Here is a 241,753-nt window from a genome sequence, read left to right as displayed (position 1 = left end):
AATAAAAGACTATTTGGAAAAAAAATTATGAACATTTAAAGATGAATGTTTGGAAATATAATAACATTATTTAGCAAATTGCTATATGATTATCATACAATTGGAATAATGTGATAATGAGAATCAGCTATTGAATCAACAATAACTTGTAAAAAAGAAAAAAATAATAGCTAATTTTTTACTGTCAAGTCATTATAATTGTATGATAATTGTTCATCAATCTATTAAATAACGTTTCTCGATCTTAAAAATACGAGTGTTAGCAAAAATATAATAAAAAATTCAATTTTTTTTTTTTTCTTTTTAGAAGAGAATAGAATAGATTAGATTTCGCACTAGCACGCTCGACCGTTGCTTGTTTGGTGTTTATTTTGTCGCCGCGAATAAAGGAATGAAATGAAAGATAATTTCCTAGGGTGTGTATTAAAATATGATTATTTAAAATGAGAAAATTGCACTTTTTAATTAGGTATTTTACCCAACCTTACATTAAATGCTACTATTTGTGATAATCAATTAATTAAATGATTAAATAAAAATTAAATCAATTAATATTTGATTTAGCAATCATACATTTAAATTAAACTATTACCTCAATTTATATTAAAAAAAAATAGAGAAATGTTACACAAACTTTTAAATGCTTACTCTTGATATGACAATGAAAATTATCATTAAAATTTGAATGGATCACTATTGAATTTTGGATTCAATTATTAATTTTACTATCACGTCAAGAAATAAGCATTTTAAAGAGTAAATTTAATGGTTTGTACAACATTCTCAAAATAAAATAATTCAGTTTGCAGCTGGCAGATTCCTGAGGGCTTGCGGGATCAAGATGAGGATAGAAGTGGAGCCTACGACTGCAGAAGCACTAGCGGCTTTGCATGCCGTGCGTTCTACCATGGAGATGGGCTATTCGAAGGTTATCTTTGAAGGAGATGCTTTAGTGATTGTGAATGCAATAAATTCCAAGGAAGCATGTGAGAGCAGCTATGGCCACTTTGTGGAGGATGTGAAGCGGCTACAGGGAGAGTTCATTTTATCAAGCTTTGTGCATGTGTCTAGGGAAGCAAATTCTGCTGCCCATCAGTTAGCAAAACAAGCTTGTACCCATGTCACTGACCAACATTGGTGGCATTGTATTCCATCTTGTATTGATGGTATTGTGAGGAAGGAGGAGACCCCACTCCTTTTTTCTTGATTTGCTCTTTGTGAGCTTTAATAAAATTCCACTATTATTCAAAAAAAAAAAAAAAAATAATAATTCAGTTTGTAAAAAAAATGGAAAAAAAAATACATATATCTCCCTCAAACTAATACCCCATCATCAATGTCTCCCTCTACTCCCAAACTACCAATTAAGTCAATGTACCCCTTGAACTTTTTTTTTTTTTTTTTTTTTTGAATTTATAAGAATATTGTTGTCTTATTAAAAAAAAATTATAATATCATTTTTATTTTTTTATTAGTCTCTAAGAGATATTGACATGTTTAAGTAACTTGTGGAGAATATTGACAAAATTGATACTTGAGAAAGGCATTAATTATAATAAAATCTAGCATATCAAAAGAATCTCCAATATTGACAATTTTTTTTTTTTTTTGAAAATCAATATTGACAAAATTGATGGTTGAGAAAGGCATTAATTATAATAAAATCTAGCATATCAAAAGAAGGACTTGGCTTACCTGCGGTAAACCAAACTACCGCATATCTGCGGTACTTTGGTTTGAAGGCTGGGATTTCACGTTAAGGTTTTTTAACCCCAAAGGAAGTGCCGTCAAGAAATTCCGTTTAACTTCCGTCAAGAAATACCCAAACTGTCTTCTCCTCTGTTTTCCCACTTACCCAAAACCGACAGACTTGGTCTTCTACCTTGGGAGGTTCTTCAGGTTTCTCTTCCGTCTTGGGAGTTCTGGTTCTTCCACAGCAGAAGAAGAAGCTGGAGGAGCCAATGTTGTTTTGGCAGAAAGAGATCCTAAGTCTGAATATCCTTTCGGTAATCTTCAATTTCTCGGCCAGCTCCTCTACCACTTCGGCACTTCCTCAACCGGACCCGGCTTCTCCGCCTCCGGCTTCGGTTCCGGAATCAGCGGCTCTTTTTCTGTGGTGGATCAGACACCCACCACCTCCTCCGTCGCTGGCTTTTGGTGTTCCTCGGCCATGAACAAATAATAAGGAAGACTCTCTCTGTGTTTGTGTTATTGCTCGAGAGAAAAAGAGACAAACAAACAGACAAACTGTGTGCTTGTGCCTGTGCTTATGCTTGTGAGTGTGTATATAAAAAGAACCGAGGTTGTTGGGGGACAGTGGAAGGGATTGGAGAAATGGAGGCGATGGTTGTTGATGCATATGGGAAGAATCAATCTTCTTTCTCTGTTTTTCTTTAATTTAGTAAAATTAGTTATGCATGCTGCATTGCCAATTTCTTTGGGCCACCATGCTGCTACTACCATTTTATCACCTCCATTTTTCCACTGCCCGTATGAAGCTGCTGCTATAGCTTCCCCGTTAACTACTGCACCCTAATCACCAACCTGGTGATAGCATTGGCACTACAAACAATTTATTACCTGCATCATGAGGCTGCCACCACCACCACCCATTATAATTGCAAATCGATTATCATTTTTCAGAAGATAAATTGAGAAGACATTTTGGATAGAAAGAAGAAGAAGAGAGGTTTGAGAAGAATTTATTGACGGCACTTAGGGGTTAACAGAATTTTTTGACGGGAGTTAAACATAATTTATTGACGGCACTTTTTTTAAAATTCACGTTAGCCCAAAGGCTAACTTGAAATCCCAGCCTTCAAACCAAAGTACCGCATATCTGCGGTAGTTTGGTTTACCGCAGGTAAGCAAAGTCCTCAAAGGAATCTCCAATATTGACAATTTTTTTTTTTTTTGAAAATCAATATTGACAAAATTGATGGTTGAGAAAGGCATTAATTATAATAAAATCTAGCATATCAAAAGAATCTCGAATATTGACAAAATTGATTGAGGCTCAACTTAAGTGTCTTATTTTTTTATTTAAAAAAACTAAATAGCAAATGAAAAAAATGTGAGAATGAATAATATTTATTTTTTGTCATTCTTTTATTTGGTATTTAAAAAAAAATACAAAATTATTTTTTTTTTATAAAAATATAATTTTGTAATAAAAATGACATTTTTATGAAGAAAAATATAATTTTGTATTTTTTAAAAAATACCAAATAAAAGAAAGATAAAAAATAGGTATTATTCATTAACACATTTTTTTCATTTGCTATTTAATTTTTTTTTAAAATAAAAAAATAAGACAAAAATTAGACTTAAATTGGAACACTAGGTTGTGACTCTAACATTTCATTAATTGATATAGGTACATTTTGAACATTGGCCGTGGCCCATGAGTCATGTCTAATCCAAGTCAGCCAGACAGGTGAGAAACCTGGTGATTGGCCAGCTCATCTCATCAAATGGGGTCCACAGCTTTTATGACAAATCAATTAATAAACAAATAAGCCCACACCTCAAGAAGTGTGTCCCAAGTATTTGGCCATACCTGTTAAGCGTGAAACACGTTCATAAATAAATAAAGGTTGACTTTAAAATTTCAAGAGGACCAATACCATCTCTTAGTCAAAATAGTTATTAAAAAATAAAAAATAAAACAAATTTCTATTTTACCTATTTTTTTTTTTACGCAGGAGAGAGATAAATGATTGGTATTAATATTTTACTCATATCATTTTACAAATCAATCATTATATTTGTAGACTTACGTAGACCTCACAAATCTAATAGTTACTTTATTGAATTTGTAGGAGAATATGAAAAAAAAAAAAAAAAAAAAAAAAACATGGGCAAATTATTGATACCGATTATTTCTCATAATAGAGTGTGAAAGAAAAAAAAAAAATTGTAGGGAGAATATGAAAAAAAAAAAAAAAAAGGGGGGGCCCTTTTTTTTCAAATTTCTTCCCAAATGATCTGGATCCCATATTCATTTAAGAAGAAAAAAAAAAAAATTGTAGTGTGAATAGTGAATAAGCACAAGAATTACTTGTTCACATTATAAGAAATGTTAAAGTAACTACTACACTAAACGAGTAAGTCCATCTTGTAGCATTCTTGCGTCCCTCTAAAAAAGTGATAACTTTTGAAATCACAATTTAATCAAAATTTAATAATAATTGATTATAATTTCAAAAATAATTTTAAGAGGCATATCATTTTTAGATAAACACAAGATTAACTTTGAGAGTTACTCGATATATATATATATATATATATATATATATAATTTCTTGTAACTTTAATATTACGCTGATGTTGACACAAAGAAATAAAAAAAGGTGGGGCATCATCGTATTCTAAACCAGTGGAGAGAGCGGTTTTGTTATTTGCCACTTTCAATTTGCTCCAAAGATAAGGGAATAGAGCTCCTACATCGTTTGAAAGGGAACTATTACTGATAAACTCGGGAGAGCACCTACCTATTATTTCCCTTGTATATTCATTCAAAATAAGACATATATAGGTTCGGTTTGTTTATGTGTTTCCAGAATATTTTTTGTTTTTTTATTTAAAAAAATTGTTTTGGTATCCTTAATGAATAGTGTATTTAATCTCTTATATAAAGATTTCATTATTTTTTATTGGTTTTATAAAAGCAGGAAATTTTCACTAATAAAAAAGGGAAAACTTCACTTACTGTTTATGATTTTTCATCACTTTTACAATTATACCGTTAAACTTTAAAAAGTGTCAATTTAAGGTTACCATATTTCAGAAGTTTGCAATGTCGACCATCTCGTCAAAATTAAGCTCGATGAGTAACAATGTAACATCTCCAAAATACTCTTAAAATGTTTATAAAATTACAAAAATACATTGAATTTAGAGATTGTGTTTTGTAAATTTCACTTATTCCATTAAAATTTAACGTTGAATTTGGATGGAAGGGTTGACAATGCAAATTTCTAAAAAATCGTAACCTTAAATTTACACTTTGATAAATTTAAGGATATAATTACAAAAAAATGATGAAAGATTAGAAATAGTAAATAAAGTTTTCCTAATAACAAAAAAAAAAAAACAACATTTTGGTTATATATATATATATATAACTATAGTGAGTCCACCAACCAAAACAGTGTTTAGGAGGACGGAAGACATTGAAATGGAAAGAAAACATTATTGGATGTACATTGAATAAAGTTATGGATAATAGAATTGACAAGATTGTAACGATTTTGACAAAGAAATAGGGGGAAAAAAAAGAGGCACTACTTAGGGCATCTTTGAAAGTGATTATGACAAAGGCTTGTTATGTTAGCTTGATTCATTTCTTTCTTTTCTTTTCCTTTTTGTTTTTGTTTTTTTGTTTTTGTTTTTGTGTGTGTTGGGAATTGAATTTGTACTGTACCTACTCAACATATAGTAAAGTCATAAAAACAAAAATACAAAAACAAAATTTCTCTGATTATAAGATCAATCCAAACTAAATCAGCTTAATTAGTCAATTTTATGCTAACATAATAACATAATACGAACACATAGATATACATATGTACAACTAAAATATCTTAGTGTGCATCTACTAACATATATGTTACAATGTTATATGTTAATACATATGTTAGGTTATATATATATGATAGGTAAATCTTTTCTCATTCTATAAAAGATTTAGAGCATAAAGTTCTTAAAAATATAGGCAAAAGCTATGTGATTACAAAGTCGTAGATGCATCGAAAAATCTAACAATCAAATTGTATCCATGACCTCCAATCTCACCCATGTACAAACTTCATTTTATGGCATAGATCTGCTCATAGTAGATTAGATCTAAGATATGAGTAGATCATATCCCTACAATAAAAGTTTTTATTTAATCGGCCGTGAGAGATTAGTCCTCACACCGAAAATTATCCATCCTCAACTCGGAAGCCAGAACAACATAAACAAACAAAAACAAAAAAACCACAAACAACAACTGCAGGTTCACACAAAAGCGAGTGAGATTCATGCGATCCACGCTCTAGCGCGTTCGAACCACAATTGTTGCGTGCCGACCGAAGGGAAATGTTTGTTGTCTACATGACTTGTTGGCGTCGGGGAAGAAGGTGTACTGACACGTATAGGACTTAGACCCATGGCAAAAACGTAGATCTACTTCAAAAAAAGTCGATCTAAAACCCCTTGCAAAAACCGACAAAGCCAAAAGATTTGGGAGGAAAATGAATGGCGAGGTGGAGTAGACGGCCGAAGCGGTGGAGGAGGCTGGGCGTTGCTACTAGAGTCTAAACAAAATCTAAAATAAAAACAAGGAAAAAAGGGGAAGAGAGACCATCCTTCCTCCTTTTTGGATCGCACCGGAAAGGGGCTAGATGGAAAAGAATTACTATAAAAACACATATAACAAGATAAATATAAAGCCGAACAATAAAGCCTCAATAGGCTACATTTTTCTTTGATTGTATAATATGAGTACACAACTCTATTTATAGAGTTTTACATGAAATTTGAAATATTTCAAATACAAACATATCCCTTAAAATCAGGGTTAACAAATATTATCTAAATCCATTGCTTTAAGAAATACAAAATCAACATTTATTCTAAATGATTTATATCATTAACAATTACAAAAACACCGTTAGTTTGTATATACACACACAGCTAGCACATTTTAATTGTGTATATGTATATGTTAATAAAGTGGTATATTATCAGTATACATACATATAAATATGTATAGATATTATTATGTTAGTATATATGTGTAAACTAACATTTTAATTATGTATTATGCTAGCCAAAGATGTAGTTACATTTTCATTCAAATTTATAAATTTTAGATAGTTAGAATAATCTTTAAAGAGCCGAAGTTGAAGATAATACCTGCTCACCAAAAATGATGAACAGTAGTACTATAGCAGCTCACCAAGTTTTGAGTTCAAATAGCTAGCCGATTGTAGTTACATTTTCATCCAAATTTACATCTCACATAGTTCAAATAATCTTTAACTAGCGGAGTGTGAATGCTATGAGAATTATTATTATTAAATAAAATGCTACTTTTGTGTGAAAACAGAATATTGAAAGCAGAAGAATAATAATATATAACATTTGTGTGGAACATGAGAATCCATATGAGCACAGAACCAGATTCATGCGTTTGCTTTGGTTTACTTTACGTGGTTGTTGGCCACACACGATGTTTTCATGTTTACAACCACAATCTTCACCAGAAATGACACTCTTTGATGGCATCTTCTTCTGCAGCAGTCTCAAAGATTCTTGAGACCACATGACATGGCCCAGAACCAGAAACAGACACCAAAGCAATTTAAAGCAAAAGGTGAAAGGTTTACGTCTCTTTTCTAAGATTGATTGTTGTTGTCATGTTGAGATTCAGGACTCTGGTGGGTCTGTTTTTTGTCCTTGTGCATTGATTTTTTTTTTTTCATGATCCAAAGTCCTTAGTCCTTCCCTGTATGATATGAGGTAGATATTTTACTTGGTCCCACTTCTTCTGTCCCCTTTACCTTCTTACCTACTAAATTTTATTGCTATTTTTTATTTATTATATATATTTCTTACAAAGCCAAAGACTTATAAAAGGTTGTAAATGTTTGCTGTATTTGTAATTTTTGGAATATTTTTTTATTGAGATTTTTTTGAGTGAAAGAAATTTCTTGAGTTTCACTGTCTCGAAAAGATTTTACTTTAAATTAGTTTTCAAAAAGTTTTATCTTCATTATCAAAATATTTATATCTGCCTGCTTTATTACTTCACATATTTTGATGCTTGAATTATTTATTACTTTATATTATTAATTTCGCATAAACTATGATAAACAAGTTTTTAAAGTCTTTATACGTTTTTCACTTTCAACGTCGAACAAGAGCGAATGGAGTCGAAAATCAAAATCAGGCCTCGCATAACCTCAGACATGTCAGCAATAATTTATGTACACAAATTTTAAACACGAAACATTTATAAAATACTTAAAATTATTTTTATTTTTATATCATATTATAACAATTAATTTTTTTTTAAATTTTTTTTAAAATAATAAAACTATATATATATATATATATATATATATATATCAATTATTTCAGTGTCAGATGGTACGGGAGATGCAGATGGTCTTAAATGCCTGTGGACTATGACAGCCGTCGAAGAAGACGGAAGCAGTGTACACTTCAACGAAGAATGGTATAGGATTCAACCATCTCCCCTTCTTAACTTCCTGTTGGTCAGCTTAATTTCAAGTCTTCTTTTTTTTTAAAAAGAAAAAAGTGCCAGGCCCCACCGTGGCCATCGCTGAGCCGCTAGATCTGTCTGGTGGCCACAACACTGCTAAACGTTTTTTTTTCTTTTTATTTTTTTTTAATTTGTTATACATCTAATCAGTACCCATTTGAAAAGTATGTTAATGGTGGGATCACATTCGAAAATCCATTTGGTTAAATAGTATAGTATTTTCAAAATAGTTTTTAGTATTTAAAAAGAAAAGAAAAAATTTAATATTTTTACCAATCAGGCTTAAAAGAAATTTAGTTGTCATGTAATGACCACAAAATAGCAGCAAATCATATGATCATTGTTGCTGCAATTTCTTGACCTTTGGATTTTTGGGGGTCCAAAGGATCCTAAACAACTACACTTGCCACACAGATCCTAGCCCAACCTTAGAAACCTTAGAAATAGGATTCTTTTCAGTTTAAATGAACCGAAAAATATCTATTTTGTTATAGTGGAGGGATTTTTATCTTTTCGCTTTTTAAGAGGATAAAAATACTCATCTACTATAACTAACTGTATATTCTCTAGTTAAAATGAACTGAAGATGATCTTAATTCTAAGCGTTATGCTTTGGAATTGGGATAGACATTTTTTTGGCGGAAGAAACAGCAGCAACAACCAAATAACATGAACAATAACAAGAATCTATCTTCTTTCCAAACAAACATGTTGTAGAACAAGTAACCCCTGCAATTGAGGAAAATTTAGAAGAGAAATTGACTCAGCAATAACCTCGTTCAAACGGACTTTCGTACTGTTTGAACGGCCTAGAACAAGTAATCCCCTGCAATTCAGGAAAATAGAAGCGTAGCTCATTCAAATAGGAAGATTCTCAGCTCCAACGGTAGCGGCGGACAAGAACTTACTGCTTTTTTACGAGTTTTAAGTCAGTTTAGGATATTTTTAAGAGTATTTTGGTCATAATTTAGTACTAGGGTTTCATTTTTGCTTGCAGCCTATAAATAAGCATGCTATGTACTTTGTTTTCATTGTTGTCAATCATTGTTTACTCAATAAAATATCAGTTTTCCTTTTTTGATAATTTTTCTACCTTATTAGTTGATTCCAATTCCCCCTGGGAGATTCCAAACTATTGTGAGTTATTGTGTATAGTTCCTTGTTACCCTAAACCTTCCACTGCTTCAACAAGACTTCATATTGACAATGCAACTGAATCAAGACACTGTTCATAGTGCCATTTTAGGCATTTACAAAATCAATACCATATATTTATTCTTATACAAGGGAAAGTGATATATACATGCTCTAATGAAGTTTGGTTGCAATGTAGTAAGTGAATCGACTACAAAAACTTGTTCTTCTTCTACATCAGAACATTCAACTTGAACTAATAATAATGTGTGTAGCTTTTGAAATCCTCTCAGAACATAAAGACATATCGATTAGCTATTCTGACCTTGAGGATTGTCACTCGGAGTAAATATCTTCTTAATCGCTTCTTCCTTCTCATCAATGAAGTCAAAAAAGCTGTAAATGACGTGAGAGCAGCGGGCCTCCGATGAAATTGAAGATGGATGAGAAGACTTCCTCTGCTGTCGTTTGTAATGCACAAAATCGCGAACCGTTCGTAGAAAAAAAAACAGAAGGGAGCCAAGGGTGACGATTCCACATAATAAATATAGACCCCAAAAGCTGATCAAGTGGAGTCGGTTAGGCTCATCTTTCCGTTTGTTCTCTCCAGGACAACCCATCTTACAAAACCACCTCTCGTGGATCTTCTGAAGCTTTCCACTCTCAGAAAGTTTCAAGATTGCCGTTGAGATGTCAACTGCAAGTGGGGAACCTCTCTTGAAAGCCTAGATTATAGCAGTGAACAAATAAAGATCATTAGAACAATGATATGTTTCAGATTGTACATCTGAGAAGGAAATGAAGAAAGAAAAAAACATAATGCATAAAAAAAACAGCATGTTCATCCACAGTTTGCTGCTGAGTTGCCAGCAGTCTTGAATGTGTCATGCACAGATGTCCATATGTATGAATGAATGCAATTTCTTGTAGACAAATTCTACTCACAAATCCCCATCCACTCTTGGTAAATGGTTGCCCAATAATCCCAAATTCAGTTCGCTTTGACAGAAATAACTCCACATATGTAAGCTCATCTATGATAGCTGCCACCCCTCCATTAGTCGGCCCTTGTCGAAGTGCTCTCTCGTACGCTTCTGGGGAGCCCAGAGACTTGAGTCTTGACCTAGGTATGTAAAGACCGTCTGCCAGATAGCTATAAGCAAATGAACCTTCTTGGTATCCAATAGGCCAGTTACTTCTAATCAAGCTATCGATTCCTGTGATGGGTGATGAAAGCTGCTGAACTGTGAGGATTGAAGTCAAGCTTGCTGTATAGCTTGCTGTGATCACCATTAACAGGAAAAGCCATACAACCATCACCATCCGTCCAAGTGGGCTTACTGTACTTTCCTCTGTTATTTAATAACAAAGTAAAAAACTAATCAAATTCAAATATTATGTTTGTCTCAATTTTGCCAAAGTTTCAGTTCCATAATCAAAGTGAAAATAGAACAAACATAGTAAGAGCTCGTTTCTTTCATTTCTTGAAATATTTATTAGAAACGGATAACATACAAAATTTTACTGAATTATTCAAGAGCATGTAACAATGAGGACAAACTACTAGTGAGTTCAGATCTTTGCTTGGAATATAACAGCTTCCAATTGCAACTGCACAAGTCGATATGCTTCACTGTTTCGTATGCCAGAAGGTTTTTCTATATTCATCTAATTGAGGTAAAATTCCAGCTAAAGGCTTTAGTAACATGATGCATCAAGCACAAAGGTTCCCTTAAGCCCACCACCATTTTTAATGGTAGATATGTGGCTTTAAGAAAGAATGAAAAATACAGAAAGTAATAAGTAAAAGCTAGCAGTTTCCTTACGATTTGTCTTAAACAATGTCGAGAAACTGAACCTGCAACATAAAAGAATTAAATGAGTAGAGGCTAATATTTTAGGTATTAAGGTGTATAATGGGTTCGTGTAATGCAATATCAAATTCATTACTAAAAACAAGTATAAAAACAGAAATGCTGTAATAATACCACCACTTCAAAGGACAAATTTGCGGGAAAACTAGTAATGTACTACATTTAAACATCAAAAAAGCTTACAGAAACATTGTAACAAGCTGCCTCTTAGGGGGACCGCGGAAATCATTGTTGACTCGATGCTCAAGAATCCAAATAACTACTGCAATCATTACAAAAGAAGCTCCAGTAGCACACCACATCTCTACTGTAAATGGTTGAAGAAACACCCAAGCACTTGATTTTGAATCCTGGACTGGAGCCACTATGACAAGACCGGTAGTAGCATAAGGCTGTGAAAAATCCACAATCTTTGTCCTGTTTGTCACAATTGCAATGTCCCCTACAGCAGCATCGAACACCTGACACCAAAAGTAAAGTAATAAACTAGACGTGCCTAACAAACTTCCAATAAAGCAAGGTTGAGTGAGAACCACCAGTATATGGATTTCGCCTGTAAATAGCTAAAAGAAAAACGAGTATCATAAGCATGAAACTAGTCATACTTTCCTACTCTATTTCACAAGGTATTAGTGAAATGGTTAATGTCATCATTTTGAATTCATTACTTAAATTTGGCAATTAGGATCTTCAAGGCAAGCCTCTGTAAGGATGATGCATCAGCATGTTTACCTTGTATTCATAGGTCACACTTACCCAACAAAAAAGACGATTAAATTTTATATTTCTTTTGTTCTTAGCACTTGAAAAACAAAATGATTTACTTACATCGTCTTTAACCATCTGTACAAGCCCGTCGTAACTGGGATTAGAGCTGCCATTCCCAAAAGGTTCAAATCTGTAAGGAATATCATATGGGACTAACTTCCTTGCTTCAAGGAAGACATCAATACAGTACCCATGCATTTTATGGCTGTTGTGCAGTTCAGTGGCAAATTCAACAAAACTTGCTCTATTTGGCACCCCAATCCTCAGTGGTCTCGCATCATCTGCAATCACCCAACCTCGTGGCGTTTCTTTCTTTCCGCCGGGCCAAGTAATGCTGTTAAGCTTCTGATCTAGGCGGGAATAGCTATCTTCTTCCCTTTTAAGATTTTCTGGGGGTAAAACTGAAAAGCCTGAAGTGTTAGACCAATAACCAACTGGATGAACAGCCATCTGGTCAATATTGATGACATCATAACCACCATTCACAATGTTCCGATCTTGATTAAATTGGATTTTACCACTTAAACCAGTGAAGTTTGTATGCGATAATTTCTCAAGCAGAAGAAGTCCACCATCAAAGACTTTGAGCTTCCCCAGTTGAAATTCAGCTGATTTCATTCGGAGTAACTTATCATTGAAAGAGAATGTGATATTTCTGTGTTCTTTTACAAACTCATCAATTGAACGTGCTACTGCCCATACTGTATCATAAGCATTGAGTCCATAGGTATTCAACTCAGAACTTACTAAACCCTTTTCTAGCATTTGTCTCCATCGTGATACAAAAGCCCTCTTCCGACTGGATTCTGGAGTATGTTGACGAAGCGCAACTACCCCTTGGAGGATATGGAGTGAAGTTTGATTCATCAGAGAGAATGAATCTATGGTAGTAGAAAGCCAATCCGTTGCAAGCCACACAAAGTTGCTGGTCATCATTTGTAATTTCTGAGCTATGGTGAATATTCTCAATTTGGGATCAGGATCAACATGAACAACATAAACACGAGGACCAAGTAATTTAGATTTATTGAGCATATCAGTGATGTTGTTTAGATCAAACTGGTTAGGCAAAGGAAATTTATAAGCAATCTTCAATTTTTTCTTATCAAGTTCATCATCTAAAGCAGCTATCCCATTCCTCCCGTAATCATCATCCAAATAGATGGCAATGACCTCTGTCCATCCATAAAAGTCAATTAAATCAGCCATAGCAGCCATTTGATAGGACTCACTTTGCGCAGTCCGAAAAAAGAATGGGAATTGGAGAGCAGAAAGAGTTGGATCAGTGGCAGCATATGAGATAAGTGGCACTTTGAGACCATTAGCAATCTCAGAAATCATACGAGCTATAGCAGAGGACTGTGGACCAATTATGGCCACTACCCCTTCCTCAAGTACCTGAAAAGCTGCCCAAGAAAAAGTTGAAATCAAGATGAACTAGGTATCAAGAACTCTATTTCAGAGTTTAGAACTTAAGGGCTGTAATCAGAATAGACAGGAAAGACACACAAGAGCTCATGAAGGGCTTACATTGAGGGGAATTCCATTATCAGATAAATGTGGAATGAAAATGTAAATCTTTGCATATCAAAACTGGAGATTGGTTAAAAAAAGAAGAAGCAAAAAACAAAAAAGCAAAAACTTATAATAGAAGAGAATACTGAAACTCAAACCTTAGTAGTTTAAGAAAAAAAAAAGTGTAAATTTTGGTGGAAGATCAATTCACAACTTAAAATTATGACGAAATGAAAATAAAAAATCCCTGTGAACCATTTACTAAATTTTGCTTTGCACACTCAAAAAGGAATTCTAAACAATTTAGTATGTAACCTTTGCATCATCATAATCATTTATTAAAATCCCAGTGAACCATAAAGGGATTGCTATTCCATTCAAGAGCTCTACACTGCTTATATCACAGAAGGAACTATATTATATTTCAAAGAGAATATAAAATGGACAATTCCATGGTACCTCCAACGGACCCCATGAAGACACTACAATTTGAGTCCTTGACGATCAACTTCAGCTTTGTCCCGTTGAGAATTCTTGGATCCCTATTGACATCAGAGACTGCTGCGTCCATCGCCACCCTGGCGGCTCTACCAATAACCGAATTGAAAGTAAAAACGGCACCAATGTTCACAACCGCAGGAGTTTGGCAGCACACAGAAGCAGTACGGAATACCCATATCAAAATTATAAGTGGCAGAACCACAAAGTGTTTCATACTTGAAACAAAACTAAGCCACCGCACCAATTCTTCACATTAAAGACTCAAACTGTTCTCAAACTAAGCTTGCACAGGCTTCAAAAATCCGGATACCCAGATGGGTTTAACTGTTTAAGTACAAATATGGTGGCCTAGAAATGAAAGGGTATCCCCAGAAACTAACGAGCACGTCCCTGACCCCCTACTTCATGGTCAGAGAACAACCCAGTTCTTGTCTGATAAGCTCAAGTGGAAAAACCCAAAAGGAGTAGAAGGAAAAGACTGGGAAAACAAACTCTGGAGCATGTGTTTGGTAAGGAAAATGAAGGGAAGAGCAAGTAGGGATAGTAACGTTGAATTTGATTTTCTGTGGAGACATGTCCCACAAAGAAAAAATGTGAATCACATTCCGGGGGAGAGATAGAATTATTTATGATGGAATCAAAGGGTATTCAAAAGGAATTGCTAGTTTGCCTTTCATTGCACGAATGCAAAGTTGAAGAGAAAGAAAGACATCTGTGGCACCAATCCACTGAGTTCTTAGATGGTGTCCCGTTGACGGACGACTTTTCAGCACTTGACGTCTTCTGATGAGGTTGCCCATATACCACATTATTCTAAATTATAATCAATGAGCACCAATGGCGCCAGGCAAGACGAGCGACCACCGTACAGTACATGGAGCCTAATAGCCTATCTTCCCTCCTGTTCTTCTTATGCCAAAACCCGCCGTCTTTACACACGTTTATCTTCATAAAAGTGAGAATTTAAAATACGGTTTCCCATCCTTATGATAATTTGGAAATAACTACATTTTGACTTCCAATTTAACATTTTCCCCTTTTCTTTTTCTTTTTATTTATTTTTTAATTCTTTTTCACAAATTTTCATTTATACACGTCCTCTATTTAAGAGTATTTTCAGTAAACTCCCTATAAAGAGTCTGTCCCTAAATTTAGAAAATATATTAAAAAATCGTAAAAAAAATTCTATAGCAGACTCTTTAAATGAACCTTAAACATTAAGATTGCTACAGTGAAACCTAATGTTTTGGGTTTCACTATTGTAATCTTTATGATTATTAAAATAAATAAAAAATAATTCTCTCTCTTCTCTCTCCCCTCTCCTCTTAAGTCTCACAATTCTCTTCATATATATATATAATATAATTAAAATTACAAATATTTAATGATATAGGAAATAATTAAGGGAAGTTATTAGGGTTTATTTTCACATAGGAAAACAAAAAGTAGTTTGAATTCTTTAAATGTAAGGAAAATGACTGCTGAGAATGCTCTTAGAAATTCTTGTAAGCCCAAAAAAAAAAAAAAAAAAAAAAACACAAAATGAAACAATTGTTGAAAGCAAGGCTAAGTTGTCACAAGAATACACCCAAGCAATGCTAAAAGTCACATATTTATTTTACTAATTGAATTGTCAATGCCAATAAACTATTGAATTAGCCTTATTAAAAAATAAAAACTAATCATCACTTTCACGGTGATACAATAATAAAATAAAAATGTAATTTTTAGCGTTATTAAATATGTCCCACCTAGAATTTAACCACCCAGAAGGTGCTCGAAGAAGACAATATCACATGGTACACCTCTTAATGGCACACAAACAGAAAAAAGTTGTCTTTTTTCATACTCATACATGATAAAAAGTCTAAACCACCAATGCCAATTGAGTCATAATGTAAAGCATGGTATATATGAACGTGACACAGTTAAAAAAGCATATCCAGGTCCAACGAGCATCAATTCCTTTTGTCCAATAGGGGAGCATCTTTGCGGATAAGAATGAATAAGGCAGATAGCTACTTTTGTGCTGTGTGAGAAATGTGCTTCAAAACCACGGGTCCTTTTTCTCTATTTGGTTACTTTTGACTGGGCTTAGGGGAGGTACTGGCCGGGCCTAGTCCCCCTCTATTGGGCTTAAATGCAAGGGTAACTTCGAGGTTTCCTTCTCTTACAAGGGATATTTACGTCATTTAAATGACTGCTCACAGTGGATAACCTTGTCTATTTGGACGGCCTCTTCTTCCTCTTCATGAAATCCACCGAAGTGCTTTCACATTCTAAAAGCTGATGCTCACAAGCTCTTAACAATGGCTTCCTCCCTCACCTCCTCTTTCCAAACAAGGTCAGAACCCTAACTCTTAACACTAATGCGTCTCTTTCTATATCATATACTTGTACTTTAATGGTGTTTTTTTTTTTTTTTTTTTTTTTTTTTTTTTTTTTAAATAAAATTTGTGGGATATATATATATGTGTGTGTGGGTGCACTTAAAATATATAAAAGTATATGTGGGTACACTTAAATTCCACTATAGGCTTCTGGGTAGCTTGAATTTTATTGTAAAATTATAATCCTTTTTTTTTTTTTTTTTAATCATGAAATGGGTTTCAGCTACCTCAAGATTGCATCGATTTTTTTCTTCTTCTTATAATGTACTTGAATTATTTGAGTTTGAATATTAGGTGTCTCAGATGGGTCTTCTTGATTCAAATTTGAGTGCTTGATATGATAGATTTTTTTTTTCTCTCATTATATCTGGGAATTGTATAGTTGAATCGCTATGGTTCTCTTTGGAAGCATATTCCTTGCGATTTGTGTGCAAGTGTTAAGGAGAACTATCCCTTTCAAAAGTACTAATAGTGGCTCTAAACTTCAGGTAGTATGATTTCTTACATGGGTTTTTTCCTGGTTCAACCACAGTACCCTCATGTGCATTAGTCATTGCAAGCAAATTTTATGAATTTTATGCTAAAACTTGAATTATTTAACTTTTGGATTTGATATCTTGTTTCATGCAGTATCCCCAACTCTAGTGCCTACTTTTTGCTCTTTCTCAAGCTGTATAACTTCTTGATTTTTTTTTTTTTTTTTCTAAAATGTGACGCTATTGGACCAAAAGCCAGTGGATTAATAATAAGAGGATGTGTAACAATTTTCCTGTCTACATGATTTTAGAAGACGTATAGTTAATATGATTCAGGGGTATGATTGCTAGTTGTTTCCCTTTCATTGTTGTGATCCTTGCGGAAAGAATGTAGGAAAAGGAGAAGGTAACTGTGAATCTTATGTTTCTGTTGTTCTGTTTCCAAAACATATTGAGAAACTCAATTCAACTACTCCAAATAGCAGTCTTTAGACTTAACGGAGTGAAGATATTGGTTTTCCTTGTTGTCACTTCAAGATTTCAATTGACATTCATTTCCTTCCTACGTTTTATCAGCAACCAAACAGAGAGTTATGCATTCTTGTATGAGCATAATGGTGTGTTTGGGAATCTTTAGTAATCCTGGACAAAAAGAAGAAGATGATTTTTGTAGTAGTGGCATTATTTGACTTGATGGTAAACTTGTTACTTGAGCACTGAATAGTCTGATATTTTGAGACAACTTTCCTTTCATGTTTCAGCAATTTGAGGTCTCTATTTTTGGGCGAGAGAAATAGAATTTGTATTTCCAGTGTTCATGCAGATCGTGTTGGTTTCTTGAGGAAAACTGTGGTGTGTAAGGAATCACGGATAGGAAAACAGCCAATTGAAGTGCCATCCAATGTGACAATCACTTTGGACGGCCAAGGCTTAAAAGTAAAGGGTCCTCTTGGGGAACTTTCACAAAGCTATCCACGAGAAGTGAAGGTTGAGAGGGATGAATCTGGCATTCTAAGGGTCAGCAAGGCGATGGAAACTAGAAGGGCCAACCAAATGCATGGGCTTTTTAGGTAAATTCTTCTATCCTTTGGCACTAACACTTTTTTTTTTTTTAATTTATTTATTTTTTATTAACTTAAGATGATTTCATTTGATCCCTTCCTTGATGATTTCATTTGATCCCTTCCTTGAATACTTATTCGCTTTTATATTTTAATATTTTCTTGGCTTTTTTCTTAATGTGTCTGTATTTGTTGGGAGAGAAGGAAAGATAATTTGCCTGAAAACAAAAATTAATAAAAGTGTTCCAAAAGTATTTTGGTTATAATTGTACCATTAGCAATTATTTTTTTACTTTCTACTTGATTGTTTGGTGCTATCTTCTTGCCAGGGGTAAAAGTATTTGATCATGATGATTACTTTATTGTGTTCCTTCTTTGCCATCAAATCATATGGATTTTGAAATTCGTCCAATGACCCCAAAATAACACCTAGAGGGGACAAATAGGTGGTTTCTTAACAATCTCAATAATCACAATCAATTTAAAATTAACAACCATAAACAATATCACCAAAATTAACCAAAGCATAAAATAAAGCAAACACAAGAATTTTGGTGACAAAGTGGAAATCTTTTGAAGAATTTTTCAAAAGTAAAACACTTCAGGGGCAGCCAACCCCATGAAACTTATCCACTATAGAAGATTCAAATTACAATCAATTATACTTACAAGACCTTTGGAGTAAACCTGAATTGTACCCAACAAACAACTCGTTTGTTTCCTATCATAGTAGCTCTAGAACTTTGACTAATCTTCTATCAAGCTTTCTCAGCAATCCAGAACTTTGGTGGCCAAAGGTTTGGTTTGTGTGGTTTAGCGAACTCTAGGAAAGGTTAGAGAATGAAGGCATAGGGACACAAAAGCTCTCTCCAAGAACAAAAAATCATAGCCTCAGAGTTTTCTGAAAATTGTACGTTATGATGCTTATATAGACCTTGAGAAAACTTGGATTTAAGGTGTAAGTTGATTTAGAAAAGCTGTGTCTGAGGCTACGGCATTTGAACGGGTTAATGACGTGTTCGGACGCATGCTAGGGTTTCACAGTTTTATCGTTGGTGTTTAAACATCGTTGCAATTGGGTGTCTCGGATCTAGCTCGAAAGCCTTCACGTTCGAATCTCCTTTGAACAGACTTGCGATTGGACTTCTTTGGCTCCTTGTGAAACACCTACGTTCGGTGTGCTTGCGAACAGAGCTCTCGGTGGTAGCTTGTAAACCGCTTTGATTCAGCCGCTTCGGAACTTTGTGCGATCCCCCTTCCAATCGAGCCTCTCATGAGCTTGAATTTTAAAAGCTTGAAGACCTTTGTTCGAGCGTCTTGCAATCGAAGTTGTTAGATCTCAATTCTTGAAGTACTTGAAGGATGCTTTTGAATGGCTATTGAACGGACTTGCAATCGGAGCATTTTGTCATTATATTTTAACATTGTTTTGAACCTCAAATTTAAAACCAACTCAACCACTAAGCCTACAGTTGCATTCCAACTGGTTTTGACATGGAATCTGCCAACAACATAAAACCTAACGGATAGACATCTAGAATACCATTTAATTTGAGAATTTGAAGACCATCATTCAATGCTTAAAAACTCTTGTGAATGATCAAAAGTTATGTTTGAAGAAGGGATGCTGTAACATATGACTGAGAACCATTATTTGATGCTCTCTTTGGTTGGGTGCAGATTATCTCTATGAGTTGTTTTTAGTACTTAACTTTCTTAGTCTCATTGAGCACTTCTACTTCTACTGTTAATCATTGTGGAAATTTCACCATATATATTTTGACCCGAGATTAAATATTTAAAGCGTTTGATTTTAAAACATTCACACATAAACACGCACACATGCACCCAGCTACACTCGAGTGCTTGTGTAGTTCTCCACTTTGGAAACAGGCTTATTGTACCAATTATGATTTGGCTTGTTGACCATAAAGCTACTGTAATCACTTATCTTATTAACATCTACTCATCTATCGGCACAATGTTTGCTTGTGGAAATGGAATTTGCTGGATTTATGAGGTAAAAGTTAATGTTATAAAAAATTACCAGTTAAACCATTCTTGGAAAAAATAAATATGTTATGATATTTGGAATAGTTATGAAAATGTTTTGTGTTGAATGACTGTTCTAATCTTTGGATTCTTAACAAAACATTTGCTTAGGACACTTACCGACAATATGGTGGTGGGAGTATCTAAAGGTTTTGAGAAGAAACTTCAATTGATCGGTGTTGGATATCGTGCAACAGTAGAAGGAAAAGACTTGGTACTAAACCTGGGGTTCTCTCATCCAGTTAGAATGGCAATCCCTGATGGCATAAAAGTGAAGGTGGATGACAACACCAGAATTACTGTTAGTGGATACGACAAATGCGCCATCGGTCAGTTTGCTGCTTCTGTTAGGCGATGGAGACCCCCGGAACCGTATAAAGGTAAGGGTGTGAAATATGCTGATGAAATTGTTAGACGAAAGGAAGGGAAAGCAGGAAAGAAGAAGTGAGAGTAATAGAGGTTTTTGGCTTACTTGTTTGTTTCTTTCTTGTTATCTCATTGTTCTTTTCAAAGGTGCATTGGCAATTGTGGATGTAGTTACAGTAAAGCAATTCATTGCAATTAACAACTTTTTGCTACAATTTTTGTTTTCGCTACATTAACAAGGAAAATGCTTGTGTAAATTTTCTCCTCCTTTCCTATTTTGTGTAAAATTTGGTCATCATTATTTTGGAAGCCCATTAAAGAAAGAGCATCTATCCTCTCTAGGTTTTAGTCGTTGGATGCCATGACCTTTTCATCTTTTCCAAACTTCAAATGCTGTGGGCTTTTACCATAAATGGAAGTAAAGCTAAACACCTTGCACTTATAACCAAAAATTCCATACTAGTCATAGTGGGTGTCTAATCTTCTTAGGCCCTCAGCAAATTGAACGGACCATGAAAAATTGAAAACTCGAGACAATGGTTGATGGAACCGCGTGGATAAGATTCTGAGGTTCTATGCTTTGCACGCTTTCAATGACACAGATTGATGTGTCCAACACTTAGACGTAGCCTTGAAACTTGCTTTACAGGTTGTCAAGTTAAAGCCAAGTGTCTCAACTAGAGAATTCAGACTAAATTTTCGAACATGTAAAAACCTGAAGCTATATTTCAAATTGATAAGGCTTAAGCACAATCTCTTTTAAAAGGTTACACGTTTTAGTTTAGTTCCTAGTCATTTCATACCCAATCCCTTGAATAAATGCCATATAAGGCCCAATATCACCATAACAGTTCACGTCACATCTAATGTCCGTTTTAGAGAGAGATATCTCAAATTGATAGGGCTTAAGCGCAATCACCAGGGTCCAGCATATCTCTCTTTAATTGTAAAAAGCCCAAGCAACATTGGCACCAAAAGCCACTTCAATTCAAAACACCTCAGCCAAAACGGTGCACCAAAGTTTTAGCATCTCTTTTTACTAAAGTTGCCCCTAAGTTGCTTCATTACCAAAAAAGGATAAAAAGAAAGAAAGCACCACAGAAACAAAGGCAATAGTGAGAACAGAAGCAACGTAAAAGCCATATCGGTTATTGACAACTAAGTCCATAGGTACTTAGAAAACCACGAACATTAACACTCAATGACAATGAGGCATTGCACCCAAGGAAAGCAGGGATCTCAATCCAGCACCCAATAGGGTGGGGTTACCAATTCCTACTCTGAAGTAGTAGTAAAAGTAGTGGCAGTACATAAAAGCTAAGAAACAAACGAGAACCTCCAAACTTTTTCCCAGCTCTGTACACATTCCCAGCTCCCATTTCTCTGCAAGGATTATACCAAACAATCAATGTCAATCCCTTTTCAACCAGTATTACACTTCTGTAACTTAAATCTGAACTAGAAGTCTAGAAGATGTAGAAGGTGGTAGTAATTAAACATGAAAAACCAGGCACTAGTTTCAATTCAATGACTCAGAGCACTAGTACTCATTCAACTTGTGTTCACTTTCTCCAGAAATAGCTTTAGCTGGGAAAGGTGTAGTGTATACCTAAGAGCTGGCTTCCTGGTCTGCCTCGTCGTGGACCTCAGAAGTCGATGTCGTAGATTCCTCCGGCAGTTCATTGCATCCATGGTTATTCTGAGTCTTACAATCCCAAAAATAAAAAGGAAAACGAAAAAGAGAGAGAATCAATGTGAGCAACAGAGAGAAGAAACTAGGTGGAATTTATAATTTCTAAAATTCAGTTAATGAAAAGAAAAAAATCTGAATGAGAAAGCAAAATTACGAGCTTAATCTTATATGCTTGGACGACTTTTTCATATTCCACCTTCCTATTCACGGCTTTCTCAGCATAGGGAGCTTTCTCCTATGAAGAAATTACAAATACCACAATACAATTAAATCTAAGCAGTTTCTCAGCCACTGATTTCAAAAGGAAAAAATAGATTTAATGGTTTCCTAAATAACTTAGACAAACCACATTTTATGCTTTCCGTTGCAATTTACAAAGTGAGATATATACAGTAATGTCAAAAAATATGATCTCAGAGATCTAATGCCATTCGCGCTTTTTTTCTAATTGCTTTGAAATTTTATAGGACTTTCGGCAAAGAGATTGGAGATCTTACATCATCAGTCATTGATTTCCATTTCTCACCTCCGGCTTTTCCAACCTGCACATTAGCATATCTCAGAATTAAATTTTTTCCATAACGAAACAGTAAGTTCCTGTTTGGTTGCTAGGAAACCGAAGGAAAAGAAGAGAAACTAAAATTTTGAGTCTTAGTTATTCAAATTTCTGCTAAAAGAACTAACAGCTCAACTCAAGATTGACTTCAAGGCTTTCAGTTTATTCTTGGTAATTATAGATGTTTTCCTTCTATTTTCCTCCGTTTTCTCAGGATCCAAACAGAAGGAGAGAATATATTGTAATTAAAAAAAAAAAAAAAAAAGTGATAGGAAGGTAAGCGAATGAAGTTTTGGTCTCACAGCTGAACAAGACTTCTGATCAGGATTGTTCTCCTTGAAGGACTTTCTGAAATCCTCCCTGTCATTCATTCAAAGCCAGAACACACATCTCAGAAACTTTTTCAAAAAACAAAGAGAACAAAAAAGCAATGAAAACAGTGAAATAGCAGAAACGTCGCTGTATGAAGCACAATAAATGAGAAGTTTTAGAAAACGAACTCACATGAAGATAAAGAACGCACTGGAGGGACGCTTCGGAGCATCGGGGTCCTTCTTACTCCTCGCCTTGTCCTTCTTCGTCTTCGTCTCAGCCTTGCCTTTCTTCAGTATCCTTAAGAAGTACACGAGGCACAGAAAGCAAATGTGAGATAGAAAACTAAGAAAGCAAAATCGAAGCACAATGATAATAAGAAAGCAGAGAGAGCAATCGCAATTCGCAAAGAAAATGACAAGAAAAGACGAGGTTGAATCATAACAAAAATAATTGATGGAAAAAGCAGATTTAAACACGAACACAAAAAGCTTAAACAAAACAATTTGACGAAGCAGAGAAGAGCCAGAGTTTTATGAGTATTCTAACAACGAAGCGGACGAACATAATGCGAGATTTAAAATCTAAAGAGAAAACACTGAGACAAAAGCTTAATCGGAGCGTAGAGATACAAAGCAGAAGCACATTCACAGCAGCGAAGCATAAGCATAAAAAAACACACACACACAGAGCACAACACGAATTTCAAAAGGAAAACGGAGCAATTCACGAAGTTACAAAGCCGAAAAGAAATTCACAAAGCCAAAAATCATAGAAACACAGCAAACATACAGTTACAAAGATTTTCGGAAACGAAAACAAAGAGAGCTAAACCATAACGTAGAGTTACGCAGCAAAGAAAGCAGTTAAGAGCTTACTCGGCGTTAGGCTTCTTGTGAGCAATCGCAGCGGTTTTAGGAGCTCTCATGGTGTGCTTTTTTGGGAACTGAAACAGACTTTCACGGTGTGAGTGAAAACAAGGAGAAAGGTATTTATAGCGAGTGGCGTTGAAATGAAATGGAAATGTACAGGAATGAATGTCAAATTCAGATTCGAATTTGGTATTTTAGCGGGAAGGGATAAACAACGATACTCGCGCGGCTGTAGAAATAAGAAAACCTCGCTGATATGGGTTGACACGTGTTGCGGGAGGGAATATCGTCTCTTAGTTTGGACGCGTTTGTGAATCTCTGCAAGTATGCGTATGTTTTGGTCTGTGTAGAGGCAGTTTTGGGCACTCGCTACTGTGTGAAACCGTTTAGAGACTCGGTGCGTGCAAAGGGTGCATAGGGCGTGACCGCGGGGGGTGGCTCCTCTGCGGTGACTTCTTCTACAATTCCGCCAATTTACCCTTAAAATTTGTTTACGCGTCAGTAGTTCATTTTAAACGGTGTCGTTATATTTATCTACAGGCTATCCCAAGGTGTAGTTTTTGGTACGTCCAGCACCTATGCCAAATCATTCTTACTTATTCTGTCTTAACGTAAATGAAGTTTATAAAGGGTATGCGTTTTTAATAAACAAAACAAATAAACAATTTATTACAAAAAAATATAACAATTTTAATTAAAAAAAGAAGAAGATATATACAACGCACATTATACCAAGAAAAATTGACCTAATGCAATTTCCTCTTAATTAAATGTTTCGAGGATTTTTTTTGGCTAAAGTATAGCTTAATTTGATCCCTTCAATTTGGGTTAGGATCGATTTTTTCTGATTTTTTAATTTTTTTTTTTTTAAACAAAAGATTCAATTCAATTTAGGGTCTACATGAGAGAGTCTTCTTACTTTATATGAAAGCCACTGGTACTACGCAATGTTGTAAAAGTTTTTTTTTTTTTAGTACAACAGAAGAAATTATAAATAGTAACAACAACAAGAAGAAAAAAGAAAAAAAGAACATAACCAAATATAAGCAACTCAACCGTTTCACCTAATCTAGAAAAACAACTAGCAACTCACTACGCCGAAGAGAAATCAAGTAGATGAAAGTTGAGTGAGAATGCAATTAGGAAAGAATGTGACCCAATATGATGGATACAACTTTCGGAAGTAAGAGAAGCCCAAGTAACTTAATGGGAATGCAATGAGGGAAGGATGTGGCCCAAAATAATGAATAAAACCATCTCAATTAAGAGAACACAATAGATGCGAGATCTCCTTCAAGGACAATGAGTTTGAAGCCCAACAAAATTCGAATAGGCCGGGAGAGACTTAGATATGATTTAGATATGAGAAAACAGCAACAATAGAAAAAAAAAAATCATAAATAAAATACCAAACCTATAAATTTGCAGCACCAACGGAGGAGATGGTAGGGACTCGCAGTAGTGTGAAAACTATGCACAAGTGTGATAAGGTCAGGCGGAGGAGCGTGAGAAAGCAACTAGGAGCAGGGAGGCCAATAAAGACAGTGGTGAAATGCGTTTTTGGGTGAAGCTGATGGATGATGATAGATCGAGCTTTGAATTAATCAAATATGAAATCCAAGGCTGGTCCAGGAGAAGGAGGTGATGTAGTGGGCCAGAAGAGGCTGTCAATCGAAGGTAGAGGGATTAAGGCTACGATTTTGGGAGGATTAGAAATAGATTACTGAAGCTGATGAATAAAGTCTCATGAGAGACGGAAGGGTCTAAAGAGAACTCTAGACAAATAAAAACAAAAGAAAGTGACTTCATGAGAGAGGAGATGAGACTTCCCTCCTCCCAAATGGAGGAAAAGCAGAAGACTTGCAAGAGAAGTTCTTGCTAGAGAAAAAAACTTCTCTCTTTCTGGGTCAATGTTGTAAAAGTTCAACTTAATAGGTTTAATCTCAACAATTTTGTTTTGTAGGGTTAGCGGTCACATCTTTATAAGTCTTCAGGTGAGATCTTGAGATATCACATGCATATTCACATGTATTTGAAATCAATACATTTGAGTTTTATAATATTACATTGAATAATGTTAAAAAGAGAATTAGCGTCTTTTTTGTATCATCCTAAATGTAACTTGACTTTTAAAATTACTATTAAATTTTAAAGAATCATTAATGAATGTTATCAATCACATTGGTCAATTAATCATTTGACATATAAAATTTTATGAAATTAAAAATTAAAAAACATAATAAATATCAAGGTGATAAATATTAAATTGGTAAAAGTATACATGAGAATAAATAATACAGATATGATCAAATCTCATCAATTATTTTTTAAATTTAAATTTAGATGAAAGAATAGTCTAGACAGAATATATACGAACGAGTAAAAGTCAAAATTTGCCAACATTTTATTGCAGGGGAACAGAGATGTCAAAGTCCAAAGTTTCCTTCCATGTATCACATACCATGATCCATATCAGAGATATGAGCATATGGCACCATCAAAAGTTCAAAACCTTATTTTTTATGCTACAAATGGCAAATACAAAAGAACATGCTCATAAAAAAAAAACAAAAAAAACTCAGCAGACATTCCTAGCAAGTAGCAGTGGGAGAACTTATACAATGTTCGTCACAAAGGATGGAGAATACTAATGAATTATCTAATTTTTTTCAACAACCGCCGCTACCACTACCACCACTACCACCACCACTATCGCAGCTACCACTGCCGTCACAACCACCACCACCATCGCCATCGGTACCACCACCGCTATCGCCGCTGTTATCTCATTTTTTTCAACCACCACCACCGCCGCAGCCACCACCACCACCGCCACCACCACCGCCACCACCACCGCCGCAGCCACCACCACCACCGCCACCACCACCGCCGTCGTGGCCGTGGCTGCCAACACCACCGCCGTCGTGGCCGTGGCCGTGGCTGCCAACACCGTCGTGGCCGTGGTGGCCGCCGAAGCCATGGCCATGGCCGTGGCCTCTTCGAGGTTTTCTAGAGTTATCATCACCACAAGCAAAGATGAGCATTGATATAATTGAGAGGGACATGATGATCATGCCGAGCAAAAGTAGGCCACCTGAGCTCTCCAACGCAATACCTGCATCATCGACATGGGCACCAACTAGAACGCCAAAATCTCTCGCCATTAGTGGGGTTGTGTTCTCTTGCTTAGCGTGGAAGCTTAACCAGCTTTTTGTTTTTTTGAAGAAGGAAGTTTAATCAGTCAATATATATAATTTCTTAATATTTCAAATGCCAACAGTATGTGCCTCAAAGGTCTTCAAGTTTAAAAACGTGTAGTTGACATGTAAGAGCTTATATGATATTCACACAGCTAGAATTTTCCGAACATATGGGAATATCCTTACGTATTTTACAAGGACTTGCCAGGATTATTAATTTGCTGAGAGAGATATGATGGCATTATGTGGAGTTGGATAGATTACTGGGAATTGAAGATAGTGATAGTCAACAATTTATTGCCCAATGCAAAGAGCCCGCGATCTTTGATTTGGCTACGATCATTAGCCAAAGATAAGAGGTGAAGACGTCTAGAAGACGGCCTTAATTAAGTGCCAAGTATGGCCACCACCAGCTCGTAGTCGAAACAGGATCCTCTCCAGTCTATAATGGACTAGAGAATATCCAATTCATAGCTATGATTTTTTCTCAAAAATCCTATGAGCGATATGATGGCATTATGTGGAGTTGCATAGATTACTGGGAATTGAAGATAGTGATAGTCAACAGTTTATTTCACCCCGGGGAGCCCGCGTATTCTCCGAAATAGATCTTTGATTAGGCTACGACCATTAGCCAAAGATAAGAGGTGAAGACGTGTATAAGACGGCCTTAAGTGACTAGTACGGCCACTACGAGTTTGTAACCATGCCGTTTAAGTTGACTAAAGGCACCAATTGTCTTTATAGGTATTTCGTAAGAAAAATGCTAGGTATTGGTGTTTTCTTAGTGTTATTTTAATCTTAGGTGGATATTATTTTTTTAAAAAAAAATCAAGTGAAAAACATTAAAACTACTTTCTTTTTTGCTTTTTTAGAAAATAATATCCACTTAAAACGAGAATGACATTGATTTCTTGTAACTACTTGGATTAGCTTGTAGTTGTGTTCTTTGGCGACATCATGGTTTACTCAACCAATCGTCAGGAACAAAAGGACCAACTAGGATTAGGATATACTTTTGGCTAAAATATAGCTTTGATCCCTTCAATTTGGATTGATTTGGATCAATGTTTTTTTCTTTAAAATTTAAAAAAGATTCAATTTAATTCTTGAATAATTTTAAATGAAACAGTACGGTCTATTCACCCGTAAGCTATCAATTAAATTGCACACAAAATTAAGGAAAGATTGACATGATATATATTGTTGAAATATCTATAAAATATAAAAATACTAAAATAAGAAAGAGAAAGAAGAGAGAGAGCGGAAGCGGAGGGAAATGCATGGGCTACATCTTGTATCTTCACCATATAAAACAATATTACATAACTCTCTATTTATAGAGAGAAAATGAGTACCAAGAAACCCTAAAATAGACCTAAACTAATTAAGGAAGAGAATAAACCTTACAAGGAAATATAATAATCGAGAATAAAAATATTCTAACATAAAGAGAAATACCTTGTTAATAAAAATATTAATAAATTTAATTTTAGAAAATATAAAATATTCCAACATATATATATATATATATGGCTCATAAAGAAATAGAAAACGCCATCCCAGTGAAAGAAAAGGGGAAATCAAGTCACCAAATATTCAATTTTTTTTTTTTTTTTTTTTAAATCATCATTTTGAGTTTAGGACCTCAGTTTTTAATTTGATAAATTAATTTAAGACATGAATTCGAGACCTTTGTTAGATTTTTCGCCCAATGGCATGGGTATAATAAAAATAGAAAAAAAAAAAAAAAAAAAAAATTGTGCTATAGCACTTGTAAAGGATCCCAGAAAATTTAGTTTACTTTGTGGGAGCCCTGCCTAGCTAGCTACAAGATATATATAATTTTGGTAAAACGCTGTTCATCAGGCTATCCGGCCGGCTGTGTTGAGGCTGCACGTACAAATCAAGATCTCGTTTCAGTTCATGAAAGTGGTTCCTTCTCTTCCTCCCACTTGTTCAACCTTTTGGTAGCTTCTTCCACCTGCAGTTTAATATAAAATTTCATTTCATATAAACAATAAAGAAATGCCCTCTCATATATATATAAGAAATGATAAAGACACAACTTTTTGTAGGTAGGATCTGTTGTTGTTGAGCATTGCTTATAATTATAAAATGTTTTTCTCAGATATATGGATTTGACACCAATCAAATCAGCATCACAATCTTTTTGGTTGCCTATTGTTGTATGGATTAGGATTGGTTGTAATTTTTTGTTCGGATTGTAGGCTGCTCAATTGCAATTGTGAGAAGCTTTTGATGGACTCACTTGCTCCCACACCTGCTAGGGTAATTAAGTGGGCAACATTAGGGTCTCTTAATTAGCAATTCAAACAATAAATATGAGAGAATTTTTATGGGATTCATCTATCGGAACAGTGATGGACTGTCTGAGATTTATTTGGACAAATGGACCCCATAAAAATTCTCTCACATTTACTGTCCGAATTACTAACAATTATGACAGCAAAATTGCTAAAAAATCTCTATCCTAAAATCACAATATGTTGCAAAACTTTGTACTATGATAAAAAAAAAGCTTTGATCCAAAAATTGCATTTAAATTTTATGAAGAAGCAGCTCTACAAAAGTGAAGATAAACTCTTTTTTGGGTTACCTCGATAACATGCCACATTTTTAATATGTAACATTTTTCAAACGTTTCGATGCCTAAATTACGTAATTTAAGAATATATTATTTTAAAAAAATTATAGAAGATTGGGATCCACAATGCGTTAAACACGTTAGCATAAATTTATGAATGAGAGAGAAGGATGTGAAGGGACTAAATCATTCTACACCACATTTTAACACACCAATTTTCTTTGTCATTTTTCTTTCTGTCAATATTTATTATATTTTGGACAATATTTGACGAGCTGGTTTTTTGGGTTTTCTTTAAAACTTTCTGTCAATTTACCAAGAAAAATTGACCTAATGCAATTTCCTCTTATAGATTCTTCATTGAACTTTTCTTCATGTTAGAGCTTATCCACTTCGCTTGTATTTTGCGAAGACTTGCCTGGATATTTGCTGAGAATGAGAGAGATATGATGGCGCGCATTATGTGGATGTAGATTACTGGGAATTGAAGATAGTGATAGTCTTATTTGATCAGCTGCAAGGAGCTAGCGTGTTCTCTGAAATAGATCTTTGACTAGGCTACGATCGTTAATTAGCTGAAGATAAGAGGTGAAGACGTGCATAAGACCGCCTTAAGTGCCTAGTACGGCCACTACGAGTTCGTAGTCATGCCGTTTAAGTTGATTAAATGCACCAAGTGTCTTTATAGGTGCTTCATAAAGGAAATGCTAGGTGCTCGAGTTACTGGTGTTCTCCTAGTGCTTATTAGTCGTAGGTGAATATTATTTTCTAAAAACTAAGTGAACGAAATAAGGGCCACTTTCATTTTTGTTTTTTTAGAAAATATTATCTAATTAGGACGAGAATGACACTAAGACAACGCTAGAAGAACACCTAACATACCCTGTTTCGTAACTTCTTGGATTGGTTCGTAATTGTGTTCATTGACGATATCATGGCTTACTCAACCAATTAGGATTAGGATAAATTTTTGGCTAAAATATGGCTTTGATCCCTTCAATTTGGATTGATTTGGATAAAATAATCAATTTAATTCTTGAATAATTTGAAAATGAAATAGTACGGTATTTTCACCCATAAGAGCATTCTCAATGGAAGAACTAAATATTACTTTTATCTAAAATGACTATTTAAATGTTTAAAAAACCCCTACATTGGATTAGCAAAATAATAATAATAATAATAAAATAGATATTTGATTGGGTGAGCTAAAAAAGAAGAAGCTAAATGTAGTAGCACTTTTCAAGGGAGCTATTTTATTTTTCATTGTTTCTCTCACCCGTTTTCTCTTTTTTCCAAATCATTTCCTACTTTTTCTTTGCATGTTCTCTTTTTCCCAAAATTTTTCCTATTTTTCCCTTCACATTTTCTCTTTTTTCCCAAAACTTTTCTTACTTTTAATAATATTTAAATGATATAGATAAAAATTTAGCTGATCGGATCTAGAGGCATTTAAAAATTCATTAACTAAACTAAATAAAAGTGAGTTTTGATGAGCCATTTTGCATAAAAATTTGGCTCCTCCATTGTGAATACTCTAAGCTATCTATTAAATTGCACTCAAATTTAAGGAAAGATTGACATAATATATATATATATATATATATATATATATATATAAAGACATAGAAAATGCCATCCCAGAGAAAGAAAAGGGGAAATCAAGTCACCAATCTTCAATTTTTTATTTTATTTTTTCATCATTTTGAGTTTAGGACCTGAGTTTTTAATTTGATAAATTAATTTAAGACATGAATTCGATCGAGACCTTTGTTAGATTTTTCGCCAAATTGGGTATAATAAAAATAGAAAAAAAAAAATAAAAAAAATTGTGCAATAGCATTTGTAATCTAATAGAAAAGGATCCCAGAAAATTTAGTTTACTTTGTGGGAGCCCTGCCTAGCTAGAGCTACAAGATATATATAACTTTAGTAAAACGCCGTTCATCAGGCTATCCAGCCGGCCGACCGTGTTGAGGCTGCACGTACAAATCAAGATCTTGTTTTAGTTCATGAAATTGGTTCCTTCTTTTCCTCCCACTTGTTCAACCTTTTGGTCGCTTCTTCCACATCACCATCACAATCTTTTTGGTTGCTAATGTTGTATGGATTAGGATTACTTGTAATTTTTTGTTCGGATTGTTGGTTGTTTGCTGGAACTAGTGGCTCATATTAAAACACTAGTAGTTGGCCAAGTAGACGAGAATGGAGTGAACGGAGCGGAAGTCTACTAGCCCATATGCTAATGAAGTTATCTAGGTGTACAACTAGGTTGTGGGGGTCGGTCAATTTAATTGAAGGGATCAAATTAAGCGATACTTTAACCAAAAAAATCCTGGAAACATTTAATTAAGAGGAAATTGCATTAGGTCAATTTTTCTTGGTACTATGTGCGTGCGTTGAATATATCTTCTTTTTAAAATTAAAATTGTTTTATTTTTTTTTTGTAATAAATTGTATATATGTTTTGTTTATTAAAAACGCGTACCGTTTATAAACTTCATTTACGTTAAGACGGAATAAGTAGGAATGATTTGGCATAGGTGCTGGACGTACCAAAAAATGAACTTTAGGATAGCCCGTAAATAAATATAATGACACCGTTTAAAATGAAGCAGCACCAACTTAACGGTGGAGATGGTGGGGACTCACGGTAGTGTGAAAACCATGCACAAGTGTGATAAGGTTAGGCGAAGGAGCGTGAGGCGGTAACCAGGAGCAGGGAGGCCGATAAAGACAGTGGTGAGACGCATTTTGGGTGAAGCTGATGGATGATAATAAAGCGAGCTTGAATTAACCAAATTTGAAATCCAAGGCTGATCAGGGAGAAAGAGGTGATGTAGCGAGCCGGAAGAGACGGTCAACCAGAGGTAGAGGGATTAAGGCTACGATTATGGGAAGATTAGGGATAAATTACCAAAGGTGATGAATAAGGTCTCATGAGAGACGGGAGGGTCTAAAGAGAACTCTAGACAGCTAAAAACAAAAGAGAGCGACTTCATGAGAGAGGAGAGGAGACTTCCCTCCTCCCAAATGGAGGAAAAGCAGAAGACTTGCAAGAGAAGTTCTTGCTAAAGAAAAAACCTGGGTCAATGTTGTAAACGTTTAACTTGATAGGTTTAATCTCAACAATTTTGTTTTGTAGGGTTGAGAGGTCACATCTTTAAGGGGTGCTACAGGCTCAATCTTTGGCAGAGACAGTGGTATCTTGTCCAGTGTCATTGGGTATGTCGATTCAGATTATGCTGGTGATCTGGTTGTGACACGAGGAGATATTGCATTGAAGGAAATTGTTTTTGAGGAAAATCCAGTGGATATGTTGACTAAGCTAGTTCCAGTTCTCAAGTTCAAGAGTTGTTTGGACTTGTTTGTTATTCTTCGGGGTGTTGGAGGAAATGTCGTGAGGAGATTTACATTTGCGACTTGATGAAATTCAAGATAAGGTGGAGATTGTTGGATAATGACTTGATTTTACAAGTCATGGTGGGCCCCATAATTTATTTATTTTCTCCCAGCAGATTTCTTCATGGTAAAGTTTACTTCATGAAGAAGCATGTTTTCTTTCCTTCACCATGAAGCATTTGACAGACTGCCGGTCACTTAGAGCCTGTTGGGATTGCGTTTGAGAAATAGAGCTTTTAAGTCAAAAAAAACTTTTGGGCAAAAACTTCATTTTTAAGCTTTTGCCAAAAGTGCGTTTAGGCAATTTTTAAGCTTTTTTAGACATTTAAAAACCCTTTTAATTTTTTTACCAAACGAGTACTTTTTTCTTCAAATTGGCTTTTTGAGTGTTAAAAACACTTTTAGGCCTCTCAAACATAATCCCAAATAGGCCATTAGTATATATGACTTTAGTCATTCAACCATTCGTGAGGTGAGAGGGCAGGAGCTTTGTGTTGCTGCAGTTTTGTGTGAGGGAAAAAATGTGAGCTGGGCACAGCTCTTTTGCGAGAAAGAGGGCAGCAAGTTTTTACAAGATTTAGAGATAATTTCTCTTTTGTATATTAATTTGTGAGCTTGGGTGTATTGGGGCTTTTGGGTTTAAGTGATTTTGTTTGTATTACTCTTTATACTCCATCCGTTAGTAAATTTCTCATGAATCGTCTCTGCCAATGGATGTAGGCTTGTTAAGCTGAACAACTTAAATCTTGGTTCCATGTGTGAATATTTGTTGTTTTACTATTCTGATATTTTTTTGCTTCATTGGTGATCTTATAATTATTTTTATCTCAACAATAAATATCAAGGTGATAAATATTAAATTGGTAAAAGTGTATATATGAGAATAAATAATACAGTCCCCAAGGGGTAGCTCAATCGGCTGTGAACCACGCTTAATGAAGCGGATGTCACTAGTTTGAATCCCTCCTCCCCTTTCCTTGTGTGTACATGTCAAAAAAAAAAGAATAAATAATACAGATATGATAAGATCTCACCAATTCTTTTTTAAATTTAAATTTAAATTTAGAGGAAATATTCTACATAGAATATACACGAACGAGTAAAAGTAAAAATTGCCAACATTTTACTGCAGGGGAACAGATCGAGTCCAAAGTTTCCTTCCATGTATCACATACGACATACCAATATACCATATTTGAGCATATAGCACCATCAAAACCTTATTTTTTATGATACAAATACAAATGGCAAATAGAAACGGCAGCATACATACTCCAAAAAAAAAAAAAAAATTCTCTCCAATTTTTTTTTTTTTTTTTTTTTTTCAACATCCGCCACCACCGCCACCTCCACCGCCACCACAACCACCACCGACGCCGCCACCTCCGCCACAACCAGCACCACCACGGCCGCCTCCTCTTCGAGGTCTTCCAGAGTTATCATCACCGCAAGCAAAGATGAGCATGGATATAATTGAGAGGGACATGATGATCATGCCGAGCAAAAGTAAGCCACCCGAGCTCTCCAACGCAATACCTGCATCATCGACATGGGCACCAACTAAAGGGCCAAAATCTCTCGCCATTAGTGGGATTTCGTTCTCTTGCTTAGAGTGGAAGTTTAATTAACTAGTTTTTCTGAAAAAGGAAGTTTTAATCAGTTAATATATATACTTTCTAAGATTTCATATGCCAACAGTATGTGCCCCAACGGTCTTCAAGTTTGATCAAACACGTAGGAACTAGGAAGTTTCCCTCCCATATGTGAGGACGTACAAGTCTTGAAGACGTGCAAGTCTTGAAGACGTGCACGTCCTCACATATGGGAGGGAAACTTCCTAGTTCCTACGTATGTGAAGACGTGCACGCAGAAGACGGAATTGATCAGTATCTAGTACGGCCAATACGATTCCATAGTCATGCCGTTCGAGTTGACTAATGCACCAACAGTCTTTATAACGTGATGAACAAGGTGTTTCGTAATTACTTGGATTGGTTCATAGTTGTGTTCATTGACCACGTCATGGTTTACTCAACCAATCATCAAGAACACAAGGACCAATTAATTAGGATTAGGATAAATTTTTGGCTAAAATATAGCTTTGATCCCTTCAATTTGGATTGATTTGGATCAATTTTTTTTCTTTAAAATTTAAAAAGGATTCAATTTTAATTCTTGAATAATTTGAAAATGAAATAGTACGGTCTTTATATATATATATATATATATATATATATATATATATGGCTCATAAAGACATAGGAAATGCCATCCAGAGAAAGAAAAGGGGAAATCAAGTCACCAATCTTCAATTTTGTTTTATGTTTTTCATCATTTTGAGTTTAGGACCTCAGTTTTTAATTTGATAAATTAATTTTAAGACATGAATTCGAGACCTTTGTTAGATTTTTCGCCAAATGGGTATAATAAAAATTAAAAATGGAAAAAAAGAAATCAAAAAAATTGTGCAATAGCACTTGTAATCTAATAGAAAAGGATCCCAGAAAATTTAGTTTACTTTGTGGGAGCCTTGCCTAGCTAGCTACAAGATATATATAATTTTGGTAAAAAGCTGTTCATCAGGCTATCCGGCGGCCGGCTGTGTTGAAGGCTGCACGTACAAATCAAGATGTTGTTTCAGTTCATGAAAGTGGTTCCTTCTTTTCCTCCCACTTGTTCAACCTTTTGGTAGCTTCTTCCACCTGCAGTTTAATATAAAATTTCATTTCATATAAACAAGAAACAAATGCCCTCTCTCTCTCTCTCTCACACACACATACACACACACACACATATATATATATATATATATATATATATATATATATATATATATGGACACCGATCAAATGGTGTACCGATCAAATCACCATATATCACAATCTTTTTGGTTGCCTATTGTTGTATGGATTAGGATTGGTTGTAATTCTTTGTTCGGAGTGTAGCTAGATTGTCCAATTGCAATTGTGAGAAGCTTTTGATGGACTCACTCGGTCGAGCACTAATTACTAGGGTAAGTAGGCTCCATCTGAGTCTCTCAATTAGAAATTTAGACAATAAATGTGAAAGAATTTTTATGGGATTCATCTATCAGAACATGGACTGCTGTCTGAGACTTATTTGGTCAAATAAATCTCATAAAAATTCTCTCACATTTAATGTCCGAATTACTAACAATTATGACAGTAAAATTGCTAAAAATCTCTATCATAAAATCACAATAATTTGCAAAACTTTGCACTATGATGGTTAAACTTGTTGCATAAATAAATTTATCAATGAGAGAAGGATGTGAAGGGACTATATATAAATTACCTCTTTATTCCAGTCCGTCCGAAACGTTACCCACATCAAAATGATAGTTTGCGCCACCGTACCGCCAATCATTCCCAGCCATATCCCCTGCAATTAATATACATACATGCACCACAATCATTCTACACCTCATTTTCTCTGCCCTCATCATCAACAACACACCAACTTTCTGTCATTTTTCATTCTGTCAATATTTTGGACAATATTTGACGAACTGGTTTTTTGGGTTCTCTTTAAACTTCTATATATATATATATATATAGAGAGAGTTTTCTTCCAAATTCTGTAGAAAAAAAATTCCTCCAAGTGTGTCTTATATATAAAAATTACATACTTTTGAAAATATATACCAGCTAAATAGATTGAATTAAAAAAATAATAAAATAATAAAAAAAATAAAAATAAAAATTGAAGAAAAAACTTTGTCCCTCGAAAATTTTGCTCCAAAGAGCTTTAAATCAAGAAAAAGTTGTAAGTACCTTAGCACCAAGTTTGAAGTAAAACCCGAGAAGCAAACCCAAGGGTACTCCAACCCCGTAATAACATGCAATATTTACGTATGCAACAAAAGCTTGCCATCCACACCCAACAGCTACGCCTGCAAAATGCCATTGAATATCACATGTTAGATCTCCTTTCAAAAAGTAATAATAATGATTATTTCTCCTTAAATTATCTGGAATAGCCATTTTCCAGGAATAGAAGGACTCTAAAACAATATCTCAAAAAATCATGGGAGTAGTCGCTCTCGGACCATCAGGGTGATCTCGACCACCAAATGGTGGCTCGGACCACCCATGCTCGGTGGTTCGGGGAGGGGCCGACTAGAACGAAGGGTTCTATTCCTATGTTAATTTTTGAAATCTGATTTAAATATTTGTTGATGACAAACAAATGAATAAGAATGATTATTTCGATCATTCCAATTTTTTTGTATTTTGATAATACTTATTCCTATTATCTAGTAATCATCATTCCAATGTACCAACATGCCGTTAATGGGTTTAGGCCTACAATTTCAATGAAGAGGAAAATGCCATTTGAATAATCAGTGATAATTAATGCAATATATACCTGATAAGACGGGTTGGACTCCATTGAGTAGGAGGGTGAGGGCTAGAAGTGGGCAGAGATCGGAGACAGCGGCGGCTACAGCTTCACCTTCGGTGAAGGCATAGCTTATGACGTCACGCAAAGCAAGCACAATTAAGGCCGCGATTACAGAGATAATGAAAGAGATGAGTGTCACCGCCACCACTGAAAATGCTGCTGACTTTGGATTTCTTGCTCCAAGCTCATTGCTCACTCTCACGCTGCTTGTCATCAACAAACAAATCATACTCTATAACTTATAATATTAACACATAATTAATTGAAGTGGTATATTTTATAATTAATTGTTTATGTATTATAAAAACAATTGAAGTAGCAAGCTAGAAATTAAGTCTTCCTTCCACTCAAATTAATTGTTTATGTTTAAAATGAAATGTTTATAAATAAAATTTTTTTTTAAAAAAATCTAATTAATTGTTTACGTTAGTTAGCCTAAGAAATTTTATTAATTTTAAGCAAAAAAGAAAGAAGTTTTATTAATTAAATGAATATATATTTTAAAACGTCCTAAAAAACTGAGGAGATAATAGGGGTGAAATAGCGGGCGGTTAGCGGTTAGTGGCTAAAACCGCTAACCGCAACCGCCTAGGCGGTTAGTAAATTTTACTAACCGCCTCCGCTAACCGGGTAGCGGTTAACCGCCCGGTTAGCGGTTAACCGCTTTGGAATAACCGCTTTTTTTCTAACCGCTTTTTTTGGGCTTTTTTCTTTGGACCGATTTTGGGCCGGTTTTGGGCTCACTTTAAACATTTTTTTTCTCATTTAAAATTTTTTTTTTTTCCCTTTCCATGGCTATTTTAGCATTAAAAATTGCTATATACCAAAATCTTGTTGGCCACCTTCTACAAATCTACACATCATATAATATACAAATAAAATTACAACAAAATCATCACTTCACTTGTAGTCTTATACATAAACTCACAAGCAAGTTCATAAACTCACACATAGAAATAAAATAAAACACAAACAAATTCATAAACTCACAAGCAACCAAAAAAACCAACATATATGGTTAAACTTGAATCTTGAGGCTCATTTCAATCAACCAAAAAAAGTTCATAAACTCACAACTTATTGTTATTATATATATATATATAATATATAAATATATATTATATTTAAAAAAAAGCGGTTAGCGGGTAGCGGTTAGCGGTTAGCGGATTTTCAAAACCCACTAACCGCTAACCGCTAACCGCAACCGCCTAGGCGGTTAGCGGTTTTTACTAACCGCTTTCAAAGCGGTTAGGCGGTTAGCGGTTAACGGTTAACGGTTATAACGGTTAACGGTTAGCGGTTGCGGTTAGGCGGTTTTAAATTTCACCCCTAGGAGATAATATACCTTGCAGCTGCGTTGAACCCAACGGAGATCATGAAAACCCATCCAGATATTGTTGTGCTGCAATATGTAACCCATTAAAAGGTATTAAAAAATAAAAATATAAAAACTATTGCACCTCGTACAATACTCTAAGCATTGCACGGGATCACAATCCTATATATATGATAAGTCAAAGATGATGATAAGAAAGAAAGAAACAAAAGAAAGAAGCTAAAATTCTTAAATGAAAGCTACTTGTCTTACCAAATGGATAGAGAATCGAGAGCCAACTCAGGGTTCTCAAGCAAACCAGCCAGAAGAACAAGAATCTGAAAATACCACGTCTCTAGGCACAGCATCACAGCAGATGCCACTGACAACCTGAAGAACTTCGGCAATCCCGAGAAAGCTTGGACAGAGAACCCTCTCCACGTGTACTTACACCTCTCACTTTTCACTATGTACACAAACTGTGCCACCACTATAATCCACCATGAAAAGCTCAGCACCAACGATGCCCCCAACAACCCAAGCCCGATCTTGTAAACCGCCACCCAGCTGAGCAAAAGGTGTATCACTAGAGTGGCTGCTGATATATATGCACTAGGAGTCACTATGCTTTGAGCTTGTAGAAATTTTTGGATGGGGAAGTTTACTGCATATGCGAAGATTTGTGGGATTAGGCCGTAGACGAAAACCGCTGCGGCGGAAGCAATTTCCGGCGACTGGCCAAGAAATATTAGGATGGGCTTGGAGAAGATGTATATAATGCTTAGGAGGAAGCCGGCTACAGTGAGGATGACGGTTGATCTTTGCAAATATATTCCTAGCATTTCGTACTTTTGTGCTCCATATGCTTGCCCACATAGAGTCTCCACAGCACTCCCCATTCCTAACTATACATTATAAATCGTTAAATGACGCAAAATATTTAATTGAAATAAGAGATAGATAAGAAAGATATAATTTTTATGTACCATGAGGCCGTAGGCAAAGACTTGGATGCCGGTGTTGCCGAGAGAGGCTGCGGCGAGCTCGAGGGTACCGAGGTGGCCAGAAAAGATTTGGGTGGACATGGACATGAGGTAGTTGATCATGTAAACGACAACCGCCGGAGCAGCGAGGAAGAAAAGGAGCTTGAGCTCGATCCATGAAGCGTGTCGGAGACGCAGCAAGAAGGGAAGGGTATTGTCGGACAATACGCTCTCAAGCTCGCCGCTTGATCGGTGCTTTGTGGTGAATGATTGGGACGACAAAGATGGTGGGTTTGTTTGAAGCAGAGGTTGAAGGATGTTATTTTCTGAAGACCCCATGTCGAGTTGGGGATCGAGGAGAGTTTGGTGCTTAATTGGGGTGGTATATATATATATATATCTGCAAGTGGCGGTGGAGGAAGAATTTAAAGGAGAGAATGGGTATGGATGCGGCTGCTTGAGAAGCGTGCAATTGCGGTAGAAGTGACAACTTTTGACATGCAAACCTATGAAAGACAACAACTTCAGCAATTTTGTTGTCTAGATAATAAACTATTTAACAGTTTACTCTTACATTTGTTGTCTCATATATATTAATAATTCCAGCAGCAAATTGTTAACAGCTTGATACTTTGTTAGCTAAGGTTGACCGAAAGTCGAAACATAACATTCCTAACAAAAATAAAAATAAAGAAAGAAGAAAAAAATAATTGTTGGGAGTATATTTTTTTTGGGACAGAATTTTTCTTTAAATTGGTTCTAATTTAAACACATATTAATGTAATAAGTGAGTTTGGATTAAATTCTTTCAACAGAATTTGGAAGGAAAAATTATCTATTTTCTTCAATTTGTGGGAAAATCTGATGAGATGGATTGAGTAAAAATAAAAAAATAAAAAAAGCCATGAACATGAATGGTAAGATATTTCCATGAAATGAATATTACCAAGGAAATTAATGGAAAGGTGAGGTGTGCAATTAATGTGAAAGCTGCCAAAAAAGAACCCCACAACGTAGTTTTGTTCTGTTGACCAAAAACGAACGGGAGGGAGACTGGAGACATCAATGTTGAAAACGTTATTAATTGATTATTATATCTTCATTTTTGTTACTCAATTAATTAGGGAAAATCATTGGATGTTGAAATTGCGGAGATGCCCGACGCAAAGGAGACGACTAGTATATGATCACAGCACACACGTCATATTTTGTTAACATTTTCTTGCAGGGAATTGAAGAGAGATATCAAAGTCCAAAGTTTCTTTCCATATAAAACATAACATATATTGATATAAAATTAAATCATTACAATCTGTTTGGCCAACTCAGCAATATTCCACAATGTACAATTATGTACTACAAGCCAAATTAAAATTTTCTTTTGCTTTGTTTTTGCTTTGTTTACGTTTCAATATCTAAGTTTTGTCTCTAAGAGGTAGTTCAATTGGTTGGACCACGCTTAATGAAGTGAAAATTATTAGTTTGAATTTTCTTCTCCCACGTGTGTGGACATATAAAAAAAAAAAACCCCTAACTTGTGAATTAATTTTGTTGTTTTTCTTTCAAATTAATTAAGTTGGAAGAATTTTAGCCCAACCAAAATTTTTCTTCAAATTGGATTAGAAGAATTTCTTCTAAATTAATTTATTAAACTGATGTCAGCCCAATCCTCCGTTCCTCTATGCGCTATGCCTAAAAAAATAAAAAATAAATAAAAAAATCATTTAAACAGTAACACTTTCAACTTCAAATCGGGATCGGGTTCAAATCGAGTTGGACATAAACCAGGCTCCACATAGCCTAACATCACATGCATTTTTAATATAATTAACAAAACATGTGACTCTCTGTTTCATTTTTAAAAATTCATGGAATCAATTTAATAAATTAAATTGAAAAAATTTCTTTTAACTCAATTTAGAGGAAGAAAAAAAAAATCGTACACAATTATGGTTTTGCAAATTATTTTATTTTATTTTATTTTATTTGTAATGATGTATGCACCAATCAAATTTGAACACGTAATTTCATTCATCACCGCACATAAAGTGATAATGCTATTATTAGGCCCGAACCCAGTTGTGACTTTACAACAATTTGACAACCCAACAAAACAAAAGAAACAAACATAAAGAATATTAATGATGTCCAAAAACAAAAGAAAAGGCCAACATTACTTTGTGATCAGTATGTGATCAGATTTAAAGCCAAGCTCTAGCCATAGCTAGTAAGCCAATTTGGTTCAACCATATCTTATGGCAAAATTTTCGTCTAGGACGATTTTTTTTTTTTTTAATGTTTAAAATGCTTGCCCATAAAAAAATAGTAATAATTACATGCATTTTGAATACGCACTAACTTAATAAATTGAGATGTAAAAAACTATTCCCCATATGGAGTAAAACTTTATCCATCTCAAAACCTACTCTATAGGAAAATCGGTCTTTAACGACGACTCAAAGTCGTCGATAAAGGCCCACAAGTCATCACTAATCAATATCAGCAACGACTATGGTCGTTGCCCCCAGTCGTTGCAAGTAATTCGTCGGTAAAGACTTAATAGTGACGACACATGCAAGGTTGTCATTGTTGGTAGTCAGTAGCAACAACACATGTCGTCGCTAATAACTATCAAAAGTTGTTGCTGAAAATGCTTCTTAAATGCCAATGTCGTCGCTAATGACTCACATATCAACGACTATATTTATCGTCGCTGATGATCATCGTCGTCTACATCAAATGCTTTTGTTTTTGGCCGATTAATGTTTTAAATTGTTCGGCATGAATGATTTAAACATAACAATATGTTAGAGCTTATCTCAAGAACTCTTTTTCTAGTTAAATATGTTAAAAGGTCTGAAATAGAGTTCATTACACATTTTTAATGAATAAGTCTTAAAGTAGCATGAGAAAACTACATAATTGTCAAGTTTTTAAGCAGATGCCAAAGAAGGCATATATCAACAACAATGTTTCTTGAGAAATTAAACTTCATATATAGCTAAGCACTAAGCAGCAAAAAGAGGATTACAAAGAAAGCTTCCCAGATGTAAGAACTGATAACTTGTATGACTCATCAATACCATATTGTAACTGCACAGAAAAGAAGAGCATATATTAAACAAGAAATTTCCCCAAAGAAAATAACCAAAACTAAATGAAGCTATAGAAAGAGAGATGAACTTGGATTATGGAAGCTATAATTTCATGTTCAAATAATATACTTTCATTCAACAAATTAAATTGCTCTGTTCATTCTTCCAAAGTAACTAAGTTATAGAATAAAGTATACTTTGGCAAACACAAAGCTAATACCCCAATAATGAAGGCTCATAAGATCACATGGTTGATATTAATATATGCTATAAGGTGCCAATTCTGGGACCTCAATGTAACATTTTCAGATACCCCGCATGATACAAAAACTAAATCTCTTCCAAAATCAATCCAGAATTATTTCCAAAGAAGAAGATTACCAATCAATGATAACCAACATATATGGTACCTATATAGACCAACTCATAAATGATTACCAAGCAGATTTCCATAACTCCCACAACTCCATAAAAACTCACACAACCATGATTTATCACAAGAAAAATATCATAGCAAAAGCAGCAAAACTTATCATCTACCAAGACTTTTTCCTGAATCTCATATGAAAGAATTATCTTGTGGAAATATTAAGATTGCATCTTGTAATGCGTGCCTTGAAAGTTATGGTGGGACCCAACCGGTTTTGGTTTGTTTACAAGTTTGTCTTGTACTTGGATTCCTTCTCCTAGTTGGAGTTGGAATGCTTGTCCCACACTTATTGGGATTCCTCTTGGCTCTCGGAGATTTCCACCGACTTTGCCTAGTATATAAAGGCATGAGCTCCTTATGTTTTTGTGTGCCAAAAGCAATTGAGAGAAAGAAAAGGTGAGAGCAAGAAAATAGAGAGTTTGTTTTTCCCTTTTTGTTATTATTCTCCTTTGGGCAAAGTGAGAATTGGATGTATTTGGGGCTTTGGGTTTGAGTGGTTTTCTCACCCTGTTACTCTCTTGTACTCATCTTTTGATAGTGAATTTTCTTTGGGTCGTCTCCGCCAATGGATGTAGACTTGTTAAGCCGAACCACTTAAATCTTTATGTCGTGTGTGATTGCTTATCTTTATTATTACGTATTCTTTTATTTTTCGCATCTAACGGGTCTTGGGAAATATGATTAATTTCCTAACACATCTTGCACACCAAAACCCGAGGATGATCACAAATGCAAACTGACAACAAAATGATTCATATTTCAATGGAATTAATGTTAGGTTGTTAATTAAAACAAAGAACACATGAATGCAAAGATTCTAAAAAAAATATGATATTCCAGAAGGCAAAGAGACATCATGACTAGTTTACACATCCGCTGCATCACATTCCCCTACTATCATATCAACTCATCCCCCGCGCCTCTTCACAACAGATAGCAGGAACAAGATCATACAAATTGACCCAAAAAAAAAGGCAAAACACTAGATCAGCAAAGCACATCTAAGTCTAACCATCATTCACAAAAAAATAATAATAATAATAAAAAAATTAGGTAGAGTAGAATCCTTGCACCAACCTCATCATAACAAAATAAGGTGTGAAGTTCCTAAATCATATCTTTTTAAACATTCCCCTCAAAATGAGCAAAATTCATACTTGTGTTCCTATTACATATAGAAAAGAAAACAAAGATGTCATCAGTAAAAAAATAGTTGTTCGGTGGTTCAATTAAAAGCATAACAAAACATATCTTGTATATATATATATATATATATATATATATATATATATATAAAACACATTTTGGGTGAATGGCTGATCACTAATCCGTCTAATCTGATTAAAGTTTTTGATTTCCAATACCACTTACCAACATCCTAAAGAAGAATGAGAAAATTAATGAGAATTTGTGATTTAACTAAAATCATAATCACTTGTTCAAGATATTAAATAATCTCTTTCAAGGTAAGGAAGTACCAATTATAGATTAGGGCTCTTTCAAAAAATTTAAAGTTTTGCCTCTTCATTATAAAGAAAATAACAAAGAGAAAGAAGGAAATATAGCATGTGCACTAGCAGGAATAAAAATTAATCTTCTTCATTTATATTTCATTATAAAAAAACTAATTACATGTGATTGCAATTAGCATAACCCCTCTCTCATTCTCTGTATATAGTATATATATGAATACAAGTAGTCAAGATTTATGAAGCTGCATGTTTTGATCTGTGTGTAGCCAAAAGAAGCAAGTAATAGTGAATCTGAAAATCAAAGAAGCATACTGTTAAGGGTCTATTAATAAAGGTATTTTATGATTAAAATATCTTGGATAATATGTTATCTTTATAGATAATATTAGAAGTAGAGATCTGAATTTAAATATTAGAGATAAGTATTATCATTAGAATAATTTATTTTACTTAGTCTTTTATTTTCACTATGCATTGTTATTGTCTATTTATAGACATCAAACTCATTAATAAATGGATCAGAGAATTAATCTCAAACCTTGTGTTTGAAAAAAAGATTTTAGGTTTTCTCAAAATCTAAAAGGTCTAGATCCTCTCAAAATCTAAGATCTAGGTTCCCTCAGAATTTAAATTCTATCCCTTTACGTGTTTGTGTTTGCAAAAATCATTCACGTAACCCATATTGAAAAGCAGTAATGAGGGCACAAGCAGGTGAAACATCAAGAAGTGTATCGACCACCTGCAATGTATGAGTGAAAGATTTGAGTGATTACTTAATGGAGAAACGATTGGTAAAGACCTAAAAATTATAAAAGATAAGCTTCTGACTCTACCAGGGCTAGCTTTTTTCCATAGCTACTAAAATAGAAAATGTTGGGTTTATGGTATGGGCTTGACCCAAAAAATAAAAATAAAAATAAAAAAAGGTTGGAAGCCTTGAGCATCGACAAAGGTCTCTAGTGAAAGAAAACATAATGCGGAAATAAAAGCGAAAATATAAATGCAGAATAATAACTAAGCAAAAGAGAAAGAAACACAAGAGACACAAGATTTAAGGTAGTTCGACAGTATGCCTACATTTACGCACTAAAGCCCTCTTGGCTACATATTGCATTTATTGAATGAGTGATTTTGTACATAAGGGGGACTCTTTATATAGGAGCCAAATGGGAGGGAAGCTTCTTAATATTTCCAATGTGGGACAAGGTGTATTATGTCTCTTAACATCTAGAGTAAAGAGCTAGCAAAGATTCATGACCCACAATCACAAACAATGGTCCATGGAGTAGGGAAAAAGGTGTGTGGCACAAGCAAACTCACATAGTCCACAAGTGATCTTAGACATATCACCTTCATTTTTAATTATAAGCGAGATATTGTCGACCATACAAATTCAAATATTCTAGGTAGAAAATAATAAAGTCGTTAAGCTACCGAAGGATCAAACGTATTTAACCCAAAAATCAATCTATAAACAGAGAGAGTTGCAGTTAGACTCCGACAACAATAATAATAAATAAATAATAAAAATCTACCTAAATATGCATTTGATTCAAAGAAAACCTAGAGTTTTGCAAAATTTTATTGAGTTTTTATGAAAAATTGGAATGGGAGTGACTTGGTCTATCATAAATTACCCACTAGGGCCACTACGTGATGCTACCATTTGTAGAGTAGAAATTTCCAATGTAAACGCAAGAAACATTTAAAAAACAAAAAAGAAAAAAAAAAAATGAAGCAAGATATATCTTATACACGGGAATTGCATTGAAGTGAAAAATAGAAAAACAATACAAATTTGAGAGCTTTGTGCAAATCTGGTTGTCAACAAGGTCTGAAAATGTGTCTATGTTCCATGCTACAGTTGGTTCCATATGAAATCAAATATTATATACCAAAAACCTGACAGAGTAATAAACGAAGATGACCAACAAGAAGAGGAAAATTATTGTCTAATGGTGGCTTAAAAACCTGAAGAATAATTGGTGCGTTAGGCTATGAATCCATTCCATACGATCAGAAGAACTGTTGCCCACAATAAAAGTATGGGATGTGAGCAATTTTTGGCCAATCCTCGCCTGTTCCTTGTTCACATCTTTCCTCCAAGTGATGACACCTACCAATTATCAAATAATGTAGAGAGGGGAGGATATGAATCCCTTCAGGCAGTGATATTAAATTTGGACAATTGAGTATCTTAAGTATCTGAAGTGAAGTGAAGTTGCCTATCCACTCCGGTAAAGACTTAAGTGTAGGGCAGTTCTCAATTTGAAGCTCTTGCAAAGTGGTAACATGTCTAAGCTCCCTTGGGAGAGACACCAAGTTTGGAACATTTTGTATATATAGCCGACGAAGTGTTGTAGATCCAAGGCATTGTGCGCCCTTTTCAACCTCATTGCTAACAAGTTCCTTGGGGGTAGAAATCTGCAGATCTTCTAGTGCAGTGAGATGTTGAAAGAGTGGAGACATGGGTATTCGTAGTTTACGACATTCCGAAATCTCCAGAGTCTCAAGAGAAGTGAGGTTTTGCAGCCACTCCTCTGGAAGATATTCAAGTTCCTCTAAACATTGAAGATAAAGAGACTTCAATTTGGAGAGAGTGGAAAGGGAAAAGGAGGAGGGTGTTGTTTCGCTCCCAGGTGCTATGACTGGTGTTAGACACAACATAGGACAATCACTAATATCTAAAGAGGAAAGGCATGGAAATGATGGAAATAATGGAAGATGATGGTGTTTGTCATGCTTAGCTGTTACTGCATCCCTCATCCTCCCCCATCCCCTCAACTTAGGCAAATCGCTAAGAGTAAGACTTTCAAGGGACAAAGAGGACACATCATTGCCATCATTGCTTATGTACTCCAGTGCACTTAACTTCCTAAGATGAAGCATCTTGAGAGAAGGGAAACAGTCCAATGGTGGGATATGCTGGCACCATTTACAATCCCATAAGGTAATATCAACCAAATTCGAGAGCAAGGACACCCAACTGGATAACCTCACACCTGCAAACCCATGTATATGTAATTGTTTCAAATTTAGGTGTGGCCGAAGGTTTTGCAACAGTTGTTCATCATTTGCAATTGTTGTATCACTATCACTACCATCTTGTGGGTTCCACTTTAATTCTAGACTTCGAAGGTATTGCTTCCTCTCCAAGTTTGCAGCCTTGGCTTCTAATGGAGAAGATCTCAAGTGCTCTAAACACTTGATATGTAATTCTCCTCTCAACTCATCTAAACTTTTGAGATCTCTTAGCCCACCCTTGTGCTTTGGAATAGAACTTTCCTTCTTCCCCAAAGTGTATAGTGTTAGTGTCTGGAGAACAGTCAACTTTCCTAGTCCATCCGGCATATGAGTCAAACTGTAACACTCATGAAGTGCAAGATGCCTAAGACTGATAAAGTTTCTAGTGTTTTCAGGCAATTCTTGAAGCCTACTACAATTATTAAGTCGTAGTGTTTGCAAATTCTGCAATTGAGTTATAGAAGCGGGGAGCAGTTCAATATTTCTATTCCAAGAAAGATCAAGAAATCTTAAATGCTTTAACTTGCCAATGAAATTCGGCACTTCTTGAATGTTTGATCCACTCATATTCAAAGCACGCAAGCATTCAAAACTTGAAATAATTGTATCGTAGACTGGCTTATGGCTAGGCCTTGTTGGAAATAGCAGAAGAAGCGTTCTCATTTTGTGTGCCTTGAGCAAGGGAGTTGTAATATCCCTTAATGAATCTAAAGAATCACATGTCATATGACGAGTTCTTTCAACTACTTTTTCTACGTTTGGAATTGAAATTATGCACTCACCCCTGCTACTGACTCTGCAAGATCATGAATAAGGTCATGCATTTTGCATGCTTCTATATCACCATATTCATTTATATTTATGTCTTGGAAGAATGACCTCCAAAGCAAATTCATAAAATACTCGCGACCAACATCTTCGAGACATCTGTTTGTATCAGATGAATGAATAAAGCCATGAGCTATCCATAGTTGAATCAACACCTCCACTTCAATTTCAAAATCTTTTGGAAACAAAGAGCAATAAGCAAAACATTGCTTCAATTGTGACGGGAGATGATCATAACTCAACTTAAGTATTGGGAAAATACCATTGTCTTGTTGAGTTATTTTGTAAAGCTCACTATTTTTAAAATACAACCAATCAACTTCTGAGTTTTTGAAGTATAATACTCCCTATGCTCCTTATAGTAAGAGGAACTTGTGCACACTTTTGTAAGATCTCCCTTCCGATTTCTACTAGCTTTGTATTCTTTGGCTCTTTCCTATCTTTAAATGCCATTTTCTTAAATAAATCCCAAGAATTACTTTCAGATAGACCTCCGAGAAGATACGGTGACACTGTGCCTGTGATCTCTGCAACTTTCGTGCTACGTGTAGTAATCAAAACTTTGCTTCCCCTCAAGCCACCTAATAACAGTGTTTCCAAGTCCAACCATGTACCACGATTCTCATTCCATACATCATCTAAAACAAGTAAATATCGTTTTCTATCCATTTTTGATCGAAGCAGACGTTGTAACAAATCCATCTTAAGGGTTTCGGGTCTCCTTTCAATTGCACATTCTACAAACAATAATTTTCATATCAAAAGGATCAGGGACGCACACCCACAGTCTGAGCTCAAAATGGTTTTGGACTTCCTCGTCATTGAACACATTGAGCAAGAGTAGTCTTACCTAGTCCACCAATTCCAACTATGGGAATGATGGAAACATCCTCTTTCGCATCAGAATCCAATAACAACTTTTTAACAGCCTTCTTTTCATCCTCTCTTCCAATTACTTGCTCATCACGTACAAAAGAATGTGTATCTTCTCTCTTCCTATGCTCAAATTGTGTCCTTGTAGCCGTAGGACGCTCAGTGAAGCCAAATTTGATCCTATCAGCTGCGATTTCATCCAATCTCTTACGAAGTTTTTTGATCCTATGACCCATTTTAAAGCCATATGCAAGCTGGTTCGATTTGGAAAAGAAGTTGCGCACCTATAATACCCCCAAATATTTAGTATGGTCCATTCCGAAAAGTTAAAACATTTTTTGGGCTATGTCCATAATTAAGGGAAAATTTGAAGGTCGTGTTTGTAATTGTTGTAAGTTAGATTTTTTTTGTTCTTTCATTTAGAACCACTCATTCGAATCTGTTTGTTATGATAGTTTTAGAATTCCCCTACTGTTGGAGATTTTGCATGATGTCCTTTAATAGTTGGGTTTAACATTAGAATGAACAAACTGATGTAGCCCTTGTCTTTTTGTTGTGTGCATTCAAAATTGATGTGACTTTTAAAATTATCATTAGATTTGTAACAGATTATTATTGTATTTTGATCCAATGATAATTTTAAAAGCCACATCAATTTTAGGTAGTCACAAAAGTGACATATATCATTACTTATAGTTGGGTTTAATATTAGAATGAACAAATTGATGTGATCTTTGTGTCTCCCCTGGTCTTTGTGATAGATCATTATTTAATTTCGATCCAACAATGATTTTAAAAGTCACATCAATCTTACGTAGACGCACACAAACATCTATCATTACTCTTAAAATTATAATTATCAAATTTCTGTTTTGAATTTACCTGTTTTGCCATCTTATTATCCCGTGTCATCACTTGTCGGCGTAGAAGTTGAGTGGAGAAGTCATCCAGCAAGTCGTTGGCGTCGTACATGGCATCCTTGAGCTTTCGAAACCAATCTTTGACCGCATGGTTTTGGGCCTGCCGGCATCCAAAAACACAGCTTGGATGGTGGAAACCGTGTTGCCGAGCATTTTAAGCTCATATTTGAAACCACATAGCAGTCCAATCTCCTGGAGAGCCAGAGAGCCCAAACTTTCAGCAATACTCACAGCGGTGTCGACGAGAACTGCTTCGGCCATTTGTTGGTGTTCAAGCAGAGAGGTGTTGGAGCGTAGAATTAAGAAAGAGTGTGTTTGGTGTATTATTGAAGTAAAGCTAAATGTCATCCATTTTTTCTTACTGATTTGATGCGGCCATGGCGTTTATCTCAGTGGTCAAAGTGATAATGCTTTTTTATTAGGCCCAAAACCAGTTGTGTTGTTAAAAGTTTCAACCATTTGACAACCCAGCAACTCCCCAAAGAAAATTAGTATCTCCATATCTTTCCACGAAGTTTACCTTCAGAAGAGTTTGAAAACCTTTTTTTATTAATGCATATAATTTTTATTTGTATTTTTAATAAAGCATGTGATTCTCATGTCTAATTTTTAAAATACATGTAAAAAAAAAAAAAAAAAAAAAAGTTGCGAGAATTACATGCATTTTGGACACGTACATTTTAATTTAATAAATTGAGTTGAAGAAAATTCTTTTGAATAAAACTTTATCCATCTCAGAATTTGAGTCGGTAAATGACTGATTCTGAAACATGCTATTTCCCCGTCATCAGTTAAAATGTCTACATATTTGATTTCCGATGCCACTTACCATCCCAAAAAGTATGAGAAAATGAGAAACTTCTTCAAGATATTAAATATTCTTATGCATACAAGTAGTTAAGATTTATGAAGCTGTTTTCAACAAAGAGCAGCTTCTGTTTGTGGCCAAAAGAAGCAAGTAGCAGTGAGTACGAATATCAAAGAAGCATGTTGAGAAGCAGGAATGTGGTCACAAGCAGGTGAAGCATCAAGTTGTCAGTGTATTGACCACCTGCAATGTATGAGTGAAAGATTTGAGTGAAGCTATTACTTAATGGAGAAATTATAAAAGAATGAATGAATTATTAGTCAGGATAAGCTTCTGACTCTACTTGGGTCAGCAATTTTCCTTAGTATCATACCAGAAGACAATTATTAGCATGAGTCTACTTTAGAATGAATTATCTAGCAAGATGACATTTAATATGCAGAGGTGAATAGAGTTTTGCCAGCAGCTAGAAGCCTGACATATTAGAGACATAGGTTTCCAACTTTCATATCACTGCCAAATTACATTTTCATTTTATTTGTATAATCTCCTAAGAAGATCCATGCAGCCCCAATTTCAATCTAGTGGGGAGTAAAGGTTAGTTGAGTTGAGTAAAGAAGTGACTCGCTGCACAAATTAAAAAAAAACTAACCTTTTTTTTTTTACGCAGCAATATAGGTCGAAGTCCCTTACCACTTTGTGCAGATGCTGCTGTGGGGAGTGCTGGAAGGTTGGCAGCTGCAATTCCACAAAGTCCAGGAGAAATCAATAAAAAAGTGGGAGGGAGAAAGAGGGAGGTGGTGCAGTAAAAAAGTGGACACAGAACATTGTAAGCAAAAATAGAGTCCATTGACAAAGGAAGATTAAACATTTGAGCCATACTTTTATTGCAGGTAGAAGCAGGACATAAGATTTAGAGGGCCAAGGAGCTCCAATGTTATCATTAAGATCACAAATGAAGCCGATCCCTGAAGTTTTATCATATGTTGCAGCTGAAGGCAGCTTGGTAAAAGGCAGCCAGGATTCTAAAAAAAACAAACGGATGAAACAAAGTTAACTTTACAGAAATCTCACTGAAGAATAAAGAAAGGAATTTCCAGAAGCATTTTAAATGTAACAAATATATTACTATCAACGCCTACACTATAAGCGCATGCCATAGCTAATTTCAAGTTTCATCATGATTTAAACAACTCCTTTTTTTTTTCTTCTTTTGTAGGGCGGCAGGGGGGAGACATGCAATTCCATGCTCATATTTGTTAACAGAAGTTTACATTGTAGCAGAAGATAAAGGTAGCATGGCCAGGAAACTTTTCGCACCTTCGATTTTCAAAGAGACTATTTCGTATGGAGATTATAAGAAAACCAATCTTGTAAGGTAATCAAAGTGAGTAGAAGACTCACATGATCCTAGAAGATCAGGAGACACTAAAAGCAAACCTACACAAAGAACTCAAATAAAGGCCTCTGCTACAAATCTTGAGATGCAAGCAAGATAAATTACATGGAACATCAAACTGAAACCTGCAAGATTATGATGTTTAAATAGCTAGAAAACAGCATTTTCAAAATAAAAGCAGTACCTTGTGATCCCACTGGCATATTCCATTAGTAAATTCCACCAGCATCAACAACGAATCACAAAAAAAGTACACTTATCAGAATCATTTCTTTCTACAAGGCTGAAATAGGAATGCATTTGCTCATTTAAGTGCTATAGAGTACTACAACTGACCTGGAAGAGAGAAATCCTTGAGGTTTATATGACCCGGATTATGAACATTGTAGGAGACATTAGCTTTCTGTAACCTCATGCCAAGTGATGCAGCACAATTCAAGGCTTGCAAGTTGGTGAGGAAGCTCTGCTGTTGCAATTGAGACACATAACTCTCCATGGCTTTGCGGCAAGCTGTCTGGTTGTTTATCAGATTTCCACATTCTTTCACATGTTTGTCATGTTGGGAAAAACCAGTGGACAGACTGAACCAAGTAATAAAACAAATTGAAGATCAGCAAGTCAGACGTAGAATTTAGTATTCCTAATTGATTCTTCGAGATAATAATGAAAAAGCATATCTATACAAGGTCTTTGTCAGAGACTTGCCAAATTTTTAAGACAAACATGTTCTTTCTTTTTGCTTTTTATTTATTATTTTCATGCTAACCTTTATTTTCATTGCAATTTGGAAGTCTTCTAAGAACAGTATTTGCTAAAGAAGGATCAAGTTTACTGGCCAGCTACCTGAGGACAATATTCTCGCAATCATCAATCCTTGTTAAGTGCTCATGTGAGAAAGGGAACTCATCCATATTTGACATATCTTTTTCTAGCAGCATCTAGTATAGCATTTTGGCAAACTTGGTCACAACACTCATTGACAGGATCAATTCTTCCACAAGCAACCATAAGTCTTGAAGACTCCACAGTGCACTCAAAACAGAGCAAGAGAATTCTGTGAGGTTCTCTGGGTGAAACGAACAGATCTTTTGGAGATTATCATTTGCCTCTTAACTCTCTAGGATCTGCTCAACACCTGAGACTCTGAGAGACAGTGATTAGCATGAGTGTTGTTCAGAGAAAGGCTCCTGGAGTACTGATTACTTGACTGACCAATAATGATCACTACTGTTGCGTCAAATTGAGGACACCATACAGTTAAGCATTTTGATGGAAGAGCTCGTGAAAGGATTTTCATTATGATGAAGAACTTTGAAAGAATCTAACGAAAAAAAAAATGAACTGGTTCAACTTTGTTAAGCTATCTGATGATCCTGCTAATCACATAGCAGATGTTTCAGTAGCCGCTAGTGCAGCAGGATCACCTCATGATCCACACAACAAGCATGGCATCGCAAGTGGGCTCAAGCGCAGACTTCAAGCGTATCTAGCTTTTCTATTAGATTACTTCTACTTCAAGTTAAAGTTGTAAAACTTTAAGTTTGATTATACTTGTAACTCCTTGCTTATATATACTCAATGAGAATGCAATAGAAAGTATTCCGCCAAATTCTGTTCTCTAAGAAATCTTTTATGGTATCAGAGCCCTTGTAGGCACACACCCCAAATTTCTTCTTCTCCTTTATCATCACCAATCTGTTTTCAATGGCAATTCCCACATCTTCTTCTTTTGCATCAACCTTCTCTCCACCTACACTTTCCCAATTCAATGGAAAGCTTGAAGGTCACAACTTCCTTGGCTGGACAACACAATTTCTTCTTATCCTGCGCACCCATGATCTAGTAGGCATAGTTGATGGATCTGAACCATGCCCTCCCAAATTGATCAAAGATGACAGCGGGAAGGAAACTCTCAATCTAGAATTCACCATCTGGAACATAAAGGATCAATGTATCCTCAGCTGGATCAATGTATCCTCAGCTGGATCAATCTGACACTCTCTGAGAAAGTTCTGTTCACGGTCTATGGACTTGATACTTCCAGACAAGTCTGGTCAACTTTAGCAACAAAGTGTGCTAATAATTCTAGGTCTCGAATTGCCAATCTCAAAAGAAAATTGCTGAGTCTCCACCAATCTCAAAAGACAATTGCTCCTTGACCTATTCAGATTACATTCAAGTAGCCAAGGTATGGTCTGATCAATTAGGAGTAGTAGGGAAACCTATCCCTGATGAGGATCTGATCTCTTTTCTCCTCAATGGTCTCAATCCCTCCTTCAATAATTTTGTTGCTACTGTCTCTCTGATAACCAGAAAGAGACAACTCATACTGGATGATTTTCAAGAGGAGCTTGTCAACCATGAAACACTGCTCAACCAGCAGCAAGCTTCATCTGCAGACACCTCAACTTTTTCCTTGTTCACACAAAAACAAGGACAAAAGTCCTTCAAAGGCCGTGGACTATACCCTGCCAAGTTTCCAGTAAGGAACTTCAGCCCTAGACCACCTGCACCTGCTGCCAGATTCTCCACCAATAGTTCCAGTGCAGCACCAAGTTTCTTTCCATATAAAACATTAACATATATTGATATAAAATTAAATAATTACAATCTGTTTGGCCAACTTAGCATTCCATAATGTACAATTATGTACTACAAGCCAAATTAAAATTTTCTTTTGCTTTGTTTACATTTCAATACCTAACTTTTGTTCCATGAAATAGCTTAATCGGCTAGATCACGCCTAATGAAGCGGATGTTACTAATTCGAATCCCTCTCTCCCCTTTTGTGCGGATATGTCAAAAAAAAAAAAAAAAAACCTAACTTCTAAATTAATTTTGTTGTTTTCCTTTCAATTTAATTAAGTTGGAAGAATTTTTGCCCAAACAAAACTTTTCTTCAAATTCGATTAGAAGAATTTATTCTAAATTCATTTATTAAACTGACGTTAGCCCAAGCCTCCGCTCTATGCGATAAGCCTCATCAGAAAAAATAAATTAAAAAAATCGTTTAAACAGTAACACTTCCAACTTCAAATCGGGGTCGGGTTCAAACCAAGTTTGACACAAACCAGGCTCCACATAGCCTAACATCACATGCATTTTTAATATAATTAACAAAACATGTGACTCTCTGGTGCATTTTTAAAAATTCACCGAATCAATTTCATAAATTAAATTGAAAGAATTTCTTTCAATTCAATTTGGAGAAAAAAAAATATAGTACACAATTATAGTTTTGCAACTTATTTTATTTTATTTGTAATGATGTATGCACCAATCAAATTTGAACACGTAATTTCATTCATCACCGCACATAAAGTGATAATGCTATTATTATGCCCGAACCCAGTTTTGACTTTACAACAATTTGACAACCCAACAAAACAAAAGAAACAAACATAAAGGCCCTGTTTGCCATTGGCCCTGGAACGGTACTGTTCCACGGCCTCCCTCAATCCCCAAAAAAAATTCTTTTCACCTTAAAATTAATCCCAACATCTCTACTTTTTATATCACATCAATCATTTTTTTTATTATTATTCAAATAAAAAAATCACTCCAAAACAAATTTTTTACATTTTTTTCATATAAAATATATTTTTTCACTTTTTCCCCCAAAACTTTTTCACTAAAACCAATCAAACATATATTATTAAAAAAATGCTACAGTACCGACCCTGGAACAGTACCGTTCCAGGGCCAATGGCAAACAGGGCCAAAGAATATTAATGATGTCCAAAAACAAAAGAAAACGCCAACATCACTTTGTGATCAGTATGTGGTCAGATTTAAAGCCAGGCTCTACCCATAGCTAGTAAGCCAATTTGGTTCAACCATATCTTATGACAAAATTTTCATCTAGACTGAATTGGATGAATTTTTCTTTTAATATGTTTAAAAAGCTTGCCGATAAAAAAAATATTAATAATTATATGCATTTTGAATACGCGTTAACTTAATAAATTTAGAGAATAACTTTATTCATCTCAAAACTTAGATGGTTGAATGACTGATCAGTCATTCAACCATCTAAGTTTTGAGATGAATAAAGTTTTTGATTTCCAATGCCACTCACCAACATCATGAAGAAGAATGAGAAAATGAGAATTTGTGATTGAACTAAAATCATAATCACTTGTTCAAGATATTAAATAATCTCTCTCTAGGTAAGGATGTACCAATAATAGATTAGGGCTCTTTCAAGAAATTTAAAGTTTTGCCTCTTCATTATAAAGAAAAGGGTAAAGTTCACTTACCCCCTTCAAACTACCACCTTAATGACAATTTATCCTCCAAATTATCAATTACAACAATTTACCCCCTAAACTACCAAAACAATGACAATTTACTCCCTCAATACTAGCAAAATGACGAAATTACCCCTATAAAAATTTGAATAAGATAAAAATACTCTTAAAATTTTGAAAAAAAAAAAAAAAGTATTTTTGTTTTTATTTTAGTTAGGGTAATTTCGTCATTTTGTTAAAATTAAGGGTACATTGTCATTGTTTTGGTAGTTTGGAGGGTAAATTGTCGCAATTGATAGTTTGGAGTGTAGATTGTCATTAGGATAGTAGTTTGAGAGGGTTAAGTGGACTTTACGCTAAAGAAAATAACAAAGAGAGAAGGAAATATAGCATGTGCACTAGCAGGAATAAAAATTCATCTTCTTCATTTATTATTCATTATAAAAAAACTAATTACATGTGATTGCAATTAGCGCGCATAACCCCTCTCTCATTCTCTCTATATTGTATATGTATACAAGTAGTCAATCTATATTGTATATTGTGTATGTATAGATTAGGGCTCTTCCAAGAAATTTAAAGTTTTGCCTCTTCATTATAAAGAAGAGGCAAAAGAAGCAAGTAATTGTGAATCTGAATATCAAAGAAGCATGTTGAGAAGCAGTAATGAGGGCACAAGCAGGTGAAGCATCAAGTTGTCAGTGTATCGACCACCTGCAATGTATGAGCGAAAGACTTGAGTGAGGCTATTACTTAATGGAAAAATTATAAAAGATAATTAAGCTTCTGACTTCACTAGGGCTAGCTTTTTTCCATAGCTACTAAAATAGAAAATGTTGGGTTTATGGTATGCGCTTGACAAAAAAAAAGAAGAAGTTGCAAGCCGTGAGCATTTTTGCTCACTACAAAAATGACGTGCATTAATGGTACCAGGCTGAAATAGGAATGCATTTGCTCATTCAAGTGGTATAGAATACAACTGACCTTGAAGAGAGAAATCCTTGAGGTTTATATGACACAGATTATAAACATCGTCGGAGACATTTGCTTTCTGTAACCTCATGCCAAGTGATGCAGCACAATTCAAGGCTTGCAAGTTGGTGAGGAAGCTCTGCTGTTGCAATTGAGACACATAACTCTCCTTGTCATATCTATACAAGGTCTTTGTCAGAGTCTTGCCAAATTTTCAAGACAGACATGTTCTTTCTTTTTGCTTCTTATTTATTATTTTCCTTTATTTACATTGCAATTTGGAAGTCTTCTAAGAACACTATTTGCTAAAGAAGGATCAAGTTTACTGGCCCGCTACCGGAGGACAATATTCTTGCAATCATCAATCCTTGTTGAGTGCTCAGGTGAGACAGGGAAACCCATCCATATTTGACATACCATATAGGGCGATTTTTCTAGCAGCATCTAGTATAGCATTTTGGCAAACTTGGTCACAATACTAATTGACAGGATCAATTCTTCCACAAACAACCATAAGTCTTGAAGACTCCACAGTGCACTCAAACTCATCAACATTCGTAACAGGGCACGAGAATTCTGTGAGGTGCTCTGGGTGAAATGAACAGATCTTTAGGGATTCTCATTTGCCCCTTGACTTTCTTGGATCTTTTCAACACCTGATAGGCAGTGATGTAGCATATATACATCAGTCATTCAATTTTTGCCACATTAATAGTCAGAATTGCTTCCATATCCTAGCATATTGCAGAAATCCCCCAATGATTCTCACACCCATTTCATGAATTGATGCTTTTCTATGCATGTCTCTCTGACCATCAAAAAACCAAACAATAAACTCAAAAAATTTTCCAATGAAAATAGTAAAAAGATCAAATCAATCCACGAACAGAGAGAGTTGCAGTTAGACTCCAGTAACAATAACAATAAAAAGAATCTGTTTAACTCTGCATACATTTGATTCTGAGAAAACTCAGAGTTATGCGGAATTTCTATTGAGCGTTTTTTATGAGAATTTTGGGTGGGGTTGACTTCCTTGATCTATCATAAGTCTTTTACCCGATACGTGATGCTACCATTTGTAGAATAAAATTTCAAATGGAAACGAAAGAAACATTGAAAAAGAAAAAAGAAGAAGCAAGATATTTACATGGGAATGTCATTGACGTGAAAGATGGGAAACAATACTGGAAATTTGAGAGCATTGTGCGAATCTAATTGTCGGCAAGATCTGAAAACATGTATATTCTTAAACCCTTGTTTGTTCCATCCTACAGTTAGTTCCACATATGAAATCAAATAATATATATCAAAACCCTAACAGAGTAAAACGAAGATGAACCCGAAGAAGAAGAAAATTACCGTCAAATTGGTGACTCAAAATTACCACTTATTCCAAAAGTCTGGACGTGAGCAATCTTTGGCCAATCCTCTCCTGTTCCTTGTTCACATCTTTTCTTCAAGTGAGGACAATTCGCAATTTTCAAATGACTTAAAGTGGGGAGGCGGCGCATACCTTCAGGTAGTGATATTAAATTGGGACAATTGAAGATTTCAAGCGTCTGAAGTGAAGTGAGGTCACCTATCCACTCCGGTAAAGACTTCAGTGTAGGGCAGTTGTCTATGTCAAGCTGTTGTAAAGTGGTAATATGTCTAAGCTCCCTTGGGAGGGACACCAAGCTTGTAACATCTTTTATATATAGTTGACGAAGTGATGTAGGTCCAAGGCATTGTGCGCCCTAACAAGAAAACAGAGAGAAGAACTGATTCTCTTTTCTTATTGAATGAATGAATGTATATGTGATTACATTGAACTCTGTTTTTATACAAGATTATCAAGCTAACTAATCAGAAACTAATCTAACTGCTTTCATTACATGTGATGCACACGTGCATGAAGAATAACTAACCAGCTGCTATCTAATCATCTTCCTAAACTGTAAAACTAACTAAATAGATTAGTTTAATACAGTTTAATACGCCCCCTCAAGTGGAATGTTCAGCAGGATGGAAGATATTGATGACATTCAACTTGGACAACAGAGAATGAAAATCTGTGCGAAAGAGAAGCTTGGTAAGTAAGTCAGCTAGCTGATGCTTGGACTGGACATGTAATGTGCAAATCAAACCAGTAGCAATTTTTTCTCTCACAATGTGACAATCAATTTCGATGTGCTTGGTGCGTTCATGGAAGACAGGATTTGCAGCAATATGAATAGCTGCTTGACTATCACAAAAAACCAAAGCTGGTTGATGAAGTTGAAGTTGCAAATCTTTCAGTAAAGCATGTAACCAAGTAAGCTCACAAGTGACAGCAGCCATGGATCGATACTCTGCCTCAACAGAGGATCTTGAGACCGTATGTTGCTTCTTGGATTTCCAAGAGATGATGGAATCTCCTAGAAAAATACAAAACCCTGTGACTGATCTGCGACTATCAGGGCATCCGGCCCAATCAGAATCACAAAATGCCTTCAAATGTAATTCTAAAGAAGCTGAGAAGAAAATGCCCTGTCCAAGAGAGGATTTAATGTACCTAAGGACCTTGTGTGCAGCATCAAGATGAGGCTGACGAGGAGGATCCATGAACTGACTTAACAATTGCACAGAATATGATAAATCTGGCCTTGTAATTGTAAGATAAACCAGTTTTCCCACAAGTCTTCTGTAAGTGGTTGGATCAGAAATCAATTCACCTTCTTCTCTAAACAACTTGAAATTAGCTTCCATAGGAACAGAAGAGGGTTTGCATGCAAGCATTCCACAATCATCTAAAACTTCTAAGGCATATTTCCTCTGTTGTAAGGAAATGCCCTTTGCACTTCTTGCAATTTCAAGCCCTAAGAAAAACTTCAATTCTCCAAGGTCTTTCAAACTAAAAACAGAATTGAGAAATGTTGTAAGCTCTTCTATAGCTAGATTGTCATTACTTGCTATGACAATATCGTCTACATATACAAGTAGAATAATAAAAGAGGTTTTCTTTACTTGAGTAAAAAAAGAGTAATCAGACATGGATTGAGTAAAACCATGCTGTATAAGGGTAGAAAAGAATTTAGAAAACCACTGCCTTGAAGCTTGTTTAAGACCATAAAGTGATTTCTTAAGCTTGCAAACTTTAGATGAATCTTTCAAACCAAAACCAGGAGGTAACTTCATAAAAATCTCCTCATCAATGGATCCATGCAGAAATGCATTATTGACATCCAATTGATGAAGATGCCAATTATGGATTGCTGCTAAAGCTAGAAGACATCTCACTGTGGTTAATTTGGCAACTGGAGAAAATGTATCACTATAATCAAGACCCTCTCTTTGAGTATACCCTTTTGCAACCAAACGAGCTTTATACCTCTCAACTTCCCCATTGGCTCGATATTTGATTTTATAAACCCACTTGTAGCCTATAGGGTGCTTATCAAGAGGCAGATCAGTAATTTCCCAAGTATCATTTGCTTCAAGGGCAATGATTTCAGTTACCATGGCCTCATGCCATTTAGGAGAAGATATAGCTTGATGAAAAAACTGAGGCTCAACTTGGGATGAGACAGCCAAACTAAAGTGTTTGTAAGAATCAGAAAGCATATTGTAATCAAGAAAAGAATTGAGTGGAAAGGGAATACTTGAAACAGAAATATCACTCTTAGGATCAATTGAATTGGAAGAGTGAGTAGCTAAGTTACAATGATACTGCTGCAAATATCCAGGTTTACATTTCTGCCGAGTAGACTTTCTGGAAGGAATACAAGTAGGAACTGAAACATTGGATAACTCAGGTAAAGAAGCAATTGAATCAGGTAAAGGATCAACTGTAGAAGATGAAACATGAGAAATGGAAGTTCTAGGTAGATTTTCTGATGCAGAAACAGGAATTGAACTAGTGGGAGTTGGAATATCAGACAAGGAATGTGGAATCACAAAGTAACCATCAGAATTGAAGTGATGAGGATAAGCAAAAGGAAAAACAGACTCATGAAAATGAACATCTCGAGATATAACCTGAGTTTTGGAAGTAAGATCATAAAGTTTATATCCCTTAATGCCATTAGGATATCCTAGAAAAACACAAGGCTTTGCCCTAGCATCAAACTTATTTCTATTTCGATGTAGAATATAAACAAAACACAAACAACCAAACACCCTAAGATGATCATATGATGGAACTTTGGAGAACAGAAGCTCATAAGGAGACCTATTGGAAAGATTTGAAGTAGGAATTCTGTTGATAATGTGAGTGGCTGTTAAAACACAATCACCCCAAAATTTAAGAGGTAAATGAGCTTGAAAACGCAATGCTCGAGACACATTCAGCAAATGTTGATGTTTACGTTCCACAACAGAATTTTGTTGTGGAGTTTCAACACAGCTAAGTTGATGGATTATTCCATGAGAGTTAAAGAAATCACGCATGGAAAACTTAGTGCCATTGTCAGATCGAATTGTTTTTATTTTGACCTTGAATTGAGTAAGAACTAAGTTGTAAAAGGTTTGAATGATATTGCTAGTTTGAGATTTAGAATGAAGTAAGTAGACCCATGTATATCTGGAAAAATCATCAACTATTGTAAGAAAATAGTGACTTCCATTTATTGATGAAACAGCAAAAGGTCCCCACAAATCACAATGGACCAATTCAAAAACAGAACATGAACTTGAGGTACTAATAGGAAATGAAAGCCTACGTTGCTTAGCTAAGGGACAAACAGTACAAATAGTAGAAGAATTACATGGTATGGCAGGGATAGAATCATGTAAAAGTTTGATTCTGGAATTGGAAATGTGGCCTAACCTAAAATGCCAAACATCAAAAATTGAATTTTTAAAAGGACTTAAAGCAGAAACATTAGCTCTAGGTGGAATGAAAGTCTGGACAGCAGGTGAATGTCTCCTTGATTTAGGCAGCAATAGATGAAACAAGCCACTCTTCTCTTCACACAAACCAATCGTCCTCCAAGTGAGTAAGTTCTGTATGAAACAATGTCCAGAAAGAAAAATAATGCAGCAATGAACATTGTGAAGAAGTTTACTAACAGAAATGAGGTTGAATGAAAAAGATGGAACACACAAGACATTAGTGAGAATGAAAGAGTCAGAAATTTTGACAATCCCTATGTGAGTGGCTTCAACAAACTGACCATTAGGCAACTTAACATTTCTAGACACTTTTGCAGTAATAGAAGTGAAAAATGATATAGAACTAACCATATGATCTGTAGCCCCTGTGTCTATAATCCAAACAGAAGTTTGAACATGCATTTGTGAATGCGAAGGTGAAAAGACAGAATATTGTTGGTTCAAAGAACTACAATATGAAGATGAAATATTACCTGCCATGTTTGAAAACAAATGATCTTGAGTAGATGAAGCAGGGCCTACATGATTGGCATAACTCACATCATGATTCGGATTCTCTTGTGGTTTGATCAGATCAAGCAACTGACGACATTGATCTGGAGTAATATGCAGTATAGGTTCTACTTGAGATGTTTCCTGAACTTGATTAGCAGAGTTAGCAGAGTAATTAATTTGGCTTCTTGGTTTGTAACCCGGTGGATAGCTATGTAACTTGTAACACTTGTCAATTGTGTGGCCAAAGAAACCACAATGAGTACAAGTGGGGTGTTCCCTGCGGCTATATGGCTTAGAGAAACGAGGTGGAGGTTTAGGAATGGCTTTGGAAATCAAGGCAGTAGGCTCAGAATACAAAGGAGTGGTACGAGAGAAAGCAACCAAACGTTGTCTTTCTTCTTGAAGAACCATAGCAAAAATTTTATTAATGGATGGAAGAGGATCAATCAGAAGGATTTGACCTCGAACACTGGAAAAAGAATCGTTTAATCCCATGAGAAACTGAAAAATATATTCTTGAGAATGAAAATCAAGAAGAATTTTCAAACCACCACAAGTACAAGTAGGAGGAGGGCGAAAGCTAGAGAGTTCATCCCACAAACTCTTAAGCTGAGTAAAATATGTACTTACAGAATTTGTACCTTGCTGGAGAGAGGACAATGATCTCTTCAATTCAAATACTCGTGGTCCATTGCTGTGGCTAAATCTCTCAGTCAGATTACTCCAAACAGCAGATGCAGTGTTGAGGAACAGGACACTGTTTGCAATCTCTCGGGAAACAGAATTTAGTAACCATGACAAAACCATATTATTGCAACGCACCCAAGAATGCAGGTTAGGATCACCTACAGATGGTTTGGGAAGACTTCCATCCGCAAAACCAAACTTGTTCTTGGCCACCAGCGCCATATCCATTGATCGTTTCCATGTGACAAAGTTGTCACCATTCAATTGTTGAGAAACAAGAACAGTTCCAGGATTGTCTGCATGGTGAAGAAAATATGGACTTTCTACAGAAGTCTCATGAGGGGCTGCAGAGGGTGCAGAAACCAAAATATCATCGCCCATTGCAGGAGATTGTTTGAGAGAAAAGAAAAAAAAATGAAAAACAGAGAAAAAGCTTTGAAGGAAGTTTAATGGCGGAAGAATGGAAAACAGAGGAAGGCAGGAACTCTCACTGCTCTGAAAGATTACTCCATATATTTTTATTAGTTTATTTTATTATTTTATTTTATATTTTCATTTTAAAATTTAAATATTATTTTATTATTAGTGGGACACAGCTTGTAGACCATGAATAACATTAAAGGGGATTAGAGAAATTTTTGATGGGCAATTTTTTGCCCATTGCTAGGATTCCCAGTCCAGGTGTGGCCAAGTGCATTTTCTGAACCTTCAATAATTCAACAACAGGACAACATAGATTTTCCAAAAGATTTGACATGGCCATGTGCGTTTCTCATATTTTAGTTAAGAAAAATGCTTATAAACAAATTTGGATTAGGTTTTAAAAAATTTGTTTGTAAGTCTAAAATTCTTAATCTTTAAACTTTTTAAGTAAACGACAAGTAGAAGAGGGGATAATGGCACAATCATCTAGCATTACTTGTATTCAGTGGAGAAACTGAGAATGAGAAAGTGTCAATGTGATAATGCTATTAGGCCCGAACCCAATTGTGTCTTTACAACTATTTGACAATAACCCAACAAAAGAGACAAACATAAAGAATATGAGAAATGTGAAAACTTGCCAATAAAAAATAAAATAAAATCACATGTATTTTGAACACGTATCAATTTTAATAGACTAAATTAAAGAAAATTCTTTTTTAACCATTTTGAGATAAAACTTTATTATCTCATAATCTAAGTTGGCAAATGACTGATACCAGAGACATGCTTAAATTTCCTCGTGATGAGTTAATTTGTTTACTGTTTTTGAATTAAAAATTTACTAAAAATCATGAATGCACATTGTTTAATTACTAGGTGAAATTGGCTAAATAAAAGTTTCAAATTGACTATTCAGTTCGATATGATAGCTCAAATATAACAAACACTTTATTTTGTTAACGTAAACCAAAACAGCTACAATCCTCAGGTGTGAAATAGTAATTAGGAGAGGTGGCTTTGTATTCCGTTGGTGGATTGAATGTGGGCAATTGTGTAATTATATTTCTTATAAAAACATTTGGCGACCCTTTTTTTTTTTTTTTTTTTAGTTTTAAGTTTTTTCCAGAAAGTTTAGTATTTTTTGTTTTTAATTTACTAAGAGTAATTTTATCATTGGAAAAACATTGACAATTTTTAGTAATTTGAAGGAGACATTGTTACAAATAAAAGTTTGGAGGAAACTTATTAATTGGGTGTAATTTGAAGGATGTACGTAGCCTTTTCCCAAAAAGAAATCAAAGAGAGGAAAGCATGAAACTTTTTTCTTACAAGTGAAAGCGTCCACAGTAGAGGGAGACTTGAGCCTAGTCTTTGGAATCGTCTTTGGAATCATCATAAATATTAAAGCAACAAACGCCATAATCAGGACGTTAGTAACAGGTACTTGCCAAATAAACAGGTACCCATTTATCCTATGCATGTAACTATTCTTTATGACGCATAAATGAACTTTATTATAAAAAAACATGTATAGGATAAACGAGTTGTAAACGAGTCATGTCAGGTACCTGTTTTGTCAGTTACCCACAGAAAAAGAGAAAGCAAACCAAACACGAAGAAAAAAAAAAAAAAAAGAAAAGGGAAATACCAGGTGCATTGCCTTTGAAAACGAGAGACGGATCTACAACTGACATATCCTGGATCAATAATTTTTCCTTATAAAACCACTTACCATACTAAAAAAGTATGAGAAAATGAGATTTGTGATTTAATTAATATCATAAACACTTCTTCAAGATATTAAATAATCACTCTCTAGGTAAGGAAGTACCAATAATAATATATTCGAGCTCTTCTAAGATATTTTGCCTCTTAATTATAAAGAAAATAATAAAGGGAGAGAAAGAAGGAAATAAAGCATGTGCACTCTTTTAACTTACACTGGGTAGTTTATAGGTAGGAATAGAATTTTATCTTCTTCATTTATATTTCATTATAAAAACTAATTACAAGTGATAGCAATTAGAATACCCCCTCTTCTTCCTTTTCATTCTATCCATACGTATACAAGTGGTCAAGATTTATGAAGCAGCTTTGAACAAAGAGAAGATTCTGTTTGTGGCCAAAAGAAGCAAGTAACAGCGAATATGAATATCAAAGAAGCATGTTGAGAAGCAGTAATGAGGTCACAAGCAGGGGAAACATCAAGTACTTGTCGGTGTATCGACCTGCAATGTATGAGTGAAATGTCTGAGTGAACCTATTATTACTTAATGGAGAAATTATAAAAGATGTATCTTGCTGCACAAATTAAAAAACAGATTTTTTTTTTTTTTTTTTTATGCAGCATTATAGGTCTAGTTCCCATACCACTTTGTGCAGATATTGCTGTGGGGAGTGCTGGAAGGTTGGCAGCTGCAATTCCACAAAGTCCAGGAGAAATCAATAAAAAAGTGAGGGAGAAAAAGGGAGGGGTGAAGTAAAAAGTGGACGCAGCACATTGTAGGCAAAAATAGAGTCCATTGACAAAGGAAGATTAAACATTTAAGCCATACTTTTATTGCAGGTAGAAGCAGGTAAGTAAGATTTAGAGGGCCAAGGAGCTGCAATGTTATCATTAAGATCACAAACGAAGCCGATCCCTGAAGTTTTATCATATGTTGCATCCGAAGGCAGGCTTGGTAAAAGGCAGCCAGACTCTAGAGAAAGACGGATGAAACAAGGTTAACTTTACAGAATTCTCACTAAAGAATAAAGAAAGGAATTTCCAGAAGCATTTTAAACGTAACAAACAGATTACCATCAACACCTACATTTTTCAGTGTCTTCCATGGTATAATAAGGACTAGTAAGCAAATCATTTTTTTTTATAAATAAAAATTAGGATAACAACTAATAGTACCTAACTGCATTTCAAGTTTAAGCATGATTTAAACAACTCCTTTTTTTTTCTTCTTTTGCAGGGTGGCAGGGGGGACATTTCAATTACATGGTCATATTTATTAACATAAGTTTCCAATGTAGCAGAAGCTGAAGGTAGCAAGGCCAGGAAAGTTTTCGCACCCATGATTTTCAAAGAGACTATTTCTTATGTAGACTATCAGAAAACCAATCTTATAAGGTAATCAAAGTGAGTAAAAGACACATCCTAGAAAATCAGGAGACACTAAAAGCAAATCTACACAAAGGAGTCAAATAAAGGCCCCTCCTACAAATCTTGAGATGCAAGCAAGATAATTACACGGAACATCAAGCTGAAACCTCCAATATTATGATGTTTAAATAGCTAGAAAACAGCATTTTCAAACTAAAAGCAGTACCTTGTGATCCCACTGGCATATCCCATTAGTAAATTCCACCAGCACGAACAATGAATCACAAAAAAAACACACTTATCAGAATCATTTCTTTCTACCAGGCTGAAATAGGAATACATTTGCTCATTTAAGTGGTATAGAATACAACTAACCTTGAAGAGAGAAATCCTTGAGGTTTATATGACAGACATTATAAACATCGTAGGAGACATTAGCTTTCTGTAACCTCATGCCAAGTGATGCAGCACAATTCAAGGCTTGCAAGTTGGTGAGGAAGCTCTGCTGTTGCAATTGAGACACATAACTCTCCATGGCTTTGCAGCAAGCTGTCTGGTTATTCACATTTCCACATTCTTTCACAACGTTGGTCATGTTGGGAAAAACAAGTGGACAGACTGAACCAAGTAATAAAACAAAATTGAAGATCAGCAAGTCAGAGGTAGAATTTAGTATTCCTAATTGATTTTTAGAGATCATGGTGAAAAAGCATATCTATGGGAGGTCTTTGTCAGAGTCTTGCCAAATTTTCAAGACATACATGTTCTTTCTTTTTGCTTTTTAATTATTATTTTCATGCTGACCTTTATTTACATTGCAATTTGTAAGTCCTCTAAGAACACTATTTGCTGAAGACGGATCAAGTTTACTGGCCAGCCACCGGAGGACAATATTCTTGCAATCATCAATCCTTGTTGAGTGCTCAGGTGAGACAGGGAACCCATCCTTATTTAACATACCATTTAGGGCAATTTTTCTAGCAGCATCTAGTATAGCATTTTGGCAAACTTGGTCACAACACTCATTAACTGGATCAATCCTTCCACAAGCAACCATAATTCTTGAAGAGTCCACAATGCGCTCAAATTCATCGACATCCGTAACAGGGCAAGAGAATTCTGTGAGGTTCTCTGAGTGAAGCGAACAGATCTTCTGGAGATTCTCATTTGCCCCTTGACTCTCTAGGATCTTCTCAACATCTGAGAGGCAGTGGCTAGCATGAGTCTTGTTTATAGCAAGGCTCCTGGAGTACTTGCTGGACTGCCCAATAATAATCACTATTGTTGCATCAAATTGAGGACAACATGCTACATTGGCTAAATATGGTGCAAAGGAAGCCCAGCAGTCAGTTGCTGTTATGCTCATCACACTTTCAGAAGCTGAAAAGTTTAATGTACAGAGTCCTGGAAGATAATCAGCAGCATCCAGTTAAGCATTTTGATGGAAGCGCTATGAAACGATTTTCATTATGATGAAGAACTTCAAAAGCATCCAATGAAAAAAAATCAACCAGTACAACTTCACATAGAATAAGAAGGTACAGTTAGTTATAAATGGGACCATGAACTTTGAAGTTCAGACATCAGTTCGGCCTTTTGTAGTTGTATATTTGTGTTTCCACTAGGTTGTCAAAAAGACTCGATGGATCACAGCATTGCTTCAGTTTCACATATACATCATCCATTCAATTTTTCACATTAATAATCAGGATTGCTACCATTTTCTACAATAGAATTAAGGATCTGTAATATAAAGATACATAATCAACATAATGGAGCTACTTAAATTGCATAGGATGTTCAATGCACCTTAGAGAATTTGGAAGGCAAGATAGGCAAGATTAACTAAAGTCCAATTTAAGCGCATGGGGAAGTCAAAGCTTCTTCATCTCACACAATAGTTAGGGGACATGTCCACGAAACCAGAGCAAAAAAATAATTATAAGGTTTAGCAGTAGCCATAAAGGGAAGATAAACCAAACCTGATAATTTCGGCACAGTGGTATTTGTAAATGGTGTCAATGGTGAAGGAGCTAACAGAGGAAGAAAGGGCTGAGAGTCTGCACTTGGAGAGATATCAGGAGCCAATGCATTGACCTTTGTTTCCATAAGAAGAGACTCTTTCATATCAATAAAGGGGGCAGAATGGGTCTGACACAGACCTGCATAGAGGTATATGTACAGCTCAGTGAGTAACCCGCATACTGACAAGAAACCTTGTATGGTAGGACATAGTGGAATAAGGTTTTTTCTGTGAGTGCACATTTAATTTAAGCGTAGAATTCATAATTATATTTTAATTATTTACATGATGAGACATTTCTTTTTAAATATTATGAATGTATAGCACATCTCATTTAGCTGCTTTTTCATGTTTTACAAATTTTTCCGTGCAGTCTCTTGGTTTGTTATTATACAAACGAAAACATAATTGTTTGGGTCCATATAAAGCCACCATAAGCAGCCCAAATTTGAAACTTAGCATGTAAGTTCACAGATGCTCATGGTCAATTTGTATAGAATGTTATGTGGTTCTACCTTCCAATAGGTTATTGGACTTCAACTATAGGTGCAAGAAAGAATCTATATATATCAAAATGCTTTTTGTGTTTGATAAGTAAACGTATCAAAATGACAATAAATTTGGTTTCCTGATTTCCCTTGCATCTGCTCCGCTACCCAACACCATAAACCTACATTTTTTTTCGTTTAGCTCACTTATTACTTCAATGGCAAGAGGTTTAGAGAATGAGTGCTGCTGCCAGCATCATTGAGGTTATATGTCATATCTTTTACAGATATTAAAAGATATATCTGTAAATGAAGAAATGGTAGGCAACTCATTGGTGCCGCATTAATGCAGAAAATGTTTTCAGCTCAGTACTCCAAAATCTCCTAATGTAGGAGAAATGACTACCTGTAAGCATCATCCACATTGATGATATACTTCTGGATATAAAATAATCTTTTAGCCTAATATTTAGAACTAACACAATCAAGCTAGTGGTTATGAATTTTCTTCAAACATTCAAATAGGCAGTTCCAATAACTCCACTACCTCATTAGAGGTACTTGGTTTAGCCAGACTTATGCAATGTTCATATAGTGCTTAAGGCTGTGTTTCGTATGAATAAGAGTCTGGAAAATAAAAGTAACAACTTTCTTTTGTTCGATGGAATGACACTTACACTTACCCTAACCATATTCTCCCACATTATTTTTTAACTTCTAGAAAGATGAAAAACAAAATCTTTTTACCAAATTGACCAAAAATGAGAGTATAGCATAAAATCTTTTTACCAAATTGACCAAAAATGAGAGCATGGCATCTTGGTTCTCTTAAAATTGAACAGCCATACCATATCTGACTTGGGCAAGAAACACAAATACACACAATCTACAGTGCCTTATACACAATGCATATATAAAGTGCCCATAGACACCCAGTATTTCCTTCTTAGGCATAGCAATGTCAAGATGACCCAACTGAGAATTTGACAGAAATCACACCCAAAAAAAAAAAAAAAAAAACCCTATCTTTAACCATACTAGCTATAAGGGAGACAATGCATAAGTTCTGAAAACAACATCAAAAGTCCATCGCAAAAATCCACACTGCAGCAAATAACCCAGCAACACCAAGTAGTTTCCCTAGCAATTTCATGAAGACCCAGCAGAAAATTTGGCAGAAATCACAGAGTAGGAGTAGCAAAACAGTAAAGAAACTCAGAGATAAGCTATGAAAGAACTTACAGAGAAGAAGAAGAAAAAGAGCAAGTTGAAGAGTGAGACTGCAAGAGACCCTTTGCTTTTGCTCCATGCTTAGTGACCACCAGAGAGAATGTGACAAAAGAATTGGTGAAGAAAACTATGTGAGAAAAACATTGAGAGCTTAGAATGCGAAAACAAATGTCACGGTGAGAGTGGATGCAATGCGGTGAGTTGCAAGCTCGTCTAGTTCTAGCTCCTGCTTAATCTCACTTCCCAGGTCACACGTGTGGAGAGAAGCACGTGAGGCTTCTTATGTCAGAGGTGATCGCGTGTGAATCACGTGATGGCTTGGAGGAGGCACGTGAGCGGTTGCTTGGAAGGTTGAGCTTGTGTTTCCTCTACGCGTGACATGAGTGGCTTTTGTGCTTTGCCCCGCCTGATGCTGCGATGGGAGAGGACAGCCGTTGGATGTGAGGAAATACAAGTTACATCTTAAAGGGAGTTGATCAATTAATGCAAAGTTAAAAATGCATTTCATTGCCTAAATTATATTTATAGATTTAATGTGTATACATTTTTAAGTCATTTAAAATTTTAAATGATGTAATATCATGTATATTATGTGATGCAATAAAACAAAATTGTAACAGCACTAAATAGCAGAAAAAGAAAACTTTATCCTTTGTTATTTAATATATTACTGGAGTCATATAATTGCGTATATATTCTTTAACTGTAAGTCAATAATAGTTTTAAACTGTGACTATTATTTTCGAATTTCATAGTATACTCTAATACACGTGATAGTGAAAATCAATTCTTAATTTTTTTTTTTTTGTAAATTATTGTTAATACAAATGCACGTGATAATGAAAATCAATTCTTAATTTTTTTTTTTTTTTTGTAAATTATTGTTAATCCAAATGCTGATTTTCACAGCCAAGTTATTCCGGTGGTATGGTACTAAGAAAATAAATCTTCTCATTCTACTTGAAACCAAGAGAGGATCTTATATTTGTGGGGCATTAAATACGATTTTTCTTTTTCTTTTTCTTTTTCCTTATCCAAATATTTAACAAAGTCTTATCTATAACACCAAATCACCCTTTTAAAAAGAGAAAAAATAAAAAATAAAACGTAAGATTTAAGAAGAATAAAACAAAGTAGTTCCAAGTCTCTTTGTTCAACTTGGATCCCTAATGAGTTACAAAGTGAAAGATTAAAAAATATATATTCTCAGTTTCTTTAAATCTTTATCCTCAATAAAGATAAGATTTGATGCCAACCCATTAAGTAGAGTGTAAACCCGTACGAATGGATAGCCAATATCAATGTGAATGGTTAAAATCTTTATGACAAATTGGTCATCAAAGAATCTCTACCTGGTTTGTGCAATAAACCCTTTTTATTCTCATAAAAATAATAAGAATACATATTTCTCTAAGAAAATTAGATGAATAAATATTCTTAAAGGAATAAACAACTATTTCAACAACAACACCAACAAAAAACTCATATTATTTTTCATTTTAAAAAAAAAAAAAATTAAATGCTCAATATGTGGGTGGTCGGCCACCCATAACAGTCTTTGGAGGTGTTCGCACCACCCTCAAAGTCCCTCATGATTTTTTTAAATAATTTTGATTCAATTCCAACTAAATAGTATATGTTCTCAACTTGTCACCAAAATAAGGAATAAGAATAATTATTATTTCTGCTATCTTCTATTCTCAATAGTAACTATTTTTTTCTTAATAGAGTACTCATTTTGGGTACCGAACAAGGCCTAGGTATTTACCTAACACCAACCACCTCCGAAAAAAATAGTGTTATCGGCCTAGGATCATGATTGCTTAGAGAGAGAAGGGGTATTACGTGCAAGCCATAGGAGTTCAATCATCCCAACCCTGTCATTCATTTAAAATGAACGGTTGATATTAAAGCTATTGCATCTCCTGCAATACTTGAGATCTCAATCCAATGGCCTAAATTGCGGCATTTTAGTATTTATGCTTTTTTAAAAATACAATATGCAACTAATAATCGTTTGCACAAATTGAGTTGTCAATCTTGCACTACAACACAATATCTAGGCAATATTTTGCTGCCATCCCCACCAAAAGAAGAGATAACTTTTCGAGTAACATAATGTTATTTGAGTTTGCTCTTAGATTTGTTGCATGATTTAAGGCAATAGGATTGATGTCTAAGCAGACTAAGCCCAACCAACAACATGTTGGGATGCCTCTCTCATTATAGGCCACCCTAGTTGGCTACAAAGAAACAAGGTTTTCTTTCAAATTGAATTGGAAAACAAATATAATCCAATATATTAAATTGACATATATTATTAGAGCATATGATTTTCACATATATTTGTAATAGGATTAACTGAACATATAATTCCAACTTGTATTAAAAAAAATGTAAAAATCACATAATCCTTTCATTCTAATTTGGAGAAAAACTTTGCGCTTTAGCCAATTATCCAACTTCATAACGTATACACTAGACTTTGTTTGCCTGGATTGGTTATCCCATGATTAATCTTAGGAATGTGTCAAAAGTTATGGACAAATTACTATTCATTGCCTTTTCTTTTCGTAAGGCAGCTTGAAACTTTCTCTTGCTTTTTTGTTTCTTTTGCCAAAAAAGCTTTTTAGGTCACCCCTTTACATAGTAGGCACTTTGCTTTTGTTTGCCATGGTTGATTATCCTATGATTAATCTTAGTAGTATGTCAAAAGTTATGGTCAAAAGTAATTCTCAAATAATTATTCATTGATTTTTCTTTCCGCAAAGCAGCTTGAAACTTTCTATTGCTTTTATATATATATATATATATATATATATATATATATGTTAACAAATAACTCATTTTCATAAAAGTTTTGATCATTTTTCTAACGGAATCATGAAATTACAAATTCAATTATCTCATTCAAATATTCAAAAAGAAAGTTTGGGCTCCATGACCATAGGGATGGTTTAACATGGCGAACTATCTTGATAGCTATGTAAATGATTTGACTACTCTCAATAGTCAAATTTGGGGTGATTGAACCACCATCACGCCTTGATTATGATTTATGAGGATCGTTCGCCACCTCACCTCACCTCCAACCAAGCAACCAAAACCTTTTTTTTATATATATATAACATTTTAGGGTAAATTTGTAATTTCATAGTAACCCTGTAAAAAAATTACCGAAACTTAAATATATATATATAATTATTTGTTAGAGGCATATCCAGCGAGTTATTTGACACTTTTAAAATCCCAAATAGAATTATTCGTCACAATCTCAAACCACAAGAACCAATTTAACAATTTATTTTTTTTTTGGCCAAAAAACTTTGGATTGGTTTAAAAACAATCACATGCCAGTAGACAATGAGATATCTCACACGTTTATGGCCAACCACCTTAGCTTTGACGACAAAGGCACCTATATTACAGCTGGCATCCCCAACTTTATCCGTGTTGTGCTAACTCCGAAAAAACCAGTTCACATCAATCAAATTAAATGAGTCTATTTACTTAAACTAAAAAAATATATATAATTTAATTTTGTTTGAATATTAATTAAATAGTTAAATCTACTATTTTTTTTATTAGTTTAAACTTAGGAGTAACTTGAAAATTGTAGAAAGTGTACTGTTTGAGAATGAGGATGCTTTTAAATGCTAAACTGTGATTTTTAAGACTAAATTACGGGTTTATTAAACGTTTAATTGCATTTTTAAAACTCATGTTTTCAAGTCACACGTTTTTTTAAATCGTACATTTTGAAACTATACTATGCTCTATCTCACTTTCATCTCAATGGACTGATATGACAATGAGAAAAAACGAGCGTAATATAAATCATTTATGTCGATTCAAATATACCCTTAGAATTGCAAATTTCCAAACTACTATGTGAGTATGAAAAAACATAATTGGTCTATCTTTCTCCCCCTCCATTATACATCATGATGATGTGAAGGTTTTTGATGTAATGTAAACACATCCATAGGTGTCACCCATAGTCAAACACAAAAAAGCAAAAGAATTTGGTAGGGGGCTTAGCTCGGTGGTTGTCACCCATTAATGACAAGTACTAAAGAAAGGAAGAAATAGTGAAAATGGGGTCGGTCCACATGCAATGAGGCTCCAATTGTTTTCTATGGAAAATGACCTAACGCATGTGAAGAGATGCCCCTAGTCAATTTTTCAACCACCCTGATCTCATGGAAACATATGCAAATCACAAGCTAAGAGAGAGAGTCCTAAATGGTGACCCCAATTTTGAAGGACATGTCACATGCACCCAACACACCACCTCCACCACCCTCAACCATTATATGTGATGTCCAACACATACCCACGTATATGTATTTTTAGTATTTGATTTCTTTCATTTTAGTATTCTCATTTATCTATTCAAATAATTTGGTTGTTAAAATAATAATAATAAAAATTATGAGAGAAGTAAAAGTGGAGAAACAGGAAAAGGGCATCAAAATATCTGAGCTGGTTGTTCGGTCTTAAAAGCCTATTTGGTAGAAGAATTCATAGGACTACATCTTTATTAAATGAATTAATTATGTATTTGTGTATTACATGTTTTATTTACAAGGAAAAAGGTCCTAGAAATTTGACTGCATACATACATACAATTATGGTAAGTACTTAAATGAAAACATATATTAAAAAGGCTAATATAGAAAAGAAAAATGTTTTCCTCCAAATTAAGTTGGAGCTTCTAACTCAACTTATTAAACTGACATATATTTAAAATACATGTGATTCTCGAATGCATTTTAAATAGAACATGTGAAATATCATGTGTTTAAAGAAGGAAATACCATGTTAGTAGGTAGTTAGGAACATAGTTAAGTAGACAAATTTGGTTAGGGAGCTACCTCATTTATCACCACATTCCTCAACGTGAAAAGAGAATAAATGTGATTTCATATGCATTTTTTAACCGAGCATGTGAACTGACGTGTGTTTAAAATAATTGTGATTCTCACATGCATTTTATAAAGTATTCAGAATGTAGAAGAGGCCTATTAGGGCCCAACCAACTGTTCATTTGCCTAGGGGCAGACCTAGCCCCAGCCTAAGACCTGAGCTCACAAAGCAGCGCACACTGAAACCTCAAAGACCCTCTTAATTAACGACCTACCAATAAAAAGATGTGCATAAAAGAAAAATAGTCGTTGGTGATTTTCCGTATAAAAAAAGCCAGCCACGAGCCTTAAATGACCTGTCATTTCAAACCCACTCGATAAGGAAGGCCAATCAATCTAAGAGCAAAAAGAAAATAAAATCACAAAAATACACCCGTGTTCATCCACACTTATCTCACCCAGCTCACTTACAAACTAAGGAAATGAGACCTCTACAAAAGTAAGAAAAATCACAACATAAGTACATATTCCCCTTACATACCTTTTTTTTTTTTTTTTTTAAGATGAATACTCTCTTCTCTTACTTACACTATGATTATCCATCTCCTCAAATCCACCTTCAATCACCACCGACATCCCACTATGAGCCTTGGCCTTCTTTGTATATCTCAATTAAAAAACTTTATTAAACGGAGCTTGAAATGAAAACTATATATAAATAGTAATCCGTGAAGTTGATTATGTATAGGCTAGGAATTAACGGTGGGGAACGGTGGGAAAAGACGCGGTTCGTCAACAACTCCCTTGTTTTTGGTTGACTTATATTAGACTATTACGACCAAAATTGCTTTATCATCAACACAAATGCTAGCTAGTAAGCTTCCTCCTAAACGACTTGGACCACCGATTACTTGTCTTCAATTGAAGGTGTATTTAAAAAGTTTAATTAGGTAAATTTGATGTTAACGGTTTCTTTTTCTTTATAACTTTGAACGTTGAAAGTCGTTAAAATCTTTTTCCAATATCCAGAAAAAAAAAAAAAAAAAAAAAAAAAAAGTAAAAAAACCCCCCACATTATAGCAATCATTGAGATTAGACGTTTCTGCCTGTTGATAGTTTGTAAAGGAACATATTCAATCTTGTAGTGGTTAGAGATGTTGAGATTTAAAGGGGCCCACGCTACCCTTCAACTAATTGGTAATTATGTTCACTTATCATCTAATCCAAATTTAAGGTTTGTTAGAATATTAATTACTTTTTTTATTAACTTCAATTTTTGGATAATAGAGAATAATTTTAATCAGGTCGCAGTCGAATAAAAAGTATACATCTAAGCTTAAAACACCAAAAAAGTAATATAACTCTTCACGCTAAATAATTTTTCTTCTCTTAACAAAGCCACTGGAAGGTCCGGAACCACCATCTTGGTTGGTTTTGGAGGGAGGCACGGAGGTGGGGGGAGAGGTTTGGTGGTGGGTGTTAGATTAGAATGAATGAAAAAATAAAAATCCATGGGATATAATATCAAAACAAAAGTTCTTAATTCATTTATTGACTAAGAATTTGATCAGTACATTCAGTCGAGTAAGGAGGAGAGTGTTAGAATATTGACTAAATATTTAAATTTACTCTTTTTTATAAGCTTTAACTTTTGAAACAATCGGTTATTTTAATAGGGTTGATTATCATTGCCACCACTCTAGATTAATAATTTATATGAAAAATGTTAGAGATGACGGCTCATATTTTGAACGATAGAGAAAGTAATACTAATTTCTAATAAAAAATTAGCAACATGTTCTCATGAACCTAAACATTCTATCAAATTACGTAAATTCGTAATTTATTGTTTTATCTTTATTTTCTCCTTTACTTTTTACTAAATCGATTAGTCGTAAACCTAATTATCGCATTAGTTGCTTAATTAACCCGGATGCCTGGCTTAACAATGTTTGAAACCGACATAAAGTGGAATCAAATTTTCTTAGAGATTCCTTTCAAAAAAAAAAAAAAAAAAATCTTATAGATTAATTAATCAAGGTAAAGTGGTGTGACCACCCCCGGCTTTTGAGCAGTAATTAGGGGCCCTTAAACTTAGCAATTAGCATGATCATTGCTTGTCATTATGCATAAAGCTAAGCATACTCTCTGGAGACTGGTCACAAGGAATCTAATACAACGAATTGAACAGTAAAATCGATTTTAAAATAAATAATTTTTTTAAAAAAAAATAATAATTAAAAAATGACAATAATAAATGATATTGATCGATCGTTAGCAGGTGCTGCCTTGTGCATAAAGTACGTCCATGGTGGACCACGAAAATAATTATAACGTACACTTTCGTCACAAGCTTAGAGACGGCTCTGTTCTAAAATATTCAAAAATGACAAAGACAAAAAGGGTATCAAGAAGATTATTTTATGGGTGGTGTTAATCTCAAGCAAGAGAATCCCATCACTTTCTCTGTACTAATACCCCGGCGCAACAACCGCTTCTTCATGTGCTTTCTCTCTACAAATATCCTTCTCCTTCTCTCTCTCTCTCTCTGATCTTCTTGTTTCATATCCAAAATGGGAATTTGCTTGAGCAACACAAACACCATAGTACAGGCTGAGATAGCTGAAGAAACAGAGTCATTTGCAGAAACAGAGTCATTTGTAGAAACAGAGTCATTAGCAGGAACAGAGTCATTTGCAGAAGCAGAGGATGATGGGAAGAAGAAGAGGAGGGGGAAGAAGAAGAAGAAGATGGTGAGATTCAAACTCCAAGAAGATGAAAGTGGTGGTAGAGGAAGTGGTGATGATCGTGGGGATTCTGGAAGTGGGGTTGTCAGGATTCGGGTGATGGTGACCCTTGAAGAGTTGAAACAAATACTGGATTGTAAGGACAGCTTCAAGCAGGCTTCTGTGGAGCAATTGGTGAATGCAATGAAGTTGAGAGGGAGGAGGATTTCTGCTGAAGTTAGAACAAGTGATGAGGGAGAAGAGAATAGTTGGAGGCCAGCTTTGGAGAGCATTCCAGAGGACCCTTAACGATGATCAACTAGTTTCAGTTTGTCACTAACAAGTTTTCTCTCTCTCTCTCTCTCTCTCTCTCTCCCTCTCTCTCATATCTGTGAGTTGTAAACAATTTTCTTTGTATATGATGCAGACTTTGATCACCATATCATTGTACTAGTTTGCAGTTACGACTAATTGGATTATGTAGATCAATAAATGGTTTGTGGTTTAGAGTGCGATTTTAAATCAAATCGCAGAAAACGTAGAAAGATTTGTCTTTTTTGTTCTACGTTTTGAAATTGCAAACCCAAACAGATTTTTAGTGTGGTTGTATGCAAAAACATTTAATGTAAAAAGTTTTCTTTCAGCTATATGTTGTTGTGCATCAGCTTCTTTCTCTAATGAAACGCATATCCATGCCCAAAGTGCAAGAACTTTCAATGTGCTTTGATTCTTGTTCTCATCCTTTTCTGTGAATTCTCTCGTTGAGTTTGATGTTCGGGTGGTTGTGATTTGATTTTACAAGGTATCAAACACCGTCCAACTTAACGAGAGCTTGAGGATTGGGGTGTTGCAGAGGAGCTCCCTGATTTGGGAACAGACAGCTCTAGCTCTATGATTGAAGAATAAGATCCTCCAAGTTAAACATCCGTAATTTTTTTATGGGTAAGAGAAAATTCACTAAAGGATGGGGTGAGGTGGTGGTGGGGGGGACCCTACGGACACGCCAATAAAATCCATACAAAAGTTTTTTTTTTTTTTAAAAAAAAAAAAAAAAGGTCAATGAATTGGCCCGGTACAATGTTTTGTCGGCTTGAAACGCAAGAAAAGGGGCCACCAAACTGGCAGTTTTTGAAACAAGAGATGAGTGAGTTGGATGGAGAGCCACCTGCTATGGCACCAAAGGAGCTTGAATGCTATAGCAGGGAAGATTGCTTTGAGATTGACGACAGGATGTACTAAAGAAGAACACTACTCCGATGGGGAGGTGAGAAAGGTGTAGTAGAGGAAGTGTGCGAGGAGGGCGATATACCTGGCTTAAAAAGTGGGGAAAAAGTACAGGAAAAGGAAGGAAACGGAAAAATAGGAGGAAGGAGAAGCGAAAATCCATCAACCAGGATGAAGGAAGGCAACATGTCTTCATATTGCTGTTCTTTAATTACTATTAATGTAGACATTATTATTATTATTCTATTGACAATGATGACGAAGAAGCCATTGTAAAAGACAAATCGTAGCCGTTTGGAACTGTATCAATATTTTGTCCTGTGTTTTTGTAAAACCAATTTGGTCGATTAGCCTTCAACATCATCAAGTATAATTTATATGTAGTCTCAAAAGTCTATGCCGCACTCTTTCATCAAAACAGTTCAAATTTAACCCTAACCATCATATACACTTTGAGAACAAGGATCGCAAAATAGGAAAAAGAATAATATACTAAAAACACGCTCTTCCTTTGTTGACAGGCAACAACATGGTTGCACCCCTCAATAACAATGTTTTGAAACGAAAATTCCTGTCCCATCAAAGGGATTTTTTTTTCTATTATTAAGAAGCTTATTCCCTCCTCACATTTTACAATCAAAGAGAACTCAAAAGGATGCGGCAAGGCCGATAATCAAACAATGCACTCGTTTATTGCTTGATCAAATTCCGGAGAACATATTGAAGAATGCCTCCGTGATGGAAGTAAGCCAATTCCACCTGCAAATGCAACAAGAGAATCAGGTAAATATCTCTCGATTAGACGGACAAGGTTTGTCATATGTTTCTTGAACATGAAACGTCTAAGGTTTGTCATATGTTTCTTGAACATGAAAGAACCGTGTTTTTTTTTTTAGTAATTTCATATGGGAATGACAAGTAAAAATTCTTCTTAATTCAATTTTAAGCATTATTAAATCTTGTTTCCAATTTCAGTTTCTTATAACACATGCAGTAGTAGTAACCTTCTATTCTCCATAAAACACATTAAAGTGGGAAATACCTCAGTGTCAAAGCGGGCGATGCAGGTGAAAGATTTTCCGGTATCAGTTGTGACAGTCACATCTTGGCCCGGCCTTATCTCGCTAATGTTGCTTGGGAGGTCAATGGTGTAACGCTCATGACCAGTCAATCCTAGAGTCTCTGCATCCTCACCAGCCTTGTAACAAAGTGGAATAATACCCATTCCCACCAAGTTACTGCGATGAATTCTTTCAAAGCTTTTGGCAATCACTGCTTTAACACCCTGTTATATATGTTATATACAGAAGTGAGACAAATGACTAGCAGGACACGTTAAATATCGTCAAGATGAAAAAAATTAAGAAACTCACCAATAACATTGGACCCTTGGCCGCCCAATCCCTAGAGCTTCCACTCCCATACTCAGCACCAGCCAGTATGATCGTGTCCTGCCCAGCAGCCTTATACCTCTGAAATAGACACAAGATCAAATGCACATATTTAGTGATTACCATTTGGAGAATACAACTTCTTTACACTTAAGGGTGGCATCCATGAATCACAAGTAACTACTTCAGATCACAAAAGTAATTATCTTTTCACATGATGAAAACGTCTCAGAAAATATCTGTCATAACAGTTCCCCCAATAACAACAGTAATATAATTAATCGCACAATGAATTTATATAATATGCACAAAAAAGAAAGGAACGTATTAACTATTAACATAAAGCATGCCATTTTTTTGTACACGGTCCAGCATTACTAACAGACCAAGTGTGTGTTTGCCACCCAAAAAAAAAGGACAAATTCATAGTATACCATTAAATCTCAAGCAAAAACGTTGACGAGGAAAAATTGTGCAACAATTTGATATGAAGAAACTCACCGTAGCTGCATCAAAAACATAGAGTTTCTCTCCTGTAGGAACATGAATTGTTTTCGGACCCACTTCCCCATTCAAGAGCTTGTTAACAATGCGGATATTGGCAAAAGTTCCCCTTGCCATTATTTCATCATTGCCACGGCGACTTCCATAAGAGTTGAAGTCCTTGCGATCCACCCCACGCTCGAGGAGGTATTTGGCAGCAGGACTGTCCTTATGAATGCTTCCTGCGGGGGAAATGTGATCTGTTGTAATACTGTCACCAAAGTTCAGCAGGCAGTAAGCATCCTTCACTCCATGGGCTCCAGGAGGATCCATGGTCATGTTCTTGAAGTATGGTGGATCATGAATGTAGGTTGAGTTGGGGTCCCACGAGTACAGGGTGCCAGTTGGAACTGATAGCTCATTCCACATGGGATTGCCTTTTGTAATAGCCTCATAAGTACTTTTGAACATAGCAGGCAACACACTGGATTGAACAGCCTAAATAGTATGCCATCCAAAGTTAATTTATGCCATACAATTCTCAATTTTTACAACAAAAATTAATCATTATAATTCTCTACCTCCGCAATTTCTTCTGTGGAAGGCCAGATATCCTTGAAAAAGACACTCTTACCATCCTTCGATGTGCCAATTGGCTCCTTATTGAAGTCAATGTCTACCTGGAAAACAATTTCATGTTAGCCATCTGTATGCAATGGGTCATTAACTTGTAAAAAAGAAAATAACTGTAAAATAACTTCTTTTTTTATAAGTAATTGGGGTCCAAGGGAGGAAAAATTTGAACTAGTGACCTCTACTTCATGAAGTGTGGTCCCCAGCTAATTGAACTACCCCATAAGGTTTACTGTAAAATAACTTATAAATAATTCTTCAACATTCAAACAAAAAGTGAATATATGCTGCGTGTCATAACAAATACACATGCTGATCATTGCAATTATTACAAATGTTTGACTCCTCACTTGCTAACATGCTATTGCTTCATAATTATTGGGCATGACATAGAGTCAGGCTGTGGCAGGGAAAAGAGCTGTGAGGTAATTCAAAATGAGGAATGCTAGGCTTACAAAAAATTTTACAAAACACACTTTTACAAAGTGATGTGGCACAACATGATTGGGAATGAGGTAAATCTAAATTTTAAGAAACCCAATCATGTTGTGCCACATCACTTTGTAAAAGTTCTTTTTTTGTAAAACTTTTTGTAAGGCTACATTTCTCATTCAAAATACCTACCCATATCTCTAGTATATAAGTCTCCTTCTACGGAAACAATATACTAGTTGCTAGAAAACCTTTTGCTATATCATAATAAGGCCACAAGATGTTGTATAGAAACACAAATTTAAAGGGGATATGTAACCTGAAACTATCCAGTTAATGTCAACCAACTCAAATGTTGAATGTGTCAGCCAAACCATGATGGGTTTCCATGAGCGGAAACTGGAATTTGCAAATTATATTGGCCTTAGACCTCAATATAATGAACTATGGGTACGGATAAAAACGAAATTAAAAAGCATAACGGTCCCAGAGTTTGAATATTCAAACCCAGGTTGTAAATTACAGTGAATGAGCTTAATCTTTGGAATCTTGTGACTGACCCTTCTGCCATTACATTTTTTACATCAAACGAATTAAAAAGAACCAGGTTTTCCCTACTATGCAGATTATTCTATCAATCTTCCATTTACAACTAAAATATATAGACACCATTAGCAATTAAAACTACATACCGTGCCAGCCAGTGCATAGGCAACCACTAAAGGGGGTGATGCAAGGTAGTTAGCTCTTGTCAACGCATGAACACGTCCCTCAAAATTTCGGTTCCCAGAGAGCACAGCAGCTGCTACAATGTCTGCATAAACAACCAGATAAATTTAGTTGGAGATGTTGATAATTAATAGAGAGAAAAAAGGACTACACAGAAAATTGAAACTCATAAACAGGGCAATGATTTCAGTAATACGTAAACATGCCTAAGCTTAATTTATAGCAATTATTTATCCCTCAACAAAATTAACATATGATAGAGAGATAAATGTTACCATTTTCTGAAATAACAGAAGCAACCGATTCATCTAAGTCCCCTGAATTCCCAATACATGTTGTGCAACCATATCCAACAATATGGAAGCCCTGTTGATTTAAATATTTTTGCAGGCCACTGCATCAAGCAAATCCATATTTAGAAAACGCATTTTATACTGAATGTTCAAAGTAAATATTTCTATATATAATCAGAAATACCTCTGGAGTAAATATTTTGTAACAACTCCAGAACCTGGAGCAAGACTTGTTTTTACCCATGGTTTGACCTGATAAATTATTCACAAATTAGCATTTAACCAATAGGATAATAAAAGAAAGGATCCAAGGCATCAAAACATCAATCCTTTACATTCTTATAGTAAAAGGAAGGCCAACAAAAGTTGTGCGTTCCAAACTGGGAAGAATGAGGGGGAAAAGGAATCAGAGGGCAGTTTCGTCCTGTGAAAAGTAAAACATAACCATGACCAACCTGCAAACCAAGTTCACAAGCCTTTTTCGCAACAAGACCGGCACCAAGCATGACACTAGGGTTTGATGTATTGGTGCAGCTCGTGATTGCAGCAATTACAACACTGCCATGCTTAAGCTCTGAAGGCTCTCCATGAAATGAAAACTTGGCCACTTTGTCTTGTGCTTCTTTTGGTATGGCAAACCCCTGTAGTATGGTAAGACATTTAGGAAGAATGGCAAGCAACATACAGAAAAGCTATTGTAAATAAAACTAAATGATACATGAATGGCATTACAACTACATATTCAAAAAAGAAATTCAAAAAAAAAAAAAAAAAGAAAGAGAGAGAGAGAAGTGCACTATAGATGGATCAGGATCCTATCTAGTTTGTGGGTACAGTGGAGATCTCCAACCCATATCTGTGATGAAACACATCATATCCACACAAAAATAAACTGACTAGATTAGTCCACATCATCACTTCAATTATTATCCGTGGAACAGTAATGTTCGTCCCTGGTAATGCACCCACTTAGAGAGAGAGAGAGAGAGAGAGAATCGTGCACAAAGGCCATAGTGAAAGCATGGCTGAGGACTGGCAGAGACGGAGGTGGCAGCAGATTGGAGATGCAGGCTTGCAGCAATGACCATTTTGATAGTAGCTCAGATCAGAGGTGCCTTGATGTTCCAAAAGGAGGATGGGGCGGCAGCAAAAAATTTTGTGGAATTAATCATCAAAATAGTCTAATTGGCAGGGCCATGGCCAATTAGTGGCAGTGACAATGGTAGTGATTATAGTGGATTTGGATACGAGGGATATACAGCAACGTGTACATGGAATCCAGTAAAAGCAAGGCAAAATTGTAACTGAAAATGTTGATGGAAATTATGAGAATGATCGAACATTGGCTGTTAAGAAAGAGAGAGTGATCATGGTTATAACTTTCTCCTTTTTTGAGATAGAATACTAGGATTTCATGGGTCGTTCATTGAATCTAGGTATCCTAAGTCTAATCATGGATAGGGAACTAATTCTTTCCTGTATGCTATGTTATGGTTCAATCTTTACTGATGGATATACATTAAAACTAAAAACTATTATCTACACGCTTAAATGAAGTTTTCATATATAGAGGGGGGGAAAACAGAAGATTACAAGGGAAAAAAAAAAATAACTATATTATAAAATAGACCCAAAACATCTTGTAGATTAATTAGGCTGAAAGATTTTAATAAAAATTTAAAAAATAATAATTAATGGAGCAATAGGTTTGACTAACCTTGAATCCAACTTTGTTATCAAGACAAGAATGCCAGTCAGCCTTCATTTCTTTCAAAGCCACACGATCATGAGGTCTGAAAAAAAAATAGCAGTTAGATATAAATGAATCATATGAAATTGAGTTCAAGAAGCAAAATTTGAACTAAGTAGAGTCAATGTGAGACAGTCTGTTCAAGAACAAAGTATACACCTCTTTGGTCCTGAAATACAAGGCTCAACATCCGTAAGATCCAGTTGTAAGTAAGAGGAGTACACCCTTTCTAGTTGAGGCTGAATTTAGGCAAAATCAGTTAGCATTACATCTCAAAGAAAACATGATACAAATAAATAGTCAAACAATTACAAATTAAAAAATAGGGGGGAAATAAAAAAACCTTTACCTCATTGTAGTCAACAAACAGCTTATTTGCACGGAGATAAGCTTCTATCATGGCCACCTAATTTTAAGAAACAAAGGAGTTCAAATGATGCTCTAAGAATTTCATATCCCAAGGAACCAAGTATAATTAAGTGAAGTACTCACTGTCTCATCACTTCTTCCAGTTAATTTGAGATACTGTAAAGTGACACGATCTACAGGGAAGAATCCCATGGTTGCACCATATTCAGGAGACATATTGGCGATAGTGGCCCTGTCAGCAAGTGATAGCTCACCCATGCCATCCCCTACAAGTACATTCAAACATGATAACCTTATATCCATCTAGTTGCATGAACAAACCCTTCCAATTTAATACTAGATAACCTCAACTTCATGGAAACTAAATTACCATAGAACTCAACAAATTTGCCAACAACGCCATGCTTTCTCAGCATTTGTGTCACAGTTAAAACCAAGTCGGTAGCAGTAACACCATTTCGCAATTTTCCAGATAACTTGAACCCAACAACACCAGGCAACACCATGCTCATGGGCTGTCAATGTCAAATTGTAAGGCGTAAGAAGAATAACTTCAGCACACTCTTCCATTCAAGGGGATGCGCAAGTAAGCAGTAAGGTGTATACAAGAGAGTCCAAAATAAATGAAATAAATAGAATTCAATATGCCTTCTGCAGTCCTTACATGGTTATACATTCTATGGTCAGAACTTAATTACCTGGCCAAGCATTGCTGCCTCTGCTTCAATACCTCCAACTCCCCAGCCAGCAACTCCTAACCCATCAATCATGGTTGTATGGGAATCAGTTCCAACCACACTATCAGGATAGAGTATGTTGTCAGTGTTGAAAACAACTCGTCCGAGATATTCAAGATTAACCTGAGAATTCAACACTTTGAGTCATTCCATGCCAAGTCCGCATAAGACTCTCTATAGAGATCCAACATTCTCAATTTTCATTTCACATTCGTAGTAAAAAAAAAAGATACGAGTCATATAAGCCGGCATCATATGATCTTTCAAGTCTGCTTCCAAACTACTTTACCTGATGGACAATACCAGAACCAGGAGGAACAACAAGCATGTTATGGAAAGCAGTAGATCCCCATTTAAGAAAACCAAATCTCTCCTTGTTTCTCTGAAATTCAAGATCCATATTGGCCTGCACGGCATTTTCAGACCTTGTTACATCAACTTGAACCGAATGATCAATTACAAGATCCACCGGAACCTGCATGTTTAGAACAAGAGAGATGGTAAGACAAAATAATTAAGAATATAACTAATATAACTGGTAGGGTGGCATAAAAATATTGGCAAATAGTTTACATATCACGCCATGCAATATTATATAAGACTTCTTTATCATCACCATGTGTTAAGCTATCTAGGAAGAAAAAAATACTCAAGTAACCGAAAACCCAGAACAAAATGTGATTGCTATACAGACACTTAATAGTTTTACTACTATCAATATAAGATGCAAAACCACGAAAAAATCTTATTCGAGGTCAAGATACACCCATACGCTACTAAGCCAAAATATGAAACTTGTAGCCCAAAAATGATATCTGAATGACCTATATCAGTAACTTCAATGATAGCACATGGACGGATTATAAGAACAACACGCACCAAAGGATTGATCTTGTTAGAATCACTGCCAAGTCTGTTCATGGCATCCCGCATACAAGCAAGGTCGACCACAGCAGGAACTCCAGTAAAATCCTGGCAACAGACGAGAAACATTAGAAGAAAGAGACATGTTTAAAATAATTACAGACTCAGCTTCACTCCATTAGTTACCTGCAAGAGAACACGAGCAGGCTTGAAGGGAATTTCAACTTGCTTTGGAGAAGTGTTCTCCCAATCAATAATTTTCTCAACATCTTCCTTCTTGACTTGGAAGTTGTCACAATTACGAATTGCAGACTCAAGAAGGATTCTGATAGAGTACGGCAACTTCTCTGTTATGCATATATGGGTAATTATTATCAGTAATAGAACGGCTATGATGTAGTGGACAGATAAGGTTATTTGCTGCAATAAAACAAACATAATCCTGTAAAAAGTAGTGAGGAGAAAAAAGTTACCAATCCTTGGATCATTCAAAGACGGAAGGCTGTAGAACTTTCCAAACTCGCCGCCTCCTGGCTTCGGAAGACTTGTCAAGTTTGCCTTAAAAGGATGTTCAGAAGCTGAAACCATGCAGATGAACAATCAGAGCTTAAATTTTCCTCTTAGTAATTAAAATGTGCTTATTCAAAAACTGTGCATTAGCTTCACTATCTGTATAATTCATATGTATCAAAAAAAAATGTATATGTTTCATTTTCAGTTACCATAAGCTGAATCTACCACCTATAAAATTAATAATAACAACGACAATTATTATAGGTATAAGAATAGTGATGATGATGATGATAATGATAACAACAATAGTAAGAACAAAAATTCTTATAATAATATTAACAAGAACAATAAAAACATAGTAGTGATCACAAATTCAGAATAATGTGTTTCTTTTTCCTGATTCGAGATCCTGAGCATCCTCTCTTAAACCGTTGAAAGAAATGCAGGAAAGGAATATCAACTGAAAAGCGCTGATATTTGTATTTTGTTTTCTTTCTATTTCCTTAGCTTTCACGGACAACAAAGAGAGCGTATAAACACTAAGCTAAGCTGACTAGAGTAGTGGAGTGTATCAAACGAGAGGGAAACTATTTATTATTAGTAAGATTGGGCGAGAGAGGAACGAACTGAACCAAGACTCGAAGACAGAGAACGAGATTGAAGGTCCTTTTTCTCGTTGACCGACCCTTGTTGCACTTCCTTCATCCTTCTGTTGCATGAAATTCTCCAAAATTACATCGTTTCCAGGAATTTATAAGCTAGATTCAGTGCATCAGAAACAGAATCCATTTCTTGTTCGCGATTACAGATCCCGAAATACCACTGCTCTGATAATAGCCGAGAAATTGTACGAAACGAAGAACAACAGAAAACAAAAGCGAATCAAAATGTTCTCAGGTTTCTTTCTATTTCCTGAGCTTTCTCAGCAACCAAACAGAGCGTACAACTACTTAAAGCTCAGCTCGGCACAGCTGACTTTGTAGTACTGGAAAAGTTTCATTCTTTTCCCTCTTCTCAGCACCCAAACAGAGCAAACAAATTAACACACATCACAAACCAATCAAGAAATTCCAAAAAAAGAAAAAAAAAAAAAAACGCTCCGAAGTCTTCGGAAATGAACAGAATTTAGACACTGTACCCATGGTGGAGATCTTCCTCTGGAACTGTTCGATCACGGGAGCGACGGCCCTGATTTGAGAGCGGAGACTGATCGGAGAGCGCCAATCGACACCGTGACTCCAGCGAGGGGCGGAGTACCGGAGGGACCGAACCGCAGAGGAGAAGTTGAGGGATCGGTAAGCCTTGGGAGGCGAAGAAGCAACCAAGGTTCTAGAAAGCGAGGGAGGGACGAGCCTTGCCCTAAGATAAGAAGAAGAGGCTCTGAGGATTGATGAGGCTGAGGACGACGCCGTTATATACATGACGCCTGGTGATGCTGATAATGGTGGTGGTCACGCATCCAGATGAAAACGGCGTCGGATAAGGATTGGCTCAGAGAGGAGTGGGAGGGGTTTTGCAATGGTTTCGTGTATGTTTCTGCGTATTATGAATTTGTTGTCAGAGAGAGGCGTGTGGAGATATGAGGCGAGACGGGGCCTAGGGCTGCGTGCCGCTTTCTAGAAGAAGAAGAAGAGTTGTTCTTCCTGGATGGGCGCTCGAGCCGTGGAATGGGCCAAGGGGCGGGGGGTGTGATTGTTTGTGGTGAAGGTGTATTTTACATAATGATACTATCAAATTGTGTTCTGCCACGTCACATGCGAATCTTTTATTGAATGATTTTTTTTTTTTTTCTTTTTGGTAAGTCTATTGAATGATTGTTTAATCAAGGCAATTATGCCTTTTTTCTTTTGAGCAATCCTACTACTCCTACCTATTATATTTTGATTATATTATTATTTTATTGGATTTGTGTGACCATATTAGCTTATTTTGATCGGACGGGCTCTCTTAGTTGAAATTGAGAGAGTGCATGTGATTTTTACCGTCAAGATTCTTTATGTGCAGCTTCTAGCCGATAGATACTATTGTAGTCACACTCAAATAAAATAGCCACAATTAATCTCTACAACCTACATTTCAAAGAACAACTAAAAAATAAAAAACACGAAAGCACAAATGTCAAAAGTTGTCTAAAGGCGTAGAGGCATGTGAACCTGCCCGCAGGATACTACTTGCAAACTTTCAAGTGGTCAAGTGGCATCAGACTAGTGTTCCTTTTGGTCCCTCGAATAGTAGGAAGAGGCATTTGGTGAAGAAAAGATACTATGTGCACCACTCAATTTGCACCACCTATGGAATCATTTGACTTTAATTATTCGATTAGAATTAATTATGCAAATAAAAAAATTGACCTTATAATTGCTCACATCACATGCTATCCTCTCCTTCTATGAATTTTATATGCAAAATAAGCCAATCAACTCTATGTGTAACCTTTATACACAATTTTTCTTTTATTTTTCCATTAAAAAATTCCATATTTTAATCATTTCCCCTCACAAATTTTTTTTTTATAATGTTATTATTGATATTATAGCGTTTACATCAAGTCTCTCACAAATATACTAGATTTTATTATATTGTCACATCATTTTAAATTTTTAAATAATACACTAATATATACAATAAAATATAATCTTAATTCACTAGAAAATGAATTATATTCCCTTATAAATTTACATGAAAGTTTATATAACATTTATTGTATTAAGTATTAAATAATTAATTTGAACAAAAGATGGAAATTAAATATTTTTCATTAAATAATTAAATATACGTATCAAAATTTATTGCTTAATTTCAGTAAAATCTTTTCCTTGTTTATGTCAGGCTGTGTGAACGGTTAGATGCGAAGCTGGCCCCCGAGGGTGCATTAATGATAGATGCGTATGCAGTATTTGCCCGCAAGCGGAAAAGTCTTGGGTCAAACGGTGACGGCTTGCCGTGGCGGAGATAGGAATTGTATAAAAATCTTCACCGTGAGACACTGGGATACTTTTGGGGCCCCGCAACTGTTGACAATTCCTGCTTTGGACCCTTTTATTGTTCTTTTCTATGGATTTTTGAAAAGTTAATTTGGAGTTGGATGATTGGACTTCTCTTGCCAGCAATTTTAATTAGTTAATTTGGAGTTGGATGATTGAACTTCTTTTGCCAGACATTTAAATTTAAATTGATTTTCCCTCTTAAAGGAAATGGAAAAGGGAAATTCCCACGTTGTTTAAGATTGCGATTTCATAAGAATAATAAATAGCAAGAATAGCTTGCATTTTAAAAAAATATTGTAAAACGTAAGAAATTTGGCATTGTAATTTAAAAAGCATTTAATATAAAATATGAAGAAGAAAAATCTGTGATTTCTATAAGCTCAAACACCTTTGCGATTTAAAAAATCGCATTTATTAAAATTACAATCTCAAATGAACCCGTAGTCTTTATCCGATTAAACTACCTTTTGAAGACATCAATAAAGAATTTTGATTAGAAATATTGTTTTGGTTCTATATTGGTTTAGTAGCGTCCCTCATGAAAACTTTTGGGTAAAGTAGCAATTTTTCGAAGGTAATGTGCTTAGAAGCATTTTATAGAGAATGCAAGGAATGGTATGTCATATTATCACTCACTAATAATGGGATGGCATAAAAGTGAGGGTGGTAATTTGGGTTTATGGGTCGAGTTTGTATTGTGTCGAGTTGTAAGTATACAAGTTTATAAGTGAATTTAAATTCAACTCATTTGATTAAACGAGTTAAATCTTTCAACCTTAACAAGATCAATTTAAATAAATTGGTGACACAACAATACCATTTAATCCGTTTAATAAATATATTGTGTTGGGTCAACTCAAACACGACCTATTCAACTCGTTTTGACCTGTTTAATATAAATTGGTTAAATTGACCCAAATAGTTTGTATGACCTAATTAACACAATTTCATATGGTATAAGAATAAATTATATCAATTATACACATTCATGACTAGATTACGAATAATCAATTTAATGATTAATATCAAATTGTCCATAACCCTTAGTAATAAACATAGTCCACTTCTCAACACAATATCTAATCAAAATAATATTACCATCCAATAAAATTTCCTTAGTAATAAAAATACATTTAACCTATCAGAAGTTGTACTAATTTTTTTATTTTGAGTTTAATGTTTAAATGTAACAACTCCATTAATAATTTCGATCTTCTCTAACATAAAAATGTCCACATATGCTCCAAGTGGGTTTTTAAGGATTGAAAAGTCCTAAATGTCCCCATTCCCCCAAAAAAAAATAGAAAAAAGGTTTGCTATAAGCCTATAACTACCCCTATATGGCCAGAATGAACCACCCCCTAAGGGGCCGAATGGAGGTGGTTTGGAACCACTCCCAAACCCCCTATTTGGCCATGGGGTGGCGAATTATAAACACCCCTAATCTTTCTCTATTTTTTTTTTAAAATAAAAAATAACCAATTTGGGGAATTTTGGGAATTGTATGTGTGTATTTAGAGGCAATTTTAAAAAGTTTGCACCCAAAAAAGCATGTCTGGCACACGCAAGCCATTTTTTGTTAGATAAGACAAAATTGACTAACGGATGAGTTACATTAAAAATTTCGAAAACTTTGGTGGACTACATTACCAATTTTTAAATTTGGACTCAACAGTGAAAAATGTGGTAAAACTTTGGAGGAGTAAAATATATTTTTGTCATAAATAAACTAAAGATTAAATTACAACAAATAACACAATAAAGCTTCCTCCTCACTAAGTATAATTATTAACCGAATGAAAAGTATATGAAGTTAAAAGTGTAATTTAAATTTATACGGAATATGCATAATGCATGTTGATCTGAAATTGACTTGTTGCACAAACCTAATACCAATGAAGAGTTTTCTCTCCAGTTTCAACTTAGAGGAGAAGGAATAGTATCCGCATCTAGTGAAGACTATGGAGGAATTTACAAAGCAGTGCGTCAAATGGCAGAGGATTTAGCGAAGATGTGGGAAAATTTCTCTCTGGAAGAAGGAGAGTAGGTGGAAATCGAAGTCCAGGCAACAGATTTTCGAGAGGTAACTACTAGGGGGAAGGATTGCGTTGTTGGGAAGCTGGTGGCTGACCGATATGTGAGTAAGGAAACGATTAAGAATACTTTGCAGAGGTGGTGGAGACCAATAGGGAAAATGTCTTTCAAAGTTTTGGGGGAGAATCTGTTCCTTATTGAGTTTGAATATGGCAGGGATAAAAAGCGCGTATTGGAGCGTTGTCCGTGGGTCTTTGAGGTTACCCTCTTTCTCATTGAGGACTATGACGATCACACTCTGCCAGCACAAATCAAGTTTGATAGGGCGTCTTTCTGGGTTCGTATGTTTCAATTACCACTGGGATGTATGGGGCGAGAGGTGGGACGCAAGATCAGGGCATCAGTTGGGGTAGTGGAGGCGGTTGATACGGATGCAAGTGGCGTGGGATAGGGGGAATACCTTCGGGTAAAGATTTCTCTCGATTTGGCTAAACCCATTGCCCGTGGTCGAAAGATGAGTTTAGAAGGGAAAACCAGATGGATACCATTCCAATATGAAAGACTGCCTATTTTCTGCTTTCAATGTGGAGTCATATGCCACGGCCCAGGAGGGTGCTCGAAGAGGAACGAGATGAAGAACCAAAAGGATACAATTCAATATGGCCCTTGGCTAAGAGCACCGTCCCCAACCAGGAGATCGGACCGGAATCAAGGGGGAGGTACCTCGAAGCTTGGGCGAAATTATTCTGAATCCTCAGACCAAGACAGACGATCTAGGCGGGGAGCAGGTGGAAGCCGGAGAGAAGAAGACCAGAGCAAAGAAAGAGCATTCACCGGCGATGGGGAGGAGGAGTTTTTTCCGGAAACATTCCATTCAGCACCAAATCAGGGAGACCGCAGATATGATGGCGAGAATTATGGTGATGGAGAAGGAATTTTCCATGAGAAGAAATATACTGAAAAGGAAAGTGTTATCCCAACGGCTGGTCAACATATGGGTATTAAATGGGCACGTTAAAGGAAAGAAATGGAGATTGCGAGGACTGTGATGGAAGGTATTAAAGTCCAAGATTTTCACCCCCCAAAGGAAATCATGCGGAAGAATCCAGATTAGCAACCATTATGTGGGCCGGGCGTGGGGATTACTCAAAAACGAGAGTAAGGTGGGAGCCCAGTACACTTACTGGGCCAAAAGGGGAGTGGGGAAAAGCGGGCCTATCCTGGAGGAGTGTACACGGGTATTACATTGGCTGAGATCGAAAAAAATGTCAAGGATGCTCAAACAAATATTAGTGAGCAGAAAAATAATGAAGCGCTCTGGTGACCTGGAAACGTAAGGAGAGAGAATGGTTGGAGGAATCACTCGGAACAAAAATTAACAGGGATGCTGGAAAGGAGAAAAATTTGAGTAAATCAAAGAAGGGTCGAAAGGTTGGTGAAGAGAATGAAATGTCAAATGGATCAGGATTGGCTGAGGCTGGTAGCCAGCCCCGCCGACCGCAATGATCATTATTAGTTGGAACTGCTGGGGGCTTGGGAACCTCTGGACAGTTCAAGATCTTTGCCGAATGGTGAAGGATAAGAAACCCGACTTGGTTTTCTTAATGGAAACCAAGTTACGTAATAAAAAAATGGAACAAATGCGAATAAAATTGGGCTTCTCCAAGATGTTTATTGTGGACTGTGTAGGGAGAAGTGGAGGCTTGGGTCTTCTATGGAGGGAAGGGGTTAAGGTGGAACTTCAAAACTATAGCCAGAGACACATCAACGCCACCATAAATGGACCGGACATCAACAAGTGTTGGAAATTTACGGGGTTTTATGGTCACCCCGATATGAATAGAAGACATGAGGGGTGTGAACTACTTAAGTATTTGGCCCGGTTGACACCTCACCCATGGGTATGTATAGGCGACTTTAATGAGATCGTCAATAGGATGGAAAAATGGGGGGGATGTGTACGTCAAAGGAGTCAGATGGAGAAATTCCAAAACACTTTGGAGGAGTGCAATCTGTTAAATATGGGTTACCGAGGCCCCAAATACACTTAGTGCAATTGTAGGGAGGGAAGGGCAATCATAAAGGAGAGGCTCGATAGATGTGTAGCAAATTTGGAATGGAGATCATGCTTTCCAGCAGCAAGGGTGTCGGTGGAAGCCGCTGTTTCATCAGACCATGCTCCATTGGTTTTAAGCTTAAAAAAAACTGGAAGACTGGCGAATAAAGCGAAGACAGAGCCCGTGGTATGAAGCTGGATGGAGGCTGGAGGAGGGATTTTTGGAAATTATAAATATGGCTTGGGAGAAGGAAGGGGTACATCATGGAGGGTGAACCCACGTGGAAAATAAACTCTCTGCATGCATGCAGAGTCTTGCCCAATGGAGTAAAAAATTAAAAGGGCCAATAAATGAGAACATCCCACACATGAAGGAAAAATTAGCTATGTTACAGGGGCAGGAGCATATGGGCTGCCAAGAAGAAATTCAACGGGCAAAAGTGAACTGGCTTAAGTATAGGGATAGGAATTCTCACTATTTCCATGCATGTGCCAACTCCAGAAGAAGAAAAAATAATATTGAGAAAATAAAAGATATGCATGGACAGATGGGGACTTCTACAGGAGAGGTTAAAAGGGCTTTCATTGAGTATTTTACTAATCTGTTTTCAGCTGGCAGTGAAGGGGATCTTGGCCCATGTCTACAGAACATAGAGACCCGTGTGTCTGAAAGCATGAATGAGGACTTAATGGCAGATTTTACTACGGAAGAAATTAGTGCAGCTTTGTTTCAAATGGCGCCGCTAAAAGCCCCCGGATCAGACGGATTAAATGCATGTTTTTTTCAATAGAATTGGACAATCATGGGAGAGGAGGTATGTAGAGGTATATTTGATATTCTCAATTTTGGAATTATGCCTTCTAATATGAATTCAACCTTTATAGCACTCATACCCAAGAACAGTAATCCGGAAAGTGTGTATGAATTCCGACCCATAAGCCTCTGTAATGTAGTCTATAAATTAGTATCAAAAGTACTTGCCAATATGCTTAAGAAGGTCCTTCCTCATATCATTTCCCCATCTCAAAGTGTCTTTATCCCGGGGAGACTAATTACAAATAATATTTTAGCGGCTTATGAAACCCTATATACTATGAATACTAGATTGAAGGGTAAAAAGGGTTTCATGGCGGTTAAATTAGATATGAGTAAGGCTTATGACCGAGTAGAATGGAGGTTTTTGGAGGCAGTAATGAGAAAAATGGGGTTTGATGAGAGGTGGATACGGTTGGTGATGATGTGTGTCTCCTCAGTCCATTATGCGATTTTGATCAATGGGAAACCGTGTGGAAATATTACTCCCACGAGGGGGCTTAGGCAAGGAGACCCTATTTCCCCTACCTATTTCTCATATGTGCGGAGGTCTTGGGTTCCATGGTGACACGAGCGAATAGGGATGGGCTATTATCAGGGGTTCCCACTTCCAGAAGGGGACCCAAGATTAGCCATCTATTTTTTGCATATAACAGTTTGTTGTTTTGCAGGACTACTCTTGCCCAATGGAGTAATTTGTCGGCTATTTGGTGGGTCGATCTAGAATGAAAGCTTTCAAAAATATAACGGAGAAGGTGCGGAAAAGACTCCAAGACTGGAAGTTAAGATTCCTTTCCCAAGCTGGGAAGGAGATACTCTTGAAAGCGGTAATCCAAGCTATCCCGTCGTATTGTATGAGCATTTTCCTTCTTCCAAAATCTTTGTGCTCCGAACTCAACTCCCTTATGTCAAGGTTTTGGTGGGGTCATAAGGCGAACGATCGAAAAATTGCATAGATGAGTTGGAATAGCATGGGGGTTCCCAAGGCATGCAGATGGATGGGATTTCGGGATCTCTCTACTTTTAACAAAGCCCTCCTAGCAAAACAAATTTGGAGGATGTGGACTATGCCAAAAAGCCTTGTGGCCCATATTATGAGAGCAAAATATTTTTCGGAATGTTCGATCCTTGAGGCGCCTCTACCAAAAAACCCTTCATTTGCTTGGATGAGCATTCATAGCTCTTGTGCTCTCATGAAGGAAGGGCTAGTATGGAGAATTGGGAACGGAAAGACAGCGCGAATATGGGAAGATAGATGGCTACCTAACCCCTCTACCTACCGGATCCAATATGCCCCCACGGAATTAGATTCGTCCGCAATGGTAAGCCTTCTATTTGATGAAATGGGCCATGCTTGGAAGCATAGTTTATTGGCCCAACTCTTCTCGGCTGAGGAGCAAGAGTTGATATAGACTATTCCCATTAGCAAATCGGACTAGGAAGACAGGCTAATTTGGAGGGGTATTGCCAGAGGGATGTTTTTAGTTAAAAGAGCCTACCATATTCAAAAGGAATGGGAACTTGCTCAGGGGCCCGAATGCTCTTATCAGAGAAACAAAAGTATTGTTTGGAAAATTCTATGGAAACTTCAGCTACCACATGTGGAGAAGGTATGTTTTTGGAGGGCCTGTCAAGACTTATTACCTACAAGAGCCAAATTGTACAGTCGCAAGGTGCTTACTGATCAGGGCTGCCCCATTTGTGGCCGTGAAGCAGAAACAATAAGTCATATTTTATGGCACTGTCCCTCTACACAGGATGTCTGGAGTGGGGGTTGCACGAAGTTCCAAAAAAGTTCTTTTGCTGACCCCGATTTTTTGCGGATTGCAGAAGGAATGCTGGCAAAATGTGACGAGGAGGAGTTCAAAGTTTTTGTGGTCATAGTCCGAAGACTTTGGTTAAGGCGTAATGAACTCATCCATGAAGGCTCTTTCACCCCGCCAGATGCTATTCATGTGCAAGCAAGGGCAATTATTCATGAGTTTCAACAAGCCCAACAAAGCCTGCCACGGATTAGTGTGTAGACTGGACGTATGGTTGTGGAAAAGTGGAAACCTCCCCAACCCGGGTACTATACCGTGAACTAGGATGCTGCCATCAGGAAGGAGATGGGATGGACTGGGCTGGGAGCAGTTATCCGAGATTCCCAAGGTGAGTTGGTGGCAGTAAGGAGTGTAACGCATCAGGGTCTATTGGATCCAGTCGCAGCTGAAGTAGTAGCAGCGAGAATGGCCCTCCAACTAGCTAGCGAAAGGGGCTTCTTGCGGATTAATCTTGAAGGAGACGCAAAAATGGTTATCGCTGCTCCTGATTGGAGCCGTATAGGCCACCTAGTAAAAGATATTCGGTCTGCACTCCAACATTTCACCAGATGGACGATGGCTTACGTGAACCGTGCGGCAAACTAGGCTGCCCATATGGTGGCTAAGATGGTAACAACGATAAATTTGGATCGAACGTGGAACAGTGATTTCCCTGATATGTTAAGGGGACTTTGTTCTTCTGAGCGGAGTGCTCTGAATAACTGTTGATCCGTGTATTTTTGAGCATGCAATAATATCAGCAATTCTTTCAAAAGAAATTGACTTGTTTATTAGTTGGGTCTAATCAGGTCGACCTAGTTTGGCCAAAATCTTATTTCATTAGACCATAACCCATTAATTTCTGTGGTATGGTTGCTAATGTATTTTAGGGGTTTCTTTTTTGTTGTTTACAAAAATGTTATAATATAATGTAAGTGTGAAAACCATTTTTGTGTTTTGATGAATGTTTTGTGTTTTATTTTTTCGCTAGATGAGAAAGTTACAACCAAACAACAAACAAGAGAAAACAAAGATAAACACTTTTACAAATGGGATCCTTTCCACTATCAAGTTGATGGTCTAACAAAGCAAATTAAATATTTTATCACTTTTGCAATTATATCTTTAAACTTTAAAATGTGTCAATTCAGGGTTATAATTTTTCAGAATACACTTTTTTAATATTTGAAGGTATGATTGCAAAAGTGATGAAATATACAAGTAATAAGTGAAGTTTTCCCTAAAGCAAACTAACAGAAAGGGAGTGCTCATAGTGAAACTTGATACAACAACCCATTTGGCGCCCAACTTTTGATGGAGCCAAGCAAGCCTAGGATGTTCAAGATCAAGGCCTTGGTGGAGATCTTCCAAGAAGCATTGAGGTGATTGAATTGCAGTCCATCTAGGGCTGTTAAGTGAGCGAAGCGTCTCGCGAGCAAGCTCGGGCTCGGCTCGCATAAGCTCGGCTCGTGCTCGACTCGAATATTAAGTGAAGCACTTCGTGAACACAAATCCTAGCTCGAATATTAAACGAAACAAGCTCGGCTCGACTCGGCTAACTCGTGAGCAGCTCGTGAGCTCGGCTCGTATAAGGCTCGCCTCGCTTATTAAGCTCGGCTCGTATATTTTTTATTAAGTAATAAATAACAATATATAATCAATATTACTCATTTACTCAATAATAACAAATATATTATATACCTTTGTTTTTTTTTTTTTGTTATTTATATATATGTGTGTATATATATTATATATATAATATATGTATATATTAATATAAAAACACACACACACACACACACACACATATATATATATATATATATATATATATATTAATCATTTTATCATATGATATAATTATATAGTACAAGTGTACAACCGCAGAAGTTATTGTGTCATTTAATACAAATATTATAATTAGATAGTTTATACTTTGGAAATTGGAATCGTATATATCACATAATCATTAATCATTATATAATCATATGGTATATCTGCATAAGTTATTGTGTTATTTAATCAATACATTATAATTATATACTTTATTCTTATAAAACATATATGATGTATTACATGATCTTAGATCTAAGATAATATTAATATTAATTGTGAGATAATATGATCATAAAATTTAAGTATGAGTGTACGACCATTAGATCATATGAATTTATTACTTAGAGTTTGAGTATTTCGGTTTTCTTGCTTCTGTTTTGTAATTAGGCTTGGCCACTTGATCTGCCTGCTTGGATGTGAACTGAACTTTGATCCAGATCTTTTAGGTCGTGGATGTGAATTTTAGTCCAAACCTTCGAGTGGACTAAAATTAACTGAAAATTAGTCATAGGTTAGCGAAGGTTTTAGGTGATGTTGTATCCTTATAGCTTCGGCTATAATTTGCATTTTTAGGGCTTTGTGCTCCTGCGATGTACGACTGTAAGAGCATTATACTCATGATTATTATCAATGAAATTGGAATGTATTTATTTCAAAAAAAAAAAAAAAAAGATTAATAATTAAGTAACTAATATGTTTCTTATAATTTATACATTATAATCACAATTTACGGTAAATAAAAACTTAACAATTTGAATTTAAATCATATATCATGAATCGTGATAATAAGAAGTTAAGAACATATAATATAAGTATATAAGTTATAACAATTAACATTGACCCATAACCATTACCCATATAAATTAGATAATGATACAACCATATACCCATAAAAAGTATATAAATGTTTACATATAAAATATAATATATATTAATATTGACATTATATAATTGACCCGTGTTAAGCATTAACATTTTAACATATTAACTAAATAATACTATATGTAATATGATAATAGTGATTAGTGTGTGTAAGTGTGTGACATAAAGCGTTTTACATTGTGATTTAAAAAATAATTAATCTACAATAATAAGAAAAAAAAATACGCGATTAAAAAAACACAATTTTTAAAATTGTAATTATTGAAATTAAAATAACAAACTTCCCTAAATAATACTACATAACACAATTTTTATTCATAATTCCCAAATTTTGAATTTTGAATTTGATATATGGAATATAATTATATTAGTGTAATCGTAGCCGTCCAAAATGTTTTGATGATCTAATAGCCGTTGGATGATATTAATGGATGACAACTATCAAGCATTTACTAAGAAAAATGTATATGGTGTAACAGAGACACCATAAGCTTGCCTTGTTTGATCTAATCTGACGAGTAATATTAAATGTTGAAAACGTTTATATGATCAATGGATCATATTAAACAAGCACAGCAGATCAGGGTAGAAACAGCCACATGGGATACATTTTTGGTAAAACAAATCAAACCGTTAATAATTAAAATTTAATTATTTTTCCAAATCTAACGGTTGCAAATCAGAGAACCCAAATTTAACCTAAATCTGATCTCTATTCTCTCCGTTCTCTTCTCTCGAGTCTCGCCTCTCCTCTCACTGTCTCCACCATCCTCCTCGCCTCCTATCTCTGTTGCCGCTCCTACCACTACCCAGTGCCCTCAACAACAACCACCACCATCACGGCATCACCGCAGCAACCACACACCTTGACGCCTGGCTGAAGCTGAACGGATCGTGCCCGGTTTCCAGGAACTTGCCGCTGCCAACCCCACTATCCACGCCGCTCTCGGAGGTCGTTTCACTCTCGCAGACTCGCAGTACGCCGCGGATCGGAGGCGGAGGAGGTGAGAAGATTTATGGGTTTTTCTTTTCTCTTTGGGTTATTTCTTTTTCCGTTTCTTCTTGGGTGGTCGGTGGTTTGGGGTTTCGCTACACGGGTGGTAATTACTGTGATTTTTTTTTTGGGGGGGGGGGGGGGTTTGTATTTTAGTTCTTGTTGTTTTATTCATTGTTTTGGTTGATGGGAGAACTTGGGTGATTTGCCTATATTTCTATTACGGAGACGACGTGATTTGCCTGATATATATGGAGATGAGGATCGAGGCAGATTGAACAAGGATGAAGGGCTGATTGGTGTGGGGGTGTTGGCCTTTTATTAAATAACTGGCTTTGAAGGCAATGCTCTTGTATTTCTCATATTATTTGCTAGAGGTTGGTTTTGTGTGGTTTTTTTTTTTTTTTTTAATCAGTAGTTTGATGTTTCTGTTGAGGATAGGATTAATGTTATTGTAATACCCTTTCCTTTTAGAGTATGGATTTTGTTGTAAGAGTCGTTTTTGCAGAAAAACACAGATAAAGGGGTAAAAGTATCCTTGTAGAAAATATACTTAATTTTGCAACTAGACTTAGACTATTCCTAAAGACAATATTACATCCTAAAATAATCAAATGATTGAAGACTAAAGACTACTATTAACATAATTCTCTATACTTTTGCAACTAGACTTGGACTATATAGGAGGAATATATTCCTAAAGAAGATATTATACGCAACTTTCCTAATAATCAAATGATTGAAGACTAGTCCCCAAGAGGTAGCTCAATCGGCTAGGACCACACCTAATGAAGCGGTGGTCACTAGTTCGAATCCCCCTCCCCCCTCTTGTGTGGACATGTCAAAAAAAAAAAAAAAAAAAAAAAAAAAAAAATGATTGAAGACTAAAGACTACTTACCTTATAAAAAAATAAAAATTAAATTAAAAGCTACTCTTAATTATATAACTAATCTTGATTAAAAGGCTACTCTTAATTACTCTTTAGTTTAAAAGGCTACTCTTAATTACTCTTTAGCTTTTCTATGCTTTGAAGTTTGAACAACCTGCCGACACATTTTAAAGTTAGGCTAATTAATTGTTGATTTAATTTGCAGTTTACAGTAATCTTGCTGGTGAGACATTTCTTTGCTGTGTTTATCGGTGGAACGGAAGATTACCCCCTTCACACTTCTTACTGTAAGTAGCTCATTTTCTTTTTGCAGTTGTATTTTTTCAGGGCCATCTGAATGAGTCATTTGACCTGATCATCAAAATACTAGTTGTGTGTATGGTAAATAATTAACAGAGACAATGCCATAGGACTTCAGTTTCAATAGCAAAACTTTTCTTCACTTCACATGCTTATAGACACAATATTCTATCAAATATTCAATAACTTATATTCCACATATATTTATTTTCCTATATGATATTCTATGGAAGTTTGATATAAATTTTTTGTTTGAAGTTTAACTTGCAACATGGCGGATGCTGACGTCAATGAGTTGCAACTTGTTGATGAAAATACAATTGAGGAGTATGAGAATGAGGATGAGTTCGAAATTAGCCTAGGTGCTAATATAGATGACGACACTTGTAGTGTTGAGGCTCCTGATACTGCTACATCAGGATTGGTTAGGATTTCAAATACAGAAAAAGGTAGTTCAATGAATTCACATAAGAGAAAGGAGAGGCAGAAGACCTCTTTTGTTTGGAATCATTTTGTTGAAGTAGATGAAGGTGGTGTGAAAAAAAATCAATGCAAATGGTGTAAGGCTAAATTCAAAAAAACAAAATCTAGTACTACATCTACATTGAACAGGCATTTGAAAAGTTGTTTCAGTTTCATAGGATCTAAGAAGCAGAAGACTTTGACGGTTGATGCTAATGATAGTGTTGCAAATTTTCGTTTTGATGAGACTAAGGTGAGAGAACTTATTGCTCACATGATTCTTTATCATGAGTACCCTTTTATGATAATGGAGCATGTGTTATATAACAAGGTTATGAAAGCTTGCACACCACATTGGAGAAAGATTTCTCGGATTACTGCTAAGGCTTTGTGTTTTGCCACTTATGAGAAAGAGAAAAAAAAATTGAAGTTTTTGTTGAGTAAGGTTAACAAAGTTAACATCACAACTGACATGTGGACTTCATGTCAAAATGCTTCTTACATGGTTGTAACATGTCATTTTATAGATGCAAATTGGGGTTTAAATAGGCGTGTGTTGAATTTTTGTCATCTTCCTCCTCCACACAATGGACATGCAATTGCTGAGACACTGCTTACATGTTTTAGAGATTGGGGTATTGATAATAAAATTTGTTCAATCACTGTAGACAATGCAAGTGTTAATGATTTAGCAATAAAGCGGTTACGAGATGTTTTTAACAAAAGGAAATTGTTGGTTGTTGGAGGGAGGCTGTTTCATGTTAGATGTTGTGCACATGTAACTAATTTGTTGGTTAAAGCTGGGTTGACCGAAATTAAGCCAATTGTTGATTGTGTTAGGGATGGTATTAAATACCTAGTTGCATCTGAGTCGAGGTTATTGAAATTTGCTGAGCATGCATCGAATTTGCAATTGTCTAAGAAAAAACTGTTTTTGGATGTGCCTACCCGTTGGAATAGTACCTATATGATGTTGGCAACTGCACTTGAGTTTAGGGAAGTTTTCCCTTTGTATAGTTATAATGATAATGTGTTTACTTGGGTGCCCTCAGATGAGGATTGGGTTAAAGTTGAATATGTGTGTGAACTCTTGGAGGTATTCAACCGGGTAACCAATATTGTATCTGGCAGTGATTATCCGACAGTTAACTTATTCCTTCCTGAAGTTTGGCAGATGAAGGAGGTCCTACAGAAGAAATCTAATGATGAAAATGAATACATTAGTTCCATGGCACGCAAAATGAGAATCAAGTTTGATAAATATTGGGGTGAGTGTAATTTGTTGATGTCAGTTGGTGCAATTCTGGACCCAAGGTGTAAGATGATGTTGATCAAATTTTGCTTTCCAAAAATCTACAAAGAGGATGAAGCTAAAGAAAATATTAAGTTTGTTGAAAGTAAAATGAAAGAAATTTATGCTATGTATGTCAATGAGCACAATGCAAACCTTGTGGAACATGATGTTCATAAAAGCTCTTCACATGGTGCTTCAAGTAGTAGTGTAATTTCTGAAAAGAGTGAAGGTGGTAGGGATTTGTTTGAGTCATTCCTTAGAACTACTGATTCAGTGCAGCAACCTATTAAATCAGACTTGGACACATACTTGGAAGAAGGTGTATTCATACCTGAGAAGGGTGTGGAATTTAATGCATTGGAATGGTAGAAAGCCAATACCTTGAAGTACCGTATTTTGTCTAAAGTGGCCAAAGATATCTTGTCAATCCCCATTACTACTGTGGCTTCAGAGTCTACTTTTAGTGCTGGGGGAAGGGTTATTGATCCCCATAGAGCTTCACTAGCACCTGAGACAGTGAAAAAATTACTATGTGGGGCTGATTGGGTGAGAGCAATGTATGGGCTAAAAAGAGGTGGTTCGGTAAGTTTTAATTTTTCCTAAATTATTTTTATTATTTTCAGTTTCTTAATATCTTGTATTTGAACTAATTACTTTGCATTTGTTATATTAGGTGGAGGATACGGATGATGATGAGATGGTGGAGATTGATCTGCCAGATGGAAAATAATTGTTATTGTACAATGTTGCATTTTAGTTGATTGTGTATGGAATTGTGAGGTGGAGTTTAATATGTTATGTTTGTTTAATGTTTTTAAACATTTTAGTTGATTCTGTATGGATAACTGTAATGTTGGGATTAATCTGTAATGTTTGTTTAATGTCTTTTAGCATTTTAGACTTTTAGTTGATTCTGTATGGATGACTGTAATGTTGGGATTAATCTGTAATGTTTGTTTAATGTTCTTTAGCATTTTAGTTGATTATGTTAGTTGATTGTGTATGGAATTGTAAGGTGGAGATTAATATGTAATGTTTGTTTAATATTCTTTAGCATTTTAGTTGATTATGTTAGTTGATTGTGTATGGAATTGTAAGGTGGAGATTAATATGTTATGTTTGCTTAATGTTTTTTAACATTTTAGTTGATTTTGTATGGATGATTGTAATGTTGGGATTAATATGTTGAATTTGTTTAATATTCTTTAGCATTTTAGTTGATTTTGTTAGTTTTAATTGTAAGATTGACATTAATCTGATATGTTTGTTTAGTATTTTTTAGTATTTTAAGGTGCAAAATATTCTGGATGATTTTTGTAATTTAATACATTTAAATTACCCAAAAAAATAACAAAAAAACAAAGTCGAGCTCGAGCCAGGCTCGAGCTCGAGATCGAGCAAAATAGTCGATCTCGAGCTCGAGCTCGAGCAGGGTGCATACTCTGTCGAGCCGAGCTCGAGCAGCAAAGTCAGGCTTGACTCGAGCTCGAGCCTGACTCCAAAATAGACGAGCCGAGCCTGGACAGCCAAAGCTCGCCCAAGCTCGGCTCGTTTACAGCCCTAAGTCCATCCTCACTTTTCAGCCTCACCATTTTGATTATTTTGGTTTGTAAAATTTGGTGAAGCTGGTAAGAATGCTGTAAAACCTTTTGTCTAAGACCACTGCTAAGGTGTGAGTATCTATTCCTTGTCTAAAAAGTGCCGTTATTTTTATTTGGATTAGGCCTATATATATATTTTTTTTGAAAGGGAAAATCATTTCGGTCTTATTAATTGAAGAATGATTACGAGCATAAAACTCTTACATCGTAGAGCATAAAGTTCTGAGAAAATCATAGCCGAAGCTACGAGATTATAACATCATAGATACATACAAAATAATATTACATTAAAGACCTATCTATGACATCAACATCCGCTAATCCATGACGAATATTTAGTTGTAACAATATGTCTGCTCTAGACAGACTCAATCCGATACATAGGTAGCAACATCCTCCTGCTGAAACTCATCTTCCTCGACTCGCAAGCTATGAAATTATTCACATCCTCAACTTAACAGGCCAGGACCACAAAATATAGAGAAAACGAAAAATAATGGGAAAAATAAAGAAAATGCACAAAAGTCTACAAAACATCACTGGAGGAAGGCTGCCAGATGATTCTGGCAAGAGCGCAAAAAAACCACGCACAGGCACGTGCGAGTCACGATCCGTCGCAGGGTTGTCGGAATCAGAAGCGGCAAGTGATGTTGGAAGCAAGCGGGGCCAGTGCATGCTATGGAGGGGCGCGTGTCGAGGTAGGTCTGACGAAGTGAAGTAGATTGAGCTTTGAACAGTCCGATCTAAGAGCCCCATCAACCTCGAAAAAATACACGGTAGAAATGATAGACGGCATACCCGGCACGGTAACGCTTGAGCCTATAACAAAAGAAAAGTAAGTAAAAAGAAAGGAGGGAGTGGGGAAGAGTTGGGGAAAGGAGAGGGAGAGAACAAAAGTTTTCTCCCAGTTGTGCGGCACTCTCTGGATTAGGCCAATATGAATATATATGATTTCAGGATATTCCTTTTTCCATCTAGCTGCCTTGGCTTTATCACCTTACCTTCGCTTGACAATTTTATTGAAGTGTTTTCACTGAATTGTTCAAAAACTTGAAGCAAATACTGGTATATGAGTTTTATTTCAATTATAAATGTAACAACACACAATAATAATAATAATCAATAAGATATGAAATAGAACAGAACAATATAAAATGATACAGATATATTTGCTTCAAGTATGAACATACCTGTTGGGTCATGGATCCGCTATTGAAACCCAATGGACTCCAGACCCGATCTTGACTAAACGGAATATCCGACAAGGCCTCGGAATAGCTTTCCCCGAGAAGGCCTCGTAAACCAGCACGGTCTCGGGATATGACACTGAGACATTTCCTCGGATAGGAGTCGGATATTAAATCCGAGACACTACTCCGAATGCGAACAAATCAAAATACTAAGGGTAAAGTTGCCATTATACAGTTAAGGATATGCAAAGATTCAAACTAATTTCAGTAAACATTATCCTACATTCGAAAGAAGCCTTCTACAAACAATCCTTGTACTAGCGGGATAAGAGGCTATTCAAATTCAAAAAGGCGATGTAATTCAAACGAAGGCTTTACTACCTTATCCCAAGATTCCTCTTATCAGAATAACTGCAAACCAGATATTCAGGGATAAGAGTCCCAAGATATGCGGGAAACAAACTCTACTCCATGCCTATAAATACAGCTCTCGATTTCCATCAAAGGTAAGTGCAATTTTGGCTTTGAAAACTTTGATTGCTTAAACACTCTTTCCTCAGTTTCTAACTTAGGCATCGGAGCTCCCCCGCCGGGACACCACCGGGGGCTCTAATCCTATTTCTTCTCTTCTGTGTGTAGTTTGGGATATCACCGAAGCCGATCGCATCACCTGAAGGCGTGCCATGTCACCATCCCGGAAATTGTGTATCAACAATACCTTATGAGCTTGATTACATATTCTTACAAATAGTAATTTACAAACGCTCAATAAGTTTTCTAAGAGTATAGTAGCTCTCATACCATTTACAAAGAAGAGGAGAAGATTTTAAAAGAAGACTTCAAAGAGCAAAAGAGTTGCTTGAGGATATATATTCCTTTGAGAAATGCTTGGGGTACAAAATCTTTTACCAAGAGAATTTTATTAAACTGATGCGTAACTCATTTATTGGAGAGAAAAAAAGACAATTAATTAAAAAAAAATGTAACAGGTACCAATAAATTAACTACACATCAGTTTGGTAAGACTCTCCTGATAAAAAAATTTGGTACCCCTAACATCAAAAAATAGAAGATGCTAACACAAGTCACAACATTTTTGGTCATAACCAGAATTATTAGTCTAGTTCTTTACCTGTTTTTTTATCATTGACTAGCAATAGACATAAATTTCATTCAAATTCAGTTGGATGAAATTTTTATATTAAAATCATACTCTATAAAATGCTATGTGTCCATTAAATATATGAGAAAAACATGATTTTTTGTTTGGACGAATAAAAATTTATAAACTGGTCGGGTTGAAAGAATTTCCTGCATAAATTTCTATCAAACGACAGCAACTTCTCCCTCATTAAGCTCTAAAAAGAAATCATAAAACAGAAAAAAAAAAAACAAATACAAATAAATAAAAATAGTCCTAAATTACCGGAGAAATGCTTTTTTGATAATATGACAAATATACTGGGCTGGTGGGTGAGACAAACATGAATAAAATGGTTTGGTTTCGTCTAGTTCACGTTCAACTGCATGAGGACCACACATCCACGCGTCACAATCTCCTGCAAAGTAGGTCACGAGTGCAAGAGCCATTATTCACACTCCCGCGCCTGAGCCCTCACTCGCCCTTTCAAACCCCACCTTCCCCTCCACTCCCTCCATTTCTTTCCCGCCTATCTCACTCCTCGTTAAAAGCCCCAACCCCTCCCCCCTACCCCCTCACAAACCCTAATCTCACTGAAAACCCTATTCTATCCAATTCTCTCTCGCTGCACGCCATGAACCGCAGGCTCAGAGCTTCTACCAATTCCTTCTCCACCTCCCCGAACCGGACCGAGCCGTTCCACAAATACCTTAAGCCCGGCGCTCTCGCCCAAATCCGCGACTCGCGAATCAGCGCCCGGACTCACCGAGTCAACTCGTCGTTCCACTCTCTCTACGCATCGTTTCAGATCTCTCTACACCGCGCGACCCCGCCGTCGTCCCCGACTGCGAATGCCGGAAGTCAACAGCAGTCGCCGGTCAACGCGATCGACGGCGTGCCGTGCTTTGCGGGGAGGATCTACGGGCCGCGGTGCCCGCAGAGGAAGAGGCTCGCGGCGGCCAAGTCCGTGCTGTTCCTGAGCCCGAGCCCGGTACCGGACTCGCCCGATCCGGTGGTGGACGCGTTCAGTAGTGACATTCTTGTAGCGCATTGACACGGAATAGGTCCATTTTTAGTTCTTCAATCTGTCGAAATTGCTGAGGGATTTTCATGTTGTAGAGCGGTTTCTATTTGTAGTTGGTGGCACTTTGATGAACAATGTGCACAGAGAATTTCTTAGATAGAACTGAAATTAATAATAAATTCATCAAAAAAATTTCCAGTTTTGGATCTATTATTTCAGATCCTGATTTTATTCTGGTTATATTTTGAGTTCTTGAAGTTCTAATTGTTGTTATTCATGAATGAGCTTAATGTTGATTCTGATGGTGTATTGGTTAAGTAATTTTGACCGAATTTTACTATAATTGCAAGTACAGAGGCTTTGATTGCTAAAAACAATTGGTTCTCAATGTGATGCTGGAAAGGGAAGACTTTGAATTGACTTGGTTTGGGCCTCTCCCAGTATGCTATTTACTTTATGATCGAGTTAAATGCACTATTCCGCAACGAGATTAATTTCTAAGCATGCTTTGGTAGTCTTGCTTTTGCTTGTTTAGTGTTGTTTTGGAATTTTTAGTCTGCTTACTGATATAAGCATCTTAACATGTTAGCTTTGCAACATATATTGAGTTCTTGAGAAACCAGAGTTATCTTTGGGTATGATAAGAAGAGAGAGCTCACGTGGAAGGGTTCTCATGGTGCCAAGCATTAATGGCTTTCTCTGATTGAAATTAACAAGTTGGATTTGCGTTCATGTCTAGAGATATATCTTGTTTTTCAGTTGGGCGAAACCATTTCAGCGCTCAATCTGCTTTTGCATTTGGTTTTGAGTTAGTGGTGAGCAATGTTGGAATTGGAAACCGCAGGTGAGATTTGATACCCTTGTCAGTAGACACGATGAAATTCATAACACAAGTTGTATATTATCAAGTTGTTGACATGCTTTAACTTCTCAAGCTATTTTGATGTTGATGTTTGTATGCGTGTTTGCGTGTGTGTTTTAGCAGTTGGCAGCTCCATTTTGAAGACATGAAGTACGAAGCTAGTAGTGATATAGTAGGCCTTTAAACTTGACATGGCTTGATTATGTTGATGGGTCTTGCATTCATAGATTGCTGTTATGACTTTGGAGTTTGTCTTGTAAAGATTGAGTCCCTATTAACAGTGTACCAGATATGCTTTTTAGCTTCATGTTTTGCATTGCATTTTAGTTTTAATCTCAGAATGCATTATTTCTGTAGTTTCAAACTTCATGCAAATTAAAAATTCCATTTGTTGAGTAATGCTCGGCTAGTTTTACATCAAGGGTTAGTATTCTTTTTGGAGGAATTAGTTATACATTAGTTTCTGTTTATCATCAAATGGTTGGTTGTATAGTTGATGAAGTTCAGTAAAAACAGTGGATGGCAGCATCATATTAGTACTTGATTTCTTTGTGCTTTTGGTATCATGTTCCCAATGGTTTTGTAGCTTAGTTTTATTTCTCTCATTTGGGCGAGGTTCAGGGTTTAACCCACTGTGTGTGTGTGTGGGATTTGTAGTACTTCTCTCCCTTGCTATCTAGAAGTGCAGTTATGTGTTTCATTTTGAGAAACATGCTAAAGAAAACTTTCGAGAAGGAAGGTAACCTAGATATGGGGGGTATGATGAAGAGTAGGGTGAATTTGGAATGTTGCCCATTTGTATTCGAGAAGGCAGGAGTCTTGAATTTCGATGCATGGTATTATGGATGAGACTAATTAGGAAACTCAAGCATTTTCCAAATCCACAAAAAATATGCTTAAACAGTGTTTTTCAAACTTGTTTTTCTCTTAGATTACTCAAACCTGCTCTTGCTCAATAGGCTAATAATCTACCTGGCTTGGCTTATGTACTCGATTATTCTAGATATGTACTTTATAAACATGAACAGCCTAATAATTGATTTGGTTCAATTCTTTGCTTAAGCTTTCTATATTTATATATCTTTGCTATGCATTTGAAACCCCTTCTTTTTTGCTTTGATGAATAATATAGAGATGAATCAATAGATCTAGTGGTTCTTTAACTATTAAAAGGTATATTTACATTTTTGACTTGGTGTTCAATAGCTCGAAAATTTTGCTTATAAAACAAAGATTTTTTAAAATAATTATTTATTGTCAGTTCAATTGCCCTAATGGGTCTCCCTTTCAGTTCATTTGACATAAGTTGTTACATATAATATTATTAATTCCACATTCTTTGGTTAGGCATTTCAAAAGCTCTTGTTGAAGAAAAACATCTTTCTTTTATTTTATTGAAACACTGTTGCAGAAGAATAATACAAATACTTGACGAAACCTGTTTGCTGGGGTAAAATCTGTTGAAGGATGGTATCTAAAAGCCAAGGATTTTTTGCAATTGTGTTCCCTGTCTTATTTTCCTTCCTTCAATGTCTCACTTGCCTACGCCAACTACCATCAAGTCCAGACCCAGAGAGAGAGAGAGAGACAGAGAGAGAGAGAGATCATCATCTACTTCTCACATTAAATATATTCTTTATAGGAAGATTTATTTAGACCTTTGTGTATGAGTGTTTACATGTAAATGGTTTTAAAAATTTATTACATGGAAGTACAGTTAAAAAGACAGATTTAATTTGGTTGAAATAGACAACTAATATAGATTCAAAAGCAAAAAATAAAAAAAATAAAAAATAAAAAATCATTCCATTTGTAATTCAAGTCACTTGGAATGCATTTGACCCCACAATTTCACAGATCAAATGTGTAGTTTTAAACATTTTACCCCGTTTGAGAACAAATTTGAAAAATAAATGATAATGTTTTTAAAAATTATATTTTGAAACCTCTAAATCAAATATTTGCTTATGAGATTAATGTTTGCTACTAGTATAAAGTGTGAGTAATACTATATACCGCACCAATATCCTATTATTACATTGACATGACATTGTGAATCTATTATTAATTTCTTTTTTTCCTTAGAAAAATATATTATTATTTAGTTTTCTTTTAACAATGAATAATTAAAAGTGTTTGGCAATATTGCCATGTGGTGGACAATACTCATAAAAATGTCGTATAGAGCCTGGGAATAGACATAAACGACGCCGTTCGTCCTACTTACTTGTCCCGTCCGCATCAAGTATTGCCTTGGAGCTCTTTCTCTTTCTCTCTAAAGCGCCCAAGTCTGTCTGCGTAGGTACCAAGCGAATTAGCAGTGAAAGAAAGACACAGCGCAAAAACGCAAAGCAGTAGCAGAAATGGCTGAGCCCAAAACCAAATACGATCGTCAGCTCAGGTACACCCGACAACTCTTCTCATCCCAATCACCATTTTGCCCCCCTCACATTCCACCATTTCCTACTTTGCCCTAACTGTTTACCTCCACTCACTTTTCTCTCTCTCAGTTCTGTTAATTATTTTCCCTAGAAACCGTTTTCCCGAGAAAAAAAGAAAAAAGGTATTTTACCAAAAATTTGGTTTTTGCTTAGTACCTTTTTTCGTTTTCTGTGGCTAAAATATTCAAGGAAAGAAACAAGCACGATTGTTCTTAGATATATAGATAGAGAAAATTGCTTCTTTTTTTTTTTTTTTGGTTTCTTTGCTACGGTGAGAAGCTGGATTGGTTAAAATGAAGAGAAAAATTGTAGGATCTGGGGTGAGCAAGGACAAGCAGCCCTTGAGAAAGCCAGTATATGTTTGCTCAATTGCGGTCCTACTGGTTCCGAGACTCTAAAGAACCTTGTTCTTGGCGGGGTTGGAAGCATCACTGTGATTGATGGGTCCAAGGTTGAGGTTGGGGACCTTGGAAATAACTTCATGGGTATGTTTCTATGTTTCTTCTCTGTGTGTGTTTTGCCAAGTTTGTTGGATGAGCCAACGTAGAATTCTTTTGAATTAAATGGTTCAGATTTTTACCAACTCGGCATTTGTCATGTGATATTCAACAAATTAAAGTATTAAAATATCAATTAAATGATTAAATTTAGCATTTCCTATCAAGCCTAAGCTTTTGAATAGGTGGTATTTTAACATGGTACCAGATTAGAGGTCCCGATATCAAAGTTGATTCTATAATTACCTTCAATCTTTTCTAACAAGCTTAAATTTTTTGTAATAAGTGATGATTTAGTATAAATAAAAATTATGAAAATTTCAAAATCTGAACTCTAGAGGATCTAGATTAGAGTTTGTTAGTTGCATTCTGGAGTTAATTGTGTTTTCTTGTTATTTGGTTGTGCTGTGTTGTTAGTGGATGAATCAAGTGTTGGGCAATCGAAGGCGCAATGTGTCTGTTCGTTTCTTCAGGAGCTGAATGATGCAGTTAAGGCCAAGTTTATAGAAGAATATCCAGAGGCGTTGATCGAGACGAACCCCTCGTTTTTTTCTCAGTTTACATTGGTAGTCGCTACTCAGGTATTGAAGCTGATGTTTATGTACATTTTCAACCTTGAAAGTGGTCTAGTTGAATGCATGGCTTTATGTCTTATGGTTCTTTTTGCAATCTGTGTGAGTGTCTTGCCAAGACTGCATTCTTTGCTGTTTATCATAAGGGTGTAGATAAACTTTTATGTGCGCAAAAGACAAAGATGAGTGTCAAGGTGGCTTGTACTTACAATTTCATTGTGAGATGGATAATTCAATGGCATTCCGATTTTCTGTTTATTCTAATTAAGTGCAGTAAATGTAACGGGGTTTTTCTATTTCACTTTCAGCTGGGGGAAGACTCGATGGTGAAGCTTGATACAATCTGTAGGCAGGCCAATGTGATGTTGATCTTTGCTCGCTCCTATGGCCTTACTGGGTTTGTTAGAATCAGTTTGAAGGTAATATACTTTAACAACATTATGGTTCCTCCCAAATGGAAAACTTGGATGCACGAATGATGACCAATGGGGTTTCTCTAAAGCCCTGTTCTAGATTAAATTCTGTTAGTTGATTAGTCACTGACAACATTCCTTTGACCGATAACCTGTTTGCATAGAATTTCTTTTAAGGTAGGGACTGCGGTTGTTCAGTCAAAATTTGTTGGAGAACTTCTACCAATATAGTACATATCCATTTTTTCTAATTTGTCGTAGGAACATACCGTGGTCGAGTCAAAGCCTGATCATTTTCTGGATGACCTCCGGTTAAATAACCCGTGGCCTGAGCTCAAGAGGTACAAAATCTATTTTTATATATTTTTTTCTTTGGTTGATTTTGTGCAGGTTGTCTAATATATGTTGGTATTTGGTCTGGCACACTTCTGAGCCTATAACTATGACCCTAAGAACCTCCACCTTGCATTCCATATAAATGATTGTTGTTGTCTATGTATGGATTAAATGATTGTAATCGTCTATTTATGGGTGTTAGGTTTGCAGAAAGCATTGACTTAGATGTGCAGGATCCCGTGGTCCACAAGCACACACCATATGTAGTCATTCTTGTCAAGGTGGCAGAGCAGTGGGCCAAAAGCCACGGCGGTAGCCTTCCATCAACCAGGGATGAGAAAAAAGAGTTCAAGGTTGACCAGTTTGGTTCATAGTTTTTATGCTGGCTTCTTTATTTTGTTAATTATTTTCTAAAATTGCTTTTCAGAAATGTGATTTAGTTGTGTCTCAAACATTTAGGACCTTCTTAAAGCCAGGATGATTTCAATGGATGAAGATAACTATAAAGAAGCTATTGAGGCCTCCTTCAAGGTCTTTGCTCGTCGAGGAATTGGTAATAAGTATATAATTTTCGTAATCACGTGTTCTGATTTTTTAGGATATTGTGATGAAGAAAATGAACTGCATGTTGAAATTAATTAAGAATGGATTATATAGCCATCATAAATGTTTTGCTCGTAGTACATGTTCTTGTTGGATAAATATCTAACTCAAGGTTTCAGATCTGTTACTATTAAAAAAATGCATAAATATATCCAAATGCTTGGTTGGCAAGGTGGTCGGTATACCCTGAATCCCTATTTTTCACTTCCAATTACATGGGGGTGGATTTGGGTTGGCTTTTTTACCAGCATCACAATTGGAATGGCAATGGACTTGAGTCACCTGCCCCCAGTATGACTGATGGAATTAAGTCAACATGGTCCCTAGACATATTTATATCTAACATGATAAAGAGCCAACTTGCGTAACAATTCAAATAGAAAGGGTATACTTATGGGGTTGTAAACACTTAAGAGTTCTTATGAAGTTTTAATGTGGAACTGCAATATGCCTTTTTTGATTTTGTCACCAAGAACTGTTTGATTTCTACCTAAAAGTTAAGACTTCTGTATTGGTTTCATATAAGTAAGCGTGTAATTTTTTTTCTCAATTCTGGCATTCAGGTCCAGATTTGCAACAGATACTTAATGATAGCAGTGCTGAAGTTGATTCTAATTCATCAGATTTTTGGGTGATGGTGGCTGCTTTGAAGGTTTGTGAATCCAAGTGGCATTTGTGACATGAGTTATTAGTTTGCTTTGCTTGAATCTGGTATAACTGGCATCATATTGAACAAATTTGAATGCTTATTTCTAAGAAGGTATCTGGCGTTCTTGGCTTTTGTGCTGCTTTTTCTTGCATCCTTTTTCCTTTCAAATGTACTTTAATAGAATTAAATACATGTTTCACATATGATGAACTGGACGCATACTACTTTTTTTTTTTTTTTTTTCCAACTTTGCAAAGTGGTCCAGAAAAACTTTGTGCATGCCGGTTCTGTTGTTTCAAGTGCCTGGGAAAATGTGGAGATTTTGTTCTTATACTTAGATTCTTTCCATAAGATGGGGCAGCAAGAAATATTTGTTGAAGTTTCTCTCGAGGCACCCTGGAATATTGCCTCAGTCATCTATAGGATTTGAATGTACAGAATCTTCCATCTATCACCATCAATCTCTATGTTGTTTGAACGTGTCAACTATTAAAATTTTCTTGGTAAACTGGACAGGGTTTAGATTCATCCTGGCATAAATATGTATATCATTTCTGGAAACTTAACATTGATGTTCTTTTTGGTATGGTGAAGTGCATCTTCAAGTTATATAACTGTGTTTCCTCACTTTTTAGGAATTCATAGCAAATGAAGGCGGTGGCGAGGCACCCCTTGAGGGATCAATACCTGATATGACATCTTCAACTGAGTCAGTAACTAAATCTCTCCATAATATAATGCTAACATTTCTTTTTTTGGCATCAGAGTTAAATATAAACAAGAAACATTTTTTTTGAGATGAGAGCTTTATCAACTCTCTTGTAGGCTTTACGTAAATCTGCAGAATATTTACCAAGCAAAGGCAGAGGCTGATGTTCTTGTTATTGAGCAACGAGTTAGAAATATTCTGAAGAAAATTGGTAAAGATCCAAATAGCATCTCAAAGACAACCTTAAAAGGCTTCTGTAGAAATGCAAGAAAACTCAAAGTAAGTGTGGAGTTGCAGCCCTTTTTTTATCCCATTGGTATTACAAAGTATTTTCAATTATAAATATGATCACAACTCTAGTACTTCTTTAACTTTATACTGCTATCTCTCCCCATTAGATGACAATGTCTCTCGCAACTATTCCTCTTAGCTAATTATGGGCCTTCCTGCTATATATTTGATATGGGAAAAGAACAACTCATGTTCGATTATTATTTTTGCCTAGGTGGCCATCAATAAGATATTGATTTTCACTTTGTAGGTTTGCAGGTATCGCTCCATTGAGGATGAGTTTAATTCTCCAATCTTACCAGAGTTACAGAAGTATCTGACAGATGAAGATTACAGGTGTCATAAATTTATTATTTATTCTTTCAGATAATAATTTAGTGTTCAATTCTTAAGAAAGTATGTAATTTACCATTTTCTGAACTATTTTTGTTATATACCCCAATAAGTGACTCGTATATATTCTTTTTGGTACAAGTTTTTCTGAGTTAAAACAAAATGAAAATACATTTAACTGAACTACGACCACACCCAAAACAGAAAGAGAAAGTTACACAATGAAAGAGATTCCCTTCCTTAGAGCCTTAACATTTTCTTGTTAATTGCAGTGTAGCTGTTGGGTTCTATATTTTGCTTCGTGCTGTTGATCGGTTTGCTGCTAATTACAACAGTTTTCCTGGACAATTTGATGGGTAACACCTGAAATACTAATGAAAATATTTCTGAAGAATCTTCTTATTGTACCTTTTAGCCCTACTTTCCTTGCTGACTCTATTGTTAATGTTGCACAGAGGGATGGATGAGGAAATTTCCCGATTGAAGACTACAGCCGTTGGTCTCCTTAGCGACTTAGGTTGCAACGGCTTAACCCTGACAGAGGATCTTATCAATGAGATGTGCCGATTTGGTGCTTCGGAGCTCCATGCAGTTGCTGCCTTCATTGGAGGAATTGCTTCACAAGAAGTGATCAAGGTATTTCTCTTGCCTTATCTTATTAACAGGGTCTATTTGTCTATATCAACAAGTTCCAAAGTTGGTTGAATGAAAAGTATTCAAAGCTCTTTTTACCTTATGTTACCCCCCAAAATCCACCATTAAGTGATGACGTGTCTCTGTTTTCACTACAGCTGATAACAAGTCAATTTCTACCCATGTCTGGAACTTTCATCTTCAGTGGCATTGATCACAAGTCTCAATTGTTGTCACTGTAGTAGTTTTTATTGTTGGAAATGCTTTCAAAAGACTGGTAAGTTTCTCATCTTCTCCCCTTGCTGAAAATATCTTGCAATCACAGTCTCACTTGAAGTTCTCCTTTGCAGTTGTAGTTTTTGCTGGCAGAGCCCCCTCCCCCACCGGTAGATGGAGCACCAAATTTCTGTACGTACAGCTTTGGGACACATCTTATTCTTATATGGGGCATTTTGGAGGCAAGCACAAATCGCATTGATGAGAGTCATGGTCTGCTAGTTTCCGTGACATTGAAATTTTGTGACCGACTTAATTGAGGGGGGAAAGAGAGAGAAAGAGAGAGAGAGAGAGAATGATGGTACACTAGTTTGAAATGAAAGTTCTCCATATTTTGGTCGATAAAACCGATGCTAGTAGAGCCTACATTAGAGAATAGCTTGTTTTGATGCATTATTTTATGAGTAATGTTAAAAATTACACTTTTATCTTATCACTTTTAACTATGATGGATTGACACAGTATGTTTATATGGTGAGATAAAAGTGTGGTTCTTAACATTGTTTTATCAATAATCTTTTTATCTGATCCACTCAAAGACGGGATCCCATATTGTGTTTGCTAAATTGATGCAGATATAATAGCAAGCTTGAAACCCTGTGCATTCGTTATGCAGGAAAATTGTGAAGTGGATCAGATTCAATCACAATTGTCTATTCAGATGTTCCAAATTAGTAGGGGTGAAATTTAAAACCGCCTAACCGCAACCGCTAACCGCCTAACCCCTTTAAAAGCGGTTAGTAAAAACTACTAACCATCTAGGTGGTTGCAGTTAGCGGTTAGTGGGTTTTGGAAATCCGCTAACCGCTTGTTTTTAAATATAATATATATTTATATTATATATATATTTCATATAATAAATCACAATGAGGCGTTGTAGCATAGTGGTATAGGCGCTATTTTTTCACCAACATTTCCGGGGTTTGACTCCCCCAAATCTCAGTTTTATTATTTTTATTATATAGAAGTACAAAACGACGTCGTTTTGCACTTTTATATATTCATCTCTTTTCTAACCCTAAACCTATTTCTCAGGAACTCAGCCTCCTAACTCGTAAGCTCCTTGCATCTGCGGCTCTGCTCTCAACTCTCAAGCCAGATTTCTCAACTCTCAAGCCAAAAGCTTTGTGTCCAATGCAGCATAGATAAACAAAAAAATCCATGCATATTCATAATTTCATATGACCTGGAAATATTTAGATCATTATATCACCGGCTGGTTTGCAATCATCGGAACCACTGGCAAGCCGCTAAAGCCGAGATAGGCACTACAGATCGAGATGCAGACCACGCCGGCCGTGGGTCACGGCAAGACCCATGCCTGGGTCTGCCGTGACCTAGGCATGGATCACGGCCTGACCCACGCCCGGGTCGGGCTCCCCTCCGGCGTGGGTTTGTCTCCCCTCAGCCGCATCCCCTTCGGCAGCGTGGGTCTCTCTTCGGCTACCCATTGCCCAAAAACCATTTCCAGATCTCTCCGAAAAAAACAAAACCAGAGAGAAGAATGTGCATTGGGTTTAAGTTGAAAGTTCATTGTTTGTTACAAGAAGTTGAATCCTGGATGGGTGTGATTCTCGATCGGGGCTGGTTTTGATTGTTTTAGAGAGAATTCTTGGTGGGTTTTTGTTTTTGTGAAATGGGTTAGGGAGAGTTTTGGAACCTCATCTAGAGGTGGCCGGCCAGTAGCAATTTTTAATGCTAAAATGGCCATGAAAAGGAAAAAACCAAAAAAAAAAAAAACGTTCAAAATGAGCAAAAAAAAAAGATTAAAGTGAGCCCAAAACCGGTCCAAAATCAGCCCAAAATCGGTTAAAAAAAAAAGCCCAAAAAGCGGTTAACCGCTACCCGGTTAGCGGAGGCGGTTAGTAAAAATTACTAACCGCCTAGGAGGTTGCGTAATTTCAGCCCTACAAATTAGGTTGTTGATGATTGTGTTGCATTATGAAATATAAATCCAACCCATGAGGAATGCCACTTGGGAATTCCATGATTACCCGATAAAATGCAAAGCTTAAGCCTTCAAGCCAATCTTACCAATTGCCCTCCCGAGAGCATTTTTAGCAAAAGCTAAAAGAGCAACAAGACCAAAAAATCAGATACAACAAGAAAAAGGATTTATTGTACGCATCTTAAAAACAAGAAAAAGGACAGATTGTTTTTCTTCCATGTGAAAACCGTAAGAAATAAGTAAATGGATAGCATCGAGCTTCAACATGGAATTTCTCACTCCTTACATGAGCAAAAAGTTGAAAAAAACAAAAGAAAAACACGGAAAATAAATATCATTCTTTATTTTTTTTTCCCAATCAAATATGTCAAAGGGGAAATGGAGAATTACAACATGATAAAACGCAAAAAGGACAACCCAAACAACATCCTTAAAACAACTAGAAGACGGTGCTAAAATAAAGTAACATAGTAACCAGCGGGAATGAGTCAAATAAATGATACGGCCCATAAAGAGAACCAAAGTGGCCACAGAGAGCTGCAACCAAAGGCAAGGCAAGACTTTGAGCACAAAAGAACCGGCACCACAAAAGGCTAGAGTTGGATCATTGGCGAGCAGCCACACTGTAGCAAACAAAACTGGCAAACAAGAGCCAAAAGGAAAGGTCTCTACCCAAATAAGAAGCATTAGAGGAATTAAATAACATTCAACACCAGTGTTAGAAGTCCTACGGCTACGAGTTGCACCATACCAGATGTCGAGATAGCTGCATGCGAAATGTAAAGACTTTAATCCTTACCAGTCGCAGAAGGTTTCTTGGCAGGATTGTATACGCTAAATTCACCAAAGTCCCGTCTACCACTGGCAAAAACATTGTCCACAATCAAATCCTTGGGACAAATAGAAAAATATTTAGTTCCTTTCTAAACATAATAATCACATCTCTCTCACACACAAAATAGAAAGTTAAAAAATTATCCAAAAAATTGTACAACATCCTAAACTTGCATTTTAAGTTTTGATTTGTAGGTGATTGGTCCATTACTAGTCAGACCCACAATCTATGGTTCTTCTGCATGGATGGAACATCTTATGTAGTGAAAAAGCAGTTTAGTAAAGACAAAGCATAGGAAGAGGTGATGAGCTGATGGATTAGGCTGCAGGAGCAGTGATGGTTATACTGATGTTGAAAATACGGTACAAGTGGCAGATGTGGTGGTTGCAATTGTGTCAGATGGTGGGGCTGCAGGAAGTTACATTGGCAGTAGAGGTGGTGAATGCAATGCAAATCCTTGATGAGAGGGGTTAAAATCTTTAGAGTATATTTGACACTGTGATTTTGCAAGTCAAAAGTGTGATTTTAAAAAATTGCGATTTGAAAACGTAGAAAAATCTATGTTTTCAAATCTCAAGCCACAAAGTACGTTTTTAAAAACACATAAATTTTAAATGCTAAATTGAAATTTTGCCAAACGCTTAATTGTATTTTTAAAAATCACATTTTTAAGTTGCAATTCCAACCTTAAATAGACTGACTGACCTTGGCTCTATGTAGATCATATCATTATGCGTCTTATTTAGAGTTATCTGCTACAAACAAAAGAATTAACACAAGCATGAGTATTGAAGTGTGCACCTGTGCATTACATCCCAGCCAGCAGGTAGGAAACGAGGATGAACAGCCTCAACAAATACTTGCCTCCACCTTTGACAAAATTGACGAATACCGTTGTCACCATATTCCTTTTGTAGATGATCTACAACTTGTTTCCCATGTGGTCCATGTCCTAATAATGATAATTTGGAATTATGCTTATGTCGGGCAGTTCCATCATGTTTTGTATGGTATAAGTCAACTGTTCCATCTGATGGGCTTCTACTCTCACAATTATCTTCAGAATTTACAACATTGACACCTTTTGTATCAGAAACTCCATATTCATCAGAATTTGCATTCCCTTTAGTAGAACTAATTTCTCCATCAATCCCTGAATCAGCACAAATAGAGGAGTCACCTACATCAGCATCTGTTTCTCTATCTTCTTTTCTACTACATGCTTTTACTTCGGTGTTGTGAGAACCATCTAGAGCACTAAGTTCTGATGCATCCACAATGGAAGATGTCTCCATGCAACCTATATTATTCTCCTGCTCCACATTTGGAAGGATGCTCTGCTTAAAAGACAGCCCTTTCTTCTTCTCAAGTCGTCTTCTCTCGTGAGGACTCATACCAACTAGCAAAGCCATTTCCAAATCTACCTCAGTTATCTCCCTTCCTCCATAGTAACTCATGACAATCTGCAAACAGAAAATTATATCATCAACAGAAAAAATTTAGTTCTTTTTTTTTTCAGCAACACTAATGAGTAACAAGCAGCAGAGAAATAACTAAGACGATATGTAAAAATGGCCTTATTAAAAAATCATTTTTATTTACATTGCTATTTAAATCACAATGAAGCCATTCAAATTCTAATGAGATTCCCAATGCATTCTGTGAGCGAATTGGGTTGATAACCACCAATTTCAGTTCTCTGAATTTCAACTGATAACATTTAACCAAAGACCTATACCTTCTGAGAATAAGTACTCTAGGATGGCTACTTGTGCCGATCGTTAAATTATTTACAGTAATTACTCATATCCATTCAATATAATTTCTTATATAACTTTGTTGCTATAAATTTGGTAGAAATCAAATCTGGTAGAAATCAAATCTGAGAAAGTGCTCTCATACCTGTTTCAGTTCTTCACGGCGCTTGGATGGCATTCTTGGTCCATGGCGCAGAAGTGCCATAGCCGCTGTTCGCAATTGTAGGGGAGAAACTCCTGCCTCCTCAAGGTTCGTTGCTGACTCAGATGACCCCGAAATAACTTGGGCTTGTTTTGAGTCAACCACTTTACTAACAAAAAGGGGAATTCCAAATTCTGCAGCAACCTGTTTTTTATACCTCTCAGCAGCAGCATGGGCAACTTCATGACAATCCACACAAAGTAGGACAATATCATGAGAACGATGGCTTTTTAAATGCTCAGGAAAGTGTATTCTGTAGCACGAGGGAATTATGCGGTAGCGTAAGTAGTGATTTCCTTCGCCACAGCCAACACATATATTTTTCTTACTTTGGATATAAAAATCATTGTCTTCATCTTCTGGACGACCTTTGGGCTCAAAAAGAAGCATAATGGCAGGTGGGTTTTCATCCATAAGTTTTGCCAAATCTCTAAGGAGATACCTGTTAGAATGCGACAATGATCAATGCATTACTTCATGGTAAACTAAAGACAAGAGAAAGGCTCACCAACCATTCAAGCTTCCTGCGATCACAGTAACAAAGCAACCGCCCATCATTTGCATAGATTCTGCAATTATGATAAACTGGAGATTTGCAGGAGAATTTTTGAACAAACAGATCTCGAGAAGACTTTCGAGCAGCTTGCTTTGAACTTCTTTCCCCATTTTGTTTGGATGCAACCGTCACTTTCAGATTACAGTTAACCAGTAAAGCATAATTTAAAACAGAAAATGGACAACTCCCACCTGGACCTAAACACTTTTGGAGAATCATGGGAAAAAGATCATTAAAGTTCCCTATCTTGTCCTGGAGCAGAGAACAGACATCATTCAAATGACTGCAAACAACAGGGGATGGAGACAGGAGGAAAGAATTGAAACTCAATTCCACACTCAGATCAGCTTGAGTTATGGTGCTAAATATTTCTGCTGAAGTCATTGGAGCTCTGTCTGCAAGAGTGACAATAGCCTGGTCTGATAATACGTATCTTAAGCTCTCATCATGCACACGAGCCTGAAAATAGGTAAAATCCACATGAATAAGCTCAACTAACTACAATGCAGTCTCATGTTTGTCTTCACTACGAATTTAGAAGACAATATGAGCAGGACAATCTGATAAAAGAGGCATCTGGGAATTTGGGGATCATAATTAGATGACCTGATTAAAAATATCTACATATGACATTAGCATACCTAACGTCAGTGTACAAAGAAAATGAAAGTATATCTGACATTGGTCATATCGTTGTTGTGATTTTGAACATTGTTATCATTAAGTATGTCAAACTAATGTGAAAACATATTTCCCTGAAGCAAGTAAATCTGTTGTGTGTGTGTTTTTCTTCCTGCATTGCTCTTGTTGTAATAAGGCTATCCTCAAACTGGCAGCTCAATTTTTGGAAAAGCTCATACTAACCATTAAATCTCTCCATGCACACAATCGCCTCACAAGATCCTGAAACTGACAAAAGAAGAAAACTCCATCAGAATTATATGGAATGTAGAGCTGCAATTTTCTACTGACCTAAAGGTGATAATGAAAAGGCAACCTGGGTTTTACAAGAAATTGATGAAACACCGCCTTGACTGTTCAAATGACGTGAAGATAATGATGATGCAGCAGACTCCCCAGGAAAGGCTTCAACCTCTTTTGTGTAGAGTTGCAAACAAATCATGTTTGAACGCCGACTAGCCTCGAGAACAAAATTGAATTTGTCATCGGGACAAGAGATTTCTGATACATTGATATATTTAGTATTCAAATACTATGTGATACCGTAAATGCAGGTTGTAAAGTTTGTGAACAAAAAATCATGGCTTAGAATGGATTGATACCTAACAAATATATGCACTCTTTTTTAGCTTAACTGATGCTACATTTAAGAACAAGTTAAAATATTTAATTGCAAGTTTCCCAACTAGTCATTCCTACAAATTATCACCTCAAGGATACAAACTGTGGGTAACCATCCTGTAGGACACCCCCCCCCACCCCCAAAAAAAAAAAAAAAAAAAGCGAAAAAGAAAAACCAACAAAAAATAATGGTTGGAATTAGATGGTTCTGTTTCTTAGTACTTAACCAAATGTACATAATTTTTATTGTATAATCTTTTCACCTTTTTTTCCCTCCATCCCAACAAACAAATTAAACACCAAATGTTGCACATGAAACATGAACATAAGATAGAAGGTATACCAGTGTCCTGTTGTTGGAGCTCAGCTATCAAACAATTTGCAATGTACAGTAGATAGTGTGCATCCATTCGAGCATATTGCACCATTTCTTTTGATAGGGGACGTTGTCTCCAGTCTTCACGCTACAAATTCAACTTGAAATTAAATAGTAGCAACATTTTGTCCTATAACAAGAAATTTTCAATGGACATATTAGAGTGCCTACAACTTCTGTACAAGAAAAGTAAAAGACACATGCCATTCATGGACATATTCTCATGTCAAGAATTTTGAGCCTAGAAAACATGTCAAGTTTACTATTATAGAGTACAATAGATCTTGGGATGCTCTCTTCTTATAGATATCTAATTAGTTTTCCTATATATTGTTAAATAATGACCAGCAAGCTTCATGAAATGAAGCAATATGATAGATAGCCTGAAAGCCATACCTGTAACAATTTGTTTGTGGATACACCACAGTAAGTTTCAAGTAAGTATGCCAGTGATTTCTGTGGTTTTGACAAAACCTCACATGCCTGCATTGTAGTAACAAAGGTACAAAGTTAGAAAAGAATAGTGGCCAGTCATTCAACCACAATGAAATCTAACAGAGGACTTCATAAAATCAGAATACTGAAACTTGCCTTCGCTGTGTCAAATAAATTAACAACGTATATATGGAAGTCTCTTTGCAGCCAAAGAACATCATTATCAGCCCCATGGAACACCTACACAACAAAACCTTCTGATATCAACAGGACTACAATCATAATGCCTGCACAAACGACTGATTAAGTACCAATTAAATAGCAGAACAATTGCAGCAATATGTTTCCTTGTCAGTCTTAATAGAAGAACAATTGCAGCAATATGTTTCCTTTCAATGTCTCTCTCTCTCTCTCTCTCATCTTGTGGCTTTTGAAGAAAGTTATTAAAAAGTGGAATTGTCTATCAGTCTATGAGATATGAATTTCATCTGTCAATGTGACTAACTTTACTCACCTGAAAGTCTAGGAACAAACACAGTTTAGAACAGTGGAACAACCAACATGCTTGTGAACTCATATAATTGAGATGAACAACAAGAAACATAAAAGCTGTATATAGTTCATTTGGATGGAAGGGATTGAACAGAATGTTTTGGATTTTAACTTTTACTCAAAATGGATTGAATGAATTATTAAAAGCACAGATTTTTTTCTCTCAGTGAATGAAGTATTAAAAGCCATACTAATATGTTTATATGAAATTACTAAATGTAAGATTTTTTTTGGGGTAGATTCTAAGGTGTTATCTCAAATTCATTACATAAGTAATCTGTAGGAGTAAAACTCTCTTTTCTCTTATAACTCAAAACCATTAGCAATTAATACAAAGATTTGCTACTAAAATCCCTTTATTTTGATCCTCACATCTAACGGCAAGCAACAATACAGACTTCATATTTGTATAAAACAAAAGGCCTTGTAATTCACAAATACACAATTTAAACACCTTACAAATACTAGGATCAGCAAAAACCGTGCGAAGAACACCCATCGAATCATGCAGAGCAATCGAGTCCACCAAATAATCCTCTTTCTGGGTAGAAATCTGTTCCCATTTCAACCAGAAGACACATTAATTTTATGAAAACCAGAAGTGCAGTAAAAACTAAATAATTGAATTTACCTGTATTAAAGATGTAAAACCTAGAAAGGATCGTAAACTATGCTGCTCAGTATCGACAGCAAAGACCCTCTCTTTGCTCAAAACACCAAGGAGTTCCTTCAACTGCGACTCTGTCTCAATCCAAGTATATTCCTCGCTCATTTTCGAATCCGTACTTCCATTTAAGAAGCTGAATTCAAGTTGAGGATTCTCTAATAATGCGGAAATCTCTGCCTCATATGGATGCGAATTCAAAGCATTCTCTGCCACCAAAACCACCTCCAATATTAGCTACCTCCATTTCAACCAATAATGTAAATACAGGAAAATAATATTTTTCTTTGATATGCTTTAAGCTCCGCTCGATTGCTCAAAAACCAAAGGGAACTTAAAAAATGAATGGAAATGAACGCTTTTCACTGAGTTGAGCTAAGATTTTCGCTTCCTCAGCTCCGTTTGTTTCGACAGAACATATCTCCTACTAAAACAAACAAATAAATAAAAAAGAATTTCTCGAGCAAACAATTTCCTGGATTAATATTTTCTACTGAAAGCACAAAAGCTCAAAATTATCCCTCAATTTTCTCTGCAACCGAACAGAGCCTCACGGTATTCATATTTCAGTAGAGTACAGTTGAGCAATATCAGTTCGCAATTTCCTCCGATCAAACAGCGAACTCTTTTTTTTTTTTTTTTTTGATGAATAGCGAACTAAAAATTTCATTTTCTTTTTTAATTTTCCAAAGGCTTTCAGAGCCACCAAACACAGTCCGAGAAAATGTACCCTCACCAGACTCGTTGAGCTTCAAATGCTTGAACGGAGAGTAGGAATTATCAGCCAAGACTCGCTTGAACGCCTGCTGTGGCTTGGTCTGATCGGCCTGTAAATAACACAAACTCCGGGAGCGCTTCTGCTTCCGGCGGCGTCTCCGCAAGTGTGCGCTGTAGACGATCGAGAGCGCCATGACGGTCCCGATGGTTATTGCGATGACTCTCATCTTCCACCGGCTTTCCATTTTCTATTGCTCTCTCTCTTTTCTCTGGCTTCCGATCTTCACAATCCTCGCGAAATGATCGCAATCTCGGGTTTGAAAGAGACTTACGGTCTCCTGAGAGGAGAGGGAATGCTTGCGGCGGGTTTTTCTAACATACTACCCAGACGACGGCAGAACCATGATCGATGACGTGGCGTGTTTTGAATCGTACACGTTTATAGGCCCAAACTATCAAGTTTTTCCGCTGCTTGGTCTGGTTTGTGAAGCAAAGTTTGGGCCTGAGGTATCGGGCTCGTAAAACCTCTCATTCCCTCGTGGGTGAAAATAGAGTTGGCAATTTTTAATATTATCTAGGGGTTGGGTCCAAGAATTTGACCTATTTAATTATATGTGTTAAGTTAAGATTAATTTATATAGTCTTATATCCATGCATTGATATAACCTAAACCTAACACGCGAACACATATTGCCACCCTTGTTAAAAATTACTAAAAGTAAGGTATTTTTTTTTTCTTCCCTTAGCAATGTAGGGACAAAAGGGCAAAGGAACGGAAACTAGGGCAATATCTTGGATTGAAATTCAATGTAATATTTAGGTTTGAGCAGGGAGAGAAACACACTCCAAATTGGGCATCATATTGAACTACCCAAATTAACTAAGGGGGTGGTTCGGCTATCTTGATAATTAGTTTTTTTTTTTTTTTTTTGGTTTTAATTTATTGTCACGATCTGGACCGCTCATTTAATAGAATGGTCTAGATAAAATGCATTGCATCCTATTGAAAGTATGGAAGGTTTTTTAAAATCCCAATTATTATTTTTATATTAAATAGATGAGATTTGTTATTTCAGTATTTATAATTTTTTAAATATTACGAATCCAACATAGCCGGGCAGAAGGATTGAAATTAGAAACGGCCTGAGGCCTAAATCACGAAGTTTCTTGGGCCCTCTCTATCCTTTGAGAATCTAAGTTTGGGCCTGTGGGCCTGTCCGAAATCTGCACCCCCAGAATAACTGTCTTTCAGTTATTCTCATAAATCAGTTTCGTTGCATTATTTCTCCGAGACCAAAAGGAGGAAAAGAGAAAGCAAGACAGTGTAGATGAATATGAATATAGCCCACAAAAATGGGGGAAATTTCGAAGGATATAGAAGTTATGGAAGCTGTTGCACTTTCTGACCCATCGGAAGAAGGGTATGAGAGAGAAAATGTGGAGGCTGAAAAGGAGGTGACCACCGCAAGGGTTGGTGGCCGGAAAGTTTTGGCCGCCATGAAGGAGAAGTTGTTTGAGTTCAAAAGGGCTGTGGAGGGTCGGTGGGTGGCATACTTTGGCGTTGGGAATTTGGAAAGAACCAGAGCCTACCATTTTTGGCCTGGGAAAAATGTGCTTAATTCTCTAGTGTTAATTTACACTTCAAATTTGAATGCTTTTTTTAAGGGTCTTAAAGATATTGTTTTTTTTGTTTATGTTTACTTCGTGTATATATATATATATATGCAGGTGTTTTTCTTTCATGGGAGGCTCATATGTGGTCCGGATCCAAGAGGGTTGATGCTGACAACTGTTTCTATTATTCTATCAAGTTGGATTTTCACCATCAATGATGGGGAGGATTTACCGAGTAATTCTAGACTCATCATCATCATCATCTCCATCATTTTGACCATTATTGTTCGTCTCTCAACTCTCTATATCAAACTCCCTATTTCTTTTTCTTTTTTTTTTTTTCTTTTTTTTTTAAAAAAATTTATTATTATTGTTATTAAGGATAATTCCATAGTCTCATGCATCTATAATAAGTTAACGTGTTTTGATCAAATATGGATTTCAGTTAGAACCGGACGTGTTGGGATTAGGATATGTGTCCTTTGTGTGGATACGTGTTTTCTTATATTTATTATTCGAATTGCTAACAATTTAGACAGATTTTGCTCGAAATCTCTATCCTCCTTCGACTAGACACGTGTCGCATGTTTCAATTGCAATTGAACTCGATCCAAGTCAAACCCATGAAACATAACTTTGAGTAGAGGAAAGCTTGAAAATAATGTGGGATGATTTTTGGTTATTGTATTTGGGAAATTGCAGGTTCTTGTGAATTTGATTCTGGTTAGCTCAATTGATCCGGGAATTATTCCTAGAAATGATCAAGAATCCACTGAAGATGTTGGTACTAGCAATGGCAATAGGAGGAGGAGGGTAACCATTAATGGAGTGGAAAAGAAACTCAAATATTGTCGGATTTGCAAGATTTATCGTCCACCCAGGAGTTGCCATTGTGCTGTATGCGACAACTGTGTTGAAAAATTTGATCACCATTGCCCCTGGATTGGTCAATGCATTGCACTCGTAAGTTCTCAGTAATTTTATTATTTGGATTGCTAGTAATTTGAACATTAAATATGATAAAGAGTATATATGGGGCTCACCTGTCTAAGTAGCTCTCGAGCAGCCCATCCACTTGCTCAGATAAGTGAGTCTCATAAAAACTCTCTCACATTTACTGTCCGAATTACTGCTAATTATTAGAGATTATGATCCACATTTCTTGACACACAAGTGTGTATAAAGTATACCTTTCAATTGGGTAGCGGAAATACTCACTTTAATAGATTGCATTAGATTTTAACCCAATTTATAAGAAAACTTTAATTTGGTGTTTCATTTGCAGAGGAACTATAGGTTTTACCTGACATTTGTGGTATCAGGCTTGGTTTTCTTTGTTTACATATTTGCCTTTTCCTGCTGGAGAATCCACCAAAGAATATTGAGAAATGGAACAGGATTCCTTGGGATTCTCACGAATTGCCCTGAAACAGTGGCATTGGTGTCTTTTAGTTTTGCTGCCATTGCCTTCCTGGGTGGTCTTGCTATCTACCATGTCTACCTAACTGTTATAAACCAGGTTTGTTTGGTTTTACCAAATTTATTTCCTTATGAAAATGGTCAAGAAAATAAGATATGAACTAAGTTTTTTTTCCAAAAAAAAAATAAAAATTATATTGGGTCGAAGAAAATTCGTTAAATTTAATATAATAAGATATACATGTAATTCTTACGTCCATTGAATCTGAAGAAATTCTTACTAATTAATTTGAAGAAAAACTGTCTAAATGGTAGGATTGTGCCTAATACATTTCATAGTTCAATATTTAAACTGTTTTTTCAATTGGGTTTTTTTTGTTTTATTTTTTGTGTTTTTGTTTTTACAGACAGCTTATGAGAATTTTCGGCAGCGGTTTGTGGTTTCTAAGAATCCATATGATAAAGGAATCATAAATAATATTATGGAGGTATTATTTGTAGCACTGCCACCTTCTAGAGTTGATTTTCGTGCTGAGATTACACCAAAACAGTTTTCAACAGCTCAAGGGAAGTCTGATGTGAAATGTTGATGAAGTAGATTAAGATGATAATGGAATAATGAATCCCAAATTCTTGTGTGTATATATATATTCACTCATCAAGAACTTGTTTTATGAATTTGAAAGGCAGCTTATACGCTTGTAAATTGTAATCCCATGGACTCATGCTATTATTGGAAAGAGATTTTTAACAATTTTGGTGTTTGGATTGATAGAAATTTAGGTAGTAAACATGAGAGAGTTTATACAGAGCTCATCTGTCCAAACAAAAACTTGGGTAGCCCAAACAAAACGGATTAGGATCCTCTACTATAATTTCAAGAAAATTGTAGATTATGGAATTTAAGCCGTTTCTAAATATTAAAACCCTTGAAAAATGAAACTTAATTATTAAAAATGTGATAGGTTACAATTGAGAATTAAGTGTATATTCATGAAGTTCTTGCTTTTTATGTTGTAAAAAAAAGTTTGAGCAAAAAACTATCTTTTGGTTTTCTGAAGAAAAAAATCTCTGCAAAAGTAAAGATATTGCCTTTTGATAGGGAAATTCTTTCAGGCAACCTCGATAATATGTCACATTTTTTATCGATGGCATTTTTCAAGAGTTTTGATGCTTAAAAATGGCTTAAATTCTATAATTTATTTAAAATTGTAGAAAATTTTAATCCATTTTTGTTTGCCTAACAACCGTCATATTTTCGAATGGAAAATATTAGGTGTCCTTCTAGTGTTTTCCTGGTGTCCTCCAAACTGTGATTTAGCTTTTAAAATTATCGTTGAATTTGAAATTATCATTATTGACTTTTAATCTATTGATGATTTTAAAAGCCACATTACAATTAGGAAGACACTAAAAAAATATTAGAAGAACACTTAGCATTTTCCCTTCCGAATTGGACAATTTTCACGCTTTTGTTTAAAAACGCATGCCTGCAAAATCTTCTAATTTCCACATCAAGTAATTTTCATCTATCATTAATGCTTTTTGCTTCGACGAAGGCTTATTGGTCCACTTGTTAATGTATCAATACAAGCAAAAATGGAAAATAAAATCATCGATCTGATTTTCACATGGGAACGAAAATCTCCACCATCCCATTTACTGCGAGGGGTAATTAAAGATCATTACCAAAAAATCTTATCATAAAATTGAGATTACGATTGATATAAATTATTACCTGTAAAAACTTCCTTAACTGAAACATAAACCCTAACGTTGTTTTAATAACGTTAAATTTAACATAATCATTCTCTTTAAAGCATTTCTGTTTGTCAATACTCGTTCAAATTCTGAGGTTTTAGAAGCAACATCATTTCTCTCGTGCAATATAGCAAGCTTGTTTCAATGATTCCCCCGGGATACATGGTTAGTTTAGTTATTTTCATCTCTTTTTCTTTTTTTGGTCCTTTCTTTGTTTATTTGCTTGTTTATTTAATGTATTATGTATGTTTGTTAACGTTTTTTTGGGGGACTTTTTTTTTTTTTTTTGAAAAAGTATTATGAAGTGATATTAATCGATTTGAGTTTGCAATTTCAAAATGAGTGATTTGAAAATGTTATTTTTAAAAACGCAATAAAATATTTGGTAAAATCGTAGTTTGGCATTTTAAAATCATGGGTTGTTTAAAATGCACCATTTGCTTGCGATTTGAAAACGCAAATTTTTCTATGTTTTCAAATCACAATTTTTTAAAATTGCACTTTTAATCTACGAAATTGCAATGTCAAACACACAACTTTGGGTTTGTTTGAGTTTGCGATTTCAAAAGGCGCGATTTAAAAATAGCAATTTTAATATGTGCAATTTAAAAATGAGATTTTTAAAATGGTGGGTGGCCGCCTTTAAAATTGTGCGTTTTTAAAAAAGCACCTCCTTAGCAGCAATTTGAAATTGCAGATTTTTTGTGTTTTCAAGCCTCAATTTTTTAAACATGCAATCATAAACAATTAATTTTCTGTGATTTGGTTTAAAATCGCACTTTTTATCTATGAAATTGCAATGCCAAACGAACCCTTAGCCCCTCGTTCATGCGTTTTTTTCTCTGGGATAAGAAATTCTGGATCTGTCCACGTGATCTTAACATTATTGATATAATGCCTTCTAATTTATGTTTTTTGTGGAGTTGTAGAAACTGAAAATTGATACCCAATCTCCCAGGTGGCATTCGAAATTGGCCAAAATATTGAAGAATATTAAAGGTTTTCTTTTCTTTTTTTGTCATTTTTTTTCTTCCTATTATCTATTTTATATTTGTCTATTAACTTTATTTATTTTTTGCTTGTTAACATTAGGAATATCTTACCGTATTGATGTACAAGAAGGTGTCGCACATGTTAATGGTAGAATAGATCCAAAAAACCTTCTGAAGAAGCTAGAAAAAGCAGGGAGAGTGGCAGAACTCATGGAAGTTCATTCTTCTGATCTTGCCTATGGCCATTACCAGACCATGTTTGACCATCACTATGATGTGCATTTCAATGGCCATCCATTTTATGATCATTATGGAAGATCAGAGCCTTCATATCATTATCCTTATAATTATCACACGTATAAATCCCAGCCTAGCCAGTATGAACCTTATTACAATGACCCGTGGGCACGGTATCCATATTACTGGTATGAGCCTCCGGCGCAATGCTTTCCGCAGCCGCCGTCGCCGGTGGAGGTCCATCCCTTCTATGATCCACACTACTCATGCTCAATCATGTAAACGCCGTCGTAAAATGCATTGCTTGAGACTTGGTGAAGAGCTATAGAGTTGGTTTAAGTTGAGTGTTTTGTTTTTCTCCGAATTTTTTAGGAGAAATTTCGATGTTTAATTAGATTTTTTTTTTCTCCGAATTTTTAAGGAGAAATTAGGATCTGGGTTCATGATTTTCTTAAGAGTTTTTAAGGTTTTGAATTTCGGACTTGGATTTGTTATATTTAAGAATTTCGGACTTGGATTTGTTATATTTAATGAATGAGATTTTATCTATCAATCTTTTTTGGGTTTATTTATTTATTTATTATGATTGAGATGACAAAATCCGGCATTTTAGGACGTTCTTTGTATGACAAATTATATAAGGATTTGAATCCTATTTCTTGAGACTAGAAAGACAAAAAGAATCCTATTTCTTGTGAATAGGGATTTGTCTACATTGACATGGATTTTTTTTATTTATTTTTTTTACAATGTCGGTACAAGGGAGGGACCGAGGAAGGGATAAATTCGAACTAGTGAGATTTACTTCAAGAGGCGTAGTTTTCAGCTGATTGAGCTACCATTTAAATACTACATTGACATGAAATTTATAAAAGTTTGAATTAAATATATGAGTAAAGTTAGAAATCACATTTTTATTTTATTATTTTAATATGACAGTGCCAATACACTCGTAGATTTATTTTATTTTATTTTTTTAACAATGACAGATTCAGTAGTAAATTTGCATTACCAGGTCAGTGTAGTGGGATAATGATGGAATAAAATTGTGGTTTTTACTTTTAGCATTACTCTAAGTATGAACAATCTATTATCTATGTCTTAGATCTATTTTACTTTTGAAGGTCAGAGCATATTTGTTTTATAATTGAAGTTGTGCATGGTTAGTGGTGGCTGCCGTCATAGATAGACTTTGATTGTAAGCATTTTTTAAGTGTATTTATGACTTTATAATTACATAGCACTTGTAATTAAATATAAAGTTTATATCTAATGAATGAGATTTTGTTGATCACAAGTAATCTATTTTCGAGTTTACTCTTTTTGAAAAAGAAAAGAAAAAGGAATCGTATTTCTTGTGAAGTGAGATTTGTTCCAATCAAGGTTTGACCTTTAGATATAGTCTTATAGATCAAATCCGCGATGATGTTGGAGTTCACGAATCGTTGATTGCTTTTACCCAAATATGCCTACTTAATTTGTACATCGATTTTAATTTTTTTTAGGAGAATACTAAAAGAACACCAAACATTTTCCTATATATATATATATATATATATATATATATATTATATATGAGGAATGAGATCATTATGATTATTATATTTTTTTTCCTTTTGTGTTTTTGTTTTTGTGATGCATGAATTTATGGATGCAATTAGGAGCATAAACGAGTTGAGCCTGAGTGAGCTTCTATTGTTCGGGCTCGGCTCGTTTAAATTTTACTGGAGCTCGAGCTTAAGGACGAGATAAAAAATCAAACTCGAGCCGAGCCGAACCAACTTGAGCTCTTAAAAATTTAAACTTCAATTACTCTTAAACGGGTTAAGAAGTCAGTCTGTATATAAGCATTTGCTTAGTCTAATTAGCCGAGTATGGAGCTTAAGCCAATACAGCAAAGCACTTGGTTTCGAAGATAGATGATTTGCATAATTTTATAGATAAGCAAAATTGGGGATTGATGTTTTCTTAGCAGTGTGGGACAAGTTAACAGGTTGTATTCATACTGCAGTGAAATAACGCTCCCTACAAAAAAATATTCTTTTTAAGGTCTCTCTCTCAATCTCCCTCACCAGTCCCGGCGCATCTTCCACCTCAACTCTCATTTTCTACTCTCTTACTCTTGCTCACCAAATTTTTGTTACAAAATATATATATATATATTAAAATAAGTTATATAGTATATTTGTTATTATTGAGCAATATTAACTATATATTATTAGTTAATAAAAAAATATACGAGTCGAGCTTTATACTAGCTTGCTCATGAGTTTAACCGACTCGGGTCGAGCTTGATTCGTTTAATATTAGAGTCAAGATTTGTGTTCATAAAACGCCTTATATGAGCGAATCCCGAGTTCGCTCTCAGTCACCCCTAGATGCAATACAATTTCACAAATTAAGAACAGAAAATTCCAGTTTATTTGTTGCTCCACCTACATGTGAGAGAGAGAGAGAGAGAGAGAGGATAGGGATGCGATTCATGGGCCTGATGAATATAATCTCTACGATTCACCCAGTCACGAAGAAAAAGCCCACTATAGAATTTAAGGTTTAAATAAAATTTTACAGATTTAACAAAATATGTCATACGGTGAATATGTAGCAATATCATTTAAATTTTTTTAAATGACGTGACACTATGTATACTAGTAAATGTAATCAAGTAAGATAAATATTAAGAACCTCAAAACTTTTTCTCAAATTCTTCTTCCCAAATGATCTGGAATCCACATTCATTTAAGAAGAGAAAAAAAAAAATCTAAACCTAGTTATTTCTTGAACTAATCAAATCATTTGGAAATAAGAATTTGAGAAAAAGTTTTTGGGTCTTTAGCGTTTCTCATAAACTGTAAAATAATTTCTCTCCATTTTACTTGAAATAGAGATGATCCAATTCCGATATTTATTGCGTCCTTAAATCATTTATTTCTTGGAACGAAGTGTAGAATTTCAAATGAAATGAAAAGTATCAATTTCATGGTCAGTATTTAAAGTTGTATCTAACGGTGTACATGATTATAATGTTAACATGTCTTTTAAAAAATTTAAATAATGCAAAATCATATATACTGTTAGATACACAAACTTTAAATTCTGACACTCTCAATTTTTTTTTTTTTTTTTTTCATTTGAAATGGAGGATCCTTATCAGGGGCAAATTTCAAAGGACAAATGTTTGGAATGGAGGATATGGTTAAAGGACATGATGAATGTTTAGACTGGCATATTTATGTTGCTTGTAATGTTCCTTGGAGAACCATATAGAATTCCTCAACCCATATGGCCATATCCTCATATCCTTCTCTCTCATCTTGGTGATTTCTTCTTACACTTGTTAAATTATTATTTATTTCAAGAGTTTAAATTAACAAAAAATTATAAATTTAGTCATTTAATTAATATTCTAACATTTTTTACATATAAACTTAAACTCTCTCAATATATAATTGAAATTAAAAATAAATTTTTAAATAAAATTTGAACTCATAATCCCTATTTAGCTCGAAACTTGTATTTCACGTTCACATGTCATTTCAATTAGATATTTAATGTAAGATGAAAAGTAAACGCATGGAGGGAGACTGACAAGTAAAGCAGCACATGATTTATGGGTGGTGGAAGGAGCCAAGTGGGTTGAAGAACGTGGCCCTCATTTATGAAGGCTTGGTAATATGGCATGTGGCCTGTGGCCTGTGGCCTGTGGGACACATTGGTCTTCATAGCTTTACTAAAATGTCAATGATGGTGAATGGAAGAGAGTGGGAAACTATGTGTTTTTTTTTTTTTTTTTTCATTGAAATCATAAGAAATTCACATTTTGTGAATAAAGGAAGTGGAAATTGAAGGAAATATGGTCATTTCAAAGGACTTTTGGCATGTCATAATCCCAAGTGTTCAAATCCATGAATCTACTCTCTTGTAGAACAAAACCTTCAATTTAATATTGGACCGACTTAAAGGTTAGCAAGTACCAATATAGTTCGTATCCGTTACAATTAACAAGTTCATCTTGCTTGCTCTTACCGTGGCTTTTTTTTTTTTTTTTTTGTTCTCAAACAATTTAATCAGAGTTTCTCTTCAATTAATTATTGTTCTGGTCATTCCACGACTCTTAAGTAGACCGAACTTTGGCCCTGAGTTTTTTAGTAGCTTAAATTTTTTTGGCATAATTGATTTTAACATAGTATTAGAGGGGTGATTTAAAAAATTATTATTTCCTTTGGGTTTAGGAGAATAAAAAAGAAATCTAGGAAAGATTGGGGCTAAGTACTTTTTCAGTGGATCCTAGGAGAGCCGTCTTGAGTCTTCTATCTTAGTCTAAATACCCAAGAAGAATCTTACTTTCCCTTCCTTATTTTGGTGATAACACAATCTCATCTCTTCATTCACAAAAAAGAAAAGTAAACAATTAGATTAAAGCAATGAGGAATCATGCTCTTATCATAAGCCCATTTGGTGAAGAATCTTGACCAAGACTTAAAAAAAAGGGTCATTATATTATAGGAAAATTGGTAGCCCCAAAGTTGTAAATTTGGGCCAATTCTTAAAGGCTTAAAGCTGCTTCTTTTGATGGCTGTAGCTTTACTGCTTTTAGAGCTAGATTGCCCTTTTACTTGTTGAGAAAGACTCCAGAGCTCTCCTCAGGGTGAATGAGTCATGCCATTTTGATTTTCAGACAAAGAAGGTGCACCAAACACCAGAAGGTCTCGTGCAGTGGCAGCTTTGGGTTGCTTAGATGGCGTAGAAGTGATGCTGTAAAGCGACAGGGACTGATTGCAAGCAACGCATCCAACCGATTCTGCACCACCACGCTATGCACTGCTTTTTCTTCATCTTCTTCGTAGGATTAGAATAAGAGTGTTAATTTGTGTCTCGTATCGAGTCATGAGAATAAGAGTCTGTTTGAAATTGCGTTTGAGAAATATAATTTTTAAGTTAAAACGCGTTTTTAATCGCTTTTTAGCTTTTGTAACCTTTAAAAGTGCTTTTAATTTTTTTTTACCAAACAGATACTTTTTTCTTTGAATTGACTTTTTAAATGTTAAACGCATTTTTAGGCCTCTTAAATGCAAACCCAAACAGGTCCTAAAACTATATAGGTTTCCAACACATTTAATTAAATGGGTCAGATCCCTTAATCATAATCCAGTAATTTCGTGTTGAATTTGCGAATTGTATAAAAAATTACCAACTTTATGTAATGAAGTTTGCTCCAAAGCTAGAAATGAGATGGGATTGGAAAACATATAAATACAAAATTGGGTTTGATTAAAAAGTCGAATGTCATTTAATAGGCGGCTATATGTATGCTATACAACTGTTATGACGTAGCAGTGAAAACTAATCATTTTTTTTTTTTAACAAGTGTTATTTTTACTGTGACATCTTCAAGTTGTATGGCAAATAACATTACTCTTACGTTCGTTTAGCAGTTTTAAAACGCATCGTTTGAAAAAAAAAAAATAGTTATTTTAAAACAGTCAATCAAAAAGAAGTTTTTAAAGATGAAGTTAAGCGTTTAGTAAAATATGTAAAAGAATGCTGTTTCTCTCAATTGAATCTTTAAAATCGTACAAAGAGACATGTTACACAACCATCTTTAAGCTAATTTTTTTTTACTAATTCAATAGATAAACTATTAGATTTGTAAACTCACGTGAACCCCACAAAAATTCAATGGTAAATTAATCCATTTACTATGAAAATGATTAAAATATGATCGGAAAATAATAAATTCTATTGTATTATTTAACAATATGCGTTTACCCTACAAAATCTTAGAGCCAAACACAATCTTCGTTTATGTGGACTTAACATGAACCACTTGTTAGTTGCTCCCCGGCAAAAAGTTTTGGCAACGAGGCAAGTTGATCATGCAAATTCAGCCTGCCTGTCCCACTAGGGTAGACTATTCTATACATCTTTTGAATAATTTCGGAGTTTGGGCTTCCAAATTTCAATTATTTTGTATTTTTCTCATTATTTTAGTTTGTTTTCGTTGAATTCTTTGGGAGACTTTTGAATCTTCTAGGAAACAAAAAAAAAAAAAAAAAAAACTGAATTATATTTTTGTATGTAATTGAATAAAAGAAGGTTTTTCCGAGCCAAACAGATGAATCCAGAAAAATTTCAAACTGACATGACAGATCGTGAGTGACAGACAAGGGAGAGAGAATTGCATTTTGTTAATTTAAAAACTATTGTCACATCAATTTGAAAAATTTTTTGGTTTTATTTGTTTGCTTCCCTAGTACTTCTCTTCCCGATTCATTCAACTTAGAAAGAAAAATCTATACTTGTTTAATGAAATTTATAGAAAGGATGGTAGCTACCTTTTTTATGTTCTATGTACCACTCAACTTAGAGAGAAAATCAAATAAAACTACCGAAAAATGAAATTATTATGAAAATCTTCTATATCACTCATTTCCTAATATAAATCACTAGTTAATAATTGGGATAAATGCATTTTTGTCATTGTGGTTTAGAGTTTTGACAAATAGCTTTATGAGTTATAAAAATCGATTAATCACTCTCTAGAGTAATAGATTGTTTGAGATTATGTTTCTAAAAAATTTCCAAAGGTAAAAAAGTGCTTTTTTGAAAATGCAAAATTTTAAAGATTAAACTGTGATTTTAAATGCCAAACCACAACTTTAACAAACGCTTAATTACGTTTTTTAAAAATCACGTTTTTAAATCGCAAACTCAAACAGACTTTAAGAAAAAAATTAATTAGTCTTTGTCATAAAAAAAGATGACAAAATTTGTTAACGTCATAAATGGGGGTGGTCGAACTACCCCATAGCCTTGAAGGTGATTCGGCACCCCCAAATAGCTAAATAAATAAAATTGAGAGGTGGTCAAACCACCTCTTTTGCCTTGAAGGTGGTTCGACCACCTCTTTTGACCGATTTGATTCGTGCTAATTTGTTAAAACTTCAAAAAACGGGAATAAAAATGCATTTATTGTTTCATAATTAGAAACTTTCATCTTGAGAATCAAAGAATCTTATATATTTGTGGGTCATTAACGGTTAATCTATTGGAATATGCTTGTGGTACTATAATATTTTAGTAGTAATTATTATTCTGTTTTTTTTTTCCAATTACATGTATATTACTAGAGGTAATATACATGGACAGGGTAAGGTGCTATAGGGGGCCCACCCAATGAGGATGTGCCACGCGGTAGCTTCTAGATCTGATCACGTGCACTGGAGCAGCTTTTCCAAATTCGAGCCCTTTGGCTTTGTATAAATGAGATTTCTTATCTAGTCTGCATTACAGATTCTAATAACATTTCACCGACTTTACCATTAAAAATAACAATTATAGGCCTAGATTGGTGTGTCGAATTATCAATTATCTTAAAATGAGAATAACTTTAATCAAATTATGGTATAAACCGGATGTTTTGCACAATCAAATAAGAAATAGACACAAAAGCTTAAAACACAAAATAATAATAATAATAATAATAACTCTTACACCAAATAATTCTTCTTATATTGACAAAATCACTGGAGTTACCGTCTTGGTTGATTTTGGAGATCTCGATGTAGGGGGCTCGGAGGTGGGTGGTGGGCGTTTATTTATTTATTTGACATGTCCGCACAATATATATATATATATATATATATATATATATATATATATATATAACCATTTACGTCAAATAATTATTTTTAGTCACCATTTTGGTTGGTTTTGGAGACTTCGATGTGGAGGGCTTGGAGGTGGGTAGTGGGGCGTGAGTTTTTTTTTTTTTTTGACATGTCTGCACAAGGGAGAGGATGCATTTGGAGATTCGAACTAGTGACCTCCGCTTTATTAGGCGTGAGCCCATCCGATTGAACTACCTCTTGGGGATTAGTGGACATTGAGTTAAAATGAATAGAAAAGTCTATAGAATTCATTTGAATTAAAGATACGGTGTTTTCATCTTTATTGTATTTGATATTTTTATATGATGTATCAAATTTCGATTGAAGGTTGTAAAATGGAGTTTTACACAATATCCGAATGAAAAGACTATCTTCTAAAAATTGCAACACTTCTCTACGTGGAATCCACACGGATCTTACAAATTAAATAGTAAATTTGCACATTCCTTATACGGAGAATAAATGTGTAAGAAAATAAAACTAGTAATTTCTCACTTAAATAAGGTGATTCTATTTACATCATTATATGTAATAAAACAAAATCTTAACCTCAAAATGGGAGAAGATCCTGATTTGCTATAGTATATAAAAAAACGAAATAAAAATCAATAATTAGAATAAAACAAAATCAATAATTAGCATAAAATCAATAATTAGCATAAAACAAAATAATAAAACAAAATCTTGACCTCAAAATGGGAGAGGATCCTGATTTGCTATAGTATATAAAAAAACAAAATAAAAATCAATAATTAGCATGAATCTAATTAGCATGCAGCAAATAATTGTCATTATTGTTATTTTTGGCCTAAGTAAGAATTATTAAATTTATAGTGGGATTTATAATAAAGACGATAGGGTGAATTCTCCAAGTTCATGCATGCTTGGCTGTCACGGACCGAAATATCATCGGCCGTACTTTAGAGGAACATTGTAGAGTATGATAAGGTTAAAGAGAGCTGCATTTGCAAATGGTCAACATCATACAAAGAAAGGGAAGGATATCACATCCTTATCATTCTGCCTTTATTCTTTGGCAAACTTTTTCCTGTTTGCTAAAACCCGGGTAGCGCTAGTTTGTTTTATTGAACTCTTTAAATAAAAGTTAATTTTGATAAAAAAAGAAAAGAAAAGAAAAAATAGAAATATTAGCTATTTTTTTAGTATTTTTTTGATGTCCTCCCAACTGTGATATGACTTTTAAAATCAACAATAGATTAAAAGTCAATAATGATAATCTCGTCCCCTAGCTTAATTGGCTGGAACCACACTTAATGAAGTGGAAGTCACTAGTTCGAATCCCCCTCCTCCCTCTTGTGCAGACATGTCAAAAAAAAATAAAATAATGATAATCTCAAATTCAACGATAATTTTAAAAGCCACATCACAGTTGAGAGGACACTAGAAGTCAAGAGTACACTAGAAAAACACTTAACATTTTCAAAAAAAAAAAAAAAATCACTTTTTAAAACTGGAGAGCTACTTTTAAAAGGAATCAAATATTAACTTCACTATATTTATCTCTACTTTAGTTAAATATTATTAATTTTAATTATTTCTTTATTCTGATAGATGAGATATTGAGAGAAGATAAATAAATATGTAAGCTTGAAAAATTAAATAACTTTCACTTTTTGGCTCTTAGTATTGAAAGAGCTTCTTTTACAAAAGTTAAATTTGAAATATAGTAGATAGCTTGTTAAATAGTTATTTTTGTGAGTTTTTCAAATTCTTACATAAAAGTGGAATTTGAAAAGTTCAATAAGAATGCTCTTAGAACCTATCAACTTAGGATTCAAATATCTAACAATTTACTGTTCGAACAGTAAATGTGAGAGAGCTCGTATAAGAATTACTTGTCACAACAGAGGGGCGGGCTGCCCTAGAATCACCATCACTTTCTTTTGCATTCTCATCGTTGCTTTGGTGCTTCGATCAGGCCAGAGCGTCAACAATGGCGGCATGTCACTAAGCCTCACAAAGTTGCCCCTTCTTGACCAGCTCCAACTACAATTTTCTTGCAATTGGCACTTTTTATTGTGTTTAACTTTGAGGTGATTCGGTGACCCACCAAAAAATGACTTTGGAGTGGCATAACCACTACGATAGCCTAAAGGGGGTGGTTTAGTCATTTCCTAAAAAAAACTTTTTTATTTTTTTTAATATCTAGTTTGGGAGCCGTGATTCAGAGCACGTCGCGTGCTCAGTACGTCAGACAGAAATTTTTTTTTTAATATTTTAATAATAAAAAAAAAATTTTGCTGGCGTGCTAAGCTATTTATCTTCACGGGTAGTTTGGACATCTTAAGTAAAACATTTGCATATGCAAGTCATGTAGACAAATTTTGGTCCACTTTACGCCAATCATTAACCGAGAGTGCTAGTTGCGCCAATCATTAACCGAGAGTGCTAGTTGAAAGGAATTGTAGTTTGAGGGGTCAAATACTTATACCACACATGATAGTTTGATGTCAAATTATGGGCAAATGGCCTGTCAGATTATGAAGAGCTAAGTGCATTTTCCCATTTTTTTAATGAAGTTTTTTGCCTTTAGCTTTGAACCAAAATTAGATGTTAAGGGTTTAGGTAGATAATGGTAAAGAATCACCTAATAGTTTAAAGAATTAACAATCGGGACTTCTTACGATTGTAGCGCTTGGATTGTAAGGGATCACTATGTGAGAGTTCTTATTTTAATATATTTTTTCTCTGTTTTAACTATAGACCCCTTCAAAAACCTTTCACAATTGCCTATTCGATTATAAGGAATTCTGTTACGAGGATTAAGCCCTTTATCACATACAATTTTAGAAGATAAATACAAAAACTACCATTAACTCAATAAAACTAAATAAGGAAAACCATGTGCACATGTCTTGGTTAAAAGCTAATTTGCATATCTTCCCCACTCCCTTTCTTTTTGGACAAACATATGTAGGAGAAGAGCCCATTTCTCACTCCCTATATCTTTTCCTTGCACCCTATTTTTTGGACAAAAAATAATAGGGACTGGGATCTAGACCAGCAATAATAATAATAAGATGGTCTTTAAAAGCTGTCCCAAGCTAAGGGCATTAATGTCACTGCAGGACACTGCTACTTGGGTTTTGAGGCCATTAAAGAAAGCAAGGTCTGACAAGGACCGTTTGGTAATTTGGTCCTGAGAGATCCTTAGCGGTTAGTGAGTCTTCAACTTCCCTTGTCTGCCAAGAAGCGTTTAGAGAGACAGAGAAAGAGAGAGAGAACAAAGCAAAGGATAAAGAAGAAAACAAACAGAGTTAGAAACAGAGCAAGTTTTTCTCTGTTCTTATTCTTTCCCTCTCTATGTGAGCTTTTTGCTCTGTCACAAATCTTGTTCCAGAGCTCATTTTCAAACTTGATTGTGAGCACTTAGGCTTGGTCTACCTCTGGGTCTCCTTCAGTTTGTTGGCACTTTTTGTATTCTATATGGGTTTTGCTTGAGAAAGCTGTATTCGGTTGGAAATAGAGGAGAATCTAGCTAGAAAATGTCTTGGAAGAGCAAAGGAGAGCTGTCTTCAAGGAGTGTAATATCACAAAAATGGACCCTTTTGCTTTGTCTGGGCAGCTTCTGTGCTGGACTACTCTTCACCAACAGGTATGGACATGTATTATGCTTTCTCTGATTTTTCAGTTTCTGCTCATTTTCAAATGGTAATTGCTTCTGGGTTTTGACAAGTTGGTTAATTTATGCTTTTTCTGAAACAAATTCAATCCTTTCTTGTATGGATTTGTACGTATGTTAAGAACAATTTACTTCCAAATTTTCTATTTTAAGATCTGTATAGTATTTAATATCTTTTTGGTAGCAATTTATAATATCTAATATAATAATTTGATTTTCCTGAGCTGGATTGTTCTGAATTTTCAAGAATTCCAATGCTCTGATGGCATTGGAACGTATTTTGTCATTTGGATTTCATTGTTGAAGTGGGGTAGATCTAAAACGGATTTCTACCATGGGTGTAAGCCATATTAATTTTCTGTGTAAGATGCCATTCCTGCATATTGTATTACTTTGGGTGCTCAGGAGTCAGGGCTAGTCAATTATGGACAACTCTGCAAAAGTTTGTGTGAATTCCATTATCATTTAATAGATGGTTCAGTTTTTGTTTCTGTCTGTATGTATAGGTGAGATATAAATGCTGTTTATGTCATATTTGTGGACCTGAAGAATGCTTCCGACTTTTTAGTTGTCTCATTTTCTCATTAAAGGACAGAAGGCCTCTGACATCTTTTATTCAATATCGTACCTTTAATTTTTCCTCTGGTGGTGGTAACTGGAAGTCCTTGTTTTTCTTTGTATTAGCCACCCAAAACCTCCGTCTAGTCCAAGGCGGCACTTTTTTCTTTTAGTTTATTTTATTATTTGCTTGATAAATTGCAGCTTATTATATGGTGTTCTAATTTTATATAGGCTTCATCCGTTTCAGTGGTTGGTATAGATCATAATTAAACATTCAGTGCCTTTTTTTAAGTAAGTCTTGAATAGTTAACATGGAAGACTTTTTTTTCTTTTTTTTAAAGAGGTACTAGTAACACATTCCTTGGTGTTGAACAAGCTTGTATTTTTAATGTTGTCAAATTTCTTTTTGGTTAGTTTAATAAATAGTTATACATTGAGATACTTTTCTTCATTTGAATTATATCTAAAGTTGTTGCCAAGGAAAGGAAACTTGTTGCTGCAATTTTATGACATTTTTAATGATGAAAGTAAACCGGTACAGGATGTGGACTGTTCCTGAACCTCAGGGTATTGCACGGACAACGGCAATGGAAGCTGAAAAATTGAAATTGGTTTCCGAGGGCTGTGATCCAAAAGCTGTGAGCATCTCCATCCTATCATTGCTTGATTTCTTTTAATTCTTTTTGATAATTTAGTTAAAACGTTTTGTGTTTGTTTATATTCACTGTCTCCTATGTTCCTCATTTTAGTTTCTTTTACATTTTTATTTGCTTGGGTTCCATTAGTTGCATAACAAAGAAGTAAACCATGAATCCGAGGACGTTTTGGGGGAAGTTCATAAGACTCATAATGCTATACAGTAAGTTATGCCTATGCTTACTTATTTGTCCTGATTACCCTTATTTATTTTAAATTTGGTTTTGAAATATTCTGAATGCCACACTTATCATAGTATGTTGATCATAGGACATTAGATAAGACTATTTCGAGTTTAGAGATGGAATTAGCTGCTGCAAGGGCAGCTCAGGAGTCTATACGAAGTGGCGCTCCTTTGTCACAAGATCCAAAGAAGAATGAATCATCTGGGAAAAGAAAGTATCTAATGGTTGTAGGAATTAATACTGCTTTTAGCAGCAGGAAAAGAAGAGATTCAGTTCGTGCAACGTGGATGCCACAAGGTTCATATATTAATTCCTGCTTTCTCCCTCCTGGGTTTTCTTGATTATCCTTGTGCTTTTTTGGTAGCTTATTTGGATTGATATAATCTGATGATCTGTGCTTTTGAAAAACTGGAAAATAGGTGAGAAGAGAAAGAAGCTGGAGGAAGAGAAGGGAATTATTATCCGCTTTGTCATTGGTCACAGGTGGATACTTCATTCCTTTTTTATGCTAATTTTGGATAAATAGACAACATTTATAATTCATAGGTTTGTCTAAAATTGACATGCGGAGCCTATTGTCAACAAGTTACCGAAAACTACACAGCATTTTGTCTGGGAAAGGATCACAGTTTTGGTATTTTATTAGATCACCATCCATTCTAATTGCAGCCACAGCTTAGCTTTTGAATTTCTAGGCAGCAAATCAATGAAGTACCTAATTTTCCAATTAAGAATGCTTAAATTCCTCATCTATAATAGCTGATGATCGCTGAGGCTTTATGACTTGCTTGGCCAATTATGATCTGATCCTCTTTCTTTCAAACTCTTAGCTGTGTGCTCTTACTTCATAACAAGAAAATTCAGTCATTTATGTCCTGAAAGGTCTCCAGGCAATCATAGAGCATAATTGTTTTTCCTTTGGGGGCAAAAACATAAGTCTCTCTCTTGGAGAGAAGGTTTCTCCTCAAGTCAATCTCTCTTTGCTTCTGTTTCCACCTGGTCGAAACGATCAATCCTGGTCCAAAGTCTTGATCGATTCAGCTCTCATTCTCTATCTGGCCGGGTGATAGGTGCTATGCAAATGGTTTCAGGATGCAAATTTTTTTCTGGCTTCTGAATTCCATATGATGGCCATAATAATTACTCTATTAGCTAGAAGCTTAAGAATACATACAAAATGGGTAATCAGTTTTTTGTCATTATTTAGTGCCACATCAGGGGGTATTCTGGACAGAGCCATTGAAGCAGAGGACCAAAAACATGGAGATTTACTGAGGCTGGTAATACTTTCATGGCTTGTTCTTCCTCTGCCACATGTATTATTACTTCAAAAGACGTTTTGTTGTATTCATTCAGGAGAAAGAAAATGTGATGTGACTTTATGTCTTCGTTATTTGTGAGCAGGACCATGTTGAAGGCTACCTGGAATTGTCCGCCAAGACAAGGGAATATTTTTCTACTGCTGTTGCTTTGTGGGATGCAGATTTCTACATCAAAGTTGATGATGACGTCCACGTAAATATAGGTGAGTTAAATTTTTTTTTTCCTCTACTATGATAACAACCTTGTTGGCATATTATATAATCCATAAAAATCCGAATTGCTTAATTTGCATCTTTTCTTATTCAAGAGGTCTACAATCATTAGTTCAAGTCAAAGCTCTGGATTTGTCATTAATGTTCATCATTTGAAGAATATTCATGTCCTGTTAATGCCTCAAAGATCCATATCTGATTATTAGCATGGGTTTTATATTTCCAAATACTCCTGCCGTTTGTTTTTTTTGTAAGTTATATTTTTGTTACATTGTTTCCAATTCATTTCAAATTGCTACAGCCACACTTGGAGAAACTCTAGTTAGACATCGATCAAAACCACGGGTATATATTGGATGCATGAAATCTGGTCCTGTCCTTAATCAAAAGTAAGCCTTTTTCCCCCTGTTTTAGAATTATCTTTTTTTGATGAATGTTGAGAAAGTAATTGACTTCTAGTTTCTTAACTACCCATTTCATCATACAGAGGAGTGAGATACCATGAACCTGAGTATTGGAAGTTCGGTGAGGCAGGCAATAAATACTTCCGTCATGCTACAGGACAGCTCTATGCTATTTCAAAAGATCTGGCGACGTATATATCAATAAATCGGTAAGCCCACTTATCTTTACATGAAGTAAGAGATAGAAGCTAAAGTGTGGATCTAAAGGTTGTCGGCATTATTTCTTGCACTAGTAATGGTTGCCACATGGTTATTTCAGGCATGTCCTACACAAGTATGCTAACGAAGATGTCTCACTGGGATCATGGTTTATTGGCCTTGATGTGGAGCATATTGATGATCGGAGATTATGTTGTGGCACTCCACCTGGTAAGTCCTACTTTCCTTAAAATTTTGAATTGTCTTGCCAATATGGTGTTCTTATTTGGAGAGAAAGGGATAACTTACTATGATGGACCCTGGATGGACCTGTTGAATATTAAATGGCAAACATAAAACCATGTTTGTCCTTGATGGTGATAATTATACTTGTTACCATATTCATAATCAAGCGAGGTTTACCTTGATCTTATGGATTTTACTCCTCTTTACTAGTTTCCACCTTCATTAAGATCGTTATGATATCGACATATTCTTAACTACAAATAGGCTCCAAGGGTGTTTTCATATTAGAATGTTATGAATCATATGTTTGAAAGTGGAGGAAAAGTATATGGTGTTTATAAAGGTGGATAAGACTTATTGACTTCATTCCACTGGCCTGGGGTATCATCTCCATTTAGCTTTGGTCTGTGGTGTGGGACTGAAGGAATACTGAGAAGACACCGCCTTTTATTTGGTTTGATTACAAACTACGAGGATGGGTTTGTGTCACTATATAGTGTTAAATTTCTTATGAACTTATTGCTGCAGATTGCGAGTGGAAGGCCCAGGCAGGCAACGTCTGTGTAGCTTCATTCGATTGGAGCTGCAGTGGTATTTGCAGGTCTGCTGATAGGATTAAGGAGGTCCATCGGCGCTGCGGGGAAGGTGAAAATGCTTTGTGGAGTGCTTCTTTCAGAGAGGCAGCTTAGAGTTCTTCCAAACTCAGGAGGATGATAAGCTAGAGTAATGATGCAACCATAATTTTTTTTTTCCTGTATTTTTGTGAGTATAGAGAATATGTCATTTTACACGAAGAGATAGAGAGAGGGAGAGAGAGAGAGAGAGAGAGAAAGAGAAAGAGTAGAGGGGCTTTGCTACATGGACATTCTGCATTTTAAGAGAGGAGTTTGACCATGGTAGCAGCCAGAAAAGGAAGCGAGAGAGAGTCTCCACCCATTCTTTGATGCTTGGAGGGCCAGTTTGTAAGTTAACATTTCCATGGCTATCAAGCTCCTAATAAATATACATCTTTGGTGGCTTTTGCTGCCTTTCCTTTAATACAATCTCTCATTTTCTGTTTTCCAAGCATGAATTTGAAGAAAGTACTCCCTTGATGATGACCTCTTTCCCTCCATATGTGCATCACTCTGCCATTTCAATGAATTCCTCATATAGAAATTTACCAAAAAATGCCCCTACTCTCTTTGTAAACCTGAAAAAAAAACTCTTTTTTTTGTTCTGTCAAATCAATCAAGACTTTAGTCTAGTGGTTCAAGTGGATTACTAGTTAGGCTGAAACAAATTGTAAATATATATTTACATATTCATAAACTATATGGCAATGAGAGAAAAATAACATCCATACATATCTCAGGAAACGATATAAATGCATTTTAATGTGGACACCAAGTTCTCTTTGAAAACCTGGCCATCATATTGGTGAAGTTTAATGAAGTCAGGGGCATTTGCCAAGCCCAAGAAGGTATAAATGGCATTAGGTAAAGTTGCTTTCCTTGCATTTGTTGCAGAAGATTCGTGTCCAACTGATTGTTGCATTATGAGGGTACTTACAATTTCAACTCAAGGTATAATAGGATCCAATAATCTTAGCGTGATACCTTAGAAAGTTAGTCCCATTGGGTGAATAGATTATAAAAATATTTATTCGTATTAAGTCTCATATTAGTTTTTTATTAAGTGAGATTAGACTTTTATTAAGTGAAATTAGACTTTATAAGTGATTTGTAGATACTCAAATTGTAACTAAACGATTAAATAGGTTCCTTAAACACTGTCAATTTCTAAGCGACCTCAACTTCACATAGCTTCAAATCAATTCTCCAGCTACTGCAAAATATGAGTTATAACCAAAGAAAAGGACATTGTACCCTTTCATTTGTTAATGTTTTTTTAGAGGGCGTTTTTTGTTTGAAAAAGTGTTTTGATGTGCCATAAATGTGAAAAGTTTTAAGTGTTTTGTGTTGGCTAATTTGTTAATGTTTTTATTTTGAAAATAGAAAACAAGAAGGAAAAAGTTTCAAGAGACTGAATAGCTCATGTCTTTGCAAGATATGAATGTGGTTGCTTGAGGTGATGGCCAAACTTCAAGCCATCCACGAAAACCTTTATCTAAACTATTTTCAAAACGTAATTCTTTCTTATGCAATCAGTTTTTTGAGATTTGAAAGGAAGCATACATTCAAAAAATAAAATAAAATTTGGGAGCAAATGACACCAAACAAGCCAAAAAGAGGCAAGAACACAACTAGACATGAAAAAAAAAACAAGGAAACAGAGACTTAAGGGGTTTTAAATCACTAATTGTGACAACAACTATAGAGAGAGACAAAGTGGGAATGCTTCCACCGCCTCTAATAGTAATAGAGACCGCCCATATGGCATAAACTGTCTACTTAACCCTACGATGAACTTTTCAAAAAGACCAAATTGGGATGAGATTTAAGAACCGACGAGCTTCAGATTTGAAGGGGTCCGTCCAGTTACCAATCTAGTAAAATCCTCGGATGGAGGAAGACAGAGATAACGATGAACTTTTCAGAAAAGGCAAAAGCATACATTCAAAAATTCATTAAGGAGTCAAATTTCAGTAAATGTACAATGAGAGATCCACAAAAAATATAAAAAGCTGCAGTGGCAAGTTTTAATCTTTCTCTTAAACACACAAAAAAGGAAAAAAAAAAAAAACACTTCTTTTAAACAGTGTGCCATGGTGTTAAGACCAGCATTCTTCTTTTTCTTCTTCTTCAAAATGACTTTTTTTTTTTTTTTTCCAGAATCACATCACAATGGTGAAGAACTTGTGTTGGACAATCTGTACAGAAGTAGACAATCATAAGGGGAAAAAAGAAGAAAGAAAGAAATGAAGCATGAAACATGACTTACCTTAACCTCCCCAACCCAAGCAGAAAAGAAACAACTTTGAACCCTTGAAAAAAACACTCTTGATATGAGGATTTGAGAGCAGGGGAACGTGATATTGGCACGGCTCAATCAAAAAACAGGGCCCGAAACATTTTGAGCACTGATTTCTTATTGAACCGGACCAATATCCCGTCAAAACTGATCCATTCTCCCACCACCATTTTTGGACCATAGCAGCACCTTCTGCACATCTGCAATAACATAAAACATACAGAAACAAAAGCTGAAAAACACCAATGAAGAAGAATGCAAGCATTCCATGAAGATTTTTTTTTTTTTTTTGTTGGATGAATAACGCAACTGGGTATTCTTCAAATGTGAAGAAATGTGCAGAAATTTAAGAAGAAACTGACAGAGAGATTATGAGTGAGCTAGGAAGAAGGGTGTGGGAGGGAGAGGGGGGAGATCCAGTACAAAGAAAGAGAAAGAGACTCTCATGTCTTAAAAGAAGGTGGAAGTGGCCATAACATGCAAGCAAAAATAGATGGCTAGGTGGTGATGGTGGGAGCATTGAAGAAGCTGCATTTAAATTTCCAACCACCCAACAACAAAGGAAGTTGGAATATTAATTTAACAAGGTACAAGAATCGTGAAAAAGCTCACGGAGACAAATCTGGTGCTTTTAATGTAGCATTTATGGATGATGGAGTAGAGGGGTGAGGGATGTTGGTTTTGTTCAATCAGCATTTATGTGTCAACGGCAACAACAGAAACCTTTGCTTTTTTGTTGGTTTTTTGTACTCAACCTAGCTCCCATGATGCACTTCGTAGGTTCAGTTCTTCAATCTCTTTTGCAACCAATATATATATATATATATATATATATACCAATCGATTTGAGAAGTGCCATATATGCCAGATTAGCTAATCCAATCTATAAAACTCGCCACTTTTTTGGCTCTAATTGTTATCCTTTGCTTTCATGCTCTTTGTCCTGTTGTAGGAGATGCACCTCATCAGCACTTTCTTTTTAACTACTATTTCAAAACAGTTTCCATATTATGGCTGTCTTCTTCCCATCAAAGTGTAAACAGGTCTTGAAAGAACCCGACCACTTTGGATTAATACAAGAGTTAGAAACACGTGGACAACAAATAGAAGTTAATGGGATTCTGAAATCTGCACGGCCAATTTTAGGTTATTGTGAGAGTGAGCAGGCAAGCAAGAAATAGCTTCGATGTTTAAGTCAATTGAAAATTGAGAGCTTGAAAAAGTCTTTCTCCCGGAGAGAGAAAATTAACTTTTTTGATGAATGAATAGTCGAATGACTTGACAAGAGTCTTGTAAGGAGTTTCTCTAATAAATTGACTTGACATTTCACATATCATATTAACCATTAAATTAATGTAGATTGCCACGTGTCAATTCACATAGCTCTGATTTCAATAAAATATGAACTGTTACGTGAGTTTGAAAACAAAAATATAACAAAAGTTGCAATACTCCAAATATGACAATAAAGAGAGTAATTCAACAAGTTTCATGGTTGATGCTAGTTTTGCAAAGCAATACAATATATATATATATATATATATATATATATATATATATATATATATATAAACAGATTTTGGTCACAATCTTTAGAAAATTAAATCATACATAAACGTTAAGGACCATCAAGATTTTTCTGTACATGTTAGTTTCAAATTCATTTTTTTCACTTTTTTATTTATTTATTTATTTTTAGGGTATTTTATTGAGTTCATATATATATAAGATTTTACTCAAACTATTTTGTAAAATATTTATCTATGAGACTAAAACTATTTATATTCTAAATACTATTTTAATATTTAACAGTATAGTGCAATTCAAAATATGAATTGGGCAACAGAGGGTCCCAAAAATTGGACGAGTGGAATTACTGTCCAGATATTGCTCAGATAGTCTGAACATGTAAAGAGCCCACCTATCCTCTCACGTTAGCTGTCTCTAACCCAATCCCAATCCCAAAATTCTTCTTTCAAAGGCATAGAGGAGAGGAAAGGACTGGCCGAAAGATTTATGCATATGAGTTGGCATTGTCTAGGCCAGCATTTGAAACATCACCTTAAATCTATGTTGGCCGTCACATTCTGGAGTGTCATTGGGGGCAACAATGGAGTGAAGAAAAAGAAAATCAATGTTCAATCACCTTAATGGATGGGGACCTAATATTCAAACAGAATCTGTGACAACAACGTTAATTATTTTGTTTTCCGGTATGTTATAAAGATAAATACATTAACAAACAATTAAAACACAACATTATTCAATTAGAGAAAAAAAAAAATTAAAACACAAAACACTTAAAAAACGTTCTCGCCAATATGTCAACATTAAAAAAACACTTTTTCAAAAAAAAAAAAAACACTTATCAAAACATATTAACAAACATACTCAAATCTTTAAGAGAATTAGAAGAAACCCACCACCTGAAGAAAAAAAATTCTGTCTGAACCTGAAGAAACCCACCACCTGGACTCAAAGGTTGAGGCCTATTGAGCTTGGCCCATGGGCCAACTGATCGGTCGCAGTTAGATATGTGACTGAACCTAAAGGAACCCAACACTTGGACTCAAAGGTTGCTTTCCCATTTTTGGTTATGGGTCACCCAGGGGACTTCTGTGTATACCGGTGCCCCGGTGGGGCTCCACTTGAGACCCTCCTAAGTAAAATGTTGGTGGAGTAGCCTTTGAGTTCTATGGGTGACAACAATTTCACATAGTGGATTGTACTACTTCAACACTATCATTGCTGAGGCATTGTCGGGTGGCTTTCAAACCTTAACTAAGGGGGATTGACTTGCTTCATTGGCTTAAAGGGGTGGTTCAGCCGCTATCAGAGATGATTTGTTATCTTACACAACAGGATAATGATATAAAAGATGATAGGACAAGAGTTTGGCACTTGTGAAGAGGTGACCGACGAGTTGAAAACTTGCACAACGGGATAACGACGTAAAAGATGATAGGACACGAGTTCGACACTTGTGAAGAGGTAACTGACGAGTTGTAGGAGAGGCGGCGGTGGGTGGTTAAGTGGTTGAAAATGAGGTGTGGAACTATTTTTGACCTAATATATGACCTGTAGAATTTGGGTCATTAAAATTACAACATCTCTATAATATCAATATCTTAGATATTGCACGGGATCGCAATCTATATAATCTTATCCGGCCCAAAGTCACATATTTAGACGATAAAAATAGGTTGGAAGGATTGGCTTGTGATAAAGTTCTATCACAGAAGGAAGGTGAGATGCATTCGAACATGGCAATCTGGGTTCATAAATCATAAGGCCAATGGGTCTTTGTAAAGTAGAGGATTTTTTATTTTTTATTTTTTTTATTTGTTATAAAATGTTTGAAATAGCGAAAAAGGTATAATTTGAACTTAAAAACTAGAGTTAATTATAGAAATTATATCTCATTAACCCTAATCAAATCTTACAGATTCTATCACACTCATTAAATCTCTTCTAAGTTAAAAAGGAAAAATAAAATAAAAATGCATATACTATTATTCCTTGCGTCTTAGCTTATGATGCATAAAATCTTAACCTGGATTAGACGCCCTTTAATTACTAAAAAAGCTACTCACCATTTGTTTTCATAAAGTTAAAATGCAAAGGGTGAGTTTTATAAATTAGATTTAATTTTAGAGATATAATAGCGTATACGATGTAAGGTGAAATTGAGAGAATTAAGGCTTTGATGTATGGACGCAGGTCATAGGTGAGAATTAAGATGGTTCGGCCTAGAGTCATCGTCCACACATCAAAGCCTTTTCTTAACTACATATTTGATTGATTATTTAATTGCATACAATAATTTATTTATAGAAAATGAGTTTGAATGTTATATGTCTCTTTTACTTCTACATTAACAACAATCATAACCCAAATCACTTTAAATCAATAAACGATTTAGTTAACAAAAAGCTTTGATGTATGAATGTAGGCTATTGGCCGAACCACCTTAATTCTCGTCTATCTCTCTCTCTACTATCTTTAAATTACGAAACTTTACAAATAAAAACCAGAAACAATTTTTTTAGTTGAATGTTGAATAGGATTATAGAATTTAACATTTTTCTTATTAAATTACTAATTCTACTTAGCCAATGAATGGATCCTATCAACCCAGTCAATTAAGTCACCTAGCTACTGGTCAAAGTAATGCTACATAACACATAAATATTCTACAAAGTTGACTTACAAAGTCTAATAATCAATAGATTTTTTTTATAAAATAAAGATGGATCTAAATACGATTTGATTATGCTCTCAAATTTAATGGTTGATTTATTTAATTTATAAGAAAATATGAGTAAAATATGAAAAACTTATTGACCCCTAACATTTTTCTTTTAGAATATTGTATTGAATGTGGCTAGCAGTATTACTAACTGCGAAAGTGAAAAAAAATAAATAAATAAAAAGAAAGTAAAAAGGCATGAACGACGTAGTTTTAAGCTTAAAGCGTCGAATCGAAGATGTTTATTAAAACGAAATCGTTTTGCCAATGCTGCAAACTTCCTATATAAGAAAGGGTCTTCCACTCTTCGTTTACTTGCAGTGCAATTTGTCCCTTTCGCTCTTTTCTCGGCTCTGTTTTGGGGATCTCAACCAAAACCCTCTCATTCTCTCTCCAATTTGGTAAGATTTTATTTTTATTTTTAAATGATTTGGTTTGATCGAGTGCTCTCCAAATGGCAAACCCTGATCTGTTTTTTTATATATATTTTGTTGCAGAATTTTGTCGCCATGGCCAAGAGTTCCTTTAAGATGGAACACCCTCTTGGTAATTCGTTTTTATTTTGTTTTATTGTTACTAATTTATTTATTTATTTATTATTAGTAAATTTCAATAAGAAAATTTTAATTTTAATTTTTTTTTTTTTTTTTTGTCTTCTGGTCTAGTTTATTGGTAGGCTTATTTCTGATATTTATGAATTTGTGTCCTCCAAATTTTGGATTTTTTTAAAGTTTTGCCACCTGGGTTTTCTGCAATTGTCAAATTTTGGTTAAAATTTTTGTAAAATTCAACAAAAATGCTTTATTTATTTCTTTGGACACGAGTTCATGGAAACTTTTGTAAAATTTTAGCATTTTCAACCTGTAGACTGTGTTTGGGTATGAATGAGAATTGTGAGTTCTTTTATTTTTGTGCTTAAATTATGTCGTGTAATGCTTGTTTTGCAATTGTACAACCATTGGGGGATTATCCTTTGATATGTGTTAATGTTTGTGTTCTTCTATATGCCCAGAAAGGAGGCATGCAGAAGCTGCTCGCATCAGAGAGAAGTACCCTGATAGAATACCAGTATGATTGTTCTTTTTTTGTGTGTGTGTGTGAGTTTTAGTTTTAATTCTAATATGGGGTAAATGATTGTGTGGTGTAGGTGATTGTAGAAAGGGCTGAAAAGAGTGATGTGCCTGACATCGATAAGAAAAAGTCAGTTGTTCTTAGCTATTGTTTTACTACTTTGCAATATGTATGATATCTTGATATGTTGTAGAATCAGAAAATGCTTTCTTCTAGAAAGATTGTGCCTTTCTTTATTGCTATTTTTACTCTGTGATTCAAGTGTTTTTTGGACTCTGCTGTTTCTGGATGCTAGAGAACATAAAGTAATGTTTGATGGAAAATGTTGATGAATCATTTTGGGTGTGTTTGGGAGTGCGTTTTTTAAAAAATAATCTGCGATTTTAAACTAAATCGCAACTTTAGGGTGTTTGAGATTGCGATTTTAAAAACGCAAATTTTAAAATCGCAAAAAAATCTGCGATTTCCATAAGCTGATTAGAGGGTGCTTATTTGAAAAAAGTGCGAATTTAAAACAAAATCACGATTTATATTAAAAAGATATTTGGCGCAATAGTTACCTTTTTTAGAACGAGAATGAAAAAAATACCAAGAATACCCACCTAAAATATATTTAAAACCATTCTTTTCTCTTTTTTTCTGTATTGTTCATCCTTATTGGTAATTTGGTCATGAAACCGCAATTATATGCTAATGTTATCCAAACATTCAATTGATAAAAAAAGTACTTTTTAGTATGTTTTACCAAACGCCTGTGCGATTTTAAAAAGTAGCGATTTTAAAAACACAATTTTTAAAAACACAATTTTTAAAATCGCACTTATTGAAATCGCATTCCAAACGGACCCTTTATCAACAATGTTAAGAACTCTACTAGGTTTCTGAAAAACAAGTCCTATATCCTTTTCGCTGATGCTATTATCTGCTTGCTACTTTAAGTTACATTACTGATTGTTTGTGTATTTATTCTCTATTTATAGTGTACTCACTTCTATTTTTCTCAGCATTAATCCCTTTAAGATATCAAGAATTATGGACATTTTTAATGTGTTTTAAGAGTTTACTAGTGGGGACACAAGTAACAATTGCATAAATTGATTCTAGTTTTTGTTTAGATCTTGAGTGGATTTAGAACATTTGTGTCCATCTATTGTTTGTTTACTTTCCATGCATTTTACATTCTTTTTCATTTATCGAAAATCTGAACCCCCCCATTTTGATGAATCTAGATATCTGGTTCCTGCTGATTTGACTGTTGGTCAGTTTGTGTATGTGGTCCGGAAGAGGATCAAGTTAAGTCCTGAGAAGGCTATATTCATCTTCGTCAAGAACATTCTACCACCAACCGGTAACATAAAAGTCACTATTTTTTATTATCAATTTATTGCACATTCATTATTGATTTTATAATTTTCACTATGGTCTGTTATTGCCAGCGGCTATGATGTCTGCAATTTATGAGGAAAATAAGGATGAAGATGGGTTCCTTTATATGACCTACAGCGGGGAGAACACCTTTGGGTTGTGCTGAAAACGTGTTTTACCCACATCAATGTGAATAGGACTTGCAAAAGAATATGAAAAGAGGATGGAATTTTAGATTTAGATGTAAATGCTCTACAGTTTCTTATGCTCAATGTTCTTGGATCAATGACTCTCTTTTATGTTAGTTTGATGTTCGCTGTTAAGTTACCACGGTTTGGATCAATGACTATTTTTAGCAATTGAAATGTTTGTGTAACTTTATGAATGTGTCTCTGTATTTCCGGGAAATTCTAATGTGGTTCCCGTTCCAATTATGCTTGCTGGGAAAAAGAACAGACATCTGCCATCAAAATGATGAGCTTTTGTTGAGATTGATGCCTGTTTTGCCATCTCTCTGGATTTGGCTTAGGTGCCGTATAAAAAATCCTGTAGGAGATTTCATGTAATTTTTTCGACCATCTATGTAATGTCTATGTTATCCCCGTAACCAACTAAGAGCTATCCGTCGTTACGGTGGAGCTCACTAGCAGTGCCATGGTGCTATGTCAATGAAACGGAAGTTGCACAATATTAATAATGTACATCCATAAAGCATGATATTACTGAAGAGTTAGGAAAACAACTAATCAAATGACAAAGTTTTGGCCCCAAGTCTTCTTCATTCATCCAAGGAGAAATCTTTGTTCATTTAGAAGAGGCCTTTTTCTGGCAATGATTCTTGACCCATTTAATCCCCGCCGAGGTTCCGCTCTTCACCTTTTGGGCGCCCACCGCTGCGGCTGCCTTGGCCTTGACAAGTCCGGCTGAAGCGGCGGCCTTCGCCTCCACCATCCTGCTGCTGCTGCCGTTCCCTACCTTGGTCATGAGCTTGTCATCATAATCTCTGTCAGCAGAGCCGTCTGTGCCCCATTGATCAGCCCAGCTTGGTGCCTTGCTTCCCATGTTATGAGTTTTTGTTCAACTAATGGAAACCCTTTCAGATTTATGAAAACCATAAACGAGCATCAGCCAGTAAGTATCAACTCAAATGATGTTTCTTCTTTACGTCAAAAAAAAAAAAAAGAAAAAGAAAAAAAGAAACAGAGTGGAGGATAAAGTCATGGGTTTAAGATCGAGTGCAAAATGGGGGGAGGATAAAGACCTGCTTTTTAAGATCAAGTAGATGCATAATTATTTTCTATCTAAGTGCATGCTTAACTTATTAATTAAAAAAAAAAAATCATAAACAGTTGAATTGCATACAATCCAAGCAACCTTGGAGAGAGGGGGATTGCAGGACTCAGTTGTCTTGAACAGGTAGGCTCCGTAACCCCCTCTCTATAGGGTTGTTTGAATTGCATTCAATATGGACAATTAGTTTGTTATGGACTTGAATATCAAGTCCGGATAGTTTAAGATATATTTTTAGAAGGAGTTTGAAACTCTTTCAAACCAAGGGTTTGTAAATAAACTTTTTGATAAATGCTATTTTGCATTCTCCAAGTATACAAGCCGACATGACAAGCTCAATCTACCATTGTTTTTTTTTTTTTTTTCCCCTTTTTATTTAAGATTAATCTAAGAGTGGATTAAGTATGCCACATCAATGGACTATATCTGAAAAAATGCTAGGAGAATACAAAATAGCATTTATCATATTTTATTAGCACTACTTACATCCAACAATAAGACTCCTAATATATCGAAGTACAAGAGAAATCAGCTTCTAATTCAAACATTCCAAGAGATTATCTTAGTTGGAATTCAAATGTAACATGATAAGGCATTTCAAATGCAGTGTGTATTCTACTTGTAACCACCTTTACTTGACAAGTATTAACTCTATTAAACTGAAATACTTGAGAGCAATTAAAACATGATCTTCAATGGATTTCTGAAATACTTGAGACCAATTAAAACAAGATCTTCAATGGATTTCTAATCTTAAGAGGACTCTAACACATGCCTTGCTAGGCATTCTTATCCTATTAAACATTTTTCTTAGTGTGTACCTGAGAATATGCATGCTTCCTGGTAAAATTGTGGGGATCAATGTGAGAAACAACAAGGTGGGGTCTCAATCAATATGGATATTTATGGTTTTAAAAAACGCAGCTAAGCGTTTTTTAAAAAGAATCGTAGTTTAATCTTTACAATCGAGTATAAAAAAAATGTACCCTCTTGCTAAACACATATTTTTTACATTATTTAACTTTTGATATGCCAAATCGCAGTGTCAAACACAATCTATGTATATTCATAGATGATAGATATAACATGCAAGGGATTCATTGGGCTTCTACTCATCAATCTCAACATTCACAGACCACCCTCGTTCACACAAACAGAGAGAAAATTGAGTGCATTGATGTGAAGATTGGTGAGTTGGTTGGGAGAAAGTAATGTCAATCTCCATACTCACAAACACAGTTAAAACAGATGAGTACCCCACAGAGAGAGAGAGAGAGGGAGAGAGGAGATGAGTACCTTGATGTGAAGAACGGTGAGGCCCAGAGAATTGTGAGCAGTGTGGGAGCTTGGGAAAAGTAATGAGAAAAATGCAAGCATAGGGGGGAGTTGGTGGGGTTTAAGTGGAAGGATGGTGCTCACTTTTCACTGCCTTCCAACCTGGCTTGCCTTTTACTCCTGTAAGCTGACGTGTATCTGTGCTGTTTTCATACCATCTTGGGCTCCAATTTCTCTCCCTTTCCACCTTGTAAGTTGTAAGGTAGCCATTTATGGTACTTTTTTTTTCCCCTTTTATTATTACTTTTTAAATTTTGTTTTCTTGCATTTAAGAGCATTCTCATCTCTTCATTTCTCAGTAATTTTAAAGGACTTACTTGTATCTTACTAAAAATAATGTGATTATTAAAATCACTATTCGATCAAAATTCAATAATGATCAATCACAAGCCCAATTGTGATTTTAATAACCACATCATTCTTAGTATAACACAAGTAAGTCACCTAAAATTACTCTCATTTTAGTTATTACAAAAAAATAAATAAAATAAATAATCTACTTTTGTTAATCATTTAGATTATTTAAAGTAGCCTCGCCGAATTTATTATCCAAAATAACTAAAACAATCACGTTTCTTTAATTTAATTATTTACTTTTAATTATTTAGCTATCCTTATTCATTATTTCATTTAAAGCATTATTTTTTAAATATTTCTTTATTCTTTCTCTAATATTTATACTTTTTAATATTTGTTTTTTCTTTAGGGTTACATTTTTGAAAAGTTTGTCTTATCTTAATGGTCATATTTTAACAAAATTCGTATTTTCCTAAGTCATATTTGTCAAAAAATATGTCTATTCCCAACCAAAGTTTTAAATATAAATAAGACCATTTCCTCTTCAATTTTCATCCATCTCTACCAAAGTTTATTTTCCATTTCATTCATCCAATTGAAGAGAAATGAGCAAAATGGAGTATGTGAGGAAATAGTTTTTTTTTTTTTTTTTTTAAAAAAAAGGAGAGAAATTTTATTGATTTTTTATTCTCTTGTGAGTGAATAGTGCACATCAAAGTTGTTGAGCACCTTGACTCACCAAATCAAAATCAGCAATTTGGTGAGGCTAATGGATAAGGTTGGTTTTTTATTTATTTATTTTATTTTTTTTGCATTTTGCCTCAATTTTTATTATTTTATTTGAATATTATTTCCTAAAAAAATTGAGAAAAGAGATAATTATATAAAATTTGGCTAGTAGAATGAGAAGAGCAATGTTGAAAATTACATTTTTATCCCACATTTTATCTCGTAACGTTGATGTGGCAATCATAATCAATAATTGGATTAATCTTTGTTAGAAATTCAAGAGTTAATTAAGATTGCTAGTGTGACACTAGTAATCTTAATTAAGTTAATGTCACAGATTTTGTTAGTGTGACACTGACTTAAAAATGACACGTGTCATAATTTTATTGGCTCTAACGCATCACATTATCGGCATAACAGTGATCTCTGAGTTCATTTTGAAATCACTTAAAACTAATTGGTTACTAGGTAAATCATATGTGCTGATTTTATAATTTTCCCTAAGTTTGGCTAGCAAAATAAAAATGCTTTATACGGTATTTATTTAAAATTTTATAAAAAACGATTAGGCCTAATTGCCTAAACGCGAAAATCTCTGCCAGTTAATATTAGCGAAGGAAGGTTGTGTTTTATAGGCATAAGTAAGATGCTTTCGCTGATAGGACATCTAAGCTGGAATAGCTCAGTTGGCTAGAGCGTGTGGCTGTTAACCACAAGGTCGGAGGTTCAAGCCCTCCTTCTAGCGTTTATTCTTTTCTTATTTTCTGCCACCTCAATAATATGAGAAGCCATGTACGCAGAGGACCATATAGAAGTTAAACCCTTTTTTTTTTTTTTTTGAAAGGAAATAATTTTATAAAAAATATGTTGACCGCATAAGTCATAAGTGTTTTACCATAGCATATGCATTCATAGGAATAAAATCTCATAAGAGTTATGAGCCATATTACAGTGTAATAATTCTTAATTGACTAGCGGTCACGCTTCATGAAACCAGGGTCATTAGTTTGAATTTTTCGCTTCCCTTATGTAGACATGTTAAAAAAAAAGTTTTATATTCAAGACTTTCTATATTCTTCTAAACATTTAATTCAGATTGATGTGGAGCACATTGGAGACAGATTTTCCATCTTTCTAGTAATTGAAATTGACATTGCCATATTGGAGAAAGTTAGACATGTTGGACTTTCATAAATGTGAAAATGTGAAAGTAAACAAGTGGACATTCCAAGAATTTATACAAGTTGAACAATTTATGATGTTGGGGGCTTAATTATTAACTTTCATGGAAAGTCTATTCTTTATGAATGTGAATTGTACACATAGAAGAAATAGAATGACTATATGTTGTTCGCAAGGGGTAGCTTAATCGGCTGAAGATTATGCTTCATGAAGCGGGAGTTACTAGTTTGAATCCCCTCCCCTCGTCTTGTGTGGACATGTCAAAAAAAAAAAAAAAAAAAAATGACTATATGTTTAGACTCAATAAATTACCATTTTCATGTGTGAGATTTTTTAAGGCCCTAATATTGTAAAATTATTTTCTTGACCATAATTGAGGGCATTAATTAGATATTATTTATGAACTTCTTACCATATTAGAGTTTTAAAACGTTTTACCAACATGGAAAGAACCTATATTGTACAATTATTAATTGGAATTTGGAGGCCTTAATTCGAAGCTATTTATTAAATTTTTACCATGTTGGAGCCTTTAACTTTTATTGTACAATTACCTTAATGGTTAATTGTGGGCCTTATGTTTTTATACTGGAATTATACAATCATTTGGGTATTAGGCCTTGAAGATTGTTTTGGTTAGTATGAACTTTAGCTTGAATGATTAAAGTTATCAAATACATAAGAACACTGGTTCGGTCTAACAACTCTGTTCTGAAACAGGACACCAAACAATGATCTATTCCTTAACAAGATGAGTGCAAATTTATTTTGTCTCTTTCAAATTGTTACTGTTAAAAAAAAAAAAAAAAAAAAATTGTTCCTGTGAATTGAAGCAATGCATATATTCAGAAGATTTCTTACCCCTTTTATCTCTGTCCAGATCCATATCAAACAAACAAGAGGGCAACTTTAATATACATGCCCATCTCAGTACTAAATATCTTAAAACACAAGTTAAACTTCATAAAGAAACATCTTTTCTTTGTTGTAGTTGAATGCATAATCATATCCAAATTCCTTCTTTATCAGCTTTACCAAACCACAAGTAACAGAACAACATATGCATAAAGTAAAGATACGATATGCATATCAATTTTGACTGTGGGTGTCCCAATTGCGAGGTAAGTATCTCAAATCTTGTTCTTTTCTCTCCCTCTCTTACCATTCTTCAACCTCTTGGCTTTGGAAAGGCTTTCTTATATCCCAAAGCCTTATTGCCCAAGGAGCATGCCATAAAATCCACTCTTCATCCCCTTTGTCCATTTGGAATGCTCATTGGATTCCTTCACTTCCCTCTTTTATTCCCTCCTCAAAAAATCTAGTCACGTCTCCCACTCCATGCTCTCTGTCCGGGATCTTTTTTCCTTAGATTCCTCTTAGAATCTTCCCCTTCTGAACTCCCTTTTTGAGACCTTCAGTGTTAGAGAAATTCTAAAAATAAAAATTGGTCATTTCACTTTTTCTGATTTCCTTTGGACCCTTTCCTCAAATGGCATTTTCTCTTCCAAATCAGCTTTTAATCTTATCAATAGCTCTAGGACAGTTTCGGCCATCTCTCCTTTAGAGCCAAAATCATGGAAACTCTTATGGAAGTTGCAACTTAATAATAGGTTGAAACTCTTTTTGTGGAAAATAGCTTGGGATATAGTCCCTTCAAAAGCTCGTCTAAACATCTTTCTCAATATTCCTACTTCTGACTTGCTTTGCCCTCTATGCAATTCAGATGTGGACTCCCTGCCTCACTTATTCTTTAGTTGCATTTTTGCTAGGGTTGCCTGGAGGTCATCCTTTTGGCCTCTTGTTTCTCAAAATTGGTACAACCTCTCTTTATCTAGTTGGATCAAGGGCATCCTCTCCCCTCATCTCTCTTTTGGTATTCTCTCTACTGATGCTCACTTTTTCCAAATTTTTTATGCTGTTCTTTGTGATCTTCTTTGGTTTAACAGGAATAAAGCTCATCACGATGGTATTATCCCTGATATCATGGGATTAGCAAACTTTATCAAAAAGACAACTCTGGAGCATTTTTTAGCTTGGAAGGCCGGGTCTCAGCCAGTTAAAGGGAAATGGTCTCCTCCTCCTACTAGATCCTTTAAAATTAATTTTGACACAGCTATCAGGGATAACTTCTTAGCCCAATTTGCTGTTTGCTGAGACTCCAACGAGTGCACCATCAAGGTTGTCTCACAAATTAATCCTGCATGTGATCCAAACTATGGAAAGGCTCTTGCAGCATGCCTTGCTTCAACTTTAGCATCCTCTCTACAACTTCAACATTTCATTTTTGAAGGGGACTCCCTTGTGGTCATCTTTGCTCTTCAACATCTAGCCATTGTTCAAGATTGGAAGTTTGCTAACGTCATTGTAGATTCCATCTCTTTCATCCCAGCCTCCTCCACTTGGGAGGCTCAAAAAATACACAAAAGTGCCAACTTTTTCGCTTCCCATGTAGCGTATTGGGCCGTGGCCAGAGCTCATTCTGACTGCATTCCCACTTACTTTCTTCCCCCATCATCTCTCCCCATTTGAAGTGGCAAAGATCCACCTCCCCCTTAATTTCAATTTTCAATTTCCTTGTAGTTTGTTGGTTTATCTAGTTTTTATTGAAAGTCCGTTTACAAAAAAAAGAAAAGAAAGTAAAGATGCGATATATGGTAGTGAAAATCATTTTTATCTAATGATAATTTTAACTGTCACATCAAGGAAGGAGTGGTTGATAGTAAATTCTCTTAGTAATAATCCATTTGTTATTCTCTTAGAAAGCAAAATTTGACAAGAAATTTACCTTGGGATGTGGGATTTTTAGAGTTATTTTCTTTGGCCCAAAACCCAAAAGGAGTTGAATGTCCAATGTACTTTTGAGGCATAGATTAGGCCATGATATTCTGCCAAATTGTATTTAAGCCCATGGAAAGGAAACAGATGCATAGGGTCCACATAGTGGAAAATTATGGGGGAGGTAGGTTTTGGATATAAATATACTTCTCAAAAGTCCATGTCTACCAAATTTTAACCTCCTCTCTCCTTCCCACATCACTCCATAAACACCCCACCAAAGATGAAGGCAGATCCAGTGTGGGTTTGTTGTTCACATGTCCTTATCTTGATCCTTTGGTTGGCAGAAAGGTAAGAGAGAAAATCCCACCTAAATTTTTACTTTAAAAAGTTTGTATTGTCATGTATTTATTAGAATTTTTTCTTAAACATCATGCTGTTTGTATTCGTGAGTCGTGACGACTATATGCCGTCGCAACAATTTTTAAATTATTAGTGACTCATCGCTATTAAATTGGTTGCTAAAAACCAAAATTCTTGTAGTATTTTTATCACAATCTCAAACACGCTCCAAATATTGTTTGATGTGAATTTGGGATACAATTCCTTGCAATTTTGTAGAAAAAGTTGTTGGAGTTGTGAGAGAATCCCTGGTACGAAGTAGAAAAGTCTTACTTGTAGATCTCAGCAATTCAATCTGACAACAAATATAAAAGAATCTTATGATGTTAATATAGCATCAACAAAGACCAAATTGTCATATTAACAATGTCATTCATTAATATAATATAGTTAGGCTCCAAACTATTAACTTAAATTTTTTTATTATATTGTGGTCTTATTTAAGTATTTTCAAAGATATTAATTTCTCAAACAAAACGTTTATATCTTATTCCTATATTATTATTTTTTTTAATAGAAAAAATACTTCTCTATTTCTAACTCGATTAAAAAATTAAAAAAGCATAAGGGGATTTGGGAATGTCCTTCTTAGATTCCTCCAAAACTGATATGGTTTTAAAATTATTATCGAATTTGCGATAAATTATTATTAAATTTTGATTAAATAATAATTTTAAAAATGAGATTAATTTTAAAAGAACATAAAAAAAAAGAAAACATGAAAGTGACATTTAACGTTAATCATGATACCTTAGAAATCCCCTCAAATCTATCTATTGCCCATTTCTTGCAAGCACATCCACATGTGAGTAGGTGTATAACTTCCACCCGTTCTTTCTAATCAGGTCCACCATGGTACTCCATCTAATGGATATGATTAATTTTTTTTTTTTTCCCCAAAGCATATACTGGATACAGTAATTTGTTATGGTTACCTTAAATTAGTGTTCTACCTAATCTTTGATAGTTGGTGTACTGGTACATGTTGGGAAAATTACAAGAGATGGAACCTAAACATGTGACATTTTTGTCTTTCTTGGTGATGCATCGATGGACACTTGCTCAGTAACCATTATACTTTAAATTATGATAATGTCTTGACCGGGTCTTGATGGTGACTCAGTGAAGTCCTAGCGAGGTCTCGGTAATGTTTCAGTTGGATCTGTCGATCTGAAAATGAAATGTCCAAACTAAAAAAAAAAATGATTTAAAGTTTTCAAAAATGAAAGCCATTTTACAGAAATTAAATAAGCTTTTTCGGTCAAACCGAAAACATTTTTTGTTGACTATTATTTTCCGTCGCACCAAACACTCAAAAACTCATAAAATGCAAAAACAAAGAAAGCCTTAAATTTTAGAGAAGGTGATTGCAAAAGCAATGATAATTAAGAGAATTATGTGAAGTTTTTCTTTCTATGAGCAAGGGTTTGTAATAGAGAGTCTCCTACCTGAATCTTAGTAATTCGATAGTAAATATGAGAGAGCCTTTATGAGGTTAACCTACTTAAATAAGGGTTGAACGGCCTAAAAATTACTCAAACAGATGAGTTCTATAAAGACTTTTTCACATTTACTATTAGAATTACAGGCAATCTCAACAACAAAACTGTTAAAAATCCCAAACACTGTTTGGCAACCCCTTTCCCTCTTCCCCCAACACTATTCACGCTTTTTTTTCTCAAAAAAATTAACATCAAAATATTCTTACTTTTTTTATTTTTTATATCACATTATTCACTTTTTACTACTATTTAAATAAAAGAATTATTACAAAATAAAACTTTTTAACTTTTATATACTAAAATTCTTACTCTTTTTTTCTTTTCTTTTTTTTCCACGTAAATTCACGTCACAATAGAATAAAAAAAGAAAAAAAGAAAAAGAAGAAGGTTTGTCAAACACTTGGATTCTTCTCTACCAAAAAAGAAACCCCCCTCTCACCTCTCCTTCTGTTCAATCAACTTTTTATTTTGTTGGGGACCCAGGACGACCTTGGTTGGTATGTCATCATTTCAGTTACATCACCCACCTCTTAAAGCAAAGGGCATCCACTAGTCTCTTCAGCTCCAACACACACAGAAGGCAGAGAAAATGGGTGGAGCTGGAAATGAAGAGAAAGCAGTGGTAGAGAACAGGGAATGGTACTTGGCGGCCTACGCACCAGAAGGTGTTCCAACCTCCGATCATCTCAAACTCCGTACTGTCCCTCTTTCGCTCGCCGTTGATTCCATCCCCGACCGCCATGTCGTCGTCCAGAACCTACTCATCTCCGTTGACCCGTATCAACGTACCAGACTCACTGGTCTTGACGAAGGCCTTTACTTTCCTCAGTTCAAACTGAATGAGGTATTTTAAACAATTATAATATAATTCTCTTCAGATTTTCACCAATTATTCATTTTTTATTTTTTATTTTTATAACATTACTAAGTTTTTCACCAATTATTAGCAAGTATGCTACTACGGATCCGGCTCCCCTAGAATTCTAGTTTCTGAAATTTTATATTCAAACCATCTATTTTCATCCAAAGTCATTATCCAGCCATGTATTCCAATACTACAAAAATAATAATAAATTTTTAATGATATTAATAATTATTATTATTTTATTATTTTATTAGTAATGAGACACGTGGCAAGATAATAACTCTTGAATAAAAATGAATAGCTTAGATCTGAAATTTCAGAAACTAGAATTCCCTTAAGAATTTCAGGAATGCGAATCCTGATACTACTTGCTAAGTGAGATAAAAAACTGCTAAAAAAAAAATTGAATAAAATCAGATATAATTAGTCTTGTTTGTTAATATTTTTTAATTTTTAAAATAAATTTATTAACAAACACCGGAACGACAACCACAACAATAATTTGAGCTTCCCTAGTAAAAAATTCTCTTTTACCGCCTTCAATAAAAATTTGATACATTAGATAAAAACACCAAATTCAATAGAAATAAAAATACCGTATTTTGAATTCAAATCAATTATACGAACCTTTTCATTCGTTCCAGCTAAACACCTACAACCTACTACTACCAAACCTCCCACTCATCTTTGACCACTCAACACTGAAGTTTACAAAACCAACTAAGTCGATAGATCTGGTGGTGGTTTTATTAATGTGTAATTTGTCGAGAGAAAAAATATATATTATTTTTGAGTATTTGAAGTCGAAGTGCCTTATTCAAATTAGAGAGCGAAAAATACTTGGTTTACACCGAGACCCAATTGCAGTATTTTTACTTTTATACCATGTCATGATTATTTTTTTTCAAACTAAAAATAAAAAACACCCAAAAACACATAAATTACCTTACACTAACTTGTAAACGTTAACCTAAAAATTCAAATTTATAGATTTTAGTAGTGTGATTTTGTTTTATGATACTTTTTCTCTTCAAAACAAAACCATTAGTGTACAACCCAAACACAAAATATTAATTATTTTTATATCATATATATTTTTTAAATAATAATCTAAAAAACATTAAAAAAAAGTCAATTATTATCTATAAAATAACGTGGGTTTTAGAATATATGATTAGGCTGAAAATGACATACTGTTTCTTAAATTGAGAATATCTATCTTCTTTTCTTAATTAAATAACTATTTCTCACCCTAATTTTTTATTAAGATTCTATTTAAGAAAAGGCTTGTATATGTTAAAAAATTGCAGGCGATAACTGCATTTAGTGTTGGAAGGGTAATTCGGTCAAAAGACAGTAATTATAAGGAGGGTGATCTTGTCCTTAATCCTTTCTCTCCGGTTGCTGAGCATTATGTGGTTCCAGCCGAGTTGCTCATACGGAAGGTTGATCCTTCATCTGGGGTTCCGCTGCCAGATTTTCTCAGTTCTCTTGGTAATATTTTCTTTCTGGGATTTCTTTTTCGGGGTTTTTTCTTGGAATTATTTATTTAAGCTTAAATTTTTATCCTTTAAAGTTATTTGTTTTATGTATTACAGGGGTACCAGGTTTTGCAGCGTGGGTGGGGATAGAGGTGCTGGGAGACCTAAAGCCAGGGTCAAATGTGTTTATTTCAGCGGCGGCTGGAGCCGTCGGAATGTATGCCGGACAATTGGCTAAGCTCAAAGGTTGCCGGGTCATCGGAAGCACCGGTTCGGATGAGAAGGTATGTGATGCAAACCATGAATGTTTATGGTAAATGTAATATCTTTCCGGTGCTTCAAACTTTCGGATTATTTTTAAAAATGTATGTGAAGATTGTATGCTCTAAAAATATATATTAATTTAATAGTGTGGATTAAAAAAATTTCCTCCGGAATTGTTGGAAATCTTTGTCCAACAAAATTTAGGTGGGATTTTCTCTATCACTTCTCTTGAAAACTAAGAAACTTTGCAACCTTTTTGCCAACCAAATGATCGAGATAAGGAAAGGACATGTGAACCAAACAAATCGTTCTGTATCTGCCTTTGGTGGTGGGTCTGCTGGGAACCACACCATTATTGGAGTGTTATGTAGTGATGTTGAAAGGAGGAGTAGGACTGGCCAACGGATTGAGATCCCCTCCAATTACTCAAAATTGGAGATTCTCATGTTACGAAATTGTGGCCTTTCATTTTAAATCCAATGATCTATAAAATCATTTAAACCTCGGTAAAACAAAAGCCAAAATAAAAATTTAATGCCGCGGTTATACAAAAGCAGCTGAAATTTTATAGACCATTGAATTTAAAATAAAGGGCCACAATTTCGTAACATGAGAATCTCCAATTTTGAGTAATTGGAGGGGATCTCAAACCCTGGCGAAATGGGGACCCAATTCAAATTCTGCTAAGAAGTTGTCCTTTTTCTTGGTCAGGCTAAAAGTCATTTAGCAATGACTATTGGTAGTGGTAGGCCCAGTGAAGAGACTTTTGAAAAGTATTATATGCAAGACCTACCTCCCCCACAATTTCCACCATGTAGATTGTGGGCCTATGCATCTGTGTCCTCTCCATGGGCTTAAATACAATTTGGCCTAATCTATGCCTCAAAAGTACATTGGACATTCAACTCCTTTTGGGTTTTGGGCCGAAGAAAAGAACTCTTAAAATCCCACATGCCAAGGTAAATTTCTTGTCAATAATTTGTCAAATTTTTGCTTTCTATCATCGAGCTCAAGTTATATAAAAAATTTGGAAAAAGCACAGATACATCAATATTTAGCTTTCCTTCTAGTTTAAAAGGATATTGCTGCAGCATCTAGTTAATTAGGTTTTAGGCCTGTCTAATACGAAGGTTAGAGGCCATAGGAAACATGGAGTTTTAGTGCCACCCATAGCAACCACTTCAGTTGAAAGCAAGTACTGAACTTCTCATATCACACAGTAGTTATTCAAATTATTATTCCTAGATATATGACTACCATATCCAAATTAGGGAACAAGAGGGACACTCTTGTTTATGCCAGATTATGAAATTACTTGTTCCATTCAAGTACTTTACTAGTTTAAGTTAGTATAATTAGGTTCTGTGTCCAAGTAGCCAAATTTGAGTAGAGCTTAGAAACACTGCTTTGATCTGTATATATGTGGAAGAAAGATTGTTAAAACCATAGAATATAAAGAAGGTATTTGTATTTTTATTGTAGAATGTGTCCCATACATTTTCTTGGTTGTCATGGTGAAATATGGTAAAAAAATAAATAGAATTCACTGAACATGAACTAGAAAAAAAAAAAATTCGATTGAAGTTTGGAATCAACCATCTCGACAATGTCCGAATCTAGGAAATCTAGAAAAGCTGCTAGCATAATCTAATAGTGTCGAACACGACAAATTGTCGAAGCCACAAAAAATTGGTTAACAGTGCAACTAATTTCAATCATTTTTATTGTTTTTTTCTTTTTGAAGTAACTTTTGTTTGAGTTCCCTATATTGGATCTATTATGTTTTATTGTATTTGCAAATATTCTTGATGTTCAATATTTCATATTTTCGGCCTATATTATGAAGAACTCATGCATTATGCTCCAACTTCCAAAATATACATGAACTTGTTATTGCTTGCTAAGTTTAGCCATACCATCATCAGACTTGTGATCCAGCAATGCGTAAGAAACAAAATACATGGATTATTGCTAATGAAGAGCTACTAAGAAAGAAAAAGGACAGTGGAAACACTGGGGTAAAAAAAGGAAAGTGACATACAATTTGGAAACTAGTGGTGATCGTTGGTTTAGAGGTTGGAACTGGTGGCATGTTTAAATCCCAGATTGATGAAATTCTGGTAGTATTAGAGATCAAAGGGTAAATCACACTGCATACCTTTTCTTTTAATTACTTTATGGATCAGATGTTCTTACCAATTTCTTATGTTGACTTTATGTTATTTGTGATTCTTAGGTAAAGCTCATAAAGGAGGAATTTGGATATGATGATGCATTTAACTACAACAAAGAAACGGATTTAGATGCTGCTTTAAGCAAGTAATTACTTTTTTCACATTTTCTTCCTTCTATAATTGATATAATATATAAAGAAGTTGAGAGATGTTTCTCTATGAAGTTTAACTCGCGTTAAGATATCTTTTTATAAATAAACTAGTGGTATAATTATAACAAGCATATCATCTTGTGAAGGACCCATAATTATGTATCTTAATGTTATAGGTATTTCCCTGATGGCATCGATGTTTATTTGGACAATGTTGGTGGTAAGATGCTTGAGGCTGTCCTCAACCATGTTAACGTGCGTGCACGGATCCCGGTCTGTGGCATGATATCTCAATATAAGAAGGTGAATCATATGGCTACAACACCATTGATGTCATCATATTCCTTTAAATGCTTACATATACACCCACTTGCATCGTTTAGTACTGAGATGGCCATGTATATTAAAGATGCCCTCTTGTTTGTTTGATGCAGATCTGGACAGAGAGAGAAGGGGTAAGAAATCTTCTGAATATAGTAGGTAAGGAGGTAAGGATGGAAGGGTTTTTGGTGGGATCATATTTGGATCGTTTCGGGGATTTTACAAAGCAAATGCAGAGCCTCATAATAGAAGGCAAGATTAGTTCCAAGTTCAAAATCTACCATGGAATTGAGAGTTTCTTGGAGAGCTTAGGCTCTCTCTTCACAAGCTCCAATGTTGGAAAAGTTATAATTGAAGTTAATCCATAATTTGAAAATTTGTTCGTGCCCTTCTGGTTTGAAGAGCCAAATGCTGTTGCAATAATATTTGTTGGATTTCTGAGCCATGTCAACTGGTTTATATATGTAAAGTATATATATATATTCTTATTGGAATGATGCAGCCCTTATTTTATACTTTAATTCAGTGAACATGCACTGCTTCTATCATAGTTTGGTGTCCTGATTCTGAATATAGTTGCTCTGCTCAAACCATTGTTCTTATGTATTGATAACTTCTGTTTTTGAATTTCTAATTTGTAGAATATGACACTTTCCATTGAGAATCATTTAAGTTAAAGAAAGCAATATCCATATGTGTGTGCTTTCCATATTAGGTTTGATTTATTTTCCATATTAAAGTATGTGCATTTAGGATTTGATTGATTACCATTCTTCTATTCTCTCTACTTACCACAGTTTTTCCAAATTTGGTCATAAAGGGTAGCTCTCATTGGTGAATGTAGGCCTCTTAAGGTCAATCCACCCCATATTTTCTATGTTCTCTCTCTGCTTTCTCTTTCCTACTATTTTATATTCTACATAAATTTCTAGAGGGGGAACTCAAAAAGAATGATAAGCAATCATTATTAATAAAGAAAAATATATATATATATATATTTTTAAAAAAACATTAGATGCATAAATGATTTGTTTGTATTTTTGTTGGAGGTGGGTGTGTAATATATTTGCTTCTTGTTAGTGGTTACCTATACAAAGTTCAATGATGCATGACTCAATTTATGATGACTAAAGAGGTAGGGAAAAGAGCATAGATTGAGCAGAGTGCATATGCATGATTCTAGAGTTAGACAAAAGACATTGAGATGGTCACATGATTAAGAGCATTCTTAACAGTTTCCTTAAAGCCTCTTCTCTTCCTAAATATAAGAAAAATTATAATTTTCTTTTAAAAAGCTACATGCAGCAAATACCCTATACATTCCTTAAACATTGAGTAGCACTTAAACTTCCCTATCCGTTACTTAACATAAAATATTGCTTTCTTCTCTCTCTCATCTTTTTGTCTTCTATTGAGACTTATAGACTGTGTAGGGATTTTGTAAAAAATGTGAAGGTATGTAAAAAATTTGTATTTTATAAGGAAATAATACTTTAATAGTATAGGAAAAGATAAGAGAAATTATTGGGAAATTTATTTGAATAGAGAAACAAAGAATAGTTTTGTTTCCTAAATTTAGATAAAATAAAAAAGAAGCTGCTGAAAGTGTTTAAGGCTCGTATGAGCAATCCAAAAGCTGTCTCCCTCTATCTCTACGTTCTCATCTTTTGCGTATGTGTTGGTGTGCTCACTCCCTACCCCACTTCATAAATACATTGGTGAATGTCCTAGGGCCAGAAATAGGTTTTTTTGTGCAATATTTTTTATTTATTTATTTTAATAAAGTTCCAGCATAGATAGCAAAACAGTATGATTTTCTCAACTGGATATTTTAGGGAAAAAAAAAAATACTACAAAAGGATTGATTATTCACATGAGAATGTGCAAGGGTAGTGGTTTAAGAAGGAACCAGAGTTTCTACCAAGTGGAAAAGGCAATGTAGAAGTCCTTGAATTAAGAAAAACAAGACCCCAAAAACCACAAATTGAGAACATTTGAGAGGTATCCACAAAGTCTGTGGGGGGAGAAATCATAAAATCCACTCTTCATCCCCTTTGTCCATTTGGAATGCTCCTTGGATTCCTTCACTTCCCTCTTTTATTCCCTCCTCAAAAAATCTCAGTCACCTCTCCCACTCTATGCTCTCTCTGTTCGTGATCTTTTTTCCTTAGATTCCTCTTCGAATCTTCCCCTTCTGAACTCCCTTTTTGAGACCTCTAGTGTTAGAGAAATTCTGAATATAAAAATTGGTCATTCCACTTCTTTTGATTTCCTTTGGACCCCTTCCTCAAATGGCATTTTCTCTTCCAAATCAGCTTTTAATCTTATCAATAGCTCTAGGATAGTTTCAGCCATCTCCCCTTTAGAGCCAAAATCATGGAAACTCTTATGGAAGTTGCAACTTAATGATTGGTTGAAACTCTTTTTGTAGAAAATAGCTTGGGATGTAGTCCCTTCAAAAGCTCGTCTAAACATCTTTCTCAATATTCTTGCGTCTGACTTGCTTTGCCCTCTATGCAATTCAGATGCGGTCTCCCTGCCTCACTTATTCTTAGTTGCATTTTTGCTAGGGTTGCTTGGAGGTCATCCTTTTGGCCTCTTATTTCTCAAAATTGGTCCAACCTCTCTTTATCTAGTTGGATCAAGGGCATCCTCTCCCCTCATCTCTCTTTTGGTATTCCCCCTGCAGATGCTCACATTTTTCAGATTTTTTCTGCTGTTCTTTGTGATCTTCTTTGGTTTAGCAAGAATAAAGCCTATCACGATGGTATTATCCCTGATATCATGAGATTAGCAAACTCTATCAAAAAGATAGGTCTGGAGCACTTTTCAGCTTGGAAGGTGGGTTTCAACCAGTTAAAGAGAAATGGTCTCCTCCTCCTACTGGATCCTTTAAAATTAATTATGACACAGCTATCAGGGATAACTTCTTAGCCCAATCTACTGTTCACCGAGACTCCGATGGGTGCATCATCAAGGCTGTCTCACAAATTAATCCTCCATGTGATCCAAACTATGAAGAGGCTCTTGCAACACACCTTGCTTCTACTTTAGCATCCTCTCTACAGCTTCAACATTTCATTTTTGAAGGGGACTCCCTTGTGGTCATCTTTGCTCTTCAACATCCAGCCATTGTTAAAGATTGAAAGTTTGCAAATGACATTGCAGATTCCATCTCTCTCATCCCAGCCTCCTCGACTTGGGAGACTCGAAAAATATACAGAAGTGTCAACTTCTGTGCTTACCATGTAGCATATTGGGCCGCGGCCAGAGCTCATTCTGGCAGCATTCCATTTACTTTCCTCCCCAGCACCTCTTCCCATTTGTAGTGGCAAAGATCCACCTCCCCCTTAATTTTAGTTTTTGGTTTCCTTCCTTCTTGTAGTTTGTTGGTTTGTCTTGTTTTTATTAAAAATCCGTTTAAAAAAAAAAAGAAAAAAAAAAGAGAAAGAAAGTAAAGATATGATATATGGCAATGAAAATCATTATGAATGTCACACGTAATTTCATTTATTATTTTATCTAAGGGAGCCCTTACTATGCGGTCATGTTGCAAAATGAGTGTTTTGCAGCATCCACTCTTGTGGTGACATATCACCAAGCTCATTTTGACAAAATGAAATCAAAACAGCAAACCAAAAAACAAACCAGCATCCCCAATCAGCCAAACTAGAAAAAACAAAACCTAAACTCCAAATCCGCTCTTCTTCCCAAACTCCAAACCCCAATCAGCCAAACCAAGAGAGACCCAACAAAATCAACAAAAACAAATTTCTGCAATCAGCTACATCAACAACCCAATCAGAAATTACAATCAGCCCAATTAGAAATTCGGCGAGACCCAGCGAAACCCAGTGAAATCCGGCAAAACCCAGCCTCAAAACTCGTTTCTAATGCCTCTAAACTCGTTTCTAATGACTCTAAATCGTTTTTTGATTCAAAATTAAAACATAGAGGGGAAGGTTAACCCTTAGGGAATTTTATGATCCTAAAGGGATCCATCGGAGAGGGTTGCTGGCTGGAGAAAGGAGACCCAAGGGTCTGCAGACCCACGATCGGTGTGATCCAGAGAAGAAAGAAGAAGAGAAAGTGGGAGAGAAAGAGAAGTGTAAATTTTCAGTGAAAAAACAGAGAAAGAAGAGAGAAAAAGAGAATAAGAGAAGATGGGGAGAGAAGAATCAAGTGTATTAGGTTGTAGAGTTTTTTTGTGCATTTTATTTGCTTTATGTGATGTGTCTTGCAGCTATTGGGGGCAAAACACCCCTTTTGCAGCATGACCATATAGGAGGGTTTCTTTTTATCTAATGATAATTTTAACTATCACATCAAGGAGGGGGCAGTTAGTTATAATCCATTTGTTATTCTCTTAGAAAGCAAAATTTGACAAGTTATTGACAAGAAATTTACCTTGGGATGTGGGATTTTAAGAGTTATTTTCTTTGGCCCAAAACCCAAAAGGAGTTGAATGTCCAATGTACTTTTGAGGCATAGATTAGGCCCTGATATAATGCCAAATTGTATTTAAAAACCTAAAATACGACTCCAAATGATACCTATTCAAATGTCTAGGTGTTTCACAAAGATTATGCGGAATAAGATCTAACCTAACAATTAATATTCAACCAAATACAGATATGTAATGAACATTCAAGAACACAGATATTTGGTTACGAAGATGAAACCATTTAGAGAACTCTCTAAATGTAAAACATCTTCGGGGCAGCCAAACTCAGGAAATTAATCCACTATAAGAAGGATAAGGAATACAAGAAGGATTACAAAACCTTTGCAATTGACACTTCCTTGCACACGACAAGCGACCCACTTGACTACTACTGCAGTAGCCCTTTCCAGAACATCTGGCACAATTCTTCTATATAATTTCCTTTTACCGGAACTCCGATAGACTTCTCAACCATAGATTTATCAAAGGAATAACTAAAACTCTAAGAGATTCAATTTAACGCTCACCACATATGATCTCTCTTAGCACAACCTCCGACAAACTCTTTGGGGGTGAAAATTCGTGCTTCTCTCTTTTATAAAGATGTATATATACCCCTAACAAAACCCTAGACCTAGCTCACTTAAAATCACGTTTTTAGGCCTAAAACTTACAGGGTGTCCAGACAGGTTAATGGACTGTCCGGACAGGGTCTTGCAGAGCAAAAATAAGGTTTCTGGAAATGCGGTCCGGACCTGGGAAAGGCCTGTTCGGACAGGGCATGCAATGGGTGAAACAGCATTCTAGAAATGCTGTCCAGCCTTGATTAACGGCTCCGATCGATGGGCGTTTGTGGCCCGATTGAGCTGAAATTTTGCAGGGACGTTTATAACACATGAATCTACATTATGAATGGTGAAGATTGGATTCTGAGCATTCTATATCAGTGTTTGAGCCTGTGAATAGTAGCTTCTGCATTTTGGAACTAAATTAAGCCAACACAAGAACTAACAAATCCCCCCTTTGACAATTCAGTGACAAAACCAAAATGCAGAGCCAATCCCATTATCTCCCCCATATTTACTCCCCTTTTTTGTCATAGAATGACAAAAGGTCTTCATGTTTCCTGAAACACTTCACAAAATACATCAAGGCATATGTGGAACAAGAAGACAATAAATAAAACTCATGAAAAAAAATGACGTAGAATGCATGATCATAAAGAAATATCAACAAAACTCCCCCTCAATGTATGATTCAATGAACAACAAAAAACTAGAAATTCAAACCATGTTTCTCCCCCCTCAAAAGTCAAATGAACACACATGATATACACATTAATGACTCATATATTGCACAATGAATATCTCAAACATGCTCCAAATATGCAAAATATACATGAGACTAGAAATGGCAAGAAACTCATATTGCTTAACCCAAGCAAAGAAAAATGTTTCATTCAACTCATGCTTGTGTGGTGTGTGTGTAAGCCATCCAAAGAAAAAAAATTTCAACTTACAAAATGAGGAGAAAGTTTCACCACCATGAGGTTTTGACAAGTATATCAAATCAAAAGTTAAACCTTATCATACTAGGGCCTAGCCACTCTCATCCAATACATTTTTCTTTGTAAAACAGTTTGCACAAGTTTGACACAGTGAAATAAATTCCTTTTGGAATATGATCTTTTGATTTTATTTATTTCACTATTTTGTTTATTTTTCTCTTTGAAAAAGTGTCCTTAAACTTTTGGTGCTTATCACAAAAGAGAAAGCAATAATTTTTAAGCCCTAGTTTCAACTAGCATATGGTCAATTTGAAAAATATGACTAGTCAAAAACCTCATATGGTTACTTAACAGACCACACAAATAAAGTGAAACAAAACCTCAATTTAAGTTTAAATGTGCACAAGGGATAAAGCATAGGCAAAATGTATCTCATAAGCTCAGGCTTTAGGTAATCACAAAAACAAGTTCATTGATACAAATTTTCATCTCATGCATATTAAGAACATTCTAAGACGCAAGGAATTAAATCCATAAAAGCAACATGAGAAATTAATGGACTATCTAGGTGCATAAGACAAAAGAAAGAAAAGAAAAACAATCAAAGTAACATATTTTTATCTTTTTGAAAATTTTCACAAAAGAAATGCACACAAACGAAAAACAAATGCAAAACAAACAAAAACAACATGCTCTAGGATTTTCCAAAAATAAGTAAAACAACAATTCCTAGACATGTTATTTACTCACTTAAATTTATGTGAGATCACTACCACTCCCCCTCAATGCAGTGGCGGATCCACGTTATCCATTGAGGGTGCCACAGCACCCCCAAGGATTTAATTTAATTTATTTTTTTTTAACCCACGGCACCCTCAAAATAAAAAAATAAAAGAAAATAAATTATTTTTACAATTTTACATACCCATTACCCAAGGCACAACAACCCCTCTCCTACACCCCCATTTAACCCACATCAATTTAACCCACTGCAACCCTTCTCTTGCGCACAAAAAAAAAAAAAATCTATAAGACGCTCTCTCTCAAACTCTCTAGTCTCTTCATAAAGTGCAATTCTAGACACTTTTTTTTTTTTTTTTTTTTTTGTATTTCTTTCTTTTTGATATAGTGTCGACATGTTATATTTCTAATATATCAATTTGAGCACATATTTATGAACTTTTATAGATATTTTTTGTGATGTATATATTATGTGAATTACCAAATTTTTAGGGTGAAGAAAATTTTTAAGACATCAAAAATTTTTTAGCGGAACCCCCAATATAAAATGGTTGGCTCCGCTACTGCCTCAATGGATGAATGGTATCAACCTTCTTAATCCAAACTTTCTTCATATTGGGGACAAATGTGCGACTCTTGTCCAAATCATTTAACTTGGTGATAACACCCCTTAGCATGTTGAATAATTCCTCATGACTATTCGTAGAACAAAAATAATCTCTTTTTGACTCATGATTATTCAACTGAAAACAATTAGGGCGAATATGCCCAATCTTACCACAGTGATGACATGTAGGAATGAACCTTTGAGAAGGTTGGTTCTTTGCAAGGTAAACAAAGTTGGAGTTGCTTCTAGGTAAAAAGTGCTCAACACGAGACTACTTACCTTTCTTACCCTTCTTACCTCTTGAGGTTGCAGTAGCTGTTTTCTTTTTTTTCTTTAAGATTGCTTTTCCTCTTCCTCTTGAGGATTGAACAGCAACTAGCTTATCTTTATCCAATGGCTCTTCCAAGTTTTATGTTTCAACAAAAACTTTATTGGAAGAAGAAGCAAGGTTAGAGGAAGGAGCAATAATCTTGTCAAAATCAATCTTAGGTTTATTACAAGTAGATTTTTGGGTATGCAAAATTTTGTCAAGACTATCATTAGAGAATTTTTCCAATAGAGTTTTGGACTCCTTTAATTCATTCTCTAATGACTCAACTTTATTAGCAAGATCAAGATTTTCAGATTTCAATGTTTTATACAAATCAAGAGAATCACTTAATTCACCAATTAGCTCATCTTTATCATGTTCAGCCTCTCTGGGTTTCTTTAGATTCTTGGAATTAATAACTTGTAGCTCAGAGAATTTCACAAACAACAAATTATAAGTCTCTTGAAGATCAATTTCATTTTTAGAATAATACTGTTTATCAGAAGACATAATAGTTTCATAAAACGTATTATCAATAGTTTTAAAACTATCAAGAGTTTGAGACATCTAGAAAGTATATAGGATCACACTCAGGAATTTAATCCTTTGACAGAGTGAACCCGCTCTGATACCAATTGAAAAACCTAAAATACGACTCCAAATGACACCTATTCAAATGTCTAGGTGTTTCACAAAGATTATGCGTAATAAGATCTAACCTAATAGTTAATATTCAACCAAATACAGATATATAATGAACATTCAAGAACACAGATATTTGGTTATGAAGAGGAAACCATTTAGATAACTCTTTAAATGTAAAACCTCTCAGGGGTAGCCAAACCCAAGAAATCAATCAACTATAAGAAGAATAAGGAATACAAGAAGGATTACAAAACCTTGCAATTGACACTTTCTTGGACACAACAAGCGACCCACTTGACTTCTACCGCAGTAGCCATTTCCAGAACATCTGGCACAATTCTTCTATATGATTTCCTTTTACCGGAACTCCGATAGACTTCTCAACCGTAGATTTATCAAAAGAATAACTAAAACTCTAAGAGATTCAATTTAACGCTCACCACATATGATCTCTCTTAGCACAGCCTCCGACGAACTCTTTGGGGGTGAAAATTCGTGCCTTTCTCTTTTATAAAGATGTATATATACCCCCGACAAAACCCTAGACCTAACCCACTTAAAATCACGTTTTTGGGCCTAAAACTTACAGGGTGTCCGGACAGGTTAATGGGTTGTCCAAACAGGACCTTGCGGAGCAAAAATAAGGTTTCTAGAAATGCGGTCCGAACCCGGGGAAGGCCTGTTCGGACAGGGCATGCAATGGGTGAAATAGCATTCTGGAAATGCTGTCTAGCCTTGATCAACAGCTCCGATCGATGGACGTTTGTGATCTAATTGAGTTGAAATTTTGCAGAGACGTTCATAACACATGAATCTACATTATGAACGGTGGAGATTGGATTCTAAGCATTCTATATCAGTGTTTGAGCCCGTGAATAGTAGCCTCAGCATTTTGAAACTGAATTAAGCTAACACAAGAACTAACAGTATTTAAGCCCATGGAGAAGAAACAGATGCATGGTGGAAAATTATGGGGGAGGTAGGTTTTGGATATAAATATACTTCTCAAAAGTCCATGTCTACCAAATTCTCACCTCCTCTCTCCTTTCCACATCACTGCATAAACACCCCACCAAAGATGGAGGCAGATCTAGAATGGGTTTGCTCTTCACATGTCATCTTTATGATTTGGTTGGCAGAAAGTAGAGAGAAAATCCCACCTAAATTTTGACTTAAAAAAATTTGCATTGTCTTCTATATGTTAGAACGTCATGCAGCTTGTATTGGTGACGACATAATTGCCTTCCCAACAATTTTGAGATTATCAGTGACTTGTTGCTAAAGAGCAAAATTATTGTAGCATTTTTATCACAATCTCAAACACGTTCCAAATATTCTTTGAAGTGAATTTTGAGATACAATTCCCTGCAATTTTGTAGAAAAAGTTGTAGGGGAGTTGCGAGAGAATCCCTTGTCCAAAGTAGAAAAATCTTACTTGTAGATCTCAACAATTCAACCTGACAACAAATATAAAAGAATCTTATGAGTTTTAGTTTTTATTTATTTTTATTCAAAGCGGGAGAGGGGGAAAATGGGAAGAATCTTATGAGGTTAATATAGCATAACAAAGAACAAGTTGTCATATTAACAATGTCATTCATTACTATAATATAGTTAGGCTCCAAACTATTAACTTAAAATTTTGAATTAATATATTATATTGTGGTCTTATTTAAGTATTTTCAAAGATATTAATTTCTCTAACAAAACGTTTATATCTTATTCCTATTATATATATATACATATATACATATATACATATAGAAAGAAGACTTTTCTATTTCTGACTTGATTAAAAATTAAAAAAGCGTGAAGGGGAATTTGGGAATGTCCTTATATTCCTCCAAAACTGATATGGGTTTAAAATTATTATCAAATTTGTAATAAATCCTTATTAAATTTTGATCAAATAATAATTTTAAAAATCATATTAATTTTAAAAGAATATTAAAAAGAAAACATAAAAGTGACACCTACTTTCTTGCAAATCCCCTCAGAAAAGTGACACATAAAAGAAAAAAAATATACCTTAGAAATCCCCTCAGAAAAGTGACACAAAAGAAAACAAATATACCTTAGAAATCCCCTCAGAAAAGTGACACATAAAAGAAAACAAATATACCTTGAGACACATAAAAGAAAACAAATATACCTTAGAAATCCCCTCAGAAAAGTGACACATAAAAGAAAACAAATATACCTTAGAAATCCCCTCAAATCTATCTATTGCCCATTTTCTTGCAAGCACACCCCACATGTGAGTAGGTGTATAACTTCCACCCGTTCTTTCTAATCACGGTACTCCATCTAATGGATATGATTAATTTGTAATAATTTGTTATGGTTACCTAAAATTAGTATCCTACCTAATCTTTGATAGGTGGCACCTGTTGGGAAAATTACAAGAGATGAAACCTAAACATGTGACATTTTGTCTTTCTTGGTGATGCACTGATGGACACTTGCTCAGTGACCATTATATTTTAAATTATGATAATGTCCTGATCGGGGGTCTCGATGGTGAATCGGTGAAGTCTTAGTGGGGTTCCGGTGACGTTTCAGTTGCATCTGTCGATCTGAAAGTAAGATGCTCAAACTCGAAAAAATGATTTAACGTTTTAAAAAATGAAAGCCATTTTACGAAAATTAAAGAAGCTTTTTCGGTCAAACCGAAAATATTTTTTGTTGACTATTATTTTTCGTCGCACCAAACACCCAAAAACTCATAAAAATCATTTTACGCAAAAACAAACAAAGCCTTAAATTTTAGAGATGGTGATTGTAAAAGCAATGATAATTAAGAGAATTAGGTGAAGTTTTCCCTTCTATGAGCAAGGGTTTGTAATAGGGAGTCTCCTACCTGAATCCTAGTAATTCGATAGTAAATATGAGAGAGCCTTTATGAGGTTAACCTACCTGAACAAGGGTTGAACGGCCTGAAAATTACTCAAACAAATGAGTTTTATAAATACTTTTTTCACATTTGTTGTTGAAATTACAGGCAATCTCAACAATAAAACTATTAAAATTCCCAAATACCGTTTGGCAACCCCTTCCCCTCCCCTCAACACTATTCACACTTCATTTCTCAAAAAAATAAACATCAAAATATTCTCACTTTTTTATTTTTTTATCACATCATTCACCTTTTACCACCGTTTAAATAAAAAAATAATTACAAAATATTTTTTTTTTTTACTTTTATATACTAAAAATTCTTATTTTTTTCCATGTCGCAACAGAAAACAGAAAAAAAAGGTTGATCTTGGACTCTTGTACCAAAAAAGAAAAACCCTGTCACCTCTCACCTCTCCTCCTGTTCACTCAATTATTTATTTGGGTAAAGTCCACATACCCTCCTCAAATTACCACCAAATTGACAATGTCTCTCCCCAAACTTTCAATTACGACAATGTTCCCTCCAAACTGCCAAAACATTGTCAATGTCCCCCCCAAGACTAGCAATAAGACAAAAATGCCCCTATAGATTTCTTAATAAGACAAAAATACCCCTATAAATTCAAAAAAAAAAGATTTTTTATTTTTATTTTTTTTAAACGTAAATTTTTATTTAAATAAAATTATAAAACAAAAATAAAAATAAATAAATAAAAAACGAAAATTTTCAATTTTTATATAAAAAAAAATCAAAATTTTTTAAATTTTTTTCTTATAAAATTGATTTTTTTTTTAAAAAAAAAAATTGGCCAACGTTTGAATATTTTTTTGTTTGTTTGTTTGTTTGTTAGTTTTAGGTTCTTTTCTAGAAGTTTTAGTTTTAGTTTTTTTTTTTTTTTTTTTTTTTAATTTTATTAAGGATAATTTCGTCATTGGGGGAACATTGACAATTTTTGGTAGTTTGGAGGAGACATTGTCACAATTTAAAGTTTGGGGAGGACATTGTCAATTAAGTGGTGGTTTGAGGGAGTTATGTGAACTTTCTCGTAATTATTTTCTTGGTGACCCAGGACAACCTTAGATGGTATGTCATCATTTCAGTTACATTACCCATGCATGCACCTATAAAAGGGCATTCACTTGTCTCTTCTGCTCCAACACACACAGAAGGCAGAGAAAAGCCAAGGGCATTCACTCGTCTCTTCTACTCCAACACACACAGAAGGCAGAGAGAATGGGTGGAGCTGGAAATGAAGAGAAAGCAGTGGTAGAGAACAGGGAATGGTACTTGGCGGCCTACGCACCAGAAGGTGTTCCAACCTCCAATCATCTCAAACTACGTACTCTCCCTCTTTCGCTCGCCGTTGATTCCATCCCCGACCGCCATGTCGTCGTCCAGAACCTACTCATCTCCGTTGACCCGTATCAACGTACCAGACTCACTGGTCTTGACGAAGGCCTTTACTTTCCTCAGTACAAACTAAATGAGGTATTTTAAACAATTATAATATAATTCTCTTCAGATTTTCACCAATTATTCATTTTTTATTTTTATAATATTACTAAGTTTTTCACCATTAGCAAGTATGGTACTACTTGCTAAGTGAGATTAAAACTGCTAAAAAATGTTCAATAAAATCAGATATAATTAGTCTTGTTTGTTAATATTTTTAATTTTCTATTTTCTACTTTTAAAATAAATTTATTAACAAACAATCAGAAACACAACAATAATTTGAGATGAAGTGTAAAATTCTCTTTTACCGCCTTCAATAAAAATTTGAAAAAAAACACCAAATACAATGAAAATGAAAACATCGTATTTTTAATTCAAATCAATCATACGAACTTTTTCATTCGTTCTAGCCAAACGTACACCCACATCTTATTATCACCGAACCTCCCACTCACCTTTCACCACTCAACACCGAAACCTCGAAAACCAATTAAGTCGGTGGCTCTGGTGGTTTTATTAATGTGCATTTTGTCGAGAAAAAAAAAAAAAAATTGATGTGAAGGGTTATATTATTTTTGAGTGTTTGAAGTTGAAATGTCTTATTCAAATTAGAGAGCGAAAAATACTCAGTTTACACCGGCACCCAATTGTAGTATTTTTACTTTTATACCATGTCATAAATTTTATTTTCAAACTAAAAATAAAAAACACCCAAAAACACATTAATTACCTTACACTAACGTGTAAACGTTAACCTAAAAATTCAAGTTTATAGATTTTAGTAGAGTGATTTTCTCTTCAAAACACAACCATTAGCGTACAATCCAAACACAAAATATTAATTATTTTTATATCACATCAAGATATATATATATATATATATATAATCTAAAAAAAATTAAAAAAAAGTCAATTATTATATATAAAATAACGTGGGTTTTATAATACATGATTAGGCTGAAAATGACATACTGTTTCTTAAATTGAGAATATCTATCTTCTTTTCTTAATTAAATAACTATTCCTCACCCTAATTTTTTATTAAGATACTATTTAAGGAAAGGCTTGTATATATTAAAAAATTGCAGGCGATAACTGCATCTAGTGTTGGAAGGGTAATTCGGTCAAAAGACAGTAATTATAAGGAGGGTGATCTTGTCCTTGACTCTTTCGCTCCGGTAGCTCCGGTTGCTGAGCATTATGTGGTTCCAGCCGAGTTACTCATGCAGAAGGTTGATCCTTCATCTGGGGTTCCGCTGCCAAATTTTCTCAGTTCTCTTGGTAATATTTTCTTTCTGGGTTTTCTTTTTTGGGGTTTTTTCTTGGAATTATTTATTTAAACTTAAATTTTTATCCTTTAAAGTTATTTGTTTTATGTATTACAGGGGTACCAGGTTTTGCAGCGTGGGTGGGGATAGAGGTGCTGGGAGACCTAAAGCCAGGGTCAAATGTGTTTATTTCAGCGGCGGCTGGAGCCGTCGGAATGTATGCCGGACAATTGGCTAAGCTCAAAGGTTGCCGGGTCATCGGAAGCACCGGTACGGACGAGAAGGTATGTGATGCAAACCTTGAAAGTTTATGGTAAATGTAATATCTTCTTTCCGGTGCTTCAAATTTTCGGATTATTTTTAAAAATGTATGCGAAGATTGTATGCTCTAAAAATAAATATTAAATTGAAAGGGAAGAAAGGGACTATCATTTAGCAGTGACTATTGGTAGTGGTAGGCCCAGACTTTTGAAAAGTATTATATGCAAAACGGATTAGGCTTATATGTTGTTAAAAAATTCAAAGGTGGGATTTAACTAAAGTAATTGAAGAGTACAGCTTTATCATAATAAATACTAATTTTCTTCTTTCAACCGTCACTTCATCTATTTATTGGTATTTATTAGGATAGATCTGAACTTTTCAATTACTATAATTAAATCATCACCCTTGAATTTTTTAATTGCATGTATACTGTAGTTTTAACTATAGCATACAAGCCGGATTCAAAACGTACTTCCCCCACAATTTCCACCATGTAGATTGTGGGCCTATGCAGCTATGTCCTCTCCATGGACTTAAATACAATTTGGCCTAATCTATGCCTCAAAAGTACAATGGACATTCAACTCCTTTTGGGTTTTGGGCCAAAGAAAAGAACTCTTAAAATCCCACATGCCAAGGTAAATTTCTTGTCAAGAATTTGTCAAATTTTTTCTTTCTATCATTGAGCTCAAGTTATATAAAAAATTTGGAAAAAGCACAGATACATCAATATTTAGCTTTCCTTCTAGTTTAAAAGGATATTGCTGCAGCATCTAGTTAAGTAGGTTTTAGGCCTGTCTAATAAGATGGTTAGAGGCCATAGGAAACATGGAGTAGTGCCACCCATAGCAACCACTTCAGTTGAAAGCAAGTACTGAACTTCTCATATCACACAGTAGTTATTCAAATTATTATTCCTAGATATATGACTACCATATCCAAATTAGGGAACAAGAGGGACACTCTTGTTTATGCCAGATTATGAAATTACTTGTTCCATTCAAGTACTTTACTAGTGTAAGTTAGTATATTTAGGTTCTGTGTCGAAGTAGCCTACTTTGAGTGGAGCTTAGAAACACTGCTTTGATCTGTATATATGTGGAAGAAAGATTGTTAAAACCATAGAATATAAAGAAGGTGTTTGTATTTTACTTGTAGAATGTGTCCCATATATTTTCTAGGTTGTCATGGTGAAATATGGTAAAAAAATAAATAGAATTCACTGAACTTGAAATAGAAAAAAAAAAATTCGATTGAAGTTTGGAATCAACGATCTTGACAATGTACGAATCTAGGAAATCTAGAAAAGCTGCTAGCATAATCTAATAGTGTCGAACACGACAAATTGTCGAAGCGACAAAAACTTGATTAACAGTGCAACTAATTTCAATCATTTTTATTGTTTTTTTCTTTTTGAAGTAACTTTTGTTTGAGTTCCCTATATTGGATCTATTATGTTTTATTGTATTTGCAAATATTCCTGATGTTCAATATTTCATATTTTTGGCCTATATTATGATGAACTCATGCATTATGCTCCAGCAATGTGTAAGAAACAAAATACATGGATTATTACTAATGAAGAGCTACTAAGAAAGAAAAAGGACACTGGAAACACTGGGGCAAAAGGAGAAAGTGACATACAATTTGGAAACTAGTGGTGATCGAATGCAATGTGGTTTAGAGGTTGGAACTGGTGGCATGTTTAAATCCCAGATTGATGAAATTCTGGTAGTATTAGACATGAAAGGATAAATCACACTGCATACCTTTTCTTTTAATTACTTTATTCATCAAATGTTCTTACCAATTTCTTATGTTGATTTTATGTTATTTGTGCTCTTAGGTAAAGCTCATAAAGGAGGAATTTGGATATGATGATGCATTTAACTACAACAAAGAAACGGATTTAGATGCTGCTTTAAGCAAGTAATTACTTTTTCACATTTTCTTCCTTCTGTAATTGATATAATATATAAAGAAGTTGAGAGATGTTTCTCTATGAAGTTTAACTCGCGTTAAGATATCTTTTTATAAATAAACTTGTGGTATAATTATAACAAGCATATCATCTTGTGAAGGACCCATAATTATGTATCTTAATGTTATAGGTATTTTCCTGATGGCATCGATGTTTATTTGGACAATGTTGGTGGTAAGATGCTTGAGGCTGTCCTCAACCATGTTAACGTGCGTGCACGGATCCTGGTCTGTGGCATGATATCTCATTATAAGAAGGTGAATCATATGGCTACAACACCATTGATGTCATCATATTCCTTTAAATGCTTACATATACACCCACGTACTTGCATCGTTTAGTAGTGAGATGGCCATGTATATTAAAGATGCCCCCTTGTTTGTTTGATGCAGATCTGGACAGAGAGAGAAGGGGTAAGAAATCTTCTGAATATAGTAGGTAAGGAGGTAAGGATGGAAGGGTTTATGGTGGGATCATATTTGGATCGTTTCGAGGATTTTACAAAGCAAATGCAGAGCCTCATAATAGAAGGCAAGATTAGTTCCAAGTTCAAAATCTACCATGGAATTGAGAGTTTCTTGGAGAGCTTAGGCTCTCTCTTCACAAGCTCCAATGTTGGAAAAGTTATAATTGAAGTTAATCCATAATTTGAAAATTTCTTCGTGCCCTTCTGGTTTGAAGAGCCAAATGCTGTTGCAATAATATTTGTTGGATTTCTGAGCCATGTCATCTGATACTATGTTCTTATTGGAATGATGCAGCCCTTATTTTATGCTTTAATTCAGTGAACATGCACTGCTTCTATCATAGTTTGGTGTCCTGATTCAGAATATAGTTGCTCTGCTTAAACCATTGTTCTTATGTATTGATAACTTCTGTTTTTGAATTTCTAATTTGTAGAATATGACACTTTCCATTGAGAATCATTTAAGTTAAAGAAAGCAATATCCATATGTGTGTGTTTTCCATATTAGGTTTGATTTATTTTCCATATTAAAATATGTGCATTTATCTTTCAAAAAAAAATATGTGCATTTAGGATTTGATTGATTACCATTCTTCTATTCTCTTTACTTACCACAGTTTTCCAAATTTGGTCATAAAGGGCAACTCTCATTGGTGAATGTAGGCCTCTTAAGGCCAATCCACCCTAAATTTTCTATGTTCTCTCTCTGCTTTCTCTTTCCTCCTATTTTATATTTTACATAAATTTCTAGAGGGGGAACTCAAAAAGAACGATAAGCAATCATTATTAATAAAAAAAATATATATATTTTTTTAAAAAAACATTAGATGCATAAATGATTTGTTTGTATTTTTGTTGGAGGTGGGTGTGTAATATATTTGCTTGTTTGTTAGTGGTTACCTAGACAAAGTTCAATGATGCATGACTCAATTTATGATGACTAAAGAGGTAGGGAAAAGAGCATATAGATCGAGCAGAGTGCATATGCATGATTGTAGAGTTAGACAAAAGACATTGAGACAGCCGCATGATCAAGAGCATTCTTAACAGTTTCCTTAAAGCGTATTCTCTTTCCTGAATATAAGAAAAATTCTATTTTTTTTTTCAAAAAGCTACGTGCAACAGATACCCTATACATTCCTTAAACATTGGATAGCACTTTAGCTTCCCTATCCATTACTTAACATAAAATATTGCTTTCTCCTCTCTTTCATCTTTTTGTCTTCTATTGAGACTGACAGATTGTGTAGGAATTTTGTAAAAAATGTGAGGGTATGTAAAAAAATTTGTATTTTGTAAATAAATAATACTTTAATGGTATAGGAAAAGATAAGAGAAATTATTGTGAAATGTATTTGAATAGAGAAACAAATAATAGTTTTGTTTCCCAAATTTAGATAAAATAAAAAAGAAGTTGCTGAGAGTGCTCTAAGGCTCGAATGAGCAATCTAAAAGCTGTATCCCTCGATCTCTACGTTCTCATCTTTTGCGTATTTGTTGGTGGTCTCATTCCCTTCCCCACTTCATAAATACATTAGTGAATGTCCTAAGGCGAGAAATACATTAGTGAATGTCCTAGGGCGAGAAATAGGATTTTTTGTGCAATATTTTTTATTTATTTTTTAATAAAGTTCCAGCATAGATAACAAAACAGTATGATTTTCTCAACTGGATATTTTAGGGAAAAAAAAAAAAAAAGATTGTACAAAAGGATTGATTATTCACATTGAGTATGTGCAAGTGTAGTGGTTTAAGAAGGAACCAGAGTTTCTGCCAAGTGGAAAAGGCAAAGCAGAAGTCCTTGAGTTAAGAAAAACAAGACCCCAAAAACCACAAATTGAGAACATTGGAGAGTTATCCACAAAGTCTGTGGGGGGAGAAATCAATGGCTTGAACATGGGGTGGTGTGAGAAGTACCTTGGCAGCATGAAGTGCATGGACAAGTAGTATCAAATCACTCTTGTATCATGCAATCTCTATGCTCCCTTCATAAACCATGGACACATAACAAAGCAAACTGGTATATATGCACACATACCTTTGGGCACCTCCCATTAAGGCTCTGTTTGTTTCGGCGTAAAATGATTTTTGAAAAATATTTTTCGTATTTTCTGATGTTTAGTGTGACGGAAAATATTTTCGGTTTGACCGAAAAAAAACTTCTTTAATTTCTGTAAAATAATTTTCCTTTTTTAAAATTGTAAACCATTTTTCGAGTTTCAGCATCTCATTCTTAAATCGACGGACCTAGTCAGGACATCACCGGGACCCGCTAGAACCTTGTTGGGACCCGATCGGGACCTCGCCAGAACCAAGTTAACAAAAAGTACTGATAGCAGTGAATTGTCACTTTTTAAAGTTTAGAGGATTGATCTTCGAGTAAATTTTGAATTAAGCAAACATTTTGTTTAGTAAAAATTGGATGCAAAATGTGGGGGGCATGAACCTTAAAACTATCGTAATGCATCTACTTACATAGGATTAGACGAAAGAATTACAAGGGGGTAGGGGAATGGAACAAGAAACATGTTTCCTGGGTGGCCCATAATCTAAGCAGCTGCAAATGTTGTCTGTCACATTCATGAGTAATTTGTATATTGGAAGCATTTAGAGGAAAGTGGGAGATGAATGGGGAAAAGATGGTATGCGTGAGCCCTTTCTTCTCACTAAAAATAGAGACGTTTCATTACCAAGAACAAAAGCCAATCAAGCTAAGGCTCCTCGATCTAAATTTAGCAACTTTGCAGACATGCTATTTTTAATACGGGATTCCTGGATGAAAAGTGAGGATATGTGGCAACTAGGGTTTATCATGCCTGCTCCCTCATTTTGGCATTGTGCGCGCGCGTGCGCACACACAGAGACATATATATATGCAAGAAAAGGGTCATTCGTGGAGTCATCTTGCAGTACAAAGTGTATAGTTTTAGCTTTGCTAAATTTAGCAAAGCACTTTTGGCCTCATATTATATGATTTGTTCTACGAGGATCAAGTGAGACGAGCTGTTCATATTACATGCAATATTAGTAATTTCTGTGAAATGGTAAGCTGGCCTTACTTGCTCTGACATATTTCTGAGCAACTAAGCAGGCGTTCGAGCAGGTGGAGCCAGAAGCTCATTTGCGCTCGCATATGAGCTGTTTGTAATTTCTATTGCATACAATTTTGGCAGCTCATGTGAGAGGGCAACTGGGCCTTAATTACTTGTTTGGACATATTTTTAGGCAACCTGTATGTACACGTGTGTTTGAACGTATAGATTCTTAGGCAACCTATCCGTTTAGTTTTAACTTTGCTAAATTTGGCAAAGCACCTTAGGCCTCATATAATATGACTCGCTCTATGAGAATCAGGTGAGATGAGTTGTTCATATTACATGCAATATTAGTAATTTGTGTGATAGGGTAATATGGCCTTACTTGTTCGGACAGATTTCTATGCAACTGAGCAGGCGTTCGAGTACTTGTTCGAGCAGGTGGAGCCGAAGGCTCATCTGCGCTCTCACATGAGCTATTTGTAATATGTATTGCATACAATATTGGAAGCTCATGTGAGAGGGCAAGTGGGCCTTAATTACATGTGTGTCTGAGAACCCACATGCGCTCGCACATAAGTTGTACATATCACATACAATATACATAGCACCTTATTCAAATCCCATTCTTAAGAACTTTAGATTTCAAGAAAAGTAACTGATAATTTCACAAATGAAAACACAAAAGAAGAGAACATATGAGGTAACCCTAAATGGTTGGGGCTAATGTAAAAACTAATTTCTACATTGATGACATATACCACACAACCATAACACAAGGTTTTCTTTATGTTGTTTTTTGCTACATGCACAAGCCACTTCCAAAATAAACATTGAACCACAACATGAGAAGAGGGTCATAACTCCTAATTTAAAGCTAAACTTACATACAACACCATTGACATTCTAGTTTTTCAACCACATGTGCAGACTACAATCTAATCCTAAACCCATATGTATATGGATACTCTACTTCTACTCTTCAAACCATACAACACTAGCACACTAACCCTAGACTATTTAAGGGGAACACCAACGTCTGTAGGAAGCTGCTTAGCATACGCCGGGCATGTTTTTCCAGTAGCAAGAGCCTAGGTCCCATTCGAGCTCCGAGGTATTGGAAGTGGTTGCGACCGGAACTAGTGAAGCATTCTGTTGAGTATTAAGTCTCGCATTGTTACTTGCTGCACCCGACGATTGCCCATTAGATATGTCATGACCTCCGTGGTACCACTCGGGGGCTGGCATAGCTGACGGGAAGTTGTCGAGTAGGCTCAACAAATCATCATCCATTGAATTCATTTCTTCTAGTGGATCCTGATCAGTTGGTTTCATCCCTGTATGAACCAAAAGGCACAACGTAATACCATAGAAGATATCAAACAACAAAACATGTTAAACAAAAAATAATTATAATTGATTTTCACATTTGTATTTGAATATAATGAGTTTAAACTTTAACTTCATGGTTTATTTATTTATTTTACGTGTGTTGGACCTCAAAAGAAATATTAAAATATTAATTTAAATAATTAAATCCACCATTTTTTCATCCGTAAAATAAAGGGGAAACTTCACTTAGGACCCCCAAACTTCCACCCGTTTTGAAATACCCCCCCTGAACTTCAAAGTCTCTCAATTTAGTCCCCTGAACTTTCAATTGCTATCAATTTGGACCCTTTTAACTTTTTATACCCATTTTACCCTCGACTAAAACTACGCCGTTTTGGACTTAAACAAAACTACGTCGTTTTTACTCCAAAACTACACCGTTTTGAGCTTCAGAACTACATCACCACCCAACCCAAAACGACGTCGTTTTGGTCATTAATATTAAAAAAATAATAATAAATAAAATAAATTAAAAATAATAATTTTTTTTTTTAAAAAAAAAAAGAAAAAGAAAAAGAAATCTGGGGTGGCTTCAGCCACCCCCTTGGCCAAAATGGGGTGGCCGGACCACCCCATTTTTGGCCAAGGGGGTCGCTCAGCCACCCCTGGCTGGTCTGGGGGTGGCCGGACCACCCCCTTGGCCATGGGGGTGGTCCGGCCACCCCCAAAAGGCCGAAAAAAAAAACGCGGGGGGGGGGGGGGGGGGGGATCGTGGGGGTGGCCGGACCACCCCCAAGGGGCTGGGGGTGGTTTCGGCCACCCCATACGGCCGGTATGGGGTGGCTGAAACCACCCCAGCCCCTTGGGGGTGGTCCGGCCACCCCCAAAGCACCCCGATCCCCTTTTTTTTTTTTTTTTTTTGGGCCACGGGGGTGGCCGAACCACCCCCTTGGCCATGGGGGTGGTCGAACCACCCCCAGATCGGCCAGGGGGTGGCTCCAGCCACCCCCTTGGCCAAAAATGGGGTGGTCCGGCCACCCCATTTTGGCCAAGGGGGTGGCTCCCGATTTTTTTTTTTTTTTTTTATTTATTTATTTATTTTGCTTTTCTTTTTTAAAAAATAAAAAATAAAAAAAATTAATGCATAAAACGACGTCGTTTTGGGCTGGGTAGGTGTTGTAATTTTAGGACACAAAACGACGTAGTTTTGGGGAAGGGTAAAATGGGTATAAAACATCCAAAACGATGTAGTTTAATGTTACAAGGGTCCAAATTGATAGCAATTGAAAGTTCAGGGGACTAAATTGAGAGACTTTGAAGTTCAGGGGGGGTATTTCAAAACGGGTGGAAGTTTGGGGGTCCTAAGTGAAGTTTCCCCTAAAATAAAAGACAAAGAACTCACCAATTGATGATTGAGAAGAGCTCAAATCATCCCAGTGGTTCTCAGCACTAGTCTTGAAAACCGAATCCACAGGCATTGCGTCTTCCTCCTCCGTAGATGCATCCACCACGACGCTTTTCCCTTTGTCACCGGATAATTCTTTTCCCTTAGACTTGTCGGACAGAGTTTGAGACTCCACCAGGAGAGCATCCAGCAATCCACTATTGCTGTGTGTCAATGGCGGCTCGATTTCGTACTCATTAGCAGTGTAGTGCAGGAAGCATGAGGTGTTGAGTACGGTGGCGTTTGGTTTGAAGGAAGCCCTGTTTCCAGTCCCTGGACTACACCAAATGGCTCGCATGGAGGCCCCACAACCATTGAATTACTGACATTGTAATGCTACTAAAACTGTCAGAGTTGAATTCAAGCAGTGGAACAGAGAGGGATTGGGCTGCAATGTTCTGATTCAACAGAGTCGACGGAGATGACCCAAAAGGAGAAACAGGGGATAGAGGCAGAGTATATCCGGCAGAATTGTTGTTGTTGTTGTTGTTGTTTTCACTGAAAAACTTGAATTGGTTGTTGGGGTTGGCGTAAAATCCTGAATTCTGAAAAGGGTTTGCATTCGAAGAGAAACTCATCGGCTCGAAGGGGAAAAGCGAGGGATTGTGGTTCTGCTTACGCGGATGAGACGAAGAAAGCAGAGCTGAGAATGAAGCAGGGGAAGATTGAGGCTGCTTTTGTTGGTGGTGGTGCTGTTGTTGATGTTGCTGCTGCTGCTGCTGCAGAAGGAGATGAAACGCTGCCGCTTCTTGCTGCACTTCGTGAGGGTAAAGAGGCAAGCCGGCTCTCTGGCGTCGTTTCATTCTCGCATTCCAGTAGTTCTTTATTTCATTGTCAGTTCGACCAGGTAACTGATGGGAGAAAAGCAGAGGAATCAGAGATGGAAATTAACCAGTGAGGTCATGGAAAAAACAAAGACTCATAAATTGTGGGTGGTTTCACAAAAAAACATAAAGAGGTGGGTCCAAACGAAAATTGAGAAAGAGAGAGAAAGAAAGGAAAAAGATTCAGAAACAAAAAAGTTTGAGGTCAGCATCATAGATGCATGTGTATTTATTTATTAGAAAAATCAGAACCAACAACTGGATCATTAAATAATAAAGGAAAAACAAAAGGATTGGATTGGCAAATTCAAATGGAATCCAAAAACTAATTAGAAGAGAAGTGAGATCTTCCTTTTTGGGCCAAATTAAAACAGTTCTTTCTTCACTAGTTTGAATCCCCTTCCTGCCCCCGTCTTGTGTGGACATGTAAAAAGAAAAAAAAGAATAACTATATGTTTAAACTCAATAAATTATCATTTTCATGTGTGAAATTTTTCAAGGCCCTAATATTGTAAAATTATTTTCTTTACCGTAATTGAGGGCATTAATTAGATATTATTTATGAACTTTTTACCATATTAGAGTTTTAAAACGTTTTACAAACATGGAAAGAACCTATATTGTACAATTATTAATTGGAATTTGGAGGCCTTAATTCGAAACTATTTATTAAATTTTTACCATGTTGGAGCCTTTAACTTTTATTGTACAATTACCTTAATGGTTAATTGTGGGCCTTATGTTTTTATACTGAAATTATACAATCATTTGGGTATTAGGCCCTGAAGATTGTTTTGGTTAGTATGAACTTTAGCTTGAATGATTAAAGTTATCAAATACATAAGAACACTGGTTCGGTCTAACAACTCTGTTCTGAAACAGGACACCAAACAATGATCTATTCCTTAACAAGATGATTGCAAATTTATTTTGTCTCTTTCAAATTGTTCCTGTGAATAGAAGCAATGCATATATTCAGAAGATTTCTTACCCCTTTTATCTCTGTCCAGATCCACGTCAAACAAACAAGAGGGCAACTTTAATATACATGGCCATCTCAGTACTAAAGGTCTTAAAACACAAGTTAAACTTCATAAAGAAACATCTTTTTTTTTTTTGGTTGTAGTTGAATGCATCATCATTTCCAAATTCCTCCTTTATCAGCTTTACCAAACCACAAGTAACATAAAGTCAACATAAGAAATTGGTCAGAACAACATATGCATAAAGTAAAGACATGATATGCATATCAATTTTGACTGCACGTGGGTGTCCCAATTGTGAGGTAAGTATCTCAAATCTTATTCTTTTCTCTCCCTCTCTTCCCATTCTTCAGCCTCTTGACTTTGGAAAGGCATTCTTAAATCCCAAAGCCATATTGCCCTAGAAGCATGCCATAAAATCCACTCTTCATCCCCTTTGTCCCTTTGGAATGCTCCTTGGATTCCTTCACTTCCCTTTTTTATTCCCTCCTCAAAAAATCTCAGTCACCTCTCCCACTCCATGCACTCTATCCGTGATCTTTTTTCCTTAGATTCCTCTTGGAATCTTCCCCTTCTGAACTCCCTTTTTGAGACCTTTAATGTTAGAGAAATTCTAAAAATAAAAATTGGCCATTCCACTTCTTCTGATTTCCTTTGGACCCCTTCCTCAAAAGGCATTTTCCCTTCCAAATCAGCTTTTAATCTTATCAATGGCTCTAGGATAGTTTCGGCCATCTCTCCTTTAGAGCCAAAATCATGAAAACTCTTATGGAAGTTGCAACTTAATGATAGGCTGAAACTCCTTTTGCAAAAAATAGCTTGGGATGTAGTCCCTTCAAAAGCTCGTCTAAACATCTTTCTCAATATTGTTGCTTCTGACTTGCTTTGCCCTCTATGCAATTCAGATGTGGACTCCCTGCCTCACTTATTCTTTAGTTGCATTTTTGCTAGGGTTGCGTGGAGGTCATCCTTTTGGCCTCTTGTTTCTCAAAATTGGTCCAACCTCTCTTTATCTAGTTGGATCAAGGGCATCCTCTCCCCTCATTTCTCTTTTGGTATTCCCCCTGCTGACACATTTTCCAGATTTTTTATACTGTTCTTTGTGATCTTCTTTGGTTTAGCAAGAATAAAGCCCATCACGATGGTATTATCCCTGATATCATGGGATTAGCAAACTCTATAAAAAAGACAGCTCTGGAGCATTTTTCAGCTTGGAAGGCCGGGTCTCAGCCAGTTAAAGAGAAATGGTCTCCTCCGCCTACTGGATCCTTTAAAATTAATTATGACATAGCTATCGGGGATAACTTCTCAGCCCAATCTGTTGTTTGCCGAGACTCCAATGGGTGCAACATCAAGGTTGTCTCACAAATTAATCCTCCATGTGATCCAAACTATGGAGAGGTTCTTGCAGCACGCCTTGCTTCAACTTTAGCATCCTCTCTACAGCTTCAACATTTCATTTTTGAAGGGGACTCCATTGTGGTCAGCTTTGCTCTTCAACATCCAGCCATTGTTAAAGATTGAAAGTTTGCAAATGACATTGTAGATTCCATCTCTCTCATCCCTGCCTCCTCTACTTGGGAGGCTCGGAAAATATATAGAAGTGCCAACTTTTACGCTTACCATGTAGTGTATTGGGCCGCGGCCAGAACTCATTTTAGCTGCATTCCCACTTACTTTCCTTCCCTATCATCTCTTCCCATTTGTAGTGGCAAAGATCCACCTCCCCCTTAATTTCAGTTTTCTGTTTCCTTCCTTCTTGTAGTTTGTTGGTTTGTCTGGTTTTTATTGAAAATCCGTTTACAAAAAAAAAAAAAAAAAAAAAAAAAAAGAGAGAAAAAGAAAGAATGTAGAGATATGATATATGGCAGTGAAAATCATTATGAATGTTACATGTAATTTCATTTATTATTTTATCTAAGGGAGCCCCTACTATGCGGTCATGCTGCAAAAGGGGTGTTTTGCAGCAACCACTCTTGTGGTGACACATCACCAAGCTCATTTTGACAAAATGAAATCAAAACAGCAAACCAAAAAACAAACCGACGCAAGCAAACCCACCCCCTCACCGGCCAGCATCGCCGGCCGTTTCTTCTTTCTTTCTTCCAAACCCTCTTTTCTTTCTCCCAAACCCAGCATCGCCAGCCGGAAAAAACCAGAAAAAAACCCTCTTTTCTCTCTCCCAAACCCTCTTTTCTGCACCCAGAAAAAAACGGCTCGCAAAAAAACAAAACCAACATCCCCAATCAACCAAACCAGAAAAAACAAAACCCAAACTCCAAATCCGCTCTTCTTCCCAATCAGCCGAACCAAGAGAGACCCAACAAAATCAACAAAAACAAATTTCTGAAATCAGCTACATCACCAACCCAATCATAAATTACAATCAGCCCAATCAGAAATCCGGCGAGACCCAGCGAAACCCAGCGAAATCAGACGAACCCAGCCTTATCATCAGGTGAAACCCAGCCTCAAAACTCATTTCTAATGCCACTAAACTTGTTTCTAATGACTCTAAATCGTTTTTGGATTCAAAATTAAAACCTAGAGAGGAAGATTAACCCTTAGGAAATTTTATCATCCTAAAAGGATCCACCGCAGTAGGCTACCGGTTGGAGAAAGGAGACCGACCCGTGGGTCTGCAGACCCACGACCAGCATGACCCAAAGAAGATAGAAGAAGAGAAAGTGGGAGATTAAGAGAAGTGCTTCAAATTTTCGGTGAAAAACGGAGAAGAAGAGAGAAAAAGAGAAGAAGAGAAGGTGAGAGAGAAGAATCAAGTGTATTAGGTTGTAGAGTTTTTTTGTGCATTTTATTTGCTTTATGTGATGTGTCTTGCAGCTATTGGGGGTTGCAAAACACCCCTTTAGCAGTATAACCGCATAGGAGGGTTTCTCTTTATCTAATGATAATTTTAATTGCCACATCAAGGATGGAGTAGTTGATAGTAAATTCTCTTAGTAATAATCCATTTGTTATTCTCTTAGAAAGCAAATTTTGACAAGTCATTGACAAAAAATTTACCTTGGGATGTGGGATTTTAAGAGTTATTTTCTTTGGCCCAAAACTCAAAAAGAAGTTGAATGTCCAATGCACTTTTGAGGCATAGATTAGGCCATGATAGCAAACCTACCCCCCCCACCGGCCAGCATCGCCGGGCGTTTCTTCTTTCTTTCTCCCAAACCCAGCATCGCTAGCCGGAAAAAACCATAAAAACCCTATTTTCTTCATCCAAAAAAAACCAGAAAAAAAAAGGCTGGCGAAGAAACAAAACCAGCATCCCCAATCAGCCAAACCGGAAAAAACAAAACCCAAACTCCAAATCCGCTCTTCTTCCTAAACTCCAAACCCCAATCAGCCGAACCAAGAGAGACTCAACAAAATCAACAAAAACAAATTTCTGCAATCAGCTACATCAACAACCCAATTAGAAATTACAATCAGCCCAATCAAAATCCAGGCGAGACCCAGCGAAACCCAGCAAAATCCGGCGAAACGCAGCCTTAAAACTCGTTTCTAATGCCCCTACACTCGTTTCTAATGACTCTAAATCGTTTTTGGATTTAAAACTAAAACCTAGAGGGGAAGATTAACCCTTCGGAAATTTTATCATCCTAAAGGGATCCACCGGAGAGGGCTGCTGGCTGGAGAAAGGAGACTCGTGGGTCTACAGACCCACGACCGATGTGACCTAGAGAAGAAAGAAGAAGAGAAAGTGGGAGAGAAAGAGAAGTGCTGCAAATTGTCGTGAAAAATAGAGAAAAAGAGAAGAATTAAGTGTATTAGGTTGTAGAGTTTTTTTGTGCATTTTATTTGCTTTATGTGATGTGTCTAGCAGCTGTTGGGGGTTACAAAACACCCATTTTGCAGCATGACCGCATATGAGGGTTTCTCTTTATCTAATGATAATTTTAACTGCCACGTCAAGGAGGGAGTAGTTGATAGTAAATTCTCTTAGTAATAATCCATTTGTTATTCTCTTAGAAAGCAAAATTTGACAAGTTACTGACAAGAAATTTACCTTGGGATGTGGGATTTTAAGAGTTATTTTCTTTGGCCCAAAACCCAAAAGGAGTTGAATGTCCAATATTGTACTTTTGAGGCATAGATTAGGCCCTTATATTATGCCAAATTGTATTTAAGCCCATGGAGAGGAAACAGATGCATAGTGGAAAATTATGGGGGAGGTAGGTTTTGCAGATAAATACTTCTCAAAAGTTCATGTCTACCAAATTCTCACCTCCTCTCTGCTTTCCACATCACTGCATAAACACCCCACCAAAGATTGAGGCAGATCCAGAATGGGTTTGTTGTTCACATGTCATCTTTATCATTTGGTTGGTAGAAAGGAGAGAGAAAATCCCAACTAAACTTTGACTTAAAAAAATTTGCATTGTCTTCTATTTGTTAGAACGTCATGCAGCTTGTACTCGTGACGACATAATTGCAGTCACAACAATTTTTAGATTACCAGTGACTTGTTGCTATTAAATTAGCTTCTAAAGACCAAAATTATTGTAGTATTTTTATCACAATCTCAAACACGCTCCAAATATTTTTGAAGTGAATTTGAGATACAATTCCTTACAATTTTGTAGAAAAAGTTGTAGGGGAGTTGTGTGAGAATCCCTTGTCCAAAGTAGAGAAGTCTTACTTGTAGATCTCAGCAATTCAATCTCACAACAAAAATAAAAGAATCTTATGAGATTTTTTTTTTTTATTCAAAACGGTAGAGGGGAAAAGGGGAAGAATCTTATGAGGTTAATATAGCATAACAAAGACCAAGTTGTCATATTAACAATGTCATTCATTAATATACACTTCAAAAAACAGAGACTTTATTGACGTGGCAAACAGTAACTCATGTTTGCCACGTTAATAATTTTTGACGTGGCTAAATAAACACGTCAATAAACAATTTATTGACGTTTCGGATTTTAACATGTCAAAATTTTTTGATATTTTTTGACGTGCCTTTATTCCATACGTCAATAATTATAATTAGGTAGTAAATTAATTATACAATATGTATTAAAAAAAATTAGGTAGTAAATTAATTTTAATTCTTATGAAAAATTAACTTTATCATATTAATATAAATCAATTGGTATATACGTATTGTATACAAATTAATATTATCATGCATATGAATCAAACATTTCATTAATATTAATTTGAAATGAAATGAAATGATAGCCATATTAATATGATATGATATTACCATTCATAAATCATTCTAGTAATATTCTAGCATAAATCATTCTAGTAATATCATGCATAAATCATTCTAATAATATTAATATGATAGCCATATTAATTTTTTTAAAAATAGGACATACATAATATATTTATTTTATAAGACTCGCAAACCCCACATGAACCCGGCCAACACAAAATATGTGTTCAGTGAGTGTATTATTGAGCTCTCACGAAAAAATGAATTTTATTATCTGTACATCTAGAATATTAATTTATTTATTCTCTAATTAATTTTAAGTATATTGTAGGTATAATGTGTTATAAAAGAGGAAAAAATGATATAAATTATCTCTTGCAATTCTTGACATGTCACATGTGGCATGTCAAGAACTTCTTGACGTGTCCTGTGTTGACACGTCAAGAAGTACACATCGGGAAGGTGCGAATCCAGCTATCACTGGGTTCTCCTTCTTCTTCTTTTTTTTCTTCTTTCTTTTTCCCTCCCTCTCTTTCTTTCTCCCCAGCGCGCGCCACAGCCCTCCCCTCCGCCACTTTTTTTTCACTGCCGGCCGTATCTCCTTCTCCGTCACAGTCACACGCATTCTCTCACATGCGTTCTCTTTCTCACTAGCTAGCTCGCTACCGGCTAGCCGTTCTCTCTCTCACCCTCTCTCTCTCTCTTAGTGGTTCTCTCTCTCACAGGCTGTCATCGCTGCTCCTCCCTCCGGTAGTCACGAGCTCTCCCTCCATCGATTCTTCGTCCTCTCACGTGATCTCTGGCCTCTCTAGATCAGGTATATATATACACAATGTGTTATTGCATAAAGTATATATATATAAATTTATTTATTTATTTATATATTATATAAATAAATAAATTATATAAATATATAATTTACAGTGTATATTATTAGGGAAAATTACACTTTACCTCCCCAAAGTTTGGGGCCATTTTCAATTTGACCTCCAATGTTTCAATTTTTGCAATCCCCCCCCAACTTGCCAAACTTTTGCAATTCAGCAATTCCGTCAGTCAAATCCGCTTTGACTGACGGAACAGTGATCACGTGCAACGCACGTGATCACTTCTAGCCTTTTTCTACACAAAATACCCCCATCCCTTCCAACTCACTGGAAAAAAATTTTAGTGCTTAACCTTAAACCTTCTAAAGTGCTTCTTAATGAAAATGATCATGAACTTCTAGGAGATTTTGGTATTCCTTATCTACTGGTTGGAATCCCATTGCCAAGCTCAGATATGGCTCGCAGGCTTGGAACACCAAACTATATGGCTCCAGAGCAATGGCAACCAGAAGTGAGAGGTCTAATATCCTTGGAGACCGATTCATTGGGATTTGGGTGCAGCATTGTTGAGATGTTGACTGGTGTTCAGCCTTGGTGTGGGAGATCTCTAGATGAAATTTATCATTCAGTTGTTAGAAAGCAAGAAAAGCCATGTATATTGGAGTGAAGCCAGTGGACATGGTCTCAGTTCGAAACCTTGTCACTGGAATGAAGGAATCTGGCCGGCAGTGCATTGATGGGTAAACGTTTGCCTTCTCATTCGTTGATCTGTAGACAGCTCCGACGACTTGCACATCCTTCTGACCCTTACAACCCATCAAAACCTCTCTTGCAAACCAGCTTTTTTTTTTTTTTTTTTTTTTTTCAATGAGTTGGAAGGGATGAGGGCATTTTGGGTACAAACAGGCCAGAAGTGATCACGTGTGTCGCACGTGATCACTGTTCCGTCAGTCAAAGCTGCTTTGACTGACGAAATGGCAGAATTGCAAAAGTTTGGCAAGTTTGGGGGGGTGGATTGCAAAAATTGAAACATTGGAGGTCGAATTGAAAATGACCCCAAACTTTGGGGAGGTAAAGTGTAATTTTCCCATATTATTATATATTATTGATGTAGTTATATTAGCAAATTAATTTTACATGTTAGCAAATTAATTTATTTGTTTGAGATATATGTTTTGTATGGTGGGAATATTGTTTAATGTACTTGCATACATGCATGCATGCAAAATTACGTACGTAAATTTTTTGAAAGTAGGTATTTTTGTGCAAGTTTTTGCATTTAGATTTAGACCTAAATTTTGTGTAGGTATAGGTTATTTTGTGCAGGTTTTTGCATTTAGATTTAGACCTAAATTTTGTGTAGGTTTTGCAAATGCACGTTATCAGAACCAAAAACCAAAAAACTTGCTTAAAAAAAAAAAAAAAAAAAACAACAACAACAACAACAACAACAAATAACAAATGCATTGGATATAGTCGTTAATTTTTGTTTAGATTTTGAAAATTTAGAATAAGTATGTAAATGTTAAAAAAGAAAAATAAAGGAAAAAAACAAAAGAAAACAAATAACATAGCTAGCTGGATTTATTTTATCTACGGTTCTCATATATAACAAATGCATAAATGTTATAATAAACGAAAAAAAAAAAAAAAAAAAAAAACAACAACAACAAATAACCTAGCTAGCTAGATCTATTTTATCTAGGTTCCCCATATACAAAAAATTCATTTAGGTCTTACAAATTTAGATTATGTAAATGCCATAAAAAACGACAAAAAAAAAAAAAAAAATACAACAAATAACCTAGCTAGCTAGCTAGATCTATTTTATCTAGGGTCCCCATGTATAACAAATGCATTTAAATTTGGGCCTTAATTTTGTTTAGGTTTTGCAAATTTAGATTTATGTAGATGTTATAATTAAAACTAAATGTATGTGTCTATTTATTAAAAATAAACAAAAAATGAAACGATGTAATTAAAGAAATACACTAAAAAAAATAACAACTAGCCTAGATTTATTTTATTCAATTAGGGTTTCAGTAATTAAAACTGTGGACAAGAGTTGGATGACAAAATTTGGAGGTACGAGGGAGTATAGAGACGGGTGTAAATTATTCGTGGACTTCGCAGTTATGAACTGTACAATCCCTGATTGAAAAATTCACTGCCCCTATAAGTCGTGTCGTAATAAGCAGCGCCGCCCGCTGGGTTTCGTATTTGACCACTTGACATGGGGTAAAGGAATAATGACTGCATACAAAAACTGGTATTATCACGGTGAGAAGTCTGTATGGTCTCCTGTTATAGTCTCTAATTCTACTACCACAATCACAGATGCGAGTATAAGCACAAAACAAGATGAAAACATGCACGCAATATTGCATGAATCGGCATGCACGGTGTCATAGAAGACAATTGTGAGCCTCAAGTGATGGTGTAGGGGAATGAAGAAACTGTGAATGAAGAAGCCGCTGAAGGTGACGTACTAAAGTACAACAATTTGCTTAAAAAGGCAGATAAGTCTTCATGATGGGACCAAACATAGCAAGCTTAGTGTTACTGTACATCTGTACAACTTGAAGTGCGTTGGCGGACTTAGTAACGCGATATTCTCATCTTTCCTTGAGTTTATCAATCAATTACTGCCTGCGAGTGATAAAGCTTTGCCAATTAATACATATGAGACGAAAAAGTTTCTAAGGGACATGAGACTCGGGTATGAGAAGATTTTGGCGTGTTGTAAATATTGTATGTTATTATGAAAGAACAATAAATTGTATTTGTGTAGGAGTATACTGCCTACATGAAGGCATTGTGAGCAAAAAACAACACACCTCACTGCACCGAGTCAATGAGCTTTGCTAGGGCGACACATGAAGAGGTATTTGTCTTATTTACCATACACACACACACACACACACACATATATATAACCGTATGTTTATGTTTTTTTTTTATTTTTTTTTTTATGATTATTTTTATTATTATTATTATTTTTTTATTTTTTATGCAGACCTTATCTTTTAGCACTACTCCTACTCGAGCACAAGCTTACATCTCGACACACACGAAGAAGGATGGTGACTATCCAAATGAGGTGGTCAGGGAGAGATGTGTAAGTACTCACTGATATATATTTTGATAAATTATTTATAATTAACCTTCTTTATATGAGATACTAACTTGTTAATTAACATACAGGAGAGGATGAAGGAATTGATACCCTTTGACCCGGCATTGACGTCCAGTGTGACTGAAGGGACTGTACGGTGGACACCGAATGACGCGTTTGCTCAGGCGCACGGAAATAAGCCAGAGTTCGCTAGGAGGGTCTGACAGGTGGGTCCGAATGTTCTACCGATGAGGGGCAACATACATTCGTATTATACACTGTCTTAGGCACAGTCTCAAAACCCTGGGAACTCCTCATTCTCACAGATGACGGATAGGATTAGAAAACTTGAAGAGGAGCGGACACAATAAAGACATGCGATGGATGAGATGGCCAAACAGATTGAAGAACAAAAAGCTCGGATAGTAGAGAAAGAAGCCATCTTTGAGGCCCGTTTCCGCCTGCTTGGGGCCATGCTCATGTCGACCTCTGGATCCACGCCTGACAGAGGTAATGCTATATTTGTGTTGTTTTTGCTTTTCTTCGGTTAACATGATTATAGCCCGCATTGATCACTTTAACTGTTAGAATTGTGTCTCCACAAAAGTCTCAGTTAACAACGCATTATTCCCATGGTTCATTTTAGAACTAACGTAAATTTGCATCACTATTTATCTGTGTTTTGAATTTTTTTTATTAATTATCATTGGTTCACAACTCATTTGCAGATAAGGCGTTGGAGGATGACTATGTTGACTTGGACTAAGCACGTGGTTTCTCATCGTTGTTTGTTAAGTTTTATATATATTTTGTTACTATTTGTTGATGCATATAGTTAGATCAAACTATATGTTTGTTGAGACTAGTTGGAACTTATATGTGTTGTATATTTGTCTTTGATTGTATATTTGTAGTAGATAGAATAGAGATGGTTTGATTATATATTTGTTTTGTGTTGTGTTGGAACGTATTTTCGATGTAGATATTTGTAGTGTTGGAACGTAATTTCGATGTATATATTTGTTTTGTTTTGTGTTGTGTTGGAATGTAGTATATGTGTAGGAATTTTGTTTAATTAATTTGTTTTGGAATTTCATATGTATTAGATGTATATGCAAATTGAATTGGAATTTTATATGTGTATTGGGTTGGATGTATTGAATATGTTTAATGTATTGGATTAATTGGATGTATTGGATATGTTTGATGTATTGGATTAATTGGATATAATGTATTTGATATGTTTGATGTATTGAATTAATTGGATGTATTTGATTAATTGGATGTATTGGATTAATTGGATGTATTGGCTTAATTGGATATGATGTTTGATGTATTGGATTAATTGGATGTATTGGATATGTTTGATGTATTGAAGATGTTTGATTAATTGGATATTGGATATTTAATGTAAATGTAGATATCGGATGTAAATGTAGATATTTGATTAAATTGAATGTATTGGATATTGGATATTTGATGTAAATGTAGATATTGGATTGAATTGAATGTATTGGATATTGGATATTGGATGTAAATGCATATAGATATTGGATTGAATTGAATGTATTTGATATTGAATGTATTGGATATCAGGTTAATACGTAAATCTGGATATAAACCCGAATAATTCAGAAAGTATATAAATGAAAAAAAAAAATAAAAGATTTTTGACGTGTCAAACGGTGTGACACGTCAAAAATGTTTTGACGTGGTGATTTTTGACATGGTGAAATTCACCACGTTAAAAAAAAATTTGACGTGTCAAAACTAAAATGTCAATTTTTATTTTTTATTTTTTTTATTTTTTTTTTTTCTGACGTTCCAGTTTCTGATGCGTCAGAAATTTTTGACGTGTTGACATTGACACGTCAAAAACATGAATTTTTTGACACCCGCCCTTTTAACTGTTGAGACACGTCAAAAATAATACGTCAAAAAGGATTTTCTAACGTGTCAGTACCATTGACATGTCAGAAATGGTTGGTAAAAAAAAACATGGTTTTTGTAGTGATACTATGGTAAGGCTCCAAACTATTGACTTAAAATTTTGAATTAATATATTATATTGTGGTCTTATTTAAGTATTCACTCGTCTCTTCTGCTCCAACGCACACAGAAGGCAGAGAAAATGGGTGGAGCTGGAAATGAAGAGAAAGCAGTGGTAGAGAACAGGGAATGGTACTTGGCGGCCTACGCACCAGAAGGTGTTCCAACCTCCGATCATCTCAAACTCCGTACTCTCCCTCTTTCGCTCGCCGTTGATTCCATCCCCGACCGCCATGTCGTCGTCCAGAACCTACTCATCTCCGTTGACCCGTATCAACGTACCAGACTCACTGGTCTTGACGAAGGCCTTTACTTTCCTCAGTTCAAACTAAATGAGGTATTTTAAACAATTATAATATAATTCTCTTCAGATTTTCACCAATTATTCATTTTTTAATTTTATAATATTATAAGTTTTTCACCAATTATTAACAAGTACGGCACTACTTGCTAAGCGAGATTAAAACTGCTAAAAAATGTTCAATAAAATCAGATATAATTAGTCTTGTTTGTTAATATTTAATATTTTTAATTTTCTATTTTTAAAATAAATTTATTAACAAACAACCGGGAACACAACAATAATTTGAGATGTACATAGTAGTGTAAAATTCTCTTTTACAGCCTTTAATAAAAATTTGACACATTAGATAAAATATTAAATACAATGAAAATAAAAACATCGTATTTTTAATTCAAATCAATCATACGAACTTTTTCATTCGTTTTAGGCAAACACCCACAACCTACTATCACCGAACCTCCCACTCACCTTTGATCACTCAACACCGAAATCTCGAAAACCAATTAAGTCGGTGACTCTGGTAGTTTTATTAATGTGTATTTTGTTGAGACAAACAAAAAAAAAAATTTGATGTGAAGGGTTATATTATTTTTGAGTGTTTGAAGTTGAAATGTCTTATTCAAATTAGAGAGCGAAAAATACTCAATTTACACTGGGACCCAATTGTAGTATTTTTACTTTTATACCATGTCATAATTTTTTTTTTCAAACTAAAAATAAAAAACACCCAAAAACACATAAATTACCTTACACTAACGTGTAAACGTTAACCTAAAAATTCAAGTTTATAGATTTTAGTAGAGTGATTTTCTCTTCAAAACACAACCATTAGCGTACAATCCAAACACAAAATATTAATTATTTTTATATCACATCAAGATATATATATATATATATATATATATATATATATATATATATTTTAAAATAATAATCTAAAAAACATTAAAAAAAAAGTCAATTATTATATATAAAATAACGTGGGTTTTAGAATATATGATTAGGCTGAAAATGACATACTGTTTCTTAAATTGAGAATATCTATCTTCTTTTCTTAATTAAATAATTATTCCTCACCCTAATTTTTGATTAAGATACTATTTAAGGAAAGGCTTGTATATATTAAAAAATTGCAGGGGATAACTGCAACTAGTGTTGGAAGGGTAATTCAGTCAAAAGACAGTAATTATAAGGAGGGTGATCTTGTCCTTAATTTTTTCGCTCCGGTTGCTGAGCATTATGTGGTTCCAGCCGAGTTACTCATGCGGAAGGTTGATCCTTCATCGGGGGTTCCGCTGCCAGATTTTCTCAGTTCTCTTGGTAATATTTTCTTTCTGGGTTTTCTTTTTCGGGGTTTTTTCTTGGAATTATTTATTTAAACTTAAATTTTTATCCTTTAAAGTTATTTGTTTTATGTATTACAGGGGTACCAGGTTTTGCAGCGTGGGTGGGGATAGAGGTGCTGGGAGACCTAAAGCCAGGGTCAAATGTGTTTATTTCAGCGGCGGCTGGAGCCGTCGGAATGTATGCCGGACAATTGGCTAAGCTCAAAGGTTGCCGGGTCATCGGAAGCACCGGTACGGACGAGAAGGTATGTGATGCAAACCTTGAAAGTTTATGGTAAATGTAATATCTTCTTTCCGGTGCTTCAAATTTTCGGATTATATTTAAAAATGTATGCGAAGATTGTATGCTCTAAAAATAAATATTAATTTAATAGTGTGGATTAAAAAAATTTCCTCCGGAATTGTTGGAAATCTTTGTCCAACAAAATTTAGGTGGGATTTTCTCTATACCTTCAACCATATGGATGGTGGGTCTGCTGGGAACCACATCATTATTGGAAAGTTTATTTATTTTTTATTTTTATTTTTTAAATTGAAAGGGAAGAAAGGGACTATCATTTTTGGAGTGTTATGCAGCATACATGCTGTTAAAAAATTCAAAGGTGGGGATTTAACTAAAGTAATTGAAGAGTACAGATTTGTCATAATAAATACCAATTTTCTTCTTTCATCCATAACTTCATCTATTTATTGGTATTTATTATGATAGATCTGAATTTTTCAATTACTATAATAAAATCATCACCCTTGAATTTTTTAACAGCATGTATACTGTAGTTTTAACTTCAACATACAAGCCGGATTCAAAACGTACTTCCCCCACAATTTCCACCATGTAGATTGTGGGCCTATGCAGCTATGTCCTCTCCATGGGCTTAAATACAATTTGGCCTAATCTATGCCTCAAAAGTACAATGGACATTCAACTCCTTTTGGGTTTTGGGCCAAAGAAAAGAACTCTTAAAATCCCACATGCCAAGGTAAATTTCTTGTCAAAAATTTGTCAAATTTTTTCTTTCTATCATCAAGCGCAAGTTATATAAAAAATTTGGAAAAAGCACAGATACATCAATATTTAGCTTTCCTTCTAGTTTAAAAGGATATTGCTGCAGCATCTAGTTAATTAGGTTTTAGGCCTGTCTAATAAGAAGGTTAGAGGCCATAGGAAACTTGGAGTTTTAGTGCCACCCATAGCAACCACTTCAGTTGAAAGCAAGTGCTGAACTTCTCATATCACACAGTAGTTAATCAAATTATTATTCCTAGATATATGACTACCATATCCAAATTAGGGAACAAGAGTGACACTCTTGTTTATGCCAGATTATGAAATTACTTGTTCCATTCAAGTACTTTACTAGTTGAAGTTAGTATATTTAGGTTCTGTGTCCAAGTAGCCTAATTTGAGTGGAGCTTAGAAACACTGCTTTGATCTGTATATATGTGGAAGAAAGATTGTTAAAACCATAGAATATAAAGAAGGTATTTGTATTTTACTTGTAGAATGTGTCCCATATATTTTCTAGGTTGTCATGGTGAAATATGGTAAAAAAATAATTAGAATTCACAGAACTTGAAATAGAAAAAAAAAAAAAATTGATTGAAGTTTGGAATCAACGATCTCGACAATGTACAAATCTAGGAAATCTAGAAAAGCTGCTAGCATAATCTAATAGTGTCGAACACGACAAATTGTCGAAGCGACAAAAAATTGGTTAACAGTGCAACTAATTTCAATCATTTTTATTGTTTTTTTCTTTTTGAAGTAACTTTTGTTTGAGTTCCCTATATTGGATCTATTATGTTTTATTGTATTTGCAAATATTCCTGATGTTCAATATTTCATATTTTTGGCCTATATTATGAAGAACTCATGCATTATGTTCCAGCAATGTGTAAGAAACAAAATACATGGATTATTACTAATGAAGAGCTACTAAGAAAGAAAAAGGACACTGGAAACACTGGGGTAAAAAGAGAAAGTGGCATACAATTTGGAAACTAGTGGTGATCGAATGCAACGTGGTTTAGAGGTTGGAACTGGTGGCATGTCTAAATCCCAGATTGATGAAATTCTGGTAGTATTAGACATGAAAGGATAAATCACACTGCATACCTTTTCTTTTAATTACTTTATTCATCAAATGTTCTTATCAATTTCTTATGTTGACTTTATGTTATTTGTGCTCTTAGGTAAAGCTCATAAAGGAGGAATTTGGATATGATGATGCATTTAACTACAACAAAGAAACGGATTTAGATGCTGCTTTAAGCAAGTAATTACTTTTTCACATTTTCTTCCTTCTGTAATTGATATAATATATAAAGTAGTTGAGAGATGTTTCTCTATGAAGTTTAACTCGCGTTAAGATATCTTTTTATAAATAAACTAGTGGTATATTTATAACAAGCGTATAATCTTGTGAAGGACCCATAATTATGTATCTTAATGTTATAGGTATTTCCCTGATGGCATCGATGTTTATTTGGACAATGTTGGTGGTAAGATGCTTGAGGCTGTCCTCAACCATGTTAACGTGTGTGCACGGATCCCGCTCTGTGGCATGATATCTCAATATAAGAAGGTGAATCATATGGCTACAACACCATTGATGTCATCATATTCCTTTAAATGCTTACATATACACCCACTTACTTGCATCGTTTAGTACTGAGATGGCCATGTATATTAAAGATGCCCTCTTGTTTGTTTGATGCAGATCTGGACAGAGAGAGAAGGGGTAAGAAATCTTCTGAATATAGTAGGTAAGGAGGTAAGGATGGAAGGGTTTATGGTTGGATCATATTTGGATCGTTTCGGGGATTTTACAAAGCAAATGCAGAGCCTCATAATAGAAGGCAAGATTAGTTCCAAGTTCAAAATCTACCATGGAATCGAGAGTTTCTTGGAGAGCTTAGGCTCTCTCTTCACAAGCTCCAATGTTGGAAAAGTTATAATTGAAGTTAATCCATAATTTGAAAATTTCTTCGTGCCCTTCTGGTTTGAAGAGCCAAATGCTGTTGCAATAATATTTGTTGGATTTCTGAGCCATGTCATCTGATTTATATATGTAAACTATATATATATATATTCTTATTGGAATGATGCAGCCCTTATTTTATGCTTTACTTCAGTGAACATGCACTGCTTCTATCATAGTTTGGTGTCCTGATTCAGAATAGTTGCTCTGCTCAAACCATTGTTCTGATGTATTGATAACTTCTGCTTTTGAATTTCTAATTTGTAGAATATGACACTTTCCATTGAGAATCATTTAAGTTAAAGAAAGCAATATCCATATGTGTGTGTTTTCCATATTAGGTTTGATTTATTTTCCATATTAAAATATGTGCATTTAGGATTTGATTGATTACCATTCTTCTATTCTCTTTACTTACCACAGTTTTCCAAATTTGGTCATAAAGGGCAACTCTCATTGGTGAATGTAGGCCCCTTAAGGCCAATCCACCCCAAATTTTCTATGTTCTCTCTCTGCTTTCTCTTTCCTCCTATTTTATATTTTACATAAATTTCTAGAGGGGGAACTCAAAAAGAACGATAAGCAATCATTATTAATAATATATATATATATATATATATATATATATATATATATTTTTTTTTTTTCTCAAAAAAAAAACATTAGATGCATAAATGATTTGTTGGTATTTTTGTTGGAGGTGGGCGTGTAATATATTTGCTTCTTGTTAGTGGTTACCTATACAAAGTTCAATGATGCATGACTCAATTTATGATGACTAGAGAGGTAGGGAAAAGAGCATAGATCGAGCAGAGTGCATATGCATGATTTTAGAGTTAGACAAAAGACATTGAGACAGCCGCATGATTAAGAGCATTCTTAACAGTTTCCTTAAAGCCTATTCTCTTTCCTGAATATAAAAAAAATTCTAATTTTTTTTCAAAAAGCTACATGCAACAGATACCTTATACATTCCTTAAACATTGGGTAGCACTTTAGCTTCCTTGTCCATTACTTAACATAAAATATTACTTTCTCCTCTTTTTCATCTTTTTGTCTTCTATTGAGATTGACAGATTGTGTAGGAATTTTGTAAAAAATGTGAGGGTATGTAAAAAATTTGTATTTTGTAAATAAATAATGAAATGTATTTGAATAGAGAAACAAAGAATAGTTTTGTTTCCTAAATTTAGATTAAAAAAAAAACTGTTGAGAGTGCTCTAAGGCTCGTATGAGCAATCTAAAAGCTGTCTCCCTCGATCTCTACGTTCTCATCTTTTGCGTATTTGTTGGTGGGTTCATTCCCTTCCCCACTTCATAAATACGTATGTGAATGTCCTAGGGCCAGAAATAGGATTTTTTGTGCAATATTTTTTATTTATTTTTTAATAAAGTTCCAGCATAGATAACAAAACAGTATGATTTTCTCAACTGGATATTTTAGGGAAAAAAAAAAAAAAAAAAGATACTACAAAAGGATTGATTATTCACATGGAGTATGTTCAAGTGTAGTGGTTTAAGAAGGAACCAGAGTTTCTACCAAGTGGAAAAGGCAATGCAGAAGTCCTTGAGTTAAGAAAAACAAGACCCCAAAAACCACAAATTGAGAACATTGGAGAGTTATCCACAAAGTCTGTGGGGGGAGAAATCAATGGCTTGAAAATGGGGTGGTGTGAGAAGTACCTTGGCAGCATGAAGTGCATGGACAAGTAGTATCAAATCACTCTTGTATCATGCAATCTCTATGCTCCCCTCATAAACCATGGAGACATATCAAAGCAAACTGGTATATATGCACACAAACCTTCGGGCACCCTCCTACTTTTGAGTTCCCATTAAGGCTCTGTTTGTTTCGGCGTAAAATGATTTTTCGTATTTTCAGGTGTTTGGTGCGACGAAAAATATTTTCGGTTTGACCGAAAAAAACTTCTTTAATTTCTGTAAAATAATTTTCCTTTTTTAAAATTGTAAACTATTTTTTGAGTTTGAGTATCTCATTTTCAAATCGATGGACCTAGCCAGGACATCACTGGGACCCGCCAGAACCTTACTGGGCCCCGATCGGGACCTCGCCAGAACCAAGTTAACAAAAAGTACTGATAGCAGTGAATTGTCACTTTTTAAAGTTTAGAGGATTGATCTTCAAGTAAATTTTGAATTAAGCAAACGTTTTGTTTAGTAAAAATTGGATGCAAAATGTGGGGGGCATGAACCTTAAAACTATCGTAATGCATCTACTTACATAGGATTAGACGAAAGAATTACAAGGGGGTGGGGGAATGGAACAAGAAACATGTTTCCTGGGTGGCCCATAATCTAAGCAGCTGCAAATGTTGTCTGTCACATTCATGAGTAATTTGTATATTGGAAGCATTTAGAGGAAAGTGGGAGATGAATGGGGTGAAGATGGTATGCGTGAGCCCTTTCTTCTCACTAAAAATAGAGACGTTTCATTACCAAGAACTAAAGCCAATCCAAGCTGAGAGATGATCGATCAAGCTAAGGCACCTCGATCTAAATTTAGCAACTTTGCAGACATGCTATTTTTAATACGGGATTCCTGGATGAAAAGTGAGGATATGTGGCAACTAGGGTTTACCATGCCTGCTCCCTCATTTTGGCATTGTGCATATATATATATATATATAAATGCAAGAAAAGGGTCATTCGTGGAGTCATCTTGAAGTACAAAGTGTATAGTTTTAGCTTTGCTAAATTTAGCAAAGCACTTTTGGCCTCATATGATATGACTCGCTCTACGAGGATCAAGTGAGATGAGTTGTTTATATTACATGCAATATTAGTAATTTGTGTGAAATGGTAAGCTGGCTTTACTTGCTTGGACATATTTCTAAGCAACTAAGCAGACGTTCAAGCACTTGTTTGAGCAGGTGGAGCCAGAAGCTCATCTGCTCTCGCACATGAGTTGTTTGTAATTTCTATAGCATATAATATTGGTAGCTCATGTGAGAGGGCAAGTAGGCCTTAATTACTTGTTTGGACATATTTTTAGGCAACCTGAGCGTACAGGTGTGATTGAATGTACAAATTCTTAGGCAACCTGTCCGTTTAGTTTTAACTTTGCTAAATTTAGCAAAGCACCTTTGGCCTCTTATAATATGACTCGCTCTATGAGGATCGGGTGAGATGAGCTGTTCGTATTACATGCAATATTAGTAATTTGTGTGAGAGGGTAATATGGCCATACTTGCTCGGACAGATTTCTAAGCAATTGAGGAGGCGTTCGAGTACTTATCCAAGCAGGTCGAGCCGAAGGCTCATCTGCGTTGTCACATGAGCTATTTGTAATCTGCATTGCATACAATATTGGTAGCTCATGTGAGAGGGTAAGTGGGCCTTAATTACATGTGTGTCCGAATAGGTGAGAACTTACATGTGCTCGCACATAAGTTGTACATGTCACATACAATATAGATAGCACCTTATTCAAATCCCATTCTTAAGAACTTTAGATTTCAAGAACAGTAACTGATCATTTCACAAATGAAAACACAAAAGAAGAGAACATATGAGGTAACCCTAAATGGTTGGGGCTAATGTAAAAACTAATTTCTACATTGATGACATATACTACACAACCATAACACAAGGTTTTCTTTATGTTGTTTTTTGCTACATGCACAAGCCACTTTCAAAATAAACATTGAACCACAACATGAGAAGAGGTTCATAACGCCTAATTTAAAGCTAAACTTACATACAACACCATTGACATTCTAGTTTTTCAACCACATGTGGAGACTACAATCTAATCCTAAACCCATATATATATATATATATATATATATATATATATACACTCTACTTCTACTCTTCAAACCATACAACACTAGCACACTAACCCTAGACTATTTAAGGGGAACACCAACGTCTGTAAGAAGCTGCTTAGCATATGCCGGGCATGTTTTTCCAGTAGCAAGAGCCTAGGCCCCATTCGAGCTCTGGGGTATTGGAAGTGGTTGCGACCGGAGCTGGTAAAGCATTCTGTTGAGTATTAAGTCTCACGTTGTTACTTGCTGCATCCGGCGATTGCCCATTAGATATGTCATGACCTCCGTGGTACCACTCGGGGGCTGGCATAGCTGACGGGAAGTTGTCGAGTAGGCTCAACAAATCATCATCCATTGAATTCATTTCTTCTAGTGGATCCTGATCAGTTGGTTTCATCCCTGTATGAACCAAAAGGTACAACGTAATACCATAGAAGATAGCAAACAACAAAACATGTTAAACAAAAAATAATAATAATTGATTTTCACATTTGTATTTGAATATAATGAGTTTAAACTTTAACTTCATGGTTTGTTTATTTATTTTATGTGTGTTGGTCCTCAAAAGAAATATTAAAATATTAATTTAAATAATTAAATCCACCATTTTTTCATCAGTAAATAAAAGACAAAGAACTCACCAATTGATGATTGAGAAGAGCTCAAATCATCCCAGTGGTTCTCAGCACTAGTCTCACCGCTAGTCTTGAAAACCGAATCCACAGGCATTGCGTCTTCCTCCTCCGTAGATGCATCCACCACGACGCTTTTCCCTTTGTCGCCGGATAATTCTTTTCCCTTAGACTTGTCGGACAGAGTTTGAGACTCCACCAGGAGAGCATCCAGCAATCCACTATTGCTGTGTGTCAATGGCGGCTCGATTTCATAGTCATTAGCAGTGCTTGAAGCCCCCATGAGATTCTCTTCACCGCTGGTAGTGGAGGAAGCACGAGGTGTTGAGTACGGTGGCGTTTGGTTTGAAGGAAGCTCTGTTTCCAGTCCCTGGACTACACCAAATGGCTCGCATGGAGGCCCCACAACCATTGAATTACTGACATTGTAACTGCTACCAAAACTGTCAGAGTTGAATTCAAGCAGTGGAGCAGAGAGGGATTGGGCTGCAATGTTCTGATTCAACAGAGTCGACGGAGATGACCCAAAAGGAGAAACAGGGGATAGAGGCAGAGTATATCCAGCAGAATTGTTGTTGTTGTTTTCACTGAAAAACTTGAATTGGTTGTTGGGGTTGGCGTAAAATCCTGAATTCTGAAAAGGGTTTGCATTCGAAGAGAAACTCATCGGCTCGAAGGGGGAAAGCGAGGGATTGTGGTTCTGTTTACGCGGATGAGACGACGAAAGCAGAGCTGAGAATGAAGCAGGGGAAGATTGAGGCTGCTTTTGTTGGTGGTGGTGCTGTTGTTGATGTTGCTGCTGCTGCTGCTGCAGAAGGAGATGAAACGCTGCCGCTTCTTGCTGCACTTCGTGAGGGTAAAGAGGCAAGCCGGCTCTCTGGCGTCGTTTCATTCTCGTATTCCAGTAGTTCTTTATTTCATTGTCAGTTCGACCAGGTAACTGAAGGGAGAAAAGCAGAGGAGTCAGAGATGGAAATTAACCAGTGAGGTCATGGAAAAAACAAAGACGCATAAATTGTGGGTGGTTTCACAAAAAAACATAAAGAGGTGGGTCCAAACGAAAATTGAGAAAGAGAGAGAAAGAAAGGAAAAAGAATCAGAAACAAAAAAGTTTGAGGTCAGCATCATAGATGCATGTGTATTTATTTATTAGAAAAATCAGAACCAACAACTGGATCATTAAATAATAAAGGAAAAACAAAAGGATTGGATTGGCAAATTCAAATGGAATCCAAAAACTAATTAGAAGAGAAGTGAGATCTTCCTTTCTGCGCCAAATCAAAACAGCTCTTTCTTCACTTACATTAAAAAAAAAAAAAACAAAATCAAAAGATGGTCAAAGAACAGGAAGAGGAGAAAATATATATGCATGTAAATAAGATGGAGAGAGAGAGGAGAAGAGATGGGAACATAAATCTTTTTCTGTTGATGGGTGGGGGGTAAGGATTGGTGACAATTATCAACACAAAAGATTAGATGAAATTCGGAAACTGAGAATATTATTCATAGGGAAATTCGAAAAATAATGTCTAAAAGAGGGAGCATGATCAGAATCATTTGAACATACATGCACCCAAAGAAGAGGAAGAATCTGAACCAGATAGAATAAAAACAAAATTGGTCATAATCGAAAACCAAAGATGGAAGCAGCAAGCTAGAACAAAGAAGAACATATATATATGCATGAATATGATAATGCATGTCATCTATATATATCATGAAAAGAAGTTGATGATTGATTCATGAGTGCATATTAATATTAATATATACCTGAGAGGCCATACGAGCCCATTTGTTGCCGAGCTTAGCGTGGAGCTCTATAATGATCCTCTCCTCCTCGGGAGAAAAGGTGCCCTTCTTGAGATTAGGCCTCAAATGGTTAGCCCATCTCAGCCTGCAGCTCTTCCCACACCTCATCAACCCGCAATTCTTCTGCACCGCGTTCCAGTTCCCTTCCCCATACGTCTTCACGTACTCTACGAGGATGGTGTCCTCTGCCGCCGTCCACGGCCCCTTCTTCAGCCCCCGGCCGGAGTCCCCGCCGCCTGTTCTCGCTGCCTGATCAGCCGCAGCCTCCCCCTCCCCGTGTGCAGCTACTTCCCCACTTTTCCCGATCATCCTTCCTCGCAGCTTTCCTCTCTTTTGGGCTTAGTGGAAGAAGGAGATGATCAGAAAGAAGGTAGTTTTTGGAAGACTTCTCTCCTCTCTCAAGGTGAGAGAGAGAAAACAATGGTAGAGAGAGAGAGAGAAGCTCTTGTCGGATTCGCGGACAACGACAGTGGATCTAGGAATTAAGAGAAAGTTGTGTAGAGACGAGAGAGAGAGAGAGAGAGGCTTTTTCACACAAACACAGAGAGAGAGAGAGAGAGAGAGAGCCGAGAGAGGGAGGATTTGAGGGGGGATTTATTTAGAGGAGCGAGCTTCCATTTCGGCCCGGGTTGCATGCTTAGTGGTACGTCCATGGACGCGTTTTCCATCTCCACATGAGGTGTAAACACCACAATTCATCCCCTTCATCTTCTAGAACAAATGCAACACTTTGGTTATTTCTCTTCATTTTTTCAATATATATTTACTTCTAAAATACTCAAAACTATACGGGTTTACATTTACAGAGATGGTGGAAAATAAATAAATAAATAATGCAGAAGGGAAAAAAACAAACAAACAAAATTATCCCTTCACTTTTAAGATCATAAGCCACCCGCAACGATAAGCTAGATGACTTTTTATACGTATACGCGAATCTCGATTTCATGTCTCTCTTTGTTTTGAATTGAAACATCACTTATTTGTGCAGATAATTGTGTTTTATTATTAGTAATTGTTTGGTTTCAAACTTACTTTGACACCGCGTATCTTAATTACTTGTCTTTTCAATCACTATATATATATATAGCTAACTATAGGATTATAGTTTTTAAGATATGGGTAAATTTCACCAAATATTAGGTCGGTCTCGATATTTGAATACCGACCAACAATGTAAAGAACATATCTACTTGCCGACGTCGTCTCTATACCACTTTGGCGGACCTTAGGAGAGCACCCTTGCTGTCACATTAACTAAATAAAATTTGAGGGTAAAAAATAAATCAAAAGAATTTATTCTATGCCGGACGGGCTCGACGCCTTGCCGACGCTCAGCCTCGCCCTTGGAGGATGCCACCCAAATCACATGCCCAAATTCTAAATAGTACACTGGCTGCCACATCCATCCAATTCCCTTATGCCAGTGGTGATCGATGGTGGTGACAACCATTTGGGGTGGGGTTGGAGATAGTAAAAGAGAAGAGAGAGGAGATTGTGTGTGGATTGAGTAAAAAGTTTTGATTTATTTTTGACCCTCGGATTTTATTTAGTTGAATTGGCACAATCTAGACCTTGTATTGGAAGAAATGAGATCGGGCTCCCCAATTGTAATATTCGTAGTGGAATTTTCCATCTAATAAATGTTGTTTTCCTTTTGATTATGTGAGTTTGTCGTTTATGGTTTTTAAAATATTTTTATTTTGGTAAACTATCAACTAAATGACCTTCCTTTTAAGTTGATATTCCTTTTGACTGTATTAACTACACTTTAATTCAATATATCTGTATCAATATTTAGGTCGTTTGAGCAGTAAATGAAGTCCACTTGGGTTAAAATATGTTGCCCTGACTCAATTAGATAACATGATCTAAGTTGAATTGTTTAGCTTCTAAGGGGGTAACTCAATCAACTGCAAATCACACCTCATAAAAATGGAGGTTACTAATTCGAATCTCTCTCTATTTTTATCCTCTTATATGGGCATGTAAAAAAAAAAAAAAAAGGGGAAAATTACAGTTTACCCCTCTCAAAGTTGAAAGCGTTTTTCAATTCGAATACTAAAGTTTCAATTTTTGCAATCCACCCCCTCAAAGTTCCAAATTTTTGCAATTTGACCAATTTTATCCAAAACTTCCCATATTGGATATTGCCCATAATTTTTTATTTTTTTATTTTTTATAAAAAAATTTTAAAAATATTCAGCCACCCCTTTGGTCATCTGGTCATTTTTGCACCCCCCAAATTTGTTTTCGTTTTCATTAAAAAAAAAAAAAAAAATCAAGGGCAATATGGGAATTTTGGGATGATATTGGTCAAATTGAAAAAAATTGGAACTTTGTGAGGATGGATTGCAAAATTGAAACTTTGATGTTCAAATTGAAAAACGCTGTCAACTTTGAGGGGGTAAACTATAATTTTTCCAAAAAAAAAAAAATAGTATTTTGTTCAAGTGCGGCTCAATTAAAGAAGAATTGAAAAGCTTTACTTGAGCATGGTGACTTGAGCATGGTGCCTTGAGCTTGAATTTATCTTAAGGTAATCAAACAAACCACAAGCTTTGATTTGCTTACTTTGACATTTTTTTTAGAGTCGGTTAGTTTGAGTTTGCAATTTCAAAAAAATAAGATTTTAAAATATACGATTTGATAACATGATTTAAAAACGAAATGAAGTGTTTGGTAAAAATGCAGTTTGATCTTTAAAATCTTAGTTTAGCCTATAAACTTTTGCATTTTTAAAAAATAACCTTAGTACCTGCGATTTAAAAACGCATATTTTTTATGTTTTCAAATCACATTTTTTTAAAAACGCAATTTCAAATAATCTATTTTCTGTGATTTAATTTAAAATTTCACTTTTTATCTAATACCATAACGTCAAACGTACCCTTAAAAAGGTTGTGGTATTAATCGTCCTTCCACGAATATCCCCCTCAATTACTACCATTCAATTAATAATTAATGTTTCCTAAACTAAAATACCCTTGATTAAATAGAATCAAAAACTTCTAAACGGAATAAAATTATTATTTTTTTAAAAAAGGGGAATGGCTGTACGTGCCACCCCATTGGTCAAAAATGGTAGTCGGTTTAGCCAAACGAATGGTGGTTGAACCACTCCCAAGGCTCTGGCCAAGGTCTTGGTCCACCAAAATCCATAACGCACCACCTCCTCCTCCTTCAATCATCCGAAACTCAAACGTCTTAGTCATTCCAGGGCTCGAGCAATGGGTCAATGATCAAGGACTCATCAACGAGCAAGAAATCTGAACACTGGTTCGAACCATGATTACCATGTCAATTAAATAAGGAGTCTAATTTAAAAGAGAGTTACCATATCTAAATAAGATATGAGTTTATTCTATCCTAAAACTTTTCCTCTATTTGGCTTTCTCAACAAATTTACTGAATGATGCATCGAAGGGTCCTGAGTGAGTTGCTAACTGGTGTCATTCTCATGATTTTCTTGCAGATGACCTATCATTTGGTTTGGCCGTCCAGAAATCTATTTTTTACAAGTTTTATCTTAAAAAATTATCAAGTTATTACCCTAAGTTTTGTCTTCTGACATACTTCCCCTTAACCTTCAAACTTTAACAATTACGCAAAGAGGGTAGGCTTCGCAAAGAGGGTGGAGGTCAGTCTCGTGCCCCACCCGACTACCCTTACGTAAGAGGGGCTGAGGGCTTGGCACAAGGATGGATGAATGGAGGTGCCCTGCCACATTGTCAGATACATTAACGAACAACTCGAAGTATGAAACATCTATGGGATGCATGCATTGACCGAGCTAGAAAGGGGTTGGTGTGGGCCATGCCCCCTCTAACCCCCTTCACCTGAAAAAGTTTTCTTTAAAAGGTTTTTTATATGCCTTTAAGTTGGTTAAAAGAAATATATATATATGTTTTCTTTATTTTAGCCCTTAATTTTTTTTTTATTATTATTATTTTTAATACTGTCTTGCCTCTCTAAAATTAAACTTTTCATTCCGTCCTTGCATACATGGTTAGTTTTTATGCTCTCCTTAAGTGTTGCACCTTGAGCATGATTTAAAATTGGAGAATGCTAGTGGATATTATTTTCTAATTTTTTTTTTTTTTTTTTTTTTTTTTTTTAAAAAAAAAAAGAAAGTGTCACTTATTTCTCTCAAATAATTCTAAAAGCCACTCTTATGTTTTTCTCATATCACTTCAAGAATGAGGTGGCTTTTAAAATTAATATTTGATTAAAATTCAATAATGATCAATTACAAGCCCAATAATAATTTTAGAAGGCACATTAGACTTCTAGCATTAGTCATTTCTCTCACTTGATTTTTAAAAAATAATATCCACCTAAGACTAAAAATACACCCTAACATTTCCCTTTATAATTTGACTCGTGTGGATGGAAATTTGAAAACATCATCAACTAATAATGCTAGCGTTTTCTGGACAATGATATTGTTGGGGTCAAACAAATCCCAAGTTCTATGTACGTTGTAATTTTCATTCTTCTGAACAAGTTGAAGCTTGTGAGCTAATGCCTTATCTTGTCACATCAATTTACGTAACACTATATTTATTATTAAACAAGGAAATTACAGCCTCGATATCCCAATCATAAACTTGAACTTGCGATCCGTGGTATAGCATGTTTTAAGCTTCTGTCATGATGCATATACCTCCAGAGATAATTAGGTTTCAATCAATACTCTGCAGTTTTAATTATTGGGAAAGTTTATATGGCTTTGATTTTCTTAAAATAATGATAAGACAGTTAGTGGAAGTCATATGATCCCTGACAACTTGAGCTGTGTGAATCATTATGTGCTAGAAATTGCAGAGTATATGCAAGAAAGCAGCAGAGTTTGAACAAGCGATTTTCTTCTTTTTGGTTCAAAACCATCAATATGCAAGAAGTGTAAACAGGAAGCAACAAATTGGATGCTAATATTTGCAAAGAAGCATAGGAAGAAACATCTATTCCCTCTTTAGGCAAGTATTTTGACACACACAGAGTAACCAAATTACTTCACAAAATGCCAAAATTTTGAAAATCTGTAGTATGAAGAAAAGAGTTGATACTTACATTATTGAGTTCAAAGTTGGATTGCAACAAAAGTTATCATCCAGAAAACTTCCAAGTCATGGCACCCAAGTGAGCTCAATTACCAAGCATCGAACAGAAAATAATGGAACTGTTATAGACATCTTCATGGATTTTCACAGGGCAGAACAAGATATTGAAGTTCACAGCAATTTTATGATGCCAATATCATTAAAATTTTTTTTATGATTTACAGGACTTTGAAAAGGATCTCTCATTAGATGAAAGATATTGAGAAGAAATGAGAAGCCACAAGCACCTTTCGTTTAATGCTTTTGGCAGAAGCAACTACATTATGCCAAGCATTCCTAATGATCTCAGTTTGTCCCCTCTGTGAGACATCACAGGCAACCAGTCTGATCCAACAACAGCTTTGTAAATTTTTCCCTACCCAAATCAACTTCAAACTTCCGAGACCTCGAAAGCAATCACAGCAATTCTTTTATGAAATCAAGGTTAAGAGTGTCCCGAATAATAAGGAATATCCCTAGGAGAAGAACAATAGTGATCCCCGATGACATAATCCGCTGCTCTAGTTCTAGAGGGAGCTTTCTCCCACCCCTCGCTGCCTCTATGAGGATCAAAGCCAAGGAACCCCCATCTAAAGCAGGCAATGGAAGAAGGTTTATTACTGCAAGGTTAAGATTAAGCACTGCTGCAAATTGGTAAAGGCCATCAATATTTGACCTTGCCACTTCAGCACCAACAGCAATAATAGCCACAGGACCCGAAACCTTACTAGCAGTTTGAGAGAAGTTTAGAAAAGTCTGCTTTAAGCTATCCAAAACATTATATGAGAGACCCCAAAATTCATTCCCAGCATAAATGAAAGCCTCAGATAAATTCTTCGGTAAAACCTTAAAAATCTTAACATTTGGAGATAACTGAACACCAATTTTACCAGTTCCATCAAAATTCTCATCTGGGGTGACTCCAATTTGAAAATCCTCCTTCCCCCTCTCAACCTTAAGCAACACATTTCTTTTAGGATTTCTCTTAATTACATCAACAAGCTCAGAAACTGCATTAGGCCCTATTTTTGGCAATTCGTTTCCATTAACCGCAAGTATTATATCGCCCGGAAGCAACCCATCTCTGGAAGCAGCCGAAAAGGCTTTAACCTCGGGCACAAGCACCCCAGGAAAGGCCTCTCGTACAGGCAAACCAACTGACAAGACTTGGAGAAAGATTATAGCATACGCAAAGATTATATTGGCAACGACACCAGCTGAAATCACAATTACCCTATCCAATACTGGCCTATTCTTAAGCAAATTTTCATCATCAACTGGAATGTCACTCTCTGGATCATTATCAGGAAACCCCACAAAGCCACCTAGAGGAAAAGCTCTAATAGAGTATTCTACATTGTTGGCATTGAATTTAGCTAAAATTGGACCAAACCCAACTGCAAATTTACTTACATGGATTCCTTGAAGATAAGCAGCAAGGAAGTGACCACTCTCATGAACAATGATTATGGCTGTTAAAACTGCGGCTGCCTCCAAAACAGACTGAGCACTCTCAAAGTTGCCGAAATCAAATCCAGGAATTGCCCAAGACCTAAAATCCAATCTTTTCCCAGGTGGGGCTCCACTCTTTCCAAAGAAAAATTGGTTCTTGAAATTCAAACTGAGGTGTGATGAAGAAAACGAGCAGTTTATAGAAGAAAGAGAAGATTTTGAGAAGAGGGTTTTGGGCTTTAGTGAAAATTCTGTGATGGGTGACTTTGAATTGGTTAATCTGATGAGGGAATGGGAAGAAGATGGTGGATAGGATGAGAGGTTCATTATAACCATGATTTCTTCTTCTTTTGGAAGGATATTAAGGTGGAGATGGTTTTGGCTAATGGGAGAAGAGTGGACAGCATAGAAAGAGGGAACGGATAATTCACACTATTTGTGTTTGTGGAGGGAACTCACTGAGATTTCTCCCTCTAATTATTATTCTTTTATGCAATTTTACTTGATTATTATTTCCTTTTTGTCTTTTTTTATTTTCATTTTTGTACTACGGTCCACTTGCAGGCTTGCAGCCTTGGAGCCGAGGTTGGAATATGTGATCCATGTCGATTTAGATTCCCATAAATGGTAAAAAAGGGAGCCTATTAGCCTAAACTTATCTGGTTAGTCAAACCGGGCTGTGGATTTGACTTTCCTTTTATATATAAGGGATAAAAAAAATTTTAAAATAAGTTTTTGAGTTGTAGATGAATTTTATATGAAATTTATAATTACCGTAAAAATTGGTAGTAATTAAGACAACAAATTGTTATCGCCAGCTTGGCACGAGGAATGTGTAAAAGAAAATAGGATAAATACACAAAAACAAAATTACCCCTAAAGTATATAACAACGTCACTTTTCTTAAGAAATTATTTATCCTTACCAAATTTAATATGCAAAAGGGTAACAATAAATATTTCTTGAGAATACAAATGTTTAAGTTATATAAGATTTATAAAAACACAAATTTGCCAACACATTTCTCTCATACCCTTATAGTCTCTAACAATTGCACCCACACCCATTTTTTTGTTGTAAGTATCTATTTTCACATCCCAATTGACCATAATCACTCCAACTAAGGGGTTTAATCGATTTCGGATTATCCATGGCTTGATTTTGCTCCAAATTATTCCTCATTCATTCTTGAAATCCTCCATTGCCTCCATTACGTTTCGTACTACATGGGAAGAATGAATGAGGTCACCTGTAAATACAACTTTATTTCTCCACAGCCATATTCTTCTAGCAATTGTAGTAACCAACTTTATTTCTTCCTCCTCAAGCTTCTCTAATAGCCCATTTGAGATATGTAGAAAACCATCTTCTTCGCTTGAGCATTTTTATATTTTCCTAAAACATTTCACTCATATATCATTAGATGAAGAGCGTCTCCATAAAATATGACAAGAAATTGCTGGGAATATCATTGCAAAAACAAGATTGCGCATCGAAAAGTAATAATTCTAATACGAAGATAGAACTTTATGAAGAATATGAAAAGAATTATGCTATTTAAAATTAAACTGCCCAACTAAAACTACTTACTTGTAGAAAATGGTCACTCCTTGGCTTTTGAGCATAATTTTGCTCCTTGCTCCCTAATGAAAAACTTGTGATCTCAAGAATTATGAAACCTTCAGATCTTCTCACCAATGACTAAAAATAACTAAGAAAGTGCGGGCTTCTTCATTGCTCTTCTAAACTTAAATTATTCTCGAGTTAACTCAAGAATATTATACTAAATAACTGTAGAGATGTAGTGTTTTGCAAGAGTTGCATACTTCTCTATTTATAAGCTTGAACTCTAGGAGAGGTGGGAGATCTTTTATCACGTGGGAAAAGTGGAAGCACTAATCCCAGTGGGCTTAGTCATAGTGGACGCCTAGGGTTTTCCCGCTAGGAAATTTTTTCCTAGGCCCATGTGTCTACTATATTGTCCCTCGGCATAGGTTTTATCCCAAGCCCCCAGTCTCCCTCTCTTGCATCTTCTACACAGTTTCTCTTTAACTCATGTTTTAATAAATTAAAACAAGCAGCCCAATAAATAAGAAAGCTTAACTTGATTGAATTACATCAACTTGATAAGGAACCTAAATGAAAAATAAAACTAGGTACAAATAGTCTCAATTTTCTCAAGTCACTATTTAATTACAATTAATTTCACTAAATAATTGTAATTGGACTCTAATTTATATTTTTAATTCAAACGATTAATCCATTTGACTTATAACTTAATATTGACTTTTGATTTTTTCATGAAATATTATGTGATAAAATTAAGGTTAAAGACACTGTCACTTAATTCTCTACTTCTTTATCATTGAGTCACTAATTTTATTAGGGTTAACTACCTAAAACCCCTTAGGATATCACTACTTTATTTTTTTTCTCTTGAATTTTGATTTGTATCACAGGAGGTATTTGTGGTTTTGATAAAGATTAAATTAATCCTTCCGTTAGTTGATTATTAGTTGACTTAACGGAAATGACACATTGACCAATTAAATCTTGCCACGTGTCATGTAATTTATTTTTTTATATATATATTTTTAAAAAATAATTTTTTTTCATAAAAAAAAAAAAGAAAAGAAAAATTGGGGGTCGCCTGGTGGCTGAGCCACCTGCAAGGGACCAAGGGGGTGGCCAAGCCACCCCCTTGGAGCCAAGGGGGTGGTCAATACCCCCCCAGTGGGTTTTGGGGGTGGTTTCAGCCACCCCCTTGGCCCCTTAGGGGTGGCTCGGCCACCCCCTTGGAGCCAAGAGGGTGACTGGGGGTGGTTTTGGCCACCCCCAATTTTTACTTTCTTTGTTTTTTTGAAAAATATATATATTTTTTATATTTTTTTAAATATAGAAAATAAATTACATCACACGTGGCAAGATTTAATTGGTCCACGTGTCATTTTCGTTTAGTCAACTAATGGTCAACTGACGAAATGACCAATTTGGTTTTTATAAAAACCACATGTACCTCCTATGATGCAAATCAAAACCAATGGGGGAAAAAATAAAGTAGTGAAACCCTAAGGAGGGTTTTAGGTAGTTAACCCATTTTATTATTATTCTCATACTTGTGAAAGCCTTTAACATATGTACATTATTTTGGTATGCCCAACCAAAATGTCTCGGTTTAGAGACTGAGAATAATCAAATCCATAAAATCTATCTTAAGGAAAAATTTATTATCATTTTTAAGAAAAAAGACTTGCATTCCTTTTTGAGAAAAGCTTTTTCACAATGCTACATGTGATTATCCAACATACGAGAATGTTGTTCGCAATAAAGGTATCATCCATAAATATATCAAAGTAATCTTCATTTCATATCTGAGTACACAATCATCTCAGGATTTATAATCAATTTCATTGGTAATCTTTTATGAGTTATTGTCTTTCCTATTAATAGTATTTTGTGAAAAGACAACTACTTAATCCGTTCAGTGTATAACACCTATACATCAACCCGAAGCCTCTAGCTTCGCTTGATTAAGGCAGATCATCAATATTCGTTATGTAATAGTCTTTCGCAAGTGGAATACCAATTCCATTATTGTCTGCAAACTACTCAAAGTTTAAGACTACAAGGTTTATGGACTATAACTTTGTGTGATATCCTCGTCTCACACCATATACCATATTCAGTGTAATCCAAGGACCTTTCACGTGCTCAACACATATAATTATAATAAGCATGTAAAACATTATATGCCATATGCTCAATTAATTTAATTAGTGAACCTATATTCATTACAAGCCTAAATGTCAAAAATAGATATGTCATCTATCTATGAGATTTTGGGCACAATCCCTAACAATAATCTTCTCATCCAACCCACATATAGGACAAAGTGGATCATGTATTATCCTTATTTTAAAAATATTTTCTTTAGTTGGAAACAAATTATTATAAGCCTTCCTTAAGAACTTTTTTTTACCACACCTAGACCCTTATTTGCCAGATTTTCTTCCAACGAGACTAAACATATATAAGAGCATTTGAGGTACTTCCTCCCACCTGCATATATATTTTTGTCTTTTTCCAAGTGATAAGCACTTATTTCCAAAATTCTCTTTTCAACATGCCAATCCAAATTAATTTAGCTGAAAAATGAGACTAAGGCTCGATGGTGACCTTGACCGCCTCGCTCGCAGAAGCCTATGTTCCATCTGAATCCCTAGGATGTCTTCCGACTAGTTTAAAAGTGGCTTAGAATTTTCTGAGGTCTTTTCTGTCGTTAGAACAAAAAATAAATATTTGAGACAATATATGAGAGAGAAATTAACACGAAAAATATAACGCCACCAATTTTATGTAAGTCATAAAGCAGATGAATCTCTTATTTCACGTGCCACTACTACTTTTCTTTACATTCACAGCAGATGAATCTCTTATTTCGTTGTGTTCATATACTTTCATGTCCATGCATCATTCAACAACATATTCTTTTACCACTATTTGCAAACATATCCTAAACTCATAAATAGTGTATTGTAAACCCATGTAATCATAAACTCATGGAAATCATATCACAAACCCATTTAATCATAAACTCACAAAAAACATCAAAAGTAAGGCATAAACACTCATTATCACAATATATCATTGGCTCGATCAAAAGCATCTATTTCATGTTTTGAAAACAATTTTAAATCAATTCTTTTGCATAGTAAGTAAAATACTTGCAGTATCTGCTTGACCTCAAAGGAAAAACTCCCACTAAAGGTTGACACTACAAGATCACATTGCATGTCATGATTAAACACAATCCACCACTTACATTCACGTTCCCTAGGGTTAGACATTCAAAAACCACATATTATGACACTTAGAGAAACTGATACAGAAAAATAATAAAAATAAAGTAGATTTATTATTTATATTTTAGTTTTTCTTTTTGAATAAGGATTGAGTTTTTCCTTTACTCTTAGGATTGTTTTCATATTATGATTTATTTTCATTTTCTTTGTTACTCTAGGAGGTGTCTAGCCTATATAAAGGCATCTAGTTCTTGTTATTTTTCAATTCAATCTATATTATCAATTAAATTTAAGTCTTTTAGAGTTATTTTTCTGTTTGCTTATTTTGGGCACTTAGAAACTTTCTTTTCCCTATTTGTTATTTTTTATCTTCTTGAATTTCATTTTCTATCTTCAATTCTTAGTTTCTACTGATATTATACGCTATTAGAATAATCTTAGTTCTGTCCGGCATCAGTTGGTATCAAAGCTTAGCGTCTTCTTGGAGAGAATTTTTTTTCATCAGTTTTTATGGCTGGCGGTCGTGGTCGGCGTGGGTAGGTTTTGAATGAGGAAGTCCCCTACCATGAACGCAATGTACGAGACGTGACGATTGAAGATTTGGAGAGGCAGGTTGCGAACCTAGCGTCTAGTGGGGCAAAACTTGGAGAGGGATCGCGAGATGGATGATCGCAATTCAGAATTCAATTTTGAGAACCCGTATCACAATCTTATTCTGGTTCCGGAACAGCGTGTTTAGGATTGGCGACACGGAGACTTAGGCTTCAAAGTTGAGCTTCCAGAATTTTCTGGCACTTCACAAGCCGAAGGCTTCATTGATTAATTGGCTGCATGAGGTAGAAAGGATCTTAGATTATAAGGAGGTTCCGGATCATATGAAGGTGAAGTTTATCGCCATCAAACTAAAGGGTCGCACATCCGCTTGGTGGGAGCAGCTAAAGCGATCACGAGATAGACAAGGCAAGCCAAAGATTTGTGATTGAGAGAAGATGAAGAGACACTTTTTACCCTTCGGATACACGCAGACATTATTTCAGTGACTTCATACTCTAAGACAAGGTGCGAGATCTGTTGATGATTACACTAAAGAGTTCTACCAATTGGTTGCTTGGAACGACTTGTCAGAGACTGAGGAGCAATTGATGGCGAGTTATCTAGGCGGTTTGCAGCAGTCCCTACAAGACGTCCTTAGTCTCTACTTAATTTGGACAGATTTTGAAGCCTACCAACGTGCCTTGACTGTAGAAAAGCAGCAAGTCAGGAATAATACCATATCTATACCGAGAGGAGATCAAAATACACGAGGAACTCATCCTCAGGAGCCTCATCCTAATCCTCAATCTACGCAAGGTCAGAGTTCCAATTCCAACATCCATTGTTTCAAATGTGGGGAGCCCGGTCATCGATTGACAGATTGCCGAAAATTTGCTAGCAGAAGGGTAAGAATCTCTTGATTGAGGATAAGACAGTAGAAGAGCAAGTTAACATCGGAGATCCTGTTTTTGAAGAAGGTAATGATGTGGATATTTTGTATGGAGATGGGAACGAAACTCTTGTTGTCAGAAAAAGCTTGCTTACTCCAAAAGATGATTATGAAGAAGATTGATGTGGATATTTTGTATGGAGATGGGAACGAAACTCTTGTTGTCAGAAAAAGCTTGCTTACTCCAAAAGATGATTATGAAGAAGATTGGTTAATAACCAATATTTTTCATACCACATACACAATCACAAAGCAGGTTTGCAAGCTTATTATTGACAATGGCAGTTGTAAGAATGTGGTGTCAAAAGATGCAATTAAGAAGCTTCAGCTGAAGATTGATCACTTTCCAAAACCATACAAATTGTCATGGTTGAAAAAAATGAACTGAGGTAACAGTAGATAGGAGGTGTTTGGTCTCTTTTTCAATTGGTATAAAATATTTTGATTATGCATAGTGCGATGTAGTGTCTATGGATGCATGTTATTTATTATTAGACGAGCCTTGGTAATATGATCGAAGTGTTATTTATGATGGACGATGGAAAACCTATACCTTGAGCATCAAGGGAAAAAGAGGGCAGTAATCCCCTATTAATGTCTTGGTTCATGGAGGAAGCAAAAGAAGAGGGTGTTGTATACGCCTTCATGTGAAGAAGATGCCAGATTAGATGATGAAGTGTCAGTAAAGTTACAAGAGGTGCTCATAGAGTTTGCTAATTTGGTGCTAGAGAATCTACCTCCTGGTTTACCACACATGAGAGATATATACATCACCACATTGATCTCGTGCCAGGGTCAAGCTTGCAAAATCGACCTGCTTATCGCCTTAGCCCAAAGGAATATGAAGAATTGCAACGCCAAGTGACAAAGTTGCTAGAAAGATGTTGCATCCGAGAGAGCATGAGTCCATGTGCAGTTCCTGCTCTCTTAGTTCCGAAGAAGGATAGGTCGTGGCGTATGTGTGTCAATAGTTGAGCCATCAATCGAATCACAGTGAAGTATAGATTCCCGATTCCTCACTTAGATGACATGCTAGAATCGAATTAGGCCTGGAGATGAGTGGAAAACAACATTCAAAACGCATCATGGGTTGTACGAGTGGATGGTCATGCCTTTTGGGCTATCCAACGCTCCCAGTACATTCATGAGGTTCATGCATTAGGTGTTACGACCTTACATGAAGAAGTTCATTGTTGTGTACTTTGACGATATTTTCATCTACAACTTCTTGCAGGAGACACACCTAAAACAACCCAGGGAAGTTCTTGACACACTACAAAAAAAGTGTCAATATGTTAATCAGAAGAAGTGTTCCTTTCTCACTACCACTATCACTTTCCTTGGATATGTTGTGTTTATTGATGGTGTTCATGCAGATCAGTTTAAGGTGACAGCAATTCTAGAATGCCCAACACCCAATAGTGTACATAATGTCTGGAGTTTTCACGGATTGGTATCATTCTATCGATGGTTCATCCAAAATTTCAATACATTGATTGCACCAATCACTGAGTGCTTAAAGGGTCAGATTTTCCAGTGGACTAAAGAAGTCGATACAAGCTTTCAATTAATGAAGAAAAAAATGACAAAAGCATCTGTTCTCGCTCTTTCAGACTTTGAGAAGATTTTCGAAGTTAATTGTGACGCATCTGGCATTAGCATTGGTGGTTAGGGCTGGGCAAAAACCCGCCCAACCCGCAAACCCGCCTCGCCCCGCGCGGATTTTGAGTGTATTTTTCCGGGTACGGGTGGATTTTCCCCAACCCGCGTGGGTTTTGAAATTTTTTTCTTACGGGTACCCGCCCCGCCCAACCCCACATAGGTATAAAACATAAAAAACCCTAACCCTAACATATTTTTCTAGCGCCGTTTCTCACTTTCTCGTCTCTCATCTCTCACGCTTCTATCTTCTCTCTTGCTCTCTCTCCATCTCTCATCTCCTTCTCTCTTCATCTACGCTGCCGCTCGACATCCTCCGGCCACGGGCTACTGCGCCGCTCCCACCTCGAGACCACGATCCAGGTTTTTTTCTCTCTCTCAAGAGATCTCAAGTTTTTAGTCCAGATTTCAAATTTTTTTCTCCCTCGTCCAGATTTAATTCCAAGTTCTTTGGTTTAGGTTTGATTCAAGGGTTCTAATGTAGGTTGTGTAACTTGTGTTTGTTTAGGAGGAGAAGAAATCTGCAGAAGAGATGAAACAAAAAAGAGAGAAAGAAAGAAGACAAGCCGGCGGAGGAAAGAAAGGAGAGGATCTGAGGAAGAGAGAACCCAACCCGCACAACCCGCAAAACCCGCCCCGATCTACCCCGCCCCGCAACACCCGAACCCGCGCGGATTTTCTTCCTTGTGCTCGGGTGGCGGGTTGGAATTTGTAGAACCCGCACTGTGTGGGGCGGGTGAGAAAAATGGCGATACCCGCCCCGCCTCGACCCGTGCCCACCCCTATTGGTGGTTTCCTAAGCCAAGAGGGACGCCCGATTGCCTTTTTCAATGAAAAGTTGCCGGGGTCCAAGAAGAACTATTCCACTTATGACTTGGAGTTTTATGCCATTGTACAATCTTTGAAGCATTGATGTCATTACTTAGTGTAAAAGGAGTTCATCCTTATCACTGATCATGCATATCAATGTCCAACAGAAGCTTAGTCGCAGACATGCCAAATGGGTGTTTACTTTCAGGAGTTCACTTTTTTTTTTACAACACCAATTAGGGAATTTGAATCGAGTTGCTGATGCTCTGAGTAGGAGGGTTGCACTCCTTTACTACTATGTATACCAAAGTTGTGGGTTTTGACACTTTCCAAGAGTTGTTACGGAAGATCCTTCATTCGGGAAGATATTTGCTGAGGTGTCTCTAGGTACGCATAGTGATTATGTTATTCTTAATGGTTATGTATTTCGAAGTTTATAGCTATGCATTCCGTATAGTTCGTTGAGGGAGCAAATAATATGAGAGTTGCATGGAGAATGTCACTTTGGGCGAAACAAAACCTTGGCTTTGGTCTCATTAGACTATTATTGGCCCAAGCTAACTAATAATGTGACACGTTATGTAGAAAGGTGTTTTATTTGTCAAAGGTCTAAGGGGGCGGTCCTCACAAATGCGGGTCTATACACCCATTACCGGTGCCCGATGGCCCATGACTTGATGTCATAATGAATTTTGTTTTGGGGTTACCTCGCACTCAAAGGAGCATGGATCATTGCCCAAGGTTTAAGCTCAAGCCCTAGGTGAGAGAAGAGAGAAAATTGTGAGGAGAAAGTGAGAAATGGGAAAAATCATGTTTATAAACCCAATTTTCGCCTCAGATGCGGCGCGCGTTCAGACGGTACAAGCCACCTTTCGAACGTTCCTCTCAGAACAGGCGTCATTCAAATGCCTCAACAAAAGACCCAGCAAACGGGACATTCTAGCCTTCACCGTTCGAATGCTCCCAGCAATCAAAACGTTATGGCCTTCACCGTTTGCTACACTGTTCGAATGCTCCCAGTGAACGGAACATTCTATACCACTATAGGTGTTCACTCTCTGCCACGTCATTAACTATCCCCTTTATTCTTGGCATGGAATCTTAGCCATTAGGACTACACAAAGATCGCATGATATGGTTTTTAAATAAACACCTCCAATAGGATCAGGACACCTAGCCAGACAATTAGAGGGAGCACCCATTATAAAGACAAGCGGCCATTGCAAGTATGATAATTCTCTCATAAGCTCACTAATAATCTCTATATACCTTCAAAAATACACTACTAATTCAGGCATCGAAGTATTCCCTTGCCAGGACGCTTAAAAATCTCTTGCTCATTTTTAGGCATTCTCGGCCAGAAAATCCCTCTCTCTATCCATTAATGTTAATCCTCTTCCCTAATCAAAAAACACATCCAGCTAAGCTTCTCTAAATTTAGGGAGATACTCTAGCTAGCTAATTAAAATGTATTTTGCATTATGGATAGCTAAGCCTATGCAGATTGTTATTGGGTTTGTATTAGCCATTTTGGATAGCAATTTAAAATTGCTAAGCCAATGTGATTACTCTTAATAAAGATTTTGGTCTTTTATCAACTCGTTTAGAGATGATCTAGTCGTGATATTGTGATCGTTTTGCTGTTTCAATAAAAATGCACTTTAATAGTGGCCAATAATTATGATAGTTTTTCTTCTATAATGCATAGACGTCATGTCGTTCAAATCAAACACAAAGGTACCCTAGCTATATGTATATATAGCAAACAAGATGGTGGCAACAAAGGGTTGTTTAAGAAAGCTTTTTGAAGGAGAGAAGAGACTGTTAGGTTTTCTAAATTGTCCCACCAAAAAAAAAAAAAAAAAAAAAACCTCTAAATGGAAGGAAAAGAAATGTGAAAAAAAATCAAAGATGCCCATAATTTACCCAAATCAAAACGTATCTACAAAGTGGGTCCCCTGATTATGATTTTGTTAGAAGTAAAGACAAAAGTGGCAGAGAAGGGTTGGAATTAATCAATTCATTAGAATAGTGGAGTAAGGCTCGTAGTCAACACCCACATATAACCCAACTACTCCGAATCTTGATTCTACTGTTTGAATTATTAGTAATTTATATAATAAATATATGTAAAAAATAAAATAAAATTACAAAGTTACCTCTCCAAATGAGAGTGTGAACCCCTTGAAATCGACTTTTAGATAGGTGAATTTCGTAAAAATCCTCTTACGTTTTTTTTTTTTTAGTTACTCAAAAAAAAAAAAAAAAGTGTGAGTGAAGGTCTCTTCTAAATCTTGCCTGTTGATGATGAATTCATGATGCTGCTTTGACATCACAGCATGGTTACGTGCTTCCATTTAATATTATATCCAAAGATTTATTAATTATTTTGTGAGAAGGTGATTATAAAGATGTCATTAGTTATTGTTCATATGACATCATATTTCTGTTTAAGACTTGAATAAAGAAAAAAATCATAACTTCAAGATTTATTGGATGGATTTTTCCTTTTTTTTTTTTTTTTTTCGAGGTGAGAAATTTTAACGTATGGCATAATTGGAGTTGTGTAGGGGAGTTTTCTAAATCATTTACAATTGGGCTTGCTTGGGAACTACTTAGAATTATTATTTTTTTATTATTTATTTTGAAATGTTTTGAAAATTATTTTCTAAAACATGGGGCCACATTGAAAAGTATTGCATGTGGCCTGAGGGTTGGCCGCGAGCCACCCCCTGTGGCCTGGGGTGGGCCGCGAGCCGCCTCCTATGGCCTGGATCTCTCCTCTCTCTCTCTCTCTCTATGCCTGATCTCTCTCTCTTCGCCAGAACTCTCTCTCTCTGCCAGAACTTTCTCCCTGAGCGGGAGATGGCTTGCAGGGGTGGCCACACAAGCCACCCCCACCGCCCAGTTGTGGTGGCTGCCGGTTGGGAGCCACCACTTCTAATTTGGTTCTTTTTTTTTTTTTTTTTTGTAATTCATTTTTGAAGTTTTTATTTCCTCAAATTTGGTATAATTTGGTGCAGCAGGGTTTTTTTTCTTTCTAAAATTAAATCTGATAAAATTGGCTTAGATGTCACCTTTTAATTGGTGGCACAAAAGCCTACTTTTGTGCAACCTCAGTACCCAAGACACTCTTAAGACTATATACCGCATTTTTATTTTACTATGCTGACATGGCAAAGTCTAAAATCTAATAATTAATGCAAGATATCATACTTTAATCTTACAAGTATCTCACTTTGCTTTTCTTTTCTTTTTCTTTTATTTTTTATTTTTTTATAACAATTTTTTCTTCATTCTAATTTTAAATTGACACTTTTTAATGATTGCAAAAGTGATAAAAGAGCGAGAGTGATAATTGAAGTTTTCCCTAAAAATAAATATCAAAAGAACCAGTATCACATATTTATTTAGGGGCCATCAGGTGGCCGCGCGCATAGTATGCGTGGCTGACTGATCCATTTGATGGCTACCACATAATTGCCAAAACAAAATTGTCTAGTGGCCACACGTGGTTGTTCGATCTGTCGGATCTATCTGGTTATCACCATGTGGCCACCGCCCGTGGAGGCCAATTTTTAGTAGGCTCAATATTTTTTGCCTTTTTTGTTTTGTTTTGTTTCTTTTATGTTTTAAAATCAAACGATTGATCAATAAAATGTCCTTCTATAAAATTTATAAAATTACAAAAATTACAAAAATAACTTAATTAAATTATTAAAAACTAAAAATTCAAAAAAAAAAAAATGGTAATCCTAAATTTATCGATAGAGGAGTTTATATAAGGGTGGCAACTTGTGTTTGTGTCAGATTCAAGTCGTGTTGAGATATAAGTATATACAAATAAACTTTAACCCAACTTATTTAATTAAACGAGTTGGACACATCAACTCTAACCTACTAATTTTGTGCTAAATTAATGTCAAATTTGCGAGTAGTGCCAAAAACCCTAAGTCATAAACTTAATTTACATGTCAGTTTTAAGTTGTATCAAAACATATTGTGTATAAACAATATAGTCTCATCAATCATAATATTTTAATTTCGTGTTGAGTTAATATTAAATTTTCAATCCCATTTTAAGTCCATAAAGATGCATTTAAAAGTTGTAAATGAAAAGTAATTATACTTGATATGACAACTTGATAATGTTTTACCGAGATCAAAGAAGAAGAAGAAGAAACAATATTACATGACACCTTTAAAGTACTAAAGAATGGGAAGAAACAATTATATGTACGTACCCTTTGTGTTAACCTGGGGCCACCTTATCTGTGTCTCTCAGCAATATATAACACTTGTCAATAACATGGTAAACTCAACCTTCCTGGCCCGGAAACCCCTACTTGTCTCTCCGTTTGTTTTGCCGTGTTCTTCAACGGAATGGTTGGAAGGAACTGCCGGACAGGAGGTGATGGAATACAATTTAATGCAACCCAACTGAAAGCAAAGGGCTGGAGGCCCCACTCTCGTACGTCGCAGTTATGGTTCGGTTCTGCAGAGTGAAGACAACGGAGGATTCCTCTTCTGTTTCTTTTATATATATGCAGATTAATAATTCACAACATGTGTGTATATATATATATGTGTGTGTGATTATAAGTCAATGATATTAATTATTAGTGTTTTGTATGAATTCATGGGGGTCCGTTGATCTGGAGATGCTCATGAAAGCTACAAATATTAAGGAAAAATTGCCCATTTCATCATGCACATGCGATTACAGGCCAAGTTGGGTTTTCTTTATTGTCTCAGTACTGTACAGGTTTGAGTAGTTTTCTGAGAACCCATTTTTGAACAAATCATGCAGCACGCAATAACTTCTTCTCAAATCAAAACTTTTGCTTTTGAAAAAGTGGGTTTTGTGTTAATTAGGTCATTCATCCAAGAGTTTTCATGAGGTGCAAATTAACTTCTGATCAAATCAAACTTTTGCTTTTGAAAGTGGATTTTGCGTTAGGCTCATGAATGATTTTTTTGGTGCAATGATAGCATAAACTACCGGATTCCCATTACATTAAAGTACTCTTTTTCTTCATCTTCTTTCTTTCTTTTCTTTTTCTTTTTTTTTTTTCTTCTTCTTTTCTTCTATTTGTTGGAAAATAGAATAATTATAATGTTAGTGGCAACTGGCAAGGAGGGTTTATGGCCGACCTGATAAGTCCTTCTTACCTACTCTTCATATCATGCCTTTACACCCTTTTTTAGGCACTTAAATGCTTCTTCTTTTTTGCACCTTATTATTGCACAATAATTCAATCTCTCCCTCTTCCCTCTGTATCTATCTCTCTCTATTTCTCTATAGAGGCTTAAGAGGAGGAATTGAAGCTTTAAACCCTAACAAAGGAGCTGATCATGATCATCTGGGGGTGTAGTACTGTAGGCGATATATATCAAGTCTGTATCATTTTGGACATTGTAAAGGGGCCTTCAATGTTCAATACATTGAGATGATGGAAAGACAGAAATACCCACTAGTAGACAGAGTCAATAAATTGTTTTATGAAGACCAGAATCGTCATTTAACATTGATGGACTTCCCAAAGTTTCTTCTTTCTTTGGGAACTTTTTGGCTAGAATTTTTCATTGAGATTATCAGAAGGCCAGTTTTTCAAGCTCAACCAAAGAATCTGACATGGAAGTATGCGTGCATGTATATGCAAATCAATCTTGATATGATGCAACAAATTAAACAAATTGAAACATAGAAAAAGAGATTGAGAAGAATCACATACCCCCCAACTGTTTGATTTGTTGGTGAGAATTAGAGGGATGGAGAAGGGTGCAAAAGGAGATATTGACGCGGCTCAATCAAATCACATGGCTAATTTCTCCTTCAACCATGTCTTCAAATTGAGCCACGGCAATACCTTCGTTACAAATATTTAACACCCCTCCATCTCTAGACCTCCTTAATTGCTTCATCTTCTCCCGAAAACCCATCTGAACTCAAGCTCCCGGCCTTCTATTGAGAGAAAGAGAAAGAGACAGAGAGAGAGAGTATTCCCTATATATAATTAGAGGAGGGCAAGCTTTCTGAAAGGGTAGTGCTTTATAGAAACTCTTTTTTTTTTCTCGCAGGGGATGTGCGTTATATTGGCTTGGCTTAGCTTTTGGCCTCCACATCATTTGCTGCATAAAGGGAAGCAAAGCAGATAAAACCACCACGAAGCAACTGTTTTTGTGTTTATGTACGTATGCCAATTTGACTACTAATTATTATTATAATTATTATTATTTTATTTTCTATGACACGGAGGGCACCACATAGGCCCTATCGATCGATTGAATTTGTAAAACTTGTTTGACTCTGATGAGTTTTCGACCTTTTTGGATGAATTTGACTGATTTTTATGCAACCCTTATTAATTTGTCTTGGCTCAATTTGTTATATAATGATGATTTCTTTAATTCTAGCTAGTTTTGCTGACTATTATTGGAGCTTTCACACTCATTTTCTTTTTCTTTTAATGATGTTTTTAATTAATGGTTATATATATATATATTAAAAAATTAAATTAAAAAAAAAAAAAAAAAAAAATCAGAGTGTTGTGCTTTCTACTGTAGAATGTTTGAGTTCCACCCTCATGAATCATGATTAATTCGTATTGGTAATTGTTTGTGAGAGTTGGGGTTACAATGAATTGTTCTACCAAAAACGAGATCAGTCGAAAACATACATATAATATAGGGGAAAATTCACTCTACCATGAAGTTTCAGGGGTTTTTCAATTCGAACCCCAATGTTTAAAAATTGACAATGTACTCCCCTAATGTTTCAAAAAATTTTAATTGAAACCCTCCGTTACTAATTTTTGTCTAATTTGACAAAAATCATCCAACTTGCGTCTCACGTGGGATTTTGATGCCCTCTATTCCAATTTTGCCCTCATTAAAACCTATGAAATTGAAGGTAATTGCGTAATTTTATAGGTTTTAATGAGGGTAAAATTGAAATAGAGGGCATCAAAATCTCACGTGAGACGCACGTGGGATGATTTCAGTCCAATTAGACTGAAATTAGTAACGGAGGGTCTAAATTGAAAATTTTTGAAACATTAGGGGGGTACATTGCCAATTTTTAAACATTGAGGTTCGAATTGAAAAATCCCTGAAACTTCAGGGGGGTAAAATGAATTTAACCCTATAATATAACGTGTTAAAGAATCAATTAAATATAATAGAAATTTTGAGTTCAAACCTTGTTTAATTCACCTCCCATATTAATTAATATTTCACATGTTACATCTTACTTAAGAAT

At 35.4% G+C, this 241,753-nt stretch overlaps 20 protein-coding genes, 1 non-coding gene and 3 pseudogenes across 27 annotated transcripts; 12 read left to right on the top strand and 12 right to left on the bottom strand.

Annotated features, from left to right (window-relative positions):
• Positions 1–9,488: 9,488 nt before the first annotated feature.
• Positions 9,489–14,934, bottom strand: GLR5 (glutamate receptor 5). 2 transcript variants are annotated; one of them, XM_059593831.2, is made up of 6 exons: positions 14,026–14,934; positions 12,112–13,457; positions 11,467–11,744; positions 11,236–11,267; positions 10,355–10,761; positions 9,489–10,134 (listed from the first exon to the last, which is right to left on the bottom strand). In XM_059593831.2, the coding sequence occupies exons 1-6, from the start codon at positions 14,279–14,281 to the stop codon at positions 9,721–9,723; spliced, it is 2,733 nt and encodes a 910-aa protein (XP_059449814.2). In that variant the 5' UTR covers positions 14,282–14,934; the 3' UTR covers positions 9,489–9,720. The 2 variants fall into 2 exon arrangements, with proteins under 2 accessions (XP_059449814.2, XP_059449815.2); XM_059593832.2 differs by having other exon boundaries at positions 12,112–13,449; positions 14,026–14,112.
• Positions 14,935–16,286: 1,352 nt separating this feature from the next.
• On the top strand, positions 16,287–20,751 carry EMB2394 (Ribosomal protein L6 family). The gene is made up of 3 exons (XM_059596525.2): positions 16,287–16,411; positions 17,695–18,003; positions 20,158–20,751. The coding sequence occupies exons 1-3, from the start codon at positions 16,377–16,379 to the stop codon at positions 20,492–20,494; spliced, it is 681 nt and encodes a 226-aa protein (XP_059452508.1). The 5' UTR covers positions 16,287–16,376; the 3' UTR covers positions 20,495–20,751.
• An 812-nt stretch (positions 20,752–21,563) lies between these two features.
• LOC132183080 (high mobility group B protein 3-like) lies at positions 21,564–23,924 on the bottom strand. 2 transcript variants are annotated; one of them, XM_059596475.2, is made up of 7 exons: positions 23,852–23,924; positions 23,166–23,273; positions 22,964–23,021; positions 22,603–22,647; positions 22,260–22,340; positions 22,022–22,117; positions 21,564–21,795 (listed from the first exon to the last, which is right to left on the bottom strand). In XM_059596475.2, exons 1-6 carry the CDS (start codon positions 23,899–23,901, stop codon positions 22,022–22,024), a joined length of 438 nt encoding a protein of 145 aa, XP_059452458.2. In that variant the 5' UTR covers positions 23,902–23,924; the 3' UTR covers positions 21,564–21,795. The 2 variants fall into 2 exon arrangements, with proteins under 2 accessions (XP_059452458.2, XP_059452459.2); XM_059596476.2 differs by having other exon boundaries at positions 22,022–22,111.
• Positions 23,925–35,507: 11,583 nt separating this feature from the next.
• LOC132181373 (protein DETOXIFICATION 40) lies at positions 35,508–40,150 on the bottom strand. Its single transcript, XM_059594566.2, has 7 exons — positions 39,782–40,150; positions 39,069–39,700; positions 38,826–38,882; positions 37,445–37,683; positions 36,850–36,968; positions 36,371–36,457; positions 35,508–35,757 (listed from the first exon to the last, which is right to left on the bottom strand). The coding sequence occupies exons 1-7, from the start codon at positions 40,115–40,117 to the stop codon at positions 35,698–35,700; spliced, it is 1,530 nt and encodes a 509-aa protein (XP_059450549.2). The 5' UTR covers positions 40,118–40,150; the 3' UTR covers positions 35,508–35,697.
• Positions 40,151–46,791: 6,641 nt separating this feature from the next.
• LOC132181573 (putative disease resistance protein RGA1) lies at positions 46,792–50,724 on the bottom strand (annotated as a pseudogene).
• A 565-nt stretch (positions 50,725–51,289) lies between these two features.
• LOC132180249 (putative GPI-anchored protein At1g61900) lies at positions 51,290–53,924 on the bottom strand. Its single transcript, XM_088516386.1, is given in 11 exon segments — positions 51,290–51,471; positions 51,925–51,966; positions 52,111–52,134; positions 52,137–52,253; positions 52,812–52,823; positions 52,964–53,176; positions 53,179–53,208; positions 53,394–53,551; positions 53,553–53,667; positions 53,670–53,766; positions 53,769–53,924. Coding segments are annotated over 11 exon segments (1,038 nt in total). The 3' UTR covers positions 51,290–51,397.
• An 8,852-nt stretch (positions 53,925–62,776) lies between these two features.
• LOC148585215 (uncharacterized) lies at positions 62,777–64,263 on the bottom strand. Its single transcript, XM_088516384.1, has 2 exons — positions 63,174–64,263; positions 62,777–62,811 (listed from the first exon to the last, which is right to left on the bottom strand). Exons 1-2 carry the CDS (start codon positions 64,261–64,263, stop codon positions 62,777–62,779), a joined length of 1,125 nt encoding a protein of 374 aa, XP_088372510.1.
• Positions 64,264–66,171: 1,908 nt separating this feature from the next.
• LOC132181345 (putative GPI-anchored protein At1g61900) lies at positions 66,172–71,349 on the bottom strand. Its single transcript, XM_059594526.2, has 8 exons — positions 71,156–71,349; positions 69,385–69,564; positions 68,207–68,806; positions 67,778–68,020; positions 67,629–67,640; positions 66,864–67,007; positions 66,679–66,723; positions 66,172–66,536 (listed from the first exon to the last, which is right to left on the bottom strand). Exons 1-8 carry the CDS (start codon positions 71,220–71,222, stop codon positions 66,463–66,465), a joined length of 1,365 nt encoding a protein of 454 aa, XP_059450509.1. The 5' UTR covers positions 71,223–71,349; the 3' UTR covers positions 66,172–66,462.
• Positions 71,350–78,436: 7,087 nt separating this feature from the next.
• LOC132182853 (uncharacterized) lies at positions 78,437–79,659 on the top strand. The gene has a single exon (XM_059596207.2). It carries the CDS (start codon positions 78,585–78,587, stop codon positions 79,044–79,046), a length of 462 nt encoding a protein of 153 aa, XP_059452190.2. The 5' UTR covers positions 78,437–78,584; the 3' UTR covers positions 79,047–79,659.
• Positions 79,660–80,426: 767 nt separating this feature from the next.
• Positions 80,427–89,791, bottom strand: LOC132180412 (aconitate hydratase, cytoplasmic). The gene is made up of 20 exons (XM_059593219.2): positions 89,294–89,791; positions 88,116–88,220; positions 87,829–87,989; positions 87,658–87,750; positions 87,068–87,253; positions 86,740–86,901; positions 86,412–86,556; positions 86,165–86,307; positions 86,022–86,078; positions 85,832–85,911; positions 85,640–85,715; positions 84,378–84,563; positions 84,107–84,174; positions 83,905–84,023; positions 83,593–83,714; positions 82,417–82,515; positions 81,854–82,333; positions 81,335–81,433; positions 81,004–81,246; positions 80,427–80,720 (listed from the first exon to the last, which is right to left on the bottom strand). The coding sequence occupies exons 1-20, from the start codon at positions 89,574–89,576 to the stop codon at positions 80,652–80,654; spliced, it is 2,976 nt and encodes a 991-aa protein (XP_059449202.1). The 5' UTR covers positions 89,577–89,791; the 3' UTR covers positions 80,427–80,651.
• Positions 89,792–103,021: 13,230 nt separating this feature from the next.
• On the top strand, positions 103,022–105,594 carry LOC132190741 (zinc finger BED domain-containing protein RICESLEEPER 2-like; annotated as a pseudogene).
• A 3,426-nt stretch (positions 105,595–109,020) lies between these two features.
• LOC132183235 (uncharacterized) lies at positions 109,021–109,702 on the top strand. The gene has a single exon (XM_059596638.2). The coding sequence runs from the start codon at positions 109,073–109,075 to the stop codon at positions 109,490–109,492; it is 420 nt and encodes a 139-aa protein (XP_059452621.2). The 5' UTR covers positions 109,021–109,072; the 3' UTR covers positions 109,493–109,702.
• Positions 109,703–112,588: 2,886 nt separating this feature from the next.
• LOC132182711 (NEDD8-activating enzyme E1 regulatory subunit AXR1) lies at positions 112,589–118,532 on the top strand. The gene is made up of 15 exons (XM_059596030.2): positions 112,589–112,725; positions 113,078–113,250; positions 113,680–113,843; positions 114,143–114,253; positions 114,509–114,588; positions 114,786–114,936; positions 115,043–115,136; positions 115,750–115,838; positions 116,471–116,544; positions 116,661–116,823; positions 117,086–117,171; positions 117,441–117,524; positions 117,624–117,804; positions 117,960–118,078; positions 118,152–118,532. The coding sequence occupies exons 1-14, from the start codon at positions 112,688–112,690 to the stop codon at positions 118,041–118,043; spliced, it is 1,572 nt and encodes a 523-aa protein (XP_059452013.2). The 5' UTR covers positions 112,589–112,687; the 3' UTR covers positions 118,044–118,078; positions 118,152–118,532.
• Positions 118,533–120,348: 1,816 nt separating this feature from the next.
• Positions 120,349–127,776, bottom strand: LOC132181480 (Polynucleotidyl transferase, ribonuclease H fold protein with HRDC domain-containing protein). Of its 5 annotated transcripts, XM_088516287.1 has the most exons (13): positions 127,435–127,776; positions 126,672–126,913; positions 126,495–126,593; positions 125,645–125,728; positions 125,450–125,536; positions 125,021–125,141; positions 124,373–124,557; positions 124,240–124,284; positions 123,332–123,834; positions 123,149–123,261; positions 122,763–122,998; positions 121,662–122,323; positions 120,349–120,886 (listed from the first exon to the last, which is right to left on the bottom strand). In XM_088516287.1, exons 1-13 carry the CDS (start codon positions 127,664–127,666, stop codon positions 120,814–120,816), a joined length of 2,682 nt encoding a protein of 893 aa, XP_088372413.1. In that variant the 5' UTR covers positions 127,667–127,776; the 3' UTR covers positions 120,349–120,813. The 5 variants fall into 5 exon arrangements, with proteins under 5 accessions (XP_088372413.1, XP_059450704.2, XP_059450706.2 ...); XM_059594721.2 differs by having other exon boundaries at positions 122,763–123,261; XM_059594723.2 differs by having other exon boundaries at positions 122,763–123,261; positions 127,441–127,776.
• Positions 127,777–128,774: 998 nt separating this feature from the next.
• On the top strand, positions 128,775–133,726 carry LOC132181571 (putative protein S-acyltransferase 1). The gene is made up of 7 exons (XM_059594821.2): positions 128,775–129,032; positions 129,150–129,320; positions 129,738–129,998; positions 130,321–130,554; positions 130,862–131,032; positions 133,145–133,214; positions 133,308–133,726. The coding sequence occupies exons 1-7, from the start codon at positions 128,775–128,777 to the stop codon at positions 133,724–133,726; spliced, it is 1,584 nt and encodes a 527-aa protein (XP_059450804.2).
• A 10,578-nt stretch (positions 133,727–144,304) lies between these two features.
• On the top strand, positions 144,305–149,667 carry LOC132180864 (putative beta-1,3-galactosyltransferase 2). Its single transcript, XM_059593842.2, has 11 exons — positions 144,305–144,730; positions 145,860–145,956; positions 146,104–146,177; positions 146,285–146,496; positions 146,619–146,682; positions 147,407–147,479; positions 147,604–147,724; positions 148,036–148,123; positions 148,222–148,347; positions 148,458–148,567; positions 149,111–149,667. The coding sequence occupies exons 1-11, from the start codon at positions 144,621–144,623 to the stop codon at positions 149,269–149,271; spliced, it is 1,236 nt and encodes a 411-aa protein (XP_059449825.1). The 5' UTR covers positions 144,305–144,620; the 3' UTR covers positions 149,272–149,667.
• A 6,376-nt stretch (positions 149,668–156,043) lies between these two features.
• Positions 156,044–158,567, top strand: LOC132180969 (autophagy-related protein 8C-like). The gene is made up of 6 exons (XM_059593987.2): positions 156,044–156,145; positions 156,242–156,290; positions 156,757–156,812; positions 156,892–156,944; positions 158,045–158,163; positions 158,252–158,567. Exons 2-6 carry the CDS (start codon positions 156,254–156,256, stop codon positions 158,344–158,346), a joined length of 360 nt encoding a protein of 119 aa, XP_059449970.1. The 5' UTR covers positions 156,044–156,145; positions 156,242–156,253; the 3' UTR covers positions 158,347–158,567.
• A 3,935-nt stretch (positions 158,568–162,502) lies between these two features.
• Positions 162,503–162,576, top strand: TRNAN-GUU (transfer RNA asparagine (anticodon GUU)). Its single transcript has one exon. It is a non-coding gene; the product is annotated as a tRNA-Asn (tRNA).
• Positions 162,577–168,172: 5,596 nt separating this feature from the next.
• Positions 168,173–173,497, top strand: LOC132181047 (2-alkenal reductase (NADP(+)-dependent)). Its single transcript, XM_059594090.2, has 6 exons — positions 168,173–168,536; positions 169,868–170,051; positions 170,156–170,322; positions 172,539–172,621; positions 172,805–172,931; positions 173,063–173,497. Exons 1-6 carry the CDS (start codon positions 168,282–168,284, stop codon positions 173,315–173,317), a joined length of 1,071 nt encoding a protein of 356 aa, XP_059450073.1. The 5' UTR covers positions 168,173–168,281; the 3' UTR covers positions 173,318–173,497.
• Positions 173,498–185,335: 11,838 nt separating this feature from the next.
• LOC132181570 (2-alkenal reductase (NADP(+)-dependent)) lies at positions 185,336–189,877 on the top strand. The gene is made up of 6 exons (XM_059594820.2): positions 185,336–185,590; positions 186,646–186,838; positions 186,943–187,109; positions 188,936–189,018; positions 189,201–189,327; positions 189,463–189,877. The coding sequence occupies exons 1-6, from the start codon at positions 185,336–185,338 to the stop codon at positions 189,715–189,717; spliced, it is 1,080 nt and encodes a 359-aa protein (XP_059450803.1). The 3' UTR covers positions 189,718–189,877.
• A 3,747-nt stretch (positions 189,878–193,624) lies between these two features.
• Positions 193,625–197,889, bottom strand: LOC132181569 (transcription factor MYB101-like; annotated as a pseudogene).
• An 11,972-nt stretch (positions 197,890–209,861) lies between these two features.
• On the top strand, positions 209,862–213,153 carry LOC132183252 (NADPH-dependent oxidoreductase 2-alkenal reductase-like). Its single transcript, XM_059596654.2, has 5 exons — positions 209,862–209,945; positions 210,050–210,216; positions 212,165–212,247; positions 212,430–212,556; positions 212,692–213,153. Exons 1-5 carry the CDS (start codon positions 209,888–209,890, stop codon positions 212,944–212,946), a joined length of 690 nt encoding a protein of 229 aa, XP_059452637.1. The 5' UTR covers positions 209,862–209,887; the 3' UTR covers positions 212,947–213,153.
• A 3,655-nt stretch (positions 213,154–216,808) lies between these two features.
• On the bottom strand, positions 216,809–219,650 carry MYB101 (myb domain protein 101). The gene is made up of 3 exons (XM_059596653.2): positions 219,146–219,650; positions 217,385–218,315; positions 216,809–217,142 (listed from the first exon to the last, which is right to left on the bottom strand). The coding sequence occupies exons 1-3, from the start codon at positions 219,491–219,493 to the stop codon at positions 216,859–216,861; spliced, it is 1,563 nt and encodes a 520-aa protein (XP_059452636.1). The 5' UTR covers positions 219,494–219,650; the 3' UTR covers positions 216,809–216,858.
• A 4,698-nt stretch (positions 219,651–224,348) lies between these two features.
• ARASP (chloroplastic membrane metalloprotease) lies at positions 224,349–226,187 on the bottom strand. The gene has a single exon (XM_059594089.2). It carries the CDS (start codon positions 226,072–226,074, stop codon positions 224,704–224,706), a length of 1,371 nt encoding a protein of 456 aa, XP_059450072.2. The 5' UTR covers positions 226,075–226,187; the 3' UTR covers positions 224,349–224,703.
• Between the last annotated feature and the right edge of the window lie 15,566 nt (positions 226,188–241,753).

Source organism: Corylus avellana, chromosome 5, assembly GCF_965113065.1.
Source record: "Corylus avellana chromosome 5, dhCorAvel1.hap1.2, whole genome shotgun sequence".
NCBI classification, from domain to species: domain Eukaryota; kingdom Viridiplantae; phylum Streptophyta; class Magnoliopsida; order Fagales; family Betulaceae; genus Corylus; species Corylus avellana.
The sequence above is the reverse complement of the archived record's forward strand: the minus strand, read 5'-3'. Positions and strand labels throughout refer to the sequence as shown.

Excerpts from the sequence above, each read along its gene's own strand:
- GLR5 (XM_059593831.2), bottom strand. The coding sequence starts at position 14,281 with ATGAAACACTTTGTGGTTCTGCCACTTATAATTTTGATATGGGTATTC. Across the intron at positions 13,458-14,025 it reads CTTCATGGGGTCCGTTGGAG|CTTTTCAGGTACTTGAGGAA; the intron begins GTACCATGGAAT and ends TTTCTTGGGCAG. Across the intron at positions 11,268-11,466 it reads CAGCTTGTTACAATGTTTCT|GTTCAGTTTCTCGACATTGT; the intron begins GTAAGCTTTTTT and ends TTTATGTTGCAG.
- EMB2394 (XM_059596525.2), top strand. The coding sequence starts at position 16,377 with ATGGCTTCCTCCCTCACCTCCTCTTTCCAAACAAG. Across the intron at positions 16,412-17,694 it reads ACCTCCTCTTTCCAAACAAG|CAATTTGAGGTCTCTATTTT; the intron begins GTCAGAACCCTA and ends TTCATGTTTCAG. Across the intron at positions 18,004-20,157 it reads CAAATGCATGGGCTTTTTAG|GACACTTACCGACAATATGG; the intron begins GTAAATTCTTCT and ends ACATTTGCTTAG.
- LOC132183080 (XM_059596475.2), bottom strand. The coding sequence starts at position 23,901 with ATGAGAGCTCCTAAAACCGCTGCGATTGCTCACAAGAAGCCTAACGCC. Across the intron at positions 23,022-23,165 it reads AGTGCGTTCTTTATCTTCAT|GGAGGATTTCAGAAAGTCCT; the intron begins GTGAGTTCGTTT and ends AATGAATGACAG. Across the intron at positions 22,648-22,963 it reads ATCAGAAGTCTTGTTCAGCT|GTTGGAAAAGCCGGAGGTGA; the intron begins GTGAGACCAAAA and ends GCTAATGTGCAG.
- LOC132181373 (XM_059594566.2), bottom strand. The coding sequence starts at position 40,117 with ATGGGGTCTTCAGAAAATAACATCCTTCAACCTCTGCTTCAAACAAAC. Across the intron at positions 37,684-38,825 it reads GGGTTCAACGCAGCTGCAAG|CGTGAGAGTGAGCAATGAGC; the intron begins GTATATTATCTC and ends GATGACAAGCAG. Across the intron at positions 36,458-36,849 it reads ACTTCAAACTTGGTGCTAAG|GGGATATGGCTGGGAATGAT; the intron begins GTACTTACAACT and ends TATTAATTGCAG.
- LOC148585215 (XM_088516384.1), bottom strand. The coding sequence starts at position 64,263 with ATGGGCGATGATATTTTGGTTTCTGCACCCTCTGCAGCCCCTCATGAG. Across the intron at positions 62,812-63,173 it reads TTTGTTTTCAAACATGGCAG|AACTTACTCACTTGGAGGAC; the intron begins GTAATATTTCAT and ends TGTTTCATACAG.
- LOC132181345 (XM_059594526.2), bottom strand. The coding sequence starts at position 71,222 with ATGGAGCAAAAGCAAAGGGTCTCTTGCAGTCTCACTCTTCAACTTGCT. Across the intron at positions 69,565-71,155 it reads TCTTTTTCTTCTTCTTCTCT|GTCTGTGTCAGACCCATTCT; the intron begins GTAAGTTCTTTC and ends ACCTCTATGCAG. Across the intron at positions 68,807-69,384 it reads CACTGTGCCGAAATTATCAG|GACTCTGTACATTAAACTTT; the intron begins GTTTGGTTTATC and ends ATTATCTTCCAG.
- LOC132182853 (XM_059596207.2), top strand. The coding sequence starts at position 78,585 with ATGGGAATTTGCTTGAGCAACACAAACACCATAGTACAGGCTGAGATA.
- LOC132180412 (XM_059593219.2), bottom strand. The coding sequence starts at position 89,576 with ATGTATATAACGGCGTCGTCCTCAGCCTCATCAATCCTCAGAGCCTCT. Across the intron at positions 84,024-84,106 it reads ACAAAATATTTACTCCAGAG|TGGCCTGCAAAAATATTTAA; the intron begins GTATTTCTGATT and ends TGCTTGATGCAG. Across the intron at positions 81,434-81,853 it reads ATGTTTTTGATGCAGCTACG|AGGTATAAGGCTGCTGGGCA; the intron begins GTGAGTTTCTTC and ends TGTCTATTTCAG.
- LOC132183235 (XM_059596638.2), top strand. The coding sequence starts at position 109,073 with ATGAACCGCAGGCTCAGAGCTTCTACCAATTCCTTCTCCACCTCCCCG.
- LOC132182711 (XM_059596030.2), top strand. The coding sequence starts at position 112,688 with ATGGCTGAGCCCAAAACCAAATACGATCGTCAGCTCAG. Across the intron at positions 114,254-114,508 it reads TTGTTAGAATCAGTTTGAAG|GAACATACCGTGGTCGAGTC; the intron begins GTAATATACTTT and ends AATTTGTCGTAG. Across the intron at positions 116,545-116,660 it reads GATATGACATCTTCAACTGA|GCTTTACGTAAATCTGCAGA; the intron begins GTCAGTAACTAA and ends ACTCTCTTGTAG.
- LOC132181480 (XM_059594721.2), bottom strand. The coding sequence starts at position 127,666 with ATGGAAAGCCGGTGGAAGATGAGAGTCATCGCAATAACCATCGGGACC. Across the intron at positions 126,594-126,671 it reads GTTTTACATCTTTAATACAG|ATTTCTACCCAGAAAGAGGA; the intron begins GTAAATTCAATT and ends AAATGGGAACAG. Across the intron at positions 123,262-123,331 it reads GATCGCAGGAAGCTTGAATG|GTATCTCCTTAGAGATTTGG; the intron begins GTTGGTGAGCCT and ends GCATTCTAACAG.
- LOC132181571 (XM_059594821.2), top strand. The coding sequence starts at position 128,775 with ATGGGGGAAATTTCGAAGGATATAGAAGTTATGGAAGCTGTTGCACTT. Across the intron at positions 130,555-130,861 it reads ACCTAACTGTTATAAACCAG|ACAGCTTATGAGAATTTTCG; the intron begins GTTTGTTTGGTT and ends TTGTTTTTACAG. Across the intron at positions 131,033-133,144 it reads CAGCTCAAGGGAAGTCTGAT|AAACTGAAAATTGATACCCA; the intron begins GTGAAATGTTGA and ends GTGGAGTTGTAG.
- LOC132180864 (XM_059593842.2), top strand. The coding sequence starts at position 144,621 with ATGTCTTGGAAGAGCAAAGGAGAGCTGTCTTCAAGGAGTGTAATATCA. Across the intron at positions 145,957-146,103 it reads AGGGCTGTGATCCAAAAGCT|TTGCATAACAAAGAAGTAAA; the intron begins GTGAGCATCTCC and ends GGGTTCCATTAG. Across the intron at positions 148,348-148,457 it reads ACGTATATATCAATAAATCG|GCATGTCCTACACAAGTATG; the intron begins GTAAGCCCACTT and ends TGGTTATTTCAG.
- LOC132180969 (XM_059593987.2), top strand. The coding sequence starts at position 156,254 with ATGGCCAAGAGTTCCTTTAAGATGGAACACCCTCTTG. Across the intron at positions 156,813-156,891 it reads AGTACCCTGATAGAATACCA|GTGATTGTAGAAAGGGCTGA; the intron begins GTATGATTGTTC and ends TGTGTGGTGTAG. Across the intron at positions 156,945-158,044 it reads CCTGACATCGATAAGAAAAA|ATATCTGGTTCCTGCTGATT; the intron begins GTCAGTTGTTCT and ends TGATGAATCTAG.
- LOC132181047 (XM_059594090.2), top strand. The coding sequence starts at position 168,282 with ATGGGTGGAGCTGGAAATGAAGAGAAAGCAGTGGTAGAGAACAGGGAA. Across the intron at positions 170,052-170,155 it reads AGATTTTCTCAGTTCTCTTG|GGGTACCAGGTTTTGCAGCG; the intron begins GTAATATTTTCT and ends TATGTATTACAG. Across the intron at positions 172,622-172,804 it reads TTAGATGCTGCTTTAAGCAA|GTATTTCCCTGATGGCATCG; the intron begins GTAATTACTTTT and ends TTAATGTTATAG.
- LOC132181570 (XM_059594820.2), top strand. The coding sequence starts at position 185,336 with ATGGGTGGAGCTGGAAATGAAGAGAAAGCAGTGGTAGAGAACAGGGAA. Across the intron at positions 186,839-186,942 it reads AAATTTTCTCAGTTCTCTTG|GGGTACCAGGTTTTGCAGCG; the intron begins GTAATATTTTCT and ends TATGTATTACAG. Across the intron at positions 189,019-189,200 it reads TTAGATGCTGCTTTAAGCAA|GTATTTTCCTGATGGCATCG; the intron begins GTAATTACTTTT and ends TTAATGTTATAG.
- LOC132183252 (XM_059596654.2), top strand. The coding sequence starts at position 209,888 with ATGCGGAAGGTTGATCCTTCATCGGGGGTTCCGCTGCCAGATTTTCTC. Across the intron at positions 210,217-212,164 it reads GCACCGGTACGGACGAGAAG|GTAAAGCTCATAAAGGAGGA; the intron begins GTATGTGATGCA and ends TTGTGCTCTTAG. Across the intron at positions 212,248-212,429 it reads TTAGATGCTGCTTTAAGCAA|GTATTTCCCTGATGGCATCG; the intron begins GTAATTACTTTT and ends TTAATGTTATAG.
- MYB101 (XM_059596653.2), bottom strand. The coding sequence starts at position 219,493 with ATGATCGGGAAAAGTGGGGAAGTAGCTGCACACGGGGAGGGGGAGGCT. Across the intron at positions 218,316-219,145 it reads GGGCTCGTATGGCCTCTCAG|TTACCTGGTCGAACTGACAA; the intron begins GTATATATTAAT and ends TTCTCCCTTCAG. Across the intron at positions 217,143-217,384 it reads CTCTTCTCAATCATCAATTG|GGATGAAACCAACTGATCAG; the intron begins GTGAGTTCTTTG and ends TGGTTCATACAG.
- ARASP (XM_059594089.2), bottom strand. The coding sequence starts at position 226,074 with ATGGTTATAATGAACCTCTCATCCTATCCACCATCTTCTTCCCATTCC.